The following is a 273,507-nucleotide window of genomic DNA, read 5'->3' on the forward strand; positions in this document are numbered from 1 at the left end:
CTGCTCGTAACAGTAACGCATAGAAAATTACTGTACCTGCTTCAACAGCGTTGCAGGTGCAGCGAAAAGTTAACATAATTCACAATGTGGCAAAGAGCGCTGACACATAATTGCTGACGTTTGGCACTACAACGTTCTCTACTTATCATCATTAGCACGCCCCTCTTCCACTCAGCAACCCCCAGGCTGCACCTGTGTACTACGACAACCTAAGGCGCTTGCACTTGGACGCCAGGAAGCACTGTTGCACATGTATACAAGTTTAATGTGTATTTTAATTATATCCGTCACTGTGTTCACACTGGGGATTTAGGGGGTTTGGTCCGCACTCGCTATGGTTCAGTACGTTTGGTGTAAAGTGTGAACGATAGGTTACTTACCGTAACCCTGGTTCCCTGAAAGAGAAGACGACCACCAATAACATTACTTATGGGATATGCTTGCCCATTGGGTAAGTATTGCTGAGCTCTCTATACCAGAGCTGCTGATAGGAGCCTTCCTGGGATGACGGACTCGATCCCGCCCACCGAGGGGATAAAACTCTCATCCAAAGGAAGCCATTTCTCTTTTTCCATCGAACCCGTTAGGGCGACCCTGCGGTTGGTGGTCATCTTCTCTTTCAGGGAACCAGGGTTACTGTAAGTAACCTAACGTTCCCTTTCAATTCGAAGACGACCACCAATGACATTACATATGGGATAATGTATACCAGAGCCGTCGCGAGGGAGAAGGAACAGCAGCATATGAGGGACGCACAAGCACTGTCTAACCCAGAAGTTAGCGGTGTGAACTTACACCCTCAAGAACCCTTGTGCCTACAGAAGGCAAGGCAGGGTCTACCACATTAAGACAGTAGAACCTGGAGAAGGTATGCGGCGTAGCCCAGCTAGCCACAGTACAAATATCAGACATCAAGGCACCACTGAAGAGGGCCCAAGATGTAGCCAACCCTCTAGTGAAGTGTGCGTCTACCCTACCAGGTGGGGGCAAGCCAGCACCATTATACGTAGCCGAGACTGTATCCACAATCCAATGTGACAGACGCTGCTTAGAGACAGGCTGTCCTAGGGTTCGTGTCCCGTGACAGACGAAGAGCTGGTCAGATTGATGCCGAGCTCTTGTCCTATGCACGTAGCATCTCAATGCCCACACTGGGCAGAGGAAATTTAATCTCTCATCCTCCATTGAAGCAAACGGAGGTGGATTGAAGGACTCCAGTTCTACAGACTGATTAACTGAGGCTGTGATCACCTTGGGGAGGAAAGCAGGGTTGGCACGCAGAGACATCCTGATGCCATCCTCCCAAATATGCATGCAGGAGCTGTGCACAGACAGCGCCTGCATCTCACTGACCCGTTTAGCGGAGGTGATAGCCAAAAGGAAGGCTGTCTTCATAGACAGATACTTCAGCTCTATGGAGTGTATGGGCTCAAACGGGGCCTTCATGAGAGCCTCCAGTACAACATTAAGGCTCCATTCAGGGAGCAGTCCTCCTAGGAGGGCATAATCGCAGAGCGTCATTGAATCTACGGGGGCATGGCAAGCAGAGATACTCACTAAATACACCTTCAAGGTGGAAGGTGACCTACCAGCATCAAGCAGTTCTTGCAGAAACTGTAAGATGACTGGCATAGGGCAAGATATGGGGTCATGGCTTCTAGCCAGACACAAAGCCTGGAAATACCTCCACTTATAGGTATACAAAGACCTTATGGAGTCTGCCCTAGCGCTCTGCAACGTACCCACAACCGCATCTGATAGCCCTAGGCTAACCAGCGGTCCCTTTCAGGGACCAGACCCATAGCCGGAACCTGCCCAGTTCCGGGTGCCAAAGAAAGCCTTTCGCCTGACTGAGGAGATCCATGCGAAGTGGAATCTCCCAGGGCTGGCTGTGCAACAGCTGGCACAGGGTCGAAAATCAGACTTTCCTGGGCCACTTGGGGGCCACTAGGAGAACTGACGCGTTCTCTAACCAGACTTTTTTGAGAAAAGCAGAGGCAAAGAGATCGACCTGCGCCTTCTCGAACTGTTCCCAAATGCTCTCCACTATCTTAGGGTCGAGTCGCCACTCTGACGGATGCCGACCGCTCCTGGAGAGGAGGTCCGCTGCCCAGTTCACCATTCCGTGAATGTGTGTCGCTCATAGGGACAGCAAATTCCTTGGAGCCCATGTCAATAGCCTGAAGTCCATGTGATGCAACCCCGGGGACAGTAGGCCACCCTGGTGGTTGATATACGCTACCACTGTCTTGTTGTCCGTCCGGATCAACACATGTATACCGCTCAGCATGGGAGAAAGTGGTGGAGAGCAAGGGATATCGCTTGCAACTCCAGCATATTTATGTGCAGGGATGTCCAGCTGTCTGGCCAGGATCCATGTACTCCTCTGCCTTCCCAGACCGCCCCCCAACCCAAGTTGGAGGCGTCTGTCATCACCACTTGGCGGTTCAACACTACTCCCATTTGTACACCTTCACACAGGTGAGAGGTAGTCCTCCACCAGCGTAGGGCTGCTGAGAGACACAGTTAGCCGACGATGTCTGTCGCATTTGGCGTTTGGAACACATTGAGCCATGCTTGTAACAGGCGCATTCGAAGCAGACCCAGCTGAATGGCCGATATTGCTGCAGCTATCAGACCCAATAGTGGCACATTAGGAGGGTGACCTGTGATCCATATTGAAACAGTGAGAGGCAACCCTGGATAGCTTCAACTCTGTCGTCCGACAGGTATGCGCTCATCGTAATGGAGTCCAGCCGGAGCCCCAAGTACGTAGTGCATTTGGACCCTCCTTTCTTTTAAGAAAACTGTGACAGGTGCAAGTGGTGTGGCGAATAAATGAACAGTTCAAACAGTAGTTTCCCAATAAACATCCGTGTTTATTAAATATAAACAAAAAGAACAACCCCTCTACCAGCAATGGTATCGGGGGGAACACGGCTGGCTTGCAGACCAAAACAAAAGAAACAAACAATATTGAATAATCCCCAATCCACAGTCCTGTGCACGGAAGTGTGCTCTTCAATCCACAGGGGGCTGCTGGTGTTGTGAGGTGAGGGTAGTGCTCTGGTTAGTTGGGCTGGCTCTGTGGCTGCAGCCCCTGGCTCCTTACTCCTCCTCTATAAAACACAAACACAGGAAAACAGCACGTAACAAAAATAAACAAACCGCTCCAGCTGGTGGTTACGTTCTCAGCGCAAGGGGTCGTACTGACGTAGCTGCTTCCCATTTGTACACACAAAACTCCTCCCTTCAATCAACCCGTCGCCATGGTTTCTCCAATAGAGGGCCGTCCCGCAGCTGATTGCAATGGAGTCATTCCGAGTACTTGCAACTACACGCTCCCCCGCGATGGTGGAGTCTACCTGGGGGAACCCCGCTAGGCCAAGCTTATCCGCACCTTCTAAGGAGGCAAGCAGCATGTTTTAGCACACTAGGACCCGAGGCCGGGCGATCCCAGGAGACGCGTACCTCCTCCATGAAGTCTGGGAAGGCTGGGAACTTTTGAGGGCGAGGAGCCATTGCCTGCATCCAGAACATGGACTGGCGTGGTTCCGCCGCTGGCATCTAGGGGACCTGCAGGAAAGCTGCAGCGTGTCTCTCGATGCCAGGTTCTTCCTCAGCAGGGGTCTCACCCACCATGTCAGAGGAAAAGGAGGCCCCCTCCCCAGAGGCCACTATGGAAAGTGTGTCCTCTTGCACCAGCTGAGACGCCTCTTCCTATCCACCCTGAACTCCCCTGAGGGAGGGGGGAATGGTAATTGGGGCTGCAACGGGGCCTGGACAGGGGCCTGGGCCACCGGCGCCTGTTTAGCCAAGAGATTGAGGTCCATAATGTCCCTTGCCTGCTTGGAATGCTTCACCCTTCTCGCTTACGGAGATGCGGAGCAACTGCAGGCGGCCTGCACATCGGGTATGCCTAGCAGGGGGTCCTGGGACAGATCATGGAGGAGGGGCTCTGGGGCTCCAAAAGCTGCAGACGGTCCGGCCATAGAGGACGCGGCGCATGACCTCATCAAACATGCTTCTTTCACCTGGGGCTGGAAAGCCTCACTTCCCTCTCGAGGGCCAAGGTGGCATGTTGAATGCCCAAGCACCGTGCAGAGGGTATGCTTGCAGGATATTGGCGTTGCAGGCCGTGCAGGGATGGAACCCTGACTTGCCTGACATGGGCCTGGTGTTGTGCAAGGGCCGTGCACTAAATACCACTTGTACTGCGCTCAAGCACTGGCTAAGTGTGAACGCTGTGCACTCACCCACTAGCACTGTAGCAGAGGGTACCTAACACCGCGCACTGTGTACCGTGGGCACCTTGTGCACCGTGTACCATGCAGCACAGTATGCCCGTGCGCTAGTGTAGTACCAAGCACCACGTGCACCGTGCGTCCCGAGCGCCATGCGCACCGCGTACCATACAGCACCATGCGTACCATACAGCACCATGCGTTCCCGCACTAGAGTTGTAGCAGTGGGTACCAAGCACCGTGGGTACCAAGCACCGTGTGTACCGTGCGTACCAAGTACCAAGAGCACTATGTGCACCGTGTACTGTGCAGTGCTGTGACTGTGCACTGACGCGGAGGCGCTGGGCACCATGTGCTGTATGCACTGAGCACTTGTGCACCGAGATACCTAACTATCAAGGGCTATGTGTGCGCCGCGGTACCAAAGCACCGGGGGGGGGGGGGGGGGCGCTACGCAAATGCTGCGATGGACGAGTTGAAGCAGACAGCAAAAACACAGTAGAAAGATAGTATAGGGGGAGAGCACACTGTTTGTTTACAAGGCCTGACTCACCGAATTGGGCGGGCCTATGCAGCCGGCAGGTTCTACTCGACAGCGGGGGTGCGGCAAGGCCTAGCCCCGTGGAAGACAGCACGGCTGGAAGAGTCACTCAACAGCAGGGATACGGCAAGGCCTAGCCCCTTGGAGGAACTGTGTACTCTCAGAAAGAACAGACAACCACTCATGGATTACTACACAGGCAGTCGCTCACACACGACAGACAGATACAAAGAGCGGCCTACCACGCAAGAGAGGAGGCCGTTGAAAGTCAGAAAGGCAAAAGGGCTCTGTCTTATTCAAAGTCATTGATTCCAGGAAAGCGGCGAGCCAGCTTTCAGCACGAATGCAAAGGAAATACAATCGACTGGATTTGACTCGAGAAGCTCTTTTCTATTAATACGCTCAACTAAACACAGAGCTCTTACGATACCATCTTGAGAAGGAAAAAGAGAAATGGCTTCCATTGGATGATAGTTTTATCCCCTCGATGGGTGGGACCAAGTGCATCATCCCAGGAAGGAGCCTACCGGCAGCTCTGGTATAGAGAGCTCAGCAATACCTACCCAATGGGCAGGCATATCCCATACGTAATGTCATTGGTGGTCGTCTTCGAATTGAAAGAGAACAAAGTCTGCTTGAAAAATGAACCTGACCGAGTCCACCTAAAGCGGTGGTCTTGGTCCATTTTGGAAACGCACCGAATCTGGGTCGCTTGCTAAACCTCAATGTGAAGAACAGCTGGACTCGGTCCGTTTGCACATAGGAAACAAACTATAATGTACAAGGTAACCAGACTATATTCTGAGGAAACAAGTAGAGCAAATACAATGTATCATGTGAAACATTTCTAGGGGAGCTGCTGTATAGTACCATTATGCCAAGGGAGTAAAGCAGAGGATGCTAACACCCTCCGAGGTCTTTGAATTATTCAACAAATTCTATTTGGAGGCCAGCCGCTGCTCCATTGAATACGGCTTGGTAAATACAGCCCTGTTCCAATCCATACAGTCACACACTACTTATTTATTTATTTTATATATTGTATTCTAAAGTATGTATATTTTTGGGGGCACCTAACGCCCCTGCGTTAATCCAGCCCTGGCCATAGTGGAATAACAAAAACAAGAAAAGATTTAACATCCAGGTTTTACTGGCCAATGATACAACATCAGAATTTACTACCTGCTTTTTCTTATAGAATAAACAATGGTGGCATTTTATGACAACACAATATGACTTGTCAGAATTGACTTCCTACTTTTCCTCATAACATAAAGAAGGGTGGCAATTTCTGACAAGGTGGCAAATTTGTACATCTTAATTGTCAGAAATTGCTACGGGTACCAACAAAAATATTAGACATTCCAAATTAGGGAGAGAATCTGGAATAGAATAATTGAGCACACTACTAAAAAAATAGGTCTCTCTTATCAAAGAGAGTGTCCTGCTGTTGGAGGAGATGTCAGAGGTCTGTTTTGTTGAAGCCTTTGATGTTTGAGATTGGAACTTGCCTCTTGTCTGTTTCAAAGTGTAAACGCTGACTTGCAATAAACATTTCCCTTTGTCACAGAATTTTGCTTCATAACAGACACTTTGGCTGATCTAGCCTTTTACATATACAGACATGCTCAAATTTGCTGGTACCCTTACAGCTCATTGAAATAATGCTTAATTCCTCCTGAAAAGTGATGAAATTAAAAGCTATTTTATCATGTATACTTGCATGCCTTTGGTATGTCATAGAATAAAGCAAAGAAGCTGTGAAAAGAGATGAATTATTGCTTATTCTACAAAGATATTCTAAAATGACCTGGACACATTTGTTGGTACCCCTTAGAAAATATAATAAATAATTGGATTATAGTGATATTTCAAACTAATTAGTTTCTTTAATTAGTATCACACATGTCTCCAATCTTGCAATCAGTCATTCAGCCTATTTAAATGGAGAAAAGTAGTCACTGTGCTGTTTGGTATCATTGTGTGCACCACCCTGAACATGGACCAGAGAAAGCAAAGGAAAGAGTTGTCTGAGGAGATGTGGCAAAGTGCCCCGCCCCTGTGTGCATTTGTGTGTTCTGTGTTGTATATATGTTGCGTGTGTAAATGTTGGTGTATAGATTGGTACACGGGATATAAACGGGTCTGTGTTTCACGTGTATTTAAAAAGTGTAGATTTGTATTTAGGCACGAGGAGAGCACAAATCACTTCACGTGCTGGTTAAATGTAATATGTGAGCACGGGGTTGCACAGAATTAATTCACGTGCTGGGATTCAAGTGAATAATTAATTAGTAATTGAATCCCAGCACAATAGTATATATAGACGCACATTTCTTGCACTCGGAGTTAGGTGTTCGGTGAGTGGAGAACGGGATTGGAGACGGAGGTAAATGTTAGGAAAAAGAATAATAAGAAGAGTAATAGTTAACGTGTTTTCACTCACCGTGTTTGTTCGTCTGTCTGTCCTGCACCGTCTGTTTAGTGTTTAGTCGTTTTGTATGTCTGTTTATTTTGGCGCAAGTGCCGTGTCCTGTTTTGTATTCCGTTGTTTAAACCTTTTATTTGTTAATAAACGCTGAGTGCAGCCATTGCACTCAGCTCATCATCACCACCGTCTCTGTCTGTGTATTCCTCTCTGGTCTGACGCCACCCACTCTGGCCGTCTTTGTGACAGGAGATCAGAAAGAAAATAATAGACAAGCATGGTAAAGGTAAAGGCTACAAGACCATCTCCAAGCAGCTTGATGTTCCTGTGACAACAGTTGCAAATATTATTAAGAATTTAAAGGTCCATGGAACTGTAGCCAACCTCCCTGGGCGCGGCCGCAAGAGGAAAATCGACCCCAGATTGAACAGAAGGATAGTGCGAATGGTAGAAAAAGAACCAAGGATAACTGCCAAAGAGATACAAGCTGAACTCCAAGGTGAAGGTACGTCAGTTTCTGATCGCACCATCCGTCGCTTTTTGAGCGAAAGTGGGCTCCATGGAAGAAGACCCAGGAGGACTCCACTTTTGACAGAAAAACATAAAAAAGCCAGACTGGAATTTGCTAAAATGCATATTCACAAGCCACAATCCTTCTGGGAGAATGTCCTTTGGACAGATGAGTCAAAACTGGAGCTTTTTGGCAAGTCACATCAGCTCTATGTTCACAGACGAAAAAATGAAGCTTTCAAAGAAAAGAACACCATACCTACAGTGAAACATGGAGGAGGCTCGGTTATGTTTTGGGGCTGCTTTGCTGTGCCTGGCACAGGGTGCCTTGAATCTGTGCAGGGCACAATGAAATCTCAAGACTATCAAGGCATTCTGGAGCGAAACGTACTGCCCAGTGTCAGAAAGCTCTGTCTCAGTCGCAGGTCATGGGTCCTCCAGCAGGATAATGACCCAAAACACACAGCTAAAAGCACCCAAGAATGGATAAGAACAAAACATTGGACTATTCTGAAGTGGCCTTCTATGAGTCCTGATCTGAATCCTATCGAACATCTATGGAAAGAGCTGAAACTTACAGTCTGGAGAAGGCACCCATCAAACCTGAGACAGCTGGAGCAGTTTGCTCAGGAAGAGTGGGCCAAACTACCTGTTAACAGGTGCAGAAGTCTCATTGAGAGCTACAGAAAACATTTGATTGCAGTGATTGCCTCTAAAGGTTGTGCAACAAAATATTAGGTTCGCGGTCCCATCATTTTTGTCCGTGCCATTTTTTTTTTTTTTTAATTATTTACAATATTATGTTGAATAAAAAATCAAAAGCAAAGTCTGATTTCTATTAAATATGGAATAAACAATGGTGGATGCCAATTACTTTTATCAGTTTCAAGTTATTTCAGAGAAAATTGTGCATTCTTCGTTTTTTGTGGAGGGGTACCAACAAATTTGAGCATGTCTGTATATTTTTTTTGTGAGAGACACATGGGTTTAGATCCTCAGAAAGTAAATCGTTAGTACATTGTCAGCTGATACAGTATGCATTGAAATTAGAGAATGAGTGCAACATAAGTATCTACTGTTTATGTGTAAAGTGAAAGCTCATTCAAAGAAAGATAAATACCATCGGGAAAACAATCTAGCAGGCTAGCTAAGTATCAGGACAGATTGGGTTCCAAATGGAAAGATACTTCTGTATGAAAGAAGAGCAGTGGTGTGGTGTGGGCAACCCCACAGAGCTTGAGAGAGGAATTCTGTTCTATTCCAAACCCCTGGCATTCTCTATCCCAGTGCATGTGAGGCTTTGTCCCTTTAGTCAGGGATTTAGAAAAGCTGTGGTTGGCATTGGTTAACCTGGCTGTCCTATTAGTTAATCTGGGTGTGGTGTAAATTCAATGGGGCACACAGCATCTTTGTGTCACTGCTGGCTGGTGAAGTTACCACACTGCATTGTTTCACTGTTAGTTATAGTTTACAGTTTAAATTTAAATATATATATATATATATATATATATATATATATATATATATATATATATATATATATATATATATATATATCATGTAAACTGATGCAGCTGATGATATGTGTGTATCATATTGTGCATTTTTCTTTCAATTTCACATTGGAAGGTAAAAGCTACCATTTTCTGGTCCATTCATTTCCTGTTTCCATAGTGACCAAGAGATTTCAAAAGCATATGAATGGATGGGGCTTAGAAGGAAGTGTGACATCATCACGTTGAAAAAGAGAACAATGTAGAAACAAACTTGAGAAAACGGCACAAAGCCACTTATTATTATTGTATTATTACAAACATCACTAAAAGGCCGGTGTCATACAAATGAAAAACAGGAAAACTGTCTTCTGGATTTTCAAGATTTAGCTCTGGACTAAATATCCAATTTAAAATCCCACCAAATGAAAGATGGGGATGCTAAAACACAATACAAACACATATAGACATGCAGCACTTCAATTACAATACATAAATAATTTGTTTTTCTGTGAAAAATAGACAATCATTAAAACATCCCCAAAAAACAAAGAAAACAGCCAGGCAGTAGCCAGGACACCTGTTTCCAAATTGACTGATGCAAGCATTAAAGAACTATTAGGAATTCAAACGTTTGACCACTTGGGGGCGACAGTGGCTTAAATTGTTGTTCATGAAGCTCATTTCAGACCAGTGGTACTTATCCCAGGCCAGGACCTCATTCAAACCATGTCCTTAATTATTTAATTGAGCATTCTTGAGCCTTGTGCCAACCAGTTCTGTAATTACACCACACTTTTTGGAAGAAGCATTAACATACTAAGCATTTACTAACCGTATGTGTTGTGAAATGACTTCCTCACACTTTACTTTCTCTCTGCCACTTTCTTCACACCTCCATTCAATAAACACTTACTGTACATGGACTGTTATTTACATTTGTTTCTAAATAGGCTTTAATTCAAGAACGAAGCAAAACACCCAACTCTGGCTTTTCATTCTGTCTTTATTACAGGCAGAGTTAAAGTTCTTTGTTTGAATATACTACAGAAAGGCTGGAATATTGACAGATATTAATCTGTTAAAAAATGTACACCTACAAACAAAACTATAAAGTAATTTAATCTTCTACCCTTTCCCCCAGATTGTATACATTTCACCCGATTCTCAGTTAAGTGAAGAGCCAGCTGTCTTGCCAACTTATTGAAAAAGAAAACAAATACATTCTGTTGAAATTTACAAACTGGCATGATTACGTTCTGCCCACCATTGTAGAAACAGTAAGATTCAGGGTTAGTTTAGGTGATTATTACAGACATCATTGAAACTGAATCCATTTGGTTGTACTATTCCCAACAGTGAACAGTTGGTATAACAGTTTGTATTTTAGTAAAAAATAAAAACAATAAAGCAGCACATTTTTTGTTGACATTTAAATAAATAAAAATCTGTTCATCCTAGTAGTGTACAAAAGTAATAAAAACTCAGTTTGTAAGATTTACAAAAGACCTACGTAAGATACACTACACTTAAAATGCATTTCATGACACAGCAGAGCTTACTATTCACGAGAATCTGGATAGCAATGAACAAGTAGTCACATATGGTGATCGTCATTCGTTTTTAATGTAACAGAGTATGCCAGATGTATTAATGTAGGGAGCTTTTGGGTTACCAGAACCCTTTATTCATGTATCTCGCATGATTTGTACAGTAATGGAGAATGGGACAGTTTAATGCAATGCAATGAGGACTGTGATAAAGATTCTGACAGCCACTGGATTGAAGTGATGCGACTGACTGCACATCATAAAAACTAATGTGCTCTTTTGCAGTTTAGTACTGTGGTTCCTTGATACATTTCAATGAATTCAAGTGGATTTTTCTGTGCAACAGTTTACAGTAATTTGTAAAAGTGTGAGTGTGGTCATTAATCCGCTGAACTGTCAGAACAGAGCTTACTCTTAATTTAGCTAAATATGATTTCTGATGTTTAATACCACTACATGGCTACATTGATAAGTATAAGATAAATATGAGGTACTTAAAATATAAATTAACTAAAAAAAAAATGTGCATGCATAAAGTCATAGGTTGGTTTCACCTGCAATTAATTTTAAGTCCAGGTAATTTACATTGCATTTTGGCTTTCACAGTTTTTCAAACGTCACATATACATTCTGAACAACAGAACAGCTCTTTTTGCACTAGGGGTGTTGTCACTTCAACATTCTGTTGCCCTTTCTACCCGTATCCCAACCTATACAGTACAATACGCGCTTTACTGTACATCTTCTGTAAGCATAACTATGGAATTGTCAAGATTTATCCACAATAAAAACTTAAAAAATGAAATTAATGACAAGCAGAACATTTCTGAGATGCTTTCTTTTTTATGCTTTTTTTTTTTGTACATATGTCCAAAAGACTGTGAAAACAAGCATGTGATTAAATTAAGAGCAAAGCAAACTATAAAGATTAGCTACTATCGGCGGCAGTACAATGCAGGATTTACAGTAGTAATGACTCCAGTATCTTAGTATCCAAGGTGTTAATAGCAGAGCCCGCATCTCCAAAGTTAACATACTTTCTGCTACTGTGGTTTGCTAGTTTTGTGCCCAGATGCTGATAGCAGATCAATGAGCTGATGATTGGAAAGAGGGTTGTTAGGAGGTTGCAGTGAGCTGAAATGTTAGTAGGCAGGGCAGGAGTGCAGCTGTTTCAACCACCATGCAAGGGTCTTCTTATTTATCACTGAAGGATGGAAATGAGAAAAATACAAAAGTAAGAAATGATGCTGAATAAAATGAAAATATGATTTTAAAAAAAAACAACAAAAAAAAACGGATGCTTTGTTAATGGTGTAACCAATAAGAAGTGTTAAAAATGCAGTAATGCAAGCTGAAATGAAAAGCTAAAATAAAAGAAGGAACCTCTCGTGCTGTAAGCGGCGGACCCTATTCCACCACACCAGTGTTTTACACTGTAACTGCCTAAGTTTATACTTAATACAATTCTCGTAATTACGTTTTGTATTGAAAAAGCCTCCTTCAAATCCCATTAAATACACCATTTTAATGAAATTCACCTAAATGAAAGGACAGACTTTTCTTTCCCATTTGTTCGTTTCAGTAAAGCACTGGGTGTGAAATCAAGACAAGGAAGAGACACAAAGGCTAATGGAAGGAAGACATGCTTAATGGATGGACACAATGCAAAGTGGCTACCATGCATAAAGGATTTTCACCTTTACATCTGAATCTGCACTGCTTTGGCAGCACAGATGTGTTTTTAACTAGGAAGCATATGAATACTGTCCTATAGTGGTTATAATGTTACAAAGGCATTGGACTGATTTAATATTAAGAGGATCTATTGTTATCAAGGAGTACTTCTAATATGGCTATTTTTATTTTTCATTTTGCATTTTGCATGGGGGGGGGGGGGGGCGGATGTTTTTTTTTTTTTTTTCCTACAATACAAATATGTTGTATTGTTGCATAATAAACATACAAATTCGGGGTGTGCAGATACTTATATTTTCTGAGTAATTACCTTTAAGAAATTTGAAGTTGTTAGGTATTAATTAAATTGAGTAAAATATGTTAATTAGTCAACACAAAACAAAACTATCCCTCTGTTTCCACAATTATGGAGTTTCACTCATTGACAATCTGACAGTGTTATTTAATAAATAACTTGTCATGATCAAGCCAACTAAAACTCATTTATATTCTTAAGCAATTATATGTCTTACCTTTGTTTTATACTTTGGATATGAAATCATTTTTATTTCACTTTCCTTAGAAATGCGTCATGTCTGCTGTGAATTGTGGGATTGTAGTCCTGGGCAAGATGCAATCTCTTATTAAACAAAGAAATACACATCCCAGTTTTCACAGCGGTAGCTCCTGTGTTAGGTTTAAGGAAAGGTCACATTGACGCTACGAATCAGTTGCATTTGCTAACTTCGCAACATCTTTTACAGGTACAGCAGTAAAAGGAGGATAGTTTGCTTCCAATCACCTTTCAAAGCACTCAATGCGGAAGTTAACTGCCATTCAATGGTACTCTGTTGTAAAGGAAGGTTTGAAATCAACACATTAATGAATGGATTTATTTAATACCTGCTGACAAGGTAATTACTCAGAAAATACGAGTATCGGCACACCCCTAGTAGTTTATGGCATGTGGGATATAGGGGATTACCGTCACGCAGTAATGCTACAGCTGTAGTGTCTGTGGCAGTGCTGCCTAATGGGGAACAAACTGAAGTAATGACCAGCTAACTTGACATTCCAGTGAAATGTGAATCTACTCTATAAGCATTCAAGCGCTCACACACTACCATTAAAGGGGAACAGTCTAGCACAAGCAATCTACTCCCTTCACCTTGCGACTTACAGTGTAAGCAGTTATGACAAAATGTCTTGGGGCGTGTTTCTTGATAAAAGATTTGCACACAGGCAACACCAGTTTGTTCTACAAACAGCAGAGGAAAAAGGCTAGTCAGAAACAAATACACACTTGTACATATCAACATACAGACGACTGTCATCCAACAAACACCTGAAGACGCCTTGCATTTGTTTTTTGTATAATAAAAAAAATTATATATATATATATATATATATATATATATATATATATATATATATATATATATATATATATATATTAGAAAGCTCAGGTCACAATATTCAATTCAAGTAATATCTCGTGAAGAACAGGGATGGGAATAAACCACAGTGGAGACGCTGGGCTCACAGACAAGGAAGGTTTGCAGTGCCTCTGGCTACACAGTACCAGACTGAGCAGGACGTTCTTTTAAAATCAGTAGTACAGAGCCCAGGGAGAGGGATGGGCCAATATCTAGTTCAGAATAGTTTTATTGATCCTTCAGAGCCAAAATACGTATTCCAGCTCTGTTGGTAAAACAATGCACAGGGGTGTATTGTGTATTTTAAAGGCTTAGGTAGTGAAGTCTTGGTTACACTGAGGTTTCCAGGCCTGACCCACGGTCCGAGTAGCTCGCACTGGAGTTGTGAGGGCTCTCAGAAAAGCTGAAGAAGGAGTTAAAAGTGCAATAATCGTTGCCCCCCCAGTGGGTACACATCATTTTTTTGGAAAGACGACCAGACCTTGTAGGCTGAGGGTTCCTGTGTTCACTGCTTTTGCTTTTTGAAGTCTTAACGGTGGAAAGAGGGCTAAACTCTGAGACATTGACCCTCTTGGACTGCTTTAAAGCATTCTGTCAGGAAAAAAGAAAAAGAAAAAAAAAAACATGAAACAGCATACAGTATAATGTATTATTATGCATGTTAACATTGTTGTGTGCTCAGTGACTGCAACCAGTTTCTTTTTTATTACACAGTCAGTACATGCAGGCAGGCAGGCAAACACGCACGCACGCACACACACACACACCTGTAAAACTGTTTATTCTCAGACTGATCACTGTATGTGCTATTGAACAGGTAGGGAAACAACCTTGCCTAAGATAATGCAAGTGTTCTTGTGATCATTGTTCTTGGCTCATAGTACGACAGCTGGACTTGGACTATGGCGTGCTTTGTATGTGATATGTTAGCCACCAAGGAAGGCAGCTCCGTTGTGAGATTGCCCACGCTGGTGAATGTTATATCCAAGCAGCAGCTTCTGCAGTGGCATAACTGCTTTTTGAAACGTTAATGGGACATGATACCTGCTCAGGCCAGGCTTTAATGTCAACACCTAATGTGTTTAACAAGAAATTGGTGATCTCACACAGGGACTTCAGGATAACTGTAAGCCAGCTTGTTAAATTGGACACACACAAAAAACATCTGCAACTTGTATGATGTTATGTGACAAGTACTTGTATGTTGCAACTTTAGTCTCTTTTGCTGTAGGCAGTAATATACTTCAGGACAGAAGAAAGGAAGGGCAATGTAGGGTTTTGGTGGAGTCCAATAATTTGTGCCGGGAAGGACACCACACCAGAGTGGGAGAGCACAATGCAAACAACTACACAATGTCCAATAATTTGAAACAGGCCAATTGTGATCCGATTCCATTTTAATGTTATAAACTAGTGCAGTCACAGATTCTAAAAATAAATCCCACAACTATAGGTGGACACCACTAAAGGAGCACCTGTCATTTTTTAGAGGGAACACTAAGTTGTCTCCATTGCGGCTGAACTAGCACACACAAAAAACATCTAATTGTGTCCTGGTGATGTACTACAAGCTCTATAGGCAGTCGACCAATAGTACAAGACTGGTTTACTTCCGATAACATCATTCAGGCATCAGTCTGGGAATTAAATAATCAGTCTCTGTGTACGTCAGTGCTACAGTCTGTCCATTGTTAATTCAAAGTATAACGCATTCAGGGGTTAAGTCCTCACACCAGCAGCACCCTCATTTCACAGACCACCATCTGTAACTGTCAATAGAAACAAAAAAAAGAGCCGGACACATGCATGAAAGCTTTTTGTTACACTGGCAAGCAACTTACCTGACGCAAGGAACAGGTATATACACGCATATTAAACATTATACATATTTTGAAAGATTTTACATAATAAAACACACCCTTCTATAGAAAAGCACAACTTTGGAAAAAAAAGGTCTTTGCAGCCCCAGGTGTTATAGCACAGCACAGCATTTGAAGAAAATCCACATAGGAACCAAATGCACCCCAGTTGTTATTTTTTTACCATTCTTATAGTTATGCTTCAGATGTCGACTGGGATTCTTCAAGAAGTGAATCATGGCTGTATGGGAAAACCCTTTCAAAGGTTTTATCTGTCCGAATCCTCTGCAATGATGAGGGAAATACAAAGAACCAAAATATCTTTTGAGGGAAATGTTAAACAGTTTCAGTAATGGAGAGCCAAAAATAAACTATACAGCTTTGCCAAGCACAAGGTCAACTCAATAGGCTTACCTGAAAGGAATTTAAACCCATTTGTGAAGCTCTCCTAAACGTTTTAGAATCAAAATCTTGTTGTTACTGAAATTCTAAACCAAATGTAATGCTTGTGATGAGGTCTATCACATTGCAAAGGACTTTAGGACTGGCTCTAAGGTCAGAAAAAGAGTCACAGAGAAACAGGAACACAGTGAAAAATGTGTACATGACGATGACATTAAATCAGAGTGACTGTAAATAGTGGCACTTTATGTACTCTCAATTTTAACAAAAAAAAAAAAAAAAAAAAAACTAAAAACTAAAAACTTGTGCTGGCTTATGGTGTTAGGGCAGAGGCATTGGTTGTCCATTTTACCCCTCTCAGACATTGAATGTGATACCAGTCTTGGACGTCATACATGTGGTTTCCATGCATGTTTTTTTTTTTAGCTCAAGACATTTGCTTGAGAAAAATGACTCATATAAAATGTTTTTTTTGAGTTTCCATTCGCTAAGTTTATTTTACTCAAGTAAACCGGGCTTTTCACCCGACGTCATGCAAATGAATCGGAAAGGTGCGGGTTGATATGTAAATTAGCTATGTGTAAAGTACTCGTGCTGTTTTTGTGAAGATTACTAGTGACATTTTGTGAAAATGTGGTTTCCATGCGCAGAGAACTGGTACACAAGAGAATCTAAGCTGCTGTAATAAAGCAAAATACCTTGTGCCTGGTTGATTAATAATGTGTTTTACTGCTCTTGCCCAAATTGTTTTTCAAAAGTCATTAGTGGGGTGTCATGTCGTTAGTAGTGAATACTGTTTCAACTAATTTATCTTACGACTCATTAATTAAAAATGAACTCGGAGGTATAAAATGAAACTGACCAAAAGGTATTGCAGATCACCATGGGTGTAAACAGGCGGAGACATTATATATATTTCCCTTTCATTCAGGCAATACAGCATATAGGGGATCAGGTGATGCTGCGTATACTACCCTGGCTTAGAAACCCTACCCGTCCGGACGGCTGACAGCTGCTGAGGAAGCATTCAACACCACGCTTCGGCAAATACGGGTAGTGGGCACTTGAAAGGGAGGTGGCGGCGGATACTGATGGACTGATAAAATGGACTGAAGTGCAGCATTAGTTTGTTCCCAAAATTGCCACTGCCTGCTGTATCCTGCACAAACTCTTGTCAACAACAAAATTAGGTGTTCAGGAATCAGTGGCTGCCTGTGAGACAGACGGGGATGGTTACCAGTGTTGCCAAGTCTCACGAGAAAAAAAAAAGCGTCACTGCTTTTCAAAACAAGCGAACCGATATAAGAGTATGGGTGTTAATGCAAATGTAAACCTGCGACTCTCAAAAATAAGGCCCAATCCCACTTATTATAAGCAGACTTGGCAACTGTGAAGGTTACCTCAGCCGCCAGTTTCAATTGGACAGCAGCGATCTGAGGAGGCTCGTGCTTCAGAGATTCTCTCCTTTCTTTAAAGTTGTGTTGGATTTACTGTTGTGTTAAATATTAATGATGCAAACAAATAAAACAATCAATACGTTCATTTGCAATTTTATTTGGTCAGTTCTGAGAGGGCATCAACAACTTATTGGATGTTGTTGCGCTGTTTTGGGCGATCGAGCTGGCGCATGACATCTAGTTCACAAACTATATTTATTAACGTGGACGGCAGACACGCGTTGTCTTTGGACGTAGCTGGGATCAAAAAAAGGACGGGAATTAATTCAGTTAGACATTTAAGCAGCTCACTTGCTCTTCATGTTTAACATTAGCGTAGTTTTTACAGCAAGAATATTCTCAAACAGCTGCTTTAATACTATAACAAGGGCATAACACAGTTCATGGCAAGTGGTTTTATACAGAACTGTAAACCCACAAGAGATATACAACATGACAGACCAGACACAGCAAAAAACAATAATAAAAAAAGCCGCCCACATAACCATAAAATCGCCCATCAGCCACTAACTACTTTCTGCCGTCTTGGAATCCACAGTAACAACTGACCTGTTCCCTTGCAAATAAACACGCTCATTAACATTTACACGTGAAATGCAGTTTTCCATGCAAAACTGGGTGTGGATTTTTCTGTGTGTTTCGTCATTTACACGAGTAAATGACATTTACCCTATCCCTCTCTTTGGCCTTTGTTTTCGGGCCACAAACCTGATTCACACGAGTAATTCTCCCAAACGTGCACGCGCATCGCCATTTCACGTGTAAATTGACCCTCTTGAAAACCAGAAAGTAATTGTAGGACAACAACAACAATAAAAAAACACACACAACACTTTTGAGATGGCTTACTCATTAAAACCATTTGCATAACATTTTGTGATTACTAGGATTATCACAGGCAGACTCCCAGGAAACAACTTGCTGTTGGTGAGAGGAAAGGCTGCAAGGATGAGTTCATGCAAACAAAACTCATGCCCTGTTCAACAGTATATTGATGACCAATCAATGGCATAAAAAAAACCCTGCTTATGTTTAACCCTTTGATACAATAACGAGGAAAGACAGCAACTAGGAACACACTGATGTCCAGTGAGACAACAGCAACCTATGTGTTAAACTGTATTTCAATCTACCACTGGGCTCTCAATTGCTCTCAAAAATAACAATGCATTTAACCACCTGTCCCTTTTAGTTAGGTTGTCTTTAAAAAGGAAACAAATGCTTAATGGAATCAAAGAAAGAGGGACTTGATTCTTTGACCCTGAGTCACCTGGCTGCAGTACAAAACACTGTTAGTCTAAGACATTTCAAAGCACTGTACAAGACAAAACAAAAGACAATCACAATAAAATACATCTACACAGAGATCCCAAAGTGTGTCACATGCAAAAAATGAACAATAAAATGAGTTTTATAAAATTAGCATTTAAAAAAGGACAAAAAGAAAATGTAGTAAAACAGAAAAACTAAGACAGAAAAGCTATTTTATATAAAAAAAAGTTTTCAAATTTCCCTGACAGAAGGCAGAGCATTCCATAATTTACAAGCTTTATAAGAAAAAGGCCATTCCTCCCATCTTATTTGTATACACCCTAGGAATAACCAGCAGCTCTGCATCCTGTGATTCTCAGTCAAAGGCCTGGCAAAGGCCTAGGGGAAAGTGGAGTGCTTTCAGTGTCTTTTTTTTAGTTGCAGTAGCCTGCTTTCAAGATATCGGTCAAGCTGGTGACAGAGGCCGTCATTAAAAGGGTACAGCACAATGCATGCAGAGTAACTCCACAGAGCCTGAAGAGACATCAGGCATTCCATAGAAACCACAGGGTATGCTGCACTGTGACAAATTGACATGATTGTTACTGCGCTGTTTCATGAGCTGCAGAGATGATTCCGACAGGACCGCAGTCACACTGACTAAATTTTTTTTTTTTTTTTTTACCTGAAACCAGGTATCGGCAGTACCCTGTGGTGTCTAATGATGTCACGACACCATGCAAAAAGGAAGAAAAATCACCTCCTGTTTCCATTAGAAACTTATTCTGCTTGAAGTCTGAGAAAGCATAAAGATGGTAGATGGCTCAACAGAAAGGCACTGACGCTTTGCCTATGATTTCCCCAGGAGACAGCAGGAGGCACACGTGTTCACCAGTTATTTACAAGTAACAGGGGGTCAGTTTAGTGGGATCAGCAGGCAGAAAGGGAAAGGGAGAAAGAAAGAGAGACATGGGGAACAAAACTAGTTAACAGTGACATCCACACAGGTTTCTATGTTCAATCAATCCCAAAAATTGCCAGTTTGCACTATCCTTACTGATGCAGAAATAATAATAATAATAATAATAAAAATAATAATAATAATAATAATAATAATAGGTTAAGAAAATGGAAAAGATTATTACCATCTGTTGAATGCAACACTATTACAGTTTATAACTTTCATAAATATCTATCTTAATATCTTTTTTTTTTTAAACTTCTACTAGTCTGTGTAATGTAATGTGTAATGTTTGCGTCTTGTACCTTCAGGGAGCATTTAATATTGTGATCTATCAGCTCTGTTGACTCCACCTTTATCTATAGTACTTTGCTTCATGGTAGAATATAGTCTTTAACATGAAGCAAAGATTGCAGAAACATTGCAAACATCACACAAGGTAAGCACATGTCAAGGGGTATTTTTTAGTCTGATTAATTTACAGGTTTCAAATATAAAATGTAATTTTGTAGAAATTACTGGTATACAAAACAATGAATGCATTGTTTTTGAATGTACAGTTACCTTACAATCTCACACACCCTTTTTATCCTGGCTCTTGGATAGCTGGTGTAGCTTCTTTTTTTTGGATATTTTTTTCACAGCTCTAACTTCATGATTTGTTAGTGATTGGTCCCCCACCAATTAATCCACTTTAATAAAAGATGCTGTCAGAATTATGAATACATTCTTATTCTTGATTTAACAGCCAACTAGGGGACCCAGTATAAAAAGGGTTAACAATCAAGTGCACTGGCAATTTTTTCTTTTGTTCTAGAATGTTAACAGTCAGTTTTTAGTCTACATGCAGAAGGAAAGAGGAATCGAATCTTATTGAAGGATTACTTTATTTAACGAGGGACGTGAGGTTAAGGAAACTATGAAGAATTTCTTTAGGGTTATGAAAGGGAAACAGCTTCAGGGGGTCCCATCCTGTAATCACTTCTCAAACAATGCTGCCATTTTATTTATTTATTTATTTATTCCTCTCCACCCCCCCAAAGACAGACTTCTTTCTATACATATGTAGATCCACCTTGTTCTGATCACTGCTGATTTCCATACAGTAGAGATTTAGCAGCTCGTAAAATGCAATCACACCAAACCGATGACAGGGAATCAAAATCACACAGATAATTGTTTTAAAAAACTTACATCAAGCATGCACGGCAATAATCCGTGACTTATGAACATCTGTGGGCCAATTAATTGTGTAAATTACACCCTTGTATTAAATTATAATGCAATATAACCTCTATATTTTATAAAATGTAATAGGTTTTGAATTTTATATAAAGTTTATATTCTGATGGTTAAACATCAGTGCAATCAGTGTACTGTAACAAGACAGGCTCGTTACGTGCAATGCTAGCTGGGCTCATTAGGGAAAGATGTGTTTGTGCCTTTACCTGGATTCTTTCTGCCGATGTGGGCCACAGCTGCCTGCATATCACTTTTTTAAGCATGTCTGGAATGAGGCTGATAGTGATGAGCAAAATGATGCCTAGCCACGCAGGACCACTAGACAGCATCTGCATAAAGACGTAGTACATCCTCTGATAGTTCAGGAAAGGCCTGTGTGAGACCAAGGGTAATAAAAATAAATAAATAAATATAATGAAACATTGCATTACAGTCAATTATCTTCCAAAAACCCTTGAAACTATTTTTCCTCTGGGCAGCAAGGAATTATGGGAGAGTACTTCTCCACAGACAAAGACACTGCTTCAGTGTCTTAATGTTAACATCACATGCAAGCGCAGTGTATTGCTTTGGTGTTTAGCTTCAGGGTGTTTTACAGTTTTACAGGGTACAGTTTTCCAAAATCTCTCACAGGGAACATAAAATGGTGTGTATATATATATATATATATATATATATATATATATATATATATATATATATATATATATATATATATATATATATACACACACACACACACAGTATATTAACCAGTTGCTTCATAACACCACATTCCCCAGACAAACCAGTTTTATGTTACATTTCTACTGTATCCTCACATGAAGCTTAAAACGGTTTCTTCAGGGAACATTGCAAGTAAAATGGCAGTATTTTTATTATATTTAAATGTCTTCGTATTGTTATGCTCGTTGTTTTAAAATGTAGCATTTTATGAATGAGGTTATCTGCCTTACACTTTCCTCTCTCTGACTAAAATTGCAAAGTGAAAGGATGGCTTTGTACAAGGAGCAGAACCAAAGGATGAAGGAGCCACTGGCTGTCATCAACGCAGCAAATAAAATGACCCAAGTCAAAAATGTAACGTACCAAATGATGCCTCCCCAGAGAAGAGAGAAAATGACGTAAAACAGTAACGAACCCCAGATTACAAAGTGGTTTATCCATGTCCAGTACTGGGTGTCTAGTGCAAGCTGGAATAAACAAAAACAAACAAATGGTTACAGCTGGTTATTTAGCTATGACTTGAAAATGATTCACTGGTCACTGAACTGTACAAAGCAAAACAAAAACAGCAAAATCCAGGTTCATCCTGCCGATTTTCTAAAAAGATTACAGCATGGAAATAATTACCTTTAATGTGACAGTAAAGACCAGCACAGTGAACACAAGAGTGCCAAATGTCCAGTTTCCAAACATCTACAGAAAGGAAGTGAAAAATGTCGGTTATGTCACGTTTCAATGTAGATGATTAGTCAGGCCTGCTAGCTGAACCACATTTCTAAAATCAAATAAAAAAAAGTACTAGATTTCTTTGTTAAAATGATCTATGCATACGACATAATTTAGAGAATACAAACATATGAGGAAGAAGTTCAATACAAATCGAAACAATTTTCCACACACATACGCTTACACTGGATTGGACTGCCACATCTCTTCTTAAAAATGGTTAATGTAATTGCTGTAATTAACATTACCACTATGCATGTCTGTAGTAAAATTAACAAACAGTGAAAAGTCTTTTTCAGTGATAATTGACACTGCAGTGTGATCTAGAATTCACCTCTTAATATGTGCGTAGTAAAACAAATAACACCACACCAGGACCAACTACCAGTCCAGTTAAAAAGGGGCTTGCTAAACTAAGCAGATGAAGCAGTGGTTCAACCGTCCACGAAGAAAACCTCTTGGTGCTGAGTTTCCTATACAGTTGTACAACGCGAGAGGTCAAGGCTAGAAAATGCAGATTTCACAAATTTTATTTGTGATTGCAACCGGATATGTTGTACACTTATAATTGTTTTTAAAATAGGACTCCCCTGCAACAGAATCGCCTGCTTTGTAATAAAAAAATGCATTCCCTGTTATTCATCCAATACAAAACCTACCGTTTTATCCGATAGAAATAAGGGGCTATACAAACAAGATCACCTTAAGAAATGCCGACTGTATTTAGAACATTATGTGGCTTGTTAACACAAAGGTTTGATGAATACCCTACTTGACAGTGACATTTAAAGAAAATCATTGCATACGGAGGCCATATTTTAATTTAAAAAATATATCACCTGATGCTGAGCAGTGTTCAGATAATTTCAAAACAGCCATTTCAGCAAAGCAACATAATAGCAGAGATCGATTTCACTGAACTTTGTACACTTCCCTGATTTTCTTTCAGCAGAAATAGATATGCACACAACACCAGCCTATATAAAATAGGTCTTTTGTGTTTTAAACTATACCAGCTGTTTCAGAGTAGCAACAAAAGAGAAAACTCTCCGCTTTCTGATCGAATGACAATGCATTCAGAAGCCTACCATTAGCTGGAAATGACGTCAAGGGGTTTTAATAACCTGCCTCAGAATCCACAAGAGCGGTATGTTTAAACAAACGGGCATTGTGGGATAAGCTATTACCAAACTAATGCACACAGCTTCAATCAACTGAATCCTGTTTTTGTCTGTCAAATACTCTGCAACTAATTACTAGCTTCCTTAAAACAATTTAATACATTATGGTGTTAGATAACATTAGCTTTAATTGCACTGCAGTTATAGGTCAGGTGCTGTGTGAGCTTTCTTTTACAGCTTCAGATCAATAGGTGAAGAAAAATCAAGTAATAATTGGTCATTTATACAACAACTGTGAGGGTGAACAGATGACATATTTCATCAGTTACATATGTAGAGTAGTTGCTTTTGAGCTGTCAGAAGATTACATATGTACAGTATAGTCGAATTGTGAACCAACAACTGCATCACCTCCAATAAACTTTAGAGTTGCACATAATTAGAAACAGAATTGTTTAGACTTTCTGTATGAAAATTACACCAGCTCTACAATTAACTCTACTAAGTCAGTGACCAAAAATACAGTTTTGTGTGGAATACTGTACAACTATGTTTATTTTTTAAATGTTACAGACTTAATACTGTGAAGGAAATCCATTCAATCTAACTATGGTGGTAGCTTTGTGTTTAGTTGGACTGTGTCCAAGTAAACTTTAATGTTTCTGGGATTATATTTCTGTTGGGTAAATTGAAATAATTTATTGCTGAGCTTATGTTGAATGGATGCATTGGAAAGAATATGTATTAGATGTGAAATGTTGCCCTGCTCCCACTTTTGACCACAAATGTTACTAAAGGTATAATATTCCATTTGACCGAGCATTACACAATGAGACAACACAAAGTCCTAAATGATCACATCAAAACGATAAGACATACGGGTGTCTACGGTCAGTTTGGAAAATATGGGTAAAAAAAGCAGAAATGTTAAATTATAGTAAAAAGGTTATGCGTTGCAGGGAAATGAGGGAGTAAACAGAGAAACAAGAACTAAAACAGAATGACAGACAGACGCACAGGATAGGCTTACCATGTTTGTGTTGGCTGTCATTAGCTGAAGATAGGAAGAGAAGCAAATAGCAAAAGAATAAAATAAGACAAAAAAAGGAAATCAAGACGTTAAAACTGAAAAAAAGCAAAATCGAAAAGTTATTAAGATGCAAATAAACAATATGCAGGAAGATGTCTGCAACTTAACATGCTATTGCATAATACATGTGAATGTCCCGTTAATATCTGTTAAGTGATCAGATTTATTGCCTTGTCAAATCATCTAATTAAATAAAAAGAACAGCAGGGCTGGACAGGGAATTTAAATGTTACCCAGGCATTTCACTGCAAACTGGAGTACTGGGAGATTTATGCTAGTGAAATTGATAAGGGATAACTTAAACAAAATCTGAGCTGTTCTCATGTGCAGACATCAGTTACACAAGAACCATTTCCCCTCTGTTTTGTGAATGAACAGTTTGTAGCATTTTCCTTACCTGTCCGTTACTTGTGAAAGTGGTGTTATCAAACAGGAAATAAGCACCAAAGAAGAATACCACTGCGTCAAAGACCCCCAGGAGTGTCCAGTAAATAAATATCCGCCAGCGCAGTAGAGAGTTCTTGGCTATATCCCTGTGGAGAATGACAAACAAATGATTACATTCAATTTGACATTATGAGATGATTGCACTGATTAACTGCAGTGCTTGCAATGGGAGGAGGCTGGCTGAGAACCATAGTGTTCTCTGGAGCCCAGTTTAGATAATATCCTATTATTATTATTATTATTATTATTATTATTATTATTATTTCAAGCAGTTTCTCTGAACTGACTTATTTGTTTTCTTAGTGGAAACAAAAGACTCTATAAAACAATTCCCGGTACACTGGGAACTAGTTATATTTAGGGGTCTACTTAAATCGCGGTAAATTTACATATTTTTCATGGGTATGTTTGCGGAATAAAATTAGGATTTCGCGGACCTGTTTAATCATTAAATAAACCTAAGTAGACAGTATTTTAGAACACTATAAAGCCTAAAAATAGTGGTACAGCATCCACCTGCAGTTGACTTGCCCTTACATTGAGACTGCACGTCTGCATCCACTGAATTGGAAGTTAAGGCAAAGCTTTGCCAAGTTATACAGCCCAAAAACTCGGTTACACAAGGGCATCTGGCATACTTTAATAAAGTCAATGTATGCAGCACGTTCGTTGTCATGTTATTTGTCCCATCCAATAATTTATTTTATAGTACCGAGTCAAAGCAAAGAAAACGTGGCTATTCGGGTCTAAAATTCCAACTGCGAAAAAGTAAGCAGCAGGTTGAAGCGAGGTGGCTGTGCTGGATCGTTTTAGTACTGATTTAACTTGCAGACAGGAATACTTTCTGTCTGGGATGACTTTCCAGTTTGGTTTCTGAAAGCTGTTTATTTTACGTTCTGTTCAGAAGCCTCTGTGGTAGCCTTTTGTTTAATGTGTGATTCTGAAGCTAAATAGCGATTGATCGTATTTTCTCCAGACACATTAAGATATGCAAAACAATTACCTCAGTCTGCATGTACAGTTTCTTTAGGAAATATATTGAAACGATCATCAGCCGAAATATACTTTGCTTTTTTGTCGTCCATTTCTACTATTTTACCTCCAATGCTGAAAACTAGATTTTAGCAACCTAAATCAAAACAATGCAGCACCAACTTTGTCCCACCCTGCACAGTACAAATCACATAAAAGCAGTAAAGACGCACTTGTAGGGTGATTAAAACGTTGTAATTTGAATAGTAAACAAGAACGTTAACCACTTTGGATAATTTATTTTGTAAATGTTATTTGTGGACGTTTTTAGTTTGTTTGTTTTTTGTTTAAGTGCAATGCACACAGGACGGCGAAGGAATAAAAAAATGGCTATCAAGTTACGTAGTTTGCGTCGCTTGCGTTGTGCAGTAGTTCATTTACACGAGGTATCTTTTTTTTCCCTCTCCGTACTTGTTTTTATGCATTGACACCTAACAGGTGAATTTCGCGGTGACCCCTAAATTTCACGATTTCCGCGAAATCGCGATCTAGGAAGACCCCTAGTTATATTACGTTAACTGAAAAAATCTAAGCTAGTAATAACATAAAAAACAGTTACCTGTAGAGTGATGGGTCTCTCTTAAGTATATCCATGTTTACATGTTGTTCAATTAGACTGTACAGCAGTATTGGAAGGGATGTAAAGCTGATATTATACAATGTAAGATATGCAGTATCATACAATGGCTGGAAAAGGCAAAAGAAGAAGAATATGTTTAAAACAAGCTGAAAATAACAGTAAATAATAAAACAAATGACTGCGTATACTTTCCCTGTCATATATTCAAACAACTACACATTATATTGTTTCTAGTGGTGTGACTACCAACCTGCTGTGAAAATCCACAGAAGAACTGGTACAAAAACTGAGGAAAGATGAAGCAGACATTCTGGAAAAAAAAAAAACAACATTTAGAACAATCAGAATGCATTTAGAAATACAAGACATCATTTTTCAGTTCTGTCAACTCATTACCTTAAATCAGCTAAAACAACTGGCTTGGTGAAATGATAAACTTCAGGTCCAAACACAGAACAGTTTCAACTGAGGGTCATTAAACATAACATATTATATGGCTTTAGTCAAATTGCATAAAGAATTGCATTTACAGTATTTATAATTTAGATTTAGTCATCTTTTATATCATTAAAGAAATACACATGAAAAAGTGGTTACGCACCTTGTAAAAGAAGTATTGCACCAGTTCAGATATTCTAATGTAATAGTAATGTCCGTGCACCAGCAGCATCTTTTTCAAGTGCTTAAATTTAGGAATTGCATAGTCGCTGTTTCTAGCCGCTTGTCGGCCTTCTTTTCCCATGATACCTAAAAGAGCCAGATGTGTCGTTAACACTGAGCAAACACTGTTGCTTCAGAACAAATGCAGCAGTAGTGAGGGACTTGCACTCAGATGCAACTTTCTTTAAACACAAATGGTAGGTTTAGCAGAGACATTATAACTGTTTGCTTTGAAAAACTTTAAAAGATACAACATAACTTTTGTATGAACAATGCAGGCAACTACAGTAGCCCCCCCCATTATGTCATTGCTTTCACCTTGGTAACCTGCTGTGACAAGCAGGCTGTAGTGGATGACTTCAAACCAGAAAGGAATACACAGAGACTGTACTGGGGTTGAAACTGAAAACGCAAATGGCAGCGCTCAGTGTTTTAATAAACAAAATAAAAGGTTTAAGCAAAACAGAAGACAGAACACGGCACTTTACGGCAACATAAATAGACAAACAAACGGACTAACACTTAAACAAACAGTGGACTAACAGACAAACAAACACAGTGAGTAAAAATAAACAAACAAGTATCGTGCTGGTCTTACCAGCACGCGATAGCAATTGTTAATCTTTTATATTTCTCCTCCTCTCTCTCCCGTTCACTACTCACCGAACACCCAACCTCGAGCGAATGAAATGTGCATCTATATATACTGTTGTGCCGGGATTCAATTACTAATTAATTATTCACTTGAATCCCAGCACGTGAATTAATTATGTGTAACCTCGTGCTCGCATATTAATTACTTTAAATGCACGTGAAGTGATTTGTGCCCTCCTCGTGCCTAAATACAATTATACATTTTTAAACACACGTGAAACACAGACCCGTTTATATCCTGTGTACCAATGCCTATACACCAACATTAACACAGCACACGTAACATATAATACAGAAATGCACACAGGGGCGGGACACATTGCCACGCCTGCATATCACTGACATCTCAGACACATTGGGGAGATTAACAAGAAAAAGTGACATTTTCACGTTGGTGAATGGAAAAACAAACCTGACGATGCTCCTTTAAGGATTCAATAGTGTGCCTAAAATGTTTGTCACTATTGTAGCTTTGTTTTGAACTTGATACATTTGGCCCCGTGTATTTCATTTAATGAAGGGAGTCGGGACACAGAGGACTTACCTATTCCCACATGAGCCTCAAGAATCATGCTGACATCATTTGCTCCATCGCCGATGGCTAATGTGATGGGGTGCTCCTTTGACGTTTTAATCATTTTTACAATCTGCAACATACATGCCTAACATCAGCAAGTGTCTAACTTCAGCCACACATACAGTAATGTAGAACTCATTCAGATGACCGATAACACTTTCCTAGAGCCTGCTACGAGGTACTGTAAGTGTTTGCTTTCATCAATGTAGTAATGCATGATGCACACTTCCATATTACTGACTGAACCTTGGACTGATAACACACATTAGCAGCTGTATATAAGTGTGGGTTTAGAGTGACTGAACACATTCATCCTTTCTATTACAGTGGGTTTCCCTTCCATAACCAATGTGTTAAATATACTCCAAGATGTAATCAAGTGGGGAATGCCAATCAGAAACACTTTGAAATCACAAACTTCCATTACAGAGTTACTGTTTCCTCTCATTAAAAACCTGCTCATCAATTTTCCATTTACTGCTGCAACAGATGTCTCTGTAATTATGATTAACTTCTGTCATTTAGGGCCCATACTGCACATTATGTGCACATTTAGTTACTCAGACGTCATTATTGGCACCAGCCTTTATCATTAATGTTGTGACATCAGTGTGAGACAGTGAAGTATTTTATTTTACCTTGGGGTGAGGGAGTTATGTTAGCTTAGGGAGAATTAGTGTGCAACATCCTCACATACTTGCAGCATAAACCACTTTGCTTTAATTGATCATTAAACTGCACCAAAAGTATCGAGAGTCTTAAAGTTAAAAAACAATTCTCCATTAGGAATCTTATTTTGCCCTATAAAAAAAATGCTTTCAAGTTGTCAGCCAACTCAGAGAAAACTGAACTTTATAAGATCAGTTCTAAATTATAGGAACTATGCCCAGAAGCATAATTATTTTTGAATAGTTTATTTATCTTCATAGACAGCAAAATTAAAACATGTCCCTAGTTATTGGCACGAACATTTTTTAAAAAAGTACATACGTATTCCTAGGATGTAGAGCAGGTACTTTTGTTTCTTTTGCAGAATTTCACATCCATCTATTTCGATTGTTTTTATAGAAGTGATACGTAAGGTTGAGGATCGATTGGTTCTTTGCTAATTTATTGTACTTAAACCCACCCCCACATCTGTCTTTTTCCTCTTTTAGGTGACCTGTGTTGCTCAGCCTAATGTGGTTTTTATGACAAATGCAGCTAGCTTATCAAACCTGTGCTTTCTGCAATGGAGCCATTCGACAGCAGAGTACGGCACTGCAGTTTCTGCAGATCTCAAGGAAAATTTCCTTGTAGTTGCCAGAGCTGCTCTCTTCTGTCGGCTTCATGACTGCAGACAGCGTTGCTCCGTCAATAATTAAACCATAATCCGGCACATCATGGGAGAGCCTAAAACACAAACAACATGGGATGGATTTCATTGAACTGCAATGCTTGGAACTGGAATATTAATTTGGTCACTTGGTGTTTTTTTCATTCCAGGTAGTTTTAAGTGCCCTAAGATTATACGATTGAGAGACTAGTACTTCAAAGTTGGAGTGACTGATACACCTGAGAGTGACCTGTGGAAACAGCACACTGTATACTCTTGAAATGGCTGGGTGAAATGACGGACAGATACCCTGATACAGTGTCTCTGGTTAGGCTGCCGCAGTGCCTCAGTACGGTCTTGCTCAAGTCGAAGAGCACATCGTGGAGACTCTGCTCCTCGGTTCTCTTGGTGGTGAGCTCCAGGATCTCCGTGTTCCTGTGGAACAGTTTGCAGGCGTAGCAGGTGGCCGCTGCCGTCTCCATTTTGTCCCCCGTCAGTACCCACACCTTCATGCCAGCTTTGTGTAAGGATTCTATAGTGTCAGCAGCTTTATCCTGGAGTCTGAGAAACAAAGAGAAACACACCAAGAGCCTTGAACACTCATCTCACGCTTAATACTTAGGACTGTCCCAATACACCTGTTACTACTGCAGGTGGAAATCCATAGTCTCTACTGTCATTTTATTGATGCAGGCCTTAGGTTAACGTAAACCAGGAGACAAAGTTTAACCAAATCCTACTGCAGCATGCAGACAGAAATGGTATTACTTGCATATTTATTTACTGCGGCTGTCGACTTTAATTAATGAGCATAAATCTGCTGCAGGTTTTTTTTACACTTGATAAAGCAAGACATTCTAGAAGTGCAGTGGCACCCCAAATGTTATCAATTTACTCGCAAAGGAAAATGACGGGCTGGGATGTTTGTTCTTTATTTTACCCCACGAAAAATAGCAATTGTGACTGCCAAGACTGGTACGGCACGGAATTCTGCACCCCCACCTTTATAGTCTAATGAATGCTTCACTGTCATCTCGGTAATGTTTGTAACGTTTGCAGAGCACATAAAAAACTGTTCTTGCCAGAATAATGCGTACTTAATAGGTGACCTGTTATCATCACATTAATTCGTGCTTGCAGACCATGACAATACCATCTGCTCATCAAATTGTGTATTACATAATCTGTATGAACAGATAGTAACTAAATATCCTTAAGCGTAATGACATCATTGGCATAGTGCTAGCATAGTGAGGTTTCCAGTTTGCTTGCAAACACAGTCCAGCTGCTGGGGACAGATAAAGCATAACAGCACAATACAAGGCTGAAACAGTGCAAATTATGCGAATGCATGGTTGAGCATTAGTTGATATGTGCCCACATGTCACAGTATTTAAGTTGCAGTGAAAATTCTTCATAATGTCACATGTTCCATATGTCCCTTACTTATTATCTTGCAATTTCCATTGCTTCTGACAAGAAGCCATTGGTCCTGTGATCAGAGTTAGATTAAAAAAAAATAAAATAAAAAATAACTAAAACAGCTGGGCAGCTGAAGGACAGCTCAGAAAACTGAGCCTTGGCAGCACCACAGCATTTGCCAGTTTCCTTTGCAATTTATATAATGGTAGGAATTGCTGCCTTGTTGGCTGAAGTAGTTTGTCTGTCTGCAAAACAGTTTCAGTTAAGCAGTGATTATAATGCTACGCACATTTAGCCCAGAAGGGATCAACCTCTCAAGTGTGGAAAGGGTTAGTTCAGTCACCAAGGCTCTTCAATCAGTGTGCCAACAAAGAAGCAAAGCTCTTTTTTCCCATGGCTTGAGTTGAAATGTGTATACATTAATGGTAGGGGGAATTAAAAACACACACACATACACAACTGAAGATTGTTATAACAAAGCACTCCAACTAAACAAATACCCACTGGCTAATAGATCTGTTTTCAAAAGTAAAGAAGAATGCCAACCTGTCCTCCACAGCAGTTGCGCCAAGCAGAATCAGATCTCGCTCTATAAAATCAAAAGCCTCAGCCAACTTTTTATCCCTGTCCTGCAAGGCCAGTTTCGCAGTGTTTATCTGTTTGCAGACACTCTCGTATTCCTCTTGTGCGAGAGTTTTATAGGCAACACAAAGAGTTCTCAAGCCCTCCTGAAACAGAGTAATACAAACAGGTTTTAAATATGTTTATGGGCTGCTGAGTAGTGCTCAAGAGCATGCTACCAAAGAAAAACATAAATAGGAACACAACTAAGAAGGTAAACCAGTGACTTCCAAATAGTAGATTTGTTCTATATACTGTACTCCATACCAACCGTTTTATCTAGCATTACACTGATGAAGACATGAGTCAGAGCATTTGTCTGCTTGATTAAGTTTCTGTCACATTTTTGATTGAGTGTCACTGGGTCAACAGAAACAGCACCTTGCATGAATATATATTTATATACAATCCCAAGCTCTATCTTACCACAGCGTTGTGCTCGACTCTGGCTCGAACTTGGTCAACTTTGCCTTGAATAACTCTGGGAAAAATGGAAGAATCTGCTCCTTTACAAAAAAGATAATATTCTCCTGCAATGAAAAAACAAGAACAAAAATATAGAATGTTAACCAAACCCACCTTAAATTATTTTGCCATACAATAACAAGCAATATGCAGTGCTGAAAGAGACTCTCTTATAGGTAAGATTTACTGCATTTATTCATTAGCTTTACAACAAACCTTGACCACATCCATTTGCCTTACATACTTTTACCATACATAAACAGTGTATGTTAAAATTGAATTATTACCGTTTCATGGGTTTTGGGATTGTATATATACTGTCTCAAAATGGTTGCTGTAAAGCCCAGTGGTGCAAGAAGTACCCGTCGTACTTGTCACTTCTGTGCATATCTAGCTGCTTGTACAAATACATGCATGTTTATGCTACAGTATGTCACTGCATTGCAGGAAAAGAAGCAAAACATTAGAGATGGTCTGACGAGTGCATTTACCTGTGCTTGACTTCACAATGACACTCATCCGCCGTCTAACTGAATCAAAGCTCAGTACCTCCATCAACTCAAACCTGTTAATAGCAAATAAATTAGTTTTTAGCTCCATTGAACAGCAAACGTTAGCACATTTTCAGGTTTTATTAGGTTTGCAGAATTGACCCTGAACTCCGTTAGGGATACTTGCCTTTCAATATCGTCATCCCTGTTCAATATCTCCATATGGTTGTCTTTGAGTCTCAAATATGTGAAACCAAGTCTAAAAGAGAAAGAAAAAAAATCTGAATGAAAAGATACCAGAAAGTAGTTTCCAGCAGCAGCAACTCTACCTTGGCATCTTGTAATGTTGTGCCAAGTGCTTGACAGGTTTTTAGAATACTTATAGGTCAGCAGCATTTAATGGGCACAAGGACCTTTTTATTTTATTGTGTTACATGTTCCCATGTGTTGCTACAACTGTTTACATAAGGTGTGTGTATTGTTTTAATTATTTTTTTTTTTTTTTACATTTTGACCACTATTTTAAACTTTTAAATTGCATTCCCTGCCTCAAGATGGTTTCACATGTACCCACATGGACCTCTCAGAACTACATTTCCCATCATCATCCTGCTCACTGGTAAATCCATCTCAGTTACATATGTGAGCAGGAGTTTGGGAAAGTGATAAATGCAATGGGGCATTGTCTTTTGACCTTTCTGTTGGTGAAGTGCCTTGGCTGATTAAATTGGCCATTACTACTCCCAAGCAGATATTAAGACATATAAACTGAAATCGATCAAGAAGTAAGTCGTACACGCTGAGACACTGACTTATCTTTGGAAACCTTGAAATGTAGTGTATTTGCCTCAGTTATTTCCATGCCAGCCTTCTGCTTCAGACAGTACCAGCAGCCTATTGTTACCTCTTCATCCCTTCGACCAAGGCCACTTCATCTGGGGAGGACGATATGTAAACGGAGGAGGATTTTCCACATGGCTGAAGCCCTTTCTTTATCCCATCCACACTTTCTTCCTCCTTCACCTGGACTGTGTGGCAAAGGCAGAGGGCCCGGAAAAACAACTCCTCTCTCTCCTGTGGAGATCACACCGGCACAGAGTTAATAATCAGCAATCGTAACTGGAAATAAGTAACCAATATCCTTTTACGTTTTGCTTGACCAACAGCAAACAGAATTAAGTCATTCAGAGCTTTAAAAAATACTACCCTACAAATGAGTGAAGCCTGCCTTGGTGGGTATTTTAGTTCCCATGGCGATGCAACCATATAAATAGGACAATGGTGTTTAGGGTACATGTCCTGGTTTGGGATCCTCATATCTTATTTAAAGGGGAAGTCTCATTTGGACATTTTAAAATCAATTATAAAAATGTACAGAACCTTGAGTTTTGAAATTACTTTGCAGAGTGGAAAAAGCCAGGAAGACTGCATAGGAAAGCAAGCACAGAGATTTTTCTTTTGTTTGTAAAACCTGTTCCGAAAGGTTATTTATTTATTTTACAACTATGTGGGATGCCAATGTTTTTCCAATGAGTTCAAACTGACTTCTTTCATCTAGTTTAGAACCCCTCTCTCAATTTCAGCTGGTGGTCAGTCACAGTTTGGGGTACTGAATGCATTATTCACATATTAAGAGAAGAACTCATTGATAACTCATATCTATCAGATTTCAGCCTGTATCACAATGTAGGAGTGACGCTCATGTAGATGGTAGCAGAGTGATGCATTCTCACAAAACACAATACCAAGCTATAATGAAATCTCAACTCTGATTACTGTGTGACCTTGGCAAAGTCACATGCTCTGAATGTTTCTCTCAGAGGTAAGACTGAGTACAAGCAGACCCCTGACTAGAAGTGAGAAACATCACCGTAATTGGGCTACCAAGGGAAGATAATTCAAACTACATAACTTGCCTCCCCTCATTCAAGCCCTAAAAGCAGTAAGTGTGCCAGGAGGGGTATTATAAATAATTGTGCTGTCCTATTCAATTTAATAAACTTATGTGTGTAAGGACTTTTTTTTATTAGACGACATTAAGTAAATATGAAATACATTAGACTGTATCTACTGTTAATGTAAAGCGAGTATGGTGCACAAACATTCCCTTAACATATAGTTATGATGAACTCAAAAATAATGGCCTTGGGACAGCAACATGCTTTAACCGTTTTTGGTACTATTTTATTATTATTATTATTATTTGTTTATTTAGCAGACGCCTTTATCCAAGGCGACTTACAGAGACTAGGGTGTGTGAACTATGCATCAGCTGCAGAGTCACTTACAACTACGTCTCACCCGGAAGACGGAGCACAAGGAGGTTAAGTGACTTGCTCAGGGTTACACAATGAGTCAGGGGCTGAGGGGGGATGTGAACCGGGGACCTCCTGATTACAAGCCCTTTTCTTTAACCACTGGACCACACAGCCTCCTTTTCCTATATACAATTATTCCTATATACAATTAACGCCATAATTACTCCTATTTCTGACAATGGAGTAATTATGGCATTAATTGTATATAGTAGACAACTTATAATCTTGTTTTCTGTGAACTGCAGGACTAAGAGGTAATACACAAAAAAGTGGGGTGTACACACAATTCTGCTCTCATGAGTGCTTGATTATCTCAAATGCGGCATATACAGCTTTGAAAAACATGTTAAACTAGGTAATACAGAAAGTACATAGTCCATAAAATGCCCTAGTAGTAATTTACTATCCATTACTGGCTTAATATGCAAACATAAAAAACACTAACCATTCAGAACTCACATTACATCACTACAGGATACCCTGACGCTGCATAACCTGTATTGCTCTGTCTCTGTCCATCTATATGTGTTTCAAATGAATTATGCTTCAGTCCCTTTTATAAAGTAGTCTAACATGTTTGGTTTGCACTTCACAATTCCAAGTCCACATGTGGAAACTGACAGGGTGGGAAGTATGCTGCAGAATGCAATACCCTCTCAACCCTCAAAACAATACAATGAGATCACACACTTCAGTTCTTGACCCTGCTCGCTTGTTAATCTTACCTTTCCACCTGCTCCAGGGGAAGAGTCAATCATGTCCATGCCAACAGTACCGGTCAGAATCTGTCCATTACAGATGGCGTCAGCTACATAGACGTGTCCATCAACACAGCACTCAATGAACTCCATGTTATTTTCTGTTAGGGTTCCCGTTTTGTCTGTAAAAACATATTCAATCTGCAAAAAGAGCAAATCCAAGTTATTATTTTCATTTCACAGGGGTCAACATCAACAGTGCAATTGAGTTGGTGGCATGCTGTGCTTCAGCCCACAAGGTCAGTTTGTTAGCTTGGCATGAGGAGATTGTCAGGTCAGTGTGAAACATCATATCTACATGCTTTGCAGGTATTCAGCTTATCAAGGGTGTTCTGGGGCAGATTTCAACTAACAAGACACATGGTCAACAGTTATACCCTGCATAAATACATTCACCCTGCTTTATTTTACATTCTGATACACTTTTCAGAAATGTCTTGTTTGCTGTTTAGACAGGCTTCAGGTGGGTATTTGCTGCTATAACATCCCCTTTGTGCCACGGCTGTTTTCCTATTAACATTCCCAACCCATTCTCCTGGTGCAAAGGGGTTTTTAACTGCAGCCCTGTCACCAACCAGACTACCAGACATAACCCAACTGATGTTACGACCAAAAGAAAGAAAATATTTAAAAATACTGTGACAGGGCTAGGAGCCCTACACTTGAAAAGGGGGGGGCAAAGCCCTGATGTAAAATGTATTTGTTTTGCATTTTGATTTAAATGTATTATTTGTTTATTTTAGAATGGGGTACCCCTCTGCCCCTGTGCAATTTATTATTTTGTATTTGTTTTGTTGTATTATTATTATTATTATTATTATTATTATTATTATTATTATTATTATTATTATTATTATTATTATTGTGGTGATTTATTATTTGTATATATGACGACGTAGCCATATTGTTTTATTAAATGTGACGGCTAAGAGCTGTAGGTTTTGTTTGGCAGCGTGGATGGGAAGCCCCATCCACAATTTTAAAACCTTGTGGTAATGTGTGGCTGTCAGCTAGTGCATTGTTAAACTAGTCAGCAGTCACGCGTAATTAATAAACTCGTGCAGATTGTGGCCGAGGGATAATAGAATAATTACTAGCTAGTTAAACCCCTCGGCCATGGTATATAAATCTGTAGCACTCTCAGTTGGGGGCGGAGAGTAGTGGAGATAACGAGAGCGAGAGAAGGCGCATGAAACAAAAGAAACTAAGAAATCAAGGATCAGTGAAGGCTACTGCCCTGCCTGACTTATATTCCTTAGTGTTCGTGATTTTGTTTTGTTTGATTATTTATTTTTACTCTGTGTGTTTATTTTTGTTCAAACTTTATTTTTTTGTTATTTTTGAAAAGTAAACTGCGCCGCAGCATCTTTTGCCCTGCAGTACTGAGTTTGTTTTTGTTCCTGCATCTGGCCTGACATCACCACATCAGCTACCCTGTCACAAATACAAAACAAAGTGAAACAATCAATCCAAAGTCCACTACTGTTGGTGCAACTTAATGTTTTCCTGATGGAAATGCATAGACTATTAACCACCACGTGCATTAAAGCAACCGTTTTTCTCAACCCTTTTCTCCCCCTCTCCCTTTCTACTGAGCAGCATGACTTTAACATCTCCCTATGCAAAACTCTGTCCAAATGTTCTATCTATAGTAGGAAAGTGGGCCACAATGGATACATTTCAGCAGTATTGAGAAAAACATTTATTTCGGAAAGACCCTTGTATCCAACATTCAAGGTGCTCAGCTTTAACATACCTGTCCCAGCTCTTCATTTAGATCAGAGGTGTTAACTAAAGCACCTTCTCCAAGTTCACTGTCAAACATGTCGTCATCCCAGGTTATGAAATAGGAACCAAGGAACTTCTGCATCTCCACGGTGACGTACATGGACACAGGGATGATGTAATTGAACAGAACCATGAAGGCCAGAAAATCTGTAATCACTTTAAGGAGCTGCAACAGAAACAAAAAAGTGTGTGTGATGACACCCAACACCTTTTTATCTTTTGAATACATCCCCCACCTCCCACCCCCTCTTATGTTGCTGGCCAAAACCGTTTGAATCAAGGGTAAACAAATGAACTGGATACTAAATATAAACCTTTTGGCATGGGAACAAAATATATTTTGGGTAATTTACCATGTTCCTTTGCCTTTCTGAATCTGTTTTGTGGTTGTAAAAAGGTTCATCTCGGTTAGGATCGCTCTGCCAAACATACTTCATTACTGTATTGATCACAGCTTTACTGATCAGAATACACAGGTAGACAATCAGGTAGGTATTCATAGACCTGTGTGGGCAAACACAATATTGAGAAAGCATTTTAAATTATAACTACACTTTTTCATCCAACTTCAGGACAAAAGGTCACTAGAAATACAATAAGAAATTAAGTTTAAGTAAATAGATCAACAAAGCAGCCAACATCACCATGGAAAACAGCACTTTACTGCAATTAAAATGTCAGGAAAGGAAATTCAGTATAGACTTCCTTGCTCATGTTACATACTGGAATATTGACCTTATTACTTATCACCCCTCACCTCCCATTAAAAAAAATGCTTCTCTGACTGGCATCTAAAATAACTCTTTCATAAGAGTAAAATAAATAAAAAAACAACATGAACACAACACTAACATCAATTAATTCATGCATTTGCAATCTGTGGACTATCACTTTTTGAGCATCTTCATCACATCTCTTAATAATGAATGAAATATATTTACTACAACATGGAATTCTTCAGAAGCAATGCTTCTAAATGTAAGCCCCCTACTGGCATTGAGGAGGTCTGACTAGTTCAGGGCATACCTTTCAACCCCCTAAGCAGCTACTTAGGAACACCTGCCTTCAACGAGGGAATGAATAACAACATTGCTAGGCAATGTAAGTGAGCGTGCCTGTTCACTGCTGCAATTAAATTTGACAATACTAAGAACGGCCTTTGAATGCAGTGAACAATCTCAACATCAGCATGCAAGTGGGTATTTGTAATATGCATTCCAGTAAACCCCTCTCTTGTATTTGTAATACATTTGGCAGCATTTCAGACAGCAATTTGGCAGGATTTCAGATATCTTGATTGACTGCGATTCTAACTGGAATACAGTAGGATTTCTTTGTCTTTCTACTTGCATACAACAGAATTGGAGGTCAAAATGGGTTTCTGTGGAATGCAGATCACTAGAGTGACTGAAAGCCTCCCTGACAGCCAAGATCATCTGCAAGTCATGTGGTCAGGCACAAAATATTTGGCACCAGTTTCTCAGTAATCCCCTCTCTTTCTCTCCCCACAGGGCAGCTTTTAATCTCATCACTGAGCAGAGTGACTCTCTTGCTTACAGCAGGAATTAGCTGAAAAGTCATTGATTTTCTATCAAGTCTGTTTCCTATCACCACAAGATCAAATAATGCAGATTTCTATCTGACTGCAGATAACATTTAAACAATGAGGTACTTGCTGTCAGCAAAATGTCTGGTTTGAAATATTTCAGTGCTGCATTACCAATAGAAACATTAATGAATACAGTATATGGAGCACATATCCTGCTTTTTAACTTGGGGAAACTAAACTAGTTTTTGAAGGTAACCTTACTTCTCCACAGCAGATCTTTTCTGTGACTTAGACTGGTAATTCAAAGCCATTTTGGTCTCCATGCCAGTGTATATAACGACAGCTAAAATGAGAGGAATGAGTTAATCCAGTAGCAGGAAAAACTAAGTAAATGATTGAGAACAAACAATAAAACTCTTACCAGTATCTGAACAACATTTTTTTAAACACATTTAAATTATTATATTGCATTAGGTTATTACTATTTTAAATTGGAAAATACAGTATAATTTGTATTACTGCATTTAGACTAGGATTTCTTCTTAACTGTCTAGACTCTAGACAAAATTCCTGAATCATACAACAATGAATGACATTTGTAATTAAACATCGTAAGCCAAAAAATAAAAATGATTTAAAATTACCGAAAATGTGTTCTGTGTTCTTTAAGGTAGCTCCTCTAAGAAGTAGATTTTCGGATCCCAAAGGCCTGTAAACATGTATCAGAATATAATAAAAGAATTAGCCAGTTTTTTATCAAACACATGAAATGCAACATATTAGTTAGCGGGCAGGGCATGCCGATTTTGCTTACAAGTTTGGGTGCATAAAAGCAATTTAAAAAGTACCACCATAAAACTTCAGAAACATGTCTATTTTGCTTAACTGAACTAATGTATGGCCATGCTTTTACTGATCAATAGCCAAAGCTTTTAACAAAACCACATTGCTTTCCTTAAAGAAATACAGTTGTGTTCTTTTGATAAAAACAAGAAAACGTGGCTTTCCACTCGATCTATTCTAGAAACAAGACTGAAGAAGGTAAAGTGACGTATAATAAGATTAATTTGAATCATTATGCATCGCTGAAAGATTAAGATTTAATTTAGAATTTTTTTTTGCCATCTTTGAACTGGAAAAAAATCATTTTACACTAGCTGTTAATTAAACAAACTCGGACAATGAATAAAATAAAATGTGACGTTTAACTTTCTTAACTTAACCATGAGACTACAAATACCAAATTACCTGGCTATAGGCTCATCCCGGTCTTGATAAATATTTATGCGGCCAACAAATCTGCAGGCAACAAAACAAAACAAAAAAGAGCTTAGTCTGGCTACGCAGCAGCAAACAACATCATTTATTTAACATCTGATACCTCACAGGGGAAGCACAGGATCATATGCTACTCGGGAAAGGAGGTTTATAACAAGAAAATGTAATAAATATCCAAGGTAGTCTTAATAAAGAAGATGTAAACTAATACTGTTGAGAAATACATATTTTTCCATATTCAATTACTTCTTCATTAAGCTTTCTATCTGATCCCACCCCATCAAATGGCTCCTCTACTGCAGCTGCTACAACCTTTGCAAAGTTTATGAAGATCTGAGATACTCTTATATGGCCCAGGAGATAATTTGCCCGATCTGTGGAATTCAATAAAATAACATATATTTTCTTCAGTGCCTACCCTGATGTTACTGTTAATGCAAGCAATACAATTCAATTTACTATCATATCTAATTGCTGGAGCTTTCCTGGAAGCTTGACAAATACTTACCATTAACTCTACGTACAGGATTTGTTTAGTTTTTGTTTTAATCTTAGGTTTTGACAAGTCCTTGAGGAGCCCTTATAAATGTCTTGATGTGATGTCTAAAGCATTGATAGACTTCCAATACAGATTTTTTAAAATTCCTTTATAAATTTTAAAACAAACCAGACCGGTATTCTGATTCAGGTATTTTTTATTTTTTCAAATTTAGTACTAATATTTTTATCCCGGTTCACCGCTGCAACCCCCCAGCAACTCGGGAAACAGAGGCTGAAACACCCATTCTCCAAAACGTGTTCCTGCCAGTCCGTCATTTTTTTGTGGATCCACAGCGAAGCCACCAGACCTATAGTGCCGGAGGACATCACAGATCTGAATGGCTCCACCGCAGACCCGCAGGCGTCCTATCAGCCACAGGGGTCGCTGGTGAGCGGTGAACCGTGGATTGCCCTGCTGACCTAAGACCCCCCTGCCCGGGCGGTGCTCGGCCAACTTTGCGCTGCCCCTTAGGAATCCCCGATCACGGTCTGCAATGACATAGCCTGGATTTGAACCTGCGATCTCCAGGCTACAGAGCGCATCCTGCACTCCACACGGAGTGTCTTTACTGGATGCACCACACGGGAGCCCCATTATTCAGGTATTTTGATTCAGGTATTTTGATTTAGTTATTTATTATTTTTATTTCTAGCTTTGCACAACACTTCACATAAATACTGTATTTAACTAATGCAGGTGAACAAATCTCCTCCAACTGTCTGCCTGCAATTGTATTCCTAGGTCACATGCTACATGGCTACTATTGTTATGAAGCTGTATCATCCTGACTGCTGTAGCTCCAAAAGCTCTTTGGCTTTAGACACCCTCCTGCAATCTGGCTCTCTTCGAGGGAAACCTACATAAAGATATTATCAAAACCCTAGGGTTTCCAACCATCATTAAACAAGTCATGTGCATTTGGCCCCACACTGTATGTGAAGGATTCCTCTGGTTCAACAGTGACAGTATGTTTGTGTCACTACACCACTGCTGCGAGCTTATATTAAGAATCAAGCAGAATATATGAAGAGGAATTTTTATTCTGACACCACTTCTGGTAAAATGGTTTGTTATCACTCCAAGGTTTATATTATTTTTTTTTTTGTGTCAAAATTACAATCTTTTTTATTATTATTACATGTACATACAAATCACATGACCGAAACTGATTTAACTTTTTGCTGTGCAGGATAAATTACATGTTGTTATGCTCGGGCTATATCCTTTCAATAAAAAACAAAGCTTTCAAAAAGGAGTGTTTCTTGATAAGTCTTTGATACAAAACATTTTTCTATGTGACTTTCTTATAAAGAACAACAAGTTTAGATATTTTGTCTTTGTTGTGAACCTCTTTTAAAAAAATGTTGCATCTGAAGGTAAGGGATGACGACTGACTGTTCGCTGTTACGTCTTTGATCCAGTTAGAAAAGTCTCCAGGGCATTTTTGTACTGAAATTTTACATTGTAACAGCCAGAGTATAAAAAATGGACAAACAACTTACTCATGTGCACCTAAACAGACATAACAAATGGCAAGACATTTTCACAGATAAACCGAGGTGACAAATCATTACACTTTTCTTGTCTTAAATCCTAGACATTTCTGCTCCAGTAACTTCAGGACGAAGATTAAATTGTGTAATGTTTGATACATTAAACAAACACTGCTCCATTAACATGCTATTGTGCATTAATTGATGTTACCGCTTGCTGTGCTTTGAGGGGCTTTGTTACTTAAAAGCACTAGCTGGGATAGGCTAATTGGCAGACTTCTTATTAACCAGGGAACTGCCTGAATTCCTTCCAGGCTGCAAAAACTGTGAATGAGATGTATCAGTTCATTCATGATTCATACAAACTTTTTTCATGTTGTTCTACAGGCTTTTATACCACTCTACAGCTTTGCCTATGACCCTCAGACTCAAGTATGTACCTAACTCAAGTTTTGTAATCTTACTTGTAAAGGTCAGACTGGGGCTGTTCACATTCAATGGTTGCGTTTATCGTATCCACCTCTTGCTCTGTATGGAATGCCTTTGTGTCTTGTACAGCATAGTAGGTCTTGGAAGAAACAGAAAAAGCAAACATTAACAAGAGGTATAATAACCCCATATTGATCTAAGGGATTTCCAAATGCCTAGCTGTGAAAGTTTTGTTATTGGAGGGAGCAGGTACGTTTTTAACGCGGCTCTATATTAGACTACTGAGTATAATTTGATGCTCATGTAGCCTCACAGACTCTTCCAACTTCTGTCTTCCTTCTCTGAGCCCCAATGTTATCCCTTGCATTCTGAAGCGGTTAATAAAGTCTGTGTTTTTTTTGTTTTTTTTTAAAGCAGTAGGTATTGGCTGGAACTCTGTCACCTATAATTTGCAGTACAATGAGCGGTTAATCTTTTGGGAAGACGACTGCTGTGACACACATAGCATGAATGATCCTGCATTTTTGTAATTCCTAGGTGAGTTTCTCTAAATTTCTGCTCCAAGGTCATTCTGGTTTCACTTCTCCCTCTAAAATGAACCTAAATAAATAAATAAATAAATAAATAAATAAATAAATAATGTACCTGTTAAGCTATTTAACATTTCCAAATCCTCAAATTATTTAATACGATGTGGCAGGTTACTCAGATCGTGACTTAAATAGCCCACAAACATCCGGCATGCTCTATTATATAACCATTCAATGTTGTGATACTACTGTGTCTTGGAAAGTACAATCCTATAGCTCACAAACATGTCCTTGTTATTCAGAGAACATGTACAGCTATGCAAGTTTAAAAACACATTTTGAAGTTCAACGTGTATTATGTATTGTCATTCTTTCATGCTCTTGTGTATTTGATGGGTTTCTGTTTTAAGGTTTCTCTTACACACAACAGATGCATAAGACACTTTGCATAATGCCAATATAGTGTAGATACAATAGACACAGGGATGATTTAAAAAGTCTCAGGCTTTAACATTTTTTTTTTTATGGAGAGCTCTATTTTCCCTGGTCTCTTCACATTAAGCACATTTCTTTACCTTGTGGCTGGATTCTCCATCCAGACTGGCAGTTGTTACAAAACACGTCCCATCCTCCCTGCTTGATGACAGGAAGATTAAATCACATGGGAAAGTTTCATCTTCTTTAACCAAGACGATGTCTCCAACCTGAGAGGAGAACAAACACAGCAGACTAACAGGATGGAGTCTGAAAATGACGACCAACAAGAGAGGCTGGAAATACTGTTTTATTTCTACCCAGAAATAAAACAATAGGCAGATGCTTCAACTTGTCGAAGGTATCTTAAAACATCTTTAACAGAAGAAAAAACTAAAAAAATAGAAAAAAAAGTGTAATATAATGTAACAAAAACTCCCTAGCTATTTGTTTTGTGATGCACAACACACTGTACATTACATGGCATTATGTTGAAAAGGCAACAGAAATGGTTCACAGTGGGTACTTATTTTATTTAGTTTGCAAACATAGGGCATGGACCTAGCAGATCTACCCGACTTGTCACCTGCATCAGTAAATGAAAAACCGTTCCAAAAGACAAAGGAAAGCAGGACTCCCCTTAGGTGGAAAGATACTGATGCAGTGGGCTCATTCAGGGTCTTTGTGCTTATGGGGATGCTTAATAAGCAATCAATGTGTGTAGCAAGCCTATCAGTCTCCACTGTAATTAGCTAATCTTAATGGCGGCATAAATAATAAATGTCTTTATTTGTTAAAGTAAAAGGTGGAGCAATTAAGCTTTTAAAAATCAATTTCACAGCTTAGATTCTCATTTACTGTTGGTCTGGGCCAACCATCAGGTGGATGTGGCATGAGTCTAATGCATAGGCTGCATGGATTTAAATACTTTTACAGATAGCTTAACAAGATAAAAGTACTTCCACCAGGATTTGCATTCAACCAAGGTCAATCAAAGAAAGAAGATTAATTCCCTTTGCACCCTAGCCAAGAAACTCCATTTAAAAGAAATCTGTAAGTGTCTTAGTGGACCAATTTTAGGGCTGTGCATAATAAGAGCAGAGAGGTCCCTAATACCTAATTTGCACTTACAAGCTGGACCAAGAACAGCTTGGGGATGGCGTATTGTAAGGATCCTTCTGAGTTTAGTACAGGCAAAGCAGTCCTTGCAACAGCATACATGCACATACCCCTACAAAATAATTACCATGTAGTGGTCAGTGTTGTCTTAATAGAATAAAATAAAATAATAATAATAATAATAATAATAATAATAATAATAATAATAATAATAATAATAATAATAATAATAATAATTTGTGAGGAATTAAGCTGATGTAATTAAATCAATGTGGATGTTGGTGTGACAGTGATATTACTAGTGTATTATCCACAGCTCCATAGAATAGCATAAGTCTTTTTGCTGAATACATTTTGAGTTTGAAATGAGTACGCTCAAAATTGAACTGAACAGGGATCTATATTGACTGAGGAGTCCAGGGAGCTGCAGCCTCTCTTGTCTCTTCCAGGCAGTGGATGATTCTGGCATGTGGTGTCATCTTCCTGCAGATGGTGCAGCGTAAACTGCAAAACCCCTTGGCTGAACAATGGTATGAGATGGTTCTGAAGGATAGCAATGTAACATGCCAAATTGAGACATCCCTCAATGACCACCAACTCAGTCTTTCCACTGAATCAAATCGCACCACAGACCATGATGCTGTAGCCCTGTGCTTTCTGCACTGTACATTTGCATGGGTGTTTCCGCTGGCCACTCACCCATTGTAGCCCAGCCTATGCAGAACCCTTTGTGCCATGCATGGGCTCATATTTGCAGAGTTGCCAATGTCCACAAGGCTGTCGTGGGTTGGAATGGACCCGGTGAACAAGTGCTCATTGTGCACGGTTTGCACGGTTTGTGAGGGGCGGCAGGCCGACGTTGTGCAGCAGTAAGACTCTCCTGATGATACGTCCCAATAACGTAAAGCACACACCCACTAGAAAGCCCTTCGCTCCAGTCAGAATGCCCAATCACATGACCTTAAAAGGTGAAACATCACGAGCATGTACTCTCCGAGGCATATTGTATACTTCTGAGCTCCACAATGCAGATGGCTGATATTTATACCACAGGTGTGGAGGTATTGTGGATATTTTAATACACATACATACATACATACATATATACATTTTAAAAATCACACAACCCTGAATATAAATTGATGGACAAGGTTAACACGTTTCAGTATTGTTACCTCGTCTGCCAGGGAACTTATTTTCATTCACTGTTTTGCTCACAGGCCTAAGCCCTGTGTTGATTAAGCAGCAGCAGTGTGGAGTAGTGGTTAGGGCTCTGGACTCTTGACCGGAGGGTCGTGGGTTCAATGCCAGGTGGGGGACACTGCTGCTGTACCCTTGAGCAAGGTACTTTACCTAGATTGCTCCAGTAAAAACCCAACTGTATAAATGGGTAACTGTAAAAATAATGTGATATCTTGTAACAATTGTAAGTCACTCTGGATAATGGTGTCTGCTAAGAAATAAATAATAATAATAATAATAATAATAATAATAATAATAATAATAATAATAATAATAATAATAATAATAATAATATTAACAATAAAGAAGTAAGGCCCAGGGGGCAGCATACATTTTCAAGTAATATAAACATAATACACAAATTCAAACAGCTACACTTGATTGGCATTGGTGTGTGACCATCTCTCTAATTTTAAGTACTACTCACCCGTAATCTCCTGCTTTGTTTCCTCACCACTTTGCCATGCTGAATGATGTGGACAGGACACTGGTTCACTGCATTGTCTGCTTTGTGTCTGAGCCAGTCTTCATAGCCCTGGAAAATAGTGGAATCAGCACAGACCAAGATGCATTTGGATACATTTATTTATTTATTTATTTATTTATTTTTAATTCTTTGGGTACAATATCTGTTTGAACAATCAAAGCTCCTACAAAGCTTGACTGTACGCATCACACAGAAAGGTGGCTTTGGGCTCTTAGCTGATCGCTGTGCAAGATGACATACGTTTACACTGATGCTCCAAGCTATTAAAGATAAAAACAAAAAGATGCTTCCTCAGAAGATGCTTACTAGATCTTGTCTTTGCACAGGTGTTAAAATGTTGATCTGTGTTGAAACCTGACAGCTTCACCACAGGCTAAACCAATTGACGAAACACCTTGTCACAAGTTATGAATACGATTTGAGAAATATTAATGCAACAAATACTCCTTGCATTACATATATAGTTTTACTTTATCACAGTTTTGTTTATTAATATCATTATTCATATTTTGACTACTATTTATATGACTGTTAGGTCAGCCATTCTGATATTACTCAATAAAGGAAAAAAAGGACACTAATTAACACCTGTTCTAAAACCACTGCTTCTTGATGAAACGCTTACCAGGGATGATCGAGCCCTTCTCCCAAACAGTAAACTCTTTCAGTGGACTACAATGATTATTACAGACAGAGGTAAAGAAATAAATATGTTTAAACAGTTCTGGTAGAACACTGATAACAACATTGCTGTGGCGCATTCCTCAGTAATAATGAAACTCCCTCTTTCAAATAATGACTCTGTTACGTTATTATCTTGCAACATGCCACAGTAATGTCATTATCCCTCAAATATATGATCAAATGTTTGGATGTTTTTGTATCATATTTGTATACAGTGTTATTCTTAAATTCCAATATACTGTATTGGGGTCTATTTAAATTATCTAAACAGTGGTGGATTTTAATACCATCTCTCTTTAACCCTGTATCTGCAGGCGTTTCCCCCAAGGCTGAGTTACTGAAATGTACTAAAATTATTTACTTAATCATTAATATAATGTAGGGGAGCAGTATTTAGATCTACCTCTGTTTAGATCAGTAAAATAGAACCCATCTTTTTGTAAATTCTAACCAAAGGAATTGTCTTTGATAAGTATTTTATTTTCCCGCTATTTCACTCTGTTGGCCACTTCCTCTGCTGTGAGCTATATATTTACAGTACTGCCGCTTCAGCTTAAGCTAATGCAAGTGTCAATATAATGAATACTTCAGGATAATTTGAAATTCACAAGACATAGCCCATTGCTTCATGGCTTTGAAATAAGCTTGTTCCAGTCATATCTGCATAATAGGAGTCTATCACAATACTGCAGAACACTGGAACACAGAAACGAACCACACATTCCTCACAACTCTTTACATGCTTTTTCTATTGTGCAATCAGTATGCTAGCTGTCCTGTGACTTTCCCTAAGAGAGTTCAATGGAGCAGCAACCGCTTTCAAGCAAGTGATCTGCTGTGACGATACATGCAAAGGTTTACTTAAATCCATGTATTCTTTCCTAAAGTATGAATTTTAACAATGTTGTTTGTCCCAAACAATTGCAAAACAGTATAAAAAAACATTTCACTGGCTCGTTAGTGCACGAGTCATTCAGCATATTGTAATGTAACCTGCACACAACAAGATGCATCATTTTTGTTGTTATAAGGGTATTTCTATATGAAGATGTTCTCTCTGACATACTCTCCAGTAAGAGAAGAGAACAGAGCTGTTTATGAAGTATGAAAGAGAGAAAGAAAGAAAGAAAGAAAGAATCTTTATTAGTTTGTGAAAAAACTTCCCTAGCTTCCCTCTCGATTGAATCCCTGAAACCCACCAGTATCAAAGGCATGAGTGAGTTATTTATAACCTGGGCTCTCAGACTGCTGAAACACAATCACCTGGCTCTGCTGCTGCTGTGCCAAACCATTTTCTTTTCATATTGAACCATCTGATTCCACTGAATCATTTTGTCCCTGAAGGCAGGGATGTCAAACACAGCACTATCAGTAACAGATATGGAATGTTTCAAATTATTGCAAGATACTAGAGGAGAGGTGTGTGGAAATGTGCCTTTCTCTTGCACAGCAGTGCTCCCCTTTCAGTTCATCACGAAGAACACCCCAACATCTCTGCTTTGACTCACCTGTTTAACAGCTGTTACTGTGATTACAAAGAAAAGTGGTAGTCCGCTTGTAATTGGACTGGTTGGGGTATCAATTATTAACTGAAATTATAAGAAAAAAAAGATTGCATAATAATTATTAGTGTAAAAAAATGTGATACTTTACAGTGAAAAAATAACACTGTTTCAAAATAGAGGAACTTCAACAAAAAAAGTAATAATATTAAAAAGGTGCAGTGTCCCATAATCACATTTTATAACATCACAAAACACATTGTTTTAAGAGTAATATGACATAGAGCAAATTAGGTACTGCTTACATCCTTTATATGAACTTAAAGCTAAAATAATAAAATAATACAAAAAAGATTACTGTATACCTTACCTGTACTAGAAAAATGATTAGGAAATAAAAATTGGCAATTCTTCTGAACTGTTCAAACAAGTTTTTGGGTACAAAGTTCCAAAAAGTGTACTAGAAAGAAAAAAAAGGAAAAAAAAAAGATTGGTTACTATAAACTTGCAAGATAATGAAACTTTACATATACCAATATAGATATTTTCAAACCAACTGGAATGTTCAATCTGTTTTTGCAGAGTACAATTCTAAATGAGTGATTTTCTAGCTCTTGGCTGAAGTTAAAACATTTGTTTAGAGGCTTGCAATGCATGCTGCCAATGCATTGACATTTTCCACTTTGACAAGAGTCCCGGAGGCAAACTAGACAGCCTACACATGCTTAATAAAGCCTGACCTGAAGAAAAGTGCACTGAACTTTAGTGTACTCCGCCAAGAAACATTCCCAAATCTACTGAAACACACTGATACACTGAATGCTTGAACCAGCTATCTACCATACCTGTGTATGTTTTTCACTTGTATTTTATGTTATTGACTGCTACATGGACAGCATTTAATGTATTACTGGGTTTAATCTGGATATTGCTTACTCAGACAGCCTAATTTTCAGAGAGGCCCTGAGGGTGACTTAATTTTACAAAACTAGTATAACATGTAATTCCAGAGGCTGGCAACTGAACTATGGCATTAATAACAATAAAAACACCACTGAATGAAATGTATCTATTGCTTTATTTTTATATAACCAGGCTTAATTGCCTCTACAGCACATAAGAGATTATGTAGACAACCAAATTAATTAACCGGCCTTCCCCCACCTCTACTTCTAAATCATTCACTAAATGGTAGTATAGTCAAACTAACTGCTAGACTTGGGTGGATGATAAACATCCCTTACAAATAGAACTGTTATGCAGAGAGCGCAGCTGTTCAAATAATGAAGCTGGAGAAAGTTTTCTCCTCTTAAATTTATTTTGCTTTTATGAAGATCTAGAGCAACATTTCTCAAATGCAGCCACCAGCTGGGTTTTGAACTGTGCTTTCATTCAGCGAAGTTCATGCTGCTTGCATTCTGATTCCTCATACACCTTCAGTTTCTGTTAGCTGCTATTGGCCAGCATTAACATCAGTTTAATCACTGCATGCTGATTGGCCGAGCTTTCATTCTGATCAGATTTCATTTTGGCATGCATCACAAATCTCTGCCCATTTCGCTTTGTGTCAGTGCTCATTAATTGATCAATGAGAGAAGACTTTAGTAGTGTGACGTGAAAACAGCAGTATGGAGTAATATTTTGTTTAGTGCACAGAAATATCTGAATATTCGAACAAAGACTGCTGCACATGAATTCAAAGGCAAAAATCCATGTCTGTGTCTGCCATAAATTATATGCAGTACCTGTAGTTGACAGATATTAGAAATACGTATCACAACGTGTTTTGCCTTGTACTGATTTACCACCTTGCCAGAAATTGCGCAACAGTTTCTGAAATGGCAAGTGGTGTGTGGGATTAGCATAAAAAAAAAACAGTCAACAAAGTGCTGCTTCAGATTTGGCAAGCGAGTCAGAATCGGGATATAGATGCACGTACAGTACGTCACTCCAAAACGCTTTGCATGTTCCAAACACTGGCCCAACTTGCAAGGTAAATGTTACGTATCGCGAGCAATGTTTTGTTTTGTTGACGCCCCCTTTACCACATTTATTTTTTGAAGAGTTTATTTATTTGAGATATTAGAGAATATCAATTTTGTAACAAACATTATCAATGAATTAGGTACTGGTGGTATTAATATTTTCTTTCATATATGATATACATCAGGCCTAGGCTGCACATTTCATACCCGATATATTTACGCAGTTCAGTGTTTATTGTTTATTATAATATCTCTAATGAAGAACTCTATATTTACCTCAGAATAATAGGACAGAACGTAAAGTATGGCCTTCATTGTTTAGTAAACAATACTATGGTACATCCTTAAAGACAGAATTGCCTGCAACTTGACACTATTTGATTCTCCAATCCAATTCTTACTGCTTACTAAAACTGCAGATGAACAGATTTTCTAAAAATTAAATGTCACTTACATTGTCAAAAACTAGCTTGGTTTCCATTTCCATAAATAACTTTATAACTGAATTAAATAATCACTAGACATTAGCAACATAACTGGCACCATCAGATGTTTCCTCCTTAACTCTGCAGAGGCTCAAAGGCTGATGCAGCACTCTAGGGATTCCCAGTCAGAACAGCAACATGGCATGAGTGGGATGCATGACTCACCCTGAATTCCAAACAGAGCTTTTACTAGCTGAACCACAGGGGACCCCCAAAGACAATTTCAATAGCAAATAATAAATTACCTTGACTTACATAGGCTAATGACTTTTTGAGAAATATATAATTACAGCCGCCTGTAAAATATTCATGGGATTGAACAACACTACTTCTGAAAAGGGAATATTAAGAGAGATAAGAACTACTGCAATATGATTCCATAATTGTTTGGTGCAGTAAAAAGGATTTGTCTGATCCCATGTTAAATTGATTCAATTACTGATTGATGGGGGAAAGGGAGGTCAGGTATCAGGTCAATGTATTTACTGATATATGTTCAAAATACCTGTGATCCTCCTTACCTTTGAAGAAACAATCCTGTTGTCTGGATATCTCTGTGGTATGTAAGCATCTGTGCCTGAAGGGGGTTCCCGGTGCCCAATGTATATTGTCCGACTGTCCACCCAATTCTCTTCTCCGGCACACTGCAACACAAAAACGTCACCTCAGTTTAGTGAACGGCACTGCCTGCTCCCACAGCCATTGCAAAGCTGCATGCCTCGCTGAAGCCAGCTCTGTCAGTAATGTGCTCAGAGACTTCTTTTAAAAAAAAAAATATTGTTCCAGAGCAACCACATTTGTTTCCTACTGTATAATAATATAAAAACTGAAAAAAATATATAATAATCTAATGTGACAGTCAATCTTCTATTTCTGCTCATAGCCACATTCTTAATACCCAGGCTTCTTCAAATCAATATCGCTTTAATGAGCTTTGCAGTATTAAAGAGCTACTTATTTTACACATGTAATGACATGTTGCCCAAAAATATACTTCACATACTGCTTCAAGCAGCTAACTGAAAATTACCTTACAATGAAGCATACAACATTGCCAACAACTGAGAGGATTACAGCTGACCCTTAAACTTTTAAGCAAATCATTAAAACACAAGTAGGCTGAAAAGGGAACTTATCTAATTATACCTTTAAATAACAGGCTATTATATCCACCTTTAACACAATTACTTCAAGCATACCACGGTGTATGTGTGTATTTGAATATATGAATGTGCACATTTTAAGAAACATTACATCTACAGTACAGTACACATGTGCAAGCATTTGTATAAGGTACAATTATTGGATGGTTTCTTCAGATCTTCACATTAGAGCTCAGACACTATTATGTATGTCTAGAATATGGACTATAACTTTTTCAAATGATATTTTTAGCCAGGCAGTGCCATATATTACCTCAGTACTGTAAGCGGTTAGCATTCATTTTCATATAAAATGGAGCTCATTTAGACTTGTCAGAAGTAGACCATCTCCAAGTGTCACAAGAAAGTAGCCTGGAGGTACTTTTGATGTGTAGCTAATATTCGTTGCAAACATTTTATATTTGTAGGGCAGATCTGGGTCCGTATTAACAGGCAATTATTTGCTACAGTATCTTAGCGAGAGTCTGTGTCTGGATTTATAGCACTGAGTAGTGGTTTGACTTCCCAATTAAATCACATACAGAAATTAGAAACAAAATAAAATAAAACAAAAAAACCTTTTCATTTAAGGAATCTTCCTGTATGTGATTTGATTTTTTTTTTTTTATTTTTTTTTTTACTAGTTTATTTATTTATCTGCTCCAGTATTTAGTCTACCACTGGTCCACACAGCTCAGCTATAGAAAAGGTTCTGAGGATTTCAAGAACTGACTGTCTCCAACCTCTGTGCCTATGCTGCAGTTAATTTCGTACAAATGTTCATATCCTGACATAATCGCAATCACGACTGTTGAATGTTGTCACCAGCTCTGCTCGAGGCAGGGAGGCTAAATACACACACTACAGTACATCGCTCAGGGTTTATGACTTTGAGTTAATTGAAAATGACCACAAGCACTGTACCTGCTTCTACAATGTTCTTATTTTATGTTCTATTTGTTAAGCACACTGCAAGAACATGACAGGGTATTTACAGAAAATGAATTCACTTTGTATTCAATTCATTTAAGAAAGTGAATGGAAAGCACTTATTTAAATAATATTTATAGAAGAACATGGGAACTGCGGTGATGATACACAGCAGCAGATTATTACATTTGTTTTATATAATTTATACATAAAGAGTGATTAGCCTAGATATTTCTCTTCATGTACCTGTACGTGGCATTGAACCTGCTTAGATAAATCCTTCTAATTGCCTCATTGCCTGCATGTTGCTTGCACTACATCCTCATGTGAGAATTCGATTTTTTACACTATGCTGGCTGTACAGTTAAGAGCAGGTATGGCCAGTACTAGAAAGGCAACGTACTGACCCTTTAAACAAGACATTAATCTCAATTTAGTTTCCCACACAACAGATTGATTAGTTCTTCCTGGTACATTTTAAAGACATTTACTAAACTTAAACAAGCAGGATCCTTTTTCCCTCTCTGCATAATAAATAAATAAATAAAGAACCAGACAGGTGAATAAATGTGTCCCACAGGTAATGAGTGAAATGAGCAAGCAACGACTGCCATGCATGACTGTGGCAATGTGCCCCGCCCCTGTGTGCATTTCTGTATGTTGCGTGCGTTGTTTTAATGTTGGTGTGCTGTAGTTGGCTGCACGGGATATAAATGGGTGTGTGCAGCACGAGTTATTTAAAATGTATAACTGGATTTAGGCACGGGATTGCACATCACTTCACGTGCATTTAAAGTAATTAATATGCGAGCACGAGATTGCACAAAATTAATTCACGTGCTGGGATTCAAGTGAATAATTAATTAGTAATTGAATCCCAGCACAACAGTATATATAGGTGCACGTTTCACTCACTCGGGGTTGGGTGTTCGGTGAGTAGTGAACGGGAGAGAAAGGAGGCGAACTAGTTAAAAAGTAAAAAGGTAACAATTGCTATCGCGTGCTGGTAGGACCAGCACGATACTTGTTTGTTTATTTACTCACCGTGTTTGTGTGTCTGTCCGTGCACAGTTTGTTAAGTGTTAGTCCGTTTTGTTTGTCTCTTTATTTTGGCGTAAAGTGCCGTGTCCTGTCTTCTGTTTGTTTAAACCTTTTATTTATAATAAACCGCGCAACAGCGCTGTCATCATTTCACCTCATCTGTTCTCTGTGTATTCACTTCCTGGTTCTGACGTCACACCACTCAGCTAGCCGTGTGACAATGACACATACTGTATTACAGCTGTGACATCAGAACTGAAAACAACAACTCATTTAAATGTGCATGCACAGTAACCCAGTCCTTCATTTCTAATAGACAATGCATAATTGTATTGTAAAAAACAAAACAAACAAAAAAAAAACCTTTATTTTTACCCAGACAACCCTAAACAATGCACTTCTTCAACTACAGTGCAGTAGTAAGAGGCGCTAACAAAAGCCAATGCTTCTCTGTAACGTGCTGCAGTACAGCAGAGCGGTTTAGGGATTCAGAACACTAACAGCTGGTATAATATAGTTTGGCATCACTGAATCCCTGAAAATCGGCTGTAATCCTATCCGCTTAGAGTGCACAAGGCTCCACGGCACCATTTCTCTGTGAAGAACATCAAATATTTCTATACAGTACAGTACAAGGACCTGCGACTGCAGCAGCAACAGTTTGTCAATTTATTTGATTGTTTTTATCTTAAGTAAGAATTTGTAACAAATTGCCTAAACTGTGAAGACTGTTCCAAAGATGTCCCATCTCATGGCTAATCAGTATTGACAGTAATGTATTACTGTACACGGGCCTACTTCAAACACTGCTGTGCCCCAGTTTTAAATCTGGCTCTAGGGTTAATTGTTAAGCTCAGTCACTTTACAGGTTTAGCATTCCTTAACCCAACATACGGTATACTATAGTACCACAAAAAAAAGGTTATGCAAGACCATTCATCTATCAAGAAGATATGGATTTAAAGAGTAATGAAATCAGACATGATAGACCTTATACCTAACTGACTGTTTTATAGACCAGTCAAAAATAAATCACGTGTTGCATTTGAATTGGTCAATAATTCAATTACTTATATTATATAAGCCCCTAGATTATTTTGTTTTTTTAAACAATCAAAACCCATATACATATACACATACACATACTGTCTCATTTTACAGTGGGGTCATGGAGCAAGTGCCAAATGACAATACAAATTAATCTTCCTAAGAAGTTATACCCTAGTACTTCTTGTCAAATATTAAGAATAATTAAAGAAAGTAACATAGTCAATTATTTAAAACGTAATGGTACTCATTACTTATAAATGTAATAATTGATTAACCTCCCTTTGAACTTACTCTATTTTAAGAACAACCAAAGAGTAAGGGGAATCGTTTCCATTGTGCCCGACTTGGTAGGAAAACACCAGGCAGAGGCCACTACTGCTTTAAGTTCTAGCTTTCCAAAGAGACTGAACTGTCAATACACAATACAGAAAGCATTTTGGTTTGTATTTACAGATCTCATCAGCCTACAGCAAAACTGTCATCATTATCTTATGATCTACAACATTTACATTGGGCTACATTTCACAGTGAAATAAGCAGGAGTAGGTCACCCTTCACATCAGGATTTAAAATGAGCATTTTGAAGTAAAACATTCCCATCATTCTAGCGTGCAAGACAGCACCAACCACATGCTCACATCAGCAGGTACAACCAAGGATACAGTAGAAACAGCAAAGCCTTGTTAAACAAGAATGTTAGCAACATACATCCCCCACCACAGCTGTGAAGTCATTAGTATTATGAAAAAGTTGACGACCATGAAATATATCTGCAGTAGTTACAGAATAGTATAAGGTTTAGCATGTTTATGGAAAATTTGATGTGATTATCCAGACATATGCAAAATGTAAGTGTGACATAGACGTACGTACGGATGAATGGACAGACAGATAGATGCGTTGCTAGGCAACCAATTGAACAGTTAGACTGGCCCAGCGCTGAGCTGACTGGGAGGTCTGAATTGGCTGCACGCAGCTCAAAGGGCGTCTGTGTCACAGCTTGAGGGGACCGCACCGAATTGCTATACAGATGGGCACTTTGTTTACATCCTGGAGGAGAGTGTCCACTCTGCAGGATAACTACTACGGAACCCTTCAACTGCAAAAGGGTGCCTGTGAAAGCTGCTCAGCCAGGACCATCACAACGACCCGCAGTCGCTGGGAGTCCAGGACTTCGGGAGCAACAGCAGTAGGTTAGTTTAGGGCATGTGGATCCCAAACAGTAAGGGGGTTGTCGTAGTGTAGTAGGTTCCTGGAGCGGGTCTTCTCTTTTAATGAGGCTACTGCTCGCCTTGTGTGACAAACTTTTATTTTTAGCTGTTTTGTTTTCTTTATTAAATTTGACACTAGGGCTAATATTGCTGGTACCCTAGTGCCAGCACATGTGTGTGTGTTGAATAAAATCTGCGCGCCTGTGCGGCATCTCAACACTCAATGCTCTGTCTGCCTCATTATTATTCAGTGACGACCCACGTACCTAACACTTCCGCCTGTTACTGTGAATATCATCTTAGCAGGAATAATGAGGCTCCTCTTTATATAGCTTCCCTTGTTGCAAGTCTACAGATGGAAGTCCCCCTTTTTTATTACTAGTCACCATTTTAGTGCTCCTTTAAGACTGGTGCCTTACCTAAGGCGTAACTCCAAAGTTAAATGCTGAAACACTGAGAAGGTGCCATCATTATTGTTCTTACAATACAAATCTTGACTCACTTCCTGTTTCCCCCACAGACTCCAGAAGAGACCCTTTTGCCAGGCCCGTGCACATTCTGCACTGTAGTGCACTGAACAGACTTCCTTTGGACTCCAAATGCAAGTGCATACTTTGAAAGCAATTATCTCCCTGTAGCTATTACATATATGTTTTATTTTGTAACTGCACACATACTTTGCTAGGGTGCGTCCAAACTGTAGAGCTGGTAAAAACAGCACAGTGGGGCATTGACAGAATAACTCACAGCACGGTAATATGGGAGAGGGGACCACAAACTGGGCTTTCACAAATCAATCTCTAGAAACTGCTGTCATGAACCATCAAAGTATCTATCCTTATTTTCTTGTTTCAAATGCTTAACCTACACGAGTGGGGGCAGCTTATTAGGTAGGTGGAAAGTTGTAAGAAATCAAATTGTGTCGACTTATCAACAGCAATGGCAACTGCTGTTGAATGCAATTAAATTACAGTTCCAATTGTGCTGGTGCATTTCTTGAACACACTAAACTATCATTATTATATAAAGATATGCCCGCTATTATTCTTCATAATTATCCTGTAAATGTAAAGCTGGCTGCATCAGAAACGTTAACAATCCCATTAAAGTCAATTTATAGACACAAGGCCAGACCTTTTCCCCTATGAGCAAGGAGATCAATACTTCTGCCTTGCATTAACCAATGTTGCAGTTTTGTATTATGCTTTTTATAGTAACATCCTGCTTTTTACAGTCTGCTTTCCAGTTACATCATGTCTTTCAGTTGATAATATTACTGTACACCACCATTCTTTTGTTTCTCCTGGGAAAGCTAACCATATGGCCTAGAACTACACAATTCATGAGTTTTAAAATGATCACATGACTTAAGAGGAGCTTAAGCCATCTGCCCACATGTAGTATTGTGATTCCTTCCCCTCACACTAGTCTCAGCACCCATTCTTAATTGCAAATTTACATCATGTGACAACTGACCCAGTGCCACTGCGTGAACAATGAATGAATATTTTATATAAAATGCCATATGAGAAATAGGTCAAAGTTACCAACTGTGGCAGGCACACAGGAAGATAAAGATTAGATTTCATGAACGCTCTGGAATTTTCTGGCTCAGCTGTTTTTGTGTAATATAATTAAGTTGGTGGCAAAAGCTGATTGTCAAATGCACAATCCTCTAACAAGGCTTGGGGCAGACAGGGGTGGTACAGGGGTGCCTGTTTAACCCTGCTTCGGTGCCTTGCTTATTTAGCAGGTATCCCTGAAAGGATAATCATTCCCTCTTCAAATGCCTGCACATATTTTAAATGAGCCATCCATCCCACAAGTGCAGCGGTATCCTAAGTATCATCAATATGTTGTCATTGCAGAACAACTGCATGGATGTTGGAAATTAATTCCACCCCCAAAAAATGTATGTCTATAATTCCAATACTATGATCAAATTAATTTCGGTGTATGATTTTCAGAAATTGCTAGTGTAACAGTATTTGTATGCTACTCTCTTGTACCGGTGGTTATGACTTTCCTATGAATATTTTTTTATGGTATACAATTTTATTAAATGTAAAACCTATTAATTGTTCTTTGTAACACAAGTGTACTGTACTGTTCAGTCCTGTTTGCTTTGCAGTTCAGTCTTGAAAACATAATGTGCTTTAAAATGGCAATATATGATTCTACACAGATAAGAAAAATGGTTGAATAAAACCTTTTTTCAAAATCATATTTTTCTTGTTGGTAGTATACAGTAAGAAAATGACACCTTTAAAATGTTGATGTGTTGCTTTATAAAATAACTTCCAATATAGAAAATGTATCCCTGTCTGCATCATCTTAAAACAAAGTACGCATGTTTTACTCTTGGCATCCATTTAACTGGCAGCTCATTTATTGTAATAAAGCTTTGACTTTTACATTTTTTTGACTGATAATACAGCAAAGTTCTGCTGTATTAACTCCGATGAAACTACACCATCCAATGTTTTCTTCTTAAACACCAAGAAAAGATTCTAACTCTCCATCCCAGCACCCACTATTTCATTCTGGACATATTAAGCCACAAATCTGTGTCAGCACAGAGATAGAAATAATGACACTGAAGAGGTCTGCGCACTCCACCTGTATATGGCTAATAATGGCTCTGGAAGATAAGAGCAATCACTGCATCCAGATGTCTGAGGGGAACGGTGATAAATTAGGCATGGCTTAAACAAACTGAAAAACTGTCACAGCCCTAGATGAAGAAAATAGAGGAACTGATACAGATTTTTCCCTAATTTGCCAAAAAAACCTTTTCAATGGCTCCAGCTTAAGAGCAATAAAGAAAGAAATATAAATCTGTCGAAATGTACAATGGATGCTGGCAAAGCAAACCTGTTGTCATTATCAATTACAGTGAGTGCTGTCGCTGTATTCTATGGATAAAGAAGACAGATATGTTGGCAAGAGGTTCTTCTATCAGAAACAATTTGATATTAGTGTTAGTAATATCTATACTCATGGCCGTCACTAGCTATGAGGACACCGAGGTCGTGTCCTCGGTTGTTTTCTTTCATCATCAATTCTGATGCTCATGTAAAAATTCTGGTAAAATACAAAAGACTCCTTAATTTTCTCTGTTGGTTGTAACATAGATTTGGAGGTTGAATAGTAAACACCAAGCAGTCATATAAATACTGCCAGCTATAGCTTGACCCCGGTAGAATGTCAGCTCTGGTTACGACACTGTCTGTACTATATTCTTATACTGTAGTACATGTTGTGAATAAAAATAAAATCCATCATTTTTTTATTTGGTACGTTTAACAAAATATATACCTTGAATGAATGTATTATAAGCACCTGTTTTTTAATTTCCAACCTGAAGCTCCTTGTTCAATGACTTTCCTGTGAATCAATACCAAAGAGACCATCATGTCGTAAATAATTCCACACCTGTAGAGTCCATTTGTAAACTGTTTACACTGACAGAAAATAAAGACACTGGCGACTGATGCACACATATTGATCCATCATTTAGACAATGGGCTTTTCTTTTTCTTGTGCTGCACGTACTTAAGTTCACTTTGCACCGAACATGATACAGCACCTGAATAGTAGCTGGTTAAGCACATTCACCTTTATGGCTGATCTGTTATAAACAAAACAAACATTGTGTTTGAGATCATGTTTTGGGTACGTGAGAAACAGGTTTTCCTTCACAATACTTTTTACACCAAAACATGTTCAACACTTGTTCCGAAGCGGTTCTGTGTACGGTATATCTTCTGCTTGTCCAAAAGTAATACATCAGTGTATTGAGGCACCTGCCATACATCTGTGCCTATTGCCTCTGCAACGAAAGCTTCTTTATTGTACCGACTGGCCACATCTGGTCCCTTTGGATATTTTTTTTTTATCCTAAGGAAAGGTAGCCAGTTCACCTCCGAGAGAACATTTAACAACTTCATAGTGGCCATCAAGCATGATCAGTAACAGTATTAGAGCCACAGCCTAAGCCAATGTACCAAGGTTAACCTTTATTCCATTTGGATAATTGGTCAGCATTAGGCTAATGAAGACGCTGTCTCATACAAACTTCTAAAACTGTACGTATGCTGTCCTTGCAAATTAGACTTCTTATATTTATCATTTTAACCTGTAATATATTACTGTTTTGGCAGTCACTGAATAGCCACCATTAGCTACCTACTGTGTATACATGCGCACACACGCACGCACACGCACGCACGCACGCACACACGCGCACGCGCACGCACGCACGCACGCACACACACATTAGGCCTATGTTACTTGAGTAAAGTTTTTGCCATATAACACCAGATATGTTGCATTGCAACACTATGTTGGTACCTTGTGTGAAATTGTGACAGCAATATCCTTTTTGTAGCGAGGTGACCAGAACTGAAAACAATATTCTAGATGAAGTCTTACTAATGCATTGTAAAGTTTTAACATTACTTCCTTTGATTTAAATTTCAACACTTTTCACTACATATCTTAGCAGTTTTTGGCCGTTTTTGTAGCTTCCCCACATTGTCTTGATGAAGACATTTCTGAGTCAACATAAACTCCTAGATCTTTTTCATAGATTCCTTCTTCAATTTCAGTATCTCCCATATGGTATTTATTATGGACATTTTTTATTGCCTGCGTGCAGTACCTTACACTTTTCTTTATTAATTTGCCATGTAATTTGCCATGTGTGCCCATTTTCGAATGCTGTCTAGATCATTTTGAATGACCTTTGCTGCTGCTACTGTGTTTGCCACTCCTATTTTTGTGTCGTCTGCAAATTTAGCAAGTTTGCTTAGTATACCAGAATCTAAGTCATTAATGTAGATTAGGAAGAGCAGAGGACCTAATACTTATCCCAGTGGTACGCCACTGGTTACCTTGCTCCATTTCAAGGTTTCTCCTCCAATCAATAATTTCTGTTTTCTACATGTTAACCACTCCCTAATCCATGCGCATGCATTTCCTTGAAGCCTGAGTTGTCAGTGCTGTCTCCATGAGACCAGCACCCGAATGCACCTGGCTTTCCGAACAAAAGAGACACACACAGAACAGAGTTAGGGTCTAAAATGACATTCAGTAAACTGTTAAGCATGACTGTAAAAGTTCCACAGTTTGACCTGACAAAAAAGGGTAATCATATAGAAGACTTCATCGCTACAACTAGAGGTTTTATTAAATTGGCTGGAATTGTAGAAGAGGAGCAAAAGTCATTTTTTCTTAAACAAAGGTTACTGCATTCTGCTTGGGTAAATACTTTACCAGAGGGAACACAAAATAACTTTGAGAAATTATGTCAGGAGTTAATAAAGAAATACTCCCCTTTTTCCAACCCAGGTGTAGAAATAACTAGGGCTTACAAGATGAAATGTAGGGACAAGGATGAAAACTTGTTGATTGGAAAGGATCTATTGATGAGACTGCGGTAAGGTGTTGTGGGCTGGTGTAAAGAAAACAATATCCTACAAGAAACTGGGTTCGGCAAGTGAAGTAGGGAGTTTTGAAAAACAAAACAAAACAAAAAAAAAAACGATGTGTAGAAAGAGAAGGGTCCATGTTGAATGTAGTTTATGGTGGTCCCCTATAGCCCTCGATTTCAATATGGGCAGAGTCTGGGGACCTGACAAATAGCTCAAGACCCTCCCAAAAACCAAAACAAACAGCAAGACCCTGCTGGGCCAAGTATCCGTAGCTGACAGGACTGAAGGCAGTCGTGGGGCCGAAGGAGGCTCGATGTAAATGCATGTCCCTCTCGACCTCAGAGCCTACAGGATGTGTGTGTGTGTGTGAAAGTGGAAACCACTGAAGTGGCTGATGCTGTTGTAACTCCACAGTATGAGAACACTTTGATCAGTGAGTATCTGCTTGATCAGATTCAGGACAGTAACCCACAGCTGGTACAGGTAAACAAAAAAGAGATGTTAAATGACATCCCCTACAGTAAGCACCCTGTCCTCAGCATAGGTATTAGTGCTATTAGTATTGGGATTGGAGATTGGATGTTTTCGCATTATGTGCATGTGGTCAGAGGCTTGCCAGTAAACTCTTTTCGGAGTCGACTATCTCGTAAGGATAGGGGAACAGATTGACTTTAGATAAGGCATACTACATGCAAGGGTTAGAGACATACATGACATGGACATAGGCATGGTAGTGAGTGAGTCATTTTATGATTTTGAATTGACCCTTCCCATGTTGGGACCTTGTCCTGAATACTTGGAAAGGGGGGACGAAAAGGTTAGTTATACTAAACCCTGTCAATGGATTCAAGTACAGTATATTAGCGAGAATGAGTCAAAGCTAGGTCCTGTTCTCTCCCCCATAGAACGGTATGCCGTGATGACTCTCACATCCATACAGCAAGCAACACAAGAAATTATACAGCCCTTGCAAGTGCATTTAGCGTTCAGTTTAGGAAGTGCCGTCCCAATATATGTGGATACAAGGGCAAGAGAAGTCACCTTTTTGATTAATTTGCCGGCGGTGGAATCCGTGAATGTCTATCGATTGAAAGCTGTCTTGAACATCAGTTTCTGGCAGGGTGATAAGCATGTGCAGTTAGTCACACCACCCGTGGTTGTGTATCAATATAGTAGTCCTAATCTCTACCTGGTGTCTAAATTAGAAATGTGCAGCACTATTCGGGACATTCATTGACTCTGCCCTAGCAAACCCTTTATTAGGGATACGGCTCAGATATTGTATGGTTTGGGGAAAGATGTTACTGCTGAGAAATGCAAAGTTACTGTGACAATGCCGGGGGGAAAGGCAAAAGCCTGATCTGAAATAGCCAATGCTCAATGGCTCGTGAGCACCCCGCAACAAGAATTTACACTGTCATATGACCAGCATGATACTGTTAAAGTTATTAAACTACCGGCAGATCCTGTGTTACTCACGGTGCAGAGGGGGGCGATTGCCCACATTGGAGATTTAGCCCTTTATTACTTGAAGACTGATTTTCACGAGGCAGAAGTTGAAATATTGGATGTCTTTAGAAGTTTCAAATGGATCCTGCTATAGAGTGGCTCCTGAATCAAAAGAAGCTCAACACAGTGGAAATTACCATCACTCCAAATGACCTTCAAGTGTCAGAGTTGAGACTGGGACCCAGAGGCAACCTGATTATCTGTAGGAGTTTGGAGTTATATTCACTCTGATCATACTGTCTGGGTTACCGACTGCCTTGGTCATAGTAGTGAGGTTAATTGTCCAAAATACCTGGTGGTAAGGACAGCCATGGATGTGATATTTCTGGTTTTGCCTCTAGCGGATGTTAACTGGAGAGCTAAGACAATTCATTTAATGAAAAAGGAAAAGTCTGAGAGTAATGAACAGGAAGGGAATAGTTGTCCTGCAATTGCAGCAGGTCAGAGTGAAAATGCTGAGGCAACAGTGTAAAGGAAAAAGTAACGTTAACAAGCATGAAAGCAGATATAAACCTGTGACAGGCTGGCTTTATTGATGACGTCAGACCAGAAATGAACACACAGCACTGCGAGTGAAAATAGTGAATGAAAGCGCTGCTGCGCGGTTTATTAAGTACGGAAAAATTAAAGGTTTGAACAAACACAAAAACACTTTGTAAAATAAAATGGCACAGTGGCCAAAACAAACAGACAATAAACAGACAAACGAGTGGAAGAACAGACACAAGCAAGTACCGTGCTGGTTCCCCAGCACGTAGTAGCAATTGTTATTTTAAATACACTCTCCTTTCTCTCTCACCTGTTCTCCACTCTCGAACACACAACTCTGAGTGAATGAAACGTGCATCTATATATAGAATTGTGCTGGGATTCAATTACCAATTAATTATTCACTTGAATCCTAGCATGTGAACTAAATGTGTGCAACCCCGTGCTCACATATTATTAAATACTTTAAATGCACGTGAAGTGCAATCCCCGTGCCTATATACAATTATACATTTTAAACACTCATGCTCATTACCCACATTATATCCCGTGTACCAACTACAATACACCAACATTAACATACGCAACATACAACATAAAACACAAAAATACACACAGGGGCGGGGCACATTGCCACAAAACCCAGTGTGTGCTATCTTTCTATTTTTCTTCTATCTTTCTATCCTTTTTAGGATATATATATAACCTTAGTGTGATATACACATACTGTTAGGGTTAAGATATGTATACATATATCTATATAGCAAATGCTAAGAAATTCATCAAGTTTCATTGAAAAGGGTCAATGTGATTTGAATGTGTTATAATACACGTCCATGTGGGGTTTATGTTTGTCGTTCCTGAACTTCAGAAATACGTTCCCAAACAAAGGGGGGGGGGGGGTGATTCCCTGAATAGGCCCTTAATACATGAATGTGTATTAGAAATGTAATTGGATTAATTTATGAAGAGAAGAGGGCGTATGTCTGCAAGAGAGAGGCCCTCTTCAAGACACAGTAGTTTGCCCTGTTTCTCAAGACACAAAGTGTGTCACAGAGGTGACCGGGGATAGGTGACGCCTGAACTGGATTAGGCTGAAAGGACAGTTGAATTATGTACAGATAATTCACACGTGCAACAACAATCGTTTTGACGCAAGGAACACATAAACTAGTGATGTCACAGTGGAAAAGGACATTCAAACATCAAAGGACTGGGAGTTTATGCTAAACAAGGTGCTGTCACTCTGCTAAGCAAAGCTGAAACTCCGGGACTCTGCCTAAAAACGGACCCCAGACAGGGCACTGCCTGAACGGACCGAAGACGAGGAAGCAAGCTGCAAGGGAGTACCTACCACAAGCAACAAGGCTGAGGCCCAGCTGGAGGACTGCTGTAAAACTTACAGAGATTGTTATCAGACTATCCAGTCTTGGTCTGCTGTACACCTAAAACCACAGTATCCAAAAGAAACTGTGCCCTGCTACCTGCGTAGCTAAAAGATTCAGCGAAGAGGACAGAGCGGACGGGAGCTGTTGTGGATCCTATACTGAGGACTAAAGACTTTGTTGCAGCTGTTTGTTGATTTTATCGAGAATTGAAAGCTTTGTTGCCGAGTTTGATCCAATGTGGGATTGAAGACTTTGTTGCTGAGAGTAGAGCCTTTTGTACTGGACACTTCAACAGATTGAGTTTCCAAACCAGCAGACCAAAAGTCTATGCTTCAAGGAACCGTTGAGTATAATTCCAGTTGCATTTAATGGAACTAAATTCATTAATTGTAACACATTCACATAGAATTGAACTGTTAATTATTTAGTTTTGCACACTTTGCGTGTGAAATAACCTTTAGTGAAGCTTGATGAAGTAACTATACGTAATCTACCTCATATTGTTGTATGAAGAATTTCTTTAAAAGTAAACTTGTCATATCTTTAATCTATATACCATTAATAAGCTGAATGTGATATATTCTAAGATTGACTGCATCATTTCAGTTTAGATTGCGTGTGTATGTGGGCGTGTATGTGTGTGACCAAGTTACTAGCTATGTCACAGCCTGCTTGGCTGCTGAACTTGCCGCTTGGTGTGTGAGGAGATAGGCGGTGTCATATTTCAATTGCCCTGTTAGCCGCATGGATGCAGTGAAAGCTTTTGACTTGTGTTTTATGCTTAGAGACTAAGCGATTTACTTTCTGACTTTTCTGATTTCTGATTTCTGTTTAATAGTTGTGTACTTAATAAAATACTACTATTGATTAAACATTCCTTGTGTCTAGCGTGTGTATGTGTGTTCATAGTAAATCCTCGATCTTTGTAACACGTCAATTAAATATTATTAATAAGAGAACTAAATCAACCCAGATAAACATTAAATGATCAATTATTGAATTGTTCCTACACACAGATGCATATAATGTATAGGCTACGATTACTGTATAGGCTATATGTAGCCTAGCTACTACACGCAGACGGGGCAGAGGACATCTACTATGTAATGAGTAGCCTATGTATTTACGTAGAATGCACTTGCCTCACGACAGATCTTAATGTCAGCTGACCTCTCCTACTAATAAGATTTTAATTTTTCATGGATTGTGCAGCCAGCTTCATCATTATTATTATTATTTATTAACAGACACTCTTATCCAGGGCGACTTACAGTTGTTACAAGATATCACATTATTTTTACATACAATTACATTATTTTTTACACATTATTTTTACATACAATTACCCATTTATACAGTTGGGTTTTTACTGGAGCAATCTAGGTGAAGTACCTTGCTCAAGGGTACAGCAGCAGTGTCCTACACCTGGGATTGAACCCACAACCCTCCAGTCAAGAATCCAGAGCCCTAACCACTACTCCACACTGCTGCCCTATATCATGGGACGGTAAACCAAATCCATCCAGGTCTTGGAGATGGAGCGGTAAATGTACAACCTATTAACTGAATAACTAAAGAAATAATCAGAATGAAAACAGTTTTGCCATTTCTCTCTCAGCAGCGTCCAGGAAACGGCAAAATTGTTTCAATTTCTGAGTTCGGTTACCTATTAGTTTTCATTCTGATTATTTGTTTATGCTACTAGCTCGTCTGTCAGCTCAACAAAGCCTGATAGGCTAGCAAATGTCAGTGCAGTGTGATGCCATAAAAATGAGTGGTTGGATTTGCTGTCAATCAACCCACGTTTTTTTTTTTTTAATCAGCTGTTCGTACATTAAAAAAAAAAAGGCGCTGCAGTTATACAATGCAGTTAATGAACAGTGTGCACGACTCCCTCCTCCCCCGAACCTCCAGAAGAGTGGTGTCTTTCTTGACTGATCACAATTAACTAATGCAGGGAGAGTATTACTCAGTGTGAACTACTACTGCGTCCATTCGTGGAGTTCCTCTATCTATCATATAAACCAGACTTTATTATCACATTGAAATATTCGCGCCGCTTCAGTGTGAATGCAAAATAATCCGCTTGCCGCCTGTGTTGCCGCGCCGTGCCAGTGTGAAACGACCCTTTACCAAGAAACACATGGATATTCACTATACCACAAAGAGATGAAAAAAGGTCTTGAAAAATGAAAAATTGCTACAAATACATTCTGAGAACTGTAGGTAAATCAGTGTTTTTGACAGATTAAAGATTGATAGCACTGACTTTAGATCTACAGTACATTTGTGCTGTGCAGGTGCAAAATCTTAATGCAAGCTTTCCAACATATTCTTTAATATGTAACTAATAACTGTCGCTTTCCGTGTGTCAGCAGCTTCTCAAACACTGCTGAAGTTAGAGTAAAAAGAACTACAAGTTTTTATCAACCTGTACTCCAAGATAAGCCACAGATGGATCTTTTTTTTTCTTTACAGCATTTTACAGTAACCAGTAATCCGCCTGGATTGCATCCAGACAGGTGGTTGATGCAATCCAGGCTGATTCCCCAGTGCTGGAAAATGCTTGAATGAAATCCATCTCGGGCTTATATCAGTGAGGAAAAGGTTCATCAAATTTACCCCTAAGTAATATGGAAAAGTATACAGTATACAGAAGTGGAGTGGCTCTAGACATATTGTATGACGGCATATTACATACAACTAGCGGCCTTTCAGTTTGTTTGGATGTGTTTCTTGCACATCCGGTACTTGTGAATGCCTCATGCGCGCTGCATGCAAGCAAACTCCAGCTCTGCCCGACCAGCGTGTGCTGTATCTAATAGAAGCCAGCTATTTTTAAAACAGATGTCACAAAGCTTCTCAAAGCCCGATATTCTCCTCGCCCACACCATCACTCCCTGTGCTCTAAGTTAGTTGGAACTGAAATCTCTCTGTTGCTTGGCTGGGATGGGGGAAAGCAGATCAAACGGAAGGGCAGAGGTGGGGAGGAAGTATATTTCAGTGATCCTTTAATGCAGTTAATCTGGCATGAAAATACTGGAGAAAGACCTAGAAGGCAGTAAAAAACAACAAAAACCACCTACAATTTCTGACATTAAATCTCAAGAGTTTTCAATCCATACCATGGTACCATTAAAATGTCAGTATCATTCCAAATTAGTTTCCTGTCAGGAAATCTTAACTTTATCACAGTATAGCTAAACCTATAATTAACATTGTCAAATGTGGCTATTAAAGTAACATACAAGATTACTTGGAAAAGCACCAAGTAGCACAAGACAACCATGCATGCTGCATTTTAAAAACACAGATAAACCAAGCACATACTTACATCTTAATTCTTTACTGTAGATTAAAAAAACAAACAAAAAATTCTTAAACAAAATGTATTTACTATTGCTTTTCAATTAATGTTGGTATATAAAAAATGTAAAGCATCAGAGAATACCACAGAACAAATACCGCTCTGCAAGCCCCCTGTGCAACCATATCAGAACTTACTGTCGGAGGACCACACAGTTCTGAATTGTGTACAGGCTGGCTTGCAGGTGCCCAGCCAGCCACAAGAATCGCTGGTGTGCGGTGAGCCAAGGACTCCCCAGACAACCTAATCCCTACCCCGTCCACAGTCAGCAGTGGCATAGCTTGGATTCAAACTGGCGATCTCAAAGCTATAGGGCGCATCCTGCACATCATTCCTGCGGAGTGCCTTTACCGGATGTGCCACTCGGGAGCTCAAACCATACCTTTCTAAACATCTTCTGCTGATTTAGAATAGCCAAGTTCAGTTCAATTTTCAGTTTGGCTGCTTTATGCTTTAGATCTCAATATTGGCATGTCAGTATTCATCTGCACTCCCCTTTCAACATTTCTGCAGTTTTTCCTAAGTACTGATACCCCCTGCTGTAAGTGTGCTTGGAACCTATGCTGTGAAGCATGAACAGAGACTAATCTGCTGGAGGCCTCTCCAATGTCACATGCTGGTCAAAAGATCCTTCCATTTGTCTTAAAAACTTGTAAATATTTTATTACATTGCTGTTCTCAAACTACACACATGAAAATATACAAAAAAAATACAATTTATATATATATATATATATATATATATATATATATATATATATATATATATATATATATATAATTATAACGGTATGGAAATAAACAGAAGTGCCCGTAAACGTCTGCCAAAATGGCTAATAATAAACAATTCTCCCTTTATAACATGCTGTGGTTGATCGAATAGAGGGGAATGGTCCCCAATATACAGTGATCTACATAGTGATCAAACCATGATCTACTATGCATTTACACTATGTTCAGACAACAGCATCCAAAGATATAGCCCCTTCATTAGCACCAATCACAACCCACATGTTTTGTGATGTCACATTAATAACTTATGAATGTCCATACCAAGTTTCATTATAAGTTCATAATTTCTCGTACAATATAGAGAACCTCAACTGCAATAAATATATAACTGGACTCCTTCTTGGTACCTACAAGTTTGGAAAGCTCAATCACAAGAATATCGTGTGACCAGGCCTGGAGTTATGTACTTTAATCTCCAACCCTAGTCCTTGAGACCACAATCAGTATTGTAGCCATATGATGAACAAGAATGAAAACACATTCCAGTACATGCTTAGTTCAGTCTATTTATTCTTTGAAATACAGAACATGCTGTGCTTAGTCCAAGGGTCCTGATGGGAACAAAAAAAAAAAAGTGTGCAGCCACTGTCAGCCATCAGCTCCTTTGAAAGCAATGCCTGTGACCTTCTTGTGTCAGATGCAATAGCTGGGTGGTACAAGAACCCTCTGAAAAGAACTGGCTTCCACCTTTCAGCTATTCTATCTCTCTGTCACATAGACCAGGGTAAGCCAAACGGAAGTGGATATTCAATTGGGGAGAATAAAGGGTGTAAAACTGAGAAAACTATAAAAAAAAAATAGAAAAAAGAGAATATAAGAATGGAGAAATTGTATCTCAGATGCATGCATTCGCCCAACGATTAATTATTGATAACTGTATTCTTAAAATTCCACACCAGCTGTGCCAATGCAGCCACCAACTCATACCAGAAGAATTTTGCTGAGGAACAATTAAGTTGTTTGTTGCAATCTTCTGTCCTTTCTTTCCTTCCTGTGCTAATTAGGGAAAAAACTATACCATGCTAAAATACACATTTGCATACTTCTGTAGCAGTTATGCTGGTATAGTTTCCTGGCTTTTATTGTTAGTTTGCTTAGCTGTAGAGTTCTAGAACATCAGATGATCGTCATCGTTGTGCAGTTTGGAAGCACTGATTAATTAAGGAGAATGTGTCTGTGAGCAAAAAAAAAAACTGTACTGTATTTGAATCAGAAGCACATGTGCAAATAATTTTTTCCAACGTGACAGATGGCTTATTTATGCAATCCATTATTGTTAGATAATGGTTTATTTTTTAACTTATTTTAATTGTGTATATACTTTGAGCCTGTGTATCATTTCCATTCCGCTTACTGCACTTTTTTAAAATATATGTTTACAAAAATACACATAAATGCGACAGCCTTGATGCTTAGATAGCTAATGACTTTCCACATGGGAAAAAAAAAGGAAAAATCGAAAAAAAGATTTCAAATGACAAGTATGAAAAACAACTTTGCTAATTTAAAATAAAATAGAAAAGTTTGTACGATTATTATTATTATTATTATTATTATTATTATTATTATTATTATTATTATTATTATTATTATTAGTATTATTATTATTAGTATTATTATTAAATCAGCACTGCATTTCTTTATTGTAACTTTTTAATTAATATTTGGAAATATTAAACTAAATGTTTTGATAAGTTATTTTTTCGTATTACTGCTACGGCAGTGAACATGTTTTCTGTGGCAGATATTGTCCATGTTTTCTGTGGCAGATATTGTCCATGCAACAGTAAGTGTGAAAAACAATCAGCCTAGCAGTGCTATACTTGCTTTCTACTTTCCATTGGCGCGACACCCCTCCTGGTTTCTCACTGTCACAACTTTATCACAGCAAAAGTAATCTGGTCTCGTCATTATGACTTTAAATCAAATATATTTACACAAGAGTCATTTCATGCTCCAGTTATTTTGTGAAAGCAATGACGAACAGAAATCCAACTGTCCTTGGATGAAACAGGGGCCTTTTATTAGAAGTTTCACCTTCGATGTTGTCACACTGGATTAAAATACCGGCCCACGCTTTTACCCTTCATTAACTTCTCTGTCAACCGTGAAACAAGTTAGCTCAATGAGCGGAGCAGGGAACAAGACTTCTTTGTATCCACAGGAAGTAAATTGTTCACTTTGGTGTCTCTATGCCACATGGGTTCTTGTATAGCAATGAGGTTAGCTTGCATTTGAACAGGAGTTAAAGGTTAGGATCCTCATTTACTATTCTGCAAATAATCTAGCAGGGTGACTGTTTTAGGGTGCCAGTTATGATGTTAGAACTTGTTGTGGTCCATGATGCTAAGCCTAATGCAAGTTATAGTATTGGCAGCACTGAAGAGATTCATAAAGCATTCTAACCCACACTGCACTGCAAGCATGCCCCACTCCTGTGACAGAGACACACCTGGGTATCTAGTGACAAATTAATCAGTGTTAACCCAGACTAAGCTACTTAACATTTTAGTCCCTTACTGAAAATCAACCCATTTAAAACCAATTTACCACAAGCACCAGCATGTCTAAATGAAATGTATTGCTCTATGGTAAACTATGCTGCTTCAAGGCCAACAACTATATTATGCCTTTAATTTGTCGATAATTTAGGAAAACATCGTAACTTCCTTTTGATCTTCAATAATCCCCTTTTAAATACAATGTTTATAGCATTAAATATTAACCACACTGTAGCCTCAGCACAAGCAAAATAGCAGACTGTAAATGCAAAAGAAGTCGATGCAGCATAACCTTTATAGATTTCACCTTAAATACAATTTCATGTCTTCCAAAAAAAAATATTGGGTGAACAAATTATATATTATATATGATTCAAATATGAGACAGGAAAGGAAAAAAGATACAGCACACACATCGTTGTGTTTATAGTACTGGGAGAGGACAGCTCCAATTTAATTTAAATAACAGTTCAACATTTTAAGCAAATATTAACGGCATTGCAACTTCTCCATTTACAGTAATTAAAGTGGTACAGATAATGAAATAATTCCTTAAGTATTACCAGTCGTGCACTGCCATTCACTATATACTGTACTGGGTTCTCTTACTTTCAGGTAGTCTGATATTATTTCACCTTACAGGCCGTTTTACCTCAACAGACTCTTTGGGGTCAAAGCATGTAACTAGCTGCAAAAATATCTGTCAATTAGTAGTTCACTGTATTCTGTCACACGTTAACACTGTAATTAATGCCACCCTCACTGGTCTACCGAGGTAAAAGATAAAAGTTGTTCTACTCCCACCCCTCACCACCCCTTCTTCGAAAATAAAAAAGGAGGAGGTCTCACTTTTAAAGTGTCTGGATTTGCAAAACAGTTAGTTTTACCTCAAGACCAACCTTTGAAAGTGGCTCTAAAATGATCAGACTGTTGTCTAGTTTTAGTTCCATGAGGCAGTTCTCTCTCATTTGTATAAATGTAGCAGGGTTGACAGGGCTACAATTCCACAACCTCTGACTCACATAGCAACCTCCATTAGAGTGGTAAGCAGATCCATTTGCTGAACAAAAGCACAATACACTTTAAAATCAAAGGCAAACACAACAATCACTGGGCGCATTCTCCCACTTATATTTGAAGTGCAGTAAATATTGTTCAGATCATGTTTTACAAATGGAATCTATTATTATAAGAGAAACTTTATAACACAATAAACAAGGTATGCAAATAAAATCTCCCTACCAAGCATTGATAGAGAACACGCACCCGATGACAATGTGGCGTGATCTGCAACAATGTGATTTTCACAGTCATTGGGTTGTTAAATTTGAATGAATGCAAGAAATATTTCAAAATGAGATTGGGTACACAGTATATATTGTAGATGCCACAAACAAAGTTACTCATAAATGCCCGCGTATAACCACCATGTCTTACACTTTTAAAATGAAGAACAACTTCTTAATAAGACTACCCAAGTTTCCAAGTTAGCACCAGTTCCCAGGCTTCATTAGCCCAACCAATGAGAAGAAAAAATTCAAGTGTAAGATTTTGATCTTGACTTAATTCAGATACTGTTAAAAATCAGTGTTCAGATAACATCCATAACAAGTTTTATTAAGTTTCCCTAAGAGGGCTCTCAAGGTATAACTAAAATAACTGAACATGAAACAGTGACATATGCCCAGCAAGGAGGAGTGTATGTATGTATATACAGTACTGTGCAAAAGTTTTAGGCAGGTGTGAAAAAATGCTGTAAAGTAAGAATGCTTTCAAAAATAGACTTGTTAATAGTTTATATTAATCAATTAACAAAATGCAAAGTGAGTGAACAGAAGAAAAATCTACATCAAATCAATATTTGGTGTGACCACCCTTTGCCTTCAAAACAGCATCAATTCTTCTAGGTACACTTGCACAAAGTCAGGTATTTTGTAGGCATATAGTAGGCATATATAAGCTTCTTGATGTGAAGCATCCTTGAATAAATGTACTAAAACTCCACTGAGACTCCAAGGGCAGACATTGATTAGTCAGATTCAAGACTGATTAGCAGACAGCTAGTCTGAGAACCACAGAAAGAAAGCTTAGTTTAAAAAAAAACAATTATTCACACTTCTAAGGATGCAGTCTTTAAAACGGTTTGCCATGGTTCTGAAATTACACTGGGTGTATTCTTTTAATTTAAGCTATACCTATATTTCACAACTGATTTATAGGGTCTCTGTATAATCAGATTTCGCTTGTCATATATTACAGTTATTGAAAAGCAATTACTGGTAATTACTGAACTGTTCACAGTAGAATTACTTTTAACTTTGTTACTTCAGCAAAAGCTAAGAAGTCCTTATACAAATAAACGCACATGATAAATCTTGAGGGTTTCATGCGCGAGCAAGGTTTTGTTCTTCATTTATGTTCCTTGCACATGAGGGTTTGATCTGACCAACATATATCCTCTGCCGGTAATAGGGACAACTGGAAAAACACTGGCTACCAGTAAAAAGCATTTACTTTTTACTAATGTGAATACAAGTTAAGCAGTTGGGGCCCATACATTTTGCCTCAAAGCATCAGTGTCACACCGTACCTCTGATTTTAAGCATTTTATACAGCAAGCAAGCAGAATCGGTACTTTAGAATATATTTTGCAGATCAGCCCTACCAAATACTTTTACATTTACAGGAGCAGTTACTGTAATAGTCTTACTCCAGTAACCATACACTATAGTTATTTTATAAATTGAATACAGCCTGTTTCCCATGTAATTATTCAGAATTAGCCGATGTGATGACATCTCTTCTCTGCAGAATGTAAAAGTGACTCAGACACGGGAGACCTCAGGAAGGGGAGGCAACTAAATTTTTCAAGTGTTGCAAAGTGTAATGGGATAAAACATCACTGTTACATCAATGCCTACAAAAAAAAAAAAGAATAGATCTATATTTAAAACAGTTGGGTACAGTAGGTTCTGTAGGTAGAAATTTTATTATCCGCACCCCTTGTTTAACAAAGTGAAAAGTGTCTAGTCCAGGCTACTTGTATCTTCAAATTTTCTGTACTATGTGTGCTTACAGAACTATTTTTACAGTAGAAAGGTTTCGGGGCCATATTTTTGGAAATAAAAAAAGTATGGATTTATTGTATATCATTTTAAAATCATCCAAAGCCACTTTATGACAGGTCACAATTTCTATTCTTACGTGTTGAAAGTTTAAATGTTTTACATTCCGACAATGTTCTCAGGAGGAAGTCTACTGTTTTAAGCACATGCACATTATTAGTTGTATTGTTATTTATTTCTCAGCAGACATCACATGAAGCACAAACACACTTCTCATCCTGTTATGTCATGTGAAGAACATTGAGTTGGCATGAGTTTATTTTTATCAGAAACCAGACGCTGTAATTAAAAATAGTTTTTACATAAGAATGTTGTTACAATATAAGGGGAAGTTGAAAATAGCATCTCTATTTTCAATATCAGTATACAGCAAACCGCCACTTTGAAAAAAAGCGGCATAGCAGTTTTCATGCACATAATTCAGATTATGAATGATATAGTAAACAGAAATTATATTTTAGATGAACATCATCATTGTGGGACACTGCAGCTTCAAGACCTTCTAAAATACATCTAAAACAAAGTTTTAAAGCAAATGAAGGACCAAGTATATCATTTGTTTGACAATACATTCAAATAGAGGTTACCGCTTATACACTTGTCTGACTCCTAGCAGCTCAACTGATAGGCCGGAGTTACCAACATTTTCCCTCCAGTGCAATTTGCATGGAACTACTAAAACTAAAAACTGGAGCGATAAATGCTTCCTCCTTTTTGATAAAACAGCACAAAGTTATAGCACTAGAGAAGAAGGAAGACACAGAGCACACGATGTAAATAGATAATATTGAATATACTGCACAGAATAGGCTCCATTTGCCTGAAGTACAACTTGTGTGTGCCTGCAAATGTGATGAATCTCTCAAAGCCCATTTGTTTGAGATTGCAACAGCCTCTGATTTAGCAGAGAATACCGGCTACATGTTTTCTCATATGACTGTTGTACACTGCTTTCTAATAAAGTGCACAAAAGGTTAAGCTGAGGAAAAATCTAGTAAACAGACACCAAGTGAAAAACAGCAGCTTTAAGTGGGCTCACTGAGTGCCTGATACAATTTTAATTTCAATCAAGGAACTGATATTATACACTTTCCATTTATCTTATTGCAAAACAAGCTTTTAAAAGGGCTATAAGCTGTGTAGCCACAAAAGGCAAAGTTAGCAGTAGAATGATTATAAAATATTAAGGCTTACATTCAAAAGCTCAAAGGCAGTGTGTGTGTGTGTGTGTGTGTGTGTGTGTGTGTGTGTGTGTGTGTTGTGTGTATTCCGGACTAATAGGGTAATAATAAAGCCATTTCCACTGTTACAGTAACAGAAAGTTAGACAACCGTTGAACACATTAAATATTAAGAGTATTAGCTCATGTTATGCTCCTTTGGAATCCTTTTATAACAATAATGTTGTCATTAGACTTTCACTGAGATTGACATGTATTACAGATTGCCGATGACAGAAACAAAACAGGCAACTTCATTCTCAGAAATAAAGCTGCACTGGAGGTGAAAGAGGTGCCTCCTTGCCAATAAAAAAAAAAAAAAAAAGTGTTGGCCTGAAAACCACTATTATTGGACTAATTTAAAAGCGAAAGAAAATAAGCTCCCGAGTGGCGCATCCAGTAAAGGCGCTCCACGTGGAGTGCAGGATGCTCTCTATAGTCTGGACGTCGCAAGTTCAAGTCCAGGCTATTCCACAGCCGACCGTGGACGGGAGCTCCCAGGCAGTGGCACACAACTGGCCGAGCGTTGCCCGGGGGGAGGGAGGGTTAGGTCGGCCAGGGTGTCCTCGGCTCACCGCGCACCAGCGACCCCTGTAGTCTGGCTGGGCGCCTGCGGGCTTGCCTGTAAGCTGCCCGAGAGCTGCGTTGTCCTCCGACGCTGTAGCTCTTGGGTGGCTGCATGGTGAGTTGGCAGTGTGAAAAATAGCGGTTGGCTGACGGCACACGCTTCGGAGGACAGCATGTGTTCATCTTCACCCTCCTGAGTCAGCGCAGGGGTGGTAGCGGTGAGCTGAGCTTAAAAAATAATTGGCCATTCTAAATTGGGAGAAAATAATAACAATAATTGGCAACGACTAAATTTATTAAAAAAAAAGCGAAAGAAAATAAAAATTATTTTGCTAAACTAATTGAGAACTAATCTTCTTTTAGTGCAGCGACAGTGGAGGGACAAACATTCACGTGGGTTTAATGTAAAGGGAATGGTCTCTGATGGAACAGTTTGTAAAAAAAATTATACATTGCTGCATTATCTCAATGCACACTGTAACATACTGCAATACCCGGCACGCTGAAAAGAAAACACATGGATACTTTATACAATTCAGCAGTAAACTTACAGTTTTAAAAATTACGCTATTGCTTTAAAAATCTAAAAATATTTTTTACAAACCGGTTTTTAACTTGAGTAATGTGTGTACCGGTAATGTGCATCAGGAAATGGCTGGGGCTTTGTTCCTCAGTGCCTTGATTAACATTATCTTGCCCTCTTAAAATGCCCTCAGCTACTGCACCATACAATGATCAGCTTAACAAAAACTGATGCAGGTCTGTTTTAGATGTCCCTTTCACATTGTCTTCATGTGATAAGCATTACTAGTCATCTCCCCAAGTGTCAGAAAGGGCTGATTAAATCCGAGGACATGACAGCACAGTACACGTGCAAGTCCCTTCTGTAGACCATTGTGGCAAATCACTTTCAATGCCCTGCTAGTCAGCCTCGGCTGCCATGTATTAAAACAGATTAGATCAGTGCTTATAATTGCACATTTCCAGAGCAGTTATTTTTATTACCATCTCTACGGACGATCAACATTTTCCAAGCAGTCGCTTACAGTTCATTGGACTTAAAAGGGTCACTCTCAACTCTCCCTGCACTTTACACTGGGATTCCCATATTTAATAGCATAGAATCCCATAGGGCCTTACACAATAGTGCAGAGTTGAGCCAATACCCCCAAAGTGTACTGCTGTAGAGCTACAATAAACATTTGATGACGGATTCATCAATTTGAGATTTCAGATGACTGTGGGATTCTCAAAACTGTCCTACAGAAAACACTGACAGTGCTCATGTACTGTGCTGTTTTATGAGCCAAAACAACACACATAGTTATTGATGACCATAAGTGGAGCTGAATTTATCAGAAGCTCACTAAACACTACAAAATCAGGGCGATTAAACACAAATAGTGTTGATAACCCAATTATGCCTCTTTTACTGTGTTCAGATCCAAGGACAGTTAGCTAATTATAGCATGTATTTGTTTATTAATCAGTTCAGTGATAGGCTATACTTTTTTCTTACCGATTATGCTATTGTGCATGTGTAAATTGTACAGTGCTTGTTAAATATCATAAAACCTTAAAACAAGACCATTTCAGTTCTAGACACCGATGTATTATACTAAGATGAGAACATTTCAATAGAGATATCAACTTAAGCAACTGTGCTTGCTTTGGGTTCAAGTTTTAATAAATGGGGTGAACATCAAAGCTTATATTATCTGGAGTGTCACAATATCCAAAGTGATGCAATGAGCTGATCATCTGACTATTCTGGTTGGTACATTTCATTTTTATGATAAGCAGAGGATGGCACTGACAAGATAGTAAGCAATTATTAAAAAAAAAAAGTTTTTTGCAAAGCAGCTACACAATGCACACACTTCTCTATAACCAGACAGAAAGACTCTTCCTAGCACTTCTTATACTATCACACTCCATATCAAACTGATGTTTGTTCATGGATCCTCAACCCTTGAGTGCCTGATAAAACGTAAGACCACAAAGTTAGAAAATTATCATTAAATTATAAAACAAATTGTCCATTTGATTTTAATAAATGGTAGTTAGAGAATAAAATGAGTTAACCTAACCACAGTTAAATACAAGCAATCTTCAGGCTTGACACAGTAGAAAATCTCTTCTCACAATTAAGCCTACACACGTGTTGAGAGGGAAAACATTTCGGTATTCCCTGCACACAGCTTCAAGTTATTTTTTACAAGTTAGCTGAGAGCAAGTCGAACACTAAAAAATTCTGTAAAACCAGTTGGATCCTCAGTAAATCCGGTTGGGTATTTTTTATGATTTCCAGACGGTGAAATCATACTTTCATCATCTTCCAGATTGTCAGGTGCAATAGAAAAACAAATGCCACAAATGGGAATGTTAACAAACGTGTTGTGAACTTCAGCACTGCCTGGTGAGTTTGGTATTACAATTGCCACTGAAGAGTCGGTGAGTGGCTCACCAGGTAGAAGCGCAGCCCCGTGGTGCGCAGGGTGAGTCGTACAGCGCAGGGTTCACGTCCTGGCTGTGCGAAGTAGGCCGGTCTTCGCTGGGGACTCTGAAGGGAGCCTCGCATTGGCTCTGGCGCTCCCGTGGGTTAGGGAGGCAAAAACCAGCAGGGACTGTTTATCCTCATCACTCTACAGCGAACCGTGCTGGCCAGGCACCCAGTGAGCTCAAAGGCAGACACCTGCAGGGCTGGCCTTTGTCCACCTGAGTCCATCAAGTTCCTGGGTGAAAAAGGAAGCTGGCTGGGTCGTGGGATCAGAGGACACCCACTGAATATTCGGGTCTCCTGAGCCATGTGGGGAATTGCTGCAGTGAGGGGAAAAGCGACTGGGCATTCCAAATTAGGAGAAAATCGGGGGGAAAATAATAATTGGACACACTAAATTTAAAAAATAAATAAAAAAAAACAATTGCCACTGATATAATTCTAACTTATTTTTTAATATAATGCATAGCAATGTTTTCTATTTTTTCAATGTACAGTATATGATTATATGCCTTTGTCAGTCCCCTTTTTAAAATGAGCAACATTCTATAAAGTCATTCAGGGCAACTCTGATCCTGCAGGGTAAAATACAGTTTTCAAATCTATTTTAAGTACAGATTTACCCCAGGGATCACACTTACCCTGAATAAACCCTATATCCTATGATTACTACTGTTTAATGTACAGATTATGATTCTACTGTGAAAAAGTTGGTTACATTCAAACTAGGTCCTTAATTAAATCCGAGTATGTTTTTACAGCTGTGGTTATTACCCCCTTTAACATTATATTGTTCTCCGTCTCTGTTTTTCAGTCAAGATAGAAAGTGTATTTTTATAAAATAACTTTTTCTGTTTTAGTGTTCCTATTTTACAATCTAAACTGCATTTTTTTCAATTCTATTATTATTACATTTTTGTGTTAAATGCTTTTTATTGTTTTATTGATACAAACCAGTTGTTTTTACAATTAAAACCACATTTTGTATCTCTTTTTGAATTGCTGCTTCAACATATTAAGACTGTTTTTTAATGTACTGGTCACCTTTTTGGCAGTTTTGTGCATTGGGATCCTAATGTATTTTATTGCGATTTTCTTTGCTTTGTATTGTATAGTGCTTTGAGATACTTTTTGTATGAAAGGCGCTAAATGATTATTATTTTACTTCAATTCTGTTTTTCATGCGGAAAATCTCATCACAGGAAAAATCCAAATGGTGGAATGGTTCAAGCTTCCAGACCAATTCTAGAATGGATTGGGTTCCCCTCAACCATTCTTGAATGGGTCCGAACCCTTCTTTAACTGGCCAAATTCTCAATTTGCACTAAACAAACACAACTGCAGACTATTACATGCATTCTAATTTAATTTTCCGGAATGAATGTCCAGGATTTCTGAGGGTTTTTTTTCTGAGAGTAGTTGATACAGGCACACACACTTGTTTTACACCTTTTACAAAAAATGCTACCTTATATTTTCACTACCAAATGATAAAGTACATCTAATATTTCTAAAAAAAAAAAAAAAAAAACCCACATCAGTGTAAATCTTGCAATAAATGACACAGTAACAGGTTGACCTTCTGCTGAATGATGACATAAAACCACCCTTGGCTTTCAGCAGTATCTTTCGAGTAGATACTGGCTCAATTGGGCTCTTCGTTGAAAACAAAAAAAACAAAAAAAAACAAAAAACAGAACAAAACACAAACTTAGTTCAACAACTAACAGTTGAACTGTTTGTGTATCATATGCTGCACACACCACGCAATAAATCTGGAGTCCAGGTAAACACGTAGCTTTAAATAAACCTTCTTGGAACTGCAGGTTCACCGTGTAACCTGCCTTGGGAGACTAGTCTGCACGATGCTGTGTTTTTGACACCTGCTTGAAATACTCTGCGTTTTTTTTTTACTTGCAGTTAAGTATGGCCGTCATTTGATGTTTACAAACACAATTACCATTTTCCACACCAACCAGTTTAAATTTAAAAAAATCAATCAATCAATCAATCAATAATAATAATAATAATAATAATAATAATAATAATAATAATAATAATAATAATAATAATAATAAAACTTTTTTTTAAAAGAAAATGCTTGCCATTGGTAGCCTACGCTTAGAAATCGGACCGTTATCATTAAACTTAAATGTAGAACACAATACCCAGGTTAGAAATATCAACATGTGAGTAACATAACATAGTAGACCAACAACTTTGACATGTATTGTCAAACAGAAGCAACAGATGCATGTGGGTTATACTTACGTATCTATTAATAAGACTCCGCAACAGGCTGCAATCCATTCTTATTTGACAGCTCCAACTGATTTTATATATATATATATATATATATATATATATATATATATATATATATATATATATATATATATATATATATATATATATATATATTCCAAGTTCTTCACACGCTGAAACGCTACCTATATTTTCTTTCTGTTCTAAGATCCATGAGGCTATTGTGGCTGTCAGTACGCCGATATCAATGTGAAGGAAGAGAGACTTCACAATTTAATTCTCTTCTTAAATCTTTTTTTTTTAACTGTGGGTCTTGGATAGGTAATAATAAGTGTGCTAGTAGTTTTCTGTTTTCTCTCGTTTATATTTCGTCGTGCGTAAAACCCGCACTGTTTCTGTGTGCTGTCTTTTTTTTTCTTTCTCTGTTGCTTTTCTGTTCTTGTGTTTTCCCCTTCTCTTCTTTTTATTTTTCGAGTCCTGTCCTCATTCTCACCTTTCCCGTGCCTGCGTTATCCAGTCTTGTCGCTCCGCTCGGGAGCTTTTCTTCTAGCTCACGTCAGAGGAGGCGTGAGCGCTTGCGCACTTGTCACACCCACTGCCTATGGGAGTACTGAATATGTGTAACAACATCGACTGAAAATACATTGTTGTGGAAATACTATGTATCGATCACATCTGGCAGGAATTATATTTAGTGGTGCTGTTTTGTTACCACAGTCGGGAAAACAAGAGGCAGATAGAATGCTGTAAACCTGTAACTATACTTATCACTAGTGCATAAACTGTGTGCAGTAGAAAGCAACCATTTGAACAGCGTTAATGTAACATATCATGATTAAGTACAATTAAGATCAATCAATACAAACATAATTTAAATGTTTTGGAAATTAAATTAGATAAATATCATAAGTACATTATTAATTTTTTAAAAATGCATTTGATTGGATATATTATAGTTACACACATATTCACGCGTTTTCTAGAATATAGCCTACGTTTTCATATAGATGATTATAAACCACAGTTGATTTGTCCATTTAAAAGTGTATTAAAGCACACCAAAGCATGCTAAGTATAAGTAATTGTCATACAGAGAAACGACTGTATAGTAAAAGCACAGTAAATGTATAGCACAATTGGAAAAGCATAGCAATGCTAAATGGCGTGTCATATTGCCCTGGTAAACTGGATTTTCAAAAGGCTTGGTAAACCTCATACACTCACATCGCGTTATGGTTGTTTCCAACTTGTTTCAATGTTACTAATTTACACAGTTGTATAATTTTGTTTGCAAAATATAAACCACATCTTTTCAATGTTCAAATGTTTGCTTTCTACTGCACACAGCTTATTCACTAGTGATAAGTAAAGGCAATGTACTAAAATAAACTGCAGTGTTACTGGGGCTAATAAGGGTTTCGTTCTGCACTTTTTAACTGCATAGTTTGGCACTTTTACATTGTGTCATTCTAGCACTGCTGGTCTAGTGCAGCACAGTGGATGTGTATTGTACAGTAGTAGCCTATGTGAAGTACATAACGGGTTTTTTTTAAACTGCGATCATTTATATTAAAAAATGAGTTATGAATACAGATATATTTCAGCTACTCTAAAAACTTTTTTTTTTAGATAAAATTCAATGAAATGTGTTATAATTTACAGGACGTGTACAACTTCTACAAATAACAGAGAAGCTGAGCGGTTGCTGTTTCCTCTCGTTATTCTAACTATTCTGTAAGGTGGTATTAAAAAAAAAAAAAAAAAAAAAAAAAAAACTCTGCCGACCTACAATTACAATTTATAAAAGGTAGAACTACTGAACTACTGTCATAGTAACATTTGCTTTGCACAAGCAGGTCCTGAAAAAAAAAAAAAAAAGTTTGGCAATGAGATGAAGAAACTGTTGCTGTATGTGTGGAGCAAACGGTGCATGCTTTATAAATTTGATTACATGCTGTGATAGACAAAGAGAATGTGATACGTTTTATTGGACTAACTAAACAAAAAATAATCACACACTTTCAAGGAGATTGATGTGTACATTCAAAGGTGGCACCAGAACTTTAACAAAAATAACCCATTTTGAATCACTGCAATTCAATGCTGTGAATTATAGAGGTCATTGTTCACATATTCATATTGCTACATGTACTATTGACAGTAAGTTTTTATAGGCTCACTTAACTCCTGTTTACTGCTAGATCAATATTGTCTTATAATATTAATATAATCACACACACACACACACACACACACACACACACACACACACACACACAAACACACACACACACACACACCCACACACACACACACAAACACACACAAACACACACACACACACACACACACAAACACAAACACACACACACACACACACACACACACACACACAAACACACACACACACACACACACACACACACAAAACTGTGATGGGATCTCACTCTCTTTTTTTGCAAGCACATCCGTTTTCCTTTTTTATTTATTTATTTCTTAGCAGACACCCTTATTCAGGGCGACTTACAATCGTAAGCAAATACATTTCAAGTGTTACAATACAAGTAATACAATAAGAGCTAGAAATACAATAACTTTTGTTCAAGCAAAGCACAAGTGTGACAAACCACAATTCAATAATACAGCAGATAATAGTGATAATAGTAATATGTACTTTTAAATGTATTAGCCTTATAAGAAGACACTGAGCAGTCAATTTCCATGCTACTGCAAAGGATTTTTTGTAGTCATTTATGAGGTCTAATAAACCAGAATTGTATGATCACATGGCACATCCCATTGATGCAGCAAGCTGGCAGCGAGGAACATCTCCCTGTTCCACACAAGCATGTATTATTTATTCATTTTGGCTGAATTTGATCATTTAAACATTTACTCCATCTATTTTTTAGACATACCAAAAGAGCAGTATTTGGGGCTCAACGAGCTGTTCATGATTAAAGAACCATCAGTTGGCCAAGTTATATGGAAAACAAATGTTCAACTGTGCAATACTTTGGTGAATCGTGGACACACACCACCTTGACAGATTGATATTTTTTGATTCAAAGTAAAACAATCTATACAAACAGAACATAACCATTTATATACATCTTACTGAAAACAGCACCAGTATATCAATGCTTCAGTGCACGCAGTCAAGTAAAGTAGGAACTGTTCTCCCCTCGGAACCTTTAGTACGCGCTTTGTTCGCTGGAAGGCAGTGTTTTCATTGTGTTTGCCCGTGTCTTTTCGGAGGATTGAAACCGGAGGACGCTTTCGGCGGGTTCAGTTAAAATGGCGCCGTTGTTAAGAGCGGATAGTCAAGGCAATAATAACGGCTGCAGGTAGATTTGGACACCGAACCGGAACCGTATTGCACTTAGCAGCGCCATGGCAGGCCTGGATCAGAAATCCCCGAATGTCTTACTTCAGAGCCTGTGCTGTCGGATCATGGGCAAGAGCGAAGGTAAAAAAAAAAACTAAAAAAAAAACAGAAAGTAGATGTGATCTGATGACACCCTATGTTTAGCAGCACCACACAGTAAATGGGCACCGTGAATGCCTGTGTTTACTCTTCTGCACAATGTAGAATGATGATAGGCCGTGCATAGGCCAAACTGTCACTAGTCTCTTTTTTTATATATCAGAACTCGTGCAGTGTTTCTTTTGCATAGCAAAAGTGTTCGCTCGGTCAGGCTGACAAGTGGAATGTACAGCACACAGAAAGAGACCACAGTGTACAGTTACCTCTTAATGCAAACAATGGTATAAGATAGATTTGACTTACGTTGTTACAGTTTTGCCAATATGGCAATAATGCTGTACATTTTAACGATATTATCATTATAACCTTGTGTGGTTTTTACGAATGCTGAGGTGAGCTAAGTACAATGTATTAGCTGTCAAGGCAGCAGGACAGAAGTCGGTCCTTTAACTAATCAAATTAAAATGTTAACGTAATTTGCTGATCCTGAGTGACCTGAAATCTATAGTAATACTTGCACAAGCTTGTTCTGTACTGATCTGTGGCCAGTCGTTCTAGGATAGATTGGGTCCTAGCTGTAAATCACCTTTCTCAAAACCAAATACAGTGCCTGCATTAATCCATCTGAATTCATAATTTACAGTTGTGTAGTTGTCAATCTATGTAATCTACTTTTTATTCTGCAGTTGTAAATATATTTACATTAACTTGTATGAGTACGTTTTAAAAAGCATAAATAAGTTGGCAAGGAATACTAATCATTTAAATGCTTTTGAATTGGTACAGTATTCCCTTTTGTAGTCTGTAATCCTCATGTTGTTATTAATTATGTGAATTATGTTAGCTGTGAAGTGGTTAGACGCAAAGATTTACTTATGCTTAGATGGAATGGCACACTTACCAGAAGACAAGTTGTTTTACTTGTGGAAGTGGCATGTGACTGACAAAAAAAAACATTTGTAACACCTGAAGGGGTCAGATAATATTGTACAGAAACCCCAACATTGAATGCAGGCAGTGAGCCATTGATATTGACCTGAAACGTCTGCAGGAAGTTTGTTTTGATACCACACCCTACATCCATAGATCATAATGCAAATAGCAATAATGAAACATCCCTTACAATGACATTCCCACAGCACAGTGTTTGGTTTTGTTAGTTTAATCACTTTAATTTAGAATTTGTATACAAATGATACAGCCAATTAGTAAAAACTAAACACTTTAATTTATTAGTTATGTCAGTGTTTGTTACTGCAGTATCATTTAAGACTATTCAGTACTATTGGAAAACAGTTTTAAGGGGGTGTTTCACTGTGGTATGTGACCTTACTACACAAGTGCCACTCCTGACTCCTGGTACTAGTTACAATGACCTAATTATGGAGCCTAACTTAACAACCATTTTATAAGCTCTTAATCTCGGCCAAGGTAACATAAGGTAGTCCACGATAAGTGTACTGTATACCAGTTACAGTAATAATCCTCTAAAGTATGCAATTGTTTTGAAATTCTATGTATTGAGTGATATCATGAGTGAATATTTAGTATTCCTACTTTCTTTTTGGTTTGAATTTGTTTTTCAGTTGATGTTGCACATCAGTTCCAGTATGCTGTCCGAGTTGTTGGAAGTAATTACGCTCCTACAATTGAACGGGATGAGTTTCTTGTTGCCGAAAAGATAAAAAAAGAACGTGAGTTAACATTTTTGATGTTTTTAATGTTTAATTTCGGCAGATTAGCTGAACTCTGATGAATTTCACTGTTTTTTTTTGTGTAGATTTGATCCCCCCCCCCCCCCCCCCCACACACACACAATATTTAGTAATATATCTTATGAAGTCTAAAGTGACTAAAGCAATGTGTTATGTCAACATCTTCAGGACAAAAACACAACAATAGTACGTTTTTGTATGTGTTTTTTTTGTCTGCGACGTTAAGTTAAAAAGGCCCGTTCTTTCAGTTGTAAAGCAGAGAAGAGAAGCAGATGCTGCACTTTTATCGGAGCTTCACAGAAAACTTCAGTCACAGGTTTGTTTTTAAAATGAATCTTTTTCTAATGCTGCAGTACACAGCTAATTTAACCTGCAAGAGTTTCACTTTTACATTGTGGGCTGATTGTGTATAATGCAATGCTCTTCTGTATACCAGTATTATAATCATCTGGTTGGATACAGTAAAACATTTAGTAGATGTATATGTAAAGTATAAGCCATATACTGTAGCTGAATAACATTTTATACAGGGTGGCTCAAAAATCATTGAACAGTATATTATTAACTGTGACTTCTATTGTAAATCACCCTCTATACTGTAGCAGTATGAGGGTGAGGGGACGCATGCCTCATGACTTTATATGACCATAGAAATGCATTCATATTTCAGCACCCCAAGGTACTTATCAAATACATTTTAGCTAAATTCAAGACAAAAACTAAATTAAGTTGGCTCTGGTCAGAAATACATTTTGTGACCTCATAATTCTGTTTGGCTGGTCATTAAACATATATTTGTATTGCATTGTAAAAAGTAATATTTAACTTTTTTTTCCTACACAGGGGGTGTTAAAGAACAGATGGTCCATACTCTACCTCTTGCTCAGCCTTTGTGAGGATCCACGTAAACCACCCGTCAGGGTAATAGCAGGATTTAATTTATACTTTCATTAAGTCTGGAGTTTGATAAACTGTACTGGTTCACATACAGTACAAAATGTACAACAAGGATTACTTTTGGTAATACCTGTTAATAGGATCAGCTGAAGACCGCAAAGTTTTCTTCTTCAGGTGAAGAGTGGAAACTTTATGGAAACTATATTTTGTTAGATTAATCAGGGATGGAAGTAAAACTCCCATTGCATAGCAGTTTAATCCATTTCTGGTTTTACCATGAGTTTAATAAGACATACCTGAGCTTGTCACTTATACACAGTGGCTAATCAGGTGTGTAGTAAAAACCTGGAATGAAAGAAACTGCAATACAATAGGGGTCTTGTTTCCGTCCCTGTTAACTGTTTAAAAAGTATCTGTCCAGTAATTGGTATTAGATTATATTTTGCATGTTAGTTTTAAATATGGTAGTCCTTTTGAAATTTAGCTCTGCACATCTCTCTTAAATTATTGATGTATGTAATATTTAAAGAAGTCCCTGCAGGATAGGAAATTCCCAAAAATCTTAACATGCCCGTCGGACATGTAGCTCTACATTTTACATACCCAACACAAAATTTTACACGCCCAAGTGTGAAACTGAAAAACACTTTTCTGCTTCTGGTGATTCCATGACGATAGAGTACTTCTGGACTGCATGTCCTGCTGTGTGTCAACAGTGTCAAACATCCAATGTTCCACTGCTGCATCCTCTTAGTTGCCATTTTTTTTCATCAAATAAGCATACTTCCAGTATGCCCCGGAACCTCTGTGTGTGCAGAGTCATATTCCCAGTACCATTAGTTAAAAATTTCATAACATGCTTTCTTTTTAAAATCTCAACACAGTTGCATCAAGTCTGCAAGTTCTTGCATGCGCGCTAAAGAGAGACAGTCCGCTGCCATGTTTGTAGCCTACTTTAAATTACTTTACGATTTCAACTTGAGTGCCTTTAAGTAAGATGACACTGGCTGCAACTCTATTGTCGTTTTTTTTATACACAAATAAGCTTACTTGATTTAAAAAACGTCATGAACGATACAAGCAACTTCTTATACTACTTGGTTTGATTAAATGAGTAGTACACAACAAAATATGAAAACTGAACATTAATTTCAACGAAGAACAATGACAACTTTTTAATGAAAAAAATATATTGTAGTCTACTTCAATAGGAACATTAGCCTGCTATATTATATTAAACCAAAACAATAAAAAAATAACAATCTGGTTTTCTCTTGCCTTTTTCAATGAATATAATTAAATTAATAGAGAATAAAAACATACTAAGATAACAACTACCTAGCCTAAGTTTAATTAATCGTTTTTGTAATCTACTAGCGGCTTCTGTTGCATACACATCGCTGATAATAGTGCAGACTGTGGGGTCAAACCAATGTTCGTGTTGGGGTGCGTATTTTTTTTTTTAAATCAATGTCATCCTTCTGGAGTCCTCTGAATGTCTTTTAATTTGTTTGTTTTTTTTAAACCATTTAAATGCAAAACCATAACAAAACACGTATACAGGATTTTTTAAATGTATTTATTATTTGTCCTGCAGTTGCCTTTAATTAATTTTTCTGCACGTACTACTACTTTGTATATGATGTAGAATATGTGAATGTAAACATCTAACACTAGTACGTACAATACTCTTTCAAATAAACATGTTATGATTTTGAATGTGCGCTTCTTAAAGATGGTATTGCTTGCGGCCTGGCACCTCTTTCTTTACAAATTAAGCACTGCATACATCCAGTATACTATCACGTAAACTAAGTGTTTGGGGGTGGGGGGGAGAAAAAACGGCCAAAATAGTTTAACACTGGTGTACTCAATGACACAAAATAACATTTTAAAATGAACTTTAAAGAAAATTTGCTGAATCTCTTATTAAACGCTTTTTGTTATTTCCCCCCAGTTTTGGTAATCCATTGCAAATACAATCTGTTGTCACTCCGACAGCAGAATAGCTTAAACAATAGCAGCTCAAAACACTCGGGCATCACATTTTCTGCTGTTCGCGCAAGTGCACAGGGACGCAATACTAGAACACATGAGATGCTGGCTGGAAGGGATGTGGGAGCAAATACAGAAGTTTAAATCTGTAATAAATGAATTGCTTGCTTTTGTTTTAGGTCATTGAAAAATTGTAGGTGCCCGACTCGGGCATTTAAGCAATTTTTTTTACATGCCCCACCGAAATTTGTACATGCCCCTGGCATGTTGGGCAATATCATTTTCGGACACTGCCCTGTAATGAGGAGGCCTTTCAGGTTTGCATCAGCCTTTTCTTCTAGCCCTGTTTGCTGATTTTGCAGGCTGTGCAGATTTATATAAAAGGTGCAGTTGAGTGGAAATAGTGTAATTGTTTCCTGCTTTGTTTTATTACAGGTGATTTAACCATAGTGAAACTGTTTGCTATAATGCAAAGGGCGAGGTACTGGTGTTTAATTAGGATATTTATTTTCTAATTTTGAAGTGGATGTAATGGTGACCTATGTGGTATAGTATTGTTAGAACAGAAACCAATTTAGAAATAGTAGTAATTTCACAGTAAATTAACTCCCCATGGAAGACTTCTAATTTTTGGCCTTGACACAGTTAAGTTTTAAAACATTAGTAAGTGCAAACGTGTCAGTGGAGAAAAGCTTAGTAAATACTGTAGGACTGTAGGTCTGTTAAATTTTTTTTTTTTATTTGTCTAGAAAATTCAACTAGATTTGCTTCTTTTCTTTTTCTAGGTTGCCAATTATGCAGCACTGTTTGCTCAGGCTTTGCCAAGAGATGCTCAATCTACCCCACAATACTACTGTGCCAGGCCACAGAGCCTCCCACTAAGCTATCCCGATAGGACCCAGTCTGCACAGAGCTCTGGTAGTATGGGTAGCAGTGGGGTCAGCAGTCTCAGTATATATGCAACAAATGGGCCAACACCTACCCCACAGTCTCTGCTTCCAGGGTGAGTTCATGGTATTTTTGCTGTTATCCAAGAAAATATATATCGAGTCCTAAAGGATTAAGAAGGGAACTTGCAATTTAATGAGGTTGGACAGTTTGCATATTTGACAAACGCAGGCAATATTTGTGTGTTGTAAATTTCCATACACAATTAGACACTAATTCGTCCATTACGTCAAACACTCGATCATAAACGGCAAGGTAAAAAATATGTCATGGCTTGTGCCTTCACACTAATGAACTAAGACTAAACATTGTAATAAAAAGGTACACTTGACCTGGTGTTTTCAGTAGTTTAGTATTTCTTATATTTACTTTTATGTTTTTTATTTCAGTTTAAATTACAGTGGTGTACAATGTATAGAGATTTAAGAGTTGTGCAAGTATTAAAAACCCAACATAAACATTGAAAGTTATGGTTTCAGTGGGATTCTCTTCCTTTTAATTAAGATAGTTATTTAAAAATCAAATGCCGGACTTCAATAAAATGAGCTTACATTAGAATACAAGCCTCATTTTTATATTTTCTTCTGCCACAGTTTGCTATGTGTAGAGGTACTACATTGATAAGATAAATATACCTTGCGCTCTGAGAAATGGGATAAATAGATTGATTGTTCTGGGCAATGGTATAAAGGTACCTTGAGCTCTGGGCAAAACAATTGAATGTAGTCCAGATAAATAAGTTGTGTATACTGGCTTTACGATAATGGCAACATGGGGACAAAGGGAGCTGTAACTATACCATCTTATTCCTGGAAAAGTATTCCGAAAACAATTCCTACAAAGTGAAGTTCCACTTTCTTGTTAGTTTTTTTCTGCCCAAGTTGTGGATCATCATGGATTTTAATATGAAAGACCTGAGTTTTTTATTTATTGAAAATAAAACATTAAAATTCAGTAACTAAACAGTTATATGAAAAGCTAGCTGGTGCTGTGAAAAAGTATACAATATAATGAGGATAGGCAGGGGCAGTCTATCTTCTCCACTTGACCTTAATGTTGCTGGAATCTGGAGTGTTGTTGATTTTACACAGTATAATTAAATATGGATGTGTCAATGGGACAGAGCATTTAAGTATTGTTTTTACGAGCAAGATATATTACCGTTTGTGTTGATGCTACACTAGTACTAGCATGTGGGCAGTAAATTGTGGAATGTGAGGATTTTACACATCATTAAGTTTTAAAGAAGCACTCTGGTATCACTTGCAGTTGTTTGAAGCTGACATTTTCTTTCTTGCAATTAGGAGGCTGTTGCATAAAGTTTAACAAAAACATTAATTAGGCTTTTATGTTTACAAACTGGCTGTCATTAAACTGTTGGCCTTGAAAAATATCCCCTTCATGCACCAGGTTGTTTTTGGTTTTGATGGTTATGCAGTTGAATTGTCTTTTGCCAAAATTCCATTTAAACAGACGGGTATGTAGATGTTCAAGTATAAATCTAATGACAAATTAGGATAAAGTGTTCCTTATTGCCACATTGTAGAGCCTGTGCGTCTTAAAAAAAAAATATATATATATATATACACACACACACACACACACACACACACACATATATATATATATATATATATATATATATATATATATATATATATATATATATAAAAATCTCTCCCAGGTTATGTAGTATGGCAGACAGATCATTTGAAATGTGTAAAGTTATTAAACTGGGGATAAACAGGAGAAACATTTAATTTTTGTGAAAATTACAGTATATATAAATGTCTTATTTGCTTCTTTTTTTGTGTTCTCAACAAAAAATGCATCAATTACGGGTGGGAAGCTTAAACGTATACACTCTAAAGAAGTGGTAAAATATTTAATAATATGCTAGATGTATAACTGGGCATGTGACAAATGTCACCAACCGCATATTTTTTTTCTGCATTCATTTTAGTAATTTATCATCGGTAGTCCGTCGCGTATGATACTGCTCTAGTGCCACAGTAAGGGTGGATATTATAAAAAGGAAGGGGTTTGGCAATTGCCTCCAAATAGCTTTTCTAATTGGTGCAACAGAAAGATTGACACTGGGGTGGGTTTTATTCTCGGTTGATATGGTGCTTCATTGGTGCACTGTGTGTGTTTATGCCTTTAATAGGCATGGTATGGTATACATTCCAGGACCGCGTAATATAACGTTAATGACAAGCGTTTTTTCTGAGTTTGTTCTATATTTAAAATGGCATCTCTAAACAAAGGAAGCCATGTTTGGAAGTGTTTTGAGGAATCGGGTGAGAAAAATGTGGTATGTAAATTATTATGCCAAGCAAAATTGCCGTACCACAAAAACACAAGTTCAATGCTTCACAGTTTGAAATGAAAACATTCAGAATTATTGTAGATGGATCTACTAATGTCAATAAAAAGCAAACATCCATAACAACATTTGCTATAGAGTTGTCTGAACATGGCGTGATCACATTATCCCCTATGAGGACAGTGCGTGTGAATTGTGAATGCAGCATTTTTTAAATCTATATAAGATTATCCCAATACTGTGCCGACCCATAAAACAATAACAGCGAGCCTGGAAAAACTTAAAGGAAATCGTGCTGCAGCTGTTCATACAAAACTTTCAAGGGGAGAAAAAGTTGCAATTACCACAGACTCGTGGGCCCCATTCCCCAATCTTCCTATAGATGGAAGGCTTTTTTCACGTGAAATTGTTCTGTAAGCTTTTGGACCGAACGGCCGTTTGTTTAGTACAATTTTTATTTGTATGTTGGAACTACTGCACTAAAGTAAAGGACCCCTGAGACACAGTTCAAACAGGTAGGCCAGGCATCTCTTTTTAAAACTTAATGTAAAGTTGTGTGAATACGTGAATTTGAATACTTTACGTTATTTAGTAATACTTGACCATACAATTAACTGCACAAGAAGGCAAACATTATATTAATTACTTAATATATTACTTGATTGTGTGTTAATTTGGCATTTAAAATAGGACTTGTGACAATGTTTGGGAGGTTTATGTACACTGGTACAGTATGTAGAGGAGAGTGCCGTTTGATTCGAGTACACAGAAATTGTAATGCTCAACTACTCGTCTCAAGCAACAATTGATCTCAAATCCCACCCTACTATCAAAGACCGCAAACTTTTAAATCTCTGAGGCAGACTTTTTAATATCAGTCACAGTGCCCTTTAAAATTCCAAAATATTGTGCTATTTTATCCCTGATAAGTACCTTTTCCAGAAGTGAAAGTATTTCCAACTTTTTTTCAATTGTAAGCCAACGCGTTTTCGCGTTTTTTTTTTTACTTTGTAGTTAAGTCTTTGCGATGTTAAAAATTATTAGCTTATTTTGGGTTTATTTGCTTAGAAAATACTAACCAGGGTTGCCAGTATCAGAATGTAATATAAAGAGTGTGTGTGTGTAGATATCGTTTAAACGCTGACATTGCAAAGCGTTTAAACGTTCATAAAAATGTACCAAAAACACATCCCTAGCATCGATATATATATATATATATATATATATATATACATACATATACAGTGTGTGTATATATATATATATATATATATATATATATATATATATATACTGTATATGTGTATATATATATATATATATATATATATATATATATATATATATATACTGTATATGTGTGTGTATATATATATATATATATATATATATATATATATATATATATATATATATATATATATATATATATATAATATATTATATATGTAATACTAAAGTGTATTATTTTCATGTATTTTTAATTGTTTGGGATGTTCAAGTAATTAATTTGATGGTGAGGTCTACCGGAGCTAACAAAATTATTCAGAGTAATGGGAAAGTATATATATTAAACAAAACTAAGGTAAGCTCAGTTTTGTTAAACTTCTGTGATACACACTCACTTTAAGCAAAATAAAGTTATTTGTGTACTGGTACAGGTGGAATGGTGTAGCGATGTTTCATGAGGAAACACTTAACAGATGGCTAATGTTGCTAGTATGTTCAGAATTTAACAAAGATATGGTTGTGTGGTGCTGATCCTTAACACATAAAATGTGAGTTGTGACTGTTTGCAGTGCCTTCATAAATGTTTACTTTGCATGAGCGTTAATGCCGTTTTGTGTTTCAGACAAACTCAAGGCATGGGAGACTCTCTTCGCCAGCAGCTGAGCTCACGGCTTGCGTGGAATCTCTCTGCCGCAGCGCCTTCAGTGCCAACTTCTACCTCAAGAGGCCTTGCAAACTCTGTGCCACGCAGTGTGCCAAGATCTAGAAGGGAAGGGGACACAGGAAGCGGTGTGTAGACTGTTTACGGCTGAAAAACGAGTTCACTGCCAATCGAAAACCTTTCTTTCATTGTGCTAGTCAAATAAGGGGTTTGAATCATTCCCTTTCTATTATTCTTCTTCACATCAATTTGTGTGGTCTGTTGTGGAATGATTAAAAGTATCTATGCTTGTACATGCCAACTCTGGGCTGCAGGCTGCTGATATATCCATCTTATAATTCTGTGATTACCAAGCAGTCATTGTTCACTGCATGCGTGGCAGAGTATGATTGCATAGTGCATGCTCCAATAAGTATCGAGCAAGTCCAGAAAAATAGTAAATACATAACATACGTTCTGTGAGGTGGCACAGAAAGCCTACCAGTTTCACATATTGCCCTTCAATTTACAATATTTTTTCCCCAAATTGAAACATTTACTGCTACTTAAGTTTTCAGCCTTTAAAAGATCACGGCACATTTTAAATGATTAACTACTGACCTTTTCAAAACTGTAAATTTTAATTTTCCAGTGAAACACTGTCGTGTTTTTTTTCTTGTGTTTTTTTTCTCCAGGCTCTGTTGAAATAAGTGAGTCTGCCCTCGTAAGAGACATTTTATATGTCTTCCAGGGAATTGATGGAAAATGCATCAAAATGTGCAGTTCTGAAAGCTGCTATAAAATAGATGGAAAGGTAAATGTTATGTGAAATATAGTATAGTGATGTTTTTCTTATTAAATGTTTTGCATTTTTTCTTAAAACATGTTTTTAATGTATTGTTCAATTTTATATTTTTGTCATGTTAGACGCTTGGGATGTGTCCACTTGTATAAATTGCTTACGTGAAAGAATTTGATATTGGGACCTAAAGTGTGAAACCACAACTTCAAAAAAATAACAACAAATTAAAAAATAAATGTTATTTATATAACTTTGACAGATGATTCGTGTTAGTGGCCCCTCTTACATGAACAATGTGCTGTGCCAATATTGCAGAATTAGCACGGTGTCTGACTAGACTCCAGTTCTAATGAAGTGCTCTGATGAAGGCATAATGATCCAACATATGTAACCTGAAAATATAACAAAAACTGATCCAATAATCACAATATACAACACAGGAAGGAAATCCACCTCCATGACTTATTTCTTTAACTTAATCCAATTTGATCAATATTCTGCAACTATGGAGCCTCTGTACTGAATTCTTTCATAGTACGTTCAGGATTTTTTTTTTCTCGATTGCCTCCAAACACTGCGTGTAAGATTGGTACACTTAAATGAGAGGCTATCCAATGTATGCAGAAGCCACATCATATGTTTATCATATGTTAAAAGTTTGTATATATTACTGTTGTCTAACATTTTCCTCCAAAAGGTAGTCAATGTTAAACAATATTTGCGCTACCTTAAGGAAATAATAGGTTTAAGCCAGTGACCTTCAGTTTGAACAGTTAATACTTCTAGTATACCAAAATTGCCATGTCCTTCCTTGATTCACATTTGGAGAACAAGGTAAGAGAAAGGCAGTCAGTAATTTGCGAAAATTGTTTTCCCCAGCTGACGTAATTGATCTCCCTGAATGAATCAGTATGCTCAGGCAAACCTTGATTTTGATAGCATTTCATATTTGAGCAACTCAAATTCGTTTGCCACCTACAATATTTTGTTTTTAGACTACATTGCCAGAAATGGCCTAAATGTACATATTACAATTTTCTATGCTTTTTATGATAAATAATATATTATTTTAGGGTTCCGGATTTCAGTATTTGTTTTTTCTGTAGTTTTGATTGAAGCAGAAACAACCCTGTAGTTAACTGTTCTGAACGAGGTGTATTGTACTCCTGTTTTAGACGTCTTGCTTTGCCCACCACACAGAATAACAGTTTGTAGAGAGAAGTTGTGTGCTGTGTTATACATGTGTATTTATAGAAAAGACAAAAATTAGTGTTTGTCTGGGCTTTTTATTTTTTTTATACCTTCAAAAAAATGAATGCTATTGCCCAAAAGTACTCTTCTGGAGTTAATACATCCAGAGAACTTCTCAAATCCAAGAACCGCACAGTTTATAATCACGGTGCAGATTCTAAATCTCCAGTGACTATGACAGACACCTCTCTCATGTTTTGTTTTTTTGCTTTGTGTTTGTTTTTAAAGGAATTAATCATTAATGAAAAAACAAAAATCCTATTTATCTGATTTTAAAAACTGGGAATCTCTATTTATATTACATTACATTAATGACATTGCATTAAACAGGCTATATAATACATTGTTACAATTAACTACATTTTCTGAAGTGATATTCTGCTTGGTTTCCTCTAGCATTTGTACCCGAACGTGTCATTGCTGCACTTTATACCACTACCTGTTCTGTGCTACCGCCTGCATATATTCTTTCTGAAAGTGAATAAAACTGTCCTGACTAATATTTTGACTAGTGCCTTTATTAGCTTACTTCTAGAAAATGTCATTCACCAAGTCAGTTTTCAATCAAACAGTAACATGTATACAGTAGACTGAGTAGAGAGAACTTCTATTTATAGTTACTGTTCCAGTATATTCCCATATTTTATTGCTTGTATTGAATAAATACCTGTCTCTAAAAGTAGAGCTCAAGGCCAGATCTGCTGAAGTCCTTCTAACCCTTTTACTTTCACCTTTCTAATTGCACCAATCTTCCCAAAAAGGACAACGCCGTTACAATTCACCAGGAAAATCTGAACAAATGAGGGCACATTTGTAACTGTGCTACAAGGCTGTAATTAGTCTCCTTCCTGAAAAACAAATATGGAAATGACCCTGAAGTGTTTGGTTGCAGCATGTGCCCTTGGAATTGTCATTGTTGTTTGGCACATCCCTGAGCTGTGTTGGTAGGAGGAGCAGGGCCAGTTTGATGGCAGTGCTTGGTACAGGGACTAATTAAATTCCCCTAGTCTGCTTGATGATGCAGCTAATAAAGGGGATGGGCATGTATGTTTTAGTACGAGTGAAACTTACATTTCATGTTCTTTGTGCCTAAGTGCATGTGTTGTATATGTATTTTGTTATGTCTTGTAGATTGCAATATCTAAGTCGCTGAGAGACATCACAAGCAGGCTAGCAGAATTGGGGTGGTTACATAACAAAGTGAGAAAATACACAGATCAGAGGAGCCTAGACCGGGCATTTGGACTTGTTGGACAGGTAACAAACTGAGATTTTTTTTTGATTTTCTCAGGTTTTATTATTGCGTGTTAATTATTGATTCATTTGTCTGTAGCCGGCGATGCTCCATATTGCAGTAGCAATTGCAGATCATGAATATTCGTTAATAAATGATAAATGCCAATAGGTCGGCCACTATAGAAATGAAATGCAGAAAGTACTGTGTCAAAAACAAGAAAACCAAATGAACAGTAACAGATCACTGTGGAAAAGCAATACACACAATTATTGTTAAAGAAGAAAATGCCTAACTTGAAAGGAAAAATATTAGTCACTGCAAAAATGAAAAAAGATGCACTGTTACTGCTGTGTGGCGTTGTATTGATTTCATTTTACTTGTTTCAGAGTTTTTGTGCTGCGTTACATCAGGAACTTAAGGAGTACTACAGACTACTCTCTGTTTTGCATTCCCAGGTAAGAATTTATGGAGGAAATGAAATAAATTACCTGCTTGCTAGTATATATTTTAGATCTGCCTTTTAGGAAATCCTGAAGTAACTGCATTTTATTTTTAGGAAGGTATTTAGGTACTGAGAGGAACCTATTGTGTGTGTTTTGTCTCATTCAAAATGTGGTTCCTTATGTACCGAATGATCCTGTTCATCTTCAAACTTTAATCATAGACTCATAACCTCCAGTAGATTTTCTGAATTTAATTTGGGTATAATCCAGTAAACTGTTGGTTTTTGTTAAACGTTGACTTTTTTAAAAAAATGTTTATGATTGTATTTACACAATAATGAGGTGTTTGTGCACTGTTAATTGTTTTTAGTGAGTTATAAATGACAGTGAGTCTAGCCTGTACAGTATTTAATTATTATTATTATTTTTTTTATCATCACCAGCTGCAAGTTGAAGATGACCAAGGTGTGAACCTGGGGGTTGAAAACAGTTTGACACTCAGGCGCCTTCTTGTTTGGACTTATGATCCAAAGATCAGACTGAAAACCCTTGCAGCACTTGTGGATCACTGTCAAGGTTGGGATATTTTACATAGCTTTCAAATGCGCTGTACCTTTTCATGGAATTTTGCTTATAAAGCTTTTCATTTAAATATACTATTTTGTGTCAAACAATATAAAAATGACTATTCAAAACTAGCAGCTTCTGTTGCATAACTCGACCCCAAAGAAAGCAATAGATGTTCACCAGGTAACTACATCCTCTTTGTGTGCTTATGTACACAGCTAGGACATTGTTTGTCTGAGATAATCAGTTTATTACAAATAGAAAAAAGGATTTATTCCCCATGTAGTTGTCATACTCACGACTTTTCTTTCTAATTTTGACATAGAAAAATATATTTTAAGTTGTAAGAATTTTACATGTAGATTATTTATTTATATTTATAGAACAGCTTAACCACCCCTCTCTTTGAGCTGTATTAGGGACAGTTCTTGAGGTGCCTTTCCCATTTTATCTTTAATTTTCTTGTAACTAGTTACATTTTGGTTTATATAGCGTATGATGAGTTACAAAATGAGAGAAACTGTCAGTTTGTTGGACCTGAATATAGATTTTCGTCCTCTTGCTTACCCTGGTTAACGATTTTAAGTGGCACAGAGTAGACAGCAGCATTAGCAACAGGTACATTTCCATCTCTCTTTCATTTGCATATAAACTATGTATTGGTATGTAATATATAGACTTTGTTTTTGCAGGGAGAAAAGGGGGAGAGCTATCGTCAGCTGTCCATGCTTACGGTAAAACAGGGGACCCGTACATGAGGGCACTAGTGCAACACATTCTCAGCCTGGTGTCCCATCCCATCCTAAACTTTCTGTACCGCTGGATTTACGATGGGGAGCTGGAGGACACATACCACGAGGTAAGCGATTTCAGTATTCAGGTTATATCCTTTTTTATGGGTATTGATTAAAACAGGAGTGGGATATTATTAGAAATGCAGATAAATGTCCAGGTCGTAATATATAAAGCACATCAAGCATTATTTGTGTTGTTTGTTATTTAAGGTGTCTTCACAGAAGACCTTAATATCTACTGAACCTGGTTACTTAATGTGAGAGATGTGCTGCAAAATGTATATTATTATTTTCTCCATCTATATAAATGGAAAGGGACACAGGAAACTGTTTTGTTCTGAATATTGAAAAATGACCTTTTGCTTTTTGTTTCAGTTTTTTGTAGCCTCTGACCCAACAGTGAAGACTGACCGACTATGGCATGATAAGTATACTCTTAGAAAATCGATGATCCCTTCCTTTATAGCTATGGATCAGGCCAGAAAGGTATGTAATTTGTTTGCAAGATCGAAGTCCTCTTTGCTTTGGACCATGCAATGTACTGTTTTTTTTTTTTTTAATGATTCCCAAGCAAATCTAGTATAGAAATTAAAGAAAGTAAACTTGAGGCATCCACCACAATATTGTGTTTTTCACAACACATTTTTACATAATCCTTGTTTGCGCTATGTAGTATTATTACTATAGTAATATTGAAGCCAATCCTGACATGCAGTGACACTACTATATGTACAGCACTTCTCCAATTGTGATGAACCTGGGTAAGGACATTCTTTAGGACAATTAATAAGGGATCAGAATGCAGAGATCTAAGGAGATGTCTGTCTTTTTATCTATGCTACATCTACATTTTTAACGTGTATCTAGAAAACTGCTTATCCAGTTGTGAAAAGTCTTACATCACAATTTTAAACACTATGATGTTTACAGGAGGACTGTTGGCTGAACTAAGCTTTTTAGCTTGGATTCATGCTTCCAGTATAACTTCAGTAAATGTTTTTCATCACAGGTGCTTCTAATTGGAAAATCTATTAACTTCTTGCATCAAGTTTGCCATGACCGAACTCCTCCCGGTAAAATAATAGCTGCGTCAAAATCTGCAGATTCTCCTAAAGATGGTATGGTTCAGTTGTGTTTTATTTGTTTTGTTTGTTTAAACGTAGCGGTTTAACTGTTCTCTATTTGAATTAATGTGTTGGTAGTAGTATTAGTAGTAGTCGTCGTAATGCATGTTTTACTTCTGAAAGCATATATATATATATATATATATATATATATATATATATATATATATATATATATATATATATAATATATAATCTTTTTTTTTTTTTACCATTATTTTGCATTAAGTACACAATGTTGACTGAGTACATTCCATTCCATTTTGCACATATACCTGCAAACGTCTTGAAATACCACTTAAATGACCCCCAAAAACTGAAAGTGGTTTTGGAAAAGATGGGGAAGTTAAAACAACTCGCATATTTAAAATGCAAATAGATTTTTTTTTTTTCTGTTTTGGCATTCATCACTGTTTTCCATTTGTCTCCACTGAAGTAAATTATTGGCGTTGCTGTTTTTGTCACAAATCGATATAACATGGAGAATGGTACTTCAATTATTGAAATATGTTTGGCCTTGCTTAGATGGTATATTTCATTTTTTAAATGTCAATGGTCATTTTTGTTGTTTCTAGCTGCCGAGTTATTTACTGATTTGGAAGGTGCCTTCCAAAGCAATATTGATGCAGCCTATTTTGAGACAAGTAAATACCTGCTTGATGTTCTAAACAAGAATTACCACCTGCTGGAACACATGCAGGCCATGAGAAGGTACTTGCTCCTGGGTCAAGGAGATTTCATACGCCACTTAATGGACCTGCTAAAGTAAGTGTCTCAGGGAACCGCAAAAAACCCTTTCATTTTAACCAAAAGCCCTTTGATTTGAACAATGATCATGTTAATACGTTGTGCATGTCTCTTATAATAAGCCACCCTACACTGACGTATTAACTTACTATAAATCATAACAACTGATACTCATAACAAAAAGTATTGTTTTTTTTTTTTACTTTTGAATTATGTTGTATTTTCTTGGCATGGGATGTCATATGTGCACAAGATAAGGTGTGGAATTTTAAAACAGCTTAATGATGATTGGTTGATTTCTTATGTTATTTATTTGTGTGTGTGTGTGTGTGTGTAAATAGTCCATGCAGTAGAATCTATCCCATGTTTAATCTGAGGATGTAGTTAGCATGGACTCCAGTGCTTGTTGAACTCAAACGCACGTCCATTACAGTTTGCCTGAAGACAATTTACTGTGAACCAGAAGTCTCTTTTTTACCTCTTGTTTTATGACGATTTGATATAGAAACCCTATTGTCATTACAAATTAAGTTTACTGGTACAGTAGGCTATTATTTGTTCAACCATACAATTATCTAATATAAAAATGTTTTGTGCTTTTAAAGTACCTTTTGTATTAAATCCGAAATCATGCATCTTTTTTCTGTGATATCACAAAACACCCTCCACAGCGCTGTGCTGTCTTAACCTGGTCAAAGTGTTTCCACTTCATAGTAAAAAGCTAATTTGTACAGCAACATCGGATTAGAACTTTGGATTCAGTTTTGAATTAGAAGTGGTTTTCAGTTAAACACACATTTTTGGCTTCTTGCTGTTTTATTTTTGGGTTCCATATTGTCACAGATGCAAAGTGCTAAAAAAAAAAGTCCCTGTACACCAAAACACACTTGTTCAGGTTAATTTACGTCTCGCTGTACCAGTAAATTCATGACTCGCTCTACTGTATATTCAGTGACATTTAGAATTGAAGCCATCTGTGCAGTCAGTACATGTCATCTCCAGTTATCAGTCTTGCAAGTGTCTGAAATTGTAAGCACAATGGTAAACTGAAGTTACATGTGTCAAGTTGTCAAACCCCTCTGAACAGTATTTATTCTTCCAAGTCTGATCAAGGTCCCGTTTAACTCATTACAATTTAAGATGTCATATTCTCTAATAGCTTAATACTGATCAAATATCAAATATAAGACAGATTGACTATTCTTCACTGCTTAGCTAGTATTGGGCTTCCAGACCATAAGTTATGGCTCTGTTTGGTGAATGTTTGTTTTTAACTCACAGGCCTGAATTAGTGAGGCCAGCCACTACCTTGTATCAGCATAATCTAACAGGGATCCTTGAGACGGCAGTCAGAGCAACCAATGCCCAGTTTGACAGTCCTGAGATTCTCAAGCGACTTGATGTCCGACTTCTGGAGGTACCATTTCAGAAATTGTTGTGAACATGTACCAAAAGCACATTGTTGCAGAAACTCTTTAATGAGAGCTTCATAAAACGTTGTAAAATACTAAAGAAACTGTCCTCTCTTAGGTATCCCCTGGTGATACAGGCTGGGATGTGTTCAGTATGGACTATCACGTCGACGGGCCAATTGCAACGGTATGTTTTACAGGAGATGATTTGTGAGAGTCTGAATTTCTTTAATGAAGGTGGAAGCTATTCACTTGAAATTTCCTAATGAGTCCTAAAAGTACTAAGCACTTGGATTACACATTCTTGACTCTTTTAATCTCACTAGGTTTTAATTATTGATGTGGATGAAAAGGTTTCTTCAGTTAAGTGGCTTTAAATATTACATGTGCAGACCGAATCCTAAATTAGTTTTTAAATAGCCCAGTTAGTAAAATTACACCATGTACGACAATCTAACAAATATAATGTAGTCAGATTTTAGTCTGACAGTTCTGCAATTGATAAATCCTTAAACTCTTGTCCATTATCTAGATTATTTAAGTGTTTCTCAAGTGAGTTATACAGGGCCTTTCTAGAGGGTAGGGCCTTTGCCTGTTTCAGAAGGACTTCATTTTTATTCGTGTTGCAATCCTATCATATTATGTTAAACAATTTTTCTTCATCACATATAGTGCCTTGCAGTATTCAGACCCCTGACCAATTCTCTCATATTACTGAATTACAAATGGTACATTGAAATTTCATTTTGTTTGATATTTTATTTTAAAACACTGAAACTCAAAATCAATTATTGTAAGGTGACATTGGTTTTATGTTGGGAAATATTTTTAAGAAAAATAAAAAACTGAAATATCTTGCTTGCATAAGTATTCAACCCCCACACATTAATATTTGGTAGAACCACCTTTCGCTGCAATAACAGCTTTAAGTCTTTTGGAGTAAGTATGTACCAGCTTTGCACACAGTCTCGGAGTGATTTTGGCCCATTCTTCTTGGCAGATTTGCTCCAGGTTGTTCAGGTTGGTTGGACGATGCTTGTGGACCGCAATTTTAAAATAGTGCCACAGATTCTCAATGGGATTGAGATCAGGACTTTGACTGGGCCTCTGTAGGACATTCACCTTTTTGTTCTTGAGCCACTCCAATGTTGCTTTGGCCTTGTGCTTGGGATCATTGTCCTGCTGAAAGGTGAATTTCCTCCCAAGCTTCAGTTTTTTAGCGGACTGAAGCAGGTTCTCTTGCAGTATTTCCCTGTATTTTGCTCCATCCATTCTTCCTTCAATTTTAACAAGATGCCCAGTCCCTGCTGATGAGAAGCATCCCCACAGCATGATGCTGCCACCACCATACTTCACTGTAGGGATGGTGTGTTTAGAGGCATGGGCAGTGTTAGATTTGTGCCTCACATAGCGCTTTGAGTTTTGGCCAAAAAGCTCTATCTTGGTCTCATCTGACCACAAAACCTTTTCCGACATCGCAGCTGGGTCACTCTCATGCTTTCTGGCAAACTCCCGACGTGCTTTCAGATGGTACTTTTTGAGTAACGGCTTCTTTCTTGCCACCCTCCCATACAGGCCAGTGTTGTGCAAAGCTCTTGATATGGTTGACTGGTGCACCATTACTCCACTCCCAGCCACTGAACTCTGTAGCTCCTTCAAAGTGATTGTTGGCCTCTCTGTGGCTTCTCTCACAAGTCTCCTTCTTGTTTGAGCGCTGAGTTTTGAGGGACGGCCTTTTCTTGGCAGTGCCTGGGTGGTGTGATGCAGCTTCCACTTCCTGATTTTTGATCCAACTGTGCTCACTGGGATATCCAAACACTTGGATATTATTTTGTACCCTTTCCCTAATCTATGCATTTGTATTACTTTATCTCTACCTTCTGTAGAATGCTCTTTGGTCTTCATTTTCCTTCAGATTCACAGCCTGACCAATGATCCTTCAACAGTGGGGTTTTTATCCAGAAAATGTGACAGCAACTTTAATGGTTCACAGGTGGAGGCCAATGGTAAGGTAATTGTATCCTCGTTAGGGCAATACCTTTCATCGGTGTAAACTGGGAGCTTCCACAGCACAGGGGTTGAATACTTATGCAAGCAAAATATTTCAGTTTTTTATTTTTCTTAAAAATATTTCCCAACATAAAACCAATGTCACCTTACAATAATTGATTTTGAGTTTCAGTGTTTTAAAATAAAATATCAAACAGAACGAAATTTCAGTGTACCATTTGTAATTCAGTAATATGAGAGAATTGGTCAGGGGTCTGAATACTTTTGCAAGGCACTGTATGTTAGTATTCATTTTAAATATATTTATTGTGTGATATCAAAAAATAAATAAATACATTTTACAGTTTTATAGATTAAGAATACAATATACCATTGCAGTTAAATACAGAGCCACTCTTTGTTTTATTTATTTATTTAAACATGTTTACACAGTCAAACATAATTTCCCAGAGGTGTGTGGCTGAGGTCATTCTGAGTCTCAAAGACTCAAGGGTAATGAAAACATAAGGACCAAGGCCTCTTCATTCTATCAACTTATACACCTTTTACATTGGCACACCCGACCCGTGAGGGCCTGGGACCCTCACGGGTCGGTTGCTTTTACACTGGCAATATACCCGACCCGATCCGAAGCGAACCGACCCATACCGTGAAACTCCGGCCCAATAACGTATCTAAATCTGGCTCGGGACCGAAGCAGGCCGTGGGTGGGGTTACTGACTTTCGTCATGACGCTGGTGCATCTTGACTGTTGCATCTGTAACCTTATTGTTTTTGCCTTTTATTTATTTATTTTTAATTTAGTCGTCGCCAATTATTTTACCCCTGTTTTTCACCCCAATTTAGCATGCCCAATTATTATCTGTATCCTCGGCTCACCGCTCGCAACCCCCCTGCCGACTAGGGAAACGGAGGCTGGAACACGCGTCCTCCGAAACGTGATCCTGCCAAGCCGTCATTTTTCGCACTGCAGATCCACAGCAATGCCACCAGACCTATAGTGCCGGAGGACAACACAGATCTGGCGGCTCCACTGCAGAGCCACAGGCGCCCTATCGGCCACAGGGGTCGCTGATGCGCGGTGAGCCATGGATTCCCCTGCCGACCTAAGCCCTCCCTACCCGGGCAGCGCTCAGCCAATTGTGCGCCGCCCCCTAGGAACTCCCAGTCACGGTCGGCTGTGACATAGCCTGGATTCGAACCTGCAATCTCCAGGCTTAGGGCACATCCTGCACTCTGCGCGGAGCGCCTTTACTGGATGTGCCACTCGGGAGACCCCGTTTTTGCCTTTTACTTTGTTTTAAGTTTCTTTTTTCAGTGTATACTGTCGTTGAAGTTGTCTTTTCACAGGTTAACAATGGTAAAACTAAAGTATTACAGATTTGTACTGTGTTTTTTTTTTTTTTTTTTGGTCGATTTCACTAAATGTGAATCTCCATACATTAGCAGTTTGTAATTATTTGACGAGCGAGTCAATGCTTTGATTTAACTTGGGCCCATCTGTTAAGTATTAAACAGAAATAATGAAATTCCTTTAACTTACGTTAGATAAGACATATGGCTTTAATGTCGCTTTATAAATAAGTTAATTGTAAATAAAATAACACCGAAAACTAAGGACCATCTTTGTATAGAGCTATAATAATCAACATGTTCAAGCATGACTGTGGTTATTTTTTATTATCATTATTACTAATTTTAGGCTAGAAAGTTCATACTGCATGCAATGTTTGAATGACAAAGCATGATGAAAAAAAAAACATCTTTTTGCCATACACGTCCTCTCTATTCTCTGTGACTCGGCACGTTCATTACGTGTGACGTCATTCGCTCGGCTAGGCTCTTCAGTGTAAAAGCAACTCAAGGTACCCGAACCATACCAAGCTGGCTAGGCTCGGCACCAGCTCGCCTCGGGTGTGCCAGTGTAAAAGGGGCATTCGATAAAGGATGATCAAATGGGACAGGAGAGTTCTCAGAGTGGCTGGGTGGTGTATTTTAAAAACTTTCTTGTCATATGATCCCTAATATTTGTAGGTATTCACACGGGAGTGCATGAGTCATTACTTGCGGGTGTTCAACTTCCTCTGGAGAGCTAAGCGGATGGAATATATTCTTACTGACATTTGGAAAGGCCAAATGTGCAATGCCAAACTCCTCAAGAGCATGCCAGGTAAGCAGCTGAAAATACATAGACAATAGATTTTGATTTTTAAAGTAGGGAATCCTACAGTGGATGACTAACATGTCCAAATCTATTTCTTGGAAGACAGATTAGTCTTAACAGCCCGATCAGGATGTTCAATATGGCTGGTTTCAGAGATATTAGTGCTCAATCCAGCTGTTGTATTGGAGCTTAAATTGACTTTTTGTGCGATATACCTTTTTCAGAATGTGCAGTTGTGCACAACATCTAGCATTTGACCCACTAAACAAAACAAAACAAACAGCATCACCACCAAAAAACTGTCTTCACCTTTGCTGATGCAAAGCTAGTTCTGAGTGGATCCTGTTCATTATTATAATTAACATTTTATTCCACTAGATGGCAGTATTATACTTGTGTTAAATCGTTGCATTTGTTTGCCAGTATAGCAAGAGGTAACTTCACTACAGTTAAGCAGAGATCATGGATATGGGATGAAATATGCTTGTATACGCAGGCATCTGGTTGCAGATTCAGAGCTTCTCATATTAGGAAAGAACACACAGTAAAGTTGCCCCATTGTCCTAAGAGTCGAGAACCAATGACATGTTTCTGATTGATTTACGTAGGATCATATGTTAAATGTCTAAATATTACACCACTTGATTTTGCATGCTTTAATTGAACTCCTTGCCAATACATTAGTTTTAAACAATAAAAAATGTAAAAAGCAAAATTTAATAGATCTATTTGGAATGTTTTTTATTGTGTTTGACATTCAGAAACCTTTTGGTTTTCTTCACAATCTACTTATGACCATTACGGTGTGTGTTTTATTTATTAATACTTTTTAGTATTTCAGTACAGATGTAGCCTAGTTATTTCCCAATCTCCCACCTGTGTTCACTAATTAGTAAGGTGTAAAAACAGCAAGCATTGGGCCTAGAAGGATTCAATGGCCACCTCGGTTAATAATCCCACATACATTTACAAAGGTTTGACAAGCTGCAATGAGCCTGGTATTAATAATGCATTGAACAGTAATTTCTATTTTTAGCACATAATATAGTCTGTGTAGGCTTTCTAGCAGGATACCAGGGTGACGGTCAAGAGCCGCTAATTGGGTAAAGTCTACAACCTCTGAAGGTTTGATTTTTCCTTCTTTAAGGGGAGGCTAGAGACGAAAGGGCTTTGAAAGAGGTGATGTGGGGTCCCAGGGTCACCCGAATTAAATATCAGTTTGCTTTATCTTTTAAATTTTTCATGTGCTCTGGACAATTGGTGGTAGTCTCTGTAAAAACACCCAATTGTTTGTAGAATGAGCCTAGATTGAAGACATACAGTATAAGATTTTAATATCTAAATATTGAATGTAATAGCACTAAGTTTCATTTGCTCCTCTATAGACACAATAGTCGGTGTTTGATGTGCTCTGATAGCTCTTGTAACTCTAGCCAATTACTTTGCTTACATGATGGATCATGGCAAAATACACTTGCTAACGGGTGCTTCATACAGTAATAATATCAAATGAACAGCGGCAACCTGCCAGTCCTCTAATGTCATGTGTTTGACTTTGTTGTTCTTGTAAACCATATCCATTAGCTATAGATGTCGCTCTTCTAATTAGGTCAAGGGTTCCTTCATTATGACTTTGCATTCTTTACAGAACTCTCTGGAGTGCTGCATCAGTGTCACATCCTGGCATCGGAAATGGTCCACTTTATTCACCAAATGCAGTATTACATTACCTTTGAGGTATGTTCCGTTGTTTGGAATCGGTAATGACGCTTGCGTGTGTGCATTTATCCATGTTGATTACCGATCACTTTGGGTTTGTAGGTGCTGGAATGCTCTTGGGATGAACTCTGGAACAAGGTGCAACAAGCGCAAGATTTGGACCACATCATTGCTGCTCACGAAGTGTTCCTTGATACCATAATTTCACGGTGTCTACTAGACACTAACTCACGAGTAAGTCTTTTTAAGATGCTTTTTCTTCTCTAATTCTTCCTATCTTATTTTTCTCCCCTATAAAGTTTCTTCAGTATTCTGATGCACAATAACTGAAAGTGTTATAAATAAATATATTTGTATACAGTGTTAAAGCTGGCCTAAAATTCAACTCAGTCCAAGGATAGAAAGTTTTCACGTGACATGAACACCTGTATTGTATTATTTAATACAAACTTTAGTATTTATTTGACTAAAGTTAAAAACATATGGTGTATTATCTCAGGCTTGCATTTCTATTTCCTAGTAAACCATTTCTTGTTCTTGTGCTCCAACAGTCCAAAATAATTGTTTCAAATAGAGCCTAGGTATCTTAGTGTTGTTAACCAAATGTTAAACTGGTAAAACTGTTTTAATAATACTAAGGTGTCAGTAGAGTGCCAGTATATGACCGTTGTGTGGATTTTGGTGGAGTTCACAGATTGTCATCTGGGGCAGATCATGAAATTTGATCCTTTGACTGAATTATTTAGTTTTATTATCTTAACGTACATTTATGCTATTTAAATTAGATGCTGTTGTCTCCTGGCTTGCCCCAGGACCAGCAAAACATGTTTGTAGTAGTATATATTTTAACTGAGATATTTCTGTACCTACACGTGCACAAGAATCCACACTGAAACAGTTAATACAAGTAATAAATAAATTAACCTCTCCTGAAATTGAAACAGCACTTGGAATATTTCTTTTTGTTAGGCTCTTCTGAATCAACTTCGAGCCATCTTTGATCAAATTATTGAGTTCCAGAATGCACAAGACACCTTGTACCGGGCTGCCCTGGAGGAGCTCCAGCTCAGACTGCAGTTTGAAGAAAGGAAGAAACGGCTCCAATCTGAGGTATCCTTTATTATTATTATTATTATTATTATTATTATTATTATTATTATTATTATTATTATTATTATTATTATTATTATTATTATTTATTTCTTAGCAGACACCCTTATCCAGGGCGACTTACAATCGTAAGCAAATACATTTCAAGTATCACAGTACAAGTAATAATACAATTAAGATACAATTTACAGCTGCGTTTTGTATTGCCATCTACCAATGATCCCTAGGGCCACTGATACTCTCCAAATCAATAAGTATAAATATGATTCAGGGCTATTGTGCAAGATGTAGGTTTACAAAAACCCTTCAAGGTGCCAATGTCCCCTCTCTGTCTTACCCTCTTTAATCCACATACTGTACACACAGCTCCTGTTACATTAGAGGTCATAGAAACACTATTAATATGACCGCAACCACAATTGCAAGTTACAGCAAGCAAATCATTCACAGACATTGTTAAAAATATGTTTTTGTTATTTGAGCAAAGCAAAAACAAATCAATTGTTTTTGTTTTGTACTCAGTATTGCTGTACTGTGCTTTAAAGATGAATGATTTACACAGAATGGAAAACAAGGATTTTGTAGAGCAATTCACACTTGAAAACAAAAATGCAATTGCAGAAAATGTTTTTAAATAGCCATTTATCACTGTATTTTTTTCAAATTTAAATTAGATTTATCTGAGGCTATGAAGGAAAAATAAATACAATTTTAAATAAGTCCCCATAAAGTTGAAGTGGTATGTGGTTCTCATATACCACTCAAGCGACTACAGATTCTTCCTTAATTCTACTGTAATACAAATGCAATGCTGGACCTGGTCATGTATTTCAGGGAGAGTGGGGAGTAACAGCAGCAGATGAAGAGGTGGAAAACAAACGAGTTCAAGAATTTTGTGAAACTATACCAAAAATGCGCTCTCAGCTACGAATACTTACACATTTCTACCAGGTATGTCACTACTTTGCAGTAAGTGTGTCTTTCTTGTTAGCCTTTTCTCTTCTAAGCCTTTTAATTAGCTTTGAGTCTGTCTGAAGAATTGTAAGTACTGAAACTCACAGTTACTCAAAATAACAGGAAGCAACAAACATGACATTTAAAGCTGCTTAATAATACTGAAGAATGTGCACTATATTATTTTGACAAATACCTTAAAGGGAATAATCAAATTTGAACAATCTGTACCCCTTATGATAAACGCTTGGTAGCGCCCGATCTGCAAATCAAACTGGACTGTTTTTTCTTTGTTGCAAATATTTCTATTTTGTTGTGCATTATTATGTATTCTAGTTTTAATTGGTTTTAAAATACTAATCAACTGCCAGATTCTCATTCTAGCGGATTGGATAACACTGTGTTTTATTTCAGGGTATTGTGCAGCAGTTCTTGGTGTTGCTGATGACGAGTACAGATGAAAGTCTCCAGTTTCTCAGCTTTAGACTCGATTTCAACGAGCACTACAAAGCAAGAGAACCTCGGCTGCGGATGTCCATGGGGACCACTAGGGGGCGACGAAGCAGCTACATGTAACAGCCAACAGCATTTTATACAACAACTCAATAGGGCTACATGGACATTTTAAGTCAGATGCTGGGTTATGAAAAGTTTGTGTGTTGTTGCCAAACAAAACCTAGCAACCCCAAAACTGCTCCATTTAATCTGCCTGGCTAGCTAAATGATGTGTCATTTAATAATAGCACAAGGTCAATTTCAATTTTTTTTGTCTTGTTTTTATAGCTGACTTTTAGAAACTAAAAATGGCAATTCATTCTCTTCACTAGATGACATCACATCAATGCTAGTAACTTGCATACATTATGCTAGTCTTCATATACATTGTTTGCTATTTGAATTTGAGTAGTTTTTTTCTTCTTCAATCATTGTGTAAAGTTGCTTTTTTCTCCCACTGTAAATTCCCACATTTTGCTACTGTTGCACTTGGTTTGTGTAGACATTCTTTGTGCTTATGTTTACAAAGGATTGGAGACTGTACAATTGCAGAGACATTTTCATTGTATTACAAAAACATTATTCTGTCAGGACAGGATTAGACAGATGGACTCTTCTTAACATTATATAACATATAATTAACAAAACCATCCCTTGTCAGTTTAAAAAAAAAAAAAAAAATCTGTAAGTATACATTTGGACAATCGACAGCATGCAGCAATGCTGACTACTAGTTGATGTCCTGGGTATTTGATATTACAATGGTCTTGCAGTGTCTGATCTACTAAGACTACCAAGCAGCATTTGGCCGTTGAGGATTAGAGGAATTCAAGTTTTATAATTTCAGATTTATTTATTTTGGCACCATATTACTATCTAACAAAGTTGTTCAACATTTTATTTATTTATTTTTTGTTAAAATACATTTTAAATGTAATCAACAGAACAATGGTGTTAAACATAACTTGAACCAAGAGATGTGCTTAACTTTGGGACTGTCAACTTGCTAACCTAATTGAGGCTCTGCTAGCAGTCAAATTTCAGATGACATTGTCTTTTTGGACTGAGTAATGTCTTTCTTGTTCCAGCTTTTGATAACTCGGTATCACACGTAATGTAATTCACTTATCTGTTAATGAGTTAGAAATTGACACGCCACAAGCTCAGGCTTATTGAGTACCCTCACTTGTGGATCAAGTTGTGTTTAACAGCCTATACAACCTGAATGAATGTATGGCTCGAGTATGATTTACTCCCTTTTAAATTCTGCATTGTGTATTTATTCAGTGTGACTGCAGATCTCCTGTTACACCATACCTCTTTTCCACTTGGATCAGATGCTGTTTCTGGACTGTAGCATTATGGAGCAACATATCAGGAGATAATTTCAGCAGATTTAAATAGGACAGATGTATATAGCAAGTACACACATTTAAAAAAACAGTTGTGCCACATATTCTTAAATAAAATAATTTCTTGATTTTGTATGTGTTTTTGATGAGAAGGTGCTTTTAATGAAAGGTGTTTATATGAGTGTCTGAGCTTTTTTTTTTTTTTTAAAAAAACCTTCAGTTTGTGTTTTGAAATCCAACATATTTTAAAATGCCTTTGCTCAAGTGAGCTATTGGTGATGATTTTTGGGAATTCCTCAGATTTACATCAGTATCGATTTATGCACCAAAATATGCTCATGTTACTCAACTTGTGGTTGTTCGTTAATAAGGAGTACTAAATGTGGGCAGTAGTATTTATGTGTTGTCCATTTTGCTATCATTACACCATCCGAAAGACTGTAGTAAGCTCAAAACTGACTTCTAAATACTAATACTTAACATTTTAATAATTAATATTTGACCACAATGGCCTGTCTTCTTGCTTACTATCTGAATCATGTTCAGGTGGTAAGCTAAAGATGCTGATCTAGTAAATACTTTTTTTTTCTGCCTCTGTGTTGGAACTAATGTATTTTTTTACCTTGTTTACAGAGTAATAAACCATGCATACATACAAATAAACTACCCATAAGGCTTTGATATTTATTTAGCAAGCAAATACTTGCAGACATTTTAGCTTTTTTTTTTTTTTAAAACCCAATACATTTAACTGAATGAGATACCGGTGTTGGATGCTTGCATTTCACAGATGTGATGTGTTGTGTTTACATTCTGTACCATATTTATATTGGCAAACGAGGTATTTGCAATGATTTTATGATAATTTTACTGTCCAGATCTGTCCAATTTCAGAATTTTGCTTTAGTAAATCAACTTGATGCATACTAAGCTGTGTCTAAAATCATAAAAAGTCAGTCACCAAGATGGTGGATATCACGAACAAAGTATTAAACTGAAAATAATTATCCAGTATAAAGAGATACAATGCTGTTAGTGTAACTGGTGTGCAGTGTGTGTGCAAAGCAAGAGCAGAAAAACTGTTAATGTAACAATGTAGGACAATGCAAGCACAAACCAAAACACCAAGTACACAGTGTCAATTTAGCAAAAAGGTGACAGACTTCAAATTTAAAGAATCTCCTGTTAGTAAATATTGTTGTTTGATGTATGTTATGATACTAGAGACAATACAAGAAACATTGAGGTATTGAAATCTCAAGCATCTACAATTTAGGCTTCTTTGATATTTCATTGGGGTGACCCTAGAACCCCACACCTTTCAAAGGCTTTTTGTTTTTCTTTAGCCTTCCCTTAAAGCAGAAGATTAGGAAACATCAAACCCATAGAGAGCAGCCTCTACCCAATTAGCAGCTCTTGACCTTCACCATGGTATCCTGCTGCACAGCACATTGTATATAAAAACAGAAAATACTATTCAATGTATTATTAATAACCAAGCTACTGTTCAGGCCATGGCCACTCTTATCAGCAGAGGCAAAAGAGCAGAGATATTCCATCTCATTGAATCCAGCAATTGAGACCTTGTATTTAATTAGTCTGTATTGAACGATGGATTAATAGAACAGGTTCTGGTTATGAAGATCTGGAAACACAGCCATCAGTTTGAAGATGTTTATATGCTCACAATAAAATTGTAATTGGCAACAGTTCTGTAAAGTTTTTATTTCCTTAGAACATACATTGATAAGTCTTTTTCAATGAAAATAAGATTAAATTGCACATACATGATAGTAATTTGTTCCTTTTTAAAATCCACTATAAGGATAGCAACCCGCTAATTAAAATGTAATCCTAGCGCAGGTTCTAGGTTGATAGCTTAAATCTAGAACATAAAAACAAAAAAAAATCTGGGTTTACAATGTTATTATTATTTTTATTATTATTATTATTTTTAAATACCTCAGTAAGTAATGTACAGCAGTTGATTAGATAGACTATTTTATGGTACACATTCACATGTAGAGCAACGTATGACAACAAGATTGGCATTTATGCCTACAAAGCAGGTTGATCCAGGTGCTTTAGAATGTACAGCATATCATTCTGTATGCAGTGATTCTCACTGGAGTGCTGGGGATTCCTTTTGAAACCAACACAATGTTCCTTGAACATGTCCTTAAAATGCATAACACCATTTATTTGCATCTGGTAACGTTTCCAATTACTTTGCAGGTCATCTGATAATTTGGTACAGTTATTCATAGCAAAAAGAAAATAAAACACCACAGAATACTGCATCCACTTCCATTGGAGAACCCCACACCCGAATACCAGGCTCTGCTTACCAGTGGAATATTCTGATTGGTTCTTGTGTTTCTGAGAGCACACTAAACTATTCACCTCCTTAATGAAAATACATATAATCCTTAATGTAGTCTGTATCTGAACAAGAGGTAATCCAGAAGATGAAGAAGGTATCTTTACAAAAGAATCTGCAGAGCATACGTTGGGACATGAGGGGGAGCAGAAATGAAGATATTTTCCAATTCACTGTTTGGTTTTTCTTCACTGCTGTTGTCTTTATCACCGTTTATTTCATAGCCTTGGGTGCCATTGTTGTTCTTCTTCCTGTTTGTCCAGCTGCCTTGTCTGATTAAAACATCACGTATACCAAATTAAAAAAAAAAAACATAAACTCTTGGCACTTTGCACCAATCAAGTTGCAGAAAAGGTATGGAAATATGTCATTTGTGTGGGGGTGATGGTGCATTTACATTGTAATTTGATTTATTAAGAAAATACAAATAAAACCAGTACACATTACTGTAAATCATTAGCCTGTAATTATTTTTTTATTTCAACATTATCAATAAATGTTATGTGCTTAGTTTATCGCATAATACGACGCATACATTATAATTTGTATTCAGTACTTACACATTTTTTCCATGCACTGATAAAACAGCACACAAGTGCAAAAAGAACACTGAAGCCGTCAAGAGCACAGTAACCACAGACCCAGCAATCAAAGCGTTACCAGCAGCTGCAAATACAGAAAAAAAAGAAATTACGACAGACCATAAATCATCCATTAAATGGACAACCCAAAGCCCTACCCTGACCAGAACTCAAAATTAGACATTATTGGAATTTCATAATTACATTGGGATTAGATAACATGGTTTATCAGGATCACGTCTCTATGCTTTGGTCCAGTGTTCTGCATAAGAAATAAAATACAATAGCACTTATAATTGTATTGTGGTAAGTGTCCAGAAAAATACAGGCTAAACTATACTTAACCCTATAATGCCCATTTCTGTATCACATATGATACAAAATCACTGTTAGTCCTTGGTCTCCTGGTGGAGGCGCCGGTGTCTGGACCGCCCCGCCCCACCCCACAAGAAGCCACAAAAATGTGTAAATAAAGATTGGGTATGTTGAATGTATCCCATACCTGCCAGAACCCACAAGTGGAATATGGCCATTCCCTAATTAGATAATTAAGTGCTAATTTGAGAATGGCTACATGTATATAATGGGAGGGAAAATACTTTGTTTGGTGGAGGAGTTTGGGGAGAAGAATTGTAAGGAGAACGTTTAATGAAGGCTACATCCCAGCCTAAAGGTGAATATTGGTTTTGTAATTTGTTCCTGTGTTTTGTTTAACTCTTTATTTTGCTCCTGTTTTGTTAGCGTTTTTGTAAATAAATGTGCCCAACAGCGCTTTCACTGCAGCTTCCTGGCTCTGAGTCTCCTTCCTGAAGCTATCTTGTCGCAATCACCATCATATTTCTTTCTTCTTCATCATCGTCTTCAACATCACCACTGTCTTCTTCGTCATTATGATGGTCTTCATCATTATGGAGCCCATCACCATAGTCTTCATCATCATGATCTTCACCTTCATGGTGTCACTCATAATCATGGTCTTCATCATCTTCATCATCATCACCAGTATTCTTGATCATCACAGTGGCCTTCATCATCATTTTTTATCATTATCTTCATTCATATTTTCATCTCCACTGTTATCATTATTTTCTACATATTGTGTCTATTTATTTTCCATATCGTATACTGCCATTTTCATCTCTCAATATCATTTTTTTAATATAGTGACATAGCACACTGACCCTAAACAGAGTTTTCACTTCGATATCCTGTGCCTGTTATTTTTTGGAAACAATAATAATGTCCTTAAACATATTCTGTCACCACATATTTGTAGTTTTTCACATGTTTGGAAATGCAATCAGTTCCAATTTTTCTTTATTTTTTTATCTATCCGTTGTTTACAGTAATGTATGTTGGTACTAAGTGGAAAACTGTAATTCTGGCATGGGTAAAACAAAATAACAACCCTATATATTTCATTCTTTAAACTTTGAACGTAAAGTTTTCATAGCAATTCACAATCCCATAAAAACTTTGCAGTGGCACTACTACCTTGAAAATGTGTAAATAAATGAGCTTTTTGATACCAAATGTATTACCCTTGCCCCCCAGAAGAGGGCTCCAAAATCACAGACAAATACCCTGACCCCCTTCACTAAAAATGTATCAATATTTTGTGTACAGTGTGTGCTTTCATATGGCAGTAGTGGTTAAGGGACACAGTGGAATATAATTAGTACATAAGCACATAAGAAAGTTTACAAACAAGAGGAGGCCATTTGGCCCATCTTGCTTGTTTGGTTGTTAGTAGCTTATTGATCCCAGAATCTCATCAAGCAGCTTCTTAAAGGATCCCGGGGTGTCAACTTCAACAACATTACTGGGGAGTTGGTTCCAGACCCTCACAATTCTCTGTGTAAAAAAGTGCTTACTATTTTCTGTTCTGAATGCCCCTTTATCTAATCTCCATTTGTGACCCCTGGTCCTTGTTTCTTTTTTCAGATTGAAACAGTCCCTTAGGTCGACATTGTCAATACCTTTAGAATTTTGAATCAGATCACTGCATAGTCTTCTTTGTTCAAGACTGAATAGATTCAGTTATTTTAGCTTGTCTGCATATGACATGCCTTTTAACCAGGGATAATTCTGGTCGCTCTTCTTAGCACCCTTTCTAGAGCAGCAATATCCTTTTTGTAGTGAGGTGACCAAAACTGAACACAATATTCTTGATGATATTAGATCTTTTTCATAGATTTCTTCTTCAATTTTAGTATCTCCCATATTATATTTATAATGCACATTTTTATTGCCTGTGTGCAGTACCTTACACTTTTCTCTATTAAATGGCATTTGCTATGTGTCTAGATCATTTTGAATGACCTTTGCTGCTGCAACAGTGTTTGCCACTCCTCCTATTTTTGTGTCGTCTGCAAATTTAACAAGTTTGCTTACTATACCAGAATCTAATTCATGAATGTATATTAGGAAGAGCAGAGGACCTAATACTGATCCCTGTGGTACACTACTGGTTACCTTGCTCCATTTTGAGGTTTCTCCTCTAATCTGTACTTTCTGTTTTCTATTATTAAGTATTTCTTAGCAGACACCCTTATCCAGGGCGACTTACAATTGTTACAAGATATCACATTATTTTTACATACAATTACCCATTTATACAGTTGTTTTTTTTACTGGAGCAATCTAGGTAAAGTACCTTGCTCAAGGGTACAGCTGCAGTGTCCCCCATCTGGGATTGAATCCAGAGTCCAGAGCCCTAACCACTACTCCACACTGCTGCCCACATGTTAATCACTCCCTAATCCATGTGCATACATTTCCCTGAATCCCTATTTCGCTCAGTTTGAGAAGTAATCTTTATGCAGAACTTTGTCAAAAGGTTTCTGGAAATCTAAATAAACCATGTCATATGCTTTTCAATTATCCATTGTCGATGTTGCATCATCACTGTTGAAGAAGACAGCAGAAGTACAGTATAGCCTTACTCAGTATTTCCTGGGTTTTTGTTTGTATTTTTTTTTTTTTTTGTAATCAAATTGAAGAACGCAGGTAAAGTACATTTACTTTGAATCTGAGAGCTATTTAAATATGAAAAGTTGTTGGCATTTTTACTGGAGTTCAAAATGAACCACTAGATGGCAGCAAAGTTCTGTTTAGGTGTTTGCATTACACTGTACACTACTACATAAGGTGTTTTTTTGTTTTTTTTTCGTACCTTTAGATAGACTACATAGAGGATTTAGAGACAAACCAAAGCTTTCCGTTACATATTCTTCTTCTTCTTATCCAAATATAGCTCTCTTATTCAAATAAAATGTGAGCAATTGTCAAGTACATATTTAGCTTACTGTGTGGCTCATGTTCTCAATAATGCTGTTTGTTCTTCATAATAATGTGAAATCTTTGTGTCTATGCTTTTTGAACTGGCTGTCAAAGAGGATAGATCAGAGTAAAAGGGAGATTGATAATGTTCCTACTTTAAACCAGTAGTGTGATTCATTCTTCTTATAATATTTGGAATGCCTACTATTATTTAAAAAAAGGGGTTTTAGTTTGTGAAATAATTCCATTCATCTTCCCTGTTGTGTACGTACAGTCATTTTGTAGGTCTCACATGCACAGTTTTTAACCAGAATAAGGTACACAAGGAATTGAGCGGTTGTTCAAACAGGCTCTTCTTATAATACATTTGAGAGTGATTCAAGTATCTCAAGGAAACTGACAATTTGAATGACCAGATCCAGCCTGTCAGTACATCTTCAACCCTGCTGTGTGTGCCTCGTTGCAATAATAAGAAAGTTAGGATAATTGTATTTGTGGCACACATATGTCCCTTATACCTTAAAGGGTTAAAGAAGCGCATGTTATAACACACTTCCGTTTTAATAAACATATACATGAAACTCTCTCAGTTTGAATACATTACTTTCAGGTAGTCTCTTATAATTGCTCTTCCTAGACCCTAGGCCCTTTCAGCACCTTGCTTCCCCTCATAACTAACATGATGATACCTGAAGGTCCTGCAAGCAACTTGAGAGCTTTCTTTATCTAGTATTGTACCAAATATCATTTTTGCTATGACATGTGCTTCTGTCAGAATTACATGTGATATTTACGTAATGGATGGAAATGCACAACAGGTAAGATTTTTGAAATGGTTCCAGAACTCCTTTAAGGTGTTCCTTTAAGGGTGTTGTGGTTCAGTAAAAAAAAGGTGCTTAGTTCAGTTTAATGACCTCCTGATTAAATGGAATGGTGCTGCTAAAGTAATAGGTCATCAGCTTTGTTCTCATCTAATTCATACTGCTATTCAAAACGTTACAATGAATGTAAAATGCCATTTTTGATTCATTGCCAAAATTTTCGATTTTATATTGCAGAACTTCAATTATTATTATTTTTTTTAAGAACTGCAGGTGCTTTTTGGAAGCAAGCACCCAAGATGTAGAAAGGAGTTAACATTTATTTATTCTTTTTTCAGAGCGGTACTGCAGTGATACAATTTAATTACATATTTTTAACTAAACAAATGACATTTCTCAGATTGTTTAAAGTGGACACTTGAAAAAAGAACGCATAGAAATGGGGGCCAAATACTCTCACTTCAGATGTTTTCATTGATCATTTATGAAATATGATTGCAGGCAAAAGTCTTCAGCTGTACAAAGTAAGAAATGGTACATCTTAGTAAAACTGTGTCATTAATTGACATTGAAAGATTCCTCTCATGAAAATAAAAACCACGCAGCAGAGTAAGGAAATAGCAGGAATTCAATGCTACAGATGAGGACTGTTGAGATCTTCAGAAACGCCTGCTTGGCACCATGTGATGGGATTTTGGAGAATCGCATGCTGAATAGGAAAAGCGTGAAATAATGTCTGCCAAATCCATTTTTTAGATGATTTGTTTTCAGATTTTCACTGCGGCAGTTGAAGCATTTACAACAGTGTCTTTTATAAGGACAGCTTATATGTAAGAGAATGCATACCCTCCTTAGGTTGTTACAAAAAGATATGGTTTTGAAACCACAGTTTTACTGTAAAAAAAGTCACAGGACTGTCAGGGTGGCCTTACATTACAGACATGTACAGTGGTCAATGGACCCTTCAAATGTAAAGGAATGCATGTAGGATTCAATGTGTACCTATTCTACCACAAAAGAGATCCGATGAACACACCCAATAATGAGCTTCAGCACTTTTTATAATTAAGCTGCAAGGTTATTGCATACAATTGGTAGTAAGTACAGTAGCATACAGTGTCCAATAAAAAAGAAACAAAGTATAGCAATTGGAATATAAAGAATTCCATGGATTAAATGCTGTGTAATTAGATGTGCTCTTCAGGTCACATCCAACAATTTCCCATTTCAATGACTTCAAGTAATTCAATCTAATAAGTATAGAAACAGTAGTTAATATGATGTTTCTTTTAAAAACGCAGTATGAGTTATAATCTTCATGTGTGGGTTTACATTGAAGGTGTTTAATGGGGCATGCCAAGGTATTCAGTTGTGAAATCTTTTTATTAGTTTTAAAATTGCACTGTGATTTGCTGAGATTGTTTTTGAATCATTTCATCGCAGTGCCTATCCATTATTGCTTTTGATGAAGGGAGCTGTAAGGTACAGTAAACAATATCCCATGTCCAGGACTTTCACAGATAATGATATAAATTGCCTTTTAAATTGATGAAACAGGTTTTTATGGCATGGCCTTTCTGGTATAAGAAACAAAGGGCTTGATTTTGTAGAAAAGTGCAAAAGCAAAGGCAAGTTTTCTGCGCAGATTAAATAATCCTATAAATAGAGCTGTTTTTTATTTCTTACTGATTACGAACCTTTGTACTTTCTTCAAATTTTGTTCTGTTATTTATTTGTTTGTGTGCTTTCTGTAGTTTAATTCAGTCAGAGCAGCGTGGTAAGAGGTATGCTTCTGCTCTCTATTTGTTTTAATGAGATCTGTCACTGCTTTGAGTCCAAGGATTCTTGTGAATATGAAGAATTATATAAGTCCATGAACAAAGTTTTAATGCTTTGCTCTGTATTATTTTATGTTTATTCTGCTTCCTCCAATTCATCATTTAAATAATAAAGATAGGCTTCCTGGGATTTTTTGTTCCATTACCAAATGGAGGTGGGGGGTGGAATCTTGTGTTTGTATAACATCCTGTATGCTAGTTTAGAGACCAAGCCAACAAAGACAAAGTCAAAAGAAACCAGAACTTAGTAAGTATCTAGTGTTAACTCTGTGAACAGTGAAACCCATACGGACTTCTCAACACAAACTTAACAGGAAAAGCTTAGGTGCTGAACAGAGGTGCCAGCTTGGGATACAAAGTTCAGACAAAGTGTATCAGGCCATGGCTGTTAAATAGTATTCATGCTGAAAAGTGCAAGGATATCTTTTTCATCTTGTAATCTTGTGCCTGCTGCATCCATTGTAAGCAGTGGCTGTATTGTAAATCTCTTCATTATACAGCATCGTTACCTCTTTAACAAAAATAATGACAATACTGCGTAGCATGACCTTCCATGGGATACATCACGCTTGCTATTTGAATTGTCAAGAAAAAGACAATGTAATGTGGCTGGCTTCCAAAAATGTTTGCGGTAGGAAAGTGTTTTTTGATCTGGAGGTGGATAAGAGAAAGGGAAAGAAGATAAAGAGAGATATATGTTCATTTTAATGGGTGTACAGTGTGAAAAGTCAACAGCCTGGGGTTAGAAAAGTTGGATCTGGATCCTGAAGTTACTCAATTAAACAAACAATTCAGTGGAAAACTACTGGACAGCAGCATAATAATGTACCGAGACCGCCAGCATAGTTGGTCTAAAGCATAGCACTGAGGTAGTGACTGTTTTGTGACTCATCAGAGACAGCAAGTCAACATATTACACAGTATATCTGGATGCAGGTATACCTTTATACATGATCTTATGATATGAAAAATGAAATTAGTATATGCAGGGAATGTTGAAGCTTTGATTTCAAACATTGCTTCTCACTTAGAAGGCTATTCATGGTTCTGGACCTGCCTGTCTGCATGAGTTACTTATTCCCTACAAACCGGCTCGCACTTTGAGATCGGACAATGATGATTGGTTATTCCAAGAACTTGATTACAAACCTCTGCTTCAAGGGCTTTTCCTTTTCGAGCTCCTTCACTTTGGAACTTGCTTCCAAAAGTTCTCTGCAATGCTGAGGCCTCACACTAGTGGGCAGTGTGGAGCTCATTTGGTTCACAGCTTATTTTTGTAAAGCGCCCTGGGATGCTTGCATGTGAAGGACGCTATATAACTGAGTTTGGAATGGTACAGTATTATACTGTCAATCGGGTGGAGCACTCACTACAGACAGTCAGGGCAGCAACAAGATTTTACACTGCAAGTCTGCAAAGGGTTTCATTTGTTCTGCAGGGATACGTGGCCATTTAGTGATTACCATTAATTCCTTCAGGGAAGTCTAATCTCCAGAAAGGCGCTTAGACTGTTGTGAGAGGCAGTGGCTGTTCCTTGTGAAATTACAGTCATTTTAGCAAAACTTGCCAACTTTCATATCAGTAGTAAAGTTGCAAAGATAGATACTTACAAGTCAAAAACATAGGTTAAAAGTGAGACTAGTCTCTAGTTTACAGCACTGATTTACATACTGCAGCAATAAAAGGTCTGGACTGAAGAAATATATTTATACTGTGATAGCGCTATAATTAAGCAATATTAATACAAAGGGGATTACTGGAGCTTCTATGTGTGTCAGTGTGGACGGTATTATATAACATCCACTTAATGTCATTGTATGGTGATTAGACCACAGAGGAAGCAATAAGATATTCTATACAAAAAAAAAAAAACACAAATAAAAATGTGTTTGGAAAATAAGGGGATGTGTCTAAATACATTTATGTTGACCTATATTCATGAGCTTAAACGAAAAAAGAAAATACTTACACATCTAGAATAGAAGTGATACATTTGTTATCATTGTCATTATTCGAAATAAAATATTTTCTTTTCAGGTATATTCTGTATACCTGCCAGAACTATCCAAGCAGCAATATGGGAAAAAAGCTTCCGTTTCTGGATAGTAAAACATCTGCATCCTGGCAAGTAAAGACAGAGCTTGTTTCTTTATTTGACCCAGCATGGGGAGATAAAAATCACATCTCAGTATTTCTTTTAATACACTTTAGTTATGTTTTTTATTATTAAAAACACACACCAACATCATTCTGAATTTCAGTCTTTTGAACTAACATGCAACCGAGTATTTGTGTCAATTCACAAGGTATTCTACTGAAGCGATAGATTTTATGCCTCCCCTTATCAAAGGTAACAGCCACAGTCAATAACAATATCGTCTGGAATGAAAGCTGCTTTTCGTACCAGGAAAGAGACTACAAGAATAAAAAGTAATAGATCTGTGGGATGGAAGAGCTGATAAAAACATTTAGAAATAAAATCAATAATTGTGAACAGGTAGTCAGTGACTTAAGAGCGACGGGGGGAATTCGTTGTACAAAGTAGGAACTGGAATGTGGCAGAACAAGCTTCATTAATCAACTGCAACCTGATTTATGATTAATGTTAAATGTATTGGAATGTATTTGTATTTACACTGGGGGTCTGAGTGCATGGTTACTAAACTGCTTGATACTGAATTTACATTTATGTTTTATCCTCACTAGTCAGATTTCAGAACTGAATCTGTATGTAGTCTAGAAAATAATATCGAAATGCTGTGAAGCCTTTGTTGTGCCCTCACTGCTTCTTAAGTTTGGTGTAAAACAACCAGTATATAATACGAATTTAGCTACAATGGACACGTTTTCAGAGTCATGCAGGCTCTCGTTATACACAGTATGTGCCTTATACACATTCTGCCATTCAAGATTTAAAAGTATTTAATTATTTAGGTAAGTGGGCATCTTTAGTTGAACAATTTCTATCAGTTTGAGGCCTACCAACCTGAAGAATGTGACTCTGAAGAGTGTTGGTATAATTCCCAACAGTAATTGTGAAAAGTTGTTATTTGTGTTGTTGTTTTGGAACATGTTAGATACCTAAAACATGCATTGTTCTGTATGGTGTTAGGAGGCAGTTAATGTAGAAAATACAATAAGCGGATTCACTGAATTTATTTATACATGGAGTGCACAATTGTTTTTGTTATCAAAATATTGCATTGCAGGGTGAAGTACGTGGATTACAGATCATCTACATTCCATTGTGCCTCTTCCTTTTGTCTTACATTACATCATTTCAATACATTTATTGTGCAGTTTTTTTTAAATAGAAATGTTAACATGTATGCCCTTCTGTAAAAATAAAAAAAATAGAGTTACTGTTTAAAAACTTGACAATTTTTTTTTTTACCATACATTTATAACTAATGTGCTGCACTAGCAAAATATGTTTTTTTTTCCCTGAAAGAAACCTAGTTCAATTAAAGAGAGGAAAAATAAATAAATACAGGAATTACAGCTAAATGTGAGGATAATATGACTCAACTGTCAGAAATTCAAAAACATTGTGGTTTCTTTGTTTTTTTTTCTTTCATGCTAGACCATAGAAGTTCTAGACAATTGAGAAAACCATAGATGCTTCCATCTGTGGCCTTATTGTCTGGCAATCCAATAATCTAACCCTTTATTCAGCAGTGTTGATTTGAAGCAACAACCATTTCTTTCAGTTCTCTGTATAAAAAAAATCTGTAGAAATATTTCCTATACAAAGAGTATGTTTGCTTGCTTACTCATAGAAGTGCCTCAGCTACTTTAGTTTAGGTTTGAGTAAATATAATTTGCCTGGAAATGAAACAAAGGTTCATTTGTGTACCACTGCCCAATCTACTACTTCATTCATGCATTAAAAGGTTAATATAATTAACACAACCTATAAGTTATAAGGTTAGAGGTTCTGTTTCAAGCCCCCCCCCCCACCCCCCCACACAAAAATATGATCATTTAAAAGGTTCTATAATGTTTTCCCTCCAACTCATGAAAAGTGGATCATCCAAATTGCAGTCCAAACAATAAGTGAAACCCCAGTAGGAATGTAGCTTTAAACTGGGATTCCGAGCTTCCCAGACAGGGTTAAAATGCTGGCCCTTGCATCACATTACTGTTGTCATTCTGCTTCAATTCATTAGAAGAGTTTATGGCCCTCTAATATGTCTGTAATATATAGTCTGCTTACTGACATGGTTTAATGCTAACATCTGTCTAATTTGCCAAGGTTATCTCGAGTTCCATTCATCTCCTTCACTAACAATATGCCTCTGATTCCATGCTTCATGGATGAGGTACATGTGGTTTCATATTTAGTGCTATCGATCACAGGTAATTGCCTCAACGTTCCCCGCCTCAGTGTTCAAAGTGATCACTCCTCAATGTCTGATGATTGATGGGAGGTGGTTTCACGACCAGAGGAGGGCGTTGTCCTACAGTCTTAACAGTAAATAACTGAAACATCTGCTGTGCAGAGTTTACAAAGCAGATTATTCTTCTGTGGCTTATGGGCTCAGTATTCTCTTCTTGTGCTTGCAGTCTTGTGTTAATTGATAGCTGAAAATGCTCCCCCTCATGTACCATCTGTGATTGTAAGAAAGACTTAAAAAACAACAGTAGCGAAATGAAAGCACACAAGCTGAATATGAAGATAAATTAATAGGCATGTATTTTTCAGACTTGCAATAGAAACTGGGCAGAACAGTTTGATTTTAAGCTGTGTCTCAATTATCTGTCACATGTTCTGCTGCAGTTGTATCTTGCAGATATATACTGTATATATATATATATATATATATATATATATAATTATTATTATTATTATTATTTATTTCTTAGCAGACGCCCTTATCCAGGGCGACTTACAATTGTTACAAGATATCACATTATTTTTACATACAATTACCCATTTATACAGTTGGGTTTTTACTGGAGCAATTTAGGTAAAGTACCTTGCTCAAGGGTACAGCAGCAGTGTCCCATACCAGGGACTGAACCCACAACCCTCCGGTCAAGAGTCCAGAGCCCTAACCACTACGCCACACTGCTGCCCTGTTATATATATATATATATATATATATATATATATATATATATATATATATATATATATATATATATATATATATATATATTATTATTATTATTTTTTTTTTACATTACAAGCATATTCCATTTTACATTACAAATTAGGTTTATTGCTCTGGCTTAAAGTGGTTAAATTTACCGTGGCCCAGGTTTATTACATTCACCCAGCTGAGATAAAAAAATAAAAAAATGTCAGGATTAATTAGCAAATGCTGTAATTATGCTTAGTTTATTATGTAAATATGTTGACTGATCAATTATAAATTGACCTGTAAATTCTTACATTTAAGTATGCCAATCAGTATGCTAACCCTGTCATTTGTCAATTAAATGTTGCTCTTCAGTATATTACTACATGTTTATAAATATGTGATATTAACTTCTAACAACATTGATGTACAATTGTTTTTTTGGGGTATTTCTTTATTTTTATTTTTTTACATTTTTCATTTGCTGTGCACTTCCAATGTATCCTGTGTTACTTTATTCCAATGTATTCCATTTTAGTCTAATCCTAATTCACTTTTATTCAGAATTGTATGCAGGGGTGTCGAATCACAGTCTTGGAGGGCCATTCCTCAGCAGGTTTAACAGGTTAAATTAGATAATGAACTACTTCTGAGTCTGGATGGAGGTTTAATTGGTTCAAATAAACAATTTAAGAAAAGGCTAGAACAAAAAATATAGGGAGACCAGCACTACTACAAATAAATGTATGTCCAATAATAATAATGCATAAATATGTATTTTAAACACGGTATACAAGATAGCCCTTAATTTTGTCATTGCAGAAGCTTGGACACACTTTAGAATGGAGTCTACAAGATGTTGGGAGGTCTCCCAATGTATCATAAACCATCCATCTTCCAAGGATTTGACCCAATAGTGTTACAGGTTTGGGGTAGCTTTTCCCAAAGTTCATGCTAGGCAAGTTCATCCTATAACTGAGATCCAGTGATTATGCAGGAGTAGGCTATATGAAAGTTGCACTTTAAATGTCAAATGGACTGTTGGCAACACTACATTTCTCTTTTGATGGAGTGTGATCAATGATTCGCATTATAAACACTTGAGGCTATATTTTCAATGTGTTTACTGCAGTTTTTGATTAACTGCTGTTTTCTGAAAGGAGAAAAGTGCACATTAGTGTAACAAAATAAGATTCAAGCCACTTGAGAGGGCTTAATGTTTGAGGGAAAACATACTCCAAGGTTTTGGAAGACTGGCAAAGTGTACTTTATTTTGAGAAAGTAAAATGTCGGGTCCTCCTCTAAATCTTGACCTCACATTAATCACGTTATTTATAAATCCCACATGATATGGAATTGTAGTAATAACCTCAAAAGTAAAATGCTTTTTCAGTAAATAAACTAGCCATGTGTTTAAAGTGATTTAAAAATGAATAATGAACCTCCCTTTTGTATTTACTTTATAGTATTTAATTTAAAGATTAAATATTAAAGCTAATGTGAGACTAAATGATCAATGTGAGTTACAGAGCTAAATGTATATACTTGACCCCAGTATATTCTGAATTTTACTGTATTAAATCTAATAATACATAACACCTACTTTTTTTTTTTTTTTTTAATAGTGTTATTTATTCCTTGCTTCTTTCATTCCACTCTTCTTGGAAAACATGAGTCAGGACACAACTAATTAGTGGCCAAAATAACTTGCTGGGCTAAGGTAGCCTTTCTTTCCCCTCAGCTTTATGATTCCCCTTTCAGTGGGCTGCTGAGGGGTAGGAGTGGTATTGCGCTCTGGCTAGCAGGGACCTGCCCTTTCAACCCTTTCAGGTTTGGTTTATTACATGGCTAATTAAGCAGGGTCACTGGGCTCCTGCTTAAAGATGTCAGCTGCAGCAGCATTTGTCATAGGTACTTCAGCAGGCCTGTTCATTCGCTTCCTAAACACGTGTTACAAACATGAGGAAGGCAAGGCCTGCATTTAAAAAAATCGTCTTAATTTGAACTAAAAAAAGATTTCTGAAATCTTAATTTACAATTTTTCTTAAAACAAAAATAGATGAATATTCCTACTGTACATATGTGATATTACAAATAATGCAATTATTCTAAGAACCAACATATTCTCAGGACAATAAAAGGGAGACCAGTTATAATAAGAATAAAGCTAATTAAAGATAGAAACATTGATTTTAAAGCATTGTTTAGCACTCTTTGTGTATTTTATTAGAGTAGGGTCTATTTGAATCACCTGATAGGCGTTGAGTCACCTGATAGGCATGACGTTTTTCAAGAAAGTAATCATTTTAGGTTTGGTCATGTTCTCAAAGTTGTTTCAGATAATGGATGTTGAAAATGTTACCCAGTCCACATCATTACAGATATTTTTATTGGAATAGGGTCAAGACTCAGCTACTTAACTAAAATGGTTCATGATGACAGTCAACCGCCTCTCTATTGGGCTTCTGTGGATAACAGGAACATACTGAGTGTAAATCAGAGCAAAACATTGGCTGACGAAATAATAGGGAAGCAAAGAATACACTTTACAGGAATACGGTGGCCAGGACTTATTACTGTTAGTCAGACTTAGCAGGAATCAAAAGTCTTTTTTTTCAAGCATAATGAAGTGTTCCAACAGGTTCCACGGGTCAAAACAATGACCATGTACTTACCAGCCAAGATCTTAACCATAGAAATACAAATAAAATAAATAAATAATGTAATAAGTAATGACAAACATTTCAGTGTCTTCAGTGATCTTAACCACTGTACAAAAGAGGCAGGCACGTTTTAGTCAAACAGCAAAGATTAAAAAAATAAATAAATAAATGTATTACTTACAAGCTTTTGATTTTCATGTTAACGTTTAATTCATAGATGGGGAAAACACATCACAGGTACATTTCATTCCCTATATTTTTGTTCTGTTTACATTGTTGAAAAGCATACCTTGCGTTGCATGTTTTAATTGGCCTGTGCACATGCACCACCTGTGCAATCAGAACTGGCCCACTACCCTTCAGCAGATGCTGCAACTCTTTTGTTGACATCCCATTAGTAGCCACTTTGCAGACTGGGCGCTTGGTATAGCTTTCCCTGAGCTCTTTATCAATAGACAGCAAACATTCTTCTTTTTGTGGGAAAAGGGTCAAACCATTTTGCCAGCCAGTAAAGCTTCGCCAGATAATTGCTAGTGATTAGCAATTTTAATTACCAGGTGCTTGGGGGTCATGGCTTGTTTTTCATAATTGAAAGAGTTTTGGTTGCAGATACAGCTTGGCCCTGCAAACAGTTGTGTATTTTAATGCATTTTACCATAAGGAAGAGGTCTTTATTTACTTAAAAGATATTTGGTTTTCAGGAATAAAATGGAGAGGGGTTTTTGACAGAGAAATCCTTTATGGGACTGATGAAACAAGTCTCTAATCCTTTTGTCAACACTGGGGTATGAATATCGTTGAGACAAGGCAATGATTTCTAAATCTTTTTCTGTACCATAGGCCATGATAGGGCTAAGCTTGCCAAACACGTTCTACCTCATTGGTTTTGCATGCAGAGTTTTCAATTTTTTTTTCCTTTGGATAACAAATACCAAGCAATACAATTAGCTAATCTCTTTCCATCTCCTGCAGTTGAAGCAGTTGTAAGATAATGCAGCAACAAAAAAGCAGGTTTGCAAGCTTCCACTTCATAGCTTACACGTTGTAAAGATTTTTCTGTGAGATTTTTTTCTTCAGGTTTTTTCAACAAAAGAAGAGACGAAACTCAGGAATGTAGAGTCAAAGGGCCTTGCTGCTAATTTGTTGGCCTTGAATACGAATATGTTTAATCAAGGACGACTGCGTTACTGTATTTTCATCTGGCTGAAAAGGTGAAATCATGTTACCGACCATTGTATATCTGTGTTTCTTTATGCCTAGAGCTACTAACTTGCACTTGTAAACTTTGTATGAAAAGAGACCTGTAATAATCACAAATATTATAGTCACGTCTGCATTTCTATCGAATACATAAACCCTGAAGCCTTTATGTGGCATTTCAAAATGAGCTTCTTGCTGGGTAACACAGAATGAAAGTGTTCATTTTTCTGCATCTGGGAGAAGCCAGAAACACAAGTCCGAATTGTGACCTTGCTTAGATAATAAGGCTGCAGTGAATGGAATGCTGATGGATTGTGTTTATTACAGAAAGCTGGAGCATTTTTTTCCCCCTTTCAAAATGTACACAGTGCTGGTATAACTTGAAGTGAGAAAAAACTGTTTCCATTTGTATTATAGACATAAATGATCAATATTTATGGTAAACTAGTACTGTTGTAAAAATTGGACTGTGTTTCAAGAAAAGGGCTTATTAAGTAAACACTGTTTTTTTGGGTATACAGTAGTCTCGGTGTATAGGAACACCTCCTAAGAGAACACTTTGCCTAAGAGAACACCCTTGTGGTGAAACAGATTTTTCCCATTGTAAATGTTCCGGCTAAAGGAACAGGAACTTTGCTTAAAAGAACACCTTCTTGGCACCGATAGCAATTAGTTCACCATGAATACAGTACTGTTTTGTAAGCCGGAGACTACTGTATTTGAAACTGCAAGTGGCATATTCAATCGTTGACCACTGATGTCTGGTAGTTTGATTGAATAGCACTGTATTGTTTTATTTAATCAATTTATGTAGTATCATCAGAATATCATCAGAATGTACCTTTTTTTTTAGACCTTGCAGGTAATTATAGTATTCTACAGTAATTACAATAATATTGTTATTACAGTTTACTGCAGTATTTAGAAAATGTACCTTACTATACTTTTGTATTCTGTAGTAAACTGCAATAATTAGGTAATAAAAAGTATCTGAGTTTTTATTACAGTATATCAGAGTTTGCTACTGTCATTTTTTAATTACTTAAGTATACTGTAATTTAGAAAAAGTAAGCAACTGTTTGGTCACGCAATATAACAATATAACAATGCAGAAAAAAACATATAATCATTGTGCAGGTTTTAATAGCAGTAGAAACTTGTATTAATACAATGGAGAATTAGTGTGATCATCTGACTTCCAAATTGAAGTCTAAATAAGCCAGCTAATGGATGACCAATGACCAATTGAGACCAATGAGATAAGTTCTTGAAAACAACCCTATGAACCAGTCCAGCTTGGTTTTAGACCCTATATGATATTTTGATGTAGTAAATACTAAAATGATTTAGTAAATACTAAAATACATGTCCTTTAACAGGAACAGTCAGTGCCTCCTATTCTCTTGTATATTTCTCAATAAGCTTCTAAAGATAAAACCGATTAGCATACATGTAAAATAATATTATTACTTCTTCTTTGCAGACGCCCTTATCCAGGGCGACTTACAATTGTTACAAGATATCACATTATTTTTCCATACAACTACCCATTTATACAGTTGGGTTTTTACTGGAGCAACGTAGGTAAAGAACCTTGCTCAAGGGTACAGCAGCAGTGTCCCCCACCTGGGATTGAACCCATGTCCCTCCGGTCAAGAGTCCAGAGCCCTAACCACTACTCCACACTGCTGCTTGTAATATCTCACATTACAGCTACGTTTGTACTGTGTTTTGTTTCTTTTGAATCGATGAAACTGGTGGTATATATATATATATATATATATATATATATATATATATATATATATATATATATATATATATATATATATATATGACACCTATTGATAACAGACTCCCCTGCTGATAAGTTCTTTACAGCGCTGTACAAAATCTACAATTGGCTTCATAAAGGATCCCAGAATTTGAAGTGCTTTTTGAACAGAGTATGCTATTAATACCTGCTATTAAATATCTTTAAAAGTAAAGGTTAAATACATGTGCAGAAACTACACAGCAATAAGAATTGTACAATACAAAGTGCACTATGGTGCTAGTGTCCTTACCCTATATCCTTATGGCGCTGGTATCCTTGGTGGATTCAGGAAGTAACAAAAAACAAAACAAACAAAACATATGATTAAGAGCATTTATGTTTTTGGCAGTTTTCACAGTTTTGGCACAAGTACCTGTGTCACAGATTTTGTCACAGTATCTCCGTAAATCGTAAATTGAAACAATAAGACTCAAGTAGACTTCTCAGAGTTGCCAGAGCCTCAGAAAGCATTTGAAGGGTTCACTTCATATTTTCAGGGTTACATTAACCCTTTGTGCTAAATGCACTGGTGACCATGGCATTGACCTCTGACCTAATATGGATGCTGTCTTGAGGTCATGTCACTTTTTAAGTTTCAACTTTGCAGAGACAGCATACTTCGAGTTATTGTCTTAATATTTGAAACCAATCTGTATGATTCCCTCAATAAACTTACAGTGAACATTAACCATTTCAGTGCCATATTGTTTTAACCTCGGGCCAAATTAATGAGCCAGTACTTTTTCACATATCCAGTGGCAGCAATTGACCTCTAGTTGCACTCTGTGATATGTACAGATTCCATTAGAAGTGAAATTAAATAAAAACATTGCTAATGAGGATTACATATATACAACTATTTATTTTTTGTCATTTTGTGAAGAATTCAACTGGATATTTGTACCTGTATTTGCAAGTGCTGATCTCTCACTTTATTTCATGTGTGCATTTCTTTCTTTAGGTCTATAAAATTAATGAAAGTAAACATTTTGTGCAAAACCTTTTGTACTTTTAGTGATAGTCAAAACAGAAAAGACGGTTGAAGAGGCATGTCATATGGTTTCAGTACAGCCATTTTAACAGTTGGCGATCATATATAACCTGTTGTGAATTATTACCGTGGTAAGACACCCACAAAGGGATCTGTAACCAGGTTCAATTTTGACCTTTCAGGCCTCATACTGTTCACTGCTCAGTACACTGATTGAATACTAAGGGAAATCGCTACCACTTGGTTTTATGGAACAGGTGAATCCTGCTTTTGGCAGTATTGGAAAATGACAATTGATGCTATGGTATTGTGCAATACATTTATGTCATTAAAAGACAAAAGGGGGAAAAGCATATATTTGTATTATTATTTACAACCAGCTGAAGGGCCGATGAAGGTTTCTCATGAAGTGTTTCCTTTCAAGAAATGTTTCAGTTTTAAGATGTTTGCTCTGTTACCTTTCTGGAAAGGGTGCACGCAACTGATGAGGTCTGAGTCAGTGTCCTTTGCTAAATGGTGTTGCTCTTTGTCACAGCGGAAAATGTTTTAAGGGGAAGCAATGCTTCCCTCATTGTCCCATGACATTTCTTTCAGCTTCTTTCAAAAGAAGGTTAATAAAGGCAGACTTCTCTCCGAGTTTAGTTAGCTGTGATCTTTTTCTGATAATATCATTTGTTTTCAGTCTGGATAGTAGAGGCCCCGGAGGACCTTTCTGACTCAGTAACATACCTGGCAGCAAACGACTTCCCTGTCACCTGATCCAAGATGAAAGCGGCCTCCTTCTCTCTGACGAGCTGTAAGAAAACAAACACTTACTGGCCTGAGGTAGACAGAGGGGATTAAGTGAACGATGCTGCGGAATTCAATATTTTTACATTCTTGATTATAGTGTGGCAAAACTATATCACTATACCTATCTATGTACATCTACTGCTCCCTGTGCTTCTGTTGTTTGAAGCCAACCCTTTCAACAGTATAATGAGTTGCATCTTAGAAAGAGGCACAGGTTGCTTTCAAATAAATACTGATACAAATTGTGCAACATAAAACTGTAACCTTATAACAGGGCATAAATGTATCTTTGATGTTTAATGTTGCATTTAATCATGCGTTTCCCACTGCTTATAATGCTTTACTGTGCTTTGCCCAAGGATTTCCCATGCTTGCTTGTGCTTTACCATGCTGTTAACTATGCTTTTACTACATGTTGCTATGCTGTTACCAATGTTTACCACAATCAACTTTTATAAGGGTAAAAAGGCATACAAATATTTATATATATACTGTATGCTGTGTTTGAAAAAGATAGACTAAAAAAGTGAAATGCACGCTGTAAGAATTGTTTCAGTTGTTAAGTTTTCTTGAATAACTAGCAGAAAGTCTCATTCGCAGAATATTCCTGATGAAAACTGCAGTGATGCACAAAGATTATTATTATTATTATTATTATTATTATTATTATTATTATTATTATTATTATTATCCCATTAAAAATGCAATACTCCATTTAAGGTTTAAGCTCATAGCAACTTGACTCCTGGTTGGACTGCTGATATAGCAGATTCTGTTTTGCACCTGCTAATGTTATGTGGATCTCTTTGAATACACCCAGTTTCAAGGAGTGCAGCCATATTTTAATTTAAAAGCTGAACACAAAATGCTTACATTTGAACCAAAAAGGTTACTCTATTTTGCATAGTAATGCAAACAACAGTGTCAAACATTGCCAAAGCCAGACCCTAATGGAGATGGCATACAATCGTACATTATTTTTAACCCTAGCTGTCAATGGCAGGACTGTTACGAATAAAAGCAAGAAGGGCAAACTTTGTTTCTCCTCTTTTATTGTGCGGTTAGTTTTACAATCCAGGCTGTTAACACCCACTAAGCAACACTGGCTTGTAATCAGCATGCTACTGGGCTTCGGAGGTACTTTGGTTCTGTTATATGACACAGTTCTTTGCGAACTAGATTATCTGGTAAATGGGAAGCAGTGCACATGAGAATGTTGAAGTCTAAGCTGTAAATTGTGTTGGCAGTGTGGTGCCACACCGATTCACTGATCCCTTCTTACCTGAACATTATCCCTGTCCCTTCTTCTGTTCTTATCGGATAGGCTTACCTTTAATTGACAGGGCTTGGCTAAACACCAGAGAGGCAGCAATATAGAAACAGGGAATTGTAAAACCCTGAGAGAGGATACATTATACATCTGCTAATAACATGCAGTGTTCAAAAAGCAATACTCTGCCCACATGTGTCATTTTATTTAGCTGTACTGTTTTATACATATATAGACAGCAGAAAAAAAAATCCACATTCAATTCTAAGCTCCCTATCAATCTTATAAATTAATAACCTGGCCAGGACCAGGTTGTATTATTAACAGCCTGGCTCCTGCCATTTGACTTGTAATCTTGCCTTTGTTAACTCACACAGGCATTTACTAATTATATTTTGTATACAGTTTCACTGTTGCTTGATAAAAAAAAAGAAAAAAAAAGAAAAAAAACCCTTTGTAATGTGTTTATCAGCCTTGTTAATCAGGCCATTAGCAAGGGCATCACTAAAGCCTATAGGGATGAGACGAAAAGGAGTCATCTTAAAATGACCATGGCAAGTCAAACCACTGAGGCAGTTCTTACAAAGGTTTAAGTGTCCCCTTATAAATACCATTTCAAAGCACAATCTGGAACTTTAAACACAGCCACAGAAGACTGATAGTGCTCGTGATTAGCAAAGATTAAAAAGACAGTGAATTACAATACATGTTAGAATCCCAAACCCTCCCAAACACTATGAATATTATCAAATAGACATTGCACATACAAAGGAAATTAATGAAAACTTCACTTTTTTTTTTTTTTTTTTTTTAATTGTATATAGTTTTACATCAGGTTTAAAAGTATATATATCTGTAAAATGTGAAATAATGTATAATGTGATATGTTGTAACAATTGTAAGTCGCCCTGGATAAGGGCGTCTGCTAAGAAATAAATAATAATAATAATATATATATATATATATATATATATATACTCAAGAGATCAAACTCTGTGAATAGGGTGCTATTACTGGGTAACATATGTTTACCCCAGCAAAACATTAAACAGTACAGATATTTTTTTATGACTGTGTGCAGTAGAAGTCTACAGTATATATATATATATATATATATATATATATATATATATATATATATATATATATGCATATCTTGTATAGTCCACAGTCCCTTACACTGAACTACAATCAATCTGTCTGGAAGACGCAGAGCAGAAATAGCTGCAGGCTGCCATGCCCCTCCTTAACAACAGCAGGAATGCCGTGTGCTTCATGGCAAAGGAGTGCAATAATGGCCTGCTTTTACATCCCTCTACCTATGTGCACTAACACCGCAACAGCACAGAGTGGGTAAACACTTGTGCATCAGTGTGTTGAGCCAGTGAGACGGCTAACAAGATGACCAACTATAATTTCATCACTGTGAATGTTCTTATAGCACACTCTTTCTGATAATAAATTGTATTTTTTGGATATGTAATGTAATGTAATGTTTTTATTTATTTATTTATTTATTTATTTATTTATTATCCAGTGAAAGTAATTCTCTGAGCAGAACTGCTATTAAACCTGTTTAAAAGAAACACACCAGTTATTGTGCAGTTATGAGGGCAGTAGGTAATGGGCTTTACTTAGCTTTGAAGTGCATTTGTTCCTTTTCAGTGCAGCCACTCATTTTGTGTCAGAGAAGTAAAACACTCTGCTGAGTTTGAAGTTGCACTAAGAATTTGTCTAAAAGCCTTTTCTTTCACCCTGACAGGAAAAGAACTAAATATGGAAAAACATAATTCAATAATGCACTGGGGCTTACACACTAATTCTACGTGGTATGTTCTGAATTGTAAAAAAGTTTAATATCAAGTCAAGCTAATATTGTAAATAGAGATAGAATGTTTGCTGCATGTGGAAAAGGAAAACTTCCATCTTAGGGATAAATGGAATATATAATGGAATATATTTACAAAAAAGGCAGTTTTTAATTTAAAAGAAATTCATGAAGCTGCTTTTGGTCATCTTTGGCAAGACTTTAATATACTTTTTTTCTCTCAGCTGTAAAACTGGACAGAAGTGAAACCTAACCGAAAAAATGCTGCATTTCAGTTATTTTTTTAAATAATTAAATATAAAGAAAAGAAAATACAAATAATTTTACTTACCGATGTTCATGCAAAGCTTGATTTGTGGGTAAAAACACAGTCCAAATGTCACATTCCAAATTCCAGTACAGTGTTTAATTAATACCATTGATGCAGCAATAAGCTAAATCCATTTTTGATTTAGGCAAAATGACAATTGGTTTCGAGTAGAAACATCAATAATCATCGCATTAAGAAATCATATTCTGAGCAAATATCTGCTCAGCTGTGAAAGATAAACTAAACACCACTTTTATTTGAGCTTAATCTGTCAAAACCAGCTTTTGAATGGAGATACTGTAAAAGCAAACATCACAGTAAATGTTATTTTTATTGCTGTTATTATTTTCATTATGTTGAGGGGCTGGGTGAGAGAAGTTATGTAAGTAGGGTATAACTGACAAGCCTGCAACCAAATATTATAACAAAATACATTTGTAAAGACTAAGGTTTATAAAAAAAAAAAAAAATGCTTTCATTAGGAACACGAGTGCCAGTAATCTAGTTTAAAATGTCGTCAATAATTGATCAATGCAAAAAAAGCATTATTTTAACATCTACAGTATTCTATTCCTAGTTTTGTGTAGAAACATACGTACCGGAAGTCTGTTCTGGTTTGCTTTAGTTTTTTGCAAGTTTTTATTTTCTCTACATTCAAATGTTTCTTCATTAAAAAAAGTTAAAATAAGCCCGGTGTTAAACTAGCTGTCTTGTGTGCAAGACTAAACATGGATACCAAACAAAGGGAAACTGAAATATTTCCTTAAGAAGAAAATTGATATCTAGAAAAAATGGAACATTAGGTACTGTTCTGTATAGTTGTATCTTGGTACAGATGTCTGCCGCAGTACTTGAAGTGGATTCACAACCCAGCAAAAGGGCTGTCTCAGGTGAATAAAGTTTGAGGGTACAAGCCCACCATCAGTTTGTTATTCTCTGTTCCCACCCATTACCCATACCTGTTTTTCACCCACAGGACAAAAGTGTATATATAATGTCCCTGTGGCAAAGTGCCCCGCCCCTGTGTGCATTTGTGTGTTCTATGTTGTATATATGCGTGCGTATGTTAATGTTGGTGTATAGATTGGTACACGGGATATAAACGGGTCTGTGTTTCACGTGTGTTTAAATTGTATATTTGTATTTAGGCACGGGATTGCACATCACGCACGTGCATTTAAAATATAATATGTGAACACGGGGTTTCACGTAATGAATTCACGTGCTGGGATTCAAGTGAGTAATTAATTAGTAATTGAATCCCAGCACAACAGTATATATAGATGCATGTTTCTTGCACTAAGGGTTGGGTGTTCGAGAGTGGAGAACGGGTGAGAGAGAAGGAGAACGTAAAGTAGTAAAGTAAAAATAATATCTAGAAGTGTTTGTACTCCCCGTGTTTGTTTGTCTCTCCGTGCACCGTTTGTTAAGTGTAGTACGTTTTGTTTGTCTCTTTATTTTGGCGTATAGTGCCGTGTCCAGTGTTTTTGTGTTTCAAACCTTTTATTTTCTGTTCTGTTTATTAAATGCTGAGCGCGATTACGCGCTCAGCTTTACCAAAACCCCAAGTCTCTCTGTATTCCTTCCTGCTTCCGGTCTGACGCCACCCACTCCGGCCGTCTTTGTGACACGTGGTGTCATAAGAGGGATAGCCGCGCCTCCAAGCGTCAGACCAGGAGGGGTCTGGATTAAAAAAAATAAAAAATAAAAAATAAAAAAAAATATATATATATATAAAGGATTACAAATATTGTTTTTGGGGGGGAAAAAAAAGAAGAAAAAAGTCAATGGCAGAAGACGCCATCAAACTGCGGGGCTGGTTCCTGGAGAATGCTGGGCTGGAGGCCCAGTCTCTGCCCATAGTCGTTCGGGCCCTGTGGATGATGGACAGTGAGAGATGGGAGGCCTATCAGGAGGAACACACCCCAAACACCTTGGAGGAAGGTGTGGAGTTTGTCCTCAGCTACCTGGAGGCAACCATAAATGGAACAGCAGCCCAGGTAGCAGGACCACCAGCAGAGGGTGAGTACCTGCTGTCCCCATCTCCACCAGCAGAGGCTGAGTACCTGCTGTCCCCATCTCCACCAGCAGAGGCTGAGTACCTGCTGTCCCCATCTCCACCAGCAGAGGCTGAGTACCTGCTGTCCCCATCTCCACCAGCAGAGGGTGAGTACCTGCTGTCCCCATCTCCACCAGCAGAGGGTGAGTACCTGCTGTCCCCATCTCCACCAGCAGAGGGTGAATGCCTGCTGGTTTTGCCTTCACAGCCCAAGCGGGAGGAGCCTGAACGTCCTACGCCTGAGTGGAAGGAGCCCGAACATCCTACGCCTGAGTGGGAGGAGCCCGAACATCCTACGCCTGAGTGGGAGGAGCCCGAACGTCCTACGCCTGAGTGGGAGGAGCCCGAACGTCCTACGCCTGAGTGGGAGGAGCCCGAACGTCCTACGCCTGAGTGGGAGGAGCCCGAACGTCCTACGCCTGAGTGGGGGGAGCCCGAACGTCCACAGCCCAAGAGGGGGGAGTCGGTGCGTCCACAGCCCAAAAGGGAGGAGTCGGTGCGTCCACAGCCCAAAAGGGAGGAGTCGGTGCGTCCACAGCCCAAAAGGGAGGAGTCGGTGCGTCCACAGCCCAAAAGGGAGGAGTCGGTGCGTCCACAGCCCAAAGGGAGGCAAGTCGGGGCTTCCACAGCCCTGGGACCCAAGCCACCAGCAGAGGGAAAATGCCTGCTGGTTCAGCCCCAAGAGCCGGAAGGGGAGGGGTTACAGGCTCAACCCCCTGAAAATTTTTGGGGGGGAGAAGGGCAGGATGCTGGTGTCCCCCAGCAGCCTCTATTCATGCTGCTGAAGGCAGCACGGCGCGCACATGCCCAGCCGCCACAGCAGAGGGAGCCAGCACCGCCAGGAGCACCGCCAGGAGCAGAGGAGCTGGAGCTGCCTCTGCCTCCACCACCACCAGGAGCAGAGGAGCTGGAGCTGCCTCTGCCTCCACCACCGCCAGGAGCAGAGGAGCTGGAGCTGCCTCTGCCTCCACCACCGCCAGGAGCAGAGGAGCTGGAGCTGCCTCTGCCTCCACCACCGCCAGGAGCAGAGGAGCTGGAGCTGCCTCTGCCTCCACCACCGCCAGGAGCAGAGGAGCTGGAGCTGCCTCTGCCTCCACCACCGCCCGGAGCAGAGGAGCAGGAGCTGCCTCTGCCTCCACCACCGCCCGGAGCAGAGGCGCAGGAGCTGCCTCTGCCTCCGCCACCGCCCGGAGCAGAGGAGCAGGAGCTGCCTCTGCTGCCCGTACCTCCGCAGGGAGTACGGTGGCCGGAGCCCCAGAAAGGGGAGCTGCCGGCCACGAAGGGGGAGGAGGTCTGGAGACCACTTTCCCCAGCAGCAGTTTCGCTGCAGGAGGTCTTGTGGCCGGAGCCCCACAGGAGGGAGCTGCCGGCTACGAAGAAGGGGGAGGTCGGGGGACCACCCGCCCCCGCAGCTTTTTCGCTGCAGGACGGGACCAGCATGCTGTCAGCCGTGCCACTACCGGCAGGGGAGCTGGCAGCATTGCCAGCCATGGGCCTACTGAAGCCTCCCTTCCCAGCCCGAGACTTTGTCCTGGACTGCTGGATTTTTAAGGGGGGAGGTGGCCGTTGAGGCCATGTGTGCTGCGCACAAGGGGGGGTATATGTGGCAAAGTGCCCCGCCCCTGTGTGCATTTGTGTGTTCTATGTTGTATATATGCGTGCGTATGTTAATGTTGGTGTATAGATTGGTACACGGGATATAAACGGGTCTGTATTTCACATGTGTTTAAATTGTATATTTGTATTTAGGCACGGGATTGCACATCACGCACGTGCATTTAAAATATAATATGTGAACACGGGGTTTCACGTAATGAATTCACGTGCTGGGATTCAAGTGAGTAATTTAATTAGTAATTGAATCCCAGCACAACAGTATATATAGATGCACGTTTCTTGCACTAAGGGTTGGGTGTTCGAGAGTGGAGAACGGGTGAGAGAAGGAGAACGTAAAGTAGTAAAGTAAAAATAATATCTAGAAGTGTTTGTACTCACCGTGTTTGTTTGTCTCTCCGTGCACCGTTTGTTAAGTGTAGTACGTTTTGTTTGTCTCTTTATTTTGGCGTATAGTGCCGTGTCCAGTGTTTTTGTGTTTCAAACCTTTTATTTTCTGTTCTGTTTATTAAATGCTGAGCGCGATCACGCGCTCAGCTTTACCAAAACCCCAAGTCTCTCTGTATTCCTTCCTGCTTCCGGTCTGACGCCACCCACTCCGGCCGTCTTTGTGACAGTCCCTTACCTGCAAATAGAGTGAAACTGCATTTTTGGCTAATTTCAGATTAAGTGGAATGCCCAAATGGAAATACAAAACATGCTAAAAGGGAAAACCTGAATCTGTGATAATCAGGGAGATATGAAGAGGCTAAAAGGCTGAAGACACTTAGCTCACCGTGCAAAAAGGGTGACGTGGGCACTTTCGCCTTCTTTGCATTAACATGTGTTTAAAACAGTAACACTTGCAAAGCAAAAAAGGTGAAAGTGATACTTCCTGTTTACGGAATCCTTCGACCAGCAAGGCAGCCTTCAAGAGGACACGGTGCATCAAGCTGACTCCTAATGTATGTTTTTACTTTGGAGCATTTTTAAGAAAGATCTGTTATCAAATTTAGGATTGTTTATAAGCTTGTGAATTATACAGTCACTTTTGATTTAATTTATAAGGGCAATGCTTTAAAAACAATATATAGGACTGTATTTTAGTTTTAGTTGTTTTCTTCAAATACATTTTTCTAATAGTTTGTACTTTTTTTTCCAGACAGTGAACATTTAAAGCTGTTTATTGAGTCAGGTTGTAAATAATCATGTCTGGGATATCAGTGAAAGTGAAGGGACAAGCAGTGAGGAATGTGTTCTAGCAGATATAGAAGACCAGCCATTTCAACAATTGACTTCTACAGAAAGAAATCCCAGAAACAGGAGCTATGTTAGAGATAAGAATTTACAGTAGTGATGGTGAAGCAAGTGGTAGCTTATATTTTCCATAAGATTTAAACTTCTGTTTTTTTGAGAAAGGCCGCACACAAATGACAACATGCATTATGCAATAGAAAACGCAGCTGATGTTTTTAAATATACCATCCATATGGCTGGCCAGAAAGAAAGGATCTCCCTACATTGCTAAAATCTGAATGCCCTGTAAAATGTGTACAAATTAAATTGCCAGTAGTTTTTTATGTATGTTTAAAAAATGTTTTCAGTTTCCCGAAAGTAGCATTTTAACAGTTCTGCCCTATTAGCAGGTAAGGGACGATAAATAACATTATTAATAGGGTGCAAAGGCACCAAGGGGTGCCAGAACAGCTCTGATTACTCCAGATACTGCAAGTTTGTTCTGGAGAGATAACTTGACTATTATTCAATGATTACTGGCTCATCCTTTAGAGAAAGTGGAGTGGAGTCCCTATTCCAGAAAGTCCAATATAGGCTTCACTTCCCTGTTTATTGTGATACATCAGTAATGTGCAGTGCAGTCTTGAATAACTTTCTGACTGAAACTGACCCGAAATGGGAAGGTGCAGCGTTTATTTATTACTGAATACTTGACAAGAATGCCATTTGCATCAATAAGACACGTGTTTGACAATTGATTTACACTAAAGTATGTGCTATGTATGGAGAGTGTGTGTCAATTTCTTATGAGGTGTTTGGATTAATATAACCAATATAACAGTGCATGGATCGAGGGAGAAAGGTGTGCACTACATGCATTGCAGAGAGTTAAATGCAGGCTGTGACACTGGAACTCCAGATCAATGATTTCCTCTACACATTCTTCTGCAGATGACATTATGCAGGAACCTTTTGCCTTATGCAGAAACACCCTGCTGTGAGCATGCCTATCAAATCCTCTCTTTCGGTCCTTACCAGCTGTCACACTAAAAGGCAGGTTTTACATTTTTAAGGTTAAAAGGTTCAAAATGATTCTAAACTAAAGCCATCTTGGCTGTTTAGACTGATTGCTCTCTATCATCTAAAAAACCTTAAATGTCTTCATTTTTTTCTATTTAGAAAAGCACAAAATACGCAGTACAGTAAGGTGTATGATATATTAGGATAGGACATGGGATTGACCTGCTGTCTTGCCTATAGTGGCTAAAACGAACTTGCAGCAGGGAGGTAAAGAGCAAACATTGCCTTAAAAAATATAGTATTCATTATTGCATTGATTACAATAGTGTTGTCAATTAAAATACAAACAAACAGTACAGTCTAATATACTGTACACGTACAAGGCTGTGATAGACTGTGCTATTTTTTATGTCAGATAATTTCAATAATGTACAGCAACCTAATTACTGTCTATACTGGCAAATCTTATGCTTTTATTTCCCAGAGTGGAAATGGGTGGCATGGCTGATAAATGTGGCTGATATAAACCAGTGAGATCATATTCCTTGTGCTATTGGCCCTGTTGATTCAATTTGGTGATCATAATTTCAATATTTCAATTTGGTGATCATAATTAGTGGCAAACATTATCAGGAATGCTTTATGCATTGCATATTACACAGTCATGTGAGGGGCAGCCTATTAACACTATTTTGCCCAACTTTTTTCCACTGTTGTTTATTTGTTTTAACACTTTTGAAAAACGAACCAGTCCAAAAACATTTAATGCAAACATTTCAAAACATGTGTGAATAGTTAATTTAATAGAATATTGTAATAAAGATAAAATATCATAAACTTTGTACATTCATTTGATTTTTAATTGATGCCATGTAGAGACTGTTTTATGCAAGACTTTTTGGAGTTTGTTGATTTAAATTTGCCAAGAAAATGTGCCTGCATGTCCTAGAAAGCTACTAAATACAGTAATCATTTAGGATTACCATTTCCCTTGCACTTGCTGCTAAATATTTCCCTCTAGATTTTTTTTTCTCCTAATTATTCTTAGAGGAATGATTAACTGGAGGAATACAATACAAGAAAATGGTGGGATTAAGCAGTCAACAGCATATTGGTATTTACCAATTTTAAAATGTACCACATCACTGTAATGTATCAATGTAGAAAGTCTCTCTTTATATTTGTCTTCCAAATGTGAGGGGCATCATATTAGATTTTCAACTACAGAATCTGTTCAAGAGCTGGTGGAGAGTAATGAGGTCAATGGTGGGTGAATTATAAACTGGCACCCGACAGGAATAAGTAAATGTTTGTACAGTATCTTACACAGAAGGGATACACATCTAGCCAATACAATAGGTTCAACAAATCCTACGACAGCACAGTTTATCGCCTTGTCTCTGAAAACATGCTTTGAGTCTTCACTTACTGCATATGCTCCCTCAGGGGATAAAACCACTTTCCAATATCACTTTCACTTAGTGTGATGGTATTTCATGTTGGATCAAAGAAAACTGCCCTTAAAAATATATCTCACTTCCATGAATAAGAAATGTATAGCTGTGCCAAAGTAGAATAACCTTAATTTAAAGTTTTGGAAGATTCCTTTCTGTTTTTTTTATTATTATTTTTTTTATTCTTGGATGGAATTTCCTTTAAAAAATGTGGCAGGCAGAGAATGGCATGGATTAATAGATGTTTGTGGGGGTATGATTGGAGTGATGTCAGAGGCCTCCAGCTGGGGAATGCTAAACTCTTCCCTGGTCAGTAGCAGAATGTGCTACTTCTAAGCCTATTGCTCTACCCCCACATTCTCCCCCATCAGTTCCCACAGAAATACAGTGGCACAAGAGGTCAAAGTGGGAGCAAACAATGGGGGACCCCTGCTGCCAGGCCATCGTGCTGGGCTGTCACTACCACTGATTCATTACTTCACCTTTAATCTCACAAATCCATGATGGGATAAAAAAGAGACTCATTGTCCAGCTGACAAGACGGGGGGGGGGGGGGGCATCTGAAGTTTATAACCCTTTAGCCACCTGTTAAAAACATAGACCCTTGGATTCCCACATTAATGTTCATACTCAGAAGAGCCCAGAGTCCTGTGATGATAACAGGAGCTGGGTAGGAGGTTGAGTTGGTTATATTGGGTGGAATGAAGTGGGGAAGAGGTACTAAGAAATGCGAAACAGTGTGGTACCTACGGCTGATCTGCATCTGTTTTCTTTTCCTAAAGCGTGAAAGATTCTTAGCTTTGATGCTAAAAAACAGAGACCTTGAGCTGCCAAGTGCCTCTGCTGGGTAATGCTGCATCCTGACAGTGTGCAGATTTTTGGAAGTTCTTTATTTCTCTCTTCCAGAAAGACCAGGCTTTATGTAAATGGATAGAAATAACAATCAATAACATTGATTCAAATGTACAGTTTATTTGATCAGCAGATTCCTGAATATATGTAGGAAGCACAGGCGTGTTATCCTGTATCTATAGTCTTGTATATACTGTATATGATTAAACAGTATTACTGCTTTATGTTAAGGATGGCAAATTCATTGTTATAAACTACTGAAAGAGGATCTGAAGCTGTTTGTGGTTGATTCATTTTGGGCATTTTATCTGCCACTGTTCAGATTAATACTGTATAGATGATGGTTCTCAGTGTGCAGCACTAAAGTAATCCATGAGTGAAGGAAGACATTTAAACTGAGCCACGATTACAGCAAAGATGTTAGTTGATGTGCTGTAATGGTAATGGCCCATTTAAACAGGCAAAACTAAGTTACCAAGCATTGGGAATAAGCAGGGCCCCACTTAGTCAATTCAAGTATAAAGTTAACTGTACTGTATATTTATTAGCGATAGAATTAAAATGCTTTTGCAATCATGTAATGCATTGGTAACACAGCTCGGAAAACCTTCCAGTATACAGTACAGGTACATTTATTTGCAGTCTTTCAGTAAATATCCTCATAGACAGTGTGAGAATTCCAGGAAGTGTCTGATGAACTATAAAGATTCACAGTCAAATCAGTTAATGCACAGAGCAAAAAGTATTTGTCCTTTGGTCCTCCCAAGGGTCTAATTAACAGAAATCCTCCCATTTTCATATTCGTACTTAAAACATTATCCTGCTGCATACAGTTTGTTACATATTTTTTTTCTAAAGCTAAGTTTGCAACATATATGTTATTTGATAGTAGGGCTAATGTAATACACCCCCAAATGTATTTATTTGAAACACTATTATGTGGTTCATTATATTTATGTATGTACTGTATCCTCCAGGGTGCTACGATACAATCAAGGTGTTTTAAGATTATATCCTACTTTCCCTGTTTCCACATATCTAAGTTCAAGCTCTGTGTTTCCATAATTTTTATGAGACTATTAAACCTTTCTCAACACACTGTACCTATACATTTTGATGCTTGAATGATTATGCTGAGAAGACATAGCTATAGTAGGTTGGATTGAGGACACTGGAAACTCAAGTCCCAGAGAAGGTAGAGCACAGGCACCAGAAACATGAGCTTGTCTGTGACAAAAGTGAACATGTGACCATCAGAAACTGGACTGACGGACCACCGAAATCATTTCATATAACCCCCCCCCCCCCATGGTCACCACATCGAAACGGCTCCACACACCCTTACTGATCCACTGATACTTAGAGGGGAAAGGCTTTATATCCCATTTCTAACCCATTTGCTCACTCTATACCCCGCTAGGACAAACCACCTCTGGATTTTATTAGACCATTTTACAACACTGAGGAATCCGCATGCGTTTTATAAACAACCTATCCTTGGTTATCCCTGGATCCTGGATTACCCCTTTACTATCCAAAAGGTTCTTAAACATGTTCTAATAAAATTCAGCTCTGAATGATTGGCCAAACAAACCCCTAAGCCACCCACACCTTACATTAACTGTTTTATAAAAAGCCTTGCTTAGTTGATTTTTTTCCCCCAATTTCGTCCATTTTTACAGTGTATGCATTCACTATATTTTTCTCTCAACAGAAACACCTTCTTAACTGCATCGCCAAATTGCACAGCAATTTTGCAATTTAAAATTATTTGCTCCCCATAGTTATACCATTCAGTACCGTAGCTTCCCATTTTGTATTATCCTGCTTTACCATACTTCACTGTAATGTATCTTGCTTGTGTATGCATTACTATGCTATCACTAAGATTTACTACACTTTGCTATGCTTTTAAAAACATGAGCCCAAGTGTTGTTTTTTTTTAACCTAATAATCATTGGTTGCTATCTGAAGGTAAATTTAAGCAGGAACTTTGTGCAGTATATACAGAGTAAATAAACAGCTGATTACATTGCAAGCCTCTGTGATCCTCAATATGGTGGGTGCAGATCTGTAACTGAGGTGACTGTATTTAATACAAAGAAAACATCGGTTTCACTCTGAAGGTTTCAGTAAATCATTTCAGCAGCAGCCAAATTTTCGAATCCCCTGATGGACAAGGGCCAAATCGCAGTGAAGTGGGCTTGAATCTATAAAACCATGGATGTGTCAATATGATTTCATTGGAGAAAAAGCCCAACTAAGCCGTTTTCATTAACTCCAGCATGCCAGGCTCCAGTCTGAACAGCTTCTGAGCAAGCATAATCTGCAGTAGACCAATTTAGGCTGCGACTTTAAAAAATGTTCCGTAGTAAAAGTTGATGGCAATACTGGGCCCTGCGACAGGGTGGACGAGTGGTGACGTCAGACCAGAAGCAGGAAGGAAAGACTGACACCAGGTAGTACTGCAGTTCAAAACAAACGCGGCGTGCGCCGTTTATTTAATAACAAAAATAAATAAAAGGTTTAAACAAAAAGACTTGCTCACAGAGCCAAAATAAAACAGTAAACAAAAACAAGTCTCGAACACAAAAACAAATAGGTCAGGCTGGGCAGATTGCTGTCACTGTTCCTATTCTTCATTCTATTTTAAATTTCTCTCTCGCTCCTCACTCACTCTCGTTCCTCCTCTTGAACACCCACCCCGAGTGCAGAGAGATGCAGGTTTATGTATCGTGGCCGAGGGGTTTAACTGGCTAGTAATTATTCTATTACCACTCGGCCACAATCTGCACGAGTTTTTTTAATTATTCCTGGCAGAGGACGAGCACCAATCTCCCCTCTGCCAGAACACGTTTTAAATGAAAACAAAACAATACAAAATAACACAGGGGTGGAGGGGGAGACCTTGTTCTAAAAATACATAAACAAATACATGTACAGGGCTCCTCGCCCTGTTGCAGGCCCTTTATCAATATTCTCAGAGAAGGGGATATAATGGCGGTGCCCATAAATACACACTGTACATCTATACCTATGTCACAGTAATATCTTTAGATTTTAGCTTCTTATCCAATTGGGATGAAACTTGGAAAGGACCAGGTCTATTTGTAGTTAAGTTGTAGCTTAATATCATAGTCATGTTATATAAGGCTACAGCAAATAATCTGAAAATATAAGCAACTTGAAACCTGTGCTCTATACAGCAGTGTTATTGAGCTCTGTGCCAGTTCACATTGTTAAAATAGACCTCCACATGTTAACCTCACAAGTTAGTCCAATACAAGGTATCAAGTTTTAAGTTCATTTTTCATTGCATTGCAAGAAACAAAAATAAAACCAGTGTGAAAACAAATATAAGTGCCCATGGTACGGATGTTTGAAGCATGGCACCATTTCACTTTGTTGTTTTGAAAAGCTTCCTCCATCTGATCTAAGATGAGAAGGCTGAACAGGGACACTTTTATTTAAAAAGCAGAAATAATTGAGATTCCACTCATGCCTGAATAAGAGTTCACTTTGTAGCGCTTACTAGAATAAACACCCCCGATGGACTGGACTGATCTCAATAAAATGAACTGATCTCAATAAAATAAATAATACCCTTTTACTGGATTCATCACCTATCCAGACCTGTGTTGGTTGGAGAATAGCTTAGCCTTTGACTTGCAAAGCACCTGTTCATTTTATCCTTTTTTTTCGAAATGACAATTTGGCATCCTTGCAGTTTACAGTGTGAACATGATTAGCCGTTGGATTTGGTACCAGACATTTTTTTTTTTAATGTTTGCCTCAGTCAATGTAAAAACAAAGGTCAAAACTTTTAAAATGTCACTTGTTCCCTTGTTTTGCACTTAAAATACAGGGGAGCAGTGGGAGGGCTACTTGCCCATAGAAGCAGGCTGGAGGAGAATAATGTTACCCTGCTGCTGTAGTTTCCACTTTCACTGGCAGCTGTGAGCTAAGCAGAAGAGCACTGTGGGAGCCTATTGTTACCCAAGCTGGGTAATAGTTTTCTTATTTTACAGTGGGCAGCCAAGGGGGGTGGGGATGGAGGGGGTGGGGGGGAAATTGTTACAGTAGAGCTCTAGCTTGCTGATCATTTCCTCCATGCACATTCTGAGGAGAATGAATCAATATATATATATTTATATATGGAGTGACAGACTGACCTGCGGTGCAATACTGTCCTTATGCTAGTTCAGGGGTAGTATATATTATTTTTTTGGCACAGTTAAACATATTAGTTATATTATCACATGAAGATGGTTCTACAGCTAACCAGAATAATTTCACAATCTAAAATTATATCCTCTAGAAAATGTATATTGTAAAACCATTTTGCACTTTTTTCGGTATGTACTTCATCGTTGACAGACACAGAAATATTGCACACGACCTCAAAACTCACTGCTTTATTTTATATGAAGATAAAGCCAAATTAGACTACATTTGAGTAAGCCCACTGAGGTGTTTACATTGAACTTACAAATTCACATGGAAAGCACAACGTTGTCAGTAAGGGGTGTAGAGATTACATAGAGATGAGTAATATTTTGTCAGTGTCAGATGTGGTGGAGCACTGACACAAAGTCACCCTCACCCAGCTTCACACATGCAGTCTTTCAACTTCTATACATCCATTACACGAAACTGTACACAGCTTAGTCCACAGCTTTTCCAGAGCAATGTGTGCATATTCATGCTTTAAATCATTAGGGCTGTGCTGGTACAGCAGGTTGGCTACTCTTCCAAACTTCACATTGAGAAGCCAGTGTACTGGATCCAGCAGTGGGGCACAATGTTGAAATACATGGCCTCAGGTTTCAACAGCAGTAGTGCCAGTCCTGGGAATATGGCTGTTTGACCTGCAAAGACAAAAACCAAACCCCCAAACCAAACCTCTCAAACAATATACACTGTCCTATTTACATTTTATGCCTCACTGCTTATGCTGCTCCAATGTTTTTTTTTTGTTGTTGCCCTGATTTTAATGATAATGACTGGTACTGCTGTTAGTTCATTAGACATTTATACACCAATCAACCCCCCAGACACTATGCAATTTAATCATTGCACAGCATTCTTTTTCACAGAGTATGTGCGTATCACTGAGATTGAATCTCATGTGAATTTTAAATGTTGTTCAGCTAAAACTGGACACGAAATATATAGTGCAGACTTCTGGGTCTTATGATTGAAGGGTTAGGCGATGGACCAAGATAGTGTGTTTCTCATTTAATAATTTGCACTACCATTGCTACTGCCAGGACTCCTTGAAACTTTGTAGATCAATCCTTGATCAATCACCAATTATTGGATTTAAGAAATAGCTAAAACAGACTATGAGAGGTTCACGCACTCCTTTGTTTAACTAAGACTATCCCATGTTTTCACATCTAACACTTCTATCTGCTGTTATAAGTCCTATTTATTATATATTCAACAACAATCAAAGCGGCCTATTGAGCTGGATATATCATCTCTATAACTGTTCCAAATTGATTCTCATAACTATTGAAACAATTTGACAAGCATTTATCATCTGATGGGTGGCTAAGAGTTAATGGGTACTTACATATGCTAACCGACAGGCAATACATGCAAACTGGTGTAGTATTGCTTTTATAAAGTGTTTATTTTTTGCCATAGAGTTACTGTAAGGTTGGAGTAAGTCAATGACGCTGACCCAATTTAGAATTTTTGCTTTATGATAAACAGCCATTAAGCTTATGAAATTATGACTTGTTATTTTCCCAGTAATACAATAGTTTGCGTCGTTCCCTATCTGGAATCGATCTATAATTTTGAAATATGACAGTATGTTTGGTGGGTGTATATGTGTGTAGTACCGCCACATGTAGCAGTGTAAATCAAATGTGTTGATGAAAGGTCATACTGAAATGCTGGGTGCCAGGCTTGCATTGGTAAAGTATCTATCCATAAGACAGAGACATAACCAATGGGCTTTGAACAGAAACGTCACAAGAATCTTCATAGGAACTCAGACATATGGTTCTAAGGTGAAGGGAACACAACACTTGATTTGCCTGCACTAAGTACCCCTGAGACGTTCTCTCCTCTCTTGTGTGCCTTATGTAGCTGTGAATGTAGACTGCCAACAAAGAAAGTTTGTTTTTACTGGTAATGGGCAGGTTCAGCTTCCACAATCAGTTTCCCTTGAGGTTTCCCTGGAGAAACATGCACTTTCAGGTTTCAGAAAACAGGTTTCAGTTTCACTGGAATAGTTTGGATTTTCTAAATCAAAGGTGCCACAATTTTTGCTTCTGTGTACTGAGAAATTGAAAGAACTTCTAAGCCTTTTGAAACCATCTGTAAAGGAGTGCAGTTAATTAAATACATTAACATGGTAGTTTGAATTGTACACTTCAACATGCTATCAGACAGACCTACATAATTATAATAATGAAGCGTGCGTAGTGAGCAACCACTATGCATATACGGATCTATTTTTAAACACTTATTGAACAGTAAGACGGAACTCCTCCAGGCTAAATGACACTCGATAGCTTATTTTTTTCTAACTCGATACAGTTGCAGTTGAAATTTTGTCTTGTAATTCTAGTAATCTCGGGAGAGGTGGAAGTGAGGGGTTAATTTAGTGTTTGACCCATTAAAAACTGTCAACTGCAGTGAGAACCTTGAAAGCCTGATCAGATGATTATTTCTGGAAGATAAGTGGTTGAAAACTGAGCCCTACTGGTTCAGGTAATCAAGGGAAATCGGTATAAAAGAGAAGATGTGGCTGAGTAAAGACAGAACGGCTACCTGAGATTCTATTACTTGTCGTCTTTCAAGCATAATAATGAGATTATAGTAACCCTAAACTGACTGAGAACAGAAATCTGGCTGTCTGTCAAGTTCATTGTGTTGAGTTTTACAACACTCCAGATCTAGTTCCTCTGAACCTGAAACAATAATATCAAGGAGAAGTCTCAAAGAACCCCTTTCCTTAACCTTGGATCTTTGTCTAGCTTTGACTTGTGACCAGTGTGCTGTTTATAACAGCATAGTAAAAAAAAAAAAAAAGAAGCCTAGTGCTGATTCCGACCCTGTAGATAGAATCATTGTAAAGTCTTCATGTCTAAAGCAACTGAAATGTGAGGGGGTTTTATGACCCTTTTACCTTTAGTGATGGCTTTTGGAATTATACGTTGGCAATCCAAAACGACAACTCTTTACAAGCTATCTTTGGATCTACAGCGAAGCCCTCCAAGAAGGCTGCTGTGGGTCTTTGCTGTTGTATAGTGGAAACATTTTTATTATTATTCTTTAGTGGAAGGAGGTATTTTTGCTCTTATTGTCTAGTTCAAAGAGCAAACGATGGAAAGTGTTCTTAAAAATGACTCTCCCTAGTACAAGTGCTACGGTATTGTTCTGGAAATGTTAACTTTGGGGCCTGATAATATTTCAATATATAGACAGAACATTATACTATTAATTCCATTGATATTCAACTTTTTTACCCCACGCCCTAATACAGGCACATTATCTACAGATACACTGTTCTTACACCTTGATACATTACATAATACGTGTATGTACAATATTGAGAAAACCACCTTTTAAACACATTAATATATTGATTTCCGTCTTAAGAATCACAGAATTTAGTACTAAATGCATGAAGTAAATATTAGTAGCACCATATGGTGAATGTACCTCTATTTTGAAGCGTATCCAAATTTTGAAAGAGCAAAATAAGCATCAATCTATAACCAAACTAAAAAAAACGATCCTCACAAGGCTCTGTTAAACAAATCGGGAACTTAAAAAAAACATCTAGTTTGTAAAATCTCATTTATATAATTTTAACCTTCCCTTTTGCATTTCAAATTCTGTAATTTCAGCAAAGGGACATCAAGTAATTCTGTTCTGTTATTAGCGTCAATGAATTATTCAATTAATAGTCCATTTGTCTGTATGCATGTTGGCTAGTTGTTATTAGAGCCAAATAGTAACGGAAACAATTAACTAATTGGATGATTGTTGTTCAGTCAAATGTACCCTTTCCTCCATTTTCTCTTCTATATCTTTAATGTAGCTGCAACCAGGGGGCTGAAACAGGGTGGTGACATCAGAGAAAGGGGTGGGGTGGCATCAAGAAAAAGGCAGGCGCATCGGTCAGAAAACAGCAGGCACGTTGTTAAGAAAGCGTCTGCCGGAAGTAAAAGCTTCTGCCAGAAGTTACATTTTATGCCAGAAATGACGTGGGGTTTTTTGGAAGGGGTAAAGCAAGGTTCTGGCGAATGGAATGTGGCCGTAGTTACGAGTCAGCGACATTTCATTGCAAAGGGAATATAAAAAAATAGACAGAAAGGCCTTTGTTTCTGTTTTATACTGCAGCATTAATATTATTATTATTATTATTATTATTATTATTATTATTATTATTATTATTATTATTATTATTATTATTTATTTATTTATTTATTTATTAGCAGACACCCTTATCCAGGGCGACTTACAGTCGTAAACAAAAATACATTTCAAGAATCACAGTACAAGTATTAATACAATTAAGAGCAAGATAAAATACAATGACTTCGGTTTTAGCAAGTACAAGTATATGACAAAATACGATTCAATAACAGAGCAGATAGCAGTGCCAGTGATAGTTACATCAGGATATAATTAAATACAAAATACTACAGATTAAATAACACTTGTGACAGATTACAGTCCTCTAAAGTACAGCATTATTCAAACTCCTTTATTATGTCATTAAACGGATGGCTGGTTTAGTTAAGAAGGCCATATTTGTTACAGAAGACATTTCTTTCTTTTTTTTTTTTTTTTTTAATTTAGTCGTTGCCAATTATTTTTATTATTTTCTCCCAATTTGGAATGGCCAATTATTTGTTACGGTCGGCTCACCGCTACCACCCCTGCGCTGACTCGGGAGGGCGAAGATGAACACGCGCTGTCCTCCGAAGCATGTGCCGTCAAGCCGACCGCTTTTTTTCACACTGCAGACTCACCATGCAGCCACCCAAGAGCTACAGCGTCGGAGGACAACGCAGCTCTCGGGCAGCTACAGGCAAGCCTGCAGGCGCCCGGCCAGACTACAGGGGTCGCTAGTGCGCGGTGAGCCGAGGACACCCTGACCGACCTAAACCTCCCTCCCCCGGGCGACGCTCGGCCAATTGTGCACCACCCCTTGGGAGCTCCCGTCCTCGATCGGCAAAGGAATAGCCTGGATTCGAACTCGCGACTTGCAGGTTATAGAGCGCATCCTGCACTCACGTGGAGCGCCTTTACTGGATGCGCCACTCGGGAGCCCCCACAGAAGACATTTCTGAGATATAAATAGGTAAATACTAAGATAAAACTGAAATATTGCTGCACTGATAATATTGTAAATGTTGCGACATTCACTGGGCCTTGCTTTACCCCCTCCTGGTTGAAGCTACTGTACTGTGCGTGTCTTTGTAGATTTGCTACTTCTTTGAACTTCTCGGCCACCATACCAAAACCTTATTGAAATATGTAATTCCACATGTTGTGACCTATTATGACTTTTGACACCTGTGTTAAATCTTCTTGATTCAAGTAATTTGAGTTCATTTATTATTTGTATTCATGTGGAAGGTTTCTGTCAGTAGTGTTTATGAAACAGTATGGATTTGTATTTATTTTTCTGTTGTGAGCAAACATGCTGCAGACCTTATTTATCTGTACACCTGTATGGCATCAGTTTTTTTTTCAATAGCATATCAAGCAAGACTAAAAACTGCACTAAATATGGGCGGATATATCATATACTCTTGAGGAACACTATGAAGGTTATGAAATATAAGCATTCCATGTTAAAGCTTCATACACATTGCCACTCATAATAAACACGGCACATTCTTCTGTGGTACTGCTGTGCTGTGTTGCAGGTAATCCAGTTATAGAGAAGCAGGTTTAAAATGGAGATGAGGCTCGGTGCAGCAATGCCAGCTCTGAGGATATTTTTTCAAGAGCTTCAGAAAAGGAAGAATAAACCTTATAAAATGCATAAAACCAGGACTTGATAACGCTGTCACTGAAACTGAATATACTGTACAATGCAATCAAAAGATGCAAAGCTTTCCAGGCAACTGTTTCTGTTACCTCATTCCAGATCAGTTTTTTTTAGATTACACTGTATCAATATTTTAATATTATATTAAAGTTAAATATGCCTTTGGATTACTTATATTCAGATAAATATATAAGATTGCTTAATGATCTATGGTACAAAGCACAGACCGGAGCTAAAGGGCAGTGAGGATTTTTTTCACTTCACATAAAACATTAAAATGGAATCTTTGTAAAATAGAATACATTTTAACTGAATAAAATGGTAAATGTATGAGGGAGTTCATCTTTCATTTTCTAAAACAAAGATTTGAATTGAATATTATGTTGTCTTTTCATTATGGCAGGCTGCAAGACACACTTTAGTTTGTTTACCTTGGCAACAGTGGTGGATCTGCGGCTGCTAAAAGCCTCTTACAGAGTAGAGGCTTTTCTCCAATATTCAGTCAGAACAATTTTTGCTAAATAACGATAGGTTGCGGATGCAACCCCGGTTCCCTGAAAGAGAAAATAACCATCAAGGTATGGGATATTACCGTCAGGCAGTAGGGATTGGCTGAGCTTTTATAGCAAAGCTGCCGATAGGCCTCTGCACGAGCTGCCGTGTAAGCCTGCCCCCCTGGGAGCTTACTATACGCAGCGCGCAGAGACTCATTTCCTCTTTTGCTCTTCAGGCCGTGAAAGCTTCCGGAGTGACCTCGCGGCTTGATGGTTATTTTCTCTTTCAGGGAACCGGGGTAGCATCCGCAACCTATCGTCCCCTTTCAAGTTGAAAATAACCATCAAGTATGGGAACAGTGTACCCAAGCCCTCGCGAGGGAGGATTCTCGGCAGTAGCACAGATTTACGTCATAACGCAACTGTGTAGGCAATATATCTACGCATATGTGGAGCCGCGCCTCAGCGTCTATGCTCACAATGACACCTGCCCTAAGGTGGAATAGTCAACACCATATTGTCAACCACTCTATATGTCCACATCCTGAGGCGTCATAGAGTGTAACACAGATGCTCCAAATAGTGGAGCAGAGGAATCCAGTACATTCAACCGGTAAAACCTCGTAAAAGTATGCAGAGCAAATGTCAGACACAGGCACCCCTCTAAAGAGGGCCCAGGATGTCACCATACCCCTAGTGGAATGCGCCTTCAACTGCCCTGGTGGCGGAAGGCCTGCAGATTCATACACTATCCAATGGGAAAGGCATTGTTTAGACAACGGCTGACCCAAAGTCCTAGAACCATGGCATATGAACAACTGTTCTGTTTGCCTCACAGTCGTTTTACGGTCAATATAACACCTAAATGCCTGCATGGGGCAGAGCATGTGTAACCGTTCTTCCTCTGGGGAAGAAAAAGGAGGAGGATGGAACGCCATCAACTCGACTGGTTGGTTCATATGAAACGGGGATATGACCTTGGGTAAAAAGGCCTGATTTGGACGTATGGAGACTTTAGAACCGTCTAGTGCGAAATGAGTACATGATGAATGCACTGATAGTGCATGTAACTCGCCCACGCGTTTGGCTGATACCACTGATAGCAAAAACGCAGTTTTCATAGACACAAGCTTCATATCCACACTGTGGAGAGGCTCGAACGGTGCCTTGGTAAGGGCTTCTAGCACCATGTCAAGGCTCCATGACGGTAAACTGGTTGTCCCAGGAGGTTGCAAGCGTCTTGCGCCTTTTAGGAATTGAGATGCCAGAAAATGACAACCTGGTGATAAACCGTCAATGCGTACATGGCAAGCCGATATGACGGCTAAATACACCTTAAGTGTAGAGGGAGATTTCCCTTCATCTAACAGTTTCTGTAGAAACTGTAATATCACTGCCATAGGGCAGGATATTGGGTCATGGCCCTCAGCCAGACACCAATCTTGAAACAACTGCCATTTGTACGTATATTGTAACCTAGTAGAGGGCGCTCTGGCACTCTGAATGGTCAAAATCACCGCCGTCAAAAGCCCTAAGGCTGACAGGCACTCCCGCTCAGGGGCCAAGCCCATAGCTGCATGAGCTTGGGGTTCGGGTGCCATAGCCCTCCTTGGGCTTGGGACAATAGGTCCGCTTGCAGAGGGAGCTCCCTCGGGCGACCGTGCAACAACTGCACCAGACTCGGGAACCATATTCTCCGAGGCCACCGAGGAGCGATCAGAATCACTGTCACTTGCTCTACCCTGACCTTCTCTAAGAAGGCGGGGAGCATCGGAATCGGTGGAAATGCATATAGGAGCCCTGGCAGCCATTCGTGAGCCAGGGCATCGACTCCTAGGGGGCTGTCGAGGTACTTCATCGAGAACCATAGGGGGCAGTGTGTGGTCTCTCGCGAAGCGCAGAGATGTACTTGGGCTGTGCCGAACCATTCCCAAATATGCTCTACCACCTCAGGGTGAAGACGCCATTCGCTCGCAAAAGGACCTTCTCTGGATAGGAGATCCGCTGCGTAATTGACTCTGCCCGGTAGGTGAACCGCACGCAGAGAGGTTAAACGCGGTTGTGCCCATAGCAACATCCGTGTTACCATCCGGTGAAGACCAGGGGACCGCAAGCCACCCTGGCGGTTGATATACGCCACAACGGTGGTGTTGTCTGACCACACTAACACTTGCTTGTCTAGAAGCACTGGCAAGAAGTGTCAAAGGGCGAGTTCCAGAGCATTGATGTGGGCTGACATCCAGGGTCCTGACCACATTCCAGGGTCCCTGTCCCGTTCGACTGCTCTCCAACCTTGGTTGGAAGCGTCGGTCATCATGACTTCCCTCCGTAAGATGGGACCCAAGCGTACGCCCTGGCGGATGTTCGACAGAACTTTCCACCAGCGTAGTGCTTCCCAGCAGGTTTGGGTTACCTTCAACCTGCGGTGTTTGTCTCTCCGCGGATGCAACGCGAAGACATTGAACCAGGCCTGCAGAGGTCTCTGGTGTAGTAAGCCCAAAGGAAGGGCTTGCGAGGCGGCAGCCATCAACCCCAGCATGCGCTGACACAGCTCCATGCTGACTGTTTCTCTCAACCTGAATAGGGAGAGACACCGCTCCATCGAGGCAACTCTTTGTGTCGACAGGGTCGCTTCCATGGACATTGAGTCCAGATGCAGACCCAAGAATTCGGTTTGTTGGCTCGGCATGAGGCGGCTCTTTTCTGAATTGACCATAAGACCTAGCCGCTGAAGATGGTCTGTAACCATCACTGTGTGCAGTGCCAGCTGCTCCTTCGACTGCGCGCAGACGAGCTAGTCGTCCAGATAGTTCAGCAGTCGGATGCCTTGAGCCCGCAAAGGAGCTAGAATGGCATCCATACATTTCGAAAAGGTTCGAGGAGCTAGTGACAGGCCGAATAGAAGGATACAAAACTCATATACCCTGCTCTGAAATGCGAACTGCAGATTCCTGTGACCCGGGCAGATGGGAACGTGAAAGTACGCATATGTCAGGTCCACGGTGGTGAACAAGTTGCCTTGTCGGACTGACTGGATAATGTGCCTGTGCGTAAGCATCCTGAACGATAACACCTGCAGGTATTTGCTCAGTACTCGCAGATCTAAAATAGGACGGAGCCCGTTGTCCTTCTTGGGCACCAGGAAGTATTTGGAATAGAACCCCTGGTCGATCAGAGCAGGGTCTACTTGTTGAATGGCACGCTTCCTGAGCAATGCCTGTATTTCCACATTCAGAGCTGAGGACTGAACCGAGTCCTTCACTGCAGTTACCACCACTCCCCGAAAGGGGTGGGGGTTTTAACTGGAACTGAAGGGTGTACACGGTGAGTATAGTTTTGTGCACCCAGATGTCTTCGGTGCAATGTTGCCAGAACTGGAGCTGTGGGACAGTGTAGGGGTGGGTTAACAGCTGCCTGGAGTTTTCAGGGCTGTTTTGGCTGCACTTGTTCATGAGGGGCTTGGCCAGAGCCACGAGGGCGTGGCCTGCCACCTCCTCTAGGGCGCCACCCTCCGCACTGAGGTCTTACGAACGCGGGTTGGCTGCGCGCTGGTGCACTTGAAGGGGAGGTCTTATCACCCCATGGTTGCGCCTGCTGCTGTGGCATTGTCCTGCGCCACTGGTGTTCCTGTGGCCGTTTCGGCTGGTAAGGTTTATTCGTCCACATCCTAGCCATTCGCTGCGATGCCTCACGCGCCTTGGTGGAACGTTGCAGCATGTCCTCCACTGCCAGTCCAAATGTGTGCCCCGGTGTGATTGGGGCATCCAGCAATGGGGCCTTGTCAGGCTCCTGCACTCTCGCCTGCAAGAGCCAGAGCTGCCTTCTGGCCACCACCAGAGACGCGATGCTTCTGCCCTGAGCCCGCGCATTCAGCTGGGCAAGCTTCACCAGCAGCTGAGTGACCGTTCCCAATTCAGCCCTGAGGGCCATGGATGGGCACTCAGGCAGGTCCTTAACAAGCGCCGCCTGGTACACAGTGAGTAGGCTGGCTACATTAGATAGCCTGACCGCCTCTGTGGCCGCAGAGTACCCCTTTTTGAGGTGTACCTCTGTGATCCTGCATTGTTTGTCCCTTGTCAGCCCTGACAGCGTTGGCGTCTTCACCAACGCGGCGAACGCAGCATCCACCAGTGGGAAGGATGCCAACCCAGCTTCCGTTTCCCCCTGCATGTTAAAGGCTGAAGCCTTGCGAGATGTCGCCGGGGCAGAGGCCGGAGTCCCCCTGGTGGACTGCACCTCCTTTATAAAATTAGGGAATGACAGGAGCATCCTTGATTGACGGGGCTGAGCTGAAGGCGACTCAAATAGAGAGCGCCGCGGTTGCTCTACCATAGGCCACTCCACACCCAGGTGGCGGGTTGCTCTCTCAACCAACGACCACATAGGGTCATTGGTATCCAGTATCTCCAGGTCCACATCCTGTTCAGAGGGCTGGGAGGTTAAGTCTGCCCCTACACTGTCCTCCTCCAACAGAGGCTCCCCGTCAGATGCGTCCCTAGAGACAGCATCAACGTCCCATGCTTCCTGGTGTAGTTGATGGACGGGGACCGGTATTGGCTGTGGAGGAGCCACCGGCTGGCTAGCAGACCCGGGCAGCTGGTGTGAGACCGGCGGCACCACATTCGCCAAGGGCATCAGGAGGGACTGCTGGCCCATCATTACCTCCATAAATTGCGACATTTTGGAGGTCAGTTCCACCACACCTAATCAGTTTCTGTATCGCCTGTCTTGGCGAGGGGAACGGGACCGTCCCTTCTGGCGTGGTGACCTGGACTCCCGATGGGGGCGTTCCCTGCGAGGGGAGGGATCTCTCGCGGCAGGACTGTGGGAGTGTTCCCGCACATGTCTGGGTGGGGACCTCTGACCAGCTGTGAGCTGGGAGGATGGGCTTCTAGAGAGCAGCAGCCTGACTGGCGGACTCGCCATGGACGACGGCGGGGCAGAGACGGTGTGGGACGACACCGAGGAGGGCGAATGCCCACCAACTGCCTTCTTTGCCCTCTGGCGAAGGGTGCGGGTTTGGAACCCAGCACACAAGCAACAGTATGTCCTGTCCACTAAGGCGGATGCGGCATGCTCTGGGCCTAGGCACACCACACAATCATCACACGAGCGTCAAGCACGGAGCGTCGAACGTCGAGGTACGTGCGCGTGTAGCATTGCTGCACCAGGCACCAAGCATCGAGCCCCGAAGCGACGAATGTCGAAGCGTCGAGGTGCGTGTGTTGAGCGCCGAGCACCGAAGGTGAGTGCGTCGAGCGCCGAGCACCGAGCGTCGAACGCCGAAGCATCGAGCGTCGAACGCCGAAGCATCGAGCGTCGAGCACCGAAGGTACGTGCGTCGAGCACTGAGTGCCGAGCACCGAGTGTTGAGCGTTGAGCGTCAAGCGCCGAAGCGTCGAGCGCCGAGCACCGAAGTGACGCACCGATGAAAGGACATGTTTACGCACCGAGCGTCGAGGTGCATGTGCGTGTAGCATCAATGCACCAGGCACCAAGCTTTGAGCACCTAAGCGACGAACGTTGAAGCGTCGAGGTGCGTGCGTTGAGTGCCGAGCACCGAAGGTGAGTGCGTCGAGCGCCGAGCGCCGACCACCGAGCGGCGAACACCGAGCGTTGAGCGCCGAAGTGTTGAGCACTGAGTTTTGAGCGCCGAGCACCGAAGGTGCGTGCGTTGAGTGCCGAGCACCGAGCGTCGAGCGCCGAACACCGAGCGTTGAGCGCCGAAGCGTCGAGCACTGAGTTTTGAGCGCCCGAGCACCGAAGGTGCGTGCGTTGAGTGCCGAGCGTCGAGCGCTGAGCACCGAGCGTTGAGTGCCGAAATGTCGAGTGCCGAAGCGTCGAGCACCGAGCGCCGAGCGTCGAGTGTTGAGCACCGAGTCCCCAAGCGCGGACGCGCTAAGCACCAAGTGCTGAAGCGCTGCACCAAGCAAAGCGTGAAGGAAAGTATAAATGTAATACAAATATATAATCCTAACAAATAAAATAATAATAACTGAAATAAACTCGGAGAGCACAATCAGTTAGTTAGCTCTATTACCTACCGCTACCGATGCTGAAGACAAAAGAGGAAATGAGTCTCTGCGCGCTGCGTATAGTAAGCTCCCAGGGGGGCGGGCTTACACGGCAGCTCAGCCAATCCCTACTGCCTGACGGTAATATCCCATACCTTGATGGTTATTTTCGACTTGAAAGGGAACCACATTTATTATAATACAAAATCTTACAGATTTCCAAAAACATTGAACCCAAACAATGGTTGAAGAAAAATAAAAAGTAGAATAAAAATAGTTGGAGCGAGGTGGTGGTGGTTGGGGAGGTGGTGTTGGTAGTTGGGGAGTGATGTGGTGGTGGTTGGGGAGTGAGGTGGTGGTGGTTGGGGTGTGAGGTGGTGGTGGTTGGGGAGAAGGTGGTGGTGGTTGGGGTGTGAGGTGGTGGTGGTTGGAGAGTGAGGTGGTGGTGGTTGGGGAATGAGGTGGTGGTGGGTGGGGATTGAGGTGATGGAGGCTGGAAAGTGAGGTGGTGGTGGTTGGGGAGTGAGGTGATGGTGGTTGGGGAGTGAGGTGGTGGTGGTTGGGGAATGAGGTGTTGGTGGGTTGGGGATTGAGGTGGTGGTGGTCGGGGAGGAGTTAGTAATTTGCTTTTGCGATGTAGGTTTATATACCTAATAGGTTCATGGGAACTTGCCGGTAATTGGCGTGTAGTTTGACCAATGACTGCTATGTACTAGGAACTGTATTAATGATACTATAGATTTCCTGCCTGAAAACCTTGCAAGCTTTATAGTCTTTTGAAAAACTATACAATGAAGCACGTGTATCAGGAAAGTGAAAGACCAGTGCAACTATCAGGAACATAACTGATGTGTGACACCCCACCCACCCCCAACCAAGCATAAAACCCCAACACTTCCACTTGTTCATTTTTCAGACATTAAATGTGATCTTCAGACCTTGAAAGGAGATACGGTTCCAATTAGAATGAATGCAACCAGTAGGGATAACTACCTTTTGTGTGACCCACTCCGCTTCATTCAGCCTATTATTGTTGTACACTAGCATATGTTTGTATAACAAAGGTGTGTGTTTGCCCCTGAAATAGTAGAGGTATCTTCTGCTCGTGTTTTCGGGCCTCAGCCAGTAAGGCTGTTTTATAGCAACAGAGTGCTTCAAGATGCCAGCTATTTTGGGATGGAGTGGTCATGACCACGAACATCACATTGTGTGTATTGTGTATTGCAAACCTTTCCACCTAAACTTTAACCAAAATGTATTTTACAGGTTATATTATCCACAGAATTCAAATGTGGTAATTGTTATTGAAGACAGAGGGGAGAAGCCATACAACAAAGCAAAATATGCAGAGGAACCCCTACTGTACTGCATAGCACCAGGAGAAGTATGGAACAGGCCCGAGCATGTGAGGAACGGGCATATTGTCATATTGGATGACTGATGGGCAATTTGGATACCAGGTCGGTGCCCTAGGCCTAGAGGAATGTTGGAGGACCAAAACAAAAAGCTGATAAGGTGGGAGGGTTGATTTTGGGCTCTTACCATATTAAAAATTAACTGTAAGATTGCCTGCTGTTGGTTAACAGGTAATTTAAAGTAATTTTATCCACACAAAGGCATGTTTTTATTGTTGATGAGTAGATCTCAGATACACTCTGGATTTAAAATATATGATTTTATAATAATAATAATAATAATAATAATAATAATAATAATAATAATAATAATAATAATAATAATAATAATAATAATAATCTGAAAACGACTAAACAACACGTCTGCACCTTGACAGTATTATACAGACCGGTTGTCGTAGTTTCATGAAAAATGATGCTGAGAAGTTGGAAGCAGATGGGGGAGGCATTTACCCAGCAAGGCACTGGTTGCAATTGATATGACCAAGTTGCTTCTGTGTAAATACACTGTATTGTATCTTTCATTTTACATCTTTGTGAAAGGATCTATGGAGCAGGAGATTGCAGTTGTTTGTTGGGAAGTACTGAGAAATAATTGGAACAAAAACAGTGGTAGATTTGTGAAGAAATCATAAAGTCTGAATTTGTTTGCTGGTTCTAGAATTTTCTGCTCAACATTTGGTGCCTCCACACTGTTTCATCATTCTGTGTTGCAATGTTGGTGTTGTTGTCACAGCAGCATTACAAAGTAGAATTACAAAGCGGAATTAACTAGACTGTATGAAAGAGATAGCTCTCCATTAAAAGAAGCAAAACAGAAATAAGCGAGGTGAAAATGAATATTGTATAATAATAACCCTGTCTTGTCTTGTCAGTCGTCTCACAGCAAAAGTTTCCACCCTCACCAAACTATCTGACAGGGTTTGCAAAAGGCTAATCTGCTGCTAAGTTCTTGTAACTTTGACACATTAAACTGTTCCTTAGAACTGTGACAAAGTGGTCCAAAGCAATCTGCAGTGAGTGTCTCCCTGGCATCTTGACAGATTACTGGTGGTTAAATATGCAGTGATGACTTAAAAGTAGCATTCCTAATAGCTATCAAAAACCAAGACTTCTATAAATGGCAATAAAGCCATTAGATATGCAAACAGTAAACTGTAATACTGTGCAGGTGAGATAGCTAATCTTAACTCCTGGATATGTATATATTTTTCTCTTTTAAGTGAAGCAATTACTGTACAATGCCATTTAAATGCACATAATAAGAGCAAACATAAGAGTGACAAGACTATTTAAATGTACTCCTTTGAATATTTATTAGAAGTAATACATGTTGTTAAGTGACTTAACAAAATTTTAGTTCAATGTAAAATGTAAAAGATTGCTTTTCATAACTGCATAATAGAGACCTGTCTTTCATAAAAGCTCATTAATTACACAGTAAGTGTTGCAAAATATCTGTTGTCACTGTAATTATCAGCTAAATGCTACTGATAGCATTGTCATAAGATTCCATTTAGCATTGTGTTCACTAGGCAGACGAAGTAGTGGTTTATCTTCAATCAGGGGATGGTAAAATGTGTAGCTGCAGTGTGTTAGGCAGTGCATATCATTGGCTGCAATTATACCATGTTTATTTCAACAAAGTAGACCAGAGGCTGACAAAAATGTATGTGGTAAACAGAAAATCTACTGTAATTTACACACAAACACAAACACACACACACACACACACACACACACACACACACACACACACACACACACACACACACACACACAAAAAGTTCTAAAAACAGGATAGGCTTTCTGTTTATTACTTTAAGTAAAGGTAGTCAATCTTTGCTTAATATGTACTATTTAATGATTGGTCTACGATAATAAAAAAAATAAAAATAAAAAAATAAAAAAATACATCTAACAATATAATTACCAGAATTGAAATGTAACTTTATAGTTGCTAAAAAATACATATTAAAAAAGATAGTCATCTGCCCATTCAGAAATACTTGTTGTCAATTGTTTTTATTCATCTTTATTGGTTAAAACCACTCATTATTTCCAGTTCTAATGGATGGTCCATTCTGTCTAAATACTTATATGCCATTATATGTACTGTAGAACACAGAACCCTAAAAGATATGTCTATGACCACCACAATACCATACAGTCACATCACCATATGCATAACCAACTCTACGTATTCCTACAGGACTGGTTGCTGATGTTACCTGCAAATATTCGTGGTACAAAGACTTTAATGGGTTGGCAACTGTGTGCCATGAGCTGCAGAGTTCGCTATCCTTTTCATGTCTCAGAATTCAGCAAGGCACAAACCACTGTGTGGATGTATGCCTTCCATTTCAATCCATTGTTGTTGGTCCAGTTATTTTCCAGAGGAAAAAAATCATGCAGCTTGATACTCATTCGAGATGAAGTGATCGTGTTCCTTCAGCCAAAGATATTGGAAGTCCACCTCAGTCAGTTAGAACCAAATTGAAAGAGCTGCAGATCACTTTTAAATGCTGCAATTATAACCGCCTCACAGGAGACTTTCTGCAGCCACCCCTGCTTGCCATTCAAACCGACTGCAGACAAAAAGAAAATGCAAAAAAGATATGATGTTATTACAAGCCATAGAATTCCTAGATGTTTATATTACACACAGTAATGTCAATGCGTGTAACATTGATTTCTGTGTTTTTATGTACAATCTGTTGTAGTAAAACGTTGTAAACAATGACTAACACCAGTAGTGCTGGTCTTTGTGTTTTATTGGCACAGAGTGTGATTTGTACAATAATATGCACTTTTAAATAGAAGTGTTTGCAAAGAATCAAATGAAATAGCAGCTTTCCACTTTTTTATGGGAATGCAAAGTTTTGGAAAATGGAAATGCAATAGGATTAACACAGTAGGTATATTTTACTTTTGTATTACTTTTCAGAAATGGATACTATACATTTTATGTGCATATATTGTGGCCACACTTTAGTAGAAGCGTCTGTTTCTAAACCATTGTGTTATTAAAGGTGTTGACAAAAAATGTATTACAGCTGCATTTAATGACTTTGTTATGCTTTTATAACATGGTTTGCTATAGCATGGTATTGTCATTATTAATTACAATCTAACATTGTTTATAACATCCTTTTTTACTGTAGGTAATAACTCACAGGTTGCATTTATGAAATGGCTAGGAGAAAGATAACAAATGGAAAATTAGAACATGAAATCCATCCAGTGGTTTCTTATGATGATTCTTTAAATTAAAGTGCTACTGTTACTGTTTCTTTTTATATTTATCAATAAACCACAAATAATAAACTAGTGTGCTTTCTATGGTATTCTTTAACAATGTCTCAAGATTTTCAATGTTTGTTTCAATACTGTGCAATTAAATTCTATTGGTTTGTTCTCAGGATTATAAAATGTTTCTTTATATTGTCTATATAAATGGTTCACTAACTGCTGGGACTTGTATATTTCATTTAAGAAATACATAAATAATTTCACAATTATTTTTCCCTTAGAAATTACTAGAAGGAGACTTATTTCAACATCCGGTGGACATGTTGTCATTATTAGTTTTTTATGTTAAACTAATGATGGCCTGACAACATTCAGACTGAACCACTGCATATAAATCATACATACCCAAAAAGCACCCTGTGGTGTCAGGAACATAATAATTAAAATGGCTAACATTCTCCCTGGGACATAAATAGAAAGGGACAAAAACATAGACCTGTGACTACATGCAAATGTCAAAGGCTTTTAACAGCAACACATCTACCACTAGCCAAATGATGAATCAGTAACACTTGCACATGAGCTTACAAAGACTAAAAGTTAAGTTACTGAGTTTTCTTTGACACCTTTAATGGTATATTTGCAGAAATGTGCCACGCTTCAGTCTTCAGTACGTTGTTTAACATTATGAGATGTGTTAAATATTCAAATGTGTTTAAAGCTGGGGCTGACATTAATGAATAGGTGCAAAAAAAAATAGCAAAATTGCACTGACTAGTACTGGAAACACAGTATGTCACTTTTGTCTGTGACTTGAATGCACAATTCACCTCTCCTAGAACTAGTGGTGAGCAACAGTTTTGAATAATAAAGGATTCTGATGTCCATTTAGTCAGTGCTACCCAGTAATTGTCCTAGGTTATTCCAGCCCAAGTTGAATAGCTAAGTTCAAATAAACAACATTGCTGAGCTGGACTGGAAGGCACAAATGTGTCCAACCCTGCTAGAAGTGGTTTCTTACTAGCCTGTTGTAATGTTATTATTGAATTGTCCTTGCACCCTAGTGCCTTTATACACAGTACCACTGAGGGTATGTGTGCTCATGAAAGGATTCTGATTTTTAGAAAAACCTTTTATCCCACGCAGATTATGGACTGGGCAATGGTAGTGAGTTTCTCTGCACTGACCTGAAGTCACCCTGCCCTGGAGGTACCACCTTATGTGGGTGGGGGTTTTCATATCCATCCAGTCATTTAGACTGCCATTTCAGTATTCTGTTAATCTTGTTTGTATGCAGTTTTGATGTAGGCACATACCCACTAGGCACTTGTTTCTGTCACACAGAATAACACACTATTTTGTGTTTTAGAATTCTTGGAAACTAAAGTATCAAAGTCCTGCTCGCAATTTATCAATAGCTTCTCGAATAGTTCTCATCTGAGGACCGTAGACTCGTTATCACTAAGTAAAATATATATATATATATATATATATATATATATATATATATATATATATATATATATATATATAAAGAAAATGAAGTCTGCAGTAAATATTCAATTATCCATCAGTTGGTGGAGTGGATTACACACAAACATGTTTCAGTCCAAATAGACCACTACTATGCTGCCCTGGTGGTAACAACTTTCTGTTGGGTGCAAAACTACATGGGGAATGTAATGTTTTATCAGTGGAGTCAAGATGACCTGATATTTTACACTGTCAGACTAAATTAAGGTATTATAAAAAAATAAAAAATAAAAACTTGTTGTAAATGTTCTGTTAGGAACACCCTTGTAAACAATACAAGGTCAGTTCAGTTGATCTAAATGCAGTCACTGTTTAGACAATGTTTGTGCACCAAAGTTATGAAAATCAAATACCTAAAAGTGCATGTGAGTCTCTTTAGTGTATTTCAACCTCTGAATATGTAAAACGCCAGGTAGGGTTCTACTTTAATGATTTAAACAATTAAATAGAGCTCACAGTGAGTTTTCTTCTAAACCTGCTATTATTCATCCCACATAGGCACCTCAGAAGCCATCAGAACAAAATGACTTCCAATCACTTCAGACCTGCTTTGGAATCAAAACTGTCAACTTGAAGGCTTGGTATCATTTTGCCATTGCTCAGAGCCACCCTGCTTCCCAGTACAACAGAAGTAAGAAACTGTCTGTATTCTCATTATTAGTTCCAACCGAATGTGCTGGTATAATTTTAAAATGATTTTGAACCATTGTTGTTTTTTTTTTGTTTTTTTTTAAGTGAGTCTTAATGTTTAGAAGAAAATGGGACATTACAGAACGCACTGATAGCACTCAAATAATTTGAGTCAAACAGAAAATGAAAGGGATTGCACATTATAATATTCTATAGGAGCGCAGCTAAGTTAATCAAAATGCCAGTCAATATTTACTGAAAGTTTCTTGCATGTTAAACGGAGACTAATCAAATAGATATTCAGATGGAAACTGTGTAGCTCAAAAGAAATGAGTTCACCTAAGAGGAACAATCTCGAGTGGGAACAAATGCTTGTAAAAATCTGCCTGGTGGCTGGCTGAGCTCATTAAGATCCCCCTGTAGATCTAGCAAGACACTTATTTGATCAAGAAGCTTCAGAGGCATCTGATTATAGCTCCATTTGCACAGCAGGACTTCAGGCTCTTAAACTCCTGTGACAGCCTGCCTTGAATGGACGTGATTTAAGGCTTGCTCCACCGGACTTGTTCATGACAGAAGTGGAGATTATAGTCTTTTTTTATATAAGGCAAGATAAATCTGAACTCCTGTGTTTCAATGGACAAAATTTAACTTTTTCCATGCTTCAAATTCTGATGTTAAATTAAGTTGCACAATGTGTCTTCACAATCTCATACAGTATGTATGACAAGAGTACAAAACAGTCTAATAGCAGTGCAAATTCTTCACTAAATAAATAGCACATGCTTTCTTGACTGTATACCAAAATCTGTGTGTGAGTGTGTGTGTTGAAATAACATTTTAAAAGGGCATTTTTAGACTGTAGATTAAAATCCAAATCTTACACTCTCAACATATATCTTCCTAAAATACTACAGTATTTGTAAAAAAAAAATGGAATACAATATTAAGCTTCAGGGCAGTGTATTTCTAGAATTGAAATGCTCCCACAATGAATGATATTATTTAATCTTTGCCAGACATTTAAGGAGGGCAAACTGAGTTTAATAATATTGATACTAAGAGACTACAGCAACAGCCATACTGCTTCTAAGAATTATTGGTTACTAAAACCTTCCCCTGCTAAAGAGGTGACTGCTGGAGATGGCCAATGACAAACATCAAAAATTCAGAAAAGATAAAAGGAGTTATTCTGGATGACTATAGACCTGCAGAACACCTGGCATACTGTTAGCAGTAGATTTGTTTTATTCTTGGACCCTCACCAGCCCTGCTTGCATTGTGTTTCAAATTGCTTGTAGTGTTATAGACAGCTATCACAATAAATAGTTGTACATACTCAGTAAAGTCAAGTCATATCTAATTTTGTTCATGTCTGCAGGCAATTGAGCGAAAGAAAGACAAAAGGAAGATCAGTTTTCAAACTAACTGTTCAATCATTGTACAGCTGGAAGCAATATCTGATTATCTCTTTATTGGTGCTATTTAAAGCACCTCATTCATTGTATTAAGACACACATACAGCTTTACTGAATGTTTCCCAGCTGACAAACTTGCACATTAAAGCAGGGTTTGTGGTAAAAGCTATTACCTTTGAAATTCCAGAGATAAATTGCATTTACTTCACTGCTCAATTGTGTTTCCAAAAAAAGAGACCCCTTTATGTTTGGCATATCTACTCACACAGCAATTTCCTATCATGGTTTATAAGACCTAACACTGAAACTTCCTTAAAGTTTGGACATTTTTTGCTATTAGTTGCCTTTACTAAAGCTAACAGTATTGAGTTTAATTGATCATGTTTGTAATTATTTGTGACTTACTCAGATTTACCTTTGATGCTTGGTTAGCTCAATAGATCAATATAGTGGATGTTGAAATTAATTCTGGTGGTCTCTCAGCCCATTCCCTTGTGGAAAGGTTGTACACATTACAAAGACAACATAATAATTGGTATTAATTAGCTCCTGCAGTCTTTTGGAAAGTCCTGGGATTGAATCAGCATGCAGCCTGAGCTACCCTCTCACCTCCTTAGAGGGTGGTCCCTCCAGTTGAAGCTTGTTGGTGGGGCATGTGTGGGAAAGGAAACTATGTTTTGAACAGGGAGCCATGTTAAATTCCCTTGCTCCCCTTTCACATGAGCCCCCTCTCATAGCACAGTGCTCTTACACACTGTGCTGGGTTATTAGAAGACAAATGCATGTATTAGGAGGGAAAAGAAAGACTGTAAACTTCTAAACTAGAATTACAAGTAAAAGTGTATCAATTATAAAATACATGCAACACTGAATAAAGGTAAAACACTAGCACTGAGATTATTTTTTTAAAACTTTAGAATATTATATGTGATTAAATATTACTGTAACTTGATCAATTAACACTACTCTGAGTGGACACATTTTTGGTTCAATGGTTGAGGAGCCCACAAGTTGTTAGTAAACAAAGACACTGACCTGTACTATAACAGGTAAGGCTTAAATGTCACCTCTTTTAAGACCCAATGGGCATTACCTGCTATATAACATAATAAAAGATAGGGTCAATCATATGACAGGTAATGCATACTGTGGAGGACATTACTGGCAAAAGAGTTTTTCAACAAAGGCACATTTTTCTATCACTCACTAGAATTTGCCTTTATTTTCACTTCTGAGTTTATCTTGCCACCAGCACACTATGCATTTATTTAGTGTGCTAAGACATTTTTCTGTATGATAATGAGCTCTTTAATGGGAAGGTGAGTTTTATAAGTTAAAAGATGGATTAAGAGACATTTTAATTCATGTTCTTATATCAATCCGGAAATCATAAAGAACAACAATCGGCAGCAATAGATTGTTGGACAGCATTTTAATTGTGTTACATATAATTAACTGTGGGATGTTTTGCTGAGTTATTTGGATAAAAACAGACCCAAAGGCACAGTAGTATTCTGACTGACATGATAGAAATACACAGGGAAACACTATCCACTTCTTCAGATTGGACCCCACACTCCACAGACAAATACAGTTTAGTCTGTGTCAGCACATTAGCTGTGCTTCATGCTCTGTGTTGCTGAAAGTAGAAATAGCAAGTGGTCACATTTCTTAGGTAAGATGATGACAAAAACTTAACTTGCATCATTAATGTACACCTTTGTGTAATTGGTGTGTTATACATATATTAATCTTTTAAACCCTTTTGTGGTTCAAAGGGTTACAAATATGATTTAGATCTTTGCAAACGGAAATTATTCATATATTGTATACTATAATTTAGCAATAAATACATGCCACATTGAGTGTACCGTGGTATAACAGATTTCTGAGTGGATAGAATATCCAAAGTCAAGGTTGTTATGCTTGGGTGAGAGACGGTTGTCTCCAGTACACTCCATGCATACTCTTGTTATAATATCATCCAGTGTTTTGATCTTTCCTGTATTTAAATAATAAAGTCAGTTATGTGCTCCTTCTGCTTGACTCAGACTTCAACCCGCATCCATCATTTGACCAGGCGGAAGGCTTCTGTCGCTGTGCTGTCAATGGCACTCTTTGTCTATCCAGATTAGACTGTGTCATGTTATCGCAGGATAACAGGATGTGGAATCCCAATGAAAGTGAAAATCAGACAGGTTCCACTTGCCATGTAACTGGCAATCATACCATTTTGAACGACTTGGAATATTAGAAGAACAAACTTTAAAAACATTCAGGCAAACTGCATACATCACAAAAAGCTTAGAACAGTTCAATAGAAATATGAAGAAAATAATAATACTGACAAACATTTTGACAAGAAGGCCATTAAGAGACATCAATCACACACATACACACTGCTCACATGAATGCTGATGAGATGTAGCAGGAGGTGGACACTTTGTCATGGAGTTATGTGCACTCAAGGTGCCTTTATGTAGAGATGTCTCTCACACATATATCCCAGGTATTGGGTTATCACGATTATTGAGAGGGTACTTTGATACCTCACAAAAACAACACAAACTGATGACACATTTTTGGGGCATTTTTTAGATATCCGCTTGATATTCGCATGTGTTTCAAGAATTACATGTGGAGTTATTAGGCAACAGAACAGATATGGACTTCACCAGTCTGCCTGGGGATTGGTCATCAACAGGTCCAGTCTAAGCTTCCAGCTGGCGAAGCCTTAGAACAGTATGTGGTGTCTTTCTCCAAGTGACAAATAAGGGAAATTCATTTTTTCAGACCTAACTTCAATATAAAACTTTCTGTGCTCCAGACATAGACTTCACTAGACTATTATTTCACACATATACATTTAATTCAGATCAAACAAGAACTTAACTCATTTGTGAGCTTTTCAATTGTCTCAGGAGGGAGTGACCCTTTTTGTGGGCAAATATATTCCAGGGAATCAGATACATAGCCCAATACCAACAATGTTACAGCAAGCAAAACAGTATGCTTATAGTCCTATTTATTGACACACAAAGTACAGTGTGGGAGTGTGAGAAGTGGCGATCACAAACGCAATCTTACTGTAGGCTACAGTTGGGATATATCAGTCTTTGGTGTTGTTATAATATAATACTGATTGTCTTCCACTCACCACTCTAGAAGGAGATGGGTGCAAGAGATAAGTTTGTGTGATATATGCTAATAACCAATTGTCAATATCCCTCTCTCTTGAGCACACTTCTGTATGGTGAACTACCTCTCACAAAGGATGGGGTAATTAATTGAAGTGAAGCGATTTGCGTTAAAAAATGTAACGTGCATGTGTGTTTATTTTTTATATTATTATTATTTATTTCTTAGCAGACTTACAATTCTTACAAGATATCACATTATTTTCACATACAATTACATTATTTTTACATACATTTACCCATTTATACAGTTGGGTTTTTACTGGAGCAATCTAGGTGAAGTACCTTGCTCAAGGGTACAGCAGCAGCGTCCCCCACCTGGGACTGAACTCACGACCCTCCGGTCAAGAGTCCAGAACCCTAACCACTACTCCACACTGCTGCCCTGTACTCCACACTACTTTTGTATATAGTTCTACAGAAATAGTATCAGTTTTCTGGAGAGAAGCTCTTGTACCATTTCCAGTAGCCCAACTGCGTTTGGAAACTTGCCAAGTTTAATGTTAACCATGCCATCACAGGAAAAAGTCACGATGCAGAAGGTTAATGATTCGCTATGATTCACCAGCATGATGTCTCTAACAAGACGTTAGGAATATGCACATAACGAGTTACCCCGTGAAATGAAAGCTTTTTTACCCTCTTGCAGGTTACAATTTGGCGGAATGATTTTGTTTTACAGACCATCTTTATGTTTCTCTCTCTCTCTTTCTCTCTTTACTGGGTATAGATATTAAAACTTGTCTGGGAATGGGCTGTGTTCACAAAGCTGGATCTATTTTTCTTTATTTAATATTATTGAGATGTAAAGTTTATTTTTCTTTGCAAAAGTATTCACGAATAACAAACTTTAAGTTATCAAAAATGTATAATAAAAAAAATACTTTTGTGAATTTAGCCATTTGTTTTATTTTATTGATAGTATATATAATATCTTGCCATCTATTGTTGGACTGGACAATAGGAGCAGTTTAACCCCATCGGTTGTATATGCCGGGCGTGGATCAAACAAAGTGGTTATTCTTTAAAGGGTGACCAAGTCACACTGAGTTCCAATTGTTTGTCTGCTCGACGTTAGAAAAGACGAATAATGAAATTAACCCGAAGCATGTCTTGATTTGGTTACACCTTGCTATTACTGCAAGTATATCGCTTCAGAACCTGGACAGCTCCAGGCCACCCGGAGGCATGATTGCACGTTTTACGGTTTATCCAATGAAAAGAAAAACCAAAAAAAAGTTTTATACTTTTAATATAAGCTCTATAAATCAAATGGTTATAAATTAAACACGAATCTTATGCAACAGCTTATGTATATTGTATTATTATTATTATTATTATTATTATTATTATTATTATTATTATTATTATTATTATTATTATTATTATTTAATTAAAGAACCATTGATTAATATTTTCTGTTTAATGACAGATATATTGTTGCACACTTCTCGTCGTCTAAAATCTAATTTTCATCCGATAGATGACTAACAGGAGATCAAATTAAGACTCGGCACCTGCTTATACCTTCACTAATGAATAAAAAGCCCTCCGTAGAATTGTCGTTGTAGATATGAAAGAGTATTATCTTGTTTAATAGATGTTCATAAATGCGTTGATGCGTAATTGTTTTCAAAGTTGTAATGCTGCTGGGCTCTGCTGCAGAACTCTGTGTTTCCAAGAGGACTGTGTGTTGCAGCTGGGTTCTGTGAAATCCACAAAACAATCGGGGCCACTGTTTTCCAGCTTCTCGCCTTTCTCTTTCATTTGCATAGTCTGTTCTGGCTGATTGACTAGCATAGCCAATTCCGGGGATCAGCATTGTTTCCAGATCACATGAAGATGGCAGGGATGACAGAATTCAGGTGTGAGATGAAGTGGGATGGATTAGCGATACCATAAGAAAGCAGCCATGGGAACATGAGAGGATCATATACAGACAACAACTGAAACGCATCGTTATGAAACCATTATCCTTGCCACACTCACGTCAGCAAGCACACTGTTTGTCAAACCCCCATTCCCCCCCTCACCCCACCCCGACATTTGTATCTGCCTGCATACAACGTGTGGTACTGCGCCAAGCAGATATTCAAATGACCAGTTTTCGAGTTGAAAGATTCCTGCATTAACAATTCGTTGTTTTGTGTATGCATTGTTATACTTTATTAACACGGTTTAAATAGATTGTTATTGAAAGTATTATTTAAATTGAATGGTTTTGTTTGTTTTGTTTGTCAACTATTTAAAAATTTAACTATTTATTGCGGAACTGTTTACTTTTCTTGACCATTCTCAGAATTCTACTCAAAACCCTTTAAATAGGGAAATCCAATATGAAGCGTAAACTGGACACAAGTATGGATACTAAATTACTTCTGCCTAAATGCTGAATAGAAGATATTTACTGTTTTTCGTTGTAGGAATCATTTCAAATGTTACAGTAGTTCTCTTGTGCCCCAACCTTTAAATTGTATTTAGCAGAGTTAGTGTGGCTGACGTTCAATCATTAGAACTTTATTAGCAACAAAAGACACGGGGGAGGGCAGGTGATGCTGCTGCTGGTTTATAGATATTAATTGATTGTGATGGAGATTGTTGGCGAAAAAGAAAACAGTCAATTATCCGCTGTTAGCTTTACATAAAGATCGCATTAACTTGAATTAGTTATCAAACAAAAGAACACTAGAAAGCACCTTTTTTGCCAAGAATAACGCGTGCAGGAAACACGATCCTAACTGCCCAAACAAACTTTTAGGACTGACATGCGAAAGTGTTCACATGTCTCCTATACTTTATCAATTACATTTTACAAGCAAAAAAAAAAAAAAAAAGAATACAACAGATGATTGAACGCAGTAGGATATCAGTAAACTATGAATCCACTGAAACGCGCACAAACAAGAAAACATCAAATAACAGTACTATGTTATTACTATAATTTAGCACCCCCTGTTTTCAATATGATCGAATACATTCCTTTAATTGCAAAATAATTTGATTTAATAGTATAGGAAAAGCCCCTCAGAATGGATCATAGTGTATGCACTCCCTACACCCACATTAATATTCATAGTTCTGGAATTAGAAATCGTCGGACTGGTTGCAGTGTGATTAGTGCTCCTCTGGGAGATTCTGTTTTTCCTTAGTAATTGGTAGTTAGAGACGATTCTAATTAATTGTACGGTTTTAACGTCTGGGGGCTTTGCTGAAAGGGTACGAGTTGTGGAATGGGAGGAAAAGAAAGTTAAAAATGAAATAACTCCTTCCTAGATAGGATGTTTTTTTTTCTGTGCTAACTGAATGAAAAAACAAAACATGCAGCGTTATAACACCCAAGACGTTAAATTTTGTACACACAAGACAACTGTATTAGGCAAAATCTCATTTTATAAAGAGACCTATGTAGAATATAGTATTAAAACCCCTATTCTGTATAATGTTGCACAAAAAGCTATACATATAATTATATATTCGGTAACATGTATAAGAGAACATCACATTCATAAAAAATAAGCTATATATAATTATATAAATAGCACGAAATATTTTACTACTTTTGGCTTCCAGTAGGCGTGTGCGATATCATTTTGTAATTTCTTTAAAACTACTAAATAAAATATCTAAATTGTGTTCATATAGTTTCTTTAAATGGTGTTTCAATTCTAGTTGATGCAAACTTGACCATAGCTATACACCCTCATAGTTTCTAATATAATACATTATAAAGGAAATATAACATTACCAAACAATTGAATTGCTGCTTTGTTCGAAGCACCAGTACAATCAGCATTTACAGAGATTAAATTAATTTTCATTGTTGAGATTTACAGGTGAGATAGAACTAAAGCAGACAACGTCCATTGCAGCAGTTACCATGTAAAACCCATTTTTTAAATGGACTCTTTCAATCAAGTGTATACGAGCGTGTTATTAATAGTGGACTTTTTAAAAAAAATCATAAACAAAACACATTTTGTGTTGATAAAGTTAGGGCAAAACAATATATTTGTAATAATAATAATAATAATAATAATAATAATAATAATAATAATAATAATAATAAAAACCGTGGCCAGGATGTGTATTTTTTCCCAGAGTTTTTTCTGCTTCCTGGGGAGTGTTTGGATTTGTGTGGTCCTAGCCTTGTCCCATTCTGTCACTGGTGTCAAGAGTTCCCTCGGCTTCGTTGCACCTGCGTCGCTTTTGGTCCCTTCAGGAATTCGCTGAAGCTTGTAATCAGCTTTGTGAAGCCATTGAGTGCACGGCTCAGTGAAACTTCCCAACCTCACAGAAAGCTGGCCCGGTGAATGGGAGTCAGCATGGGGCTGCTCTCCAAACCTAGGCCCTGCCAAATTCCAGCAGAGGCACTAACAATCACTCTCCCACAGACTTCGCTGCCTCAGACACACTGAGCAGAAAAAAGAAAAAAAAAAGTTGAAGAAAACTCTTTAACAAATGCTGAAGTCAAGCTTCTGTTCGCTATATTTAATAAATCACACATTAACGTGGTCAGACCACGCACATGCTTTGATTTATTGACCTTAGTTTTATACTGTAAAATGCGTTTGAATGTAGCCTATTCTTCTGTTGACTAGTTTATATATATATATATATATATATATATATATATATATATATATATATATATATATATATATATATATATATATATATATTATGGTCTGGATTCTGAAGAAAAGTAGCGAAGTGATTTATTTAGACTGTTACATATAATGGTAAAATACTTGAAACTTATATATACACAGATAATTCAGTAATATAACAATAAACAGTATTTTTCAGGGTGTCCTAGTGTATCTACAGTATAAAAATATCCTACCCGATTTTACCTCATTACAAGGCTAGATACAACACACGTCTGAATTCATAAGACACTGAACAAGTTTTTAAAATAAAAGTTTTGTTCGATGCGTTTCTGGTGAATTTATAATAACGTCTTGGTGCTTAAATTACTATAAGACTATACAGCAGATATTATGGCACTGAAATTTTACTCTTGGAAGGGCGTTGGATTAAGAGGCTGCAAGACTGTTAAACATGTCAACGTGTAATTGTATGATAAGGCTCTCACGAGGAATGTATTGGCCCACTTGTTATTTCTATTCCTTTCTAATCTCGTTCAGCACATTCGTTCTGTGCAATCTGTCTCCATAATCTTCTGTGACAGAATGGCAACCAATAGCAGTGTGCATTTTTGGAGAGCAGAGAAAATATGCAGAGGCGTGATAAACTGATGCTAATTATCCACATTTAGGACACTGAGTGGAAGAGATCGGGGTTTACAAATAGCAAATAAGAGCCAATGATGATAGCTTCCTAGTGCGAAATACATGGGTGTGTACAAGACAAGCGAATCACATGCAGCTGAGATTTATTTGTCAAAGGGTTCACCTCCCACTTTTTTACTTTTATAGAGCAATAAATTATTTAGGTGAAGTTTACCAGAACATTTCTCTTTTATTTGGCAATGTGCCATGACTTGCTCTCGCTTTGTGTTTCTCAATGCAAATCTTTGTAGCTTTACATCTGCTGATAAGATACAAATAGCTAACGGATAGGCAATCCCCTTACATTGCATCCGGAAAAGCTTTGAAGAAATCATCAGGTGGAAAAGATTATTTATAGTTTTGGCAATCTACATTTGGAAGCATCACATTTTAGGGTATCTGTCTAAATTATACTGGTTTGCCTGTCAAAACGGCTGTGCCTTTTGAGGCAGATATTTGAAAGACAGAACTATAGTTTCAAGTATCACAAACAATAAAACATGGACAAATATGTAACTTTCATTTAATGCCCACGAACAACAATAAATAAATAATAATTATTGTTGGTTTTGTTTTTGTTTTGTTTGTTTAAAAGCGGTTCTATACTATGTTCCAAGACCGGACACTTTCACACGATCCTATCCTTATAGGAGACCGGGGACAGTTGTAACATTTTTTACCTTTCTCTCCATTACTCACAGATGAGTTGAGCTAGTTTGACCAGACTTTGATACAAACAACTTAAGAGCTGAGATACATATGGCATGAGGGCTTGAAATGTAAGGTGTCCGATGTTACAATTGACCCCATGGCCAGGGTCAGTTGTAACTGGGGGTTGGGTCAGATGTAACATTCTGTGAAGAATAATTAAATAAATTATAACACCTTTCATTTAACTCAAGAATCGAATGCTTTATTGAATAAGATCAATTTTCATATGAAGCAATTATGTTTGTTTTTAATTAAATAAAAAACCTAATATCTTTATTGAAAAATAAAAATGTTCACAAAAGGCAATTTTTTGTTGTCCTACATTTAAAGCTTTTTAACATCTCTAAAATTATAGGCCTTATCAAGCAAGAATATGTCACTCTGAGTCACAATTGTGATATATGAACATCTTGTTTCATTCAATGCAAGATTCATGTGCCCAAATACAGTTCAGCTAATAGTGTATGGGGTCAATTGTAACACGTGTTACAATTCACCCCAACCCAGAGAGCCATTACTAAACCTCATGTTCCAGCAAGAAACAACAAAACTAAGAGCAAACAACTGTGTCAGTTATAAGTACAGAGATCAGGGATGAGAATGCTAAAACCCTGGATCCATAAACTGGATAACACAGGGATATATCACAAAAAGAAAATTGTGTGTGGGGGGGGGGGGGGGGGGGGGGGGGGTAAATTACTCTACTAGGTCAAAAATCAATTTCTGTAGATAAACTCTCAGGGCTTTGGCACAGACAGCTTCTCTTCCACAGACAGACAGAGACCCGAATTGAGCATGTGCCGAGTGAGTGGTGGCACTAGCTTGCTTCTGATTGGAGAAATTCAAGGTGTTACAACCATAACGTGTTACAACTGTCCCCGGTCTCCCCTATATATTTCTGTGTGGTTTTGCATTTCTTGAGCAGAGCCCAAAGGTATTTATATACACATCATTAGGAAAATGTTGGTATTAATGTTATGATATGACGGAATCGAATCTTTTCCATTAAGTTTTAATTTCTAGTCCTCTGCGTTCCACTTGTGTTTTGACTTGTTGACATTGCTTCTGTTTGGTCCGGTGTGCGGGAAAAATAGAACATAGTTCTATTTATGTGCAGACGCTCGCGCCACCAAAACTGGACGCTTGCGTTGCTCTCGGGTGGTGTAGAACCGCCATAACAGAAATGTATCAGTTGTGTTACTTTGTTGAGCATTTAATGCCATTTATCCTGTTATATATATATATATATATATATATATATATATATATATATATATATATATATATATATATATATATATATATATATATATATATACACACACACTAATTACAGGTTTTCGAGCAGAAACGCAGTTTCTTCACGTTTATCGTTAGTTACAATGTATATATCTAGACTATATTTTGGTGTAAATACATATGCTTTAAATTTTGCCAGCCTCAAGTAAAAGCGCAGCCCCACTTGTTGCTGGAGTGCTCCGGGGGTGACGTCGCTGCTCCGGTAGGTAATTGTAAGAGAGTTACCCCGCCGCTGACCCCGAGGTTAGTCCCTTTTTTCTATAATCCTATTCCTCTTTAGCACAAAACACACTCTGCGCCACTCACCTCATTTCGCATAATCCCTGCTGACACAACAGAAAATCAAACGAAAAATATTCCTGACTGAATGGGGATTTACTTACCAAATAAATCAAATGCATAATAATACTTTAAAAACTAAACTAAAACGTCTATTTGCTCTCTTATAACGATAGAGTAAGATGGATATATAGTGTTATAGTCTGTTATTTTTAAATTGCATCTTTAATTTTGTGAAATACCAGATTTGTAATTGTTGGTCTATAATCTGTACTCCAAATGCAGATTTGGTGTGTATGTGCTTTAGGTAAAGTGCATGTGTGCGTGTAGTCTAATCCTAAATTCCTCTATTTGTACATCTCGAACATTTACCCACTTTTCTCTACTTTACAATGTACTTGTATAGATGTAAATATTACTGAAAAATGTTTTTATTTTTTTAAGTCAATCACAACATGCGAATCTCCGTGGGCCTACTGTGGAAGTAAAGTGGTTTAAAGTGTGTTCATGTGGGCCTCTCTTGTGATGGAGCTCGGAGGAGGGTTGCATAGATAGCTAGAGTCTATCGACCAATGAATAATCAGATTTTCTTTGGATCTAAAGGAGTGGTTATTCAATTGTAAATTCTTTGTTTGGAGATCAAGGTTTCGAGACGTGAACTTTGAACTCTCCTTCCAAAACAAGCTAATGGCCTAGACCCAGGTTTTTATTTTTAATTGCTTATTACCAAATAAATATACTTTGACCACTTACTTGTAAGGATTACGCTTTCAAATGAATACACTTTTACTTTTTAAAAGCTGTGGCTGGCCGCATGAATAAAATGAGTTGGTTAGTTGCGTCATTTCTTCACTTTAATTGCAAGGCAAACCTGATTCCTTCCCGCGGGACTTGTTGAGATTCTTAAAGCAACTTTCATACACTTTAGACTTGGTGGGCTATCATGTGAAATATGAAGATATTATTGACCAAACCCAATGTGTTTTAAGAATACTTTCACCAACATCTATTTACCAAAATACTTATCTTCTCGTCGTTCTCACCACCAATACATTTCCTTTGAAATCAACTGAAACACAGAATCATACCGCCAACAAACCACAACGCGACACACTTCAAATTTAAATGAGAGCAACTCTGGACATGGAATACTAAAGCCTTTTTAAATAAACTGTTTTGTTTGTTTTGTTTTTTAATCAGATAACCATTGTTAAATTGTATCCTAAATTATAGTCCATTGTTCAATTTAAGGATTTGTAATGTGTGTCTCTTCTAGAAGTCTTATTCATACCGTTTATTAGCAGTTTTAAAATGCTAAAGTATTTTCTCTCGGTGTAATTCGTCATGCTGTAAATAACCAAGGAAGCCTGCAAATTACTTGCAGGAATCAAGCGCTCCTGGGATTTATTAAACAACTTAACCAAAGAAAAAGAAAAAGAGAGAGAAAGCGAGAAAGAGAGAGATGCATTAAAAAAATAACCTATGTCATCGAAATGAATACATTTATATTTAGGAATATTCACCTTAAAAAAACATACTAAATTAAACACAAATACAATGCCGGTGACAGTTTTTAGTACATATAAATCCAAATAACTTGGTCCACAAAAGCGTTACAAACATAATGTATACATCTCATTGAAAACTACATGTGAGTAAATAAAAAATAGCAACATATAGTTTTCAGTTAGCATTACTTTCCAAAAAATGTCAACTGTGCCATCAACATTAACAATTCTTCAAATTGTTGTTGTAAACGGTGCTATCGGCCTTGAGGACTGTGCTGTTTAATATCCTTTCCGTCCAGTCTTGAAAAACACTAAGAATTGTTATTTTAATCACAACATATTTGATCTCAAGGATAAACGTAATAAGATGTTGTCGAAATTCCTTACTTCAAAAAAATAGACGAAAACGTTAACTCAACAGGTGTTCGTATCTTGTATCCCCTTCCCTCTGTGCACTACCATGACACGGGCGTCTTTTTCTTTAGATACTAAAATAAAACATTCAGAAATACCATATATTATTATTAAAAACCAACATACATTCCAGATTTTTACATTTTTTATTATAAATTACTGTTACCTATTATGTCAGAATATTTTATTATTTATAACCTTGTCGTGTAACAAGTATAATGGTATTTGAATGAACAAATCAACACATGTTTAGTTAATCCACATTTAATCTAAAACTGTTTGCAATATCAAGCAATGAAAACATTTTATTTAATATTATTGTATACAATTAACGTTTACAACAAGCGTTGAATTTAACTACCTTTAAAGAGAATCGTGTCTGTTCTACTTAAAAATATCAGAATGAATCACAATTAATCTGTCAGTCTTCATTTTAGATAGGCCTATCTTTGTTCAGAAACACATTTTATACGTGAAGTTTAATGATAGAAAGGGAGATCTTACGAAAATTCACCGTATCACGCATGCGATCAATTTACATTGTTTTGGTCATTTAAGGCGCATTTTAAAAAAAATGTAACATAGTTTAAACCACCAACACTGTATATTGTGAGAACTCGTTTATTATTATTATTATTATTATTATTATTATTATTATTATTATTATTATTATTATTATTATTATTATTATTACCAGTCTGTATATATTTGCTGCACATTTAAATAAGTTATTATTAATTGTCTTAAAGCCTTTACATTAAGTGTTCACAATTTTTTTCTGTTCCTAAACATATTTATTTCTGCTTTTTTCGATGTGTTATTTACTTCAGGTGAGGGAATTAAATATTATTCACACAAACACAAAGCAAATATATTTACTTTCTGTTTGAATAATATTATATACCAATGTTGTTTAGATAATGTCTCTAAACAACATTGTCATATAATTACCCTTGTCGTGGTTTCTTTATTCAGTATTTCAACAATTGCGATAATAGGTTACATGTTTTGGGTCACTACATTTTTAAGATGATGCTTGTTTTTGACTTGCAACCGTAAAGCTCGGGTTTCTCTTCGTTGACGTGAGGGTTTAGGTTTAATTACGCGTTTAGATATATATTCAATTCTTTAAATAAAACAATTAAAAAACAAACAAAAAATCGGTTATGCTCCTGAAATGTGCCTGTTGGTACAAACCGCCTTTCTTCTGTGTTGTGATTTTAATATTCTTATAAAGCAATTATACCTTAAATGGAAAAGCCAGGATTTATTTTGTTTTGGTTTCACAGTTTTAAAGACTACAAAAATAATTGTCACTTCTCTTTAAGGTTTTCTGTGATTATTCTTCAAAAGAACAAACATAAAACACAAACAAATGGTTTATCAGATCCAGGGTTACATTTCTGTAGAATTTATTTAACTCAAAATTCAACGCAATGTCAATATTTCTTTTTCTGAGAAAATGCATTTAGTAAACTATTTATACAGGTCGAGTCTCTTGTCAACTTCTATAATATTAAAATTATTTCAATTATTTCACAATTTACAGGAAATATTACAACAACAAAAAAGAAATAATTCATATACAGAAACTCACATCTTTATAAACGTCTGAATAATGTCAAATGAAAAAAAAACTTAAAAAAAAAACTTTTAAAACACTTTTCATGTTTCTTTTAATTTTACATAGTTTTTTTTTCCATTTTGCACAGGGTTTCATTTTAGAGGTAACATGTTACCAGCTAACTGTGTATTACAGGAATACCACATGTACAAAAAAAAGTTGGCCTTTTATGTTTACACGTATCCCTTAAGTGGATTGTGCAAAAATACTTAATGAAACAAAACCATTCTAAAAGGCATACTGTTTGAGTAGGCTACTGTTATTTTCGTTTCTAAAAGGCATTCAAAACAATCTTTACCTTCAATTTACAAGAACATCAAAAACATTCTGTTCAAAAAGGTCGTTCGGTGACAGTCTAAAAAAGGAGGTAAATATTTGGTTATGTGTTTTTGTTTATTTCAGTTTCGTTTTTTTTTTTTTTAAATATGTGTTAATGGAACTGTTCCATTTACCCCTGCAGTGGTGCTCTGATAGTGCTGAGGCAGTGCATGAAGTCTGTTTTGAACTGACGGATCGCCTGCTTCTCCCGTTGGTAAATACATGCTTATCATGTCCCTTAAGTCCCCTGGACACGGAGCTCTAGAATGAGTGCTAACAGGTGGGCTTACACTTGGCTCTGACTTCACCAGCGATCCGAGGGTTCCGATGGTCCCAGACGAGGCGACACTCGAGTTCTGATGCTGTGTGTAGGAGATGGCCCCATATCCCGACGGAGAGGCGCTCATGTAACTCTGAGAGTTCGAAATGGGGCTGTACTGGAGGGCTGTCATGTCATAGCGGTGCATCGGCTGCGGGTTGTGGGGATGGTGGTGGTGAGCGTGGTGGTGGTGGGTCCCAGTGCCCGGGTGCTGGCTGTAAGCTAACTGAGCCTCCTGCATCATGGCAGCAGCCGCAGCAGCCGCTGCCACTGGGCCCGAATATGCACCATTTCCCCAGCCGTTCATGTGCGCATAGCCGCTGCTTGCAGTGCCACCGTGACCCCCGGGACTTTCCAGCCTCTGTCCGATTCCAGCATGACCCATCCCGAGTCCGACTCCAACGGAACCGGGACCACCTGGCCCAGCACCAAGCAGACCACCGGCCAAGGAATATTTGTCCTTTTTTAGCAGCGTTTTGGTCTTCCTTCTGGGTCTATACTTGTAATCCGGATGCTCCTTCATATGCATGGCTCGTAACCTCTTAGCCTCATCAATGAAAGGTCTCTTCTCAGCTTCAGACATCACTTTCCACTCTGCACCCAGTCTCTTGCTGATTTCGGAGTTGTGCATCTTGGGGTTCTCCTGAGCCATCTTCCTTCTCTGGCCCCGGGACCACACCATAAACGCATTCATCGGCCTCTTTACCCGTTCTTGGTTGACTTTGCTCCCGTTATTTGGACCCGTTTGCCCCGAATTGGTATTAGTCTGGGGTCCGGGGGAGTGCAAGTCTGTTTCCATCATCATGCTATACATTCACCTAACTTTTTACTTTTCAAGCAACACAGAAAAACATTCAATTTCAACAGTCAGCAATCCTCTTATTTGACCACAGTCTCTTAATTGCGGAGTATAATCCTGAATTGCAGTGAAACTTCGTTTTACCTTTTATTATCAGGTTTTTTTTTTCCTTCTCCTGCTTTAAACATCCAGAGTGATGAAAAGCGTCTTTGAGCTACTTTCTCCAGCAGAGCAGAGAAGTTAACAGAGCAGCAGCCATATGATGTGGGTTGACAGGGATTAAATGAGCTCGAGGCGGCCAATCGTAGCACAGAAACGTCGTGATTTGCATGATGCACGGTCAGGTGACGTAAATAAGTGAGAAACAAACTAGTAGGCGGGGTGTGTGGCAGGGGGGCAGCTCTGCCTTCGCGGAATGTAAATAGTAATAAACCATTTAAAATGTTCTGTATTCATTATTTGCCCTCTGCACGCTTCATTGTTTGCTTTCATCGTTGCAGCACATTTGGTTTTCCTCCCAACAATTACGATGTAGTGTGGGGAAGAAAAATAGCAGTTTCTTTAGGATTTTTCTGTTTTTCCGCTGTGATAGCCAAGTTAATAAGCGGAGCTAACTAAACATACGTACAATCTCCATGAACAAACGTTGCCCAGTGAGCTGGAAAAATGTGCATCAGTCTACACGGTACATAGCGATGCTTCTGCACGCACTTTATATAACTTTATATTGCCGTTGCTATTTTGTTCAACCCAACTTGGTACAGCATGGACAGTTATGCCCATTTATGTCCCTACTTTATATAAAAGTGCATCAACAACATTATGCTAATGTTTTTCTGTTTTTTTATTTATTTATTTATTTTTATTATTAACCACAATCGGTATACCCTTTGTTCAAGTGTATTTTTAAGTGTCAACACGGGAACTTTAAGTCACATAATTTGTCGAGGAGTAGGTTAAGTGCATGCAATTTTCCACACCAGCCTTGTGCATACGTTTGTTGGCTTTGCATATCATGGTAAATAGTTTAGTAAAAATTATAAATATACACGTGCACTTCATATATAGTCTAGTTCTTCAGTCATCGGGTCCAATGTATGTTCCCAAAGAAACAGGGAGAAGCATTAATCACAGATGTACAAGTGCCTATAACTTTTGTTTGTGATATAAATGTTATGTAATTGCATGTATTATTTATTATAAAACAGAGGCCTACAGTAAACCACAAGTAATTCAATAACAAGGGGCACTTGTCACATTCCACCCGTACAATAATTAGCTGGAATCCCAATTTATAATGATACACAAAGGGATAATAAAGGGTGTACCGCATTAATAGGTGAAAACCAAACACCCTCTTCTCAGCCCATTTGTGCTTTCCGAGCCGCTCTTTCAGTTTTGAGATCTAGCCACAGGTGTGTCTTGTGTTCGAGGGTTGCTAAGGAACAAGTGACTGACGCTACAGCACGTGCCAAAAAAAGAAGCCACCTCGTCCAGCAGTACCAAAGACAAAGACAGACTTTGAATGGGATTGCTGAAATTATCATTGCGCATTGAGCACTTTCATTGTAGCTTTAACCAAAGGCAAATCAGCTACTTCTACAAAGAGTTTACAATAAGGACAGGGTGTAGAAATATACATGCTTAATTTGTAAACAGAAATAGACAGGGCCTACATGTAAAGGTAAACATAAAAATACACTTGTCAAAAAAGGGAATATAATCAGAATATTATTTTTGTCCACTCTTGTTTTTTTTAAATTATTATTTTAATTATAATACAATGTCGTACCCGCGCCATTCACAAAAAAAACTTAAAAACAAAACAAAAACTTTGCACGTTGCAAATGAACCACACTTAACAAAAAACATAAATTATTATTTTTTTTTAAACTGTTAAACTGCTTACTTGTATTAAATAGGAAGGTTTACGTTTTTGTGTCAACAAATGTATTAAAGTGAAGTTCCATGTGCTCATCTTAATGTCTGTCCTGTCAAATCTCAATCAGAGATGAAATACCTAATACTTATCCCCATTCATCCATAAACGAAGTTGACAATATTTGTTCTGAGTAAACGGGGCATTGTTATTTTGTTCGGTCTTATAGAATATTTGTTTTAAATATATGAGCACGTCTGCATGCATACATGCAATCTATAGAATCATATCATGGTTTATAGAACCCGGAAAAATAGCCTTCCTGTTGAATTGCAAAATAAAATTGTTATAAACTCGACTTCCAATGTGATGCCGCAGGCGTAATACTAAAAATAAATACATACATAAATACATAAATAGGCTAAATTAATAAATACAGACTGTTTTAATTGAAACGCCTAATCCACCGCTCAAAAATAGTACATGCCACAAAATGATGCACATACAAATTAAAAGCGCTGTTTGTTGTTTTAATTAATTTTTTCAAAGCAAGCAAATTCAAGTTGCAAATATAGCGCTGTTCAACATACGTGGGCAAATGGTCCTTTTTGGATGCTTTTTTTTTCATCAGAAGGGAACATAACACACAGTAAAAAAAAAAAAAAAAACAACAACAAAAAATCTGTGAAACACAAATGCCAAAGCAAGATAGCAAGAAAATGTAGGGTATACAACGGCACCGTGATTTCCACTGTCATAATACACTGCGTATTAAAAATAATTAAGTAATAATCAACACGTTTATTTTAGTAAATAAAAATAAAAATAAGACATGTCGAGTTATGACTTGAACATTTGAAGGAAGTGTCTACTGAATGGGATATTTCAGGATATTGGAATAAGCACATGCAAGTTCTTATCGAGGTGCGTATCAATTAAGCCTATTGCAAATCCATATGTTTAAGAACTACATATATTTTGAACACCTTTTATTGTTTATTTTAATTGTTTGAGGATATTGTTCGGATGTACCCAAACAAAATGCTTACCAAAAATAAACATTACAGTGCAAAAGCATGAATACAAGAAAGTGTTTTGTAATATGTTGCATACGTTTCATGGTGCACAGTACTTCTAAAAAATATTCACGATTGCCTACGTGGTTTATCACCGGGAAACTGGTTAATAAAGAATGGAAAGAATATTGATAGTGAGGTACGAAATAAAAAAGCTTGGAGTGGCTTTCTGGCTCACAGCAGAGTTCGACCGCCGTCTGCTGGTAGTAAATGTTGCACGTGGCACTTGGTGCTGAAAGACAGCTCTCATAACCCGAGGCAGTCTTTTTTAAACCCTTTCATTATGCTGTCTCTCAGACCTACTATGACATGTATACCCTTTCCATATAAAAGCATATAATTACAGATGTTTTATGTTCACTCAATTCACTCTGCCTTGCAGATTGTGCTTACATCCTTAGCAAAAGTATATGATATTTTGATATATCAACATTAAAAACAAACAAACAAACAAAAAAAAACACTAGGTAAATAAACACCTACTAACGAAATAAAAAGTGACTAAAATATGTAGGCCTGCTTTACTGCATAAATTATTTGTATATAACGCCCAGGTTTTTCTTTTTTTTTATTTCCCTCTGTGTGTGTTTCATATTTAGTTCGCCTATTGAAAGCATTTCATTATATACTTGCCATGCAAATTCAATAACATACTTAAGCTAGTATATTTATTTTTTAAAAAATTGATACGCATTAATGGAGTGTTCAAAACATTGAAAACTCTATAGAGCTTCAGAATGAGAGCTCATCCTGTGAGCAATACTTACACATATAATTCAGATTTCACAGCTGACCTGCTCTGAAAACCTCAATCAACTACTAATTGAAGGGAAAACAAAATATTGCTTCCCCAGAGCAGAGCTAACGATTTAATCATTGTATCAGACTTTATAGCTTTTAATTAGGCTAATGCTGATACCATATGGAAAGAGATAATTCAATACAGGTCTTGATGAATTCTGTAATTGGGTTAACAGCCCAGCGATTGCATAGATGTCAATATTCAAGCCAGAGGTACCCATTAATTTTCATTGAAAAAAATAAATAAATACAGAACAATCCTTGTGAATATTTAACAAAGGTATTGGGATACATATTATAGCTTAGTTAACTGCCATTTTCACATTTTTATTTAACATTACATATACAACAGGCAATTCTTTACACTTAATCTCACCCATATATCTATTACAACAATAACAACAATAATAATAATAATAATAATAATAATAATAATAATAATAATAGTAATAATAATAATAATATCCCCATTATATGAAAAGCATGTCATAAAATAACTTCTAACTTTTTTGTGTCCCTTTTTGTGTTATGGAACAGCATTTAGTTAAAATATATTTTTGAAATGCAAATTTAATCTGCTTTCCTATTTTAATATTTTTTTCACTTGGTCTTATATTCATAACCTCCCGAAACTGGGAAGGATGTGTATTCATGACCATACAAAGGAAAAGCGTCAAGGGGCTATATGGCATTCAGTAAATGTTACTGTATTCAATAATTTTCACTACACAGTAGTAAAGTACGTCTTCAGACATTATTACTTAGCCGATGGCTTAATAATAATACTGGCATTAAAAGTATTGCTTTTCAGACCAGTATTTTATATTGCTTGCACATTGGCTAATTGTGCATGAGTGGTATGCCAACAGATGGAAGTATACTAGAAATATAAGAAACTAATTACTCCTGAAGTGTTAGTGACAAAAAGACATTGCATGTATAATGCTTATTGTTATTTAAAAAAATCAATTTAAATAATGGATGTGACTGCTATGTTTAGGAGCTACACAAAATTCAAAGTTTAAATAAACTTCACAATATCCTAGATACCTTGTTATGGTATTGCCAGTTAACTGTAATTTTTTTTTTTTTTTTTTTGGTCAGGATGGTTTGTCATTTCAAAATCTCAAATGTCAAAAAAACCCGATAGGCCCACTTTCTATTTTGTGAAGATTCTTAACTCGAGGAGTTCTACAACCCATGAGGGGTTAATGAGGCTTCTAGTAAAAATAATACATAAAACATTCATATTCTATCACAAATATGGTGACAATAAAATAACGATAATGGATACATAAATAATGCAATTGACCAACTTTCATATATGATATCAAATCGATCAAGATGAGATATTAATAAAATGAATACCTGTATTTTGTCAATGTTAATACATATTGTGAAATCTGGCAGTATTCAAAATATATAAGAAATCAACATAAATCATATGCAATAGATTGTAAACACATTTTAGCATTTAGCACACTATAATATTAATTTTGGTAACATTTGTGTTTTTTTAGGCAACCGAGTACATTACATTATTTTAAATCTGTTGCATAAATGTATGTTTTTTTTTCTTTAACAACGTTAAGTGTACCATGAGCATAAATCCAACTCCTTATTGTTTGTAAAAACCTTACATTTAAACATTGCTGTTTCTATAACTAGAAAACGAATTCAGTTGTATAGGCTGTTGATTGTATCAGTCTCACAAAAAGTGATCTCACTTCTGTACATATTGCAGTTCTCGCAATTGTTCATCTTAGGGCATATGGTCCATTACATACAAGCAAACCAAGTAATGTATGCTGCATATTAACATACTAACATATTGTTAAATGAGTGGGACTGATACACATCCACGATTGTTAAACATGTTATAAAACAAGAAAACACAACATGTTTTATTGCATTGCTTTTAATATAAAAAACATGACATTTATCGACCAATAGAACATGTTTAATAAAAAAAAAAAAAAAAAAAAAAAACAAAACAAAACAAAAAAACAAACAAAAAAACGTCTCATTAGTTTTCTTTTAGTGGGCATTAATTATTTAACCAAACAGATTCGAGAACTGCAGATAATGACTAAGGTAAACAAGCTAGATGGTGAGCAGGGATAGAGCGAGCTCGATGCTGTAAATAAATGGAAAACATCGGGTGGATATTACATAACCTGAACGTATAGCCTTTTGGTTGCATTTCTTGAACAATCCTAGCAATAACAGAGCATAATTTTAGCAGAAAATATGCAATGCACACATTTCTCTATCCATAGACTACTTAAAAAATAGTTAATCAAATCAAGTTACTGGAGACATTACATTTGTTTACGTAATTGAAAGCAATTATGTGCATATATATTGTATAAATGACACCAATATAGAAACAATTATAAAAAAATAACTGCATTACCAAATACAGAACTTTATAACAAGCAAACAGTAAATATTCTTAATTCATACAGATTAGGAATCCTACTCGCTTTTGCTGTTTTACAAATGAAGACTGGCCTATTGTTGCCGTCACAGTCGTTATCTATTGCGATGTTATGATATGTCAATCAAAGTAATTTAACAGATATACAAATGCATAATTAAAACAGCCTCAATCTCATTATACTATAGACAATATACGTTTTGCATGTGGCGCGGAAATCTGTGTTAATTTAATGTATTGTAAACAGCTGAATTGATTTAGCAGCAATCGTTTGATTTATTTAGCGCTAATTACATGTACAAACATATATATATATATATATATATATATATATATATATATATATATATATATATATATATATATATATATATATCCTATCCTATAACTCAAACCTTTGTCCATGAGTAGCAATATTGTTTTTTTTTTTTTGTTTTTTTTTCAAAAGGCCAATCAAAGAATCACTCAAACTTATTATTGGATGAAGTTTCTCTTTAAATTGACCACACCTTGTAGTTGTTATTCGGTTGTAGAAATACACAAACAATAAGACCTCTGCGTGTAATTCATACGACCCCATATTCTCTGTACAAATAAACATCCATGCCATTGTTAATAGAAATCAATTCAAGCTAAACTGAAATAGTTTCAAACATTATAATATATTCGATGCATTTTTCTATAACCTAAATATGGTTTCTGTATGATTTTGTATTTGTGTGGCATATATATATATATATATATATATATATATATATATATATATATATATATATATATATATATATATATATATATATATATATTCTTTTACACCCTACATTAATTGTTTTGTGTGAAAGATCTGAATTGAATTATAACGTATTACTTTAATTGTGCTGAATACAACAACGGGGAGCAATTAGCAGTATGGGGTTGAAGCTTCGTTAGTTGCACCCTTGCCAAATGACACTTCTTATTTTACAAAAATAATCGAAGCCTTAAAAAGAGGTTTTAATGGGTTAATTGACTCGAACAGCTATCGTGGTAAAACACCTGCTTCTGATAAGGAAATCAGCCACCTTGTACCTCTTGATCAATTTCTAGGCACATTCACTTCCTATTGCACGTTGATCGACAAACGTATCGGATCATTTTAGACTCTTCAGCAACAAATCTGCATGACCAGCACTGAACAGCGTGTTAAACAACTAAAACAAGCAATGCAGAGAACAAAGGTCATTTTCAAACACAGCACTAATTCTACATGCAGCGGGAAAGGAACGTTTGAAAACATTTAAAAGTCGAACTTCCTCGACCGGTGATGAAACTTAACCTCCCGGGTAAGTTGATTTGAGAAGTGTTGCAGCGAAAGCCGATTCCCTGAGTCGGAACTGTGTTTGATTAAATGTAGCTGAAACTCAGAACACTGACATTATCCTTTTAAATTAACAAGGGGCCGTTTCCCAAGCACCAGCAAACACAACACAACGACACTTGTTTTTAACTATAGCAATTAAGAGTTACCCTGCATATTGATTTATTGACATCTCACATGCTTTATTTAATTAAATTTCACGCGAACTCACATTAAGAGAGTCATAGGATAATCATTTATTTACGCGGAAAAGCAAACATTACTTGTAACTTACACAATGCGCAAATAAACATGGAATCACACATCAGTAGCCCAGACAAGCAACTCTTATTTAGCTTACACGATATATACAACGTTTAGTTAAACAGCACTCGATGCAGCTCAGTTCTACGTTTGGATCTATGGATAAAACATCTTCAATCCACCCGCATATGGATCGATTATAGGCTACTAATTTTATACTGCATCAGCTGACAATGGAAATACGAATATAATGTAGATACAATCAATTAACCCTTGCAAATCTATATTGGATGCTCACAAGCATACTCGCATACAAAAAATATATATTTAAAGGATGTTAGATTTTTACATAAATGATTTGAGACAATTAACCCTTCTCGTTCTATCTGACTAATACATCTTACATTTAATGTATGTTCGCAAATTAAAATGTAAATCCTCATATTGACAAGGCTCACAATCTCATTGATTTACATGTATTTGTATAATATATCTTTATATTTTCAATCGAACCTATAAGAAAAAAAAAACCCGATAACAAAAAAAAGAAAAAAGAAACCACACATCTATAACGTCTCAAAGCACTAGACTTTTCTTTCAGGGTTGAAGACTTACAGTAATACAGCGAGTTCCATTCTCCCCCAAATTGTAGACTGGTATCATGAATGTCATCGTTTTCCCTCATATTCAAGATTTCTAGGCAGCTTCTTGTATAACAAGCAACAAGCATTTCAAAGCCTTATGTCAACCCAGTCCCACCAAACTCTACCGAGAAAGTGTGCCGAGGGCAGCACTGCCCAGCTCCAAACCCCAGCACTCACTCAATACACACTGAATGGGAGAGAAAAGAAAATTAAATTTATTATTGATAGACTTTAAAGACAATTTCAAGTTATTGTTTCTCTCTGGAAAGGGGTTCCTTCTTAAATAATGAAACGCCCTTTGTGTGGCGCGGAACAATACAAAACAAGTATTCTAATAAATAGCCACTATTTTGTTCCCACTCGACGTTGAATAGAATTGAGCAGTTGCCGGTTTGAAAGCAGCTGCGACGCTTCAAAGAAAGGAGGTGGAGCCCGGGACTGTCTCCGTCTCGACTCTCTTAAGCTAACCTGGAGCTCGTTTATATTGTAAGATCGTACTTTCAACTACGACAGGTCTTTTGACCAGTTATCACCTGCTGTTTCTATATTCCAGTCAAATTGTAGTTGGTGTCGTGTTTCAATACGACAGATACAACTAGGCCAGTAAATTGTAGCCCTTGTCTGATAATGCATGAAACACGCAACACAAGGAATGAATTTTGAATGATCTTGAAGTTGAAAATTACGGTAATCACATACGAGACATAAACTATACATTTAAGTGACCTAACACAAATTTTTCCATCTAATTTATGCTGTAGGCCTATATGTAATTTGATATACTCCCATGTAATGTACACGTTTGGAACTGCACCATAAACACAGCATTGTGTTACATAGAGCAATAAAGACTTAGTTAATAAGTCTAATTTAACATTTAACTAAATAATTACAAAACAGGTTAAAACACATGCGGCACATTTAAAAAATGAATCAGTAATGGCATCTGCCGAAACAGCAACAAACAAAAAAAAACATTATAGGCCTACTAGCAGCTAGCTTACAGATACTGTGAGAAGTAACATATGTGTAACGTTTTCCTCAAAGAGGATGAAAAAGACTTAACATTACAAGTACAATAAATGATAGCAGGTCATAACATGGGTTCAAGCTAAAAATAAAAAAAGAAGTGGACAGGTTAAATACCTTGAAAAGGTGGAACGTGTAATTGCGAAAAAACAGTCGGAGGCCCTTTCACCCTGGTACCCACTTTCAACAGAGAAGGTATAAATATTGGGACGTCTGTCACATATCACTCCTGTTCAAGCGGTTCACTATGATTTCTTGATCAGAAACCATACTGCGACCAAATAGTGGAGCAACGTTATATAGCAACGCTACTTCTATGGGGTATTCTGCCCCTGCCGTCATACTAGGCCTGATACGACATTGTACTGGTATGTATAGAAACCAGCCCCTGGTGTGTTTCTTATAATAATCCCACTTTTACTCTTCAGTCCTAATTAACCACCTAACTTTCTTGTTTACTCTCACCCTCGTTGCACTTTTGTTCTCACCTTTCTTTCATTTTTTACTCATACCTTACAATAAAAAGGCCCGACGTGTTCAATTTCCCCCATGCCTCATCCACGTCTATCTGTTGGTCTAGGTGTTATATTATAACGCTTCTGTTTTCAGCTCTTTGGTCCTGGCATTGTGTTTGTCTTTGTTTTTCAGTCTTTTTTTTATTAGGTTTTTTTTTTTTGCCTCTGTCTTTTCACCGATTCGGACATTTAACTTATTATTTATTCTCTTAGTTACAGTCTGAAAGAATTTAAATTTACAACAGTAGCCTATACCGTCCGGTGATCTTGCTTTATGTTTTTTTTTTTTTTTTGTCATCTTTTTTTAACTGGTCTTTAGTTACTGCTACTGTTCTACAAGAATCTCTAAGGCTTTTCAAAAGTATTGCTGTACATATTCTATAATATTAATTTGCATATAATTAATGTGGTTCAAAATTAGGCAGTTGGTACTGTAGCTATCCAGATTTATGCTATATGGTATTACAGACCACTCTTCAGTATGGACAGTTTGACATACTTTTATTAAAAGAAAAAAAACATGTCAATAAACTTTGTCACAACTAGTGCTTACATTGTAATAATGCACACATAAAAAAAAATGCAGATAATAGAAGCTACTGCATGATTCAGAGCAGTTTTTCAATAATAGAGCCTCAATAAACATTGAGAAACAACGTTATTCAAAACAAAAGGCACAGGTCATACAACAGCATTCCCTTGTCTAAATTATATTACTGTTATGTTTAGGTTAAAAACCTGTATTTCACCATAGCACTGTGGTGAATAATGTAACTGCTCTATCTCCTACAGGATCTTTTTTTCATATAGCAGAGTGCACAGCTGGCAGTCAGCTGGCTTTGACAGGCTGTCACATTTTGTCACATTGTACTGGGAGAAAGGTTAAGAACAAGGCATTCTGACAAACAGATGTCAAATCTATTGTTGCTACATTAACATAAAGCCCAGAAAGCATATAGTTTTCCCTATCCATTAAAAAAAAATAATAACTTTTCCTTTTACTCCTGAGCCGGTTGTCGCAAGATTTCAACACGCAGGCCAGTGTGAAACAAAATCTTCCCCTTCTATCTGCTCTGATCTTATGTGGCCACATCCCATTCTGGTGTGTGTAGTTCATGATCTAGCCATGTCTCTGGGCCCATATCACAAGCAAAGGCAGTAGATTATTGTCTCAATCTCTATTAAGGCATATTGACAGAGTAGTATGAGGGCAGTGTGCATGAGGCAACTCCCAGTGTACCTGATCATCAAACAGACAGAATGAATCAATCTTCAGTGTGATCATCTTCCATAAACATTAAAAATACATCAACAGAATAGTTCAAGATATGAAGTAGCTCATGTAACCTGCAGGTACATGGTTTTTTTTTTTAAAAGGAGTTGTAAACTGTCCTGTGGTTTCATTCGGTTGCACATTCATGATTAAAAACAGGTGGTCTAAAAACATGAACTCTCGAGTCCTAGATCTCTCTTACTGCCTGCATTTTTTTATTTATCTAAATTTTGTTCTATGCAATTTTGAACGTAAGAATCAAGCCCAACTGGTTTGCAGTAGAGCTTGTTGGGTGGCTTTCTCCTACTGGAGGGACTGAAGCACTGACGGGATCAATTATCTTGCCAAGGCTCTCGTAGCAATGATCAGGAATTCAAGCGCAGTGTCTCCCAATGTAACACAGCAAAAATATAAGCCTAAACCGCCTCATTCAAACACATTAACTCATACTATTTACAGAATTCCTGTTGGAAATCCTATATACAGTACAGTACAGTAGTCCAGTAGCTGTAAGACCGACCAATCTGTATAGAAACACAGGCTCATGTGTACCAAGGCCAACATCAGTGTCCCCATTTCTTGATATCAGGATGGATAAAATCTTAACTAAATTCAAGTAATTGTAATGGAAAGCTTTATGAAGTGCAATTTGTTGATTTTTAGAAAAAAAAAAGTTTATTTAACTGAAAACGCACAACTTTTTTTTTTTTTTAAACAGATGATGGAATTACAACAGCATTATCATTTCTGTTAATGTATGGAACCTAAATGTATGTACAGTACTGTTGGTGTAACACTATTTTTCTGTTCAGTGAATCTTTGATGCACATTAACTAAAGCTTTTAACATAAAAGAGGTGTTCATAATTGTATATATCCTATCAATAACTAAGTGAAAATAGACACAGGCTCTTTTGTATGATTTATCAAGGGAAATGCCCCCTCCCCAATTTAAAAAGTTGTTTTTGCTCTTATTCATGGCTCAGAGATAGCCCAGTGTCAGATTATCTTCCTTTATCAGCATCTTGAGGGAGTCTTTCAAAAGGATGATTAGACATTTTATCTGGGGATTATCTGGGGCCTTTCCAGCGACTGGAGATGTTTTTCAATCAACTATTTCCCTTCAGGCTGGGTTAGCCTCTAATGACTATTATCAGACACAACACCAAAAAGCACTTTCTTATAGTAAGGCACTATTTTAACATTCAATTGGTTTAATGAAGATGCTTTATCATAATAGTCTATATAAAATGGTTGCCTCTTAAAGAAACAACAACAACAACACTGATCCTAGCATGCTTTCTTTTTGTGATGCTGCATTTTAACAATTTAAGTCCTATATGTTTTTATTATCAAGTAGTTGAAAGTAGTTATTATTATTATTATTATTATTATTATTATTATTATTATTATGTTTGCTCACTTTGTTGGCTGCATTTTTATTTACACTATTTAAAGTAAAAACAGCAAATACAATGTTTGAGTTTGCAAAAACTGATATATATATATATATAGTTTTTATATATAAATAGGAAAACCGAAATGCATTTTACTGTACAATACTTTGCATTTTCAGATATAAAAAATGAATCATTATTATTCATTTTAATGTGTAGTTCTTCAGTAAAAAAAACAAAACAATTATGAATACTATAATTGCAAACATACATACATACCGTACATATAAATACACTGCTAATTCATTTTGCTACATACAGTTAGATATTTTAATGATTACTTTGATTTTCTTATACCATGTAGTGGATTTATTCAGTCCACCTAAACAGTGGTTGATCATAGCTCTGAATCTACATACTGTACTGTAATTGTTTAAATGATTAAAACAGGACCCTACCTGGGTTTTTAAATCTTTTTTAAAGACACACATACACTCAAGACTCACATGAGCGGTTAGATGTTTGATTTTCCTACATTATTTTAATGATCTAAACAATGACAGTATTTAGATCTGCTGCTGTTAAGAGCAGTTGACTATATTACAGATTCTGGAAATAGCATCGAGGAAACAGGACTTTCATATTTCTAACAGATGATACGTATAGATGATGGCATACTAATAATAATTTATTCTGCAGCGGAAGGCAGAATACTCTCTGAAATACTGTCATGCACCTTCAGTAAAACGTAGATTATTATTTGCTGGTGTTGTAATATATAGTTTTGCTTCCACCGTTGAAATGTTACTGTATTTAACTGTATTCATGCCATATTTATGTATTATAAAGCATACTAGGTGTTTTCAGTTGCCCATGGTTACAAAAGGTTATTTGTATAGCACTGTCACTTTGATGGAAAGATGTAGTTAGTTTTGTGTCAAAAGGATGGACCCATTTCACTGACTACTTTTATCTGCTACCTTACCATTCACTGAATGACGGGTGATAACTAGAATTGACTGAGGACACTTTAGGGTTTTACCCAGAGAATTTGACTGTTACTGCTGTCATCTATTGGTGCCATGATGAAAAGGTGCAGAATTCACTCACATTTCCATTAAAGGTTTCATTCAACCCTGCCTTAAGAATTCTAGCTCAAATAGTTAGGAGAATGTGTATCTGTCTAGAAACCGCAGTAATATGATTAAATGTATTAAAGAATCAAAATCATTTTTTTAACATGCCTATAATGATTTATTCATATGCTTTATTACAAATATGTACATTATTTTTAACTGGAAACTAATACAAAAAAATTAGCCACAGTATGCAAACTGTGGTTATCTGAAAGCCTTTCTAATGTGGACATTATCTCTCTGGCTTCCTTTCTCCATAGTATATGCAATATGACACTTTAGGAAATGCTCTGGCTGTGTTGATTATACGGCATGGGATACTCACTTTGATATTAACAATGTGCAAATTGGTATCCATTTTTTTATAAGGCTGCTTCCTGTGAGGATGATGATCAAGGACGAGCATGTAATTGCAGATTTCATACATCTGATTACTACATTTCAAAGTTGTCTGCTTAAAAGTATGGGAGCAACACTGCATGCCCTGACTAATTCTCTGGCCTAAGGGTGTCTTCACTTAAGACAAATAACTGGAGGACAGTAATGAATAAATCCAGACATCTGGCTGCTTCACTTGTTTCTAAATCTCTAAACCAGCAGCATCATCTGCAGTTGTTGTAGTATCTGCTGCAGTGCTATCAAAACAAGTTAGCGCTCTGCAGGTGCTCATCTCATCAAAGACTTTTTTCACAGCAGCCTTCTGCAGTATAAGCTCCCAGTACTAATTGCTGACAAGTCTATTGTGCATAAGCTTAATCCTGTCTCATGTATTCATATGTATGTATTAGAAATATTTCACCAGGAGAAACTCAGTAAGGTAAACCATCTCGTTTTTACAAGTGTCGTGGGATAAATGGCAGTAGTGAGCAGTGAGCCAGGTAAAATTTGATTTTAATAGCATTTACTCATTGCATGTAAGTGTTCTGTCTTAACTTGTATTTTTAACAGTTTAGTATTTACCAGTTATTTTGATGTTGATGAATTATTATTATTTTATTATTATTATTTATTTCTTAGCAGACGCCCTTATCCAGGGCGACTTACTATTGTTACAAGATATCACATTATACATTATTTCACATTATACAGATATCACATTATTTTTACATACAATTACCCATTTATACAGTTGGGTTTTTACTGGAGCAATCTAGGTAAAGTACCTTGCTCAAGGGTACAACAGCAGTGTCCCCCACTGGGAATATTATTACTTAAAATACTCTTAAGAATCGGTAGCTGGTCTGTTGGTAATTACACATGGTTTTGTTTTTACCCTACAATGAAAACACATATCAAGTCACATTGCTCTGTCATTGATATGTTATTCTACTTAAACCTCTAAAGAGGACAAAGACCCCACTGAGATGATTGTTGCGTACTGATTTATTTTTAAGCACTGAAGCTTGTTTATAATTATCAATATTGATTGTTGTTTTAAACACACAGTAGGTGTGAGCTATATGGATACTTTCAATTACTTGAGAAATGGGTGGTACTTTGAATATAAAATGGTTCATTATGGATATGGAACTGATCCAAACCATTGGTTGTACCACTCAGGACATACAGGCATTTCCAAGCAGATTAACCCACTGCTTCATCTGTCACTGTATAAACATACATTTTTGTCTTGATTCACAGTGTAACTAATAACACCTTGTAACAAGTGTGCAACGTCTCTAAGAAATCTCCTTTATTTACTCAGGCAATCAAAAAAGAGCACTCTGTCACCATGACCTTTGCTCACCTAACGTGGAACAACTTGCCAATACAAAGCTGCATTAAATGAGGCTACCATTTCTAAGGCCATGTACTACATTCATCCAACCAATCAGAGGCCAGAACTTCTGCACCATCCCCTAGATTCAGATGCTCATCCCATATTTTGAAATAGGAAGAGCAGTACATTGTCATGGACAGACGTGGTGGACAGGCAAATACAAGTACCCAAATGTCAATTTTAGTTTCTGCACAGATGTAATTTGTATTTGGGTTGGCTTCATAATGTAACACAATAAGAGTAACCTGTTTCTGTGACCTTTTTTGGTTTATTTGTGTTTTGCACATAGTTCCAAACTCTTACTCAATACAGTGTTGGCCACAATTTTAAGCAGCATGACTCCAAAATGAAAGGGATTGACTGTGCATTTGAATGGAGTATTCAGAAATCTCACTTACCTTTTGCATGCACAATAATAGGATTTTGTCTAACGATAACTGTATGACTGTATTAATGTCACACACACTATTGTAGCACTGAAGCTGCCTGCCACTTAGATGTCCAGCAAACAACAAAAAGCACATTTGTTACATTCACATGTTAATTGACAATGATGCTTCTGCTTTTAGAATGCAATCAATGTTATGGCACACCCTTCATGGTAAGTGGAATCTGTTATGAATACCAGTTATAATGTTGTTCATATGGAACACATTATGAATTGATTTTGATTACTTAATTCAATAGCAAAAAATATGTGAGTTCATATTCATTTTAATTTCTAACTATGCATTTAAAATGTTACAAAAACTTACGACCATGCTATGGTATTTACTTATTAAGTGGTTGTAGTCTGTCATAAAATGCGATATGTCTGAAAATATCCAAAATGTGTACATTATGTGTAAATACTGTGTTACAGGACTCAGTTTAAAATACAGGTATGCATCCTTTAATGATTTAGAGCAGGGTTTCTCAAACTGGGCAGTATACAGTCCCTGATCCATCCTAACCTTGTTTTGTTTCAGATTTTATCACATAATAAAAGGAATGTTTTAGAACATCTCAAATTAAGGGGGAAAAAAAGGTGTTTTTGGAAGGTTTGGGATATTTTGTACCTGTGATTTACAAACACCCATGGTTTGTACTTACTTTATACAGTGTTTTTAATGCTTACAGCAGTTTGTATTTTTTAAAGAAAACAACTGAAAGGAATAAAATAAAAAAAAATATATATATATATAAAGCTACCAAAAAAAACCCTCTGAATAATAAATGGGCTGTAACTACCTGCAACAAATATGGCAATTGTTAGTTTTGTTAGTAACAGAAACATCTGTGAGAAAATGCGCCTTTGCACTCGCTTCAAAATCAGGTCCATAGCACTGTGACTATACAGTATATGACTGTGGTAGGATTTCCTGGACTGTTTTTTGAGCACTCTCCTTGGATAGGTGGCTATTGCTTGTTGTAATCCATGTTCACCCCAGTGGGAGAGTTTTGGGACAAAGGATTCAATCCTGGTCCCAGTAGCGATATATATTATGTTTTACAATCGAATTCCCTGACGTCTGGCTTCACAGCTCCAGGGTGTTCGTGTTAATCTGAGCCTGCCGATAGATCAGTCCCACTGCATTTTAATCAAAAGCTACGCATACTGAATAATAGGGTATTTGGTTAGTATGTTGCATTCATTGTTTTAGAAGGATGTCTGCATGTCATAGACCTACATTTTGTACCCCATACTAAAGAATATGTTGTTATAGTGGTTTTTGCATTTATTTGGTATATTGCACCCCATGCTGAATTCTGACCCGGCTAAACAGTTAAGTAACTTTCTAGGTGATCCATTATTAGCCTATACCTCGGTCTACAAAATCACCCAAAAAATGCAAAAAACAATAAACAAGGAATCAAATGAAAACATTTGGCATGTATTATTAGTTTGTTCAAAACTAAAAAAACAACAATGATCTGATATATAAAATGGTGCGAGGTACAGTGAACAGTATCTCCTGGTCAGGCTGAAATTAAAGTATCAAGCCCAATTATCTTTACTACTCCTTTTTAGCACATGTCAAGTAAGGCAGAATCCACATCATGATTTTACTTTAACTGTTCGCAAAGTAAAAACCTTTAAGAGTGCAAAACGTGGTTTCTGAGAGCCAGGCAATTATTTCAGATTTCAAGCATTGTTCCATTCATCAATTAATTGCAACACCTTTTTTGATTGATATATAATGAATGTAATGTTTTTAACAGTTCACAGCCGGATCACTTAGAGTAACACTGTTAATGGGTTGCCGAAGCGCTTCCTTTAATAATGTCAGTGTTCTAAGTACATTTATAATTAGGGCTGTGTCATTCATTATTGAAGTAATAGATTCTAACACTAATGGGTATTAGATGAAGATCTAATATGAAGCATGTTTTAATGTAGTCATCTAGTTGCCCTGGGTCAATCTATAACAGGAGCTTTTTGCACTCAGGAACATAATGGTTGCTATGTCTAGGTATCCTTGTTAACCATTTTGCTGCTAGACTCATTAGTACAGTAAATGTCTTTTATGGCATTTATTAGTACCTCTATATATTATGGTGTTATCCGTGAGACTGTTATGGTAAAGCACGTTTAAAATAAAACCACTCTGCCTTAGTAAGAGAAAAGTGAACAGGGTTTGGTGGTTTGTATGCAGTCTGCTTTGTGAAGAATGACTAATTCGGTAAAGCTTGTCAGAACGCTACTTTTTTCAGCAACCAGCTTGGTTAATATGCATGAATGCGTGCCTATCCACATACATGTGCAAAATGTTGGTATCTAGAAAATAACGACTCTTTAAAAAAAAAAAAAAAAGGCCTATGAATTCCATTGAGATATCTGTTAGTCCTATGGTGTTACTAACTAGAACGCAGGTATTCAGATTCGACACCTATGAGGAATTGAGTTGAATTGCCAGCCTTCATTGTAAAATGGTACCCATGAAAGTGAAACATATCTCTTTTAGCACATTTCAACCGCTTGTGTCAATATGTTACTTGTTTTTATTCGCTGATAACTGAAATTAGTTGTGGTGGCAGCTTAAAGATAAAGGACACCCAGGCCCAAAACTCAGCTGTACATAAAATGTGCTGAAGGCTTTACAAATAGTTTTGATGTTCGGCACATAGAAGTGTAGTTCCAGTGTCTAATCCTACAGTAACACTCTAATCCCCGCAGAAGGTTGTGAGGCCTTGGCCTAATAAACATAATCTCATTACATGGCAAATAAAAGTTTCCTATTTATCTCCAGATTTCAAATAAAACTAATAAGGCTTATGATACAGTCACCCAAAACCCTAATCATATTTCTGGCTATCTAAAAGCAATCAGTAATTGCGTTATAGCAGAACGTGCTGACAATACCTCTGACACAGAAAGAAGAACGAGAGCCCAGCTGTACTAATTAAATTAAATGCTAGGCTGATGGAATACATTTGCTGAAGGTTGGTGAGTATGGGTGCAGAATTAATAAGCATTACGGCTTAGAGCAGGAGATGATATCATAATGGATGCAGGGTTTTGATGTGGAGAGCCTCATTCAGATTCAATGTACCATAATGTACAAATGTGACAGCTGCTTACAGAGGTGCAAAGCCTTGAACAAAAGTGCACATGAACTATCTTGTTTGTTACACGCAGAGAAACAGTACATTTATTAAAAGTATACAAATTGCTAAAACTCTCGCATGATCACAAACGTATTCTTTTCATTGATTTTAGTTGCGCTGTGGATTGGGTAATGATTTCTCTAATTTGTTTTTCATGGTGTTGGGATTCGTGTAGATCATAATGAGTTGTGTAATACCAGATGACACTGCTAGTAAGGAATGTGACACAATATGCACGGCTGTTTTCAGAATACACATCTTAAATCTGAACTTTTTGTTTTGAATGTAATCTTATTAGCAAGATAGCAATGTCATACATACATAAATGTTAATATCCTCAAGTTAGCTATATAATTCAAGGAAATTGTGACAGGGCAGAGGCCCTGCACGCTGGGGGAATGGCTGTTTTGTGGTTGTTTTACACAGCCACAGGTTTAATTGATTTTTTGTTTTATTGAGCCAGAATTGATGTACTTAAGCACACCTGCCTGTAATTAGCAGGTAGGTATTTAAACAGGTGTGTAAGGCATGTCAGGTATCTGTGTTGAGGCTAAGGCTTGAGAAGAGACCTGTGGGGACCATTGGGAAAGGTACTGTGTTTATACACGTGTGTGTAAGTGCTTGGGCGCTGGTAAACGGCTTAGCCATTCAGTTTAAATTAAGGACTTGCAAAGTGTAGGTTAGCACTCCTGGAAGGAGTTAGGCTTTTGTTTTGTGTTTGTAAATACAAATAAATATACAGGCACCATCCTGTTTTTCATTTAATCTGCTGTGAGGGTTCTTCTTTTAACACAAAAAGACAGTGTGAAAGGTCCCGAAAGCAGCAAAGCTTACCCTGGTTTGCCACAATATATATACAGTACATATATACATAGAGTATAATAACACCACCTCCGTGCAATCAGTTGGCACATGCTAGCGCAGCATATTTTCTTGTTCATAAATTAGCATTTGCTATCTCTTGTGCAGCAACATTGTTGCTGTCACATAGCCAGCCAGCCAGCCCATCCATGATTCATTATCATGAGAATTTGACAGGATATTAAATTTCCTAATCCTTAACTTTCTCCACTGACCCTTTACTTGTAAATAGACAATACAGTTTCTGCCTGCAAAGCATCTTTTCAACCATCTCTTTTCATTGGGCTTAATTCTTGAGGGGGGGGGGGGTCTGGGATGAATTTTAACCTGAGATCTTATTAATAGGGACAACCACAGTAGCACTGGGGGTTGGTGAAGCTGTAACAGGTTTCCTTTCCTAATTTAATCTAAAGCATAATTTATACAGAAACCATTAAAGCAATCAATTGCTGTCTATTTCTATTGCATCTGCATCCCTTTATATGGTACAATGCAACTTGTAATATTTAAATCAGAACATAACGCAATTGCTTGGTAAAATACACCAAATATTTAAACTCTAAATTGTAGATAAGTCTTCTGAATAATTATTTTGACATGTCTTCTATTATAGCGTATTTTGTCACATAATGATGGATTTCAATGTCCACAGACCCAAGGGGACTGATCAGTATGAAACAAAATGAATAACAGGATGTTATTCTGAAAATGAGTTCTCTCAATGATTCTGCTTGTACAGTAGAACCAATAATAGCTGGTTAGGTGTTTTGGGGGTTGTGGGGGACCACTTTGTTTTTAATACATTTGCATTTGTGCATTTAATTCCTCTGCCATTGTGAAAGTGTATACCCATTTTCAAATCAATCAAAGAAGCCAGTCATCCATCCACTTACTGTATGCTTGCTCAATGTAACCGATTAAACAAAACACAAAACAAACACATACTGTATCATACCAGTATCTGTTAATTAAACTTTCTAATGATGACAATATTTTTCTTAGTCTCATTTGGTAAATTTGCATGAGGATTAATGACCTTACATTTTCAATAAAAAAAAAATCAAACCAATATTTAGGATTAAATAAACTGAATCCCTGCTGCTGAAAACTATCCCCCACCCCCCCCAAAAAAGCTGACTATTAAATTGCCATTTAACATATCCAGTCAGCAGGAGCTGCTGACAATGTCTAAAGCTTGTAATCTCATTTAACCCCCTCCTGTCATGCACAGGCCCACCCTGGCTGCATAATGCACAGCAAATTAGATCTGACACGGCAACAAGAGAAATAAAAAGCTCTTTAGCTAAAAAGTCAAGCCACAGTGGGTAACCCTGACCTTCAGCTCTCCCCACTCAGCCCACTCCTTTCTCCCAAGGCCCCCACAGACATTTATGAGAGGGCAGGCAGCAGGATTTCCCCTGGGGCAAATTATGGTGAATATTTCCCTTATACAAAATAAAGGAATTTCAGCTGTGCAATCTCAAGTCTTTCTTGGTAATAAAAGATGAAACCCCAATTGTCTGGATTAAACTTCTTCACATTCAATATTTTCTGCTTCCACCCGCAGTGTTCCTTGACTCAGAAGCAAAGGGGGCATCCCTGTTGGATCACAGTGAATTGCACTCTGTACTCCAGACGCCTTGCATTTTAAATGAGGTCACCTTGGAGGGTGGCTGCAGTCTTCAAAGCAATCTCAACCTACCTGCCATTTACTTCTGGAAGGTTTTTGTTTTTTTTTTCATAAGAAATTCTGACTGCTTGCAAGAGTCCTTCAGAACATACAAAGAAAGCAACCTCTAGGTGGGCATTTCTATAAATCTAAACATCGGCTATGAGGAACGATGTTAAAATGACACATTTCTTTACTTTACATTTACTGTAAAATATTAAAATGAACACTGAAATCTCTTCAAGTGCAACACACAATGTGATACAATATAGTCAAGGGTTATAATAATAAAAAGTTATCAATAAAAATAAAACAATTTAACCATTAACAAAATTAAAAAAAATGTTATATATATATATATATATATATATATATTCATAAATGTGACAATACTGTACAAAGAACAACAATGTAACCACTGTAATTTCATTTCAACTTTCTGGGAACGAATTGTACTTTTAGTTGCCGTAGGTAACCAACCAAAAAATTACAGATTCTAAATAACGATAACATGCTGCATAGATTTGTGCCTAGTGCTTTAAAGCAGCACATACAATTAATAGAAGAATTATATTTTCAATTTTAAATGCAATCATTTGCTGAATATGTAATATTTACAAAAGCAATTTACTTCTACTATATTATTTATTTTCTCAAACAAATAAAAAAGTATAAACATAATAAAAAAGGTCCAATAATGTTCTAAAGGATGAAACAATCTCTGGTAATTATATGGGTGTGTACAGTTTACAAAAAAAGAAACTTAAATAAGGCACCAGACTAGCACATCATTGATCAACTGGTGATCATATTTTAAAAACCTAACGATCAGCACCAATTATGCAGTACAGTCACATTTTTGAGAGTTCCATCCTAAGTCACTAGTCAGGGATATAAACTCCCTCTCTCACCAGGCTCTTTTGGTCTGTATCGCTATCAGTTGCACACTGATTATATATATATATATATATATATATATATATATATATAAAAAAAATCAATTGGCGTTTATTACAGAGGCCTGTAAGCTGACCGAAAAGTTTGCTTAAAAAAGTAGGTTAATTACCTGTTATGACTCTTTCATCATCCCACTGCTCCAGGCTCACCTCCACTGCTGGAGAAATAATAAGGTATATTTCACCCCCCTTTCCATTCCCATATTTTCAATTTTTTATTTTTTTTAAAAATTTGTTTTTCTATAGGCTTAAAGCTATAAAACTAAAAAAGTTGCTGGCAGAACCAAGTAAATGTTTGCTTTCTACTTCCCTCTGCCAGACTAGTGACTCCCTGACTGTCCAAGCCTCTTTAGCAATGGAGTGGTTTATTTAATTTGTCACTAGAATAGAAGCAGCTGAATGAGAGACAGAGAATGGACTGTGGTATAAAAGAAACAAAGGCTAAAAGTACCACTATTTTGATTCCCTTTTTAAAATTACTTCCAAAGTGTGATATCTATTGTGGAGAATAATGCTGAACAAAGCACAGTGTCTTGGCAATATTCACAGAGCTTATTCACACAGCCAGTGCTGTCTGTACATTCAGGGGTACAATACTCCTGTAAAAGATGTATTGGAAAGACTATAGTTCCTATTGTATTCCCAGTATAAACAAAAAGGGAAATGGAGGCTAGCTGGCATGCAGGCATAGAGGCATGCTTTATTCAGTGAATTTAGCCTTATTATAGTAGCAGGGTTTTTTGTTCTGGGCTGCATTTTACAATAAGAGATTTTAGAATTAAAAAAAGACTGCTAGAAATGTAACATTTGGTAAATAATGTATAATAGACTAATATCTAAGAATGCAGTTTAACGTATTAAAACAAGACTCAAATCATTATTATCAACCATGAATGGCAGAGACATTCGTGTATCCAAAAATAGTATCATTAGTACGGCACAAAGTAAGAGGCAGCATAGGATAATATTATTCATTTTTTAAGCTATAATTGTTTTTTTCAGTAGTAAATGTACCATCTAGCCACTGTCTACAGGCACAATACTATGTCCATTATTAGCAACAGCATTTTGCTGTTCTATTACTGATATTTCACTTTGCTTAAGAATGATACTCGGAATGCTTTTACAATATAATGAAATTGCACGGTTATCCACAGTCAAGTACGTCAGCCTAGTTATACAGAAGGTGGGTTGAAACATTTCACATGAATAAAATAAACTGTACAAAATATTAGTCTTTACGTGCTGAAACCGCAGTCTATGCTGAGGTGTGGTTGGGTTTTGAACATTCAAAGACTTTTTTTTTTCAAACCAAAAAATACTATAACATTTTTCTTTTTTCCGGACAGAAACCTAAACTGATGTTTAGGAAAATAACTTGGCAAACTATTTGTTAAGGATGTTTCATGGGTGTATTATTAATGACCAACAAAACTGCAGGAGAGCAAGAGGATGGGACGTAGAGTAATGCAGCTGCTGTCAGATAATGCCATCGCTATTCCTGGGCTTGCAGGCATGTATGGATTTTTCATTATTTCCTTTTTAAATCCTGTTGTAACTAAGCATGTGGTGATACCTTCACTTGAAACTCTGAAGTTATTCTCTTTTCACCTCTTCAGACAAACCAAGCTTTGGTTTGTTTAAAGCTCAAACCCAGTCTGTGTTTGATAATGACAGAGTTCTTAGAAACAGGAAAGACAGGTAATGAAAAGTGTCCTTATATGAGACTCAGACGTTCAGGTTTACCTGCTCCACAAGAGAAACACCGTAACAACCCATACAAACAAAGAAATGTGATGGATGCTTCACAGAGATGTCATAACAGAATATGTGATGATTTGGAATGGGATCTGCAAACTTGTTAATCAGGAGATCGTACATAATGTACTACAAAATGATTCCCCATTTTATTTTATCATAAGCAATGCAAAGTAGATGTCCAATTTTACTATGAACACATGTGCAGCACTTGTCTCAAAGTGCTTTTATATACTGAAAAGTGTTGTTGTTTTCTGTGGCTCAATTATTAAAACTGACAGAATTGTACACTACTGAAATTCAGCAGTATATGCTCTGGTAGCAGGTTAAGATTTCTCGTCCAACATTCCAGAGCCGCACAGGCTAATAATCAGCACATTTTGTTATCGACTAAAACTAGGGTAACGCCACAGAAAAGTCTTTTTTGTTCCACAATAGAGGCGCTTCATCAGCAGTTCAATTTTTTTTTACCAACATCATATCTTTTTTTTTTTTTTTTTCTATAACAAGCTAAACAATGCAGAACACATTCACAGACTAAGCCTCTTGTCACATGCCCTATTCTATTAGGTTCCAGTGACAGCTCAGCACAGAAACACACAGACCCAGCTCAGTGCTACTAAGTTCAAACTGACCATTGCTTCACACAACTGGGCCACACAAAATATTCTGCTACAATATTAATATTAGTATACTTTTATTTAAGAACATGTAATAGCTGGTAACAATAGCAATAAAAAAAGAGAACTTAACCCTATTGCTCCCCAGCCTGACTTGTTCTGAGTTTATGAATATTATTATTATTTTATTTAAATGTATACACCCTGGCTTGTTCTGACTGTAAAGCTGAATAGGGGCGTTGTGTCTGCTGGGCTGTCAGTCACATGACCCTACTAGACTGCGTGACATACTGTCAATTCCATTGTAATAATGGCCTCTTTCTTCAAGGGATTATTTGAGGAATAACTGCTAACTGGTAAATCCATCTCAGTTACATATGTGAGCAGGAGGATGATGGGAAATGTAGTTCTGAGCGGTCCATGCGGGTGCATGGGAAGCCATCTTGAGGCAGGGAATGCAATTTAAAAGTTTAAAAAAGTGGTCAAAATGAATAAATAAATAAATAAATAAAACAATACACACCCCTTACATAAACAGTTGTAGCAACACACGGGAACATGTAACACAATAACATAAAAAGGTCCTTATGTACCCTTTAAGAGCAATTTAATGGATATTGTAAAATTAACTAAAGTCAGTTTTTAGAAAAATTATGGGGGTGTTATTGGGTTTTACTGGGTTCTCTGTAGTTTCTTGCATTACCACTGTAGCTAGACAGACATCTTAATGTATTTATTTTCAAGGGTATACAGAAAATTGATGGCGGTGCGCGGGTAACAATGCTGTGGCTTTTTTCACCACTTGTTGATAAAGGTGTTGCCTACATAGTTTCATTATGCACGCTGTATGTTAGGGTCTGCCAAACACTGAAATACTCAACAGTTTTAAGTCACAAAGATCAAGTTGGCAAGGATACAAAAATACTGCATTAAATACAACGTTATTTGTTTCAGAAAAAAACTAAATTCAATTTAAATTGTTAATTTATGAAAAAGCCCACACTGGTTTGGGAGGGGAGGAGGTTCTTTATGTTGCTTCCAGGGACCTTGGAAACCAGGTCCCTGGAAACTTTGAAGCAATACAAATGACAGAAACTAAACTTTAAAAGCGTTGTAGCAACATGTGAGTAAATATAACACTGGATTTGTTTACCCCTACCAGTTTGCTATTTGAATTTGACCACTGATTACAATGTTTAATTAAAAACCCAAAAGAGTCAATGCAAGGCACCACTCGCTAGCAGTAGTAAGTGATGTTACTATACAATTATGAGATCTGGTTTCAAATGGCTAGATAGTGTCTGTCTGTTGCTAAACTAATTTACAAACTGTATCAATAAGTAATTAAACTCATAGGGACCTAGTCAAAAGATAATACCCTGGGAACAAGGTTATTCACCTTGTGACAGGAAGTCTATCAGTACGTGCAAGTGAGTGCAAAATGTATAATTGTATTTAGGCACGGGGATTGCACAATCACTTCACGTGCAGATTAAAATAGGTATTTGTATGGGGGCACGGGAAGTGCTCCATTAGTCCACGTGCAGACTGTGCCGAGATTCAAGTGAATGATTGATTAGCAATCGAGTCTTGGCACAGCTGTATAAAAGAATGAATGTTTCACGCACATGGGGTTGGTGTGCTACACGTATTGGGCGTGGAAAAAGCACGGTACTTGTTCTCTATCTGTTCGTTCGTTTGTTTTGTCCACTGTTTCTTTTTCTGTCTGTTTGTTTGGCCAACGTGCCATTTGTTTTGTGCAAGTGTTTTGTTTTTAAACCTTTTTATTTTGTTCATTTAATAAACGCACAAGCAGCGCATTTATCATTTCACTTGCAGTACTTTGTGTTCTTCTGGGTCTGACGTCACCCCTACAGCCATCCGGGTCACAGTTCTCACAGAATGATTCTTCTATAGTTAGGCACTATTGATTGAGGCCTAGGACATTTCCTTGCCATTAATGACCGACTGGGAGAGTTGGTGGGTTGGACTGCCTTTCTGATAGAAGCCCTCTAGGGCTGGAAGCTGATGATGCTGAATCGTTTTCAATGAGCAAGAGGGTTCTAAATAATGGGTACAAAATATAACCATCTGAGCCTAATTAGGGGATCCAAATTAAATGTTTCTTATTTGAAACCCTTAATTAGTGATTACAAATATAAAGCACCGTAATGGTTATACTTAGAACTTGAGAAAGACAGACCAAGCCATATGGCTCTAAAGCGAACGCTCATGACTCGGAAAAACAGTTTTTACAAGACCTGGAAGTCTATTCAGAAAACTGAATTCTGATGTGCATGTAACCACACTGTATGGGACTTCAACAGCTTCATTCCTAAAAGACTAAAAGCAATTCAAGGAGTTATATTAGTTTTCTGAAAATCAACAGGAAATCTGGGTATGTGTGCACAGGCACCAGTCTGCTAACCCATTTAAAATCCTAAGTAATAGCTTTACAAAGCACAATAGAAGATCAAACAAAACAACAAAAAAGTCATAATGGATTTTTGTTTTTAGACTACAGCTCTTAAAATCTATTAACCTATGTACATCCAATAGGCCAGTGTGTCTTTTTATCTTGAAATTTCCATTTAAAAATGAAAAAACACATTGATGCACAAAAAAAAAAAATGTAAGGTACTTTTTATATAAGTACAGCAACCATTACAATAAAATAACCTTTTATTTTGTTAAATGTTATGTTAGAAACAGTATGCTTGTTAAAATAGTGCATTCTAGTAAATATTACAACTAATGCAGTGCCGCTTTCTTGTCTCATATTCTTGGAAGTACTATTTTATTGTAACAGGACATGCTCTAGGAAAAAAATATTAAGCTGTGTGTAGATGAGTAAGTAATCAATAACGTTTATAATTCTTAAATGTATTTCTTACAAAAATAAGTAAGCATATGTATTCCCCCCCCCCCCCCCCTTTAAGAGCTATCTCTAAAATTTCACTGTAACAATGAAAACAAAACGTGCCATTAAATTTAAAATGTCCCAGCACTGTAATGTGACACCTATGTATTACTCCTTACACATTTATTTAGACCCAATAGAAATTCTGTGTGCCAGAGTACAAGTATTAGACAAGTTTAATTAGGTTTCTTCCCTGCTGCTCCTAACATGTATTTAATTAACTTCAAGGCAGGGTAATTAGCTGTAGATTGCTGCTGATTTTGTGCCTCACCTTCTGTTGACACTCCACCTCGAGCAATGGCTGCGGCCTTGCTGACAGCGTAATGGATAGGATCTCTGGGAAACCTAATGTCAAACCTGACTAGTCTAATCAAAGGAATAAAGAAGAAGATAAAAGAGAAAATAATGACTGTCGGGTCATGCTTTGAAAGAGCAACAAAAGGGCATAGATCAGCTAGACAAACACAATGGGATGGTAACAGTAAAGGAGGGACGGGGTGATTCAGTCAGTGCTACTAGCTACTGTAGTGTGCCTGGTAAGCTAACTGACAAGTACTGTACTAAGAGAAAAAAATACATGTTTAACCTTTTTGTAATGAGCAAAACTAAAATAAAAAAGGTAAAAGCACTGGTACAATACTGCTAACACACTTTTTTTAGAACTGGAATGAACCTCCTGTTTTGCTCGGTACTAACGTAAGGTTTGTAACATTACGGGTTTTATTGTCAAATTTTCATTTTGGATTAAACATCTTGATATAATGAATCTGCTCAATGAAATCAAATCCCAGGTGGGCCCTGTTCACTCTTGAATTGGGGCAACAGCACACATGGGACATTTCTCGAAGTAGAGCACCCTGGCAAGGGCACTCTGTCTCCCAAGTGTGAAAAACAAAAGCAACAATGGTTCATCTTACTAAACGAACAGTAAACTTGTTCCACACAATTGGGCCTCATTTACGAAAGGGCACTAAACATTATGGTGCACCATAATTGCAATTAGTCTGCACGTTCATGATTTCCGTATTGTAATTGTATTCATTATTGCACGAAATAGTGGGCATATTATGGTGCACACTGATTTTATTGTGCCACACTATGGTAATCAGAATGAATATGTGTTTAAATGAGGCATCCCCGCTCTGAATAATGAGATGAGCTTCATTCACACCGTATTTACTAAAGTGTGATAATCGTAGTGTGCACCTTAAAGTGAGAGGTAATTAGTTTGTTTGGAAACCAGGCTTTAACCACTGATAGGTGCACTATTTAAAGTTAAACCTGTTTTTCTGGGCTGAAATCTATCTGGCACCATGGAGGCATTACTCACATACAGAGGCCGCACGGGTAGGATCCAAAGCATTCTAGAAAATGAATGAGCTATGAATTTGAAACGGAAGATTTCGTCTTTACAATTTGAAACTTTGTGTTTGAAAAACGAACAAAATTTAGCAAAATGGCTAAAACCTGTTCCACATCGAAAACGCGAAACGAGTCTGTTTGCTTCACGTAATTCAGCATTTACTTGCATTAAAGTTTTAATATAGAGCAGTGAATATTACCTGTAAATAACAGGTTATATTAAGCGTGAATATTATAATTTATAATATTATAATTTCTTAGATTTTATTTTATAGTCCATTACATTGGTACAAATTTCAATTCTTAAATCAGATTACAGTTTTACTGAAGTTTTTCTGATCTTTAAAGTAGGTTAAAAATGTTCCTTTTCGATTAAGCTTATTCTTGATTGTACAGCGCTTTGTGATAACTCTGTTGTGAAAGGCGCTATATAAAGACCAATTGTATTGTATGTTGCATAATTATGAAATGCACTTTATAAAAGCAATGAAGTGGTTTGTGTCATTTGTAACTTACCTGGTTGAGCATCATCTTTAAGTCTCGTGGTGTCAGTGACACCCTGCACACCTTCTAGTTGTTTTGGGGAGAAGATGTTCTCAATTTTCTTTTCCAGGCTAGTCAGTTCCACCTGTCCAGATTGTCCTCCTCCTGTGCGTGTTGCTGCAGACCGGTTCTGAGCAATCATCTCGTTAGTTTTTCTTATCCGCTCAGTCCATTTTTTTTAAACATGTCTATGGCTTTTTGACTGTGACCCAGGGCATTGACCTTTTGTTGTATGGCTGCCCATATTGCCTGATTTTTATTATAATTTAAAACAACCTCTTCCACTAGAATTTCTAACTCCTCTGCATGCAGTTTTAGTTTGTTGTTGCCTCTGCCTGTCCCCTGAGGAGGGCTGCATCTGTTGATTACTCATTTTCGGTCAATGTAAGCCACCTCCACCTTTTACAATAAGCCCCTGACCAAAAGATATGCCTGGACTGCTGGGGCTAAATTATCACTCACAATACATGTAGTGTGCACGCTATGGTATGTAAATTAGCAAATTAGTGTGCACGTAAATTAATGCGTTCTCTGTTATTCCAGTATGGAAATTAAGGTTTTGGAATCCATTTTCATACATGCACATAATGTTAGGTGTCACATCTAAGAAACACTTCCTGCAAGTGTCCTCCTTCTTTGTAGCAGAATGGCAGACGTGTAGTCTAAAGTTCCTGCTTGTCCTGTTGATTACTGAAACTTGTTCACACACATCAGAATAACCTGCCATCTGATTAGCATTATGGAGTTTGGAGGCAGCACTATACTACACTATACAGACTTTGCATCTAGGGGTTAACACTGGATGAGTGCCCATTTCTAAGGCTCCGTAACTCAATACAATATTAACAATGAACAGGCTTACTGGAAGTACTCCTGTTCGACATTTTGTTTGTCCTTTAGCCATACCATGTCCTGTCAACAAGATGCTTTTAACCTTAGTGGATCATTACCTGTATACATAGCTGATACCTAATAACATAATACATGTCTAAATAAACTCTGCATGCACAGTGGTCACTTTGTGCTGCTGCTGTTGTGGAAGAAGAAACTTTACTGCAGTGCAAAGAAACTTGTCAAGCCCCAACAGATTGAGCAACAAGATTTATTGACTACCATCACGTAGAAGGTGCAGCAGCTGGAGTCTGTAGTTATTTTTATGCGCTGTCGAAAATGGCCACTATTCATCACAAGGAGGGCTTTAATCATTGAGGGTATGAAACTGAAAAATACAGCATACCCTTATAAAAGATTACCACTGTATTTTTGTAGTTTCATGTTTTTCCCATGTTTATAATATGCATTTACCATAGTTTACCCTGGTTTGTCATGTTTATTAATATGCTTTACCATCCATCGCTATTCTTTACAGTGCTTCCCTATGCTTCAGCATGCTTCCACCATGCTTTATTACACTGCTATGCTTTTACTATGCTATACTTTTATAAAGGTAGCCACAGGTACACACAATACTTCTTGATGTATAGCTTTTTTGGTTTCTATAGCAGCAACACTTTTTGTGTTACATTTACCCCAGCATGGGCCTAATTCATAAAGATTTATGTATTTTTATGTTAGACATAAAGGTTTGATGTTCATGAATATCAAGAGGAAACAACAGTTTTTTTTCTGTGAAGCATTATCGGCCCTTTTCACCAAGTGATTAAATTAAAAATAAATAAATAAATAAATAAAACAAACAGTTTTACACTAATAATGACTGGAGTTGGCTTCCCGTGGCTGATACAGTCATGTTCTTTCGATGTATTTAAAGCCTATGCGGTGTAACCAAATGCATATGTATACCACCGATCCTTTAAAAGTTTCATTGTCAATTTAGAAATACAAAAAAAATGTAATGCAGATTATAATGCAGCCCAGTACAGATTAAATCTCCCCTGAATAAGCGAGAGTTGTAATGGAAACAAATGTTAAAAGTCAAGTATATTCTTTTCGGAATTTACTGCAATGTGAACTCCTTAAAAATAGTGCTGTAGTATCAAAGCATGTCACTACTGATCCACACAAAAAAGCCTACGAATGGGAACACTGGTACCCAATGTTGCTGCATCGGCACAGTCAGGCTTAAGTGAAGAAATGTGTAGCATAAGCATCCAGTGCCTCTCTGGCTGGCCGTTTCAACAACGGTAAAGAATTGGTTTGCTCACAGTTTTGTGTTATAGTTTGTCATGCTTTCCAGCATAGAGCTGGAAAAAAAAGCTTGAAAAATGTTAATTTTGTTTGTATGTAGATTTAGACTGCCTATTATCCTCTTCGTCTCATAGAATGATAACTGATTTCTCAAGCTATTGTGCGTTTACATTGAAAACTGATAACAGAAATAACCTATTAACTTGGCAGGCCTCTTATATCAGTAATGGAAGTAACTGTATCTTGTTCCAGCAACAGCTTATTAATAAGGAGATTTATAAAAAAAAGAAAAAATTAATAATGAATAAAGCACATACATTTTTAATACTCCCAGGGAACCTAGTCAATTCCAGGGGCAGACTTTCCCTTGCACCCATCACCTTCTACAGGCATGTGTAAAGAACCCAATTGACCTGAGTTTAGTCTAGGTATGTCACAGAGGAGAAAGGGGCTTATCGGTTTCCTGTTGCTTCCAGGTAAGCTTTCTCCAAGCAGGGGGTTCATCCATCAGGACTAGGTTGTATTCTGCTTTGATAGCTGCAGCTTTTGTTTCATCCCCGCTATTAGATTTAGATTTTTTTCTGCACAGTTTTAGTTTCAACAGGTGTCACTTGGTGAATTGGCCAAAGCACAATGATACATTCATTGCTAAATTGCCACTATCACAACCACAGCTATCAAAGTCTTGCCACACAGCTTCTCTGGTCCATCTGCGGCGCACATACCCTGTCACAGATACAATGATTTATTCAGTCCCTTCGAAGATGAGGATAATTTAGTATCGCTCATTATATGATTGATTTCAGCTCATCTGAATGAACGCATTTCCAGTGCTGTCCTCAAAGAGAGCCGGGAGCTCTGGGAACAGGACACATAACACCATTGAGTGTTCATGGGAAAACCTCTCTGACTGTTCCTGTTTCCATCCGGAGTACTTCAGGCAAATTAACAGGTTTACACAAATACCTGCCATTCAAGAGATTGTTAACAAGGCATGGTGGCAATTTAGAAAATACATGGACTACACTACACTAAAAAACTGACATCAGTAAAGCATTTACAGTTTGTAAGAAGGGCATTTATTAACCTTTCTTTTTTTTCGAAGGGAAAACAAAATTAGCATGCTTGGTTTTGTTAAACTGTTGAGGGCACACACTGTCACATGCATGAAGGAGACAATAGGCAGGTCTATTTATTTTATAGGCATGTCCAAAAGTTAGGACGCACTCATAACCCTGTACTGCCCTGTAACATCTGTAAGTCGCCTTGGATAAAGGCATCTGTCAAATAAATACATAAATAAACAAATAAATAACAATAATATGTACAGTAGCTGCACATCCATTATTTTGTTATACTGTGATAATATGTTCAACTATGACTGTATTGAAGTTAAAATGTCTATTTTAAAATTGGTTATGTATATATAATTGCTGTATATCATAAAAATAGCTGGCTTTACTTCCTGTTGCTTAAAATAAAAGATAGGCTACCATTGCCTTCCTAGGGGAGATACATACAGTATAGCCACTAGGTAATAGGAACATGTGGGCATGCAGGTAGTGTGTGACCTGCATTTAGGACAGGATTCCCATTGGCACATACTGTGCAGCAATTGCATCACTAAAGCCAATAGAGAAAGACACTACACTGAAATGCAAGGAATCAGTGGACTGCACTGGCAAGCAGGGGTTTTCAGACTTTGGAGTTAGGGTTTAGATCTAAACTGCTGGTTCGAGTGTGTTAAGTTTGATTGGTTGTCAATGGCAACATCATTCCTCTTTTGCTCTCCTCCTGCTGTGTGTCTCATGTGTCTGGTTACTCCTGAGAAGGTTCTTGCAGAAACCTTGGGCTTCCATGCAGTGCTGTGTCATGAGTGACGTTCACAATGCAGGGTTAGAATTACAACTCTGACATAAAATATAACAACAAAATAAGAATTACGACCACTTTTATCATATCAGCATTTTGAACTGCGATGTATACGTGTTACCCCAAAGTCTTAGTAAGACACACACTACATCATACAACTTTGCTACTACTATGCCGCTAACAAAATAACATATGCTATCGTTGTAGCTAACAAAATAATCATATCTTATATTACAACCCAATACAGTAGAAACTGATCCTACTGTGAATCACTAATGATGAGGTATTGTATTAAGCCAGTCACTAGGTTTTTACTGTTATTCAACAGTTATTTACAGATTTCTGGTTTATATCATTAAAGATTAATTATTGGTCAAGCTGTCTAATCCATATCATGATGGAACTCATGATTGACCCAGCAGCATTGACAGTAAAATACCATCAACAACACAAAGCCCTAATATTTAATTTCCCAAAAGGCAAAGCTGCAGTGTTTCATGAAGAGTAAACCAAGAGTAAACCAATAAATGTTATCTCATTTAGAAAACATTTACAGCTCTCAACATGTCTGCTATTTAAACTCAAGTATCTAGTACCAGGAGACCCCAAAACAGACAGTTTGATTGCTTAACCATTGTGCTATGCTCTCTTCAACCTGCTTAGTGTTGTAATCTGCACTGACTTTGGGGTCAGAAGCATGTGGTATCTATATACCGTATTCCTTTGATATAAGATATTTTTATGTGGATGGGTCTTAAATGTGAAAATTTGCTTTCATTTGTACTTATGAACATGAAATCTATGGTAACTTTTTTTTTACATTGTAATATTTTTTAAATGTGTACATTTTAGACAAAATTGAAAACAAAAATGTGCTTTAAAAAAGATTCACTAGAAAAATGCCAGTACATATTGAAACATGTGAACCTTTTTATGAAAGATGTTTTAGCATAATACAGTACAGCTATTATGAAACAACAAGACACACATATTCCTGGACTGGTGGAGGTCTGTAGCCACAGGATTGTGTACATTCAGGCTAGGTTTTTGTTCCTTATGTAGCTCTACACCGTGAGCTATAGCTCTAGAGATGTTTGCCATTAGACTGCTCTTAGCATCTTTGTGGGAGAAATTTGCTGTTGTGTTTAAAAGCTTTACTGGGTGAAGAGGCGCAGAGCATATAATCACAACCATTTAGAAAGCTCTCGATGCAAGGAGCCTGCACTTTTAACACTCAGCAGTAGGCAGTTCAATGAAAAGACTTAGAAAACAATTCTAAGCAACAGACCAGTTCATGGAACTGACTGATACAAGGGGCAGGGCACCATAATAATAATGAAAGAAACAAGCATTGCCTATATTCATTTCACTTTTGGGACAACGCTTTGGGAAAGGGTTGGAAAAAAGTAAACCCACTTTTGCTAAGTTATCTGTAAGGTTAAAAAACTCTTATTAATATGGAATAATGGCACAATGCACATTTTATTATTTCTATGATTCATAAACATACAAATACAAGGACCAGTTGCCATGGCATGTTATGTAAAATGAATGCACAGCTTGTCATCAAAGTCCATCGAAAGAAGTATGCCAAGACGCTGATGGAGGCAAACTGCCCAACAAATATGTGCTGAAGCTATTCATGCATTGGGCTCACCACTTTGTGACTTATAGAAGAAAGTAATAGAAGCCTGTGGGATTAATGTAAACTTCTAAATTCCAAGTGAAGGACATGACATATTATTAAGTGTGAGAGACCAATCAAAAATAAAGAAAACCCAACCAGGGCTTAATAGTAGCACCAAAGCAGTAAAAGCTAATAAACAACATCTCACAATTAAACAGAAACTCTTGTTGGCTCAAATCTGAAACCACTCATATGAATACACTGTCCTTCTACCAATAAGGATAGTGTAAATATGCTCTTTAAATAACAGGAAAAAGCAAGACTCCATCCGCTTCGCAGACTTTCATGACCTCGTGCTGTAGCATCAGTTGGAGCTAAACCAAGTGTCCGGGGCCAGTTCTTTTGTGAAGCTTCACTTCACCACCCTGATACTGGATACTTTGTCTCCATGGAGACAAACATGCACTCTCAAGATGTGTAAAAACCCAGTAAATACAGTAATTAAATATCGCTCTAATTTCTCATTTACCCACACCAATTCTTCTGGAGTCCACTTGCACAAGGGTGCCGTGTGCAGTCAAAAGCCAGTGTCAAGGGATATAGGGACAGAATGGTACGTGCGCCAATTCTTCCAATGACTCAGAGATATGGATTCCAGGAATACGTTACAAAGGATTTAGAGCACATTTTATTTGTGTGTGTATTTGGTGCTAGATGAATTTTAGAATGCACCAAAATGACAAAAGCACTAGTGTTGCTCAAACTGTTGACATTGGTAAATTGAATTTTTGATTTTATTCTTTCTTTTTATGTACTCTAAATTATTTTTAAAAATCTATCAATCTTTAGAAGAGTCTTTATAAAACATTATGCAACTTATTCATCTTTTTGTTTTGATTTGTTTTTAAGGAACCTTATTTACTGTCTTGATTAAAGATTGCTAAATATGCATAAAATTCAATTTCAATTGGTATAGGTTCAAATTAAATCATATTTCAGTTCTCTGTGTGTGAATTTAACATATGATTATTTTTTAAATATCCAAATAGGACCACGAATTGTGTTCTTTTTTTATCATACCTGATTTTCCTGGTACCTTGTGTTTTGCGGTCTCTGTACAGAATTCATTGATTGTCAGATCTTGAAATTGAGCTTGCCATAGGAAAGCTGACTGGCTTTAAACATTTTTATATCCCACCAAAAAATCCAACCTCAGATGGATCAATCAAGGTATTCTTTGTTATATTTTTCAAAATAACATTTAAGAACTGAGAATAAGTGTACAAATGAAGACTGAAAGCAAAATGTTCTTTATTGTAGTGTTCAGGGCATTTATTCTTCTCAAAGAATTAGCCCAAAATCCATAAGAAATTATTTTCTTTTTTTTACTTATTCATTAAAGAAATCAATACTGTGATTTTGAAATAAACTGCAGCAACTAAGGCTTAAATGTATACAATACAAAGTATGCTGTATTGTATTTTTATGAAAGAGCATGTTCATTGCTAGAATACAAAAATCGAAATACCATATTCGCTCAAAATAGCACCTGGGCGCTTATTTTCTCAATATTGTCTTAACCTGAACAGTTATTTGGATAAGAGTGTCTATTTGAGAGTAGGCACTAATTGGCCATTGTGAAATCATTGATCTCGAATCATCTATGACATACAGACAGCCATTGAAATACTGTACTACTATTATGGTCTCCGGTAGACTTTTGCGATATCATTTTGTAGTTTCTTTGATTACATGATGTTAAATAAAGTATCTAAATTATGTTCATAAAGTTAAAAAATAATAATTCTGTCTCAATCCTAAATGATGCAAAACATTATTATTTGTTTATATAGCAGACGCCCTTATCCAAGGCGACTTACAGAGACTAGGGTGTGTGAACTCTGCATCAGCTGCAGAGTCACTTACAACTACGTCTCACCCGAAAGACAGAGCACAAGGAGGTTAAGTGACTTGCTCAGGGTCACACAATGAGTCAGTGGCTGAGCCGGGATTTGAACCGGGGATCTCCTGGTTACAAGCCCTTTTCTTTAACCACTGGACCACACAGCCTTCTAACAATTGCCCATAGCTGTACACTCCTGCATAAGTCAAGTTAAAATACATGATTACACTAAAGTAATGCACACATCACATACAATCCGCTTGTTGTGTGTAGATACATTTTACGTAGATGCAGTGTCGAATTCTAGCTAAACTTGCTGTTTTGTTATTAAAAGCACTGTATGTCGTGTATTTATGTAGTATAACGTAAACATGTCCATTTTAATTTAATATTTATTGCATTATAATTGATTTGTCATAATGCAGCCCTGTAAGATTTCAACAATGGTTACTGGACTGGAGAATGTGGATGATTATTAACCTTTGGCTAGTAAAACTGAGCGCTAATATGAATATGGGCAGACAGTCGAGACCGGGCACTATATCGAGCATATATATATATATGTATATATATGTATATATATGTATATGTATATGTATGTAATGCAGTACATGTCTTTATAAATAGCTTAATAAATCACCTGCCACTCGCTTGTTGACGTTTCTGATTAGGGACAAGGATTTCTGTCTGTCTCCTTATTATTCATTTATTACACAGTTACAATATTAAAAATTAAAGTCATTTCACAGGCACTGTAAACATAGCATGCTATGGCATCTGATACTCATGACTAGATTAGGAACTTGAAAGCAAGTCTAATGTCATTAAGTCCTGTATGCAATGGTTCATTAACCCAGAGAATTGTTTTAATTTGATATTTGACCTGTGGTAATCCGCACAGATGTTTGTTTACATTGTACGGAGGAAGATTGGGTAAGATCAGTTGTAGCAGGTGGAACAAATTGCAAGCATCGCTCATCCAACACTACAGATGAAAAACTACTGTTCGCCTTCAACTGGATTAAGAATGAATTACATACATCCTGAGGTTATTGAGCTCATTAAAGACTAATTTAAAGGCTATAAAATATGTGATAATTAATAGTTCGCTTTAGATTAAAAATAAATATATATGATGCAATGTAAAGTGTTACCTTTGTAAGGCTAGTTTTCTTTGTAATAATAATAAAATATTCAGGTATCTTAATGTAAATTTAATCCAATGAGTTTTATTCAGGAACAAACAGATCAATAGTACAGGATACTGTAGGAATATTAGGGGTACCGGGTGTCGTGTGACACAATAGAATAAAGTGGTAGCAGTGGAAAACTACTGAGTGCAGAACTGTGTGCATGCCTGAGGCAGGAGGTGGTTGTAACCAGTTCCGTGGGTTTTTCATTGATGTGTGTTTTACTGAAGACTATCTTGTTTTTCAAAGAATCTGGCTGAAATTGGACCTTGGAGTTAACTAAGTTTAGTTATATAGAATAAAGAAGACATGTATGCTAATCAGTGTGTGCTTATTGGTTAAGGATGGGGTGGTGGCAGCCTGTGATTGGTCAATGACTATGTAGTGTTATGATGTGTGTATTAATACTGCTGTTTTGGAGAAGTTTTGTTGATGGTCACCCAGTACTTTGGGTTCACTGTACTGTAATGCTGTGGAGACTTCTGTTTTATGTGTAATAAACTACTTTTGGTGAGAAGCATTACCTACAAGACCTTATTGACTTCTTTGATCACAGTAAATCATGTACAATTCAACAGCAGCAGCAATGGCGCTGCAAGTAAACTCGCAGGTCTCACAGGGTGGAATATGAGCAACAGAGCTGCAAGTAACCCTACATGTCTCGGCAGGTGGAACCCGAGCAACAGAAATACCTGTTACAAGCATGAATATACCCAGCAAACGCCAGCCCACTGGGAGTGAAACTCCACCTAGAGGGAGTGGAAATTCCTTACTTCCACCAATGAACAGAGTTGGCCCCACTTCATAGGAGGTGTATTGTAGGTGTTCCATGATGCTGTACCAAAAGCATAGCATGTCACTTTTAGCAGAAGTTTGTGGTTTGGTACCAGTTTTAGCTGGTTTGATTGTGGTTTGTGGTAAGCAAAAGCAATGTATGCGAAAACAATTTTTTTTCTCATCAGTCCAAGGTCAAAGCTGCACTAGTTCGGACTATGTGCAAAGCTACAGAGCTACAAAGTCAAGGCAGCGCTAGGCAAGAGTTAGGAGAGCCTTAAACCTTTTTATGTAATGAACATTTTTATCATTTTAACAAAAGTTCATTCTCATTAATAAAACAGGCAGTGTAGACCATAATTGTCTGTATATAACACACACTCGTTTGAAAATGTTTTGAATATTTAGAAATACATTTTTGAGGCTACGGGCTTCTGACCCACAAGATACATGTTTTATTGTGAAAAGTATTATAAAACTTGATGGACTTCCAGTACTAAATAATACACATGCCATAAAGCAGTGTAGCCAAGCATTTCAGCACTGTCCTCAATAAGCCCATATTTAAAGACAATGCTTTCCATCTCTGAGGTAGAACGTACCCACTTTGAAGTAGAAAAACATGCGCCGGATGGGAAAATGCTTGGTGTGTAGGGGCTGGTACAGTCGTTGGAGATACTGACCCCATGAAACCTTTTCGGTTTGTGCTCATTTTGTCTGCAGAGGGAGACAGTGATCAGAGCATGAGGCTAAGAACAGGAATACTGACACTAGAGTCAATAGATCTGGGGATCAAATCAAGGTCAGAGTGTGGGGAAAGTAAAGAGCACATGTTGAGACACCAAGATATCGAGGTTACCGAAGTGAAAGAAGAACATATGAAGGCTCTTTAATGGACACTGGAAGAGTTCACCATGAAATGGAGCTCAGAATGTAAACTATAGACAATGCAGTGTACTTGACCTAGTAAAACACTGGTCCGCGTCATTCGTTGCCAACAGCAACATACTAACACTTCCATTTAGTAATAGTGCCAAATGTGCATACACACGTAAAAAGTGGAAGAACAGGCTTTCTTAATAAATTTTTTTGGTACTGCCAGACTTCTACCTGACGAACTCCATACGTCAAGGTCAACCACTTCACAAGCAATTGAAGAATAGCATGTTAAAAACAAGAGCTTATATTCTGCAGAAAGGGCAGAACAGGTACTGTAGATACTGTAAAACTAATCATCCACAGTATAGACACTATTTTCATTATTTAAACAGTGGTGAACATAATCCTGTTGGTGTTTTCTGCCCAGAGGTGATACTAATACAATAAAAAAATATAGTAGGAGGTATAGGATTTTAGGGTGGCTTTAATAGAGCTGATGCTGTTTAGATCATGAAAATAGACAACCATGTCTTATATACATTTCTTGAAGTTTGTTTCTTGGAGCATTTGTCTCCTGCATCTTTCCACAGCACATTTTCCAAAATACATGATGAATCCCAACCTAATCGACCTTTATTATCCATAGTTACAGCACACATTACACAGTCTTTTCTTCAAAGTGGGACATCACCATAACTGAATCTTAAAGGTTTCTAATGTGCCTGTGAAAAAAGCATAGCAGAAGAAAACTCAATGAACCCCCAGTAATGCTTGGGGATTATTCTGCTACTACTGGCATTAACCTTTGAAAATAAATGCAAAAAGTAAAGAAATCATAGCTCGTGTATTGCTTCCTCAGGCTCTTCATCTTGCAGGAAGTGTCTCTCTCTCTCTCTGCCACAGCCAGAAATGAAGTACACTTTAGTTTTGAACACCTTGTTCTACAATTCACAGGGCCTTTGAACTACTGCTTTCAAAATGTGCTTGTTGAATTAATGAATAATTTTACCAGGTGTTAGAGTGAATGAGGAGGCTACCAGCTACAGATCCAGGCTCCTGTGCCCTCATTTGTGCATTACTCGATATTTATTAAGGTAAGATAAAAGGCCTGGCTCATTCCCATACCTTTAATTTGGATTTAAAAAGAAAAGGCAAAGGTAGTAAAAACAGACTTTATAAATATGTAGAAGTGAAATGAAAGGAACTGCTTTGAATGAATGAATGCATTAGTTTGTCCTGGACCCTCAGAGAGTGGGTGTTTAGTTTGAAGTTTAGGTTTCCCTGACTTTAATTCTTGGGATAAACATGTGAGCACAGCAGCAACAGCTCTTTAACTGCCAGTCGTGGCAGAATTGTCATATCCTGACCTTCAAATTTCAGATGCAACACTGGTTAAAATGAGGCCTGAAAAGAGGAAAATATATAGCATATTTTATATGTGAATTATTTATAATCGCTAGGCTAATAGATTTTTGAAATGACCAAATAGGATTTTTCAGGCTGATTATCCAGTTCAATATTTAGCATTTATCTATCAGTTCCAAACCCTAAAATGTGAATTCTTATCCAGTAAACTACCATAAATTGATAAATTGTTATATACAAACTGTACAGTATGGCCAAAAGTAGTGACACACTTCTATGCGTGGTTTGCTTCTCTGCAGTGAGTCTGCTGAAATAAGCTGCATCATAATGGCTCTTTCTGCTCTCACGGGAACAAAATGTCAAATTGACACTGAAAACAGAGCTTTTAAAGAAGAATTGATTTGTGGGTATTTGTTCATTTTACCAAATGTAGCCAAAGCCAAGCCAATATGCCTGTTATGCAACAAGTGTGTTTCTGTCATCAAGGAATATTATCCTTTGAACTGAAACGCAATGCGATCCAGGGCCGACTCCCTGATTACATCTTACAATTATGGAAGTAAGATTCTCACAAGTTGTGCATCACAGCAACACAAGGCTATGGCAGCTTCTCTACGAGTGGCAAAGAAGCAGCCCCTTGCTGATTCCGAAACCGTCAAGGGGTGTTTGCCAGCTGTTCTCAAGGAAGTGGTAGTTGATGTATGTGAGATACTTTGATGGCCAACTTTCAAGAGGAACTATTGGGTTTGATCCCTCTAGAAACGTTTGCCAGTGGAGACATCATTTTTGAGAAAATCGGTGCAGTCTTTGAGAAACCCGGACTCTCACTAAGTAAGATTTGCTTTCTGGTAACAGGTGGTAACAGATGTGGCAACTTAAATGCTGGGCAAGCACAAGGGTCTTGTGGCACGACTGGCAGAAGTAGTGCCAAAAATGAAGGCCCTGCACTGCATCATACACTGATGGATGTGATGAAGACTGTCATGAAAATAATCAACTTTATCAGAACTTTCTCAAGTCTGCAGCATAGACCGTTTTGTAAACTGGTCACTGAGTCCTTTGCAAAGCATGGAGATCTTCTTATCCACAATGATGTTCACTGGCTTAGTTAGGGTACATCGCTGGCACACTTCTACAAGGCTCAAGTTGTTGAGTTCCTTCAGCACAGTGCCCACAAGAAGGCAGCTGAATATCTGTCCCTTCCAGAAAATAATGAATTGAATATCTAAGTCAAAGTAGCGTTTCTTTGTGACATATTTGGTCACCTGAATACCCTTAATGTGCAACTGAAGACAATCAGTGACCTGGTCGAGAAACCTGGAAGCTTTTCAGAAGAAGCTGGATATATTTATCTGAGATTTGAGCTCTGGGAAGCTTTTGCATTTGGCTCGACGCTGAGTGGTCCTCCAACGCTGTAGCTCTGAGGTGGCTGCAGAGTGAAAAGAAGCGGACAGCTGACGGCACACGTTTCGGAGGACGTATGTGTCCGTCTTCGTTTCTCCCGAGTCAGCGTGGGGTGGCAGCGGTGATTAGAAAAATATAATTAAAAAAAAAAATACTCCAAAGTGGTTAACTTTCTTGTTGACAGCGATGTTTTAATCAGCCTATCAGTGCGTCTGTGCTGGTTTTTCTGTACGTAGCAGGTGGGACAAAGTCAGTGCTGCATTGTTTTGACTCAGGTTGTTAAAATCTAGTTTTCAGCATTAGACATAAAATACCAAAAATGGACGACAAAGCAAAACAAGCAAAGTATATTTCAGCTGAGGATCGTGTCACATCTTTCCATGCAGATGGAGGGAATTATTTTACACATCTTGTAATGTGACTTAAAGAAAATACGATAGATCGCACATTAAACAAACGGCTACTTCAGAGGCTGCTGAACAGAACGTAAAATAAACAGCTTTCAGAAAACAAACTGGAAAGTCAGCACAAACAAAAAAGTATTCTTGTGTCGGTTGTAGCCAAGTTAAATCAGCACTACAGGTCCAATCAAGCACAGTTAAAATTTTAGACCTGAATAGGCATGTTTTCTTTGTTTTGACTTGGTACTGATAAAATAAATTCCTGGATGGGACAAATAACATGACAACGAATGTGCTGCATATATGGACTTGTTGCAGATAATCAAACCAACGCGTTAGCTCGTCGCGCTGCTTAAATATAAATATACTACTGTAAGTTGTATTCAAATATTTTTATTATTTTATTGTTTACTTTTTGGAAACTTATTTTTGTATTAATACACAGGGTTTTTATCAGCATCTAGTTTGTTTGTGCGCTGTGCCGATTACTTCCTAACTTCCCCTGGTAACAGAGGGGCAGGGAAGTGTGTCATACCGAACATAGCATCGCCTGTTTTATACAGAATATTCTTCTCATTAGTGAAATTCGACTCCTATTGCATGTACTTTAAAAAAAAAAAATAATAATAATTATATATTTATTTATATTACAGATTGTTATAAAACATTTATGGATTTGTCAAAGAAAGTGTTCTATAATACACCAGCAAGCCAGCACAACAAAATGAAACAAGCAATGCCTATGATCTGCCTAATGACTACTTGTGGCAAAGTGGCTTTACTGTGTACGGGTGCAGGAGTGATGCAGTGTGTAATGGACCAGACAGAGTTATTCCAAGGGAAAAACTGAGCTTTTATTTTCAAAGTCCAGGTCTGGTGACCAAAAGCAAAGTCCCCGGCAATACACAACAATGTGTAAAGCCCGGGTCAATGCGTTCTTGCAACGGAGTCTCGCCTTCATCCAGACTAGTCGACATCCCGACCCTGGGAAAGAACTGTCAGACCAGCCCATCCAAAGAACTGTTCTCGCTGCTTAGCGCCCTCACAGGTCAGGAGGGAGATTTACAACCAAGAATCATTGTATTTCTGTCACACTACTATATATTTTTTTATAAAATAATAATAATAATAATAATTATAATTATTATTATTAGTATTATAAACAACGATACACATATATAAAGAAAACTGATAATAAAATATATAAATGTATTGTGTGTGTGAGTGTGCAACATAAATTGAAGAGTAAGAGAAAACGTAGTCTGGAAATATTATCCTGGTTTTATACTATATAATACTATGCAAAACCCATTTCTACAGTTCCTTTCACAGCAAGAATGTCAAGGTGCTTTATATAAGCTAAATATTATTTGTAAGCCCTGGTGAACAGAGAAGTCTTGAATATGAATTTGAATTCAATAAAGGAGTCTAAATTGCAAAATGGCCTTGGGCAGGAAGTTCCACAACCGGAGAGAAAAGCTGCCGAAGTCACTTGTATTTAATGCCTGCAGCTTGGTGGGTGGAACAGCCAAGTCCAGCATCAGACAACGACATAACTTGTAACTGAATAACAATCTTAAAGGCAACATTTTATTATCCCACTTCTAACAGGAAGCTGGTGGAGAACAGACTTCACACTTGACCTCCTGAAGTGCAAGAGAGATTTTGAATGTTTTACTGGTTCAGCTGATAGCTAATGTATCTAGCTCAAGAACTTGTAATCATCCAGTTGTATGTACAACCCATGTGCTGTTTGAAATGTGTGTCTTTAATCCTGAATGTTTACTATTGTCTCTCTTTCCCTGTGATCTGCTAATATCTGACAGCTCCTGTAAAATCTCGCTGTTGCTCTGTGCCCTACTGATGAAGACGCTGACCCACTCCAGCCATCATTTCAATCTCATAAAGCTGTTATATCTCGCCCCGGGTTACTGCGTAATGCCCCTATTTTCTAACACAAAAAGTGCATTGTAACCTTTGATCATGGCTATTAAATTTGAACAGAGACTGAGGGCTTTCAGTCCCTTTACAAACCTAATAAATGTTACCGTAACATCTGTGCTGTCATTGTTATTATCAAGAGAATCCTATATAAATGTGATTGTGCTGTTGAGCTTCAGCTATAACTGACGTCTCTATCCATTTCAGTGTGGATCATTTACATTGCAAAGGCTGAACGGCTACACTGTAGCCGTTCACGTTGAACCACCTCATTTTCATTATGTATGACATCCAGAGAAGCCCTTATCATATTGCAAATGAGAAAAGCTGCATATAGTCATTCAAGCCAAACCACCAATCTTTCATACTGTAACTATGAGATCCAAAGAAACCTTTAACATAATGAATACAACTTTTGTAGCCTTCAATTTTTTATATATATATATATATATATATATATATATATATATATATATATATATATATATATTTTGCTATACGGTGGTTTCGTTTAACTGTAAACACAAATGAGATGTAAACAAGTCAAGTTTCTTTTCATTATAAGGTGGTTTCAACACTCATACTTCTGACAAATGTTGTACATTAATTAATATTATTTGTTTTCTTTGTTTGGGTACCTTCCCATAAATATCACTTTGTGACACTGTGAGTAATCTGTTTTACCACATCTGTGTTCACCACGGCAACATATCGGACATGTCAATATGGGCCATTTGACCATACTTTGACAGTTTTGTTTTGTTCATTGAAGTGGAAGAAATGCAATCTACAGGATAACTAGCAAACATGAGTACAGAAAAAAAAAAACTCATGTAAATATTCTTCTCGTGGTAAATATACCATCATTTTACACCTGGTGCTGCAGTGCATATTAGAGGTTTTTAGAGGTTGTATTTGAAGCTTTCTCACATTCTCGGGAGGAACCTACGCTTGTAATGTTAAAAATATGGTACTCGTTTGGAAAAAGGATTGGGATACATTTAAAATAGTTACAGTAGCTACACTGTGATTCCATGATTTAATACATGTAATGCAGACAAGGCTGGCTCTTTTGCATAGTGGTCAAGATGCACACTTGTAGTGTGTGTGGATGCCGATTCACAATCCTGTTACACATGTACAGTACTTACAGCAAATTATATGTATGTTGTTAATGCAATAATGCATTATCCAAACAGGAAAGTTGCCATAAAAGTACAGAAGAAAAAACCCAGAAAAAAAGCCCATTGTTGTGGGATAACATGCAGCAGTTAACAAGTGAACTATTTTGATGCAGAGCTGCAGAGTTGAGCTCTTGACTCTCACACAGGAGTACTGCGTCAATGGTTTAAAAAGAAAGAACGATCAGGGCTCTGAATAAAACCCTAATGACCTTGATTTGAATCAGTAACACAATGAAAATAAAATTCACATTGTCATTTTTTAAAAAATAATATTTTTCCAAGGTCTCACTGCATAATGGGAGAAGAGAAACCAAATACACAAATACACATATACGCATTACATTACATATACACAGTGCTCCCTGGCTATGGAGCAGCATCCGGATAGAGAGCTGAATTGGGATTTTTTTAGAAAATGCTGAAAGTTTACCGTCCATACTTGCAAAAAAGAAAATTGTCCACATGCCTATCACAGAGTTTTTCGCTGGAAACAATTTGCAGTAATGTAGCCTACCTTTACTTTTTTGCACTTATTTTTTATTACATCTTTTTTATTCGTGTAATGAGTGTCTTAATAAAGATTTTTAATCACATACACGCTTGTTTGTTTTGATTACTGTACCGATGATTGGGTGACATTTTGAATGTCATGCTATTGTGTGGGAGTATATACCATCCATCGCTTACTGCAGGTGAATCACGTTTACACAAACGCGCCCATTCTAAGCGGTGGCGACTGTATGTGTGTGTGTATATATATATATGTGTGTGTGTGTATATGTGTATATATATATATATATATATATATATATATATAATATATATATATATTAGGGCTGTCAATTAATCGTAGTTAACTTCTGCGATTAATGCATGAATTTCTTTGGAGATTAATTTTTTAAACGCACGTGTGGCAGGATAGCAGCAGAGGGAAGACTCAGAGACAGAAAGTGCAGTGAAACCAAAATATTTTAATTAACAAAACACAAATAAAAAGGCACGATGGCCAACCAAAAAGACAAACACAAAAACAGGCTTTAAACAAACCAAAAAGAACCACTCACACACACTCTTACCGACCCACTTAGCACACCGTAACCCATTCCCTGCGTCACCATTTCAGTAATATTATCGATCACATGCAACACAATGGGTGCAGTCTGCGTTTGCAGATAAAGTTAGTTATATAAACTGCATTATGCAGCAAAGTACTAAAAGTATAATGCTATAATAGTAATTACAATTAAGGAGAATATAACCATTACTCATGAATGCTTTGTTTTATTTAGACAATTTTAAGTTATTAATAAAAGAGAATACTTTTTTTTTTAAATGCCAATGAAAAACATCAGTAACGGATACCCTTTTAAAGGGAACTGATAAGAAAATATACAGTATAATTTGAAATGCATTAAGGTGAGTAATAAACTGACCCCATTGTGATTTAGCAGTTGGTTCAAACAATTTAACAGGAAATGATGGAGTTTTTCTGTATAATAACTATAAAGAATGGGCAACAGTATTAATCCAGAAATAGGACAACAGGTTTTTTTAAGATGGAGTATTTTTTGGATAATAATAATAATAATAAAATACAAATTTCACTTATACAGCTCTCTTCATGCAAGCATTCCAGAGTGCTTTACAAAAATAAATATAAAAAAGCTTGGGTCTAATTCAGTAACAAAAGCTTTGTTAAAATAACATTAAGGTTGCAGATCAAAATCACAAAAGTCATGAAATGGGACGTTAAAGCACACAACCTTAACTCACCCCTATTGTACCTATGCATCGCATCAGATATGACATCATACATGACATCAGTAATGACATCAGCAATGACTCATCACATGACAAATGCTCCACCAAGGCTGCCCAGAAGGACATTACGTGAGTGTGTTTATTGGTGTGCAGAATATTGTGCCGTTAGCTGTTCTTAGGCACTCATATGACAATAACAAGACAAAGAAGCACAGTTTGGTCGTCATTCTCCGTGGCACTGTTCTAGAAAAAAAACAAAAAACATTTATTTTACTGAGTGAGATACATATTCAAATGCAGCGCAATGAAAATGTACTTGTTTTGTCTATGATTGTGTTTACGTTGGCACATACACCAAGAAGCATGATAGCTACAGTCCAGCACAGAGAATGTCCATCTGGGCAGTCTTGGTGGAGCATTTGTTATGTGATTAGTTATGTCAACATTCATGTTAAATTTAATGACAAAAACAAAATACATATTCGTCTAGACGATTAGATTTGACCTCTGACCTAAGCAAAGACACCTTTTTATTGTTTTATTTTATTGTATTTTATTTAACATATGCTAATATCCAGGTATAAAAAATAAAATATATACTTCAGTGAGTTACAGGTTCAGTGACTCTGTAAACTAAAGGTCTCCTAGTTTATGATGACATCACAGAAATTCTCCAACGGTTATTATTTTGGTAATGTTCCTTCTGGGTAGTCTTGTTGGAGCATTTGTCATGTGATTAGTCATTGCTGATGTCATTACTGATGTCATGTATGATGTCATATCTGATGCGATGCACAGGTATAGTAGGGGTGAGTTAAGGTTGTGTGCTTTAACGTCCCATTTCCTGACTTTGGGGATTTTGATCTGCAACCTTAATGTTATTTTAACAAAGCTTTTGTTACTGAATTTCATTTTTACACGTTTTTATTATTTATTTACTTACTCTGTACAGTACAATATGTGAAAAGCTTGAAACGTTAGCTACGATCAGCCGTTCGGTGTGCATTCTGGGAGCTGTAGTTCAAACTGGAGAGCATTCCTAAGTGATTGTATTTCATGCGTACCTAAATTCAACGGTACTGTTGAGCGTTGACTCAACAAAACGTCACTATTGTCACAACACTTCTGGGTAATTAGGAATGTTTCGTTGCATTCCTAAACTAAACGGTAAAATTTTAAATTAACGATTTTGCATATCAGCCTGCAGCTTCAGAATCTTAAAAGAATATTACAAAATCTTAAATACAAGTTTGTTTTAAATATGCTGCAATACTTTATAATATATATATATATATATATATATATATATATATATATATATATATATATATATATATATATGAGAAAAGGATATTTCAGGTAGTTAAAAAGGTAGATCAATTATCAGGACGTTTCGGACTACAATTTGATAATATGAGGCTGTGTGGTCCAGTGGTTAAAGACAAGGTCGTGTAACCAGGAGGTCCCCGGTTCAAATCCCACCTCAGCCACTGACTAATTGTGTGACCCTGAGCAAGTCACTTAACCTCCTTGTTGTGCTCCGTCTTTCGGGTGAGACGTAATTGTAAGTGACTCTGCAGCTGATGCATAGTTCACCCACCCTAGTCTCTGTAAGTCGCCTTGGATAAAGGTGTCTGCTAAATAAACAAATAATAATATTAGCTCAAAGAGCCAGTAGTTACGTTGTCATATTTGCTGTGTTTTATTTGTTATACAATAATACATAAATAAAATAAATAATGATATATATGTGTGTGTGTGTATTAACAATTACGGTTTTGACGGCGGATTGCAGTATCAGTATCTACATTTAAATCCCATTCATAATTTTTGTGGGTGTCGCCATCTTTCTGTTGATCAGCTCACCAGCTCTGAGAGTCGGTGAGTTCGTTGAGTCTGCGTTGAGCCAGCGCTGCACGTCACTAGCTCTCAACGGTGAGTTTAGGAACGATTTTGAGAGTTGTTGCTTCTCAGTATTGAATTTAGGAATGCAGCGTTTGTTACAGGTCCAGTCAGAACTACACAAAAACAGTTACCAAATCATACAACTGCGCATGCATAGCATTCATTTTTAAAAGTACTTTTTTATATTAAAATACACCTTTTTAAACTTCTCCACCCACATAAGGCACTAAAGACTACTTAGATGCAGTAACTTGCCAAATGGGAGTAGTAACTGTCTAGTAGTTTTTGACCTACAGGTGAATAATAAAAAACGCTCTCCCAGCACCAAACTTACACCACCCTTAAAACCACCTGTTTTTAAAAAGTGCTGTAGATCAAAAACTACTGGACAGAATAACACAAAACTTGTAGAACAAATTCAGCCTACCAATCAGACCTGAAATCCAAAACGGCAGGCAGATTGATTGAACTTAACCCCACTTTTGGAGCTGAACAATATATAGGGGCTTATGATGGAAAGAACATTGCAACCTTCCTGCCATAATATACAATCCAACTACAAATATACAGACCCAAACAAATGTTTTCAAACAGGATTTAAAAGATGCAATTGTGCTAGCATTCCTGATATGAATTAGGAGCAAGTTCCAAAGACGAGAGGCATTATAACTAAATGCCCTGGCTCCTGCAGAGTTCAAACAATTTTTTTAGGGACTGTCAGAAGATTAGCATTTTCCAATCTTGGAACGACCAGGGACATATGGGGTCAGCAGATCTAGAAGATAAGAAGGTCCAAGACCATGTAAGGCCTTATTATAATAATAATAATAATAATAATAATAATAATAATAATAATAATAATAATAATAATAATAGCATCTGTAATAAAACAAACCTGAATGAGATGGATGCAATAATTGTATCAATTAAAAAATTAAAAATTATCAATTAAAACCAAGATTAACTAAGATTAAAATTTTTGCTGCAGACAACGGTATTGGCACCCTATGCTTATTATACCATAATTCAAGATAACAGATTAAGGAAAAGCATTTAGTAAACTTTAACAACTTTGTATTAAAACTAAAAGCAAAATGCACAATTTCTAGTAATTTAATAAAAAATCATTTCATTTAAAATATTCGTTCAAGACAAATGTATTGGCACCCCTGCTTTAGTACTTCATGTGTCCTGCTTTTGCTTTTATTTTGGCTTTCGGATGTTATGATAATTCTTATCCAGTATGTTACATCTTGGTAAACTCTAGGCCTATTCTGTCTTGCATATTTCCTTCAGTTCAGACAGATTGGATACACAATGCTTGGCAAAAGCTTTTTTCAGATCAAAGCATTTCTATTGGATTGAGATCAGGTGATTGCGAAGGACATTACAGAACTTGTATCTTCATTTTCTTCAAGAATTCCAGAGTTGACATAGCCGTATGCTTTGGGGGGGTTGTTGTGTTGGAAAATAAACTGTCTGCCAATCAGCCTACAAGCAGAGAGTGTCATTGTATTTCGTAGACTGTTTTGATATATGGCTGCATTCATTCGATCTTCAATCACATGAATGTCTCCAGTCCCTGAATTGCTAAAACACGCCTATATCATGATCGAACCAGCTCCATGTTTAACTGTAGGTACTGTAGGTACCTTCTTCATTAAAGGCGTTCCATTTTATTCACCAAAAATACTGGGGTCCATTTTTGGGGAAAAATTCAACTTTAGTCTCATTGGACCAGAGAATTTTGTTGAAGAATGCTTCAGATTTCTGTTTGTATCTCTTGGCAAATTTGAGAGGTTCTGTTTTATGAATTCTTTTAAAAGTGGTTTGCAGTGAGGACTACATGCATACAACTCTTTTGTGTTCAGGTGCCTTTGTACAGTTCTTTCGTGCAACATTATGCCTGATGCTTCTAAATATTTCTTTAAGTTCTTGGCTGTTAATCTTGGATTTTTTTAGCTGCTCGACGATTCTCTTACCTGCAGTACCTGTAATTTTCTTTGGATGTCCACTTCTTTCAAGTGTTTCAGTTGTTCTGTGGTACTTCTTGATTATTGGTCTGATTTGTGCATTTTTGTCTTCCATTTCTTTGATTCTGCTTTGTAGCCATTTCCTTTGTTGTAGTTTGCTACGAGTGCTTTTCTCAAACGTAAATCCAACTCCTTGACCTTCATCTGCTGTGTTGCCAAAACGTTCTTCTTCAACAGATTTTACCTCTTTTTCTGGCTATTGACTATATTGCAGGTTAATTAGTGTTTAATTAAAATGTATGTGTGTGTATATATATATTGTTTGTTAATCTACCAGAAATTGTGTTTTTTCATATTAATTAGTGGCTAATGTTCACTAAATGCTTGTGTGTTTTCTTGAATTATCTTATATTAAGTGTAGGGTAACAATACTTTTGACTGCTTGATACATCCCTGTTTGGCGAATTAGCCCCTTTCAACAAATCAATCAGAAAATGTGCTTTAATGATTACATCGAATGACTGGATTTGGTATTCAACTTCATAAAAGCCTCCTTAATTGCTCCTCTCTTAAAATAGTTCACTTGTACTCCTTGTGTTCCGGTATCTACACACACTTGAGAAGTCCTAGGTTGAGAAATCTCCAAAGAGTTTTTTTTGTTAAACCCTTTCTCATAATCATTTTGATTGATGAAATATGGTGTCATTTTTAATGATCAAACCATGACAGAACCACGTCACTATCACCAGGCACCCTATACTCAAGTTCATAAAATTTGCTAGGCTGACACCAGATGCATCTGTGAGATTTGTGTTTCAGGATTTGAATTGACACTGTCCACTGAACGTGTTCCTTGCACGTCAGGCGATAGGCGTTTATCACATTAACGAGTGACCATGGTACTGTATTCACACATGCTGTACACAGGCGACTGCAGCTTCTTGACAGAGTCTGTTACGTGTATTGATCTCTCTCAGTGTTGCATGGTGTAGCTTTGGTACTGTCTGTAGGATTCCATTTTGACCATGCTGGTTAGCTTTCAACTTCACAACAATATTTCTCAAACCATTCAATGTCTGTCTTCTTTACAGAATATATATATATATATATATATATGAGAGAGAGAGAGATTTTCGATACGGTTGTTGAAAAGTGACACATCAGAAAGGGAAAACTGAGTTAACTGAATGTGAGTAAACAACAAAATGAAGGCTATAGATAAAGATCTCTAGCAGATTAGCAACAATTTGAGAAGAGCACACTGTTACACCCAGGGTTGACAAGAGCTGACAGGGTTTACTGAGCACTGCTCTCACTGACAGGTTGAGTGTCATGTTTCAGTAGAAATGAGATAGATGAAAAAGGCATTTTTGATCTCAGAACATAAATGAAATGTCAGGACCACAGATCATTTTAAGCATGTGATAGCACAGTAGAGTAACTTTGTTAATGGCATACAACAAAACTATGTGTGAACATCAAAGTTCCCTTAAATGTGCCCTTAAATGTCATGTTTGGACACAGAGGTGTAGCATTTTCTTCATCTCCACTATTCTCACTCACTGATGAAGACATCATTTTCATCTACTTGACATGGGTGTATATTTTAAAAACATTTACACATTGCTCTTTTAGTTAATTTCTAAATATTATTTGTATTTGTGATGTGGAGTGTGGTTCCAGTAGCTACGTGAAATAGCGGATCAGGGCTTTAAAAACCAAAGGGACGCTAACCCACTTAAGATTCTCTGACAGCGGGGGCTCCCGAGTGGTGCATCCGGTAAAGGCGACTGCGTGGAGTGCAGGATGCTCCCTATAGCCTGGACATTGCCGGTTCAAGTCCAGGCTATTCCACTGCCGACCATGAACGGGAGCTCCCGGGGGCAGCGCACAATTGGCCAAGCGCAGCCCGGGGGGGGTTGGGGGGGGGTCCTTAGGTCGGCCAGGGTGTCCTCGGCTGACCGCGCACCAGCGACCCCTGTAGTCTGGCCAGGGGCCTGTAGGCTTGCCTGTAAGCTGCCCAGAGCTGCGTTGTCCTCCGACGCTGTAGCTCTGAGGTGGTTGCATGGTGAGTCTGCAGTGTGAAAAGAAGCGGTCGGCTGACGGCACACGCTTAGGAGGACAGTGTGTGTTTGTCTTCACCCTCCCGAGTGAGCACAGGGGTGGTAGCGGTGAGCTGAGCCTAAAAATAATTGGATATTCTAAATTAGGAGAAAATAATAAAAAAATATTTGCAGACTACTAAAAGATCCTCTGACAGATGAGGGTTAGTGCTTTCATACAACATATAGTATAGAAATAGATATAGTCCAGTAATAATAATAATAATAATAATAATAATAATAATATTTTTATTTTTATATAGTGCCTTTCATAGTGGACCACCATCACAAAGCACTTTATATATATATATATATATATATATATATATATATATATATATATATATATAATTTGCTGTATTACTCTGTTCCCCAAGTCTAATATAAAGGCACATTAATTCTAACTAACCCATCCACAACAATAAGCAAGAAGGCTCACCAGTTGGACCAGATTATTGCTAATTATTTAATGGCTTTAGCTGCACAGTCTTCCTTGTAATTAATATTTTATTTTATTTATTTTAAATTGTTTTGTTTGCTATATGCCTGGTACTGGTTTGTATTTGATGAAATGCACAATACATAATTGATCATAAAAAAATAAATGTATAGCATTGTCTAACTGTATAGCAGTTGAGCTGTGGGGTACAACAGAACATTTCCTGCTGAACAAATGACTGAAAAACATGAGATACTAAGTGTAGTCAGCACTGGCTGGTGATCAATCATGTAACATTGAAAGCCAATCAGCTATGCAAACACCTAGACCTATTCATCCTATTCACTGTTATACCACAATCAGATTCCAGGGGACAAGGGTCCATAATCGACGTTAATTGCATTGGACAGTAATACCCTTACAGTCACACTAATGCTTTATGAATATGGCCCTGGGAGGCCTAATCAAATCTGTAATATATCTTTATAATGCACTTTAAATCACTGTTGGATTGCAATGGGAGCATTGCAGTCAGGAGCACAGTACTTTCACATTCACAGCAGCCACTTGAAAGGACTTGATTGCGATCATCTGGAAGACATGTTCTTGGTGGTTCGTTTCCTGCTCTCACAGAAGACTCCTGGGCTTGCTATCAGTTATGATCTGTATCACATGTTAGTCAAGGCGGATGTCCAGGTGAACATCCTTCAGTTATTGCCAGAGCACTTTCAGTGGAGGTGCACACTGCCCAGTGGAGGTGCACACTGTGTGGAGGTGCACACTGCCCAGTCCCTGACCACATTCCGGCGCCTCCTTAAGACTCACCTCTTCAAACAGCACCTGTAGAACTCCTCTGTTGTATCCTGGGACACTATCACCCTTCATTTAAATATGCTTTATTTTGCTCTTATCTGCCCCCTATTTTACTGCATTTAATCCTTTACCTCAGAATATTGTAATCTGCCAAGTGTTTAATCTGTAGTATTTTGTACTTAATCATATCCTGATGTAACTATCACTACTTAATCATATCCTGATGTAACTTTCACTATTATCTGCTGTATTATTGAATTGTGGTTTGTCACACTTGAGAATTATTGTATTTCTTGTTCTTATTGTATGACTTATATTGTAACACTTGAATGTATTTGTATTTGCTTGTGATTGTAAGTCGCCCTGGATAAGGGCGTCTGCTAAGAAATAAATAATAATAATAATAATAATCATGCATGTCCAATGAGGATCATATCAGCCAGCATATTTCCTTTCGTGCTCTTTTCATGCATCTGCCACTTTGGTGTGACAAATGGTGCTTTCATCCCCTTGAAAGATGTCAGCTTTGTTCAAGCACGCTAAGGTGAAACAAAGGTACTGGTAGTAGGCTCGCCTCTCTGAGATGTATCCATCAGCACTTACCCTTACCTTGATGAACATAAGTCCCATCCTGCCATCATACCGAATGGCAAACTCTGTTGCAGGACCAAAGAGCTTTGGAATCTGAAGGAATTAAAGGATGTTCTCCAAGACTTCAGACAAATCTGGACCAAATGACAGCAGCAGAGCCTGATAAATGTATACAGCATTCTGTCCTTATCTAGCAGTGTCCGTGGGAAGCATCTGTGGGATTTGTTAAGGGATATAATAGCTGGACTGGGCCTCTTAAATTATTTTTTATTTTTCTCAGGAAAAAAAAAACAAAAAAACATAATCATCTGCCTCTATTTGTTTTCTCAGTTGGAAACAGCGATTCTAGGTACAAGACAAATAAGACAACATGGTTCTCTGGAACACCTGACCTTGAAAGCAGTCCATTGTTATCTTCCTGGCATTATACTGTATTTCAATGAGCGATCACTAAAGCCCTCTGAGCCAATCCAAATGCTGGAATCACAGATATTCCAGTACATTTTATTTTGCAATAAGTGTCGTGTTTTGCACAGAAAACAATCATCCAACAGACATTCTATCACAGACACGATCCGATTTTTAAAAGGAAAGGTGGCAGTATATTTCTTCTCACGAACAAAACCTACATTAATTACAAGGTTATTACTTGCATTGAGGTTCTGGGGACATCACAAAAGCAATGCAATTACTAAAACTGATCGGTTTTACATTTTAAAAACAAATTAAAATGTGGCTTTAGTGTAGGACTGTCAACACGGGCCGAGAATCCTAATAAAATGGCTGATAACATTTTTAATATAACGTTGAATGCTTACACTGACTTTTTTTCACATGGGCTAGGACTGAACTATAGAGCTTATACATGAATATAATATGTTCATATGTGCACTTGTGATTCCCAGTGTTGATCTTATTGACCACTCCATGAGCCTCTTGTCCAGCGGAGTCCTCATTAGAAGACCATAATAAAATATATGGCCGAATTAAATGAACTAATATGTTAATCCTCTGAGAATAATCAATATGTTTGGAAAACCCCCAAGTAACATATGATACTCACCTGTTCTTACCAGCCATCAAACCTCAGAACTGACTGATGAACCACAAATATGCAGGCCTGTTGGTGACCTGCTAATTCAGGTTTCACAGTGCAACATTTTATACCTCTTGAATCTCAAGTTTGCCCTACTAATTCAAATTGTTTAGTTGCTTGAGGCTTGGGCAAAAATTGCAATCTCTATGTAAAAGACACTAACAAAGAATGGTGCATGTATACAGATTTATTTAACTCCAGTGGTTTATTTATAATATAAATTAGAAAGAAACAGATTCCCTTTCTTTGTAGAAAAAAGGGTGGGCATCTTTACATTCAAGCAAAAGCTTGACCCAATGTCCAAATGAATTGTTTCCGGTCAAGCAAAACAACAGGTATCAAGGGGTACTGTGTAATGATGACCGATGGTAGAAGCATGAACTGTTGACATCAAATACACTTTCATGGATAAATTAAAAAGGACAACTAATGTCAAAGATCAAACGGTAGTTTTTTTTTGTAAAACTATAAAAGGACAGATGTTATCGTTAACAGGTTTAGAAGCTGCATAAAGGACTCGAGTGCCGTAATGTCTATTAGACATAACATTCTTAGGTCAAAGGTTACACTGGTGCTTATGTCTCACACGACTGGATGACAACTGTGAAACTGAACATGATAAATGTGAGCAAACTGAACTGCCAGGGTAGGGGCCAGTAGATCTCAGCAACTTGCCTTTGTTAAAGACCTGGCATTGGGGCTACTTCCCAGGGAAATGTGTAGGTTTTTAAAGGTCAGAGTGACAGATGAGCTAGCTGTGATTTTTTTTTTTTATAATGGTAACTATAAAATGGTGAATAGGTTTAGTTATCCAATTTAGACTGACAATAACTGTATTGCATAATGAATATAAATGACTTGTGTTGAAGTTTAAAGGTCTCAAATCATTTTTGTGCATTATAGTCATTAGGGACATCTCTGAAGTCTTGCAATTTGCATCAACAGTTTGTTTGATGGGAAAACCTTACAAACATTTCACTGAGACTTCAAAGCCAAAGGTATAGCCATACGCTTGGTACAATATTTTATTTTGTGATGCTAAATTTGGTCTATTTATGCCTACCCAATGATTACATTTGAATTATGGACAACTGTACCAGGGCCCCGAGCTCAGGGGGCCCCCCAAAAATTATAACAATACTTATTTTTAATTTACATGATAATTTGTTGAGTAAAATAATAATTGCAAGCTTTCTACAGACCTGATTCACATCAGATCTGCCATTCGGAACATTCAAGTTTGACTGGCCTGTCTCGGCAATTCTTAAAGTATCATAGTGGTCTATTTTTTGAAATGTTGTAAAGCATAATTAGGGTTAAACAAACGCATATTAATCAAAGCGATATACTTTAAATCTATAAATCATAACACTTGATTAAGTAATAAGTATAAGCGACAGGATGTTACACAGGTCAACATTTCATATTGGACTTGTTTATATAAAATAATAATCTTATTACCCTTATTATTACACAAATCGAGGATAGAAAAGTAACAATTTTGGTACTGTGTCTTTGTAACCTCCTGTGATAGGGGAGAGATCTGTGCTGACTCTGCTGGCGTGTTCACAGTGCTGCAGGAGGGGGGCGGCAGTCATCTAACAACCGCCTGTCAGTCATGGCCGTGACACGGGGAGGTGGGAGAGTGGGTGTGTGGACTTTCCCTCTCTCTGAATGGCTGGGAGGCGGGTCTTGGGGAGATTGTTGGCCCTATAAGATAATGCTCTGCTGTTTCCTCAGGTCTGCCTTTTTAGACGCGCTGGATGTGCGGAAAGTGCTGGTCGGGAGCGAGGATCACCGGAGAGAAAGAAGCCTCCTGATAGAGAGAAACAGGGAGAGCGGGGAACCTTTGGGCAGGACCCCAAGTATTGAATAGGCAAGCATAGCGATCCGGGAGAGTAGGACGGAGATCCGGGTCGTGCGGGTAGCGGCGACCGGGATATCATTGCCAAGGGCAGCACCTTTTTCTTTGTAGGTTTATTACTGTGTTTTATTTTCTCTTTTTCTTTCGGTACCCCTCGGGTGTGGCCCCCATGCGATTAAGGATGACCGCCTTCAGTGGGGTAATCCATCATGGCCTCCGGGGACAACGTCCTCGCCGCTGCTTGTGCCTCCCCCGTGAGCTGAGGCAGTAGGCTGCTAGCCCACTGCTCTGGAGCCCACCCGGCCGAGGTCGCCATGGCCTCAAACACCTCCAAGTAGGCTTCTGGTCGATCCTCGGCCATCATTTTAGTAGGTCTTTGCAACCGGGGGTCTGGTGCTGTTGATCTAGCCGGCCCCTGCACCGCAGCGGTGAGAGTCTGGCGCAGGAGGTCCATCATGGCAGCAAACTGTGACATCGTGGCATCCATTTTTTTTTTTTTTTTTTTTTTATTTCTCTGGGTAAGTGCACTGCTTGGGGCAATGCCAGTGAATCCCACTCTGACACCACGTGTGGAAGGGTGGTGGGTAATTCACTGACTCAGAGACAGACAGGTGTATTTGGAGCCACCACACAGGTGCCCAGTTTTATTTTCGTTTTGATGGTGTAGTTGTTTTCTTTAGCCCGCAGATGGCGCTGTGTGTCCGTGGTCTGCTTACCAGCGATGGTAAACAGAACCACGGAGAATACCAGAAGTCTGGTAAACCAGTTATCGGGCAGTAGCACTCGCAGGTGCTTCAAACAAAAACAATGAAAACAGAAGGCGAAAGAAAAAGTGAAAATAAAACACAGTAATAAACCTACAAAGGTGCTGCCCTTGGCAACGATATCCCGGTCGCCGCTACCCACACGACCCGGATCTCCGTCCTACTCTCCCGGCTCGCTATGCTTGCCTATTCAATACTTGGGGTTCTGCCCAAAGGTTCCCCGCTCTCCCTGTTTCTCTCTATCAGGAGGCTTCTTTCTCTCCGGTGATCCTCGCTCCCTACCAGCACTTTCCGCACATCCAGCGCGTCTAAAAAGGCAGACCTGAGGAAACAGCAGAGCATTATCTTATAGGGCCAACAATCTCCCCAAGACCCGCCTCCCAGCCATTCAGAGAGAGGGAAAGTCCACACACCCACTCTCCCACCTCCCCGTGTCACGGCCATGACTGACAGGCGGTTGTTGGATGACTGCCGCCCCCCTCCTGCAGCACTGTGAACATGCCAGCAGAGTCAGCACAGACCTCTCCCCTATCACACCTCCAAATAAATAATAGCAAAAATATTATAGCATTTTAGTGTTGCACTTATTAAGAGACAACTTCATTAACTTTAACGCTTTCGAAAGGCAATTTATGGTGGTTTACGGCGAGAGATGGTGTTTTTAGAGGCTAGTATTGTACAACCAAGTGAGCTATTTTAACAAAACAATGTAGCCCACATTCACTTTTTTTATTTGAATTGTGATGTAATTTTTAAATAATAATTTTTATTTTTTTATTAACTATTGAAACCCAAAGTTAGTTCAGCATGCATAGTAAAAATAAAAGATGGACTTCAGGTTAAATAATGAGCAGATTTATGTGCATTAAAAGGCTTTTTTTAATGGTTTAATTTGTTCTTTTTTTTTTCTTTACGTTAGGTTAAAACTGATTAATAAAATCAATTTTAATTTTTTTCTGTTTAAATCTAAAAATACAAAGGGGGGGTGGGGGGGTGGGGGGCCCAAATTTCTCTTCACAGGCCTGTCAGTCATATTAACACAAACTATATGTAAAGCATAAGCTTCACAAAATCAGACATTTCTATACTAAGATGGCTCCAGATGGCTCTCAACACTTAAAGAAAAACTCATTACATTTGTATTTATCTTGCATGATTTCTGCTGCCCTCTTAAATATGCACTTTTTTCAAATGAACACCTGCAGTTATGAGCTGTGGAAACAGCGGTTCACCCCGTAGGGTAAAATGGCCCATTTGGAGCACAGCAAAAACATTTTAAACATCTGATATTGTAAGACGAGAACCTTCTGAATTTTCAATGCAGCCTTCCAGATTTCTATTGCCTGTAATGCGAGAGCCCAGCTGCACCATATGCCTGCAGCACAGCAGTCAGCTACAACGAGTAACTTCAGATATTTTATTTGCAATTACAAACACATTTGTGGTATATTTATAATTAATATTACAAAATCCCCACAGGTCTAAATTTCATTGACCTAGCACTGTTAAACTAGCAGGTTACATCTGGTCGCCAAATTTAAAGAAAAAAACTAAAAGGTAAAATGGCTTTGTTATCATTATCTTTAACTTTGGGTGAAATCACAGCCTACAGCTTGATTTCTTTGGATTTTACCATTTTAAATTACTAAAAACAACAAGAGGCTCTCAGTCAATAATTTTTAAATTGTGCAAATTCTATGTTGTGTCACGCTGGTCAGATCATCAGTCCCTAACCTTCTGCGCTACAGCACTGTGCTGTGATTGTCTCCTAGAATAATAATCTCTCTTCCGAGATCAATTGTTGGTTTAATGTACCAATTTTTGGTTTGCATGCTTGAGACAAGAGTAATTGAACTATGTTTGTATGTGATTTGCATGGGTAAGTGATTAGCCTCTTAGGGCCCTATAAAAGTATTTGCTGACTGCCGTAATAAAACTAATTTCGTTTAAAACTAATGAACGTCATCCATAATGCTATTCATAAAATGATCTGAGAATATGGGCGACTGTAGCAAAGCACTTTATGAATGGGTATACAGTCGTTCAAGAACGAAAATCTGCCTCTTTTTGATGACATCATCAGCATTATTAAATGTTTCCTGGGTGGTGTCGGTAGCTGTTGCAAAAAGAAAAATGGATCCACCGACAGTACTACCGAAACCCAAGTCTGCAGCTTCCAGTCACGGGCAGTTTGCAAAACCTGATTCCAATGCCCCTATCACGTCTGCCAAAAATTCAGGACATGTCATAATTTAGAAAAAAAAAAAAAACCTAAACAAAAAGCACTGTACAAGGATGTTTGAATAATACTGTAATAATAATAATAATAATAATAATAATAATAATAATAATAATATTTTTTTATATTTATGAATCAGTGAAAGCTTCACGCCGTATTGCACACTGTGCACAGAATGGATTGTTCGTTCTGTGGTGCGCGAATAAAAACAACAAAAAAACTCCCTTTCGAACACTGATCTCGCAGTGTTTTTTGCAATGCCAAGCAAGTATACTGAATATTGTAATGCTCCATGAAAATAAACAGGTTCACACAGGCAGTATTCATTCATCCAAACTCTTTATTGTGAACACAGGTAAAAGAGATAAAAAGAAAAGGACCTCTGTCAGCCACGGATCACGGCAAATAAATAATAATAACTGTCTATTCTCAGTCTCTCACTTGCTCTCCGCTTTACAGCGCTGTTTCAAAAATTATTATGCCAGAGAATATGTTCTTGTGTGAGTATATATTTATATTAAACATGTTCCTTCATATAAATCTACAGCTAGAGCTACATTTTCAAAATAGGCAGTGTTAATCACGTGTATGTCAAACTGTATAACAGCAAGTGTAGTAATAAAATATGTCTTTAAAAAAATAGTATTCCGAGACTGTCGTTAGTTTAGACTTGACTGTAGAAAACGTTCAATAATGTTAGGTTACTTACCGTAACCCTGGTTCCCTGAAAGAGAAGACGACCACCAAAACATTACGTATGGGATATGCCTGCCTAGTGGTAGGTATTTTCTGAGCTCTCTATACCAGAGCTGCCGATAAGCCCCTTCCTGGGATGACACCCTCGGTCCCGCCTACTAAGGGATGAAAACCGTCATTCCATGGAAGCTGTTTCTCTTTTTGCGTTGAACCTGTGAGGGCGACCGATGCGACCTCGCTGGTTGGTGGTCATCTTCTCTTTCAGGGAACCAGGGTTACGGTAAGTAACCTAACGTTCCCTTTCAATTCAAAGATGACCACCAAAACATTACATATGGGAAACGTATACCAGAGCCGTCACGAGGGAGAAGGAACGGCAGCATACGAGGGACGCGTCAGAACCGCTTAACCCTAGGTTAACGGTACAAGTGTGCAACCTCAAGGACCCTCGTGCCTATTGAAGGCAAAAAAGGATCTACCACATTCAAGCGGTAGAACCTGGAGAATGTAGGTGGCGTAGTCCAGCTAGCCGCCGTACATATATCGGTCTGTGAGGCCTCTCTGAAGAGGGCCCAAGATGTAGCCAACCCTCTAGAGTGCGCAGATACTCTTCCAGGTGGGGGTAAGCCAGCACTGTCATGTCGCAGAGACTGTGTTCGGAATCTAATGAGACAGTCGCTGCTTTGAGAGGGGCTGTCCTAGTGTCCGTATATCGTGCCAGAAATAGATCTGGTCTGACTGATGCAGAGCTCTTGTCCAATCCACGAAGCATCTCAAAGGCCGCCCTGGTGGTTGACATACACCACCACTGATGTGTTGTCCGTTCCGACCAGCACATGTTTTCCTTGCAAAACTGGAAGAAAGTGCTGGAGAGCCAGGAAAACAGCCTGCAGCTCCAGCATATTTATGTGCAGGACTGTCCAACGGCCTGACCAGGTGCCGCGGACTCCTCTGCCTTCCCAGACCGCCCCCCAACCCTAGTTGGAGGTGTCTGTCGTCACCACTTGGTGAGATAACACCACTCCCATCCACACACCCCCGCGTAGCTGAGAGGGCATCCTCCACCACCGTGGGGCTGCGGAGCACGTGTGAGACACTGTCAGCCGATGGTGTCTGTTGTGCTTGGGGTGTAAATGGAATGCATTGAGCCACGCTTGGAGTGGGCGCATGCATAATAGACCCAGCTCAATGGCTTATACAGCTGCGGCCATCAGATCCAACAGTTCTTGGAACCGCACCAAGGGGACCTTCAATCCCTGTTAGAACAGGGAAAGGCAACCCTGAATAGCTGCTACTCTGTCACCCGACAGGTATGTGCGCATTGTACTGGAGTCCAGCCGGAGCCCCAAGTATGTCGGTATAAGCCGACTCTTCACATCGTTGATGCTGAGGCCCAGGCTCGGCAGATGCTGCGTCGCAATCGCCGTGTGGGCCAGTGCTCCCTCTCACGACTAAGCGCAAATCAGCTAGTCGTCAAGATTGTTGAATACTCTGAACCTCTGCAACCGCAAGGGGGCCAGGATAGCGTCCATGCAATTTGGAAACGTTCGAGCAGCTAGGGAGACGCTGAACGGCAGCACGGAGAACTCGTAAACGCTTCCCTGAAAGGAGAAGTGGAGGTAATTCCTGTGCTCTGGATGAATGGGAATGTGAAAAATACGAGTCCTGCAGGAGGTGAGGTCTACGAGACGAATGGCTTGCTTGCACAACAAGGCAGCCACTTCCTTCTGGAGTACTGAGCCCTGAAGAGGGTCCGACACGGAAGTGTGCGTGACTCCTCGGAAGGGGGGAGGTCCCAAATGGAACTGCAGCCCGTAACCGTTGTGCACGGTAGCAAGCACCCAGGTGTCTGAGGTGCAAGCGCACCAGTATTACAGCTGTTGTGAGGCGAAAGGATGGGTCTGGGACCGCAAGCCTTCAGGGCTCCTGCTGGGGCTGCTGAGGTTGGGGCAGTGCACTCTGAGGCGGTTGCCTAGGGCGACGGCTGTGGAATTGCCTCCTGGAACGCTGTTGCGTGGACATACCATGCCCTGCATTTCTTGTGCTCTGTGGAGGGGCTTGGTTGCCCATCACCACTGTGGCCTGTAGGCGATGCCTCAGGTCACCCAGCAGGACCGTGGGCACCTGCACCATCCTTGTGACGGTACACGCCTGGGGGGCCTGCCAATGGCTCGACCTACCACGCAATGCCGCCTTATCCGCGTCGGGCACCCTTGCCTGCAACACCCATAGCTGTCTATGAGCCACCACCAGGCTTGCCAGGCTCTGGCCTAGGGCTTGCCCTTGAAGACCGGAGATCTGGAGCAGCGTACTTGAAAGGAGGCAAAGCTCAGTGGCCACCGGCTCTGGGAGCAGGGTCACCAATTAGACAGTTATTTTATGGGTCATTTAAGGGCAATATAATACAGAAAACCTGAATTACCGGTATCTGGAAACACATGTGGTATTGAGAAAACAAAGAAAAACATAAAACAAAACGTATAGACTGCAGTAAACATCATAAAAAGTTAAACTTTCACAATACAAAAAATAAAAAATAAAAACTGTTTGTGGTTTCTTTGTGTAAAGACCTTGATTAATCAGTATATTGATATTATGAATAGAATAATATATGAAAATTAGTTTAAATGAACAAGCTGTCTCACAAGTGTACCCCAAAATGTATCCGTTTTTTAATGACTGGGAGCGGAGTATTTATTGCTCATTTAACCTCAATGAACCTTATTCACAAAACATATTTGGTAGCCCTGAATAGATCACGTTTATGTACCATTTTTTGCTTTTTAGAGATTGAATGTGTGCTGTTATAAACCGGTTCAAAATGAAATTGCTGTTCATTTTTTAAATTACATCCAGTATTTAAATCTCTGAATGCTGAGAAAAAATTACTTAACAAAAAAAAGATAAGGTTATGAAAAACTACACAATGAAAAAACAGGAAAAGCTGCACATCTACTACAACCATTTATCTAATTTTGAGATATGAAACATAAGTAAAATTCAAACCAGCAACCTATATCCCGGGAAACACTTTTTTTTATCAGTGAATTATGTCAAAGCAGAGGTGGTGTACAATGCTGTATGAAACCTGATTTGTCTATCATGTAGAAGGTAATTAGCACTAAAAAAAGGACACAAAATCAAAGTGTATGCATTTTTTTCTGTTAATTATCATAGATAAGGCAGACAGAACAACTTCGAGTCAATAATCAGTTTTGCAAAAGCAGATTTCACTCTTTAAAGAGGGAATTTGACAATTTATCCATAGTTTTATAAGATATTAAACTGACTTTCCTGCAAGAAGTTAATTATTGCAGTCTGATGTATTGGAGTTAGATAGACACTTCTTTTTTTAATGCAAACCTTTCTAAAACAGAAAAAAGAAGAAAAATAAAATCACTTATCTGAAAAGATTATGAAAAAAAAGTAAATGCAGTGGAACAGCAGGCTTATTAAAACCTGAAAACTGTTAAAAAACCTCCCTCAGTCATGTACAGCAGGCTATGTTGGAAATGTAACCATTTCTGCTTGATCTCAAAGATCCCAATGGTTCCTTTGATAATATAAACTTTTCCTTTTAGGAATAGCTGGCTGTATATATTTAGCTACAAAAGCCCCATAGGGAGGCACGGTATAATGGACGGAGATTAGGGGGATTTTTTGTGTGATTCATTACAGCCATACTTATAACAGTATATATATATGGTTAAATATTCAGAGTAAAAAGACAAAAATGTTAAAAGAAGTGACGTTTCTGCTATTATGCCTTCAAGTGTAGGTGAACTGTGCATAGAAATTAGCAGAGGAATGAGCAGAACAATTAGAGCTTTTAATTTAATGATTTTCTCTGCTCTCGTCACACAGATACCCTAATGAAATGTTATCTTTTTTGCCCTGCATATTTTAATTATTTTTTAAGATTCACATGCTCACACGGAATCTCTCCTTTTATATCTAGTATGCAAGAATAAGGATAAAATGTATTCCTTTCCTTGATTTATTCCTTTCATCAATTCATTAAAAAAGGATATAAGAATCAAAAATCAATCGTAGATTATTACCTTTAAATCTGACTTTGTCAAATAGAAGATTTACTATTGCTTGTAATATATATATATGTGTTTCTGATTTTAGAAAATGACATCATGATAATCCTTTTTATAGAAATGGTCCTGATGCAAATCAATGGTGCACAGTTTACTAGGCCGGCCAGCATCATCATATTCTTTTCAGACCGTGTTAGCTATGTCATTTAAGTTGGATAGCAAACTCTAAGGCAGTAATGCTCAGCAGCTTTTGGATCCTGTAGTATTCTTGGTTGCTCTAATTCATCTTTGGTTTGTTCTAATTCATCAGAACAAACCATATTAAAACAGTATTAAAGAAATGCTTCTTTTGAAAGAAAATGCAGAGCTTAGCAGGAACAAATGGAGCTACAATTTAAAACCGGGATTTGATAATTGATAATCACATGCCGCTAATAAATGTGGAGTGGAGAGCTGTTTCATGCATTGCATCACACACTGCTTTAGCCGTGTGTATTGCACTGTCTATAGGCAGCCTGTTGATATAATACAGGTATACACCACTGTTGCACTACTTTTAAAGGTACTTGAAAGCTTAATGACTCAGCACTTGTTTTTGGCTTTTAAAACCACTTTTATGTAATACCGGATATTACTTATCGCAAATTGATCGCAAATCAAATATTACTAAATTGATATGCATTCTGCACAATGCGAGTCATGGTGACAAAGAGCAAAGAATGAATAAACAGAGCCCATGTTTAAATACAAGTCCCATTGAGTAAGGTATATTTTTTAAAACCATCGGATTTAAAACCGTTTTAGTGACAGATACAGGCTTTACAGATGTAATCCAATACCTTTTGCACCAAAAACAGGGATTGTAATACCAAGCTAAAAGACAAGTTCTTCTGAGCTCAACAGGTGCATTTACATGCAGCAGCCTGTTGTTACATATGGCTTATTCAACAAAGAAAAACGGAAATGAAGCGGAAATTAAAGAGATTCCCTTTTTTCCCCCAAAGACTTGTAAAAGGTTGCTCGTAAATACTCTGGTAAAGATCAGGGGTACTGAATTGTTATAAAAATGGTTAAGACTAACAAATCTGTACTGGTTGGATCGCATGACTTAATTTCCAAGCCATTTTATGAGCACATGTATCAAGTGCACCGTAGATTCAGTTTACTTCAAAGGAATAATATATGAAAGCAATACCCCACGACAGGGTGTTTAAATACGGTCCAATATCTGCACACCTGGGGGCGTTGTTCAGCACAGACACGACTTCCAAAGGGAATTGCTTGTCGAGAGAATCAGGCCGAATGGTTCTAAAAGGTATGGTGACATATCTGCACAGGTTAGAACACTTGAGCCAATGAGATTACTCTTGCCATTTTATAAAGCTGTATATTTCCATATTATCCCACAATAGTAATACAAATAAACACTGTTGACAGTAGAAACAATCTGGCTAACAGTCAATGTCTTGAACAGTGAGTTGAGCTGTACGATACGGAGAATGAATAAGTACATCTCATTTTCATTGAGACTCATTTCTCCAGATGAAACATCTTTGTACCACATGTAATGTTTAATTGTATTATGTTTCCATGGTAACCGGGATAGAATAGCTCCTGATGATCAAATCCTGCAAAGGTTAGCCCCCATAATAGTACTTTAAATGCAGCATTTATATTGCAGCACCCACAATCAGTTTTATTTTTTTATTTTATTTTATTTTTTTAAAGCAGCTGACAACACCCTGGCAGACAGATTCTACAGATGTACTGCCCAGCACCAGGCAGTTCAGTCCTGTACAGCAAAAAATTAAAAACAAAAATCATTTCTTACAGGTTACACTTAGTGAATCTTTCCAGTCACACGCTTCCCATTCACTATGTCTCACGTGAAGTTTTGAAAGAAACACATGTTCTATTCTTTTAAAATGTACTACATGTGCAACATTTTAATCATAGTTTTTAATATAACATTTAGTTTAGGAATCTTTGCTTTTAAAGTGGTTACATACAGTACAACATACAATATACATCTAATAACACTGAATAGAAATAAAGTAGTGTAACAATTTTTTGTGTTTTAGTGTAACAATTTTTTTTCTACCATAACTTAGTACTGTATTTTTTACTTATAGAGTGCATAATAAGTATTGCACAATAATATAACAGATACTTTTTTCGTACAACAGCAGTTTCACATCTACATATCTGTGTCAAGAATTACAACACAGCCTATGGAGGGTTGATGGCCAAAGTGGCCACTCTCTATTTAAACACTGGTCATTGCCACAGCGCAAAGCAACATTCTGACAATGTTTTATGATCTGCTTTTTAATAGAATAAATGCAATTGAATGCAATAATTAATATTTTGGTATTTCTTGGATTGAATAACGTATTCAAAATGTCAATGTCCTCTACAACAAACAAAAAAGTTTCAATTGTGGTAACGCTACTGCAAGTAAACAAAAAAAATGGACTGTTGTACACGCATAGAACCTTTAGGATCCTCAATTGTAACTGTCTCATTGTCTGTCTATCTGTCTGTCTCTGTCATAACCAAGCCTCCTCTTGACCTTTTGAATTTCATTTTGGTATAACCAGTTGCATATAATGTTCCTTTATAAAATCGTTTTATTCTATACATTTGTTCTCTCACAATTTAAGCGATAATGGACACTATTTCGTAGTAATCTCATCACTTGTCATAATCAGCAGAATGTTCGTAACATGAAAGGGTTCATAAATCCATGAGCATGAGGCCCCTCTCTGTGTGTGTGTGCCCTGGTTTACACTGGTCGCCAGCAAAGACACAAGCACCATGAATGGTAAGTATGTTTCCACTGTTATTTATGAATAATGTTAATGTGCAGTTATCATCAAAGAATATCTAGCGACTTTACTAGCTGAAACTTGAAAAGTATGCAAAATTATACAAAACAGATGTTGGGTTGGAGCTGTCAATCTTGTCTCAAGATGCAGGTGCTAATGTGCTGTAATTATCCCTCCTGGCAGTTTGCATTAAGGATGCTGGATCTCACCCAGTCAATAATAACTAAAGCTTCCTATATCACTAATGTGGTTGGTAATAACTGCACTAGACGTTCATATTTGACAACTGCCATCAACCAACTTCCCCCCTGAAACAGATCCACCCTCACTCAGATTTCTATAGTTTGTAATTTTCATTTTATTCTCAGGTTGCAAATGATTTCCTCCTGGTTAGCAGTCATTCTTGCTTTTCTTCCTTAGTCGATCATTTCTTTTGTAGGTTTACATTGGGCATTTAGCAGTGATATAATACAGGTACATACACAACTTAGCAATGCAGTGCACAGGCTCATATTTATTTTTTTTTTTTTAAATTTAGTCATCGCCAATGGTTTTTACCCTGGTTTTCTCCCCAATTTGGAATGCCCAATTATTGTTTTTATCCCAGTTCACCGCTGCAACCCACCGGCGACTCAGGAAACGGAGGCAGAAACACGCGTCCTCTGAAACGTGTTCCTGCCAATCTGTTATTTTTCACACACTGTGGATCCACAGTGAAGCCATCAGACCTATAGTGCCGGAGGACAACACAGATCTGAATAGCTCCACTGCAGACCCACAGGCGGCGTATCAGCCACAGGGGTCGCTAGTGCGCGGTGAACCATAGATTCCCCTGCCGAACTAATATCTGGGCAGCGCTCGGCCAATTGTGCACCGCCCCCTAGGAACCCCCGGTCACAATCGACAGTGACATAGCCTGGATTCAAACCTGCAATCTCCAGGCTATAGGGCGCATCCTGCACTCCACGCAGAGCACCTTTACAGGATTCAAACCATAAAGAACATGACACACATTGGTACCCAGTTCTCTCGCAACATCTAATCTAATAAAAATATTGGGGGGGGGGGGGGGGGTTGCTCATTTGAGGGCTCATTGCAAGTTTGCTCTCAGAAGGGGTCTGCCCTCCCACATCTGGAAGTGGGAAAAAAGAATATGACTATTTCTAAGAACGTGAACCTGGGAAAATACGTCCACAACTCATCACTGGCTAAAGCCTCAATAAATATTCAGTAGCACATATTTTAAACTAAGTTAAAAACACTCATTCTGGGGGGAAAAGAAGCTGCCACTTCCCAAGCCCATTTCAGAACGCTCTGGAAAACAAATCACTATAAATCTCGTTCATCTAACTAAACTGAGTATGTCTTTAGGGGGAAGATCTTGTGCATGACTAATTGTATTCAGTGTTTGAAGATAAAACAGAGCTTTGAAAGAGGAGAAATGAAACACACTCATGTTACAACAAAGTACAACATTTGGGGAAAAAAGTGCTCGCTTATAGTCTTTATGCATTTACTGATTTCAAGTAAAACACCACAGATACTAATAAAGCACCACGCTTTAATGTGCCCAGGGGGCAACACTCAAATAGACAATAGGCTGACACTGCAAATATCACAGCTAATGAGTCCATGGGAATAGTTATTGATACATATAATCCCCTTATGTGTGGGGAGTCATCTCCTATCCTCCTCCTAGTCCTTCCAGCCAAAACGAAGGTGGATGGAAGGACTCCAATTCAACAGACTGGTTCATGTGGAAGGCTGTGATCACCTTAGGGAGGAATGCAGGGTTAGTACATAGTGACCCTGCTGCCATCGTCCTAAATACGCATACAGGAGCTGTGCACCGACAGCGCCTGTAGCTCACTGAACTAAAGGCTGTCTTCATAGACTTCAACTCTATAGAGTGTATGGGCTCAAAAGGGGCCTTCATGAGAGCCTCCAGAACAATATTAAGGCTCTATTCGGGGAGAACGACCCTCCTTGGGGGACGTAATCACCGAGCACCCTTAAGAAAATGAGTTGCCAAGAAATGCACACCTGGAGATACAGAATCTATGGGGGCATGGCATGCAGAAATGGCCGCTAAATAGACCTTCAGTGTAGAAGGTGACCTACCAGCATCAAGCAATTCTTGCAGAAATTGCAAGATAACTGGCATAGGGCAAGAGACTAAAATATCTCCACTTGTAGGCATATAACAACCTGCCCTAGTGTATTGCAACGTTCCCACAACCGCATCAGATAGCCCTAGGGCTGACCAATGGTCACGTTCAGGAGCCAGACCCATAATTGGAACCTGTGCGGTTCCAGATGCCAGAGAGTGCCTCTCGCTTGACTGAGTAGATCCAGGCAAAGCGGGATTTCCCAGGGCTGGCCTTGTAAAAGCTGGCATAGGGTCGAGAACCAGATTCTCCTGGGCCACTTGGGGGCCACTAAGAGAACTGTCACCTTCTCTAAACGGACATTCTCTAGAAAGGGAGCAACAGTATAGGCACAAATGTGTAAAGAATTGTCCTGGGCCAGTCGTGGGCTAGGGCGTCGACGGCGAGTGGACCGCCTAAGCAGTGAAGGAAGTACCACAGGGAGCAGTGTATCATCTCCGCCGAGGCGAAGAGATCGACCTGTGCCTTCCCAAATGCGCTCCACCACCTGAGGGTGGAGCCGCCACTCTGACGGATGAAATACAGCTGCAGCAAGGCCTAGCAGCAAGGCCTAGCCCCGGTAGAGGAACTGCGTTCTCCCCAAGAAAAGACACACACTCCTTTAAATCAATACTGCACAGACAGTCACTCACATACGACAGACAGTAAGAAAAGGCAGCCTGCAACGCAAGTGAGGCAGGCTGCTGAAGAAAGGAGAAAAAAGAGGCTTTGATTTAGAGCTGCTGATTCCACGAAAGGGGAACTGCAGTCGACTCGGAAAAGCTCTTTTTGAAATTCGCTCAGTTTCAACACAGAGGTCTTATCTTACCGTCTTGAGAAGCAAAAACAGAATATTGCTTCTGTGGGCTGACTAATCCCTCGGTAGGCGGGCTCGAGGGTGTCACCCCAGAAAATGGCCTATCAGCAGCTCTGATATAAAGAGCTCAGTGAATACCTATCAATAGGAAGGCATATCCCATAAGTAAGTTTTGGTGGTCATCTTTGAATTGAAAGGGAAAGGTCACCTTGTTCTTGATTTTTCTTCTTTTCGTCAGTAAGGCTGGAGCTCCCATCTATGTTATTGAGCAGCTATGAACTTTTATTTTATTCATTTCAATTGCATGTTATTACAATGCCTTAACAGCAGGTATCAAAGAATAAAAACATTTTACTGAATTTTTGAAGTTTAATGATTCCTAAAGTTCTGTAATGTGTCAAAGTTGTACTGAATTGTATTCTTTGATGATTTTTGGTATATGGTACATTTATTTACAGTATTTCATTACCTTAAGTGTAGGTGTTTTATTGAATTGCATTAATTTAATGACTTGTAAAGCTTTGTAATTTTGTATGCTTAATGTGATACTAGCTATATATAATCAGTAAGTACTTGTGTATGTTAACTTTATTCTATACATTATCAAAGGTGCAGTAATTGTTATTAATACCTGTTTGATTACACTATGTAACACAATTTTTGTTCCTGGGTAGTAAGTGTTATTTCCTAATTGCTTATGCCTCAAAAGTATAGAAAATGGCTATTATTCCCCACAAACTTTGCTTTTGTGACCAGGAGTGATATTTTGAAATTTACCTGTTTCCAATGAGAAAACGGGCGGATTTGTGTCTTTTCGTTCACATAAAGTCAGAAAAAAACAACATATGAATCCAAATTAACATGAATTTATACTAAAGTAATACAAAAATGACTACAAAAGATTTAGAAGTGAGCAGTTTTTCGAGATTTACGATTATACTGTAAATCACTTTCATGAATCAGCCCCCAAATGTAGTCTCCCATCATGTTCTCGTTATACTGTCCTTCATTGACAGCTCATCCAGGATCCTCAAAGCCGTGCTGCTCCATAATGGTAACAAGTACCCATCTCTTCCCCTGGCTCACTCGGTGCACCTCAAAGAGGATTACAACAGCATCAAGACCTTGCTGGACGCCTTGAAGTATGATGAGTATGGCTGGGACCCCCGGAAGGTGCTGATGCCACCACTGCACATCAAATTGGGCCTTATGAAACAATTTGTCAGAGCTCTAGATAAGGAGTCGGCAGCCTTCAAGTACCTTCAAAACTTCTTCCCTAAGCTGTCTGAGGCAAAGGTCAAAGCCGGTGTCTTCGTCGGACCACAGATAAAGAAGATCCTGGAGTGCAATGAATTCCCCAAGAAGCTCACTAGTAAGGAGAAAGCGGCTTGGAACAGCTTTGTCGCAGTGGTTCGGGGCTTCCTGGGCAATCACAAGGCCGAAAACTATGTGGAGCTGGTTGAGACTCTGGTGAAGAACTACGTCACAATAGGCTGTAGGATGTCCCTCAAAGTCCATATCCTTGATGCTCATCTTGATAAATTCAAGGAGAACATGGGAGCGTACTTGGAGGAGCAAGGCGAGCGCTTCCACCAGGATATTCTGGACTTTGAACGCCGCTACCAAGGACAGTATAACGAGAATATGATGGGAGACTACATTTGGGGGCTGATTCGTGAAAGTGATTTACAGTATAATCGTAAATCTCGAAAAACTACTCACTTCTAAATCTTTTGTAGTCATTTTTGTATTACTTTAGTATAAATACATGTTAATTTGGATTCATATGTTGTTTTTTTCTGACTTTATGTGAACGAAAAGACACAAATTCGCCCGTTTTCTCATTGGAAATAGGTACATTTCAAAATATCACTGTCCTGGTCACAAAAGCAAAGTTTGTGGGGAATAATAGCCATTTTCTATACTTTTGAGCCATAAGCAATTAGGAAATAACACTTACTACCCAGGAACCAAAAAAAAAAAAAAAATTGTTACACAGTGTTATCCATACCAGGGCCATAGCCAGCCATGAAAAATCACAGAGGCACTTGCACTTTTTAATAAAAATAGAGTCGGTGTCGCTGTAGTCTGCAGTGACAGTAAAGACTTGGAAGAGCCCAGAGATATCAGCAGGACTTGGGAATTAATGTGTGCACACAACAAGGGATGAAATGCATTTTTATTTGTGGCAAAGCAACGTGTAAAAGGCCTAAATAAATAATTACCAGTATGATTTTAACCGAGCTGGCTACGGCCTTGCATGCAAATCGATTATGCAAACTAGCATCGGTCCCAATTAGTTCGGATAATTGACTCTCTACTGTAAATGCAAAAAAGTACAAAATAGTATACAATTATTTCCATGTTATGTTACATTGATTGGTTGATTTAAACTACTCTGCTAGCCAGAAAGCAGAATCACAGAGGCACAATTATCAGTACATTAGGAAATTCCTTTATGTATCCCATATTTCTGGGTGATGACCATTAATAAATACCCTACTTAGATTTGTAATCTGTAGCGGTGCATTACCTATAAAAAAACTGGATATGAAGTCATTAGAACCTACCTCCATGTGACCACAAACTGCACAGTCTGGAGGCCTTTATTTTATATGTAATGCACTGCAGTGGGTTTTATTCCTGAAGACTAATGCTTGTCCAGGATCCACTCAGAAGAGTGGCCAGCACTTCTTCAAAATGAAACAGGATGTGGTGTTCCTGATCCATTACATTCATCAGCATTTCCATGCCAACCCCCTATATGAAATATTACTTCTGTACTAACAATAAGTCCCCTCTGTTTAAACAAGGTGATTATTATCAGCTCCTGTAGGAAATTAAACACAGGGCAGAGCAGTAATATGCAGATATGCAGATTTTCAGAGAGAATGGCAGCTAGCCCTGGGTAACACAGCCAGTTTGATTAATCTGCATCACATGAATACAAAATCAACCGCCAATCTCTCTTGGGCTTGCATTAAAATGTCACTTTTTGTCTCAAATGTATGTCTGAAAAGACATTTGAAACACTCTAAATGACTGTATAACACATCACACCACTGCTAAAAGTTCTGGTTAGCATAAGGACTGTTTTGATTTTAAACAACATCTAAAAATGATATACCCATGCTACAAAAATGTAACCAGTAATACTTAACAGCTTTAAATGGCTGTACATTTTCAAAGGTCCTCCAAAATAATAATAATAGGCACAGATATTCAGATATTCAGGGAGGCTACCGTGCCACATATGGTGTCAGTATGGGATAGCGCCCCCCTGAGACCAGGAACTGCAAGGTAAAGAAAAGAAAAAAAAAATAAAATAAAAAATAAATAAACAGAAAGAAAAGATGGAATGGGATGAAAGCATGGACGAGCAGCAGTGCCGACTGGAGGCAGAAGGGGCTCCTAGATATGAGGAATGTTGGGACTTCAGGCACGTCTACAAGGGGTGCCGATGGAGAGACCCCTCTGGTGGGAGGCCTGGGGTCGGGGTGAGGTGAGCATGGCATGGCCAACCCCAGCCACCTGCCCAAAAGAGCCGGATGGAGGACTTGTTTCCATGGTGCCTCGTCTGTGCCGAGCCCGGGCACTACACCAGGTGCTGCCCCTTTCACAGTGAAGTGGAGTTGCCACCTGCCCTAAAGAGGAAGAAGGGGAGGAGCGGTCGTCCCCAGAAGCGAGCAAAGAAGCCGGTGCCAGCTCCAAAGCCACTGTCCCCAAAGTCCAAAGCTGGAGGCGGGCATATCTGCCTACTACGAGGGGGCGGGACGTGGGTTAAACGCCCTCCTCAGCTACCTCGATGGCCGGGAATGGTGCATTGCCTGTGGAGAGCTCGATGTGCTGCCCCCTTCAGGATGAAGAGGAGAGGCAAGCATGGTCACTGCCGGAGTGCCCCACATCACTGCCAGCGTTTTACGCTGCCAGGTGCCACTGCTGGAGGGCCCAGTGCCACCCAGTCCATAGTGCCCAGCAGCGCTGCCATTGCCAGAGTGCCCCGCGTTGCTATCAGCATTGTCACTGCCAGCGCCACCCCTTCCAGAGTGCCCCACGCTATTATCGTCATTGCCGCTGTCAGCACCACCACTGCCGGAGTGCCAAGCTCCGCTGTCCCCAGCACTATTGGGAGAGGCCCCGCTGTCTCCAGCGCCCCAGGGAGAGGCCCTGCTGTCTCCAGTACCAGCGTTGCCACAACTGGCTGCACGTCCGGAGGAGCCAGCCTTTCCGCTCTCAGCATTGCTGCTGTCAGCATTGCCGCTGACAGCATTGCCACTGCCAGCGTTGCCCCTAGCAGCATTTTCGCTGAGTGACGAGGACACCCCGGCAGAAGGAGGAGGTGAGGAGACCTCCACCACAGCCCCAATCACCAACCCACTCACAATGGTGGGGAAAGACGGTCATGAGGGGAGGGGTTTGTGTTTTGGGGGCGAGGTGGCCAATGGTGGCCAAATGTGCTGCTCACATAGCGGGGAGGTGTGTGGCAGTGTGGCAGGTCAAAAGCCCTGCCACTGGGTGGCAGGGAGGGAGTTAAAATCCTCTCTGCAAAAACAAATGGGAATGTGGCTGGAGCTGGAGCCACAGGTGTATAAATATAGGACGATCACGGGTGTTAGATTGGTTAGTGTTAGAGTTGATGTTGGTGAGAGGTGGAGGTTTGCGTGTTGCATGCTGTCTCGTCCCGTCTGTGTATTTACGTAAATGTTTTTGTAGACCTATTGTTTTGGCCCTTGCACCTGTTATTTTGTTAATGTGTTTTGTTAGTGTTTGTTTCTGTGTTTTATTTGTTTATTAAAAAGCGCATTAGCGTAACTTAGCCATGCAGCTTTCTGTGTCTGAGTCTCTGTCCCTGCATTACCATCTTTGCTGGGAGGCTTACGTGCCACAGTAACACTAAGGTGTAGAGCCACTGCTGATGCACGATGTTAAAATACATTTTGGTATTTCTAGCCTGCCAGAGGTTTACTGTGTCCACTCCTAGTACTACTGTATACACAGGCACAGTGTCAGAACAAAGTCATTTATCACCGGTAACATAGTGGTTGTTCAGGATCATCGCAGATCAAGGTTACTGACACGATGTAACTGAATATTATTGTAGATGCTGGCCTGCTTGCAATGCAATTATAATAAAGTAACATGTTAGAAAATAAGATTAACTGTGTCAATTAAAATTATAATTCTGTAGTACAGAAAACTTGGCATACTGGAATGTGAAAGAGGATGAACTTAAAATAAATGAATAAATTAGTTAAATCACATAAACATTAAGGGACATTTACATTTTTGTCATGTATTTTATGTAGATCCATTCATTGTTAAAAATCTGAAAACAAATGTACACTAAAACAAATGTGCTATTTTTAATTGAAACAGTCGAGAAATAGATTGCATCAGTTAATAAAATACAGTGGCAGTTTTGAAGAATTGGTTATGCTAATATATACAAAATACAAAAAAAAAAAAGATTGCCTAACCTTTAAAAGGTAAGTGGTATATCTTAGCTTTGGATATGTACATGAAAATTTCACTGTAATATTTCAGCTACTAAATTATTTTTGCTTGATAATGTCATTATATATTTATTTTCCCGGAAAGATAAAATGTAATATGAAGTGTCATTTCACTCTTGCGTTCCTAAAATATAGGATTTTCTTTTCATATTCAAGACCTTAGCAGGGCTATTTAAAACGATTCCAGGCTCTTCCAATTATTGTATAGAAAATAGGCATTCTGCAATATTATTAAAGCTGTAATTCCCTGCTGAATCTGGCAGGATGTTTCTTCTTATCACTTCGCAATTTCTATCTAGTTATGGTATAATTAAGTTTCCTGACCCTTGCTCACACTCTTAACTAGGCATTTAGAAATATACTAGAATTGCAGCTCTTTAGCCTGATGTCCTCTCTCCCTGCACAGTAATAGAATAAAATTATTAATCCAGTAATTGTACAGAACACATTAGTTTGCATTGAATTTCACTATTTCTCATTTTCTTTGAGTGATAATCAGCCAGAGAGAGAAAAACCTCTTGTTCAATCCATAGGGAGCCACCTGTATGCCTGTGATTATGTCAAACCAAATGCATGCTTGGGTAGTGGAAAAAAATAGCATATAAATAGCCGATGAAAAATGAAGGGGGAGAAATCAGTTGTAAATAAAAGTGTGTCTACTCAGGCAGCACAAATACATCCCTTTTGAAACTTGCTCCCGTTCAATAATTTGTTGCCTTCCTTTATGCCTAATATTTTACCTAATCAAGTTCTGTAGAAAAAAAATAAATCTAATTCTTCTAAAGCTAAAAAGGACCACTTGTAGTTTAGTGTTCTTATCACCACCGCTACTGTTTATTCTCTGTATAGCAGAATTCTAATAAAAACAGCTTCACGGCATGTCACAATCACACGTTTAGCAACATTTGTATACTTTTCAACTTCTGGGGGTGCCGCTTTCTAAAAGGAGAAAGAGACCCAACTAGAAGAGTATGTTCCAAAGGGATGCATTTCTTTACATTTGGATTAGATTGTTATGTATTATTGAAGTTGATGTAAAGTTGTGGTATCAGGATGTGGTATCAGGCTATATAGCTCTGAAGAAGTGTTGGTGCGGAAGACAACGCAGAGGGATTTAAGTAACGTTGAGGGGATTCTGGATCTGGATTGTGACAGCATTGATGTTGTGTCACTTTAACCTGTGACCTCTAAAAGAAGAGAGTCGGCCAGAGAACTGGAAATGGAAATATCCCTAACTGCATGGTTCACTGCAGGTCACAAGCAAGCATTGGCTGAAAGTAACTGGAAAGGGGAAATCTAGGTAGCCTAGCTAGCTTCATCCATCTCACTAAGACCTAATTCAAGACATTCATTGACAGAAAGAGGGAGCCTGCACCAAAGAAATGAAGTATTAACCATATTGCTTACAGACAATAATTAACCCTCAGATTCAATTTTAATTATGACTCTGTCAGCCTAATAGCAGCTTTAAAAAAAATCCTGTAACATTATTTTTATTACATGAGAGTAGTTGCTATTTACTTGCTAATATTGGACTCGGCTTTTGCCTAGATATAATGAGATAGTAGTTGTGGGGACCAACCAAGACGTATCTTTGCTGTAATATATGAGCCTTCAGCACTTTTCCTCCGCCAGGTAACATGGATTTCCTATTGGCCCGATGTTGATGGCTGAAGTGGAATGCTGGCTCCAAAGATCAGCCAATTTGCGGCCTCCACAGCGCATCAATACAAACCAAGGTGGTGATGCTGGCACCAGGGATCAACCAAAGTGCGTCCTCCCTAGCGCCTCAGCATGACAACCGCCTGGAAAAGGCTGGGTGGAGCACTTTGCTGGAGTCATCACATGGGCACCTCCCGTTTTCGGTGCAGTGCATTCGCCCACGGCACCTCGGGAAGACTCAAAAGTGAAGACAATTATGGGAGGACAGTTTTGGAATTTTATTCATTTTTAAAACGTGAAATGTATTTTAAAATGATAAATAAGATCATATTCTGCATTTTCACATCGCCGCTCCAGGACAAACTGAACACATCTACAATTCTTCAAGGCAGAAACTGATGACTTTGTTGATTAATGTACATGCCAGCCATATCAGTCATTTCAAGCCATATTCCTCAACTTTTGTTGAATAGGAACTACACCGTATATGATATTTCATATTTTCATCATATTTTTACTATGTATTTGAGCTTGTGTCCTCAAAAGTGTGTACACCTCAGCAATTTATTTTTTACCAGAAAGGTGAGATTTTACTCTTTCTTGGAGTATGCAGCATTACTAGTTATTGTGTATGACCCTCTCATGATAAATAATTACTTTTGGGTATGCCTATTTAGGCGGAAATCTGCATTTTTACATTACATTCAACAGGTTAATGTTTGTTTGAAGCCCTACTATTTATACTACTAGTCAGTCCTTGACACAGCACAGCCACCTTTTATTAATTAAATTCATGATGATTCAGCCTGACTATAAACTATTGTTTCCACTATATTGCTATATTTATAATCTGTAGCTAAAACAACTATGGATTACAACTGAATTTTTAGTGCTAAGCTACTTTTCTCCAGCCCCATTCATGCTATACAAATAAAGGTTTATTATTATTATTCATTCATTCATTTGAGCAAATGGTGGGGCTGCTGCTGTGTTTTTGTATTTTGTCAAAATATTGGGCCTTTATAATTAATTAGTTTATTCATTAATTCATATCCAGGTTGAGGTTGATGATCGGCCCAGTTCAGCTGCAGTGGAAGAGAGAGTCAGGGAGAGTCAGGATGCCAGCCCAACTTTTGATTATTTCAAGAGACCCAAGTCAGATGACCTAAACGTGTTTTAGTTCCACCCTCAACAGAAATCAAAAAACCCTGTGGTGCAGGTTTTCTGTTTTAAAGATGGCACCAATCGAAAGTGGCTGCCATACAGTGAAGAAAGCCAAGCTTTATACTGTTCAATTTGTATGGCATTTGCCAAGCCCATCGACAGCAGTATTTTCATGAGTGGAATGACAGATTAGAAACATATTCACCAAAGAGTAGAAGAGCATGAGAAGAGCAACATGCACAGAAGTAGTGCTAAGGCATATGTTTTAAGGGCCTCCAAAGCAGATATTGAAAATCTGCTCAGTGGCAGTCAGATGTCTGCTCATAGAGAGCAGGTTCGCAAGAGGAGGCAATCATGACAATTCAGTATGTGTTCTGTAGAACTCTTATAACAGTGTACAGAGTGTGTGTGTTCTGTAGCACTCTGAAAATAGTACAACAATAGCTGTGATGCAGCTAGGTGGTGGTATAGGGGCTGGTGTGTGAATGTGCGTGCGTCGACGGGGTGTCGACGGGGCGGGGGCAGTGGAGTATCCGCGGGCCGGTTGTGGTGGGCCGGTCGTGGTGGGCCGGTCTGGGTCAAAGTCCAGGGCTGTTTTTTAGTCCCAGTCCGTCCCTGGTCAGTTGGTTTGTGTTTTGTAATTACTTACTAAACCTCCTTGTAGCGTGTTGGTTTTGCTGCACTTGCCAATGTTTTTATTGGGAGCTCCCTACCTACCTAGTCTCTAGTGTCTCTCTGACACAGACCAGCGTGCTGTGCTCATGGGTACTGCTCCACTAGGACGTCTAGCAAGTGGTATTAGTCTCTGTCCCATTAAATACAATTTTAGAAACAAAAGCTTTATTTATAATTATTATAAATTCACACTTCACCTGAAAATATATTTTAAAAAACCTTTGAAATCCAAAGTAATTCGCCAGGCCTAGGGTGCAATTTGGTTATTAAATTTTTATATATCATTCACTTTAGAAAAATCTTTTCATTGCAGTACATTATTTACAGTTCCTGTTCATGTCTGAATAAAATGTCAATCAAATAAAAATTGAGAATTGCACTAATTGGGTATAAATAGGCTTCTTTTGTCTGAATGAATTCATTATGTGTTAAAAGGACTATTTAGTCTACATCTGCAGCACAAAAAATTCAGTTTTGAGTTGTGATTTTCCTTTCCATCTAATACACGTTGATCCTTTCCTGGGGAACATTTTTAGAGCAAAGACTATGCAGTAACTTTAACTTCTCAAACCCAGCCACAGTACAGACTGTGGCCTCTGAAATTCTGGCTCTCAAAATGCCAAACAAACAAGCAAAAACTTAAGTCTTGTTACTTTGGTTTGATTTTTTTATTTTGTTTTCTGTTTTGTTTTATAAAACAAAAAAAACAATTATTGCGTATTTCTATTGCCATCAGTGCCGTCTTTGTATCCAGCCTGCTTGTGTTATTACAGTGACTTAAAGCTCTAATGTTGGCTGTAAATTAGCACTTAATTGCCTAACATATGTACTTGGTAGATCCTTGTATTGCGATTGAATGCACTCACTTGGCTGAATGGAACTCTCAAATTCAAATATACAGAGTGACAGTTAACAGTAATGTGGGGAGTGCTAAATAATGAATAAACCAACAAAAAAACACACACATGTTCAGATATTAGACATTATATCAACTAATTTAGAAATCTAGTCTATTTTCTAAGGTACATATTATTGGAGCTCACAAATGCAGACAAACACTAGCAATGTAAACTGGAGCAAGAAAAAACTTGCCAATGAAGACAAAAGTGCACTTGTTTTATGTGAACCCATTTTAAATGCTGGACCAATGTTCTTCACGTGTTGCTTTATTCATACTAACAAGAAGAATTTGCAAAGACACCACCTCACTTTCTGTATTTTATACTGTCACACGGCTGGCTGAGTGGTGCCGTCCAGGAAATGAATAACACACAGGACAGATGAAATGAAATGATATGATGACGCTTGCTTGCGTCAGTTTATTGTAAAATAAAACGGTTTAACAAAACAAAGAACACTGACTGCACAAACAAAAACGGCGTGTTGGCCAAAGTAAATAGACAGACAGAGACAGACAAACCAAACAAGTATTGGGATTCAATTACTAATTAATTATTCACTTGAATCCCGCATGTGAATTAATTATGTGCAACCTCATGCTCACATATTAAATACTTTAAATGCACGTGAAGTGATGTGCAATCCTCGTGCTTAAATACAATTATACATTTTTAAACACACGTGAAACACAGACTCGCTTATATCCCATGTACCAATGCCTATACACCAACATTAACACAGCACACGCAACATACAACATAGAAACGCACACAGGGGCGGAGCACATTGCCACATATACCCCCCCTTGTGCGCAGCACACATGGCCTCAACGGCCACCTCCCCCCTTAAAAGCCCAAAAGTCCAGCACAAAGTCCTGGGCCAGAACCGGAGGCTTCAAGGGGCCCACAGGTGGCAATGTTGCCAGTAGCCAGGCTGCTACTGGCCATGCTGTCAGCAGACTCCTTCAGCCGGGGAAGTCCTGGCAGCAGAAAGGCTGCTTGGGGGGTGGTCTCCTGACCTCGCCCCTTCTTCGTAGCCGGCAGCTCCCTCTTCCGGGGCTCTGGCCACAGTATCTCCTGCAGCGCAAGTACTGCAGTGGGAGCAGGTCTCCTGACCTCCCCTACGATCTCCGGCAGCGAAACTGCTGCTGGGGTTGGTGGTCTCCAGACCTCCTCCCCCTTCTTCAAAGCCGACAGCTCCCCTTGGTGGGGCTCCGGCCACAGTACTTCCTGGAGCGCACGTGCTGCAGTGGAAGCAGGTCTCCTGACCTCCCCTACGATCTCCGGCAGCGAAACTGCTGCTGGGTTTGGTGGTCTCCAGACCTCCTCCCCCTTCTTCGTGACCGGCAGCTCCCCTTGGTGGAGTTCCGGCCACAGTACTTCCTGCTGCGATACGGAGCAACAGGCAGCCCCAGGTGATGCGGAGCAACAGGCAGCCCCAGGCGATGCGAAGCAACAGGTAGCCCCAGGTGATGCAGAGCAACAGGCAGCCCCAGGCGATGCGGAGCAACAGGCAGCCCCAGGCGATGCAAGGCAAGCATCCTTGGGTGAAGCGAGGCTGGCATCCTTGGGCGAAGCGAGGCTGGCATCCTTGGGCGAAGCGAGGCTGGGATCCTTGGGGCGATGCCGGAGTCAGGACCAGTCGTGGTGCTGTGGTTGGCCACTGTGGCAGTGGCTGCGGCGGTGCTGGCCCTCTTCGTAGCCGCTGCAGCCGGGCTGTTTTCCGCTGTGCTCCCCTCAGCAGGCTATGCAGTGGTTGCTGAGGAATGCCAGCATCAAGTCCTGGTACTTCTTCTTGTGAAGGGAGAGGCAGCTCCTGCACCTCTTTCCCTGGTGGTGATGGAGGCAGAGGTAACTCCTGCTCCTCTCCTCTTGGGGGTGAAGATGGCGGTCGGGGAAGTGATACCAGCAGGCATTTACCCTCTGCTGGTGGCAGTGGACCCAGCAGGCATTGACCTTCTGCTGGTTGAAGTGGACCCAGCAGGCATTGACCCTCTGCTGGTGAAAATGGACCCAGCAGGCATTGACCCTCTGCTGGTGGAAGTGGACCCAGCAGGCATTGACCCTCTGCTGGTGGAAGTGGACCCAGCAGGCATTCACCCTCTGCTGGTGGAAGTGGACCCAGCAGGCATTCACCCTCTGCTGGTGGAAGTGGACCCAGCAGGCATTCACCCTCTGCTGGTGGAAGTGGACCCAGCAGGCATTCACCCTCTGCTGGTGGAAGTTGCGGATGTAGAGGCAGCTCCTGCTGCTCTGCTCCTGGCGGTGGAGGAGGTAGAGACAGCTCCTGCTGCTCTGCTCCTGCCGGTGAAGGTGGGAGCAGCATGTAGTCTCCTGGCGACGAAGGTGGGAGCAGCGTGTAGTCTCCTGGCGACGAAGGTGGGAGCAGCGTGTAGTCTCCCCCTATTGCAGGGGACTGGTGCGGCTCACCCCTTTTTGCAGGGGACTGGTGCGGCTCTCCCACTATTGCAGGGGACTGGTGCGGCTCTCCCCCTATTGCAGGGGACTGGTGCGGCTCTGCCTCGGAAGGGGAAACCAGCAGGCATTCTTCTTCTGCTGGTGGAGATGGGGACAGCAGGCATTTTCCCTCGAGCCCAGTGAGGGTGCAGGTAGGTGTGGCAGGTAGTAGTGCAGTTCCCAGCATTCCCAATATTCCCCATCTCTGGCCCACAGCAGGTCAACAACCTTTGGGAGGTCCTCCCAGTTCCACTCTGGGTCCGACACCCAGTCCAGCATCTCCTCAGAGGATGGGAAAGGCTCTGTCTCCTCCCTCCTGGGCTGTGGATGTTCTGGGACCTCTCTCCATTCCTGCTCCTCATCATACCGAAAAGGACAGTCTGCAAACAGATGCTTCTGTTCGCAGAGGGGGCACACCGGCGATGGCTGGTCATATCGCCCTGGGTTCCTGGCCTTCAGGCGGACTTCCTCTGTGTCCTTCACCTCCTCCTGCTATTGCTGAGGTTGTTGCTGCAGCTTCTTGGGGCCCTTCCCATTTTTTTTTTTTTAAACAGTCCTGTGTATTTATTTATTTATTTATTTATTTTTTAACACAAAAACACCTCTCCTGGTCTGACGCTTGGAGGCGCTGTTACCCCACTTCTGACACCATATGTCACACGGCTGGCTGAGTGGTGCCGTCAGATCCAGGAAATGAATAACACACAGGACAGATGAAATGAAATGATATGATGACGCTTGCTTGCGCCGGTTTATTGTAAAATAAAACGGTTTAACAAAACAGAGAACACTGACTGCACAAACAAAAACGGCACGTTGGCCAAAGTAAATAGACAGACAGACAGACAGACAAACGACGTGGACGAACCAAACAAGTATCGTGCGAGCCCTCTCGCACGAGTAGCATTTGTTGTTTTTGTTATTTACGTTTCTCCTCTTTCTCTCCCGTTCTCCACTCTCGAACACACAACCCCGAGTGAGTCAAACGTGCATCTGTATATACTGTTGTGCTGGGATTCAATTACTAATTAATTATTCACTTGAATCCCATCACGTGAATTAATTATGTGCAACCTCGTGCTCACATATTAAATACTTTAAATGCACGTGAAGTGATGTGCAATCCTCGTGCTTAAATACAATTATACATTTTTAAACACACGTGAAACACAGACCCGTTTATATCCCGTGTACCAATGCCTACACACCAACATTAACACAGCACACGCAACATACAACATAGAAACGCACACGGGCGGAGCACATTGCCACATATACATAACTGCATATAATAAAATATGTTGAACATTCTTTTAATAT

The 273,507-nt window shown here is 38.2% G+C and overlaps 3 protein-coding genes and 2 long non-coding RNA genes across 13 annotated transcripts; 2 read left to right on the top strand and 3 right to left on the bottom strand.

Annotated features, from left to right (window-relative positions):
- Positions 1-10,202: 10,202 nt before the first annotated feature.
- LOC117406027 (phospholipid-transporting ATPase IH) lies at positions 10,203-82,716 on the bottom strand. 8 transcript variants are annotated; one of them, XM_059029911.1, is made up of 32 exons: positions 82,175-82,716; positions 52,159-52,281; positions 49,538-49,627; positions 49,174-49,254; positions 46,922-47,029; positions 44,235-44,363; positions 43,165-43,268; positions 40,637-40,687; positions 40,033-40,097; positions 39,650-39,731; positions 38,193-38,343; positions 37,808-38,005; positions 36,019-36,192; positions 33,880-34,049; positions 33,163-33,234; positions 32,976-33,049; positions 32,446-32,549; positions 31,945-32,126; positions 30,286-30,537; positions 29,879-30,053; positions 28,629-28,731; positions 27,372-27,517; positions 27,021-27,080; positions 26,750-26,877; positions 25,109-25,244; positions 24,652-24,675; positions 22,402-22,467; positions 22,138-22,241; positions 21,255-21,420; positions 14,358-14,467; positions 13,621-13,698; positions 10,203-11,970 (listed from the first exon to the last, which is right to left on the bottom strand). In XM_059029911.1, the coding sequence occupies exons 1-31, from the start codon at positions 82,211-82,213 to the stop codon at positions 13,632-13,634; spliced, it is 3,534 nt and encodes a 1,177-aa protein (XP_058885894.1). In that variant the 5' UTR covers positions 82,214-82,716; the 3' UTR covers positions 10,203-11,970; positions 13,621-13,631. The 8 variants fall into 8 exon arrangements, with proteins under 8 accessions (XP_058885894.1, XP_058885895.1, XP_058885893.1 ...); XM_059029912.1 differs by lacking the exon at positions 13,621-13,698; XM_059029910.1 differs by having other exon boundaries at positions 10,203-13,698.
- Positions 82,717-85,354: 2,638 nt separating this feature from the next.
- Positions 85,355-113,720, top strand: LOC117405277 (gamma-tubulin complex component 3 homolog). Its single transcript, XM_034008214.3, has 22 exons — positions 85,355-85,637; positions 87,242-87,349; positions 87,619-87,686; positions 88,214-88,291; positions 91,048-91,265; positions 95,389-95,555; positions 96,102-96,220; positions 98,591-98,716; positions 99,083-99,151; positions 99,583-99,715; positions 100,399-100,565; positions 100,876-100,986; positions 101,510-101,618; positions 102,200-102,389; positions 103,653-103,788; positions 103,902-103,970; positions 107,828-107,963; positions 109,606-109,694; positions 109,779-109,910; positions 110,646-110,786; positions 111,621-111,737; positions 112,155-113,720. The coding sequence occupies exons 1-22, from the start codon at positions 85,562-85,564 to the stop codon at positions 112,314-112,316; spliced, it is 2,721 nt and encodes a 906-aa protein (XP_033864105.3). The 5' UTR covers positions 85,355-85,561; the 3' UTR covers positions 112,317-113,720.
- A 552-nt stretch (positions 113,721-114,272) lies between these two features.
- On the bottom strand, positions 114,273-210,298 carry LOC117405279 (uncharacterized). The gene is made up of 5 exons (XR_004544844.3): positions 209,956-210,298; positions 134,973-135,037; positions 133,503-133,527; positions 116,528-116,633; positions 114,273-116,239 (listed from the first exon to the last, which is right to left on the bottom strand). It is a non-coding gene; the product is annotated as an uncharacterized LOC117405279 (long non-coding RNA).
- Positions 166,421-187,484, bottom strand: LOC131696539 (transcription factor Sox-1a-like). 2 transcript variants are annotated; one of them, XR_009329483.1, is made up of 3 exons: positions 186,375-187,484; positions 184,116-184,216; positions 166,421-167,198 (listed from the first exon to the last, which is right to left on the bottom strand). XR_009329483.1 is itself a non-coding variant. In XM_059029916.1 (2 exons), the coding sequence occupies exons 1-2, from the start codon at positions 187,215-187,217 to the stop codon at positions 184,184-184,186; spliced, it is 876 nt and encodes a 291-aa protein (XP_058885899.1). In that variant the 5' UTR covers positions 187,218-187,484; the 3' UTR covers positions 183,595-184,183. The 2 variants fall into 2 exon arrangements, 1 of the variants encoding a protein (XP_058885899.1); XM_059029916.1 differs by lacking the exon at positions 166,421-167,198 and having other exon boundaries at positions 183,595-184,216.
- LOC131737917 (uncharacterized) lies at positions 194,653-220,074 on the top strand. The gene is made up of 4 exons (XR_009329484.1): positions 194,653-194,720; positions 208,788-209,020; positions 211,195-211,362; positions 220,003-220,074. It is a non-coding gene; the product is annotated as an uncharacterized LOC131737917 (long non-coding RNA).
- The last annotated feature ends 53,433 nt before the right edge of the window (positions 220,075-273,507 follow it).

The sequence above is a fragment of the Acipenser ruthenus genome, chromosome 9 (genome assembly GCF_902713425.1).
Source record: "Acipenser ruthenus chromosome 9, fAciRut3.2 maternal haplotype, whole genome shotgun sequence".
In the NCBI taxonomy this organism is placed as follows: Eukaryota; Metazoa; Chordata; class Actinopteri; order Acipenseriformes; family Acipenseridae; genus Acipenser; species Acipenser ruthenus.

Bases quoted from the DNA above. Each gene is read 5' to 3' on its own strand.
- LOC117406027 (XM_059029908.1), bottom strand. From the start codon at position 82,213: ATGGATTGCAGCCTGTTGCGGAGTCTTATTAATAGATAC. The intron at 32,550-32,975 runs GTAAATGCACTC...TTTTCATTGCAG, and splicing joins CATTGTGAAGTCAAGCACAG to GAGAATATTATCTTTTTTGT. The intron at 30,054-30,285 runs GTATCTGTCCGT...TTTGTGTTTTAG, and splicing joins ACCAGAGACACTGTATCAGG to GCTCTCCCATGATGTGCCGG.
- LOC117405277 (XM_034008214.3), top strand. From the start codon at position 85,562: ATGGCAGGCCTGGATCAGAAATCCCCGAATGTCTTACTTCAGAGCCTG. The intron at 102,390-103,652 runs GTAAGTGTCTCA...TTTAACTCACAG, and splicing joins CACTTAATGGACCTGCTAAA to GCCTGAATTAGTGAGGCCAG. The intron at 103,971-107,827 runs GTATGTTTTACA...TAATATTTGTAG, and splicing joins TCGACGGGCCAATTGCAACG to GTATTCACACGGGAGTGCAT.
- LOC131696539 (XM_059029916.1), bottom strand. From the start codon at position 187,217: ATGTATAGCATGATGATGGAAACAGACTTGCACTCCCCCGGACCCCAG. The intron at 184,217-186,374 runs GTAAGCCCACCT...GTTTTATTTTAG, and splicing joins TGGTGAAGTCAGAGCCAAGT to TATCTAAAGAAAAAGACGCC.